General features: G+C 49.8%; 4 protein-coding genes, 1 long non-coding RNA gene and 1 pseudogene across 9 annotated transcripts; 5 read left to right on the forward strand and 1 right to left on the reverse strand.

The window, feature by feature from the left end:
• Positions 1-58,885: 58,885 nt before the first annotated feature.
• Positions 58,886-85,421, reverse strand: LOC132433310 (uncharacterized). Of its 2 annotated transcripts, none has more exons than XR_009521116.1 (3): positions 85,372-85,421; positions 68,740-68,893; positions 58,886-59,298 (listed from the first exon to the last, which is right to left on the reverse strand). It is a non-coding gene; the product is annotated as an uncharacterized lncRNA (long non-coding RNA). The 2 variants fall into 2 exon arrangements; XR_009521117.1 differs by having other exon boundaries at positions 85,291-85,417.
• A 97-nt stretch (positions 85,422-85,518) lies between these two features.
• HMGXB4 (HMG-box containing 4) lies at positions 85,519-117,153 on the forward strand. 2 transcript variants are annotated; one of them, XM_060025563.1, is made up of 11 exons: positions 85,519-85,573; positions 90,337-90,435; positions 91,084-91,232; positions 91,485-91,563; positions 92,348-93,303; positions 106,971-107,052; positions 108,004-108,068; positions 109,046-109,151; positions 110,025-110,194; positions 114,423-114,545; positions 115,050-117,153. In XM_060025563.1, exons 2-11 carry the CDS (start codon positions 90,405-90,407, stop codon positions 115,092-115,094), a joined length of 1,806 nt encoding a protein of 601 aa, XP_059881546.1. In that variant the 5' UTR covers positions 85,519-85,573; positions 90,337-90,404; the 3' UTR covers positions 115,095-117,153. The 2 variants fall into 2 exon arrangements, with proteins under 2 accessions (XP_059881546.1, XP_059881547.1); XM_060025564.1 differs by lacking the exons at positions 85,519-85,573; positions 90,337-90,435 and adding an exon at positions 91,671-91,785 and having other exon boundaries at positions 91,198-91,232.
• A 3,457-nt stretch (positions 117,154-120,610) lies between these two features.
• Positions 120,611-165,969, forward strand: TOM1 (target of myb1 membrane trafficking protein). Of its 2 annotated transcripts, XM_060025565.1 has the most exons (15): positions 120,611-120,752; positions 143,571-143,655; positions 146,715-146,793; positions 147,763-147,912; positions 148,203-148,337; positions 148,443-148,592; positions 150,877-150,993; positions 153,751-153,884; positions 155,558-155,591; positions 155,999-156,092; positions 156,831-156,951; positions 160,803-160,878; positions 164,622-164,681; positions 165,558-165,597; positions 165,680-165,969. In XM_060025565.1, the coding sequence occupies exons 1-15, from the start codon at positions 120,701-120,703 to the stop codon at positions 165,832-165,834; spliced, it is 1,482 nt and encodes a 493-aa protein (XP_059881548.1). In that variant the 5' UTR covers positions 120,611-120,700; the 3' UTR covers positions 165,835-165,969. The 2 variants fall into 2 exon arrangements, with proteins under 2 accessions (XP_059881548.1, XP_059881549.1); XM_060025566.1 differs by lacking the exon at positions 148,203-148,337.
• Positions 165,970-176,755: 10,786 nt separating this feature from the next.
• On the forward strand, positions 176,756-177,681 carry LOC132433311 (heterogeneous nuclear ribonucleoprotein A1-like; annotated as a pseudogene).
• A 22,465-nt stretch (positions 177,682-200,146) lies between these two features.
• HMOX1 (heme oxygenase 1) lies at positions 200,147-207,363 on the forward strand. Its single transcript, XM_060025567.1, has 5 exons — positions 200,147-200,237; positions 201,423-201,543; positions 203,747-204,238; positions 205,581-205,680; positions 206,735-207,363. Exons 1-5 carry the CDS (start codon positions 200,215-200,217, stop codon positions 206,863-206,865), a joined length of 867 nt encoding a protein of 288 aa, XP_059881550.1. The 5' UTR covers positions 200,147-200,214; the 3' UTR covers positions 206,866-207,363.
• A 2,887-nt stretch (positions 207,364-210,250) lies between these two features.
• On the forward strand, positions 210,251-228,558 carry MCM5 (minichromosome maintenance complex component 5). 2 transcript variants are annotated; one of them, XM_060023912.1, is made up of 17 exons: positions 210,251-210,320; positions 210,576-210,750; positions 212,138-212,264; positions 212,354-212,482; positions 215,160-215,332; positions 216,049-216,204; positions 218,252-218,418; positions 218,857-219,028; positions 220,033-220,144; positions 220,775-220,918; positions 221,267-221,332; positions 221,570-221,746; positions 222,392-222,504; positions 223,995-224,123; positions 225,175-225,317; positions 227,236-227,363; positions 228,278-228,558. In XM_060023912.1, the coding sequence occupies exons 2-17, from the start codon at positions 210,584-210,586 to the stop codon at positions 228,377-228,379; spliced, it is 2,205 nt and encodes a 734-aa protein (XP_059879895.1). In that variant the 5' UTR covers positions 210,251-210,320; positions 210,576-210,583; the 3' UTR covers positions 228,380-228,558. The 2 variants fall into 2 exon arrangements, with proteins under 2 accessions (XP_059879895.1, XP_059879896.1); XM_060023913.1 differs by lacking the exon at positions 210,251-210,320 and adding an exon at positions 210,377-210,397.
• The last annotated feature ends 56,384 nt before the right edge of the window (positions 228,559-284,942 follow it).

A 284,942-nucleotide genomic window follows, 5' to 3' on the forward strand; every position in this document is an offset into this window, starting at 1 on the left:
TCACTTTGTTATAAAGCAGAACCTAACACACCATTGTAAAGCAATTATACTCCAATAAAGATGTTAAAAAAAAAAAAGAAACAAAGAAACAATAGTGCAGCCCTCTTTGAACCATGACTATAGAACTTCCCAGGACCCTCCCCAGGTTGGGACACACAGTTTTGAGGGCATTAGCCCGCTGTGGCCCCCTTTGCCTGGCAAAGCAATAAAGCTATTCTTTTCTACTTCACCCAAAACTCTGTTTCTGAGATTTAATTCGGTGTCGGGGTACAGAGGCCAGATTCAGCTTCAAGAGTCCACCAGGAGGGGAACAGGCATTCCAAGCAGAGGAACGCGCCCGAATCAGGTCCCAGAGAGGGAGGCGAGGAGAGAGAAAATAAGCCCCGTCGGCTCTCCCACAAGGAGGGCTCCCCACGGCCACTGGCGTCACAAGATGACCAGGCCAGAGTCAACTCAAGGCCCTCACCTGGGACAGCAGCCTAACGGTTACCTGACTGTCCAGTTGGCTCCAGGCATCTTATACCAGACATCGGGCATCACCCAGCTCGACCCCCTCACTTTGGAGATGTATGCTCCCCACCTGCCCACCACCCTGCCCTTCCTTCCAGGTGAGCCCAAGGGACACCTCCTCCTGTGAGGCCTTCCCTGAGTCCGCCGGCAGACAAGCTCAAACCTCTATCATGGAACTTACGCAGTGTATTCGAATTACCTATCTGCTTCTACACCCAACTTGTGAGCTCCTTGAGAGCAGGGGCTGTGCCACCTGTGTGCGTTCATCGCAGCAGGGTGTAGAGGACGAGGAAGGTAGACAGTTAACAGCCGGGATAACAGTAACCACTAACAGTTATTGAACATTTACTAGTGCCAGATATTAGGCTTACGGCCAGGCTCTAAGTGTCCTCATCACCTTCATTAGTTCACTGAATCCTCAACTTATGGTCACCAGGGGGCACGGGAGTGGGGGAGGGATAGGGAGTTTGGGATTGACGTGTACATACTGCTGTATTTAAAACAGATAACCACAAGGACCTTCTGTATAGCGCAGGGAACTCTGCTCAATATTATGTAACAAGCTAAATGGGAAAAGAATTTGAAAAAGAATAGATACATGTATATGTATAACTGAATCACTTAGCTGTACACCTGAAACTAACACCACACTGTTAATCAACTATACTCCAATATAAAATAAAAAGTTAAAAAAACAACCCTGTGAGGTAGTGCTACTATTATCCCCATTTTACAGATGAAGGAACTGAGGCTCAGAGAGAGGAGGTAGATTACCCGAGGTGAGATGGCTAGTACATGTCAGGGCCGGGACTCAAACTGTCTGACTCCAAAGCCTGGGTCTTCACCAGTGAGTATCTTTGATATGTGATATGTGATAAATTTGAATTGGATTGGACGTGACATCTGGAGGAGGAGGAGGGTTGCTGGGAAGATCCTTCTAAAAAGAGGGAATTACAGGAGCCTAAGGTCAGAAATCACTGCCTGGGAGTTTTATTAGTTAATACTCAGCCCAGCGCTCAGCACCAGGTAATTGCTCATTCAATTTAAATTGAACTGGAATTAAAAGATCATCCCAGTAGCTACAGAGGCAATTGCACAGGGAGAGTAGCAGGAGAAAAGCCTGGAAAGGCTCATTGGGCCAGCTCAGGAAGGGCCTGGAATGTCAGGCTAGGGCCTGGACTCTAACCTGAGAGCAGGAAGAAAGCCATCAGAGGCTTCTGAGAAAAGATGCTCTTTGGGAAAGGAGGACACTTCCAGTATCCGAGCTGGCTCACGGGGAATAGGAAGCCCACTCCTAAGGAGAGGGAGTCTGGGCAGAGAGCACCCGCATATGGGGGACCTGCTGCTCATCTGGGAAATACTAGACTGAGACCTAGCTGGGCCACACTGTGTCCTGGGCAGGATCAGGTCCACTCCCAACATCTGTGGGGAGACGAGATGGAGGCCCATGTGACGTGCGCAGTACTGCCCTGAGACGGGCCCAGGCCCAGGGGCCCCACGTTTAGCATGCCTTCTCGAAAGTTCTAACCCTCCTCCAGGGCCTCTGACCAGCAACAGCCAGCAATGCCAGCCTGGAGTGATGCTGCAAGTGCAGGCTGGGTCCTACGTGGGCCACAGTTTCCGCTTCTCCCCTTTGTGGCGCTCTCTGACGCTCTCCCTCCCACCCCCAGCCCCCTTCTCTGGCCCATGACCCAACTCCGGTTCCAGGAAGGGGGCTGAGCAAGCAAACTGTCCCCACTGGCCGGCGTGGTACTTCTTTCCTGAGATGATTTGGGACTGGGCCACAGAATGAGGCTGGCATGCTGATCTGGCGTGGCTCAGGGCTGTTCACGTAAACAGGGACCCGCCAATATTTGTCCCAGCTCCCATATACCCTAGAAGCAGCCATAACCATACATCTAAATATTTAAAAATTATCACTCAAACTACATACTGTTACATAAAATATGTTCTATCCCCCTTCCTTGACAAGTACATCTTCATCGCAATGAAAAGTGGGGAAACCAAGGCTAGCGTTGTCAAAGAGCCGAGCTAGGGTTTGACCCCAATCAATCTGTCTGCAGGGCCCCGGCTTTGTCCCCTACACGAGGCTGCTTCTACTGCCTCACCAATGGTCCCCTCGCCAAGCATCCTTTAATTTACAGTGGATGCTCTCCTCCATCTCATTTCCCAACGATATTGTGGGCCCCTTACCCAACCCCTGGCAAATAGGGTCCTCTTTTTAGAGAAAGCAAAGAAAGAGGCAGGTTTCAGAAGGAGCAAAATCATTCGAAACCCATGCCCATTGTCTTGTTTCCAGCCCACTCCCTCACTCCTTCCTTCTATGATCTCTGCATTACAGAGGACAACGTGGGAATCACACTTTACAGAACCTCCTGGCCTATATGACTCTGGGGTAGAGTCTGCCACTGAAAGGAGCTGGCATGAGATTTGGAAGGCGGAAGAGAAGGGGAAGCATCATTCTCAAGAAGTAGCAGATCTTGAGAACCACTGGCTTCACTGCGACCAACCAAGGTGGTTGGAAGGAGGTTCTAGAGATCCCCAGGCATTGCAGCTGTTTCTTGGCAGACTTTTGAGAACCACCTGCTTCAGTGCTTCAGGCCAGGTCAACATCCCTGGATTTGGGGAGCAGTTCCTCTGACCTCTGTCCCCCCCACTTTTCCAACTGTTACGTAGGCCCCTGCTTCTGTAGTAAACCTTCCTGCTTGGAACACATAGGGAGGCTTCCATTTTTCTGACCAAACTAAGGCCGATATAAAAGTCAATGCCATAAAAGAACATTGACTTTTGAGTGGACTACTGATTCATGAAAAGTGTCGAAATTTTAGAACGAGATTTCTTTTGGTTCCATTAATTTCCCAGAAGGGCCATGATCCAGAAATGAGCTGAATTTGTAACTCATGTCAAAAAAGAAGCTGAGCTGGGTTTCCCTGGTGGCGCAGTGGTTGAGAGCCCGCCTGCCTATGTAGGGGACACAGGTTCGTGCCCCGGTCCGGGAAGATCCCACATGCCGGGGAGCGGCTGGGCCCGTGAGCCATGGCCGCTGAGCCTGAGCGTCCGGAGCCTGTGCTCCGCAACGGGAGAGTCCACAGCAGTGAGAGGCCCGCGTACCGCAAAAAAAAAAAAAAAAAAAAAAAGAAGCTGAGCTTTGGGGACAGACTTACAAGGGGCCCTGACAGGTGGGCCAGTGGTGGTCCACAACTATGCTTCCTCTCACCAGGACTGTCTCCAGACCATTTTGTCCTTGGAATCCCATTTGGGGGATGGGGGGGGCAGCAGTGGAAAGAAACACAACACAGCTCCTGTTCAGAGAAGGCAGCAGAGGGGAGGGCAGTGAGAAGGCAGGGAAAGAAAAGGAGACTCGTCCTGACCGGACAGCTGACCTCCCCGGCTCTCATGCTGGTTTGGCCCGGGAGGCCCTGACAATAGACTGTACCTCCTACAAACACCCACTCCTTCCATCCCTAGCAGGCACAGCAGGCCAGGAAATGGCCCCCAAAATATCCACATCAAAACCCCGAAACCTGCGAGTGCTACCTTATCTGGAAAAAGGATCTTCGCAGACAGTACTAAGGATCTTGAGAAGAAGAATTTACCCTGGATTATCCTGGTGGGTCCTAAATCCAATGCCAAGTGTCCTGATTAGAGACAGGCAGAGGGCCAGCTTCACAGCACCAAGAACCGAGAGCTGGGAGGCACTGCAGGAGGTGACATCATCTGATTAGATGGTTGGAAGGCTGTCACTAGGTGAGAAGGGACAGTGGCACCTACTGATTAGCTGGCCCTTCCCAGCAAGCACGGCCTCTCCTCTCGACAGGCTGTGAACCCAGTGGATCAGCTTCGCTCAAAGGCAGGGGAGCAAGACACGTGGGAACTGAGGAGACCCAGGTCACTGACATGCATGGGTCCGCTCTGGACTCACACCCTCCTTAGGTTGGGTTCCCTAGAAACCGACTCTGAGATGGAGATGTGTCTGCAGGCTGTTTCTTGGCGGGGGTGGGTTAGGCGGGGACCTTTCCAGCACCTCTGAGAAAGCACAGGTTGCAGGACTGGGCAGAGGGAAAAGTTGGGCTCAGACACAGTGATTACAGAAGCTCAGCTGCTCCTACGAACGGTTCCAGAGCTGGGATGGCCTTTCAAAGTTGTCCCGAATGATATTCCTCAAGGGACCAGTCACTGCATACAGGTGGCTCCTGGCAGGGGGCTGGGAGATTATCTAGGACAAAGTCACTCTCTTCAACCGAGCGCAATGCCTAGAAAGGGACTCAGCCGTGAGCCACCAGCAGCCTCCGATCCCAGCAACTGAGGGAAGGAAATGGGTGCTCCAGCCTGAGAGCTGCATAGCAAACCACAGGACCACCGCATACACTCCTCACCACCAACATCTGATAGAAAATGATGTCTAAAGGACCTAGTAAGAAGCCACAGTAAGAATATTATGGATGTTTTGCTCATGGGATGAATATCAGATACCAGAGTTGGAAGGAGCCTTAGCGTTCATTTGGTCCAGGGGTGATAAGCGAGTAGCATTTATACTCTCCCAGTCTGGGCCATGGCAGACATCACTAATCAATCATAGCCTTCTTTCTCTGAAGAGCCCGATGGATGTGGCCTTCACGTGCTTCTCAGCGAGACATTCAGGCAGCCAGGACCAATCAAATAATGTTGACCTGCAGGATGGAACCTACTCTCCACATTTTCTGAGAAGGTGCTGTGCAGAGGAGTGGCTAACTCTCCAGCGCACAGTATCTAGAGGCAGAACTGGGTGGGAACCAGTGGGGCGTCTCCCCCCAGGGCTCCTTCCAACGGTGCCCGTCTCATAGAGCACCTGCCAAGACAGCAGCGCTGCCTGGTGCACAATAGGCACCCAGCCCCCTCTCCTGGTTGAATCCCTGTCTCAAGAAGCCAGGCCACAGCCTCAGGGTCAAGGTCTCACACCCCCTCCTCCGACAGCCCTGTCAGCACTGAGGGGACAGGTTTGCACCAGTGCTGATTTCTATCATCCTCGCAGCGGGTTAACAAGGGCTTAGAGTAATCTGCGCCCCGGCACCAGGAGACCTTCATTAAGCATTATGGGATAATCCTGATTGTATCAAGGACTCTTCCCCTACCTTGGGAGAAAAGAAATTCACATGCTCAAAAACGGGAGGGAGAGAACCCCCCGAAACGTTGCCATCATTATGCTGCTATTTTTAATCCTGCGTGACAGCTGGAGATGGCAGCCAGATGTGGAGCTCAGCATCCCCCTCGCCGAACGCCAGGGCCGGGAGGAGGCTGGAGAGTGGGGAGGACAGCCACTCGGTGCTACGAATGGGGCGTCCCAGAGCCGACGAGTGACAAGCCCAAGGACGCCCACCGAGCTCCCCACCCAACCTGGGATTCGTGACACGCGGGCCAGGGCTTTTGCTATCACACTCCGCTGCCTCGTAACCGGGTCCGCAGCAGGACACCGGTGACCAGGTGATGCCACCAGCTGGTTTGCCCCTGCAGGTCTGGCTCCCAGCCGTGGAGCGGGCGCTAGGAGCTCTGTCTCCCCCTGGTGGCCGAACCAGAGATGTGCCCCGAACGACGCTGTCCATTGACAGCTGGAAGAGGGCAGCCAGGACGGGGAAGGAGATGCCCACCACCCACACCCTGCAACCCAAGTCACCGTCAATTTTCTCATTAGAGTCTCTTGGTCCAGTTTTCACCTCCTTAAGAGTAACAAACGTGACGGCCTGCCAGTCTATGGTCCTTTGTGACAGCAGCCCTAGCAAACGAATACAGACCCCCATCCTCCTTCCTCCTCTGGCCCCCCGTGACTCCCCCTACTCGAGTCTCTCCCCTTCTCCATCTGAAGATAAACCCTTGGTCATTCATTCTACAAATGTTTCCCAAGCATGACCATGAACTAGTTCCTGGAGAGAGAGAAATGAATAAGAACTTTAATTCATCCAACAAATATTCACTGAGCAGCTATTAAGTGCCAGGTTCTGTTCCAGGCATTGGGATATGATGATACACAAGAAAGGAATGATCCTGCATTCAAGGCGCAGACAGCCTGGTGGGGGAGACTGACATGCAAACCTCTAACACATCTTCCACCAAGTTCTAGGTGCAAATTCAATATGGAGTTTGCACTGGGTGCCCAGCTGCTCAGAGGAAGCAGTAACAAACTCCCAGGAGAGTGGAGAGGAAAGGGCCCAGGAAGCCAGGAGGGAGAGGTGATGCTTGCTTGCGCTAAGCCTTGCAGGATGAGGAGGAATTCGCTCTCCTTCTCCTTCTCCAGAAACGTGCCCATCCCCCAGCAGTGCTTGGTGGACATTTGCTGGCCACGTGAGCAAAGAAATTAAAGGACACAAGTCTAGATGGATGGAGAGAAGGGGGGACAGAGGCAAGGGATGGGCAGGCAGTGGCAGAAAGAAGGCAAAGAAAAAACACTTGCCCCAGAGCTGCTAGCCCTCCCCAAGCTGACATCTGTTCTGATCTGAAAGTTAGTTATGGTATTTGGATGCTTTATTTTCCATCCTGCTTAATAATTACAACAGAACCCAAAGTGTGAGATAACACTGCATCATTATAAAATGAGATTTCACTATTCTCCCAACTCGTGAGAATTAACAGGCTTCGGAGAAAACCCATGCTTTCATGTAGCGATTTGGCCAAGCAGGTGTCTCCCTCCTAATTCCTCCAATCCCTCGGAGGCAGGGTGCAAAGGGGCAGAGACGGCGGCTTCTCCCCCATGCCCGCGGGTGTGAGCACGCCGGGGCACAGCTACACGGGGCCACAAGCCCATGAAAGTATCTGGCTATTCCTCCTGGGTTGGGCGCATTCCCAGGAGTCAGGACTGAGAATTTATTCGTTCAGCAGAGATTTATGGAGTGCCCACCGTGTGCCAGGCATCGACTGTCCTAGGTCTTGGGGAGACAAGGTGAGCAAAGCAGGCGAGATCCCTTCTGAAACACTGATTACACTTTAGCCAGGGAGACTACACTCGTAGACAAGCAGAACGTCAGACAGTGAGGATGCTGTGCAGAGAATTTAAATCAGAGGTTGTCCCAAGAGAGGGGCGAGATGGCCACTTGGACCTGGTGGGCTGAGACAGACTCTCTGAGCAAGTGACATTGAAATTGAGGTCTGAATGAAAAAAGAAAGAGGCAGCCACCCCAAAGTGGGCTCAGGGAAGAGCAAGTGCAAAGATCCCAGGGTGGGAGTGAGGGACAGACAGCAAGAAGGGGTGGAGGGAATGAGAGCGAGTAGGATGCGCTGAGGGGGGAACACGGCAGCGGAGGAGTCTTGTAGATCAGAGTAAGGAACTGGATTTCATTTTAAGGCCAAAGGGAAACTACTGAAGGGTTTTAAGGGGTGGGCGGGATCATAAACTTTGATTTTTTTAACATTTATCTTATTGAAGTATAGTTGATTTACAATGTTGTGTTAACTCCTGCTATACAGCAAAGTGACTCAGTTATACATATATATGCATTCTTTTTCATATTCTTTTCCATGATGGTTTATCACAGGATATTGAATATAGTTCCCTGTGCTCTACAGTAGGACCTTGTTGTTTATCCATTCTCTATATAATAGTTTGCATCTTATTTTTGGTTTTATCACATCACCCTGGCTGCTGTGTAGAGGCTGGATTGTGAGAATGATGGAAGATGGGGAACAGTGAGGGGACCTCTGCAGCCAGGATGACATTGCTACAATAGTGTCTGTCCTGCCCCTCAGCCCCAGTCACATCTCACTTGGTACAGTGCTCTGCAGCTGAGAAGGCACCTTCAATAGATAATGACACTGGATTGTAATCCTCACAACAAACACAAGAGACAGTACTATCATCCCTACCTCAGAGATGAGGAAACCACAGCTCAGAGAGGTTGAGTGACCTGTCTGCCACAGCTAGTTAGTGGCAGAGCCAGGGACTGGAGGAATATCACTCCCTGATGAAAAAGATGGTAAACACACACACACACACACACACACACACACACACACACACACACAGCTTTGAGAGAGTGACATCTAGACCCACAATGCCCAGTGACAAGTTTTTTTGGACAAAAGGCCGGGACTTATACAGCCTGATGGCCTTCCTGCCCACATCCTTCAAAGAAGTCCCCAATGTGAATAGACATTCATTCCAACAAGGCGCTTGGTGTTCAGGGCATTACTGGGGCCAGTGCGGAGGGACAGATGGGCATCGGCTTTGGAGCCAAGGCCCTCAAATGGGACTCCAACTTAGCCACTTCCCAGCTGGGCCACCTGGACCCTCTTGTCTCCTCAACGACACATGGAATTAACCCCGCTTTGAGGGTGGCTATACAGCCTGGGGCACTTTCTCTGAATCGTCTATGTGGGGGAAATCTTTCTCCTTAGGGCTAGTTTGTATATCTTGAAACATCCCAAGATTGCTGGGAGTTGGGGGACACATGGGTGCGGACGGTGGGGACACTCTGAAGCCTGAGACATTGGTTTGGTTGCAGTCCAGAGCCTGGCTGGCTCTGCCTCTGCTTGGCTCGGCCTGGCGATCCTGCAGCTCCATTCCGGCCTCTGCCCAGGCAACACCCCCACCTAGTGGTGACGCTGCCCTCTCTCCAGGATAGCAAAGAGCCTGGGAGACGAGGAGGCTTCACATAGGAATCGCCGGGTCAGATTCAGACAGCAGGTTGGGGACGGGGCCTGAGACTCTGAATTTCTAAGGCGCTCCCAGGAGAGGCTGGTACTGGTGGTCCTCAGACCCCACTTCGAGTGGCAGGGAAAATGGCATTCCTGAGCAGTGCCGACCAGAGGCAAACGTGCAGGGGCTTATCCACGAGGCTTGTAGGTTGTCCGTGGTCCCAGTGGGCACAGCCTGCCGGTGGTCGGAACAGAAGAAATGGAGTTGGACTGGGTCACACATAAGGAAACGCTTTCTGGTGTTACCCCAAAGCACTCATACGTAGAGAGTGTCCACAAGCACCCGACCACAGGGCCAGGTACTGGGGATGCCAAGACAAGGGCACACAGCCTGCAGTCCAGCTGATTTCTTCACAATCTTAGGAAGAGTGACTATTTCCAGAGAACCCAGCAGGGGGCAGGAGAGGGACAGTGTCGCAGAAAGGGCACTAGATTCGGCGTTCAAAGACCAACATTTAATCGTGTGTGTTATCATAGCAGGGGACTTTAACACCCCACTTTCACCAATGGACAGATCATCCAAAATGAAAATAAATAAGGAAATACAAGCTTTAAATGACACATTAAACAAGATGGACTTAATTGATATTTATAGGACATTCCATCCAAAAACAACAGAATACACTTTCTTCTCAAGTGCTCATGGAACATTCTCCAAGGTAGATCATATCTTGGGTCACAAATCAAGCCTTGGTAAATTTAAGAAAATTGAAATTGTATCAAGTATCTTTTCCGACCACAACGCTATGAGACTAGATAACAATTCCAGGAAAAAATCTGTAAAAAATACAAACACGTGGAGGCTAAACACTACACTACTAAATAACCAAGAGATCACTGAAGAGATCAAAGACAACATAAAAAAATACCTAGAAACAAATGACAATGAAAACACGACGACCCAAAACCTATGGGATGCAGCAAAAGCAGTTCTAAGAGGGAATTTTATAGCAATACAATACTACCTTAAGAAACAAGAAACAACTCAAATAAACAACCTAACATTACACCTAAAGCAATTAAAGAAAGAAGAACAAACAAACCCTGAGGTTAGCAGAAGGAAAGAAATCATAAAGATCAGATCAGAAATAAATGAAAAAGAAATGAAGGAAACAATAGCAAAGATCAATAAAACTAAAAGCCGGTTCTTTGAGAAGATAAGCAAAATTGATAAACCATTAGCCAGACTCATAAAGGAAAAAAAGGGAGAAGACTCAAATCAATAGAATTAGAAATGAAAGAGGAGAAATAACAACTGACACTGGAGAAATAACAACTGACACTGAAGAAATACAAAGGATCATGAGAGATTACTACAGGCAACTATATGCCAATAAAATGAACAACGTGGAAGAAATGGACAAATTCTTAGAAAAGCACAACCTTAGGAGACTGAACCAGGAAGAAATAGAAAATATAAACAGAACAATCACAAGCATGGAAATTGAGACTGTGATTAAAAGTCTTCCAACAAACAAAAGCCCAGGACCAGATGGCTTCACAGGTGAATTCTATCAAACATTTAGAGAAGAGCTATCACTACCCTTCTCAAACTCTTCCAAAATATAGCAGAGGGAGGAACACTCCCAAACTCATTCTACGAGGCCACCATCACCCTGAGACCAAAACCAAATATGTCACAAAAAAAGAAAACTACAGGCCAATATCACTGATGAACACAGATGCAAAAATCCACAAAAAAATACTAGCAAAAAGGATCCAACAGCACATTAAAAAGGATCATACACCATGATCAAGTGGGGCTTATCCCAGAAATGCAAGGATTTTTCAATATATGCAAATAGATCAATGTGATAAACCATATTTCATATTAACAAATTGAAGGAGAAAAACCATAAGATCACCTCAATAGATGCAGAAAAAACTTTCGACAAAATTCAACACCAATTTATGATAAAAACCCTCCAGAAAACAGGCATAGAGGGAACTTACCTCAACATAATAAAGCCCATATATGACAAACCCACAGCCAATGTTGTTCTCAATGGTGAAAAACTGAAACCACTTCCTCTAAGATTAGGAACAAGACTGGGTTGTCCACTCTCACCACTATTATTCAACATAGTTTTGGAAGTTTTAGCCACAGCAATCAGGGAAGAAAAAGGAATAAAAGGAATAAATCAGAAAAGAAGAAGTAAAACTGTCACTGTTTGTAGATGACACAATACTATACATAGAGAATCCTAGAGATGCTACCAGAAAACTACTAGAGCTAGTTGAAATCAATCAATGAATTTCATAAAGTAGCAGGATACAAAATTAATGCACAGAAATCTCTTGCATTCCTATACACTAATGATGAAAAATCTGAAAGAGAAATTAAGAAACACTCCCATTTACCACTGCAACAAAAACAATAAACTACCTAGGAATAAACCTACCTAAGGAGACAAAAGACCTGTATGCAGAAAACTATAAGACACTGATGAAAGAAATTAAAGATGATACAAGCAGTTGGAGAGCTATACCATGCTCTTAGATTGGAAGAATCAACATTGTGAAAATGACTATACTCCCCAAAGCAATCTACAGATCAATGCAATCCCTATCAAACTACCAATGGCATTTTTCACAGAACTAGAACACAAAATTTCACAATTTATATGGAAACACAAAAGACCCCGAATAGCCAAAGCAATCTTGAGAAAAAAACACAGAGCTGGAGGAATCAGGCTCCCGGACTTCAGACGATACTACAAAGCTACAGTAATCAAGACAGTATGGTACTGGCACAACAACAGAAATATTGATCAATGGAACAGGATAGAAAGCCCAGAGATAAAGCCACGCACATATGGTCACCTTATTTTGATAAAGGAGGCAAGAATATACAATGGAGAAAGACAGCCTCTTCAATAAGTGGTGCTGGGAAAACTGGACAGCTACATGTAAAAGAATGAAATTAGAACACTTCTTAACACCATACACAAAAACAAACTCAAAATGGATTAAAGACCTAAATGGAAGGCCAGACAGTATAAAACTCTTGGAGGAAAACGTAGGCAGAACACTCTATGACATAAATCACAGCAAGATCCTTTTTGACCCACCTCCTAGAGGAATGGAAATAAAAACAAAAATAAACAAATGGGACCTAATGAAACTTCAAAGCTTTTGTACAGCAAAGGAAAACATAAACAAGATGAAAAGACAACCCTCCGAATGGGAGAAAATATTTGCAAATGAAGCAGCTGACAAAGGATTAATCTCCAAAATATACAAGAAGCTCATGCAGCTCAATATCAAAAAACAAACAACCCAACCCCAAAATGAGCAGAAGACCTAAATAGATATTTCTCCAAAGAAGATATACACAGTGCCAACAAACACATGAAAGAATTCTCAACATAACTAATCATTAGACAAATGTAAATCAAAACTATAATGAGGTATCACCTCACACCGGTCAGAATGGCCATCATCAAAAAATTTACAAACAATAAATGCTGGAGAGGGTGTGAAGAAAAGGGAACCGTCTTGCACTGTTGGTGGGAATGTAAATTGATACAGCCACTATGGAGAACAGTATGCAGGTTCCTTAAAAAACTAAAAATAGAACTACCATATGACCCAGCAATCCCACTACTGGGCATATACCCTGAGAAAACTATAATTCAAAAAGAGTCATGTACCACAGTGTTCATTGCAGCACTATTTACAATAGCCAGGACATGGAAGCAACCTAAGTGTCCATCGACAGATGAATGGATAAAGAAGATGTGGCACATATATACAATGGAGTATTACTCAGCCATAAAAAGAAACAAAATTGAGTTATTTGTAGTGAGGTGGATGGACCTAGAGTCTGTCATATAGAGTGAAGTAAGTCAGAAAGAGAAAAACAAATACAATATGCTAACACATATATATGGAATCTAAAAAAAAAAAAAAAAAAGATTCTTAAGAACCTAGGTCCAGGACAGGAATAAAGATGAAGACGTAGAGAATGGACCTGAGGACACGGGGAGGGGGAATGGTAAGCTGGGACGAAGTGAGAGAGTGGCATGGACATCTATACACTACCAAATGTAAAATAGATAGCTGGTGGGAAGCAGCCACATAGCACAGGGAGATCAGCTTGGTGCTTTTTTTTTTTTTTTTTTTTTTTTTGCAGTACGCGGGCCTCTCACTGTTGTGGCCTCTCCCGCTGTGGAACACAGGCTCGGGACACGCAGGCTCAGCGGCCATGGCTCACGGGCCCAGCCACTCCGCGGCATGTGGGATCTTCCCGGACCAGGGCACGAACCCGTGTCCCCTGCATCGGCAGGCGGACTCTCAATCACTGCGCCATCAGGGAAGCCCAGCTTGGTGCTTTGAGACCACCTAGAGGGGTGGGATAGGGAGGGTGGGAGGGAGAGGCAAGAGGGAGGGGATATGGGGATATATGCATATGTATAGTTGATTCACTTTGTTTTAAACAGAGACTAACACCACTGTAAAGCAATTATACTCCAATAAAGATGTTAAAAAAGCAAACAAACAAAATCCTGTGTGTTACCGGGTTGCATAACCACAGGCAAATGAATCCTCCTCTCTAGGCCTCAAGTTTGAAAAAAAAAAGGGGGGGGTGGGGTAGGGAGATGGGGGAGTGCCACTGGTTGAGATCATCTGTAAGAAATTTTTCAGTAATAAGATTTCAAGATTTGCAAGATGGTGTACATAGCAGTTAGGCACACAGACAACTAGACTGCCTGGGTTTGCAGTTTGTCTCGGCCAATCACTAGCTCTGTGACACTGGGCAAGTTACTTAACCTCTCTGTGCCTCAGTTTCCTCATCTGTACGAAAAGAAATAAGAATAGTGCTTACTTATTGAAAAGAATAAGTAAAATTGATATATAAAACCCCACCTGCCCCTTTGTGTCATGTGAATGCTCGGTACTATTATAATATGAGGTGCTCTGAAGTCCTTATCAGCCCTTTAAAAACCTCATTAAGCCAGGCAGACTGAGAGGAATTCTAAAATGATGAAGACACCAGATTAGAAATTCTTTGAAAGCAAGGCAATTTGTAAATGCCGGGCATCCTTTCCCTGCCCCCATTTTCCTGGCCATAGAGCAGCTCTCCAGGGGAAATTCTCAACAATTCTCCCCACACTCTCTTTTTTAAGTCTCCATATGACCAAGTTTTGGCCAATCACAGCTCTCCGTCCCCAGGCTCAGTGATTGGTTCAGGATGGGCACATGACCCAGGCCAGGCCAATCAAAGGAATCTCTGGGGCTTTTGCCAGAGATATTGGGAGAGACAACCTCTTTCCTCTGGGATCAATAAAATCCTGGTGCTACCTAGATCATCAAAGCTGCTACAGGGAGAGAGCCAACCTGACAATGGGGCCAATACAGAAGAAATTTGAGCCAAAAGATGGAAAGAGAGCTCTGAGAGCATCATTTGAATTCCTGATCCAGGCATTCCTGACTCCAGACACCTACACTTCTGAGTTATATATGCCAATAATTTTTTTTTTATTTCTTGAGCTAGATTAAATTGGGTTTCACTTGAGAGTTTACAAAAGAGTCCTATGATGGGTATTATGGACTGTCTGTCTTCTATCCTGTGATGCCCAGATCTGAAGTCCCTTTCTTTGTGGAGGAGACGGAAATGCCTATTACCACAATGCATGATGGGTGTGACTGTGCCCATTCTACAGATGGGGAAAGTGAAAGCAGCATCACATAAAGGTCACACAGGTGGCAGAACTTGATTAAACCTGGTCTATCCAGCTCTAAAGGCCATGCTTTCTACATTAATCCATACTGTCTTCTCTGAACCCACCCACTCCCCTCCCCCTAGAGGAATGAATCACTTATCTGAAAACAATGATGTTGAATGTTGACTGTCCCTTCTCAAAAGATGGTTCCTAGATCAGCAGCACAGCATCACCTGGGAACTTGTTAGAAATGCAAATTCTGGGCCCCAACCCAGACCTACTGCTTTAGAAATTCTGAGGGTGAGGGCCATGAACCTGCTTTAACGAGTCCACCAGGAGATGCTGATGTACACTAAAGCATGAGCACTTCTGCCCAAAGTGAACAAATCAGCTTCATTCTGGTTTAATCAGGTATTTGCTGAGCAGTCTGCCAGGGCTGGGGGTGCAGAGATAGGCCAGACGAGGCCTTTGACCTCAAAAAACTCCCAGGCTGGTGGTAACAGCCAAAGCAACACTCCACATCCACCGAACCAACCTTCTGGTTTCCTTGGTCTTAGCAAATATTCTCAAACCTCCAGGCCTTCAGATATTCACCCTGCCTGCCTCCACCTTCTGCATCTCAAAGGCTCCTATCTCGCTTCAATATCCAGCTTCAGTGTCACCTCCCTGAGGCCTCCCAGCAGAATTATTAGCCCCTCACCTAGGAGGTGGTCCCCCAGCAGGACTCAAGACCGAATCACACTGCACTAGCAGTGCTTGTGAAACAGTGGTCTCTCCCATCCAACTGTGGGTAATTTGAGGGCAGGCACTGTGTTCCATCCCTTGTCTGCCCCCAGCGCCCAGCACAGGGCCTGGCACAAAGCAGAAGCTCATATATGTTCGATGAATGGGTTAAGAAGGGAATTAAAGGCAGCCCTAAGGAGCAAAGGCTCGCAAGCACAGCCTGAGAGGGTGCCGGGTCTACCCTCGGCTACTCAGATCCAGCAACGTCAGCACCAGCATCTCCTGGGAGCTTGTAAGCAACGCACAATCTCAGGACCATCCAGACCCGCTGAGTCAGAGACAGCATTTTATTAGCAAGATGCCCAGGTAACTAACACATTTAAAGTTTGAGAAACCCTGCAAGGGGCTACCTCACCCCCTCTGCGTTCATGCACAAGGAATTATCATTGGGGGTGATTTTATGAATATGGAACACATCTATAGATGCCATCAGCTGAAGCCACTTTCTTCTCCCCTGCGGAAACTCGCAACCTTGACACCTCCTGGAAGACTGAGGAGTCCACGGACAGACACACCTCTAATTTCCCCTAGCCCAGGACACAGCTGCCGGGCAGCATCCCGAGAAGGGAACAGAGACACAGCTTCCTCTCTCAGCCGAGCTCTTGGCACTGCAAAGACTTCCAAGAAAGATACACAGAGCTTGGTTCTGGTCGAAAAGTCTCCACTCATCTAAGAATACAATCAATAATGGCCAGGGGAAATCAGCAGCGCCTGGAGATCGATCTCTCTGTGTATTTATGGAGCTCGGATCCCAGGGTGGCAGGGGGGCTGCGGCGGGCCGGACAGCGTCTGTGCCGCTTTCCAGAGATCCTGATTCCCTTCCCAAGAATTATGGGGTGTCCTTTGTCTCCGCTCGATAACACCCTGGAGTTACAGAGCCATTTAGAAACGAATTGGCTCATTTTTCTCCCTCCACCTTACTCACGGTGACACGTCACCCTGGCCTGGGCCAAGGTTTCGCTCCTTGTCAGAGATATAACATTTTAGAGAAAAAAAAATATTGAAAAATTGAGAGGTAGGCATTTTATTTTATTCCAAGTATTTTTTTTTCCCTTGGATGGAGAACATAGCATTTCTTTTCTGCAAACTTTCCCATTTCTCCCCCCTCTAAATATGCCAGACCGCATAATCCCATGAGCAGACAGTGACAATACTGGGTTTATTTTTCCCCAAAGCTGCAAAACCATGTGCTAAAATTAAACTGACGGCAAGAGTAGGATTGAGACAAAGCATTTAACCTCCCTAGATCTGTTTCCCCATCCATGAGGATGATAATCCCAACTGCTAAGGTCACTTCAAGGAAAGTGCTTCATACAGTTCCAGTAGTTATTCATTCATATCCGTCTACAAAGTGTTATTGTGAGAATATTCAGTGCCACGTTCTGAGCTTAGGTATCTCAGGCGCTCCATGAAGTTGGTACCACTTGTCACAGGGGGTGTGGCCTGCGCGGTGGTCAAGGCTTTGGGGCCACTGCTTATTCGCCGGGATGGCAAATCATCTACGCTCGCTGAGCATCCTTGTCTGTGAAATAAAGATGCTAATATGATACCACACAGGGATGGAGGGGAGCTTACAAGAGGATATATTTAGAAACCCATGAGGAACAGGGCTTGGAAGGGGTGAACCACCATCACAGTTAGTCTTCACTGGAATCCTGGTTGTAGTGTCCCTGTCCCCACTATACCAGCAAGGACCCTGAGATTCACCTACAGTATCTGCTTAAAGTCACACAGCCAGCAAGTGGCAGAGCCAGGAATTAAACTCAGGGGTCTGATGCCACTGGGCCACACTGATTTCTTGCCCCTGACCCTCTGGCTCCCTGTGGGGAGCACCAATGGTAGGCAGCAGCAGGAGACTGGAGGGTGGGAGGAGAGAGGGGCTGGAGTATTTATGCCCCAGCTCCCTCCTTCCTCAACCCAAAGGCCCTGGTCTCCTGGCCTCTCCTGTGGCTACAACTCTCTCCAGATCCTGAGCAGCTGCACCCTTTGCAACTTCAGGTGGAGGACTGATGGTGCCTCCAGATGCTTCCAGGCCCGGGAAGCTTCACCAGCGCTTGAAGGTTTCCTAGTTCCACCTGCACCTTGTAAACAGTCCCTTGAGTACACGCTGTCCAGTTTGAGGGAGGCATCTGTCTCCTGCCGGGCTGCCTGCATAGAGGAGGGCGTTGGACTGACTTTCCTCTGAGGTCCCCTGGGGCTCTGGGGATAGGTCCAGGTGGGCAGGTAAAACACATCACCTGGCCTGGGATGTCACTTCCTCATGCCCTCTGAGGTCCCTCTGGTCCCTGGCACAGCCAACCACACAGCTCTCAGGCCAAAGGCAGGAGGGTAGGCCAAGGCTGGCCGGGCCTGGCCTTCGCCCCAGTGGCTGAGGGCCCCACCTGGAGCAGGCCCCTGACCGCCTTCCCCATTTCTCCCTACTCACCCCCTCCCTAGAGAGGGAATCCTAAGGCAGAGGGCCTGTGAACAGGATTCAGACAAGGGCACAACCCAGATGAGTCTTGCTCCCGAGGAGAGGACCAGAGTCAGAGAAATCTCCCCACACACACAGACGGAGCCCCTGGAAAGGGGGTCCCCTTGGCAAACCCAACGGGCTTCTGGCTCATCCTGAAATGTACCCCCACCCCTGTGTTTGAGTCATGGGTGCCAACTAACTTCTGGGGTAACCAGCAGAGTGGGTTAAGAGTGAGCCCATTCTCATGCCAGAGGTCTCTGGGTTTGAATCCTGGTTCTGCCTTTTACTAGTCTGGATAAGTTAATTTTTCTGTGCCTCAATTTCCTCGCCTATAAAATGGAAATAATAACAGCACCTCACGCAAAGGCTTTCTGCGAAGATGAAGTAAAAATATTACATGAAAGGCTCTGGCGCGTATTAAGGGCTTGGTGAGTATCAGCTATTATGGTTCCTGAGCGCCATCCCCCGCCCACAGGCCCTCCTGTGCTTCTGTATCTTTGCACGTGCTGCTGCCTCTGTTTAAAATGACGTTTCTCTCCTTCTCTGCCTGGTGAACTCCTGTTTATCCATCAAGACCCAACTTAAATATCACCTCTTTTAGGAAAGCCACAGGCAAAGATAGTTGTCCCCTCCTCCCTCCTCTATAGCGGCAGTTGCCAACCTGGGGGCATCACATCCGAGGAGAAGTGGAGTGAGGGCAAGGGTTCCTGATTCAAGCACACACCTATCACCCCCTAAAGGCTGAATACGTAAGATGCCCCATAACGTGTGAACAATTGTTTGGGGCATGGCTGCTGTCGCTGTCTCCCCACCCAGGCTAAGTTAAGGCTCACTAGAAGGCAGGTTTTTAAAACTTCCTAATCGAGTCATCTCCTGATCGCCCAGCGCATCCCTGTAAGAACGGGAAGCCTTCCTGAGTATATGATCTGATCATTTGCACTCACCCCTAAATGTGGGATATGTAATGTCCAAAAACCCCCAAATCTGAAATGCTCACCCTCAAAAAAATTACAGCAGAGTTCCATGTCTGTGATAAACCAGTTGCTTTAAAAGCCCTAATTCTTCACCCCTCCCTGTGTCCGTGACCTTTGCCGTGTAACTGCCCACACCCTTGACTCGACTCTGGGCTCAGCCATGGGGTTTTCTTGCCTGCAAAGAGGTGTTAGCAAATGGAGCTGAAGCGGAGGCACAACAAAGCACTTGCTTGTTTCTGCTCTCGCTCTTGCATTTGCCATCATCACAAACATGCCTGGATGGCCTCCAGTGAGAGACATGTGACCTGTCCCCAGCCGAGGCCATCCTGGCTCAGCCACACCTGCCAAACCCTAGACATGAGAGGGCAGCCTAGACCAGCAGAGCCACTCAGGTGACCAGCAGTTGTCCCCAGACACCTCAGTGACCACAGCTGAAATCAGCCAAGCCTGGCCCAGATCAGCTGAGCCCTGCAGACTCCTGAGCTAAATAAATGCTTATTGTTGTAAGTCATTGGATTTGGGGCTGTTTGTTATACAGCATTACTGTGGCTATAGTAACTGATGCAATGTCTTATTCTACCATATTCCATAATTCCTCCACTAACACTATGAAGGGTTAGTGATAAACATACATGACCACCATTTGATGTCTGGACACACCTCCTGCTCAAGCCAGCTGTGCCCTGGTGGCAGGAAGCAGCAAACGTCAGGTAGCAAAAGAGTTTAAGCTTCAGACCTGGGGTTTCCAGCCCACTAGCTCCCAGGTCCTTCCCTCAAAATCCCCATCAGTGGGTGTACACTACAGGATTTTGCATAAATCTAAGTATCTAAGTCTAGTATCTAAGTTTCTATCACCTATACTCAGACTTTGGTGGTGGAGACAAAGCCTCAAGCAGCAGGAAGGATTACCCATGGGCTCAGGCTCTGCCAGAGGGACCCCCGTATACAGTTGTCCCTTGGTATTTGTGGGGGATTGGTCCAAAGCCAATGATGGTAATACCAGGACACACACTTCTGCCCTGGATGGACGACCACAGAATAGCAAACCCAGAAGGAACTCCTGAAATGTTTAGGTCCCATCAGTTCATAGAGGAGGATTCTGAGACCCAGAGAGGATGGGGGTCCTGCTTCGGTAGACCTGTGACTACAACATGCCACCCTGGTGAGAACATGCTTCTCAAGGCAGTTTCTGGGTATGTCATACCCTTAGCCTACTGCCTCTCCAGGCAAGGCTGTCTCAGTCTGTTCAGGCTGCTATTACAAAAATATCACAGACGGAGTGGCTTATAGACAACAGAAATGTGTTCCTCACCGTTCTGGAGGCTGGGAAATCCAAGATCAAGGTGCCAGCAGATTTGGTGTCAATCAGGGCCAAGTTCTTGGCTCAGGGTCCATTTTCTCAGCATAACCTCACATGGTGGAGGCAAGGGAGCTCTCTGGAACCTCTGTAATAAGGGCACTAATCCCACTCATGAGGGTTCTGCCCCCATGACCTAAGCACCTCCCAAAGGCCCCACCTCCTAAAACCATCACCTGGCGGCGGGAGGGTGTGGGGGGGGCGTTAGCATTTCAACATAAGGATTTGGGGGCTGGGCACAAACATTCAGTCCACGGCAGAGGGACTGTCTATTTCCTTCAGTCCTCACTTAATGCAGCTCATCTTCGTCATCACGTATCCGTGAGGCCCTGAGGGACCCCCACACCCTCTGGGCCTTTATTTTCCTTATTGAACTGCCTGGATCCAGACTGGGTGATGGGCGCTGTCCAGGATCTTCACCCCTCCTAAGAATTGTCATTCTGTTAGAAAGATGCCTACAGCCCAGAATTTCCCAAAGAGGCAAAAGAAGGAGGAAAAGATTCTGCTTTCTCTGATGAACCAGAAAAGGATCGTTAAGCACTCAAAAGTATAAAGCCACACAAAGATGCTTAACAGCCGCCAGAGATAATTTGTGAGGAACGGCAAGAGAAAAGAAATGGGGGAAATGAATGATTTCAAGCCTGCAAAGTGGTTTCGTCCCAGAGGACCTAAGAAAGATGCTTCAAGTTCAACTCCCTTTGAAGACAAAATGAAAGATTCTGAAGTCAGGGGCTGGGAGCCCTGTCGCCTTCACTGGAGAGGGAGGTAGGTCAATGTCGTTCCCTAAGGAAAGCGGGTGGGGACACGCTGAATGATCCCAGCCCCCAGCTCCTATCTGAAAAGAGACTTTTAAATAACGAAGTGAGGCAAATCTTTACCAGAAATATTACAGCACAGGGATTAATAGCATTATATTCAAAGATATATAAATAGATAACAAAAAAAACCATTCACCCCTAGCGGAAAGATGAGCAAAGAACAGGAAGTTTATAAAAGAAAAAAAAAAAGGTTAATAAACAGCAAAATACAAACCCTCACTAACATAGACATGTACATTAAAATGACAATTAGACACAATTTTTTGCCCATGAAATATGCAAAGTTGTTTCCTGTTAAGAAATATTCATTAGAACGTGTCAAAAGTTGAGCTGATATATTTCATGATAGGTATAAATTTGTCCAACCTTCTTTGAAATAGTCATTAAAAGTACACATCTGGGCTTCCCTGGTGGCGCAGTGGTTGAGAGTCCACCTGCCAATGCAGGGGACACGGGTTCATGCCCCGGTCCGGGAAGATCCCACATGCTGCGGAGCGGCTGGGCCCGTGAGCCATGGCCGCTGAGCCTGCGCGTCCAGAGCCTGTGCTCTGCAACGGGAGAGGCCACAACAGTGAGAGGCCCACGTACCATAAAAAAAAAAAAAAAAGTATATATCCTTTTGCCATATAATTCTGGCCCTAGAAATTTAACCCAAGGAAATAATTAAAGATATAAACAAAGATTCATATATAGGGATAGTCATCACAAGATTAATTGCAATAGAGACCCAGACATTGAACAAGGAAATGGTCAAGTATATTCATATAATGTACACATAATGAACATGTAATGGTACATTCATATAATGAAATACAAGCATGCATGACAAGTCATGTTTTCCAAAAACATTTAGTGGCGTGAAGAATTGCTCACAATAAAATATTAAATAACAATACAAGACACAAAACTGAATATGTAACAATACCCATAGGTAAAAATATGTAATTTTGGAATACCTAAATATGGGCATAGAAAAGAACATGGCAGGAAATATATCAGAATGTTAGCAGTGAGACTGTAATCAAGAAAAAAACATTTAAGATATAAAAGGCCTTTGGATAAGACTTGAAATCCTATAGGAATGATTAGGTTGAAATCAGATTTCCTTTTAAATTATAAGATATAAGCCTTGAATTCCACTCTCTCCAATACAACTGCATTAAAAAAACATAATTAGTCATTCATTCCACAAACACAGAGCACTTTTATGTCCAACATTTTAATAGATTTTAAGGATATAGAAACAACTAAGTCAGAGACCCCAATGCCAAAGACTTTGTTTGTTGTCAGCTGAGGAGGAGATATACACTAATAATTATAGTAGAATACAGGTGGCTTCACAGAAACTTAAGCAGGGAGTGACTGACTCCCAGCACACAAGGAGTGCAGGGAAAGTTTCTTGGAAGGCAGGGGAGAAGGATATTTGAATGAGCCTTGAAAGGTCCATAGAAGTTAGCCAGGTGGACACAGAGGAGGCAAGAAATTCCAGGTAGAGGGAACGGTATGTGTGCGGTAGGCAAAATAACAAAGATGTCCGTGTCCCAATCCCCAGAATCTGTGAATATGTTGCCTGACACGTCAAAAGAAACTTCGCAGATGTGATCAAGGTTAAGGACCTAGAGATGAAGAGCTTAGCCTAGATTATCCAGGTGGGCCCAATCTAAGCACATGGGTCCTTAAAATCAGAGACTCTTTCCTGGCTGTGGTCAGAAGGACATGTGAGTACACAAGAGTGACCAAAGAGATGCAACATTGCCGGATTTGCAGGTGGAGGAAGGGGGCCAAGGGTCAGCCTCTGGAAGCGGGCAAAGGTAAGGAAAGGGATTCTTCCCCAGAGCCCAGCAAAAGCAGCCCGGCCAGCACTATGAGTTTAGCTCAGGGAGACCTGTTTCAGACTTCTAGCTCAGTGAGAAATGTAACGTCATAAATTCATGTTGTTTCAAGCCACCAAGTTTGTGGTAATTAGTTACAGCAGCAATGGAAAACTAATACATGGTGCAAAGACATGTAAGACAGAAATGCACGTGGAAGGAGCTACCGTGAGGTCAGGGGTGTGCTATGTACTATCTATTAATCACCTGCCAAACATCAGCTCCTCTCTTCGGCTTTTTGCACGAGACCCAGTGCCCACCCTTTCGGGGCTCACAGACCAGCAGAAGACACAGACAAGTGATAAGTAAGTGACAAAGGGCTCAAGGGAGGGCAAGACCAGGCTGCCTGGGGGACTGGGTCACGGCTCCATTGAGAAGGGGACCATTGAGTTGGTTGTGTCTGGAAGAGTGAGTAGCCATCGACCTGGGAGAAAGGCCTTCCAGGCTGAAGAACGTGAGCTAAAACACTGAAAATAGCTCCGCATCTTTGGGGAGCTGAAATCCATATACCCAGCAAGGCCATGTCGTGATGTCAGGATGCGGGTGGCAAGTAAGGGCTCCCATGACTAAGCAGAGGATAGGGCTCTCGCCATCTGTGGACCTCTGTCTCTGCGTTGCCACACTCGGGGTGCATCTCCCCCTCCCCCTCCATCGTGAGCCCCAAAGGGCAGGAGCTGTGTCTCTTCACCTAGGTTTCCCATGAGTCAGGCACAGACAGTGAGCCTCATGCATAAAAGTGCTGGAAAGTGTTTATAGAACAAATGAAAGGAGGACAAACAAGGAAGGGAACAGAACTCAGGTGTAAGGTGCAAACACAGGCTCAAAGGGGAGACAGAAGCCCATCGTTAAGCCGAAATCAAAGTAGCTCAAATAGCAGGAATGGACGCGGTTCCAGCATGAAACTCGAGCTACCTAAAGCTCTCCAATCCCGGGGAAAGACTAGCTCAGGGCAGGCCTGAGCCTTCAGGCCAAGGAGCCACAGCTGTGGGGGACAAATGTGGAGTGGGGGGAGCAGGCGGGTCGTGGCCACTGAAGGCCCCTTCCCACCAGCAGCCAGGCTCCGTTTCCTGAGTCTCCAGCATACAGGCAGAGTCAGTAGTTTTAGCCACTGCCTGGACACCGCCTGGGATGCCCCTGAGCACTGGTGAAAGGTGACTCCTTCTTCCTTCCTTTTGGGCCCAGGAGGCTAATCATAAAATACTCTCTGCTTCCGAGTCCCTAGGAGAAAACGCCTTCTAAAGCCATTAAGTTGCTAATGCATGCATTCGCAGACCAGAAAGAAAGGTGCGGGATTGATGGATGTACTTGTCATACTTATGGTTTGTAGCCATGTGATTAATGGGCTTTGTGGTTTAGAATGCAATGCTCATTTCACTCTCCTCTTTAAGCTCCGGGTGATTTATAGGACCTGGCATTGCCGTTGCATTTCAGTGGGATGACAGTGATAACATTTTATCACCCTGGATTATCAATTAGTCTCCTTTAAGAAAAGGATGTCCCAAATTCAGTATGGAGACAGGATGGAGAGAGGGGATGCTCCTCGAGAGCATCTGTGCCGGGCCTTCTGGAGATCACGGCTTTTCTCCCTGAGAGCCACATCCCAATTCATCTCTAAGACAGGCTGCAGGCATTTGGAGACAGGACGGACGCCGGGACCTTCCACCCCAGAGCATCCTCTCACCCCTCACCAGGCTGTGCCGTGGCTCCTCCCTGGTCTCCAGCTTCCACATACAGCTGGGATGAGCCGAAAAAATTCGTATGTTGTAGCCTTAACCCTCAGGACCGCAGAATGTGACTGTACTGGACATAGGGTCTTTAAAGAGGTAATTAAGCTAAAATGAGGCCCTTAGGGTGGGCCCTAATCCACTATGACTGATGTCCTTATAAGAAGAGGGGATTAGGACAGAGACAACACACAGAAGGAAGACCACGTTAAGACACAGGGAAAAGGAGTGCCTTTTCCCAAAAGGCTGGTGTTTCTAGGAGCTCGTGTCAGCCCCCAAACAAGAGGGGGGCCCACCATCTGCAAGCAAAAGAGAGAGGCCTTAGGAGAAACCAACCCTGCCAACACCTTGATGGTGGGCTTCTAGCCTTCAGGACTGTGGGGACATAAGTTTCTGCTGTTTAAGCCCCCAGTTTGTGGTGCTTGGTTGTGGCAGCCTGAGCAGACTGATACGAGGATCCCCTCTCACATTCACATCCTTTCCCAAAACCTCCACCATCTTCACTACATTCTCACTGTGTGGCCTTGGCCATCCCAGTTAGCCTGCCTGCGCCTCAGTTTCCTCATCTGTAAAATAGAACAAATAATAATTACCTGGCAGAGTGGTTGAAAGTATTGAATCGCTTAGCCCAGTAGCTGAGACACAGCCCATGCTGAGGCCACAGAGAACGCAACTTGCTGTTGGGCCATCCAGCTGCTGCTCCCTCGGGCCAGAGTGCCCTTCTCCCCACTTCTCTTTCCTCCCAGGAAATCACATGCCTCCTTCGAGTCCCAGCCCAGGTGCCCTCTCCTCTCTGAGACCCCTCTGGTTCTCCAGCAAGACAAGGTTCCCCTGCCACTTCTCTGCACTCGTCCCATTGCGTCCATGCCGGCTTCTCTGCTCCACGAGCCTCATCTCACCAGGGACAGTGAGTTCGCTTAGGATTGGACTAGGTCCAAGCCTCCTCTATCACCCACACCTAGTGCAGGACCTGGCACACAGCAGGTGCTCAATACAAGGGCCTGGAAGGGCCAAGGGCAGGTTGAGCAGGAACCCAGGAGTAGCTGGTGAGATCTTGGGAACCAGACAGGGCTCAGTTAATTAGGAAAGCTGGGTGTGGGTCTCACCTGCTCACCTGCTGTTGCCTACCCCCTGCACTTTTATCTCATCCTCTCTCTTTACCCCCATCCCCTGTTCTGCTTCTGCCCTTGGTCCTTAATCCAGCAGATGTGAACTGATGCCCACAATGTGCTAGGTGCCAGATACACACGGGGAACCAGACAGAGAGGGCTGCTGCCCTCGGGAGCTGACAGCCTGGGGGGACATCCAGTAATAAATAAGTCAGCATGTAGATGCACAACTCCAAGTTTGACAAGAGCTAGGAAGACCAAAGAGGGAAGTAAGGACCAGAACAGCAGCGGAGACCCACACCAGACAGGGCACTATGGGAAAAGCCTCTCCCAGAAACTGGGGTTCAAGCTCAAGGCAAAAGAGTAGTCAGGAACAAAGGCTGGATTTCAGTTCCTACTTGCCCCCCACGGTAGGCAGCCTCTTGTGCAGTCCACAACCTGTGCAACTGAACACAGTGTACAAGGGTCCCATTTCTGGCCTCACCCATTTCTAGACTTCCTGATTTTGACCTTCTGTGCTTCCTAGGGCCTAAGTTCACTTTCATAATTGGTCCCCTCTCACTCTTGGCTGCTGGTATTACACCCTACTCCACAGATTCAGCTCTTGATTCTGGAAGCAGATGTTGGCTTGAGCTCCTGGCTGGTGTTTCTAGGAGCTCGTGTCAGCCCCCAAACAAGAGGACACAGATACCAAAGCAGAAAATTCATCAGTGAGTTGGAAGTTAGCATATAGAGAAAGCAAGGAGGAACCCTGGCTGGGAGCCCCTTAAGGACAGGGACCACACTACCATCACCTCTGGACCCCCAGCAGCCACTCAGGGCCTGGTACAGAAAAGGCATGCAGCAACACTGATGGGTGGGGGGAAAGCTGAGGGAGGGGACAGGGAGGGGCAAGGAAGGGAGAGGGAGGGAGGAAAGGAAAACCCTGGGGACAAGAACCCAGACAAGCAGTCAGAGCAGCAGATCCACAAGACAAGGGTGGAAGAGGGACCAAAATTAAGGCAATGGTGTCATCCAGGTGAGAGATGATAGTGAGAACAGTGGGCAGAGTTACGTTTTGGAGTTGTAAGTTTGAAACGTTTGTGAAATATACAAGTAGAACTAGGCAACTGTCAAGCAGATAATTGGATATACACATCCTAGCTTCAAATACACATGGGCTAAAGGTATAAATTAGAGAGGAGTCAAGGTATAGGGAGTCTAGGTCAGCCTTTGGAAGTTGAAGAGAGGAGGAAGAGCCAGACAAGGAGAGTGAGAGAATGAGCAGGGCAACAGCAAGAAAAACAGGGAAGTGTGGTTTCGTGAAGCCTACAGAGGGGAGTGTTTCTAGAAAGAAGGAATGACCAACAGGGTGGAAAGTCGCTGAGAGGTCAGTTAAGACAAGAACACAAATACCCACTAGATGTGGCCACTGGAGGTTTAAGCTGGTGGGAGATGTAGGAGCAAATGCCTGATTGGATTCAAGAGTGAGTGAGAGGGCTTCCCTGGTGGCGCAGTGGTTGAGAGTCCGCCTGCCGATGCAGGGGACACAGGTTCGTGCCCCGGTTCGGGAAGATCCCACATGCCGCGGAGCGGCTAGGCCTGTGAGCCATGCCCGCTGGGCCTGCGCGTCCGGAGCCTGTGCTCTGCAACGGGAGAGGCCACAACAGGGAGAGGCCCGCGTACCGCAAAAAAAAAAAAAAAAAAAAAAAGAGTGAGTGAGGGGGAAGTCGTGGTGATGGGGAGAACAGTCAACTCCTTCAAAGTCAACTCCTTCGCTGTAAAGGGGAGTAAAGAAAGGGGGAAGGGGCCATAGGAGGGAAATTCGGAGTCAAAGAAGGATTTTGTAATTACAGCATGTTTGTATGCTGATGGGAACCACCCAGAGTTTAGAAGGAAAAACTGATACTGCAGGAGAGGGGAGAGCAGCTGCATGTTGTCCTCAAGAAGATAGAGGGTGTCTAGTGCCCAGGTGGAGGGACGGCCTTGGATAGGACAGCTCAGCAACTGTACCAGGAAGGAAGCGATATGGACAGAAATACAAGCCTCGCACCCAGGAGATGCTCAGCGTATGTGGAAATTACACCTTACTGCCCACCTGATCCCAGAGTGGCTCAGCTGCTTCTCACCTGTCTTCCTCACCCAGACCCAGTGCCTGCTCTGACCATGCTCTCTGCTTATTCCCGGCAGACCTATGGGTCCCTAGCGTGATTCCTCTGCACTGCCCCAGGCCTGCCTTTCCCCCCACCACCGTCCTTCGCCCAGGCTTTCAACAGCCAGCCTCCATTCTCAGAGCTCCCATCCCTGAGACGTGCCAACAAGCAGTGCCCCGGACAGGCACTGATGGGCAGGAGCATGTGGTCATGCCCTTGGCGGCCACCAGGAAGCTTTGAACAGCTGGCAGCCCCGGGAACTGGACCGTCTACACAAAGCCAGCGACCTCTTGCCAAATGTTAGTGAAGTGTCCGAATGGAAAATTAAAATGCTGCCGTCCCTATTCTCTGCTTCCTCTCCTCTCTGAAGCAAGCCCCTTCCACTGCCCTGTCTCCCAGAAATTAGAGGAGAGAGGCTAAGCCGGGCATGTCTACCGGAGCCAGGGACGGCTGTGACTGAAAAGAGAAATTGGAGAGCACTGAACATCACAGACGCATCTGAGGAATGCCAGGGAGATGCAGCCAGTGTTCTCTGTGGATTCTCTCTGCTGGGGCATCCATCCAAGTACATCCAAACGCACAATGGCTGGCAGAGGGGTTAGGCACAGGAGGGGACGCTCCCATTGATTCCAAATTTGGGGGGTTAACTTTCTGGTCTTCTTAACAGGAAGTTGCCACAGACAAAGCTCAGCTGGTTGCGGAGCTGGGACCAAAGGAGAGGCAGCCCCAACTCTGCCTCTCCCAGCCCCCCAGGTGCTGTCCTTACGCTGCCGCCATCCAAAGGACCATCTCCCAGCCAGAGATCAACAATTACCTCTGTTAGCTGGAAGGTGGTGGTTAATTACTTGGTAAATATTTCAGAATAGCGGAAGATAGTGTGAAGTCCCTACCTTTAATGAGTCAGAAAGAGTGTGAGCCCTGACTTGTCAAAACCTCAATGAACTGAAAAGATACATGTACCCAATGTTCATAGCAGCACTATTCACAATAACCGAGACATGGAAGCAATCTACATGTCCATCAACCGATGAGTGGATAAAGACGATGTGGTGTATACAATGGAACACTGCTCAGCCATAAAAACAAAGAGTCAAATAATGCCATTTGCAGCAACATGGATGGACCTAGAGATTATCATACTAAGTGAAGTCAGTCAGAGAAAGACAAATATCATATGATATCACTTACATGTGGAATCTTAAAAAAGTATACACATGGACTTATTTACAAAACAGAAACAGACATGCAGACATAGAAAACAAATTTATGGTTACCAAAGGGGGAAAGGGGAGAGGAGGGATAAATTGGGAATTTGGGATTAACAGATACACACTACTGTATATAAAATAGACAAACAACAAGGACCTACTTATAGCACAGGGAACTATACTCAATATCTTATATATAATAACCTATAACGGAAAAGAATCTGAAAAAGAATACATATGTATATGAATGTATATGAATCTGTCTCCCTGTCTCTTTCTCTCCTCTGCTGCTCTCTCGCTCACACTTTTCCTTCTTTTACTCTCCTCCTTACTCTGTCTTGCCTCATCAATCCCACTTCCTTTTACTATTTCTCTTTCTCCACTGCCATGCTCCTTCTCTCCTCACTGCCCCCTTCTTCTAAAACAATCAGGAGAAGAGTGTATGCATATTTGCTAACCAGCCTCTTATTCCATGACTGTTAGTATCAAGCCTGGAACTAAAATCACTAGAGAATACTATAGATATGTTTATACATAATCCACACAACCCAGAAGGGTAATAAAATAATAATAATAACGAAGGGTAACAAAATAATAATAAATAAAATAATAATAGGTAATAAAGGGTAATAAAATAATATAAATAGGTAATAAAGGGTAATAATAATAGGTAATAAAGGGTAATAAAATAATAATAATAATGACATGCTGTATGCTTACTGTATGTCAAATGCCGTATGCTAACATATATATATGGAATTTAAGAAAAAAAATGTCATGAAGAACCTTGGGGTAAGACAGGAATAAAGACACAGACCTACTAGAGAATGGACTTGAGAATATGGGGAGGGGGAAGGGTAAGCTGTGACAAAGCAAGAGAGAGGCGTGGATGTATATACACTACCAAAGGTAAGGTAGATAGCTAGTGGGAAGCAGCCGCATAGCACAGGGAGATCAGGTCGGTGCTTTGTGACCGCCTGGAGGGGTGGGATAGGGACGGTGGGAGGGAGGGAGCCGCAAGAGGGAAGAGATAGGGCAACATATGTGTATGTATAACTGATTCACATTGTTATAAAGCAGAAACCAACACACCATTGTAAAGCAATTACACTCCAATAAAGATGTAAAAAAAAACAGAACAAAAAAACCCACTTTCACAAGTATTAAAACACATTCAATCCTCACAATAACTCTTAAGGCCAAGTGCTATGATCTCCCCTATTTTACAAATGAAAAAAACTGAGGCACATGTGACTTGCCCAAAGTCACACAGTTGTGTTCTTTACGGGGTCAGAATTCAAATTCAAGTAGTCTGGATTCAAAGCCTGTGCCACTGAGACTTAAAGAGGTTGAGCGACTTGGCTAAAGTCACCCAGCCGAGAGTTTGTGCAGCCGGGATGAGAGCTCAGGAACGTCTGATCCCAAAGTCCACTTCTTGCTTCCCATCAGAGGTAACGCATGCGATCCCTGCTCCTAATTTGGAATGCACAAGCGATGGACATTCTACACTTGTTTCTGAAACTCCTTGTCAAATTTTCTGTTCCTTTTATAGGTGACCTTGGATAAACTATTTTCTCCCTGTGGATCCCAAACTCTGATTAGAATTAAAAATTTCCCACCCCTTAGCTTACCGGAATTCCTCTCTTCAAAGGATGCATGCAATTAAATACACTTCCAACTAAAATTGCCAGGTACTAATCTTTTTTTCCGTTTGAGGATTCATAAGTGTCAGTGGTTCACATATATTAGATGTTCCCGTGTACTTAAGCACCACATTTTGAGTGCCCACCACATGTTGGAGATAAAGCATTTCCCAGCCCTCAAAAAGCTCACAATCTGGAAATGCATATAAGGCAGGGCCATTAACTCTCAGTCAAGGCAAAAAAGTGATACGAGCCTTAAAATTGGAACTGCTAAATACTACAATAAATTATTAAATATTTATTGGAACCAATAAAATTGGTAAATTAATAAATTATTGGCCAATAATTTATCATGATAAATTGGTAAGTTGATAAATTATTGGCCAATAATTTATCATGATAAATTGGTAAATTGATATACAGGGAGACAGATTCATATACATTCATATACATAATTATATACACATATATATAATCACAATAAATTATTAAATATTTATTGGAACCAATAAATATCTAGCTTGGGGGCTAGAAGGATCCTGGAAGGCTTTCTGGGGGAGGAGGCACTAGAGCTGGGCTCCTAGATGCACTAGATCTCAATATTTCGTTTCTTGTAGGGTCTCATCACCTTTGGAAACCTGCACATATGAGGATGTAGAAAGTTGCAGAGACTGGATATACTCTATGTTGTGTCTAGAAGTGGATTTTTTTAAAATAAATTTATTAATTTATTTATTTTTGGCTGTGTTGGGTCACCGTTGCTGCCCGCGGGCTTTCTCTAGTTGCGGTGAGCAGGGGCTGCTCTTTGTTGTGGAGCACAGGCTTCTCTTTATTGCAGAGCACGGGCTCCAAGGCACACGGGCTTCAGTAGTTGTGGCTTGCGGGCTCAGTAGTTGTGGCTCACAGGCTCTAGAGCACAGGCTCAGTAGTTGTGGCACACAGGCTTAGCTGCTCCACAGCATGTGGGATCTTCCCGCACCAGGGCTCAAACCCATGTCCCCTGAATTGGCAGGCGGATTCTTAACCACTGAGCCACCAGGGAAGTCCCTAGAAGTTGGATTTTTCCTACTGTTAACCCCTCTATGCCCACCTGACCCATATCACTTTATAATTGGTCTCTTTTTCCTTAAAAGCGAATAAAAAATAATCTAGGTTTTCTGTTGTTGTTTTTTTTAAAGCTTCCTAGATGTCTCAGTACCAGAAAAACAAGCTAATCTTCTTAAAACACCATTCTTATCAAGTTTCTCCCAGAGTTTAAAATCCAATGCCTCTGTACTCCACATGCCTACAGGATTCTGTCCAAACACATCAGCTTGGCATCAAGGTGTTTCCAAATCACTCTTCTGGTTTTAACTCTAACATAATGGCATATGCATTCACTATAGGTATACTATGGGAGTGACGCATGTGCTGAAAAAGAACACAGAATTCTCTGAGATTCGATTAAGGAAGAAGGTAAAAAATTGTTTCAGGTAGTCAAGTGCACTCGGTTAAGACCTAGGATATTCCCACTGAGCTTTCCCTTCCCCCTTAAACTGTCCCAACTGGCTCCTGCCTAAATAGTGGACTAGGAAAAAAACAAAAAAACAAAACAAAGAAACCCACAAAGAACCAAACACTAAAACAGAAAGTGGTCTAGGCATCCAGGAGGCAAACCAGCACAACTTTAGTTGGCTCGATATGTCAAAAGAATTCAACCATGTGATTCAATCTTTATGGGATATCTATTAAGTATTGAGTATAATATGACATAATACAGTAAATAAACTTGTGAGACTTGCTTAATAATCTGACACAAGGAGAGCTGGGGATGTCCTAGCGGAAGCACTTGATATCCCAATAATAATAATAACAGTCACCATTGCAGATGGAATCTGCACAGTCCAAAAGCTCACAGATACAAGAAATAAAACTTTTTATATTGCTGTCACTGCATTTAATTTCTCTCTTAAGCTTCATTTTCTTTGATGGCAGAAACTAAACCTCACTCAGTTTCTAGTCTACTTTCCTACTGTGTAGTCCCATATTCTTAAGAGTTAAATAATGTCCAAGCACAGGTATAAAGAGCAGAATCTGATCCTCAGACATTATTATCTAACCACGTGGCATCTTCAGAGAGTCTGCACTGTTGTGTGTCCTTGTCCCAACAGTGAAGCCTACAGGCTAAATTCTACTGAGGGCCTACAGAAAACTCGCTGGGGGAAGACTGAAGCTTTTCTTGACCTCTAGTAATACAAGTGGAATCCAGAAAAGGCATTCTTTGCTCCCCAGGAAACTTAAGAGACTGACCCAGTAATCTCTGCCTGACAGACACCTGGACCCATTTCTACTCAATTCCTCAGGCCAAAGAGAGCACAGGAGAATCATGGGGTCTTGCCATTTTCCCAGCGTTTATGCAGGAAAGGGGGCACATGTTCCCTCTGCTCTCAGGTACCATAATTAACTGGGAAATTCTGTCATTTCCTCTCCCCTTTATTTTTCCTCAGAAAGGAAGGACAGGCAGAGCTCTTTCTAGGGAGTAAACAGCGAAGCTCCAATCTTCACTAAATATTTTCTCTCTGTTTTTCAATCCAGAAGATTTGTATCTCCTCTGTGGTGGGAAAACTTTTAAATCATAATGCATTCTTGCCACTATATGGAGAAGAGTAGAAAATGTATGTGATGGTTCATCAAAACTTACTTTTATTAAACTTTGTTTTAAACTTCATCTCTACACAAAATTCAAAAATTTATTTTAGACCCAGAGATCCAATAAGAAGGGTGAACTCCACTCAGGATAAATACAAATAAATCCACACCTAAGCACATCATAGTTAAACTACTGAAAAGATTTTTTTAAATCTTAAAAGTGTCAAGAGAAAAAGGCCATATCATATATGGAAGGGACAATATAAGAATGACAGCTGACGTCTCAATGCAAACAAAAGTGGCTGGAAAACAGTGAAACAGCATCTTTAAAGTGGGGAAAGAAAATAAAATCTGTCAACCAAGATGTCTATGTCCAATGAAAATATCTTTCAAAAATGAAAGTGAAAGAAATATATTTTCGGCAGACAAAAATGCTAAGAGAATTTATCTCCAGCAGACTTGCACTATAAGAAGCGCTAAAATAAGTTCTTCAGGCTTACGGGGAATTAAATCAGATGGAAGCCTGGATCTAAAGGAAGAAATAGAGAAATAAGAATGATAAATATGAGGGTAAATATTTATATAACTCGGGCTCCCCTGGTGGTGCAGTGGTTGAGAGTCGCCTGCCGATGCAGGGGACACGGGTTCGTGCCCCGGTCTGGGAAGATCCTACATGCCACGGAGAGGCTGGGCCCGTGAGCCATAGCCGCTGAGCCTGCGTGTCCGGAGCCTGTGCTCCGCAACGGGAGAGGCCACAACAGTGAGAGGCCCGCGTACCACAAAAAAAAAAAAAAAAAAAAATAGATAAGACAAAATAAAAACATATACCAAGAAGGAAACTCAATACTTTCATTAATGTAAAAGGACTAAGGATTCTGATTCAAAACCAGAGATTGTAAATCAACTATATTCCAATAAATAGTATTTTAATAAATAAATAATAAAATAATTTTAAAAACAAAACCAGAGATTATCAGAGTAAATAAGAAAACAAGACCTAACTACATGCTATTTGTAACAAAAGCACTTTAAATATGAAACTGACAGATTAAAAGTATTTTTAAAAAGACACACCATGTACACACTAAGCATGAGAAAGCTAGTGTGCCTATATTAATATTAGGCAAAGTGGACAAAGGATAAAGTGGATGAATCCCTTGAAAAACACAACTTACTGAAACCAACACAAGAAGATTAGAAAGTCTGAATAGCCCCATATCTATTGAAGAAAATGAATTCTTTTTTAAAATTTATTATTTATTTATTTATTTAGGCTGCGCCGGGTCTTCATTGCAGCAGGCGGAGTCTTTGTTTTGGCATGCTGACTTCTTAGTTGCAGCATGCGGACTCTTAGTTGCAGCATGCAGACTCTTAATTGCAGCATGCGAACTCTTAGTTGCCACATGCATGCGGGATCTAGTTCCCCGGCCAGGGATCAAACCCGGACCCCCTGCATTGGGAGCGTGGAGTCTTACCCACTGGACCACCAGGGAAATCCCAGAAATTGAATTCTTAATCAAAACTGTCCCACAAGGAAAATTCCAGGTCAAGATGGTTTAATGAATTGTAACATCTAAGAAATAAATAAAACCAACTTTACATAAACTCTGTCATAGGTTGAGCTCCCCGAGAAATAGACATTGGGATAGAGTTTTAGTCAAGTCGTTTATTGGGGGATGCTCTTGGGAACAACATCTATAATGGAGCAAAGGAAGAAAGATTGAACAGAAAAGTTGAACAATGATGGAGTTGCAACAGAGGTTTCAGCCTCTTTAAAGTCATCCCAAACACAGGAGGGGTCCAGATCTCTGTAGTCCTACATCAACCTAGTCATTGGGTGCAGAGTAGGCAAGACAACTCCATTTGTCTCAGGGCAATTCCTGGGGCTGATTCATCAACAGGCACCATTCCCAGAAGCTGGAAAAATGAGCCCTTCATTCCTGAAAGTGGTATCTGGAGTGGACAGGGACACCACAGGATCTGTTACGAGCTCTTTCAGAAAGTAAAAAAGGAAGAAACACTTTGCAACTCATTTTATGAGGCCAGCGAAAATTCAATAACAAAAACTGAAAAAAGGTATAGCAAGAAAAGAAAATTACAGGCCAATAATCCTTTTGAACATAGATGCAAAGATCCCTTAATTAAATATTAGCAAATTGAATCTGCAAGAGAGTAAAAATATGTAATACAGCGTGGTCAAGTGGTGTTTGTTCCAAGAACTCGAGACTTGATTTAATATAAAAAAAGAAATCAATGCAATTCACCACACTAAAAGAATGAAGGATAAAAATCACATGATCATCTCAAAAGATTCAAAAAACGCCTTTGACAAAACTCAATTCCAATTCATGATTTTTTTAATTCTCAGAAAACCAGAAATAGGAAGGAGCTTCCTCAATCCGATAAAGAACATCTATGAAATATCTACAGCTAACAGCCTACGTAATAGTGAAACACTGAAGCTCCCCAAGATCTGGAAGAACTCAAAGACGTCTGCTCGCACTACTTCTATTGAGCATGATACTGGAAGTCCTATCCAGTGCAATAAAGTGATAAAATGAAACAACAGCACAAATATTGTAAAGGAAAACATAAAGATATATTTACTCCCAAATGAAAAAAGCTGTTTATATAGAAAACTCTAAGGAATCTACAAAAACACCAATAAGACTAATAGGTGAATTTAGCAAGTTCACAGGATACAAGACCAGTACATAAAAATTAACTGTATTTCCAGAAAGGAACAATTGAAAGATTAAATTTTTTTAAAAGAACTTAGTTAAAAATAGCATTAAAAATTAATTACCAAAGAATGACTCTAACAAAAGACATGCAAGACCTCTCTATTAAAAATTAAAGGTCTAAATAAATGGGGAGATACTGTGTCCATTCTCTTCAAATTTATGTACCATTCAATGCAATCTTAGTTAAAATCCCAGCAGACTTTTTTGAAGAAACTGATAAGCTGATTCTAAAACAGATGAAGATGTAAAAGACCTAAGATGGCCAGAGAATTCTTGAAAAATAAAGTTAAAAGACTTTCACTACATGATTCCAAGGTTTACCATAAAGTTACAGTAACCAGGACAGTGTGGTATCAGTGCAAGGGAAGGATAGAGGGAACTTAAAGCATGACAGAGAAATAAAAAGCAATCAAGATCACCAGACATATGTTTAAAATAGAATTATGGAAATAAAAATATAATTAAAAATTAAAACTCAGGAGATAAATTAGAACTAGCCAAAGAGAAGATCAGCTAAACAGAAAATAGATTTAAAGAAGTTATTCAAAGTGCTCATGAGATAGAAATGGAGGTAGGAAAAGTGAGAGAAATAAAGAATAGAGCGAAATATCCAACACATGTCTAATTAGAACTGAAAGTGAGAGAGTAGAGAGAATGATGAACAGGCTGTATTTGCAGACATAGAAAGAAAAAGACTAAGGTTTTACCAGAACTGACGAAAGACACAAAACTAAACAGTCAAGGAACCCAAGAAAGCCCCAAGCAAGATAAATTTAAAAGAAATCCCTATCTTGATACATCAAAGGCAAATTTCAGAATGCCAAAGATCCAAGGGTATAGGTTCCATGAAAGGAAGGAGCACCAAGCACATAATAGCCATCAATAAATATTACTTGGGCAGTGAATGGATTAAATGGGAAGTCTCAAAACAAGTCAGAGAAAAGGCATCTATTATCAATACACACAAAGGAATAATCAGATTGACAACTGACTTCATAGCAACAATGGAAGCCACAGAAAAGTGAAGTAACATCTTCGAAGTGCTGAAAGTAAGCATCAACCTAGAATTCTGCACCAAGAGAAAAACTATATATAAAGGTGAAATAAAGGCATTTGTGGAGGGAGGAAGGGTAGGGGAGAGAGAGAGAGAAAGAAAAGACTACTAACCAACAAACTTTCACAAAGGGAACTTTTAAAGGATGTGCTTCACAAGGAAGGAAAATGATCCCAGAGAAGATTTCATATGAAAGAAGAAACAGGAACAAATAAATGGTAAATACGTGGATAAACTTAAACAAAAATTGATTTTATAAAATATTCACAATAATGTCCAATATATGAGGTTCAAAAAAACCAAGAATTGAAATACTGAACAATGACAAATAAGCCTGGAGGCAGATAATAATAAAGTATTCTCATAGCCTTGCTTTGTTTGGGAGGAAGGTAAAGATGTTAATTAATTTTAGAACATTGTCATATATATGTATATGCTACATATAATATATATTACATTTGTGCATGTTATATTCTTATATTGTCTATATAAGAATATATAGTATTACCTGTTATACTTTAGTATATTTTATTTAATTATAATATATATGTTGTAATATAATATATAATAATATTATATATTATTATCATGTATATTTCTAGGGAAAACACAAAAAATAGAAACATAGGTTTAGTACAACTTCCAGACAAACAGAGGTAAAACTGAAATAAGGATTAAAATATCTCAATCAAGGCAAAAGAAAATAGGAAAGCAAAGGTAAAAAAGCTAGAAAAAGTGAGATGCATAAAAAGTCAAAATTGGATAGCAGAAATGAATCTAAATATATAAATCATAATCGACGTAAATGGACTAAATTCTCCAGTTAAAAGACTGAGATTTTAACACTGGGTTAAAAATTCACCTATATGGGATCTGGGAATGGGTTCTGCTTGGCAGCCTATAGGGATTTTCTGTTCTGATGCACCCTCTGGGGTCAGGATGGGGTGGGACAAGGATATGGATGAACATTTGTTCGCGGATATACTACTTGATATCCAAAAGGAATCAATGTGGCTTACAGAGATGCATATAGTAAAACAGAATTTTTATGATGAAATCAAAGAAAAAGGAAAATAGGTTGAAAATAATATAAGATGAAGTCAGATTAGCACATAAAATGCATCCATAAAGCCTTGCTGGAGGTCAGCTGGAGAGTTAACTCTGAGATTCCCAGCAGCAAAAGCAAAGAGGGAAATGTGAACATTATTGTAACATTCCCAATGTCCAAAGCATCAAATACAAACCAAAAGAAGAATGACAGCTCTCCCTGGTGCAGAGACCTGAGAGAAATTTGTCCCCAATACAGGGGAAAGTATGCAAGGTAATGGATACCACTTTCTAGATATTTCTTTAACAAATCCAAGAACATGGTTTTTGCCCTAGCTTTTTATAATGCCCTTCAATGAAGGCCTATATGAAAGCAGTTCTACAAGGGCCAAGACAGTAAAGTCCAAATACACAGCTCCCTGATGTCTGGCTTGATCCAAAGACAATATTGATAAGAACTGGGATAATGGTTCTTGACTGTTTGGGGCCACTCAGATAATCCAATTACAGCATAGCGGTGCCAAGAACATTTCCTGAAAGAAGTCACATATTTGCTGAGTCTCAATTCTAATTCCCATGAGGTCCTGCTGCACTGGTTTGTTACCCTTGGATTCTATTAGAGATTAATAACAAAAATAACAGCAACTACAATAATAAGCAATAATATCACCAGCAGCACCAATGCTTATACAGTACCATGTCTCAAGCACTTTTTTAAGCACTTGGACAAATTTTGTAACCCCTCCCAACCCGCATGCACACACACTTTTCTTGAGCAAGCTTGTATAGATTTTCTTTCCTTAGACAAGCAGTAGGCATGAAAAAGCCACAGTAGGTTCTTTTAAGAAGTAGAATAAGACAAACCCTCTTTCAGGAGAATCTGTCAACCTGAGATGGAAGAGACCCAGGCAGGAAGATCAGTGAGGAGGGGTTGCAGCAATCTTGGCATAAAGTGGTGGAGAAAGGATTAAATATATACATATATGGTATTTATCATATATATTATATATATTATCAAAAGAGTCAACAATGCCGGACCAATTAATGAAAGGGGCCGTGGAAAGGGAAGAGTTAAATATAGGTGACCTTGCACGAGTTGCTTGCTTCCTCTGCCCTTGGTCTCCTCTCTGTAAACAAGGGAGTCTCTGATCCTCTGATTATGTGAGCTGGCACGTGGGCACAGAAGCAGTGCAACAGTGGTGATATTTATTGTGTGTGCTGATTGATTTAAATGGATGGCCTTGAGATGTTATGGAGGCTTCTGAACACCGAGGAATGATTAAATGACAGCCACTGCAGCTTTGTTGTTAAGCGTCTTGTCTTTATCCATCAAGACGTTTTAGAAAGGCCATCAGGTGTCATACACTGAGCTAGCGAGCTAGGTCCCTGAGATACGAGACATAGCTCCTAGCCTGGAAGAGCGTGCTGTCTGCAGCCCCCAACCCAGGGGAAGAAGCATCTCCTCCAGATGCTTGAAGCCTAGCCCGGGAGACAAACACAGAAAGAACCACTGAAGACCCAACATAGATGTGCTGTCTGAGCTCGCACCCGGGCTCCGGGGCTCAGAGGTGGGCGAGATGGATTCCTGTGCTGCCGCTTAGAAACAGGTTTATTAATCACAAAACCCATGAAGACGATTTTGTTCTCCCCAAAACAAGTTAAATCGTGAAAGCTTATTACATGGGGAGAAGTGTCAGAGGGATTTGAATACAATTAAAATATAATCAGGGCTCTTAAGCACATTGTTTTCACAGCTGGTGAAAACACAAACTTTTGTCGAAAAACATAAACAGCTAAATAGCCAATGTCAGCCTTGAGAGGTGGCAAGCCGCCCCCCATGGGGCTGGTAGAACAATGGATAGGGATTTCGTCTCATCTGTCCAAAGCAAATCCGTGGATTTTCATTTCCCCATGTATAAAGTAGCTGTAACCGTTTCTGCCCTGCTTCTCCCATGAACTTCACGGCTACCATTTACTGAACACATACAATGGGCCAGACACCATCCTAGGAAGTTTCCATGCATTTATCATCTCCATTCATCTTGACAGTGATGGTGCAAGGGCAGGGCATTATTATCTCAGTGTGATAGAGGCCACAGAGAGTTGACATAACTTCCGGAGTTCAAAGGGCTATGTGGGGTAAAGCTACATTCTGAACCCAGAGCTGTGTTGCTCTAAAGCCTGTCAGCTGAAGCGGTCTTTGAGGGTCTGTAACTCCAAGGAAATGAACTTGGTAGATGCAACGCCTGACTGTGAAGCTCCTTGAACGTCAGGCTGGAAGACACCTTGACAGAATCCACTCTTTTAAACCATGTCCTCTCCTGACCTAGGTAACTCTGCCACCATAATTAAGGATCCAAGTGTCCCAAGAAAGACAAAGGTTCTTAGCACTTGTCTCTCAGTTGGCAGGTGCCCAAGAAGAAACAGTCACGAGTGGATGGAGTTGCAGAAAACCTTACCTCCCCCTTCCTTCCAAGAGCTTTCCACCACAACCCCCATCTCCACGGAGCCAAGCATGCATGCAGACCCACACAGGAATCCCGAATTAGCTCAACCTGCCTCCCAGCAGCTGGATGAGCCTAATTAAACCAAATTAATAATTTATTCAAGCAAAATGAGACATGCCAAGAATCTCCGGGGAGGCTGTAAAATGATAAAGCTGTCTTACTAGGAAAATGTGTCAACACCCCATGCGAACTCTTTGGCTCTGGGGTAGAAGTGGGAGGCCCATCTGACATGAGTCACCTTCTGAGGCCGGCTCCTGGGTCCCATGCAGATGGGAGCATCTGCATCTCTCCACGCGTGACATCACCTGTCCTGCCACACGCTCCTCTGCTGCCCAACCCCTTTCCATCCTCTCCCTCCCCTCATCCTTCTCCCCCTCTTCCTCTTCCTTCACCCCAACACATCATTAACCTAAACTTTCAAGATCACTCTCCCCCACCAGAAAGGAAAGCTGGATGACAAGCTAATATTTCCATGTCACACACTGAGTGGTTCTTACATAAAAATTAACAGGCGCTTGACAAAGTCATAATTACTAACTAATGGTGCATTATGCAATTTCCATAATTAGTCATGTTACTGATATTTCCTTCCGACCACAGAGCCGGTGAGGGAAATGGCTAGTCTGTGTGCAGGTTGTTAAGAAAAAACTTCTGCGAAACACTTCCCTTCGGACTCAGACACACACCCAGACCCGGCTCCCACCCTCCCGGGGGCCGGTCCCCTCTGGAGCTGGTTTCTTTCTTCAGTGCAACAGGAACCAATCAGTCCATTACATGCAACGGGCAATGTGAAGACGTTGAGGCTTGGCACTGGGACAGATTTCTCAACTGTCTCAGCCATTTGAGGCCTATCACAAGGGCAGCGGTGGAAGTGGAAGATTTTTATAGAAGTTTGCAAACAGCCTCTTCACCCATGATACTCACAGCCATCCTCCTGGAGGTTGTACCTGTTAACCCATTTTAACAGGTGGGAGGACTGAGGCTTGGAGAGGTGAAGCAATATGCCCAAGTACACAGCGGGCATGTGCAAAGCTGGGATGCAAATGCACATCTTCTGATTCAAAGCCTGGGAGGCTGTGCCGCGTAGTGGGGTCAGGCAGCGAGTTCAAGCACTGGCTCTGTACTTCAACAGTTATGCTGTCTTCCAGAGAAAACTCTAATTCAAAAAGATACATGCTGGGGCTTCCCTGGTAGCGCAGCGGTTGAGAGTCCACCTGCCAATGCAGGGGACACGGGTTCGAGCCCTGGTCCAGGAAGATCCCACATGCCGCAGAGCAACTAAGCCCAGGCGCCACGACTACTGAGCCTGCGCACTAGAGCCTGCAAGCCACAACTACTGAGCCTGCGTGGCACACCTACCGAAGGCCCGTGCGCCTAGAGCCCGTGCTCCGCAATGAGAAGCCACCACAATGAGAAGCCTGCGCACTGCAATGACCGCAACTAGAGAACGCCCACGCACAGCAACAAAGACCCAACGAAGCCAAAGATAAATAAAATAAATTAGTTAATTAAAAAAAAAAGATACATGCATCCCAATGTTCATAGCAGCACTATTTACAATAGCTAAGACATGGAAGCAACCTACACACATATTCCATTGTGTAATGAACTTGGTAGATGCAACGGAATATTACTCAGCCATATAAAATAAAATAATGCCATTTGCAGCAACATGGATGGACCTAGAGATTATCATACTAAGTGAAGTAAGTCAGAGAGAGAAATACAAATATCATATGATATCACTTATATGTAAATCTAAAATATGACACAGGATGACGTGAGAGAGTGGCACTGACATATATACACTACCAAATGTAAAATAGATAGCTAGTGGGAAGCAGCCACATAGCACAGGGAGATCAGCTCGGTGCTTTGTGACCACCTAGAGAAGTGGGATAGGGAGGGTGGGAGGGAGACGCAAGAGGGAGGGGATATGGGGATATATGTATATGTATAGCTGATTCACTTTGTTATAAAGCAGAAACTAACACACCATTGTAAAGCAATTATACTCCAATAAAGATGTTTAAAAAAAGCCAAAAATAATAAAATATGACACAAATGAACTTATTTACCAAACAGAAACAGACTCACAGACATAGAAATCAAACTTATGGTTACCCAAGGGGAAGTGGGGAGAGGGATAAAATGGGATTAGCAGATGCACACCACTATATATAAAATAGATAAACAAGGATTTACTGTATAGCACAGGGAACTATGTTCAATATCTTGTAACAAACTATAATGGAAAAAAGAATCAAAAAATAATATAGACATATACATATATTATAGATATGTACAACACAACCAAATCTCTTTGCTGTGCACCTAAAACTAACACGATGCTGTACATCAACTCCTCTTCAATTTAAAAAAAATGTGTTGCACTCCAAAGTGTTGAATCTGGGACCTGGACCAATGGACAGATGCTTCAGAGAAATATATTTGGGTGCAAAAGACAGAAAAACAAACAAGCAGACCTGAACCAAAAGAAAACAGGCTTATACAGGAAGTAGTGAGAGTCCCGGCCCTGAAGGCATGAAAGCCAAGGCTGGGAAGCACTGAGCAGGGATATGGAGGGGAGCTGAGTATCAGAAGAAGTTCAAAAAAGATGACTTTAAGTTGGGTGGCCCTATGTTGCAGTTTGCCCACCGCAGTCCCTGTTACCACGGTTGTCCCGGTGCAATGGTTAACAGTGCTCTTTTACTCCCCAAAAGTGTCCCGGAGTGGACCCCTCACTTTATACCCCTTTCAACCCTGAGAGTCTGATTCTCTTCCCTACCCTGCTGGCTCTCTCCCCGCTATTCAGCTGCAGGACTTGTTTGAACATCACTTCCACAAGAAGCTCCACCCTATGCCCCCAGACTAGGTGGCAGCCGGTTAGTTCCATCTGCCTGGCAGACCTTCTCCTGTAAAAGCAGCCTGAGTTTCCTTCTAGAAGCCTACTGTCAGTCCTCAGGGAGTGGGTGGGGTGGCCACACGACCTGGCCTCTGACCATCCTCCTGACCACGGTAATCAGGGTAGGGACTGAGAGCACCACTTGGAGAGCCTGTGGAGGACAAAGCCCACACGGAGCCAAGCTGAGAAGTGAAGCAGCGACTTCGTTCTAAAGCCACCCTTAGAACACCTGGATTCAGCCATGCCTGAAGCCAACCTAACCCACCTTGGAAAGTACCTGAACCAGCAGGGCCCTCTTTTCATTAATCCAGTCGAGTGGGGCTTCTGTCACTTGTAGAGGAGAGACACATGAATAGGTGGTGTCCTCAGAGTGCCCTGCATTTTTCCTGTGGCAGCTCTTGTCACCCTTGCTTGTAGGTCCAGACATCACATCTGACTCTCCCACCAAAACAAAAGTCTCATGAGAGCTTGATGCCTGCCTAACTCCTCCCAATCCATTGAGGAACATGGCCCGCTCCCTCCCATCATTGGAGTCTCCACAAAGGTAATCTCCGTGAAGAGACCTTCCTCCACCACCCTGCCTAAAACAGTTCCTCCCACAATGCCCTACTTCCCAGGCTATGTGGCGTCTCTTCAGAGCATCTCTCCTGTCCCTTTATAACATTTCACTGTAGGTGACATTTTTGTTAGCTTCTTTTCTGTCTCCCCACGAGAATGTAAATTAATGTAACTGGCTGGAGCAGGGACCTTGTTTCTTGGGTTCTCCATTGTACACACAATGCCTGGCACAGTGCAGCACCCAGCAACCATGGTCAGTGAGTGAGTGAGTGAATGAACAGCACTGGCCTGGGAATTAGATAAGATAATGGATGCAACAAGCTTAACAAAGTGCCTTGGTAAGGATAAGGGTTCAATAATCGTTAGCTATTCTTTCCACCACCAATTCTACTGGAGCTATTCTTCCAGCATGTTAACCACACCTGGCCATGTACCAGGCACAGTGAGACTGCTAACACATTAGAGCTATAGCTAAGAGCTTTACACGTACTCTTTCCCTTAGTTTCACAACCACCCCAGGAGGTAGGTATTATTATCATCCCCGGTTTACAGATAAGAAACTGAGGCACAGAGAGGTAAAGTAATGTGCCCAAGATCACACAGCTAAGTGGCAGAGCCAGGGTTGGAAGCCAGGAAGTCTGGCCCCAGCATCCATCACATCATCACTAATTAAACAGCTTGTATCTTGTGGAAATACGTAAGACAGAATCTTTGCTCCCAGAGAGTGGGCCAGATACATAAAACAGAGTGCCCACCACACAACTGTTTAATTAATTAATTAATTAGTAATGCATCGCCTTTGTGAGGAGGGGAGCCACCCGAGCCACAGAAGCCAAACTTACTGTCTCTTTTCCGTGAGATTTACCTTCACAGATTTACCTTCATTTAAGCTAAGAGGTCATTTTAAGCCATAATTTCAGCTTTTTTCAATTCTGGAGGATTCAATGGAAGGGCAGGCTTACCTGAGATCTTTTCCTTCGAAGATTGGTGCGGGAAGATGTGGAGTGCAGGGAGGTAGGCAGAAGCGTGACTGTTGATTATATTCAAGATTATATTTGAAATAATTTATAAAATGTCACATAGAAAACGGTCCTTTGAATGGAGACTGATGCTCCTTCACGCTGCCATTTTTCTCCCCTCCACCCGTGAGAAGTGTTCTCTTTTTACTGTCTCTCCCGCTCCCACCTCTGAGCAGCGTACAGGCACATTTCAGAGGAGCCAAGAATTAAATCACAATTACATTTCTCTCGTTGTCTCTCAAACAAGTAAGACGGTTCACTTCCATTGGCTCCTGGAGGCCAGTGGAGGGTTAATGATAATAACACTCTGTATTCACAGGCCGCTGTGCAGCAGGCAGTGCCTGCAAACATCACCCTGCAGCAGCCCATATTATTAACTGGTAACTGGGCTCTCAGCCCTAAGTCATAGGCTGGAATGAGACCCCACAGTCTAGTGAGAACCAAAAGCTATGTCTAAAAATGGCTAGATCCAAGGGTTAGTGCTCTGTAAGAGCAGCCAGCATGTCCTTGGCCCCCACCCTCCATGCAGGCCCTTCCTCCTGTCTGAATATCTCAGTGCTTCACCTCTAAGAAGAGCTCAACAAGGGGAAAGGCAGTTACAGATGCTTTCTGCTGCTAGTAACAGAACATCTGACTAACACAAACAAACAAGGGGCTGCCAGAATCCACTCATTAGCTCAATGATGTCAGGGCAGTGTCTCTGCAATTTTCTCAGCCTTTCCCTCATGGTTATAAAATGGCTGCTACAGCTCCAGGCATCACGTCCACATTCCAGGCAGGAGAAAGGCAGAGGAGAGCAAAGACAACTCTACCTATCCCTTTTACCAGTAAAGCAAAAGCTTTCTTGGAAGCCTCACTTCACCCACAACAAATTTCCACTTACATCTCATTGGCTAAAATAGGACCACATTAAAACACCTAGCTGTACTCTAGATTGACTAATCAAGGGAGAAAATGTTGGGAATGAGTGCCGGGTTAATCAGCTAGCAGTGTAAGGTAGTGGAAAGAGCACTGCCCCAGGAGTCAGATGATCAGGCTCTTCTACCATCTGGGACTATGGTCTCAGTTTCCTTGCCTGTAAAATGGGAAGTATTGAACCAGATGATCTATAGCTCTGACACTGAGTCAGTTTATGACTTCTACAGAAACACCTGGGGCTGACATAGAAAGAGTCAAAAGGCTGTGATCCCCTGCTCCTTACTCTACCCTGAAATTGTAGCCCTGAGTGCTGGAGCCTAGTCTAGGAGGAAAGGAATTACAGCCATGGGGAAATCAAAGGAACTGGAGAGTCAAGGCACTTGAGTTCCCTTTCCTTGTTCAAACTGCTAACTGCCCGAGGGTTTGAGTGTGCTCAGTATAGAGTCTTCCAATCGAAAGTCATGTAACCTGAAATAACAGTAAATTAAGAATGTCAAACATTGAATGAAACTTTACTAGGCACCAGACGCTATGCTAAGAGCTTCACCTGCATTACCTCATCAAGTCCTAACAATCCCATCATGTAGGTGTTATTAACACACCTATTCGATAGATGAGTAAACTGAGGTCCCAAGTCATGCCCTTGCCCAACTTCACACAGCTATGAGGTGGAGGAGTTCGGGTTCAGACCCAGGGACTTGTACCTACAGCCCATGTTCTTTTTTTTTTTTCTTTTCCTGTGCTTCTGACAATTTATTGGAAGAAAAAACACATGTCACTTACAGAGCCTGTGCCACTCCAAGTGCCCCAGGGGGATGCTGCTCTATTAGCTGGAAAGAGCAGCCCAGGTTCTTAACACTACCTAACATTTATCCTCTACCCATCGTTATCCTGCTTATCCTCATTCCCATGGCAACCCTATGGGGGATGCATTGTCCTCGTCTTCTACAGATGAAAAAAGCGAGTCTCCAAGACATTACATGATTGACCTAAAGTGACCAGCTGGTAAGTGCTGGAGGGTGAACGGGAACACAGCGCTTGCCCTGAGCCTGAGCCGTGCCCTTGCCATGGTGCCGCCATGCTGTATGGGAGTGTGTCGGGGCAAGAGGCCCCGGGAGGCTCCTCGCCTTTGGATCTGTCCTTTGTAAGCCCTGCCACAAAGCCAATCAGTGCTGACCCTGCTTGGCCTGGAATTTGCTAATTCCTGCTAATTCTGGAATCTGTATTATTAGTAATAGCCCGGGGAGGGGCATCCTTAGCTGTGTTGCTCCTTTGGGGGTTTCTGTGGCAGCCGGGGGTGTTGGAAGAGCTGAGTCATGACAGGAGATCGACAAACACCATGGCTCAACCTCCGCCTCAGCCGGCTGTCCTGGGGCTCAGGGTGGCCAGTGATGGGGTGCGGGAGGGGAGACTGAGCCCCTCAGCCCCTGTCTCTGACCCTCAGTCCCTACAGCAGCAGAACGCAAATCACGTGACAGCCGTGCCTTCCAGGAAGATAAAACGCTGGTCTGAGGGATTCTGGAAGCCTGACCCTTCGGACCACAATTTACAGCTGTGCAGTGTGCGGATCCCCCTGCCATGAACATGGTGGTAATGCCAGCCTCCCCTTAAATCCCACCGCGGACCCACGTCCCAGCCATACTCAGTTCCAAGGTGGAAGGGGGCGGGGGCGCTACTTTTGAGGATGCGGCATCATCGGGATGCCTTCAGGAGTCAAAAGGAAGCTCAGAAGATCATGTCATGTCAACACCCCCACTTCCTTCAGTCCACACATCCCCTTTACTACAGCCAAGTAAAGAGGGGGTGCCCAGGGACTTCCCTGGTGGTCCAGTGGTTAAGACTCCGAGCTGCCAATGCAAGAGGCACGGGTTCCATCCCTAGTAGTGGAACTAGGATCCCACATGCCACACGGTGCGGACAAGAAAATACATGTATTTAAAAAAAGAGGGGGCCCCCAAACAAGGTGAGCTCCTAGTAAGACCCCCCTGCCTCCCTCTCCCCTGGCCCAATACTCACGACTGCCAAGTGTCTGGAGACCCCCCCGGGTCTATTCTCATCATGGCCTTTATGTCCATTTGCGTCAGTCCCCAGTAGAAGCCCAGGACCCCGGCGCTCTCAGCCTCTGGACACATCCTCATTCGGTTCTACAGGTGGTGAGGCCAACCCTATTCCAGGACCCCCTTCCCTACTTTACTTTTCCCCACAGCCCTCATCCCCATCTGAAATTCTCTATGTTTTATTTACTGATTTGTCCATTTTCCACCTCCCACATCTGAAAGTAAGTTCCGTGAGGGCAGGGATATCACCACCTTAGCCCCAGTATCTTGAAGGTCCTGATACACAGTCAGACATCTACAGATAGTTGTCAAACAAATGAAGAATGAGTGCAGAAAGGGATGCCTAACTAAAAGCGGCTTGCAGAAATGTATTTTATATCTCAAGAAGGGCACAGGCAAATTGCTTCCGGGGGGTATAAACCAGCAGCTCCATGACATAAGGGATCCAGCTGGTTTCTCTGTGGTTCTCCTGGCTTTTCCATCATGCTTGCAAGATAGCTGTCCCAGCTCAAAGCATCACATCTTGATGTGACAATGTCCAAAGTCAGGAAGGAGCAGGTGTCCACCCTCTGCCCCTTTTTAAGGATGAAGGGAAATTTTCCCACAAGTCCCCAGCAGTCTCATGGGATAATCTGCATCACATGTTTATGCCTCAACCTACCATTGGCCAGGAGAATGGGATCACTGTCTTCAGCTTACACCAATCAGCATTCAGTTTCCACCTCCCAACTAGGGAGGGGCCCGTGGAGTATCTGGGCACTCATTACCTCAACAAAGCCTGGATGCTCTAAGAAGAAAGGAGGTGGGAAGGAAACGACTATGGAGGAGGCTGTGCTGGGCATCTGCCATGGATGCCTTAATTTTAAATGCAATCTCCTCCTTCATTATGCTTTTCACACGGGCAGAACATTTCACTGTTCCCCAAGGCTTTACTGCCTCTTATTCTACTTTGACCCTCACAACGTGGGCATGGTAGATAGTGTTGCCAATTCACAGAGGAGGAAACTGAGAACTAAAGAAACAAACATCTCCAAGTGGTGGCAAAACCGGAAGTGATTACCACGTGGGTCTAACACCCAAGTCGAGAATGCTCTTTCCATGGTATCAGAGTGTCTTCCTGATGAAGGTTACATTATATAGAAAGCTCCTTTCCTTGGGAGAACCTCAAATCAATCAATCAATCAATCTCGCTCTCTCTCTCTCTCTCTCTCTCTCTCTCTCCCTCTTCCATATATGTATATGTATAAGTATATTTGTAACATCATTACTTTCATTCCATGTAATCCCTATAAAACCAAGTGGCAGCGGCTTCCCTCATGGCACAGTGGTTGAGAGTCCGCCTGTCGATGCAGGGGACACGGGTTCGTGCCCCGGTCCGGGAAGATCCCACATGCCGCAGAGCAGCTGGGCCCGTGAGCCATGGCCACTGAGCCTGCGCGTCCGGAGCCTGTGCTCCGCAACGGGAGAGGCCACAGCAGTGAGAGGCCCGTGTACCGCAAAAAAAATAAAATAAAAAAACCAAGTGGCGGGACTTCCCTGGTGGCGCAGTGGATTAGACTCCGCGCTCCCAATGCAGGGGGCCCGGGGTTCGATCCCTGGTCAGGGAACTAGATCTCACATGCATGCCGCAACTTAGAGTTCAAATGCCACAACTAAGGAGCTGGCAAGCCGCAACTAAGGAGCCCGTCTGCCGCAACTAAGACCTGGTGCAACCAAAAAAAAAAAAAAAGTGGTCTTAGGGTTCTACCTAGACCCAATATTGCATGTGACCCAGTATCGCATTCCAAACAAACAGTCTCTATGCTCTGGTTTTCTTCTTTTGAAAAGCAAGGTAAACCCTTACTTGAAGAGCCTCACATAACTTCTAAAGAAGGAAAGTCTATAACACACAACAAACATCTCACAACTCCTCTTTCCTCAACTCTCTCAATAGCTCCCATGAATCACCCTCCAAAATCCTCTTCTCCCTTTCTCCAAACTTACCTAAACTCTTCCCCCAATCAGTCCATCTTATCTTTCTTCCGCCTTCTCACACCTTTCATGTGTATTCTTCTGGCTTTGAGCTGTATCTTTCTGCATTTCCTTTTCCACCCACATTAATCAATCCAGCCAGCCTGAGTGACTGTTTCTGCCCTGACCCATTATCTCAGCCCTACACAAGGGCCCAGGAACAAACCTGACACAGACCGAATCAATCGCCTCGGCAGCCTGGGGAGGGAGGAGGATGTGCCGTATCACATGGTAACATTCTCCCCGATCCCAGTCACAAGTCAGAAGTTCAAAGAGCTTCTCACACCAGCACTGCCTCTAGGAGCACCTGATGAAGAAAGACATGGTGAACGAGAAAACAACCTTCCTCCTTATTCATGGTGCCTTTTCATGATCTAAAAAGCAGTTTCCCGGGCTTCCCTGGTGGCGCAGTGGTTGAGAGTCCGCCTGCCGACACAGGGGACACGGGTTCGCGTCCTGGTCCGGGAAGATCCCACATACAGCGGCTCGGCCGGGCCTGTGAGCCATGGCCGCTGAGCCTGCACGTCTGGAGCCTGTGCTCCGCAACGGGAGAGACCACAACAGTGAGAGGCCCATGTACCGCAAAAAAAGCAGTTTCCCTTTCAATTATCTCACCCAATCTTTACAACAAGCCTGTGAAGTGACTGTTATGCTCATCCCCATTTTACCAAGGAGGAAATAAAGAATCAGAGAAATAGAATGGTTTGCCAAAGGACAGAGCCAGAAGGAGACCTAGAACAGTTCTGGCACATGGCTACTGCATAAATGAATGCCAACTTGAATGCACGGGTGGATGGATGGGCAGAGGGATGCATGAACAACTTCAAAACCCATATATGTTTCACCACATCACACTGACCCCAAGACAAATGCTGCTTCTGGAAGTTTCCCCAAAGATATCTCCTCTGAATTCTCTTCTCAGGAATTCCAGAAACCATTTTGACAGCGGCACTAGATTCACCCTGTAGCCCTACATCAGGTCCCACCTGGGCCCCCAGCCCTAGAGCCCTCCTCTCCCCACCACCAAGGCCATTTAGCAACCCTGCCCTGGCTGTGGGTTCAGACCCACTCAAGTCAGACAGAGTGAGGACTGAGCTTCAGCGGGATGGATTTAACCACTTGAAACTCTAAGTGGGGTCCCCAGCCCAGCAGCATCAGCATCACCTGGGAGTTTGTTAGAAATGCAGAATCCCAGGCCCCACCCTAGATCGCCTGAATACAAATCTGCATTTTAAGAAGATGCCCAGGAGACTCATGGGGTGACAGCAGCCTCGAGGCTTTTAGGGTACAGCAGCATGCTCTTGGCCTGACCCTTCCCTTGTGCCTCACTTCTACAAGGAGAGCTTTGCCTTGTTTCCAAGAGAGATCCCTGCGTACATTCGACTTACGATAACTACGTCCCTTCATTGTTCCCAGTAAATGAATGTTTTTTGGGGGGGGGGGCCCTGCTTACCAGCCCCGCTCTCTAAGGCTGAGAGCCCCAGTTTAAAATCTCGCAGTCTTAGTACAAGTAGGTTCCCATATGTCTATAGATCATGGATAGACTTTGAAATTAGAAAAACCTGTATTTGAATCCTGGCTCCACTATTTAACTTGAAGTATACTGCAAACTCTCTAAGTCCTACCTATGAAATGAAGGCAGAAACCTCCACTGCGGGATATTTATGAGTATTTCATGGATCACAGAAGAAAAAGCCATTGGCCCAAGATAGGCACTCAGTAAATGTTAGCTCTGTTTCCCTGCCCCTGCCATAGATGGCTTTGTTAAACCTGCAGACGAACCTCTGAGGTCCTGACATTGTGAATCTGTAATTACTCCCCTAAATTTTTTAGGATGCTCTGGGCTACAGGTAATAGAAGACCCAACTGAAAGTGACTTAGATGCTAAGGAATTTCTTATCTCACGTAACAAGAAATCCAAAGAAGTCCAGGATTGGTAAATTCAGTGATCCAACGCCTTGAAGGACCCAAGCGCTTACTTGCTCTCTGCTCTACAATCTTCATCAGGCCTTATGGGCCCAAGAAGGCTACAGTATTTTCAATCACACATCACATCCAGCAAAAAGGAAGTTTCCTATCGTGTACTTTTTAAAATCTTTACAGAACAACAGACAACAGGCCTCCTCTCAGTTCCCTGGGCCAAGACTGGCTCATACACCTATGCCTGAACTATCCAACGGTTTGACCACTCATGATCTCCCTGGGGCTGAGTAACGGCCCAGCATCTAACGAAGCACATAATTCCTCGAGCAGGGAAATCAGGTAGGGGAAGCTGTTGGCTCCTCAATCAACAGTATCTGCTACCCACCTGCTTCCCAGGGTGGGCCTTCCCTCCACTGCCTGCTGCAGTAAAGCGCCACCCAAGCGGATGGCCATGCTCTCAATGTGCCCATTCTGCCTACGGCACTGGTTCTCAAACTCACTTACACCTTGGAATCTCTTGGAGAATTACTTTTTTTTTTTTCTGGAGAATTACTTTTTAAGTACCGATGCCTGGGTCTCCATCCCAGCGATTCTGATATTAATTGGTCCAAGGTGAAGCCTGAGCCTGGAGATTATTTAAATCTCCTAGAATAAGCTAATGTTTGAGAACCACTTGTCGGTTCCAGTAGTTCTCAACCATTAAGGTGCATCAGAGTTTCTGACTGAGCAGGTCTTGAATGGAGCCTGAGGGTTTGCATTTCTACAAGTTCCCAGGGGATACCAATGGCACTGATCCAGGGACCACACTTTGAGAACCAATGGTCTAGATTACTGCTTTTTAAACTTCAATGTGCATAGCAATCACTTGGAGAATCTTGTTTAAATGTAGAGGCAGATCCAGTAGGTCTGGAATGGGGCCCGCGAGTCTGTATTTCCAACAAGATCCCAGGTGATGCTTGCAGCCCAAACTGCATTGCAGGGTCTAGAATAGGGATCAGAAAACTAGGGCCCATGGGCCAAACCCAGCCCACTGCCTGTTTTTGTAAATAAAGTTTTATTAGAACACCACCTCACTCGCTTATTTACACATTGGCTATGGCTGTTTTTGCAAGAGCGGCAGAGCTGAGTGGTTGCGATAGAGAACACATGGGCAGCAAAGCCAAAAATATTTACTACCTGGTCCTTTACCAGAAAAGATTGCGGACCCCTGGTCTAGAACGATAACCGGTTCTCAAACTTGGCTGTACATTGGAATCAGCTTTGGAGTTATAAAAGCTACTGATCCTATTCCCAGAGATTCTAACGTGATTGGCATGGGGGTTCAGTCTGGGCCTCCAGATTTCTATAAACTTCCCAAATGATTCTACTGTGCATTTGAGAAACGCAGGTCTCCCGGACACACCTCCAGCCCTGCAGCTGTGTCAGTACTTACATCCTTCACTTTAGCTGGAATCTGCTTCCAGAAGAACTAGGCTTCTGCTTTTATCAGCTGCTTTAGTTAAACACGACAGCCAGCTGGGTCCTGAGCCGTGCCCCTCCCCAGGGGAGAATTTTGGAGGAGTTTCTGCTCCTTCCAATATGTCAGGTTTTGCATGCTCATTTGCAATACATAAATGGACATTCCCACCCATTCCCAGTTAAACTTCATTCAGTTTGCAAAAAAAAAAAAAAAAAGTCCATCCTGACCCCATCCCACTGAGACAGTCACCGCTGTCTGGATTGAGCCATGGCATGAGGCCACACACCAGATGTGCTCCTCAAAACATGAGAATTGTCCTTCCCGGAAATAAGGAAAAGAGAGAGAATTACTGGTAACAGGAGGGGAGTTTTCAGGCCTCCCTTTCCAAATGTAGTGTATACAAGCCCTTGGCAATGGGCTCCAATTAAAGTCCCTAGGAGTCCCCTGGTTAAAATATTTGCATATCGCACGGGGAGATCAGCTCGGTGCTTTGTGACCACCTAGAGGGGTGGGATAGGCAGGGTGGGAGGGAGGGAGACGCAAGAGGGAAGAGATATGGGGATATATGCATATGTATAACTGATTCACTTCGTTATAAAGCAGAAACTAACACACCATTGTAAAGCAATTATACTCCAATAAAGATGTTAAAAAAATTTGCATATAGCCCTTTAGTAAACCCCAGCTTTAGAAGGAGAAATGTTGAAAGAAAAAAAATCAAATGGGCACTGCAGATAAAGCAACTGAAGGTCACGAGGTTATTTCCCAATTTTACATCGCAGATAATGACGGAACCAGATTTTGACACCTACTGACTCATTACATTGTGATGCACAGTCTTATAATGCATGTGTATCCTTTTTTTCATTTGAGTTAGAAAAACCATGTTCCAAAAGGTCCCAGCCCTGACCACTGGATGCCTGTTATCCTCGGATCCATGACAAGACAATACAGTGCTGGCTGCAGCTGTCAGCCAGAGCGAGAGAAAGTTCCTTCTAGCTCCTGCCAGGCTGAGGGAAGAGGCTCGATGTGCAGGTTCAACGTGTGGAAAAGGTCATACGCATCCCTCTGTTGGCGTGCAGTGTTGCTTCGGCAGATACTGACCATCGCCTGCCTAGGCGTCATTCCTCCCTTCTCCCTTGCTAATAAAACGTCCGTTTCATTCAGGTGACAAAGTGCCTAGCTCAGGAGATAAACCATGACTGATTGGCCCAAACTAGTTGTACAATCTTATTTCCCTTTGCCAGGTATTAGGTCTGAGAATTGGCATTCGATCCAGTTCTGGAAAAAAAGATACTCAGAGGAGACAACCAGGTGCTTCTGGGAAAGCTATTTCTATCTAGTAAGAGGGAGACATCCTCTCCCTTACTGTTTGGTCACTGCAGTGAGGGCATGATCCTCAAAGCTGAGGCAACCATACTGCCCTCATGATAAAAGACATTACCCAACACACAAGAATACTTGACAGAGCAGAAAGATAGGAAGATCTGGGTCCCTGATGACACCATTCAGTTGCTGAAACAGCCCTGTAACTACCTAATTTCCTGTTAGGCAAACAATTAATCTCCTTGTGCTTTAAGCCACTGGTAGTTGGGTTTTCTATTACTAGCAACCAAACACATCTATATTAGTTATCTATTGCTGCATAAAATCACCACACACTTAGCCATTGAAAACAACACATGTGTATGATCTCAGTTTCTGGAGGCCAGGAATCTGGGCACAGCAGAGTTGGGTCTTATGCTCAGGACCCCTTAAAGAGGCTGCAGGCAGGTTGTCTGCTGGGCCTGGGGTCTCATCTGAAAGGACTCTGGTTGTGAAAGGATTTGGTTCCCTGCTGGCTGTTGCCTGGAAGTCACCCTCAGTTCCCTGCCATCTGGGCTTCCCCAGAGGGCAGCTCACAATGTAGCCGTAGCCGCTGGCTTCATCAAAGCCATCAGGAGAGAGATTCCACAAATATAACAGAAGTCAGCATCTTCCATAATCCAGTCACAGAAGTCTGCACCTTTGCCATATTCCACTGGGTAGAAGAAAGTCACAGGTCCTGCCCACTCACACAGAAGGATTTAGACATGCCAGGGGGTGGGCATTACTGGAGCCATCCTTCAGCCTGCCCACCATCCTTATTGATACATCTATTGATCAAATTCAGATGAAAATCTTCCCCTCCCACCTCACCTGGACCCTGAGTGAAACAACCCAACTCCTATAAAATACTTTTAAGGCACTTGGGCAATTTTGAATATAAACTATATATTAGATGATATGAAGAAAACATGTTAATTTTATTAGGTGTGCTAATAGCACTGTGATTCTATATAAGAAAATGACCCTTTTCTTTTCCTTTTATCGCCATGGTGTGCGGCTTGCAGGATCTTAGTTCGCCAACCAGGGATCGAACCCTGCCCCGGCAGTGAAAGCTCAGAGTCCTAACCTCTGGACCACCAGGGAATTCCTGAAAATGACCATTTTTTAGAAATACGTAATAAAGTATGTTGGGATGAAATGCCATAGTGTCTGAAGTCTACTTTCAAGTATTTCAGCAGGGAAAAAGGAAAAGAAAATGGATAGAGCAAATGTAACAAAAACACAGTAATTATTGATGAATATATGAGAAGTCATTGTACTATATCTCAATTTTTGAGTATGTTCAAGTTTTCTATAATTATTATTTTAAATCTGGCTATTCTTTTATGACCTCCATAAAGCGAAGAACTCCACATTAAACACAGAAGATTGAGCAAACTTGTGCTGAGAATACACAAGTGGCTCTGAGCTGATGTCCTCCAAGGTCTGTCCCTGCCTCCCTCACCATCCTGCTGCTTTCCTACACATATGCTCTCACCCTGCCAACCGAAAACAACCTATTTCCCCAAACAGACCACGATCCTTCATGCCCCCTACAAGCTTTTGCGTATTCTGCACCTTTCCCTGGTGGTTTCTTCCAACACCTCCCTCAATGCCATCTACCTATCTGGTCTACCTCCAAAATTCAGCTCAAGTGTCAGATCTTCAGTGAGAACTTTCCTGACCCCATCTGCTATGTAGAATGGACCCTCCCTCTCTGGAGCTCCCACTGTGCCTTGTGCACTATAATGATTATTATAGTACGTATCACAATGTATTGGAATTATCTGCCTTTGTATCTGATTTCCCCACCAGGCTAACAGCTTCTTGAGAATACAAGATTTCTCATTCATCTCTGTATCCAGTGATTAACACAGGGCTTGGCACACGGTAAGTGCTAAACAAATGTCTGTTGAACAAATAAATGAGAGATCGAATGAATAAATAAATGAATGAAAAAAATCTATACATCCAATTGCAATCTATTGATCGGGTAGAGACGAGTCCCGGAAGAGCATCGGCTCACTAAGTGATTTCTGCAAACCAGCTGTGCCTCCCTCACCACCTGAGTCTCCCTTGGTCTCAATATGGGATCGTTGCAAATCCCAATACAGAAAAGACCCCAGGATGCTGATATTAAGACAAAGCACGAAGCACAATTCCTTTATATGCCTCAGAAACAGACACCAAAAACAATTTTTAAAGAGGAGCTGCAGAAATTGTCTTCAAATTGATCTTGGAAAGGATAGCTTCGTTGGCAGCTACCGTTCTGTGCGGGTAGCGCTCAGAACAACAGGGCCATGGGATAGGGAGGCAGATTTGGGCTCAATATCAAGAACTTTCTTGAGGCAAGTTCCCCATTTTCTGAAGAAGTTCCCCATTTACCCAAAAGTGAACAGTTACTTACCAAGCACCTATGGTTCCAGGTGTTGGGTTACTCCCAGGAACAGCACAGAAAGGTAACTACCCTTGGAAATGACGTGCTGGATAAGCCAAGGCCAAGTCTGGGCGACTCCAAGAATATTGCAGAGGGGGTCCTTTCAACCTAGACTCCCAGACATTGGACCAGATAATCTCTACAGTTCCTTCCAAATATCAGAGCTGTTCTTCTTGTCCTAATGCTCCTTTCCCAGTTATAAATTTCACATAGTGGCTTCTAGGCATCTTCTAGGGAGACTGGAGAAGATACTAAATATCTTCTATCAAAGAATGTAAACTGAATCATATCTCAACAAAGGGAGATAGAGGGAGGGAGGGAGGGAGGGAGGGGGAATGAAGGGAGGGAGGGAAAGAAGCGAGAACCTCAGGGACAAGAACCCAGACAGGCAGTCTGAGCAGCAGATCCACAGGGCAAGGGTGGAAGAGGGGCAGAAATTAAGGCCACTGGTGTCATCTAGGTGAGAGATGACAATAACAGTGGTGGACACAGACCTGGGAAAAGCTGGGGGGAAAATGTAAACTTGAGAAAGCAAGAACCACGTGCCTCTGGTTTGCCATTATATTCAGAACTTGGCACATAAGAGAGAACACAAAATTGAATAAATATATAGTAATGGAAGTGGGTGGGAGGGGACAAAAGCAAGAGGGCCATTATGGTTGGGATGATTGGGGTGAGGGGAGCTTTATGTATGTGAGAGATATGAAGAGTACAAGAAATAAGGAGAAATGAGTATTAAGAAGTTTTGTGGGCTTCCCTGGTGGCGCAGTGGTTAAGAATCTGCCTGCCAATGCAGGGGACACGGGTTCGAGCCCTGGTCTGGGAAGATCCCACATGCTGCAGAGCAACTAAGCCCGTGAGCCACAACTACTGAGCCTGCGCGTCTGGAGCCTGCGCGTCTGGAGCCTGCGCTCCGCAACGGGAGAGGCCGCAACAGTGAGAGGCCTGCGCACCGCGATGAAGAGTGGCCCCCGCTCGCCGCAACTGGAGAAAGCCCTCGCACAGCAACGAAGACCCAACACAGCCAAAAATTAATTAATTAATTATTTTTAAAAAAGAAGTTTTGTTATGCCTTTTAATGCCAATTCTCTTTGTCATTTTCTCAAGAGGACTGCAATACAAAATTAAATTGCCTGTTCAGCTACTTTTGGGTTCTGGACTGATCATTCTTTGCATGAGATTCCTGTTGAAAACAGATAAAAAGTGGCCTACAATTTATATGAGTGACGATGTTTTTAACATGATAGGAGACCACAGCATTAGTCAATCGGCAATGATATCTTTGAGATGCCAGTCTTATGCAAAATGAGAACGCCATAGCATTAGCTCGACATACAGCAAACTTAAAAGTCATTCCTGAGGTTCACTGATCTACAGTCAACTTGTTGTCTGGTCTTGTTAGATTGTCCAAATTTCCTTTTTGTGTTTTTTTCATGCCCTAGCTAAGGAAGAAGGCAGGAGTGGAGAAAGGACCAATGAGAAGATTTGTTGCGTGTGGTTTTAACAGGCGGTGACAGGTCCAGCACCTTGTGATACAAAAGGCCCCAGTGCTCATGCAGCATGGGTTGTCCAAAGCAGCAGGAGAGGAACTCTCGGATGGATGTGTAACGGAAGTTAGATTCCCTCTGACTTCCCAGCGGGTCAGTGGGCCACTGGACTGGATGACCTCTCCACTGGTGGGCACGGAAAATACTCTTGCCCTTGCGTTGTTCTGGGAGCCAGGCGCTGTTCCATCATTCCACTAAGGAACCGCAGCCTTCAACATTTTCTTCCACTTCAATACAAAATATTACCTGAATTAATTCATGCAAAAGTCCCAAGCGTTAGCTATAATTGGCCTAATTTTATAGATCCCAGGGTCACACCGCTAGTAAACAGAGAAACATGATTCTCAGATCCAGTTTTCCAACGATTCTGTTATGGACTGAATGTTTGTGTTCTCCAAAATTCACATGTTGAAGCCCTAACCTCCAATGTGACTGTATTTGGAGATGGGGCCTTTAGGGGGGTAATTAAGTTTAAATTAGGTCATAAGGGTGGGGCCTTAATCCTATAGGACTAGTGTCCTTTATAAGAAGAGGAAGAGACACCAAGGATCTCTCCCTCTCTCTCTTTCTCTCTCTTTCTCTCCCTCCCTCCCTTCCTCTCCCTCTCTCTCTCTCTCTCTCTGTCTCTATGTCTCTCTCTCTCCCCTCCCCCCACCTGCACAGAGAAAAGCCCATGTGAGGATATAGTAAGAATGCAGCCATCTGCAAGCCAGCAAGAGAGCCCTCATTAAGAAACCAAATCAGCCAGAACCTTGATCATTGACTTCTAGCTTCCAGACCCGTGTGAAAATAATCGTCATTCAAGCCACCAGTCTGTGGTCCATTGCTCAGCACCTTCTTAATGTGCCCCTGTCACCTGCCCCTCCCTCTGAACTTTGCTCACCCTACTTCCCTGCACTTAGGTCCCTTTCCTGGCTTAGGTGCGCCAGCACCACTCAAATCTCTGAACAAGCATCACCCTCTCCAACGAAACGTTCCCGACCCTCCTTACGCTGGCCCTGTACAGATGTCAGTAATCACGACAGCAACAAACAACATTTATTAAGCACTAAGTGTAACCAGGCACTCTGCCATGCATGTGTCATTTACTCCTCCCATCCACTATTTCTATCCACTTTATCAAATAGGCACTATTTCTATCCACTTTGCAGATGAGGAAACTGAGGGTAAGCACCTTGCCCGAGTAAGTGGCAGGGCCCAGATTCGAATGCTGGCAGTCTGACTCCAGAGCTTGTGACTCGCCAGACCTTGCCCAATCTCACAGCACGTGAACACCTGATCACCTGCCCTGTTTATCACTTCGTCTCCTCCCACCAGACTGTGAGCTCGGCAGGGGCTGGGACCTTGTCGACCCATCTCTGCATCTCTATGCCTCCACTGCCCAGCACAACGCCTGGTGCCTCCTGGGCCTCACAATGGCTTGGGGAATGAATGAACAAATGAATGAATGAATGCCTCAACCTCACACTGGTAGCCACCTGTCACAGAGATCAGAAAATCTGCAGTGCCTTTGACTGTGGTTATTAACAAAGAACCTCAGTGTGGGATAATGAAAGTTACAGCGTGTGCCGTCTGTCCACACGGCCTCCCTCTGTCTCCATGCACACATGTCTGAGTGAACAGATAACTCACGCTGAGATTTACTTAAAAGGCATTTAACTCAGCTCGCACGTCTGCCAACCAGGCCTATTACTTGCAGTAATCTATTCCATGCATTACCATTCTGAGTGCCAGCGCGGAGAGACTGTGGTGGGTTGGTAGGGTTATTTTTCCCCCTCTCGCCAGTTGAGTTATTGTCTGCTTTTGTGGAATAAATTGCTGTAAGTTGAGTCACCAGCACTCCAAAATGGGCGAAAATATTCTAGATGCTCTATGGGCAGCTGACAACATTACAGAAATACACAAAGTGTATGTCCAAGTTTACACAGATGGTGATGAGTTGTGAGGGATGTCGGGAGAAGGGAAGGGGTGGGGGGTGGCCTCAGGCAGAGAGATGCTCACAACATGCTATTCCTCCTGCAACGGGGTTCAGCCTCTAGGAAGGGAGTTTGGGAGGTGAAATGCCAAGAAGATTTCAGCTACGAGGATAAACAAGGGGGCTGATGGTTGGAAAAACTAGCTTGGGAAATAAAATAAAACCAGCCTAGTAGGGATGGTATTGGGGACATTGCTGGTGCCCTGCTCATATCCCCTTTGATGGCTCTTACCTGTCCTGTGTGCCCATCACCCAGCTTCTAGGTGCTTTGATTCTCAAGGCTACACCTGTAAACTCTCTTTGGAAGCCTGCCCTTTGGGCTACTGGAGTGACTTTGTAACTCTGCAGTCCACCTCCCAACCCCAATCTCCAACCCCGTCCCCCCAGCCCCACGACAGCTCTCAGCCAGTGACTGTCTGGTGTGACAGCACGAAAGCCCAGAGCCCAAAGCTCCGAGTGGGGAAGTGTTCTGAGGTTTAATATCCACTCCAGAGCTTCCCACGGAACCAGAATGATGCTGTGGCTTCGCCTAAGGTCGTGCGGCTGCTAGGCTTCTTCCCCTTCCCTGTCCTCCTTTCCCAACTGGCTTACAGGTTTCTCTGCGGAGCATCTCCTTAATAAACCACGTGGACACAAAGGTTGGTCTCAGGATCTGCCTCTGGGAAAGGACCCAGGGTTTGCAAGTCAGGAGGATTCTAACAACTGCAAGGGTCTGTGGGAGTGGATTGTGGGAAATCCAGGAGCTGATGAGGCAGAAGTGTCCGGGGGAATTGAATGGGAGTTGAGGGCAGCAGTGGGATCCCCAGAAAATCCATCTGGCGCCTGAAAGAGCAGGTCAGCTCCACCGACCACTCCAAAGATCTGGAAGGCATGTGATGACACTACCAGGCAAATAAGAACTTTCCTGACCCCTTTTCCTCCTACCCTCCACATGCTCCTACCCAATGCTCCACAACCCCAGAGGAGCCAGAAATAGGAATTCTCAGTGGGAAAAAGAGAAGGACCATCCCCTTCCCAAAGCCAGAGCCCTACCTGCAGTCGGCCCAGCTGGATGGGGGAGGGAGGCATCTTACCTTGGAAACACACTGAAGTGCTGACTAATAGATTGGACTGTACATTCCAATTTCCGAACAAAGGTTCTGTTTTCTATCTTAAAGTGACCACAGGGGTTTCTCTTGCCTCAGCTGACCCACAGAGCCATAAGGACACCAGAATTTTCCTTCAGCACCAGGGAAGGGACAACTCTTCTAAAGCCAGGGTTAGAGGGACAGGAAGAGACAATAATAAAGTGACTTTTAGAATTACACCTCACAAGTCCTGAAAGTTCGACGCACCAGGACACATATAATAGACATTTGTCATGGGTGTTATTATTACCATCTGTACTGTAATTGATTTGCTGCATATAATGGTTTCTTATGACCCTAAGACAGACATGTTGTCAATGGGAACACTCTGGTGAGAACAGAGACAGAAAGATCAGTTAGGAGGCTGCTGGGATGAGGGACGATGTAGCAAATGCCAGGACTGGCTACCTAAAGCCATTTGCATTCCCCTTTCCCCTGCCTCCCTCTCCTATAGAGCCTGGAAAGTGAAATACTCACCTCCCCAGATTCCCCTGAGACCCGTGGGAGTCATGTGACATGGTTCTTGAGACGTAGATGGAAGACTCTAGAGAAGGGTCCCCTTCCCAAATAAAAAGACAAAGGCTCTCAATTAAAAGGAGTGATGGCCTAGAATGTGGAAGTGATACTCAGAGAAGCAGCAGCTATCTTGTGACCATGAGAACCAATGCCAACGCTGAGGATGGTGGAAGAGAAAAAGTAGGAGGAGGGCTTCCCTGCTGGCGCAGGGTTGAGAGTCCGCCTGCCGATGCAGGGGACGCGGGTTCGTGCCCCGGTCCTGGAAGATCCCACATGCCGCGGAGCGGCTGGGCCCGTGAGCCATGGCCGCTGCGCCTGCGCGTCCGGAGCCTGTGCTCCGCAACGGGAGAGGCCGCAACAGTGAGAGGCCCGCGTACCCCAAAGAAAAAAAAAAAGTAGGAGGAGCCAGGGTCTCTGACAACATCCTTGGGCTTCCGTTCCGATCCTGAAGGCCTGTCCCAAACTTCTTGTTGCATATGATCAATTCACCCTTTACTTTTTTAAGCCACTACAGCAGTTTCTTGATACTCAGTCCTAGCTGATCTGAATGATGAGGGCTTGACCTAGAGAAGCTGTAGAGGGACAGAAGGGGGAATGCGGGGGATGCTTCGGAGATATCATTGATAAGACTTGACACCTGATTGGACATGAGAGGAGGAGGGAATCAAGGATGAAGAGTGAGTGTCTTGCCCTAGATAAGGAATAGAGGCGTAGAAACAGATTTTAGTGAACAGAGGTAAATCCTCACCATTTTAACAAGTTGCTAAGAACTGAACTGTGTCCCCCTAAAATTCATATGTTGAACCCTAATGTGATGGCATTTGGAGCTGGGGCCTTTGGGAGGTAATTAAGTTTACATGAGGTCATGAGGGTAGCGCCCTCGTGATGGGACTAGTGAGCTTATAAGAAGAGGAAGGGACACCAGAGCTGTCCCCCTACCACATGAGGACACAACGAGAAGGCTGCCAGCCAGAGAGAGGGTTCTCACCAGGAACCCAATCGGCCAGCACCTTGACCTTGGACTTCCAGCCTCCAGAATACTGCGAAATAAATATCTGTTCCTTAAGCCAGCCAGTCTATGGTATTTTGTGTGGCAGCCCGAGCAAACTAATACCTAAGTACTGTACCTAAGTACTGTGTGTTGTGCTAATGAATGAGTTTTTTCTCCTATTGTCTCAAAGTTGTACATAAACCCCCAAATTTAGGACAATGGACACCAAATACTCTCACGTCTGAACAGAGCTGTGACACAGCCACGGAGGAGGATCTAAGAGCAGACAGAAGCACCTCTGCCCCCCAGTCATCCCCCCTCCCAGAGCCCCTCCAGCCTCTATCAGCAGAAGAGCTAATATCTAAATTTAAGGGGATGCATTAGAGAAGAGAGCCTTGATCTAGGGGGAGAGGGCGGCCACCTTTCCTTTCCTGCCACATACCCCTCCCCTCCCCCAGCCAACCTCAAGAAAACCACTTACAAAGATTAGGGCTCAGTCTCCCTTTGGGTTCCCCCAGAAGGAGACCTTGACACAAGAGTTGAAGGACAAGTGGTTCACTTGAGAGATGATCCCAGGAAACACCAAGAGGGCAGTGAGAAAGAGGAGGGGAAATGAGGGCAGTGAAAAGGGTTTGGTTATTGAGCAAGGGACCCCTTGAACAACGGAGCTGAATCCCGCTGGGGAGCGCTGGGGTCAGGGAGGAGCACGAGCCCCAGAGCTATCCCCCATCAAGGGACAAGGGGACAATGGGGGTTAATTCACCAACACTCATTAGCCATCAGCTGGGGGCTGCTGCTGGGCTGTTGATTCCCTGCACTTCTGTCTGCCACTCCTGCCAAGGCCCCCGTAGAAAGCTCTGGGGTAAAGAGATGCAGGGGCTGCCCCAGAAGTCAGCAAGTGAGCACTTTGGGAGGGGCGGGGCACCCCAGCACCTGCTCCAGGTGGCTTGAAAGGAAGGAGGCTGAGTCTGTGTTAATGTCACAGGCTTTCCAACTTTCCCTCTAACTCAACGGGGAAGAAAAGAATTGAAGAGAGAGGATGGAGGAAGAAGCTGTGAGCTCCACCGTCAGCAACGGCACGGGGGCGGGTGGTAAGGATGGCCAGGGGGCAGGACCGTGGAGAGGTCTCCACAGGGCCCTCGGAGAAACCCACACGGGGTCCCCTTGGCTCTCAACCTTCTCATCCCCCACCCCGTGCGGGTCCCTGCTGCCCTGGGTCAAGTGTGCGCTGCAGGGAGGGAAGAGGGCACGAACTAGAATGTGGAATTGAAGTTCTCAGCTGCAAATAACCAGAGAGCTGTGGGATCCGCCTGCAGCAGTATGAGAGGGAGACAGTAGTGTGTATTGCGCCCCCACGTGGTCAAGAAGGTCCAATACATCCACATGGCGATGCTACTGAGTACCAGACACACAGCCCTGTGCTTGGCATCAGCGAGCTCGGTTAATCCGCTCAGCAACATTACGAGCAAGGCATTACTGTCCTGATTGTACAGCTGAGAAACGTGAAGCTCATAAAAGCCACGCAGTTTGCTGAGAATCGTACAGCTGATGTGTAGCGGAGTCTAAATTCAAACCCAGGCAGCTCTGCCTGACTTTTTTTTTAATAATTTTTTTTAAGGGGGGTGGGGGTGGAGAAGGACTCTGCAACTTGGTTCAACACAGAATTCCCCAAACAAGCTCCTCCCCTTTTTTCCATAGGACACCTTCCCTTTTTTTTCTTTTGGGTATGAGGGCTTCTCACTGCTGTGGCCTCTCCCGTTGCGGAACACAGGCTCCGCACGCGCAGGCTCCGCACGCGCAGGCTCAGCGGCCACGGCTCACGGACCCAGCTGCTCCGCGACATGTGGGATCCTCCCGGACCGGGTCACGAACCCGTGTCCCCTGCATTGAGCAGGCGGACTCTCAACCACTGCGCCACCCGGGAAGCCCTGCCTGACTTTTAGGTTAGTTTTAGATGCCTCGTTCGTTGACTGGTAGGTGGAGAAACAAATCATGGTATATCCATACAATAGAATACTACTCAGTCATAAAAAGGAACAAACTACTGCTGCAAGACAGAACATGGGTGAATCTCAAAGACATTACCATATGTGAAAGGAGCCAGGCACATTCTGTGGGACGCCATTTCTGTGAAATTCCAGAAAAGGCAAAATACAGGGACAGGAAGCAGATCAGTAGTCGCCAGGGGCCAGAGATGGGGGAGGCAAGGGGGCCATGAGGAAACTGGGGGGGGGGGTGCCAGAAATGTTCTATATCATGAGCATGGTAGAGCTTATGCTCTTGTGTGCCTTTGCCAAGACTGAGACAGCCGCTTGAAAGGGTCAATCACAGTATATAGAAATTACACCTCAATAAAGCTGATAAGCTGGACGCCTGAGTTGGAATTGCCAGTGGAAATATCATGGCAGAGATGGGTCTGGAGTTCAGAGGACGTGCTTGGCTGCAGAGTTTGTGAGTCATCGGGGTATCGCACAATAGACACCTAGGGAGTGGATGAGCTTACCGAGGGAGAATATGCAGAGCAAGAAAGGCAGAAAAGGGAGCATGCAGCCCTGCAAAACCCCAAAATTAAAGGGGCAAAGCTCAGGAAGGAGACTGCAAAAGAACCATCAGAGCAATGGAAGGAAAATCAGAAACGGTGTCCAAGAAGTGACCAGAGAGGGCTGTTGTGTAAGCCCTTGGTTCTTCCTTGGCTAATGTGGCTCTGGAAACCAGGATGGCAGAGTGGGAGGAAAAGTGAAGCTAATGGGGGCAGCAGAGGGGGACAAGGCAGGAAGGGAGCAAAGCTTTTCCTCGTGCTTGAACGGGTGCTGAGAAAAGGGTAGCTGACCCTCTCCCCATCCCCCTGCCCACGCTACCCACCCAGCATCATCCTTGGGTCCTCAGACACAGAAACCCAGAAAACCACACCCTGCTGAGGACTCCAGACCTCCCCCAAGGGTGTTAGCAGAACCAAGGGGGTTCTGGCCATGTTAAGGCACAGGCTGGGTGCAGGGGTGGGAGGTGGCAGAAACAGAGAAATTAAAAGTCAGATGAGAGGCAGCAGAGAAGAAAAAAGGAGAGAGAATAGAGAGAGAATCTAGAGAAAATCTCTGGCCAGGAGGGGCCTCAGATGAATTCTAGACCGCCTCCCCCCACCTCGGAAATTGAGCAACTGAGACAAAAGAGGAGAAAGAGGAAAAGACAAAAGCAGTGACACTGGCCGATGTTTGCGCCTCGTTTATTCACTCAACAGACATGTGTAGACAGCTTACTGTGTGCTACAGGCCAGGAATCAAGGTCAAAAAGGGCAGAGTCCTGGGCTTCCCTGGTGGCGCAGTGGTTGAGAGTCCGCCTGCCGATGCAGGGGACACAGGTTTGTGCCCCGGTCCGGGAGGATCCCACATGCCGCGGAGCGGCTGGGCCCATGAGCCATGGCCGCTGGGCCTGCGCGTCCAGAGCCTGTGCTCCGCAACGGGAGAGGTCACAGCAGTGAGAGGCCCGCATACCGCCAAAAAAAAAAAGGGCAGAGTCCGGCTCTCTGGGGGTCCACAGTCCAAAAGAGGGGACAGCCACGTCCCGTGGAAAGTTACTCTCTGTGCTGCTCACGAGGGTCAGTGTCTCAAAGCTCCCAGCCCTTAGTTCTCAAAGTATTTGCATGAGCCGGGGTCAATACAGATTTGGGGGGTCTGAAGCTTATGCGGAGATGCCTCTTGTGGAAAAATAATTCAAAATTATAAATGCAAAATTGGGTACAAAAGTAGAAGGGGTCTGTGCAAGTGAGAGACCCTGAAGCTTAAGCTTTTTTGGCTTTTATAGCAATTCCTGCTCTGACCACACGTAAGTTGTAGGGAAAGTAAGTACTTCTAAACTGGGCCAGCAGTGCCCTCTAGTGGAAACGCAGAGGAAAGCCTCAGAGAGCCCCAAAGCTCGGACACAGCTGCCCCGCACAGCACAAAGCCAGGCAGGCCAATTTGGCCATCGGCTTCCCCGAAGTTTCTCATCAGCCCCACCTTCCAACCCCAGAGTTGTGTCATTATCATTAGAGGTTCAGAGATCAGCATGTACAGTTACCTGCAGTTGGATCTGAGGCAAGTAACTACCCTTCTGAACTTCAGTTTCCTTTCCCATAAATAAGATGTATCTGTATACGATTAAATTAACTATCTACTTTGAAGGGTGGTTCTAAGGATTAAATAAGATGACTCACATGTAAGTGCTTTATACAAAGGGCAGTTTGATGTGTACGTTATTTTTTAAGGAAAATGTATTGACACTGACCTATGTTTCTGCTTCTCAATCAACTCTTCTGAAGAAATCACCTTTACTATGCCCCCAAGACGGACCATGCAGGGCCCCAGTTACACTGTGCAGGATGGAAAGGGGGTGTGTGTCTACCTCATGCACAACTCTGCAGCCCCCAGGAGAGTCAGGTGGGAGTTTATTCATCTCCGGAGCACCCCCAGCATTTCCCTTCCAAAACAGTCTTTAAAAAAGTCGGTGTGGGGACTTCCCTGGTGGCGCAGTGGTTAAGAATCCGCCTGCCGATGCAGGGGACACGGGTTTGAGCCCTGGTCCGGGAAGATTCCACATGCCGCAGAGCAACTAAGCCCGTGCGCCACAACTGCTGAGCCTGCATCTAGAGCCCGCGAGCCACAACTACTGAGTCCGCATGCCACAACTACTGAAGTCCATGCACCTGAAGCCCGTGCTCCACAACAAGAGAAGCCACCGCAGTGAGAAGCCCACGCACCACCACGAAGAGTAGCCCCCACTCGCCACAACAAGAGGGAGCCCGCGCGCAGCAACAAAGACCCAATCAACCAAAAGTAAATAAATAAATAATAAATTAAATAAATAAATGGCCCTAGTGGGACTTCCCTGGTGGTCCACCGCCTTCCCTGCGCTTCCACTGCCAGGTGGCCCAGGTTCGATCCCTGGTCGGGGAACGAAGATCCCGCAAGCCACACAATGCAGCAAAAATAAATTAATAGATAAATGCCCCTAGTGATGAAAATGAATAAATAAAATTTGGTACATTGCCACCATAGAATACTACACAGCTGTGAAAATAAGTTACCTGGTTGTGTACGTGTCAACACAGACGGACAGCAAAGACAAAATTTTGTGTCTGTGCATTCTGCAGCGTGGTTTCTGAGGCCTTCTCTTCTTTTTCCTCCCTGATCAGTCCAGCTAGAGATTTATCCATTTTATTGATCTTCTCAAAGGAGGACCTTTTGAAAATAAAATAATTGGAGTAATTTTAGACTTAGAGAAAACTTGCAAAGATAGTCCAGAAAGTTCTCATACACCCCCCCACCCACCCAGTTTCAGGTTCCCTTTATATTACTATCTCACATTACTGTTGTATATTTGTCAACTCTAAGAAACCAACACTGATACATTATTATTAACAAAACTCTAGACTCTGGATTTTCCAGGTTTTCTATTAATGTCCTTTTTCTGTTCCAGGATCCATTCTGGAATACCACTTCATGTTTTGTTGTGTTAGTGTCTTCTGGTCTGTGACAATTTTTCAGCCTTCCCTGGTTTTTCATTACCTTGACAGTCTTGAGGAGTACCAGTCAGGTATTTTGGAGAAGGTCCCTCAATTTGGGTGTGTCTGATGTATTTTCTTGTGATTTGGCCGGAGTAATGGATGTAGGGGAAGAATACCTCAAGGTGAAGTGTCCTTCTCATCTGGCATATCAGAGATGACTAGTATCATTTGGTTAAGGTAGCATTTGTCAGGATTCTACATCAACACTTACTATCTTCTCTTTCCGTAATTTACTCTTCAGAATTGAGTCACTAAGTCTAGCCAACTCTCAAATGGAGAGGTGGGAATTAAGCTCAACCTCCTGGTGGGGGCCAGGGGTGTCTGCATATACTATTTGGGATTCTTCTACAATGCATATTTGTCTCTTCTCCTTTATTTATTTATTTATTCATTCATTCATTCATTCATTCATTTATATCATTACAGACTCATGTATATTTATTTTATAATCTGTGTTACGATCCAATATATCATTTAGTTTGTTGCTTGAATTGCTCCAGCTTTGACCATTGGGAGTCCTTTCAGGCTGATTCATCTGTCCCTTTGACATACCCTCACCCCCTTCTCTCTTTGTTAAGAACTCTCCTTACTTTCTGGTACTATGGACTGCTCCAGGCTCATTTGGATTTTCTCTTCCCCAGCCTAGAATCCATTTTTCAGTCTCATTTCTTTTCTCTATTTTTCCTCTGCTTTCCACTTTACTGATTTCTGCCCTTCCCTTTATTACTTCCTCTCTTCCACTTATTTTGAGTTTAATTTGCTCTTTTTTTCCTCTCATTTCTTAAGGTGAAAGTTGATGTCCTTGATTTAAAACTTTGAGACCTGTCTTTTTTTTTTATTTAAGATATTGGGGGTAGGAGTTTATTAATCTATTTATTTATTTTTGCTGTGTTGGATCTTCGTTTCTGTGTGAGGGCTATCTCCAGTTGTGGCAAGCCGGGGCCACTCTTCATCGTGGTGCGCAGGCCTCTCACTATCACGGCCTCTCTTGTTGAGTAGCACAGGCTCCAGAGGCGCAGGCTCAGTAGTTGTGGCTCACGGGTCTAGTTGCTCCGTGGCATGTGGGATCCTCCCAGACCAGGGCTTGAACCCGTGTCCCCTGCATTAGCAGGCAGATTCTCAACCACTGCGCCACCAGGGAAGCCCTGAGACCTGTCTTTTGCTGATAGATATATTTAGTGCTATAAATTTTCCCCTAAGCACTACTTTAGTTGCATCTCACAAATTTGGATATGTTTTATTTTCACTCTAATTCAGTTCAAAATACTTTCTAATTTCCCTTTTATTTTTGGACCTATGCATGATTTAGAAGTATATTATTTCATCTCCAGATATTTGAGAATTTTCCAAGTATCTTTATGTTATTAATTTCTAATTTAATTCCATTGTTGTTAGAGAACATATTTTATATGACTTGAATCCTTTTTAAATTTATTAAGACTTTCTTTAGGGCTCACTGTACAGTCTATCTATCTTGGTAAATGTTCCATGTGCCCTTACAAAGCATGTATTGCCGTTGGGTGGAATGTTCTGTTAATGTCAATTAGGCCAATTAACATGCTGCTCAAGTCTTTAGTGGCATTCCTGATTTTCTGTTTACTTACTCTATCGGTTATTGAGAGACGGTTGTTGAAATCTCTGATATAATTGTGTATTTGTCTATTTCTCCTTACAGTTCTATCAGCTTTTGCTTCATGTATTTTGAAGCTCTGTTATTGGACCATAAACATTTAAGATTGTTATGTCCTCTTAATAAATTGACCTACTTATCATTGTGAATAACCCCCCTCCTTTCTCTCTGGTAATATTCTTTACTCTGAAATCTACTTTGTCTAATATAAAAAGTTACTCCAGCTTTCTTTAGAATGTCTTAGGCTGCTGTAACAAAATACCACAGACAGGGTGGCTGAAACAACAAACATTTATTTCTCATAGTTGTGGAGGCTGGAAGTCCAAGATCAAGCTGCTGGCAGATCCAGTGTCTGGTGAGAACCCACTTTCTGGTTTGCAGATGGTCTTTTCCTCATTGTATCCTCACATGGCAGAGAGCAGAACAAGAGAGAGGAAGAAAGCTCTCCTACATCTCTTTTTACAAGGGCACTAATCCCATTTGTGAAGGCTACATCCTCATGACTCTATTAACTCACAAAGGTCCTACCTCCAAACACCATCACATTGGGGATTAGGTTTCAACATGTGAATTTGAGGGGGCAGGGGGAACTTCAGTCTATAGCACCATATTTTTTTCCATATTTTACTTTTAATTTATTTGTGCTTTATATTTAAGGTGGGTTTCTTATAATCAGCATATAGTTAGGAGGTTTTTTCCCCAACCTGTCAATTTCTTTTATTTTTGTATTGTTTACACCATTTCCATTAATGCAATTATTGATATGGTTGGTTTCAACCTACCATCTTGCTACTTGTTTTCTGTTTCTCCCATCTTTACTTTGCTGCCTTTTCTCTCTTTTTCTGCCTTCTTTTGGACTAATTAAGTATTTTTATGATTTCCTTCTATCTCTTTCTTTGGCTTATAAGCTATAACTCTTTTGAGTGTTTCTGTGATTGCTTCAAGATTTACACTATACATCTTTAACTTATCTCAGTCTGTCTTCAAGTGATATTTACCACTTCATATATATTACAAGGATCTTTCAACACTTTACTTCCTTTTTTACCACTCTTGACCTTTGTGATGTTGTTGTCATTCATCTTATTTTACATATGTTTTTAAAAACCCACAATTCGTTGTGACTATTTTTGCTTTTAAAAGCCAATTTTCACTTAAAGAGATTTCAAAGAAAACAAGCTTTCACATTTACACACATAGTTACCACTCCCAGTGCTGTTTATTCCTTTATGCAGATCCAGATTTCCATTTGGGATCATATTCCTTCCACCTAAAGGAATTCCTTTAACATTCTTGTGAAGGTCTGCTGGTAATGAAATTTTTAGCTTCTGAAATTATTTCTTTTTTACATTTTTATATCAGTTATAGCTTCATTTGAAAGATACTTTTGCTGGGTATAGAATCCTAGGTTGACTTCTTTTTCAGGACATTACAGATGGTGCTCCACTGTCTTCTGGTTTACACTGTTTCGAACAAGAAGTCTGATGTCATCCTTATCTGTGCTCTTTTTTGTGTAATATATGTGGGGTCCCAAAGGTCACCCACATATTCAGAAATCTGTTAGAAGGACTCATAGGATTCACCATATAGCTGTACTCATGGCTAAGATTAATTATAGCAACACATAAGGATACACAGTAAGGATACAATACAGTAAGGATACACAGTAGGGGTACACAGTGAGTATACATAAGGGGAAAAGACACAGGAACAGCCTGGAGGAACCCATGTACAGACTTCCTTATGCTCTCTCTCCCATAAGTCGTCACACAGTGCACTCTTCCCCTGCAGTAAAAATGAAGGAACATGTGTGATATTCCTACCCAGAGAAGCCCATTGGATACTCAAAGCTTATATTGGGGGGTTGGTCATGCCAACTCTGCCTAGCATGTACTAAAATTCCAGACTTCCAAAGAGAAAGCAGGTGTTCATCTTAAATCACACTGTTTGCACAAATGGCAGGCACAGTGCGCCACTCCTACCAGTTAGGAAAGGGTGGAAACCCCCCACCCCAAAATCCAAGTTCACAGACACCAGCCAAGGGCCAAATTTTCTAAGGATAGTAGTCTTAGGCCTGCAATGTTAAGTCTTTTCTGCACAAAATGTCTTCTTTTTCTATTTATGCCTTTAAGATTTTCTATCACTGGTTTTAAGCAATTAGCTAATGATGTGCCTTGGTGTCATTTTCTTTATGTTTGTGATTTTGGAAAATTTGGAAAATTTGATACCAATATTTCTTCAAATAGTTTTTTTGTATCCTCTCTCTCTCCTCTCTCTCTCCTCTTTCAGGGACCCAAATTACACTTACATTAAACTTAATCCTTTCCTACAGCTCACTGATACTCTTCATTTTGGTGGTGGTGGGGGTCTCTTCTCTCTGTTTCATTTTGCATAGTGTCTCTAGCTATATCTTAAAGTTCATTAAACTTTTCTTCTTCAGTGTCTAATTGACCATAAATCCCATTTAGTATATTTTCCATCTCAGACATTGTAGCTTTCATCTCTAGAAATTTTATCTAAGTCTCTTATTTTCTGATATTTTTGATGTCTTTACTGAAATATAATTGACATGTATTAAACTGCACATATTTAAAGTATGATATTAGATGAAGTTTTGACATATATAAACACCAATGAGACAATTGCCACAATCAAGGTAATAAAATAATATAGAGCGCATCCATGGACCACAGGGGAATCAAACTAGAAACAAAGATACAGAAAAATTTCCACATGCTTGAAAACTAAGCAACACACTTTTAATAATCCTTAAGTTAAAGAGGAAGTTTCAAAGAAATAGACAAATAACACTGAATGAATATAAAACATATGAAAATCATGGGACACAGCTAAAGCAGGGACAAGAGGGAAATGTATAGCATTAAATGCACACATTAGAAAAGAGGAATGTGGTGACATCAGAAACATGGCAGAGTGAAAAATCTACCTTGTCTCTCCCCGTCAATCTACAGCCAGTAAAAAAAAATCCACAACTCAACAAAGGTGCCTCTGCCCAACATAACAGGTCGCCGAAGAATTTCACACATTTGCATGTCTAAAGGTGGGTGGGCTGTAACACACAGAGGAGGGAACAGCAGCCATGGTTCCTGCAATCCTACCCCTCTGACCAGGCACAGAGCCCACAGCTTCAGAGAACCCAGGGACAGCAAGGAAGGCAGCACACATGACTCCAATCACCCAACCACACCAGTGCCCACTGCCACTGCTAACCGGGCAGCAGCAGCAGTGAGGCCTGGGACCCCATCCCTCCAGCTGCTGAGGCACCCGTGATCCCAGCCCCCGCCTCCCTCCATTCACAGTGGCAGAATTCATGAACCCAACAACAATGGACAAGGTAGAGGCACCTGCACGACCCTGGCTTCTCCCCCTGCATCGCCCCCCTCCCTCCACAGCAGCAGAACCTGTGACTCAGGGGGTCCCAGACGCAAGGGAAGAGCCCGCCATCCCAGTGATGACAGAGGCTCTGGCAGAAGCAAGGCAGCAAACACCCAGGTGGCACAAGAAGCAACAACAAAGGCACAGAGCCACACCTCTTGCAGAGCCAGTGGAGGCTGGGAAGTGCCACGCTCAAATTTTACCAGAGGCAGCTCAGGCAAGAGAAACCAAGAATGTGTGTGACAGCGCCACCTACCAGAAAACAAAAGAAAGGAATCGAACACCTAACCTGTCTTTTAATATCAGCAGAGGAATAATTCATCAAGCAACATGAAGAGCCACAGTAACACTACACGAAAAGAAAGTGACAATTCTCCAGAAGCCAAACTTAAAGTCACAAAATATTGCAATCTAATGGATAGAGAATTCAAAACAGCTGTCATGGAGAAACTCAGCAAGATGCAAGAAAACACAGGAAGGCAGTTTAATGAGCTCACGAATAAAATTAATGAACAAAAAGGATATTTTACCAAAGAGATTGAAATTCTAAAAAAGAACCAAACAAATTCTGGAGCTGATGGACACAATAAACGAGATAAAGAATGCATTAAAAAGCATTGGAAATACAGCAGACTATATCGAAAAAAAGAATTAGTGAGCTCAAAGACAGAAATCTAAAAATGATACAAGAGAAAAGGTAAACAAGACATTTTTAAAATGAGGAAATCCTACAAGAGCTATTCAACTCTTTTAGGAAGGGCAGCATTAGAATAATGAGTATCCCAGAAGGAGAAGAGAAGGAAAAGGGAGCAGACAGATTATTTAAAGAAATAATAGCTGAGAACTTTCTTTATTATATAAAGAAATAATAGCTGAGAAGAAACTGGATATATAAGTCCATGAAGCTAAGAGAACACCTAATTACCTTAATGCAAAAAGACCTTCTCCAAGACACATAATATTAAAATTGCCAAAAGTCAGTAACAAAGAAAGAATTTTAAAGGCAGCTGGGGGAAAAGGATGGTAATCTACAAAGGAACTCCAATTAAACTATCAGCAGATTTCTTAACAGAAACCCTACAGGCCAAGAGGGAGTAAAATGACATTCTCAAAATACTGAAAGATTAAAAATTTTCACCCAAGAATATTCTAGGGGAGTTGCCTGGTGGTCTAGTGGTTAGGATTCAGCACTTTCACTGCCGTGGCCTGGGTTCAATCCCTGATCAGAGAACTCAGATCCCACAAGCTGTGCAGTGTGGCCAAAATTTTTTTTAAAATTCTATACAGCAGGGCTTCCCTGGTGGCGCAGTGGTTGAGAGTCCGCCTGCCGATGCAGTGGACGCGGGTTCGTGCCCCGGTCCGGGAAGATCCCACATGCCGCGGAGCGGCTGGGCCCGTGAGCCATGGCCGCTGAGCCTGCGCGTCCGGAGTCTGTGCTCCGCAGCGGGAGAGGCCACAACAGTGAGAGGCCCGCGTACTGCAAAAAAAAAAAAAAAAAAATTCTATACAGCAAAGTAGTCATTCATATATGAACAAGAAATAAAGACCTTCCCAGACAAACGAAAGCTGAGGGAGTTCATCAACACTAGACCTGCCTTATAAGAGATGTTGAAAGGAGCTTTCTACCAGAAAAAAAGCAGTCAAAATACACAAAACTTTGAACGAGGTCATAAGCAGACAGAACCAGAAAACTGCAACTCTCTATCAGATTGTATAGGTTTTTACATGATGCTCTATTACAGCATAAAGGTTAAAGGGAGAAAAGAAGAAGGCAGAAAAATAACTACAGCTAGCTCAGTTTGGTAACAAACTCACAACGTAAAACGGGATCATTTAAGACAAAAGAAACATAAAAGGGTAAGAGGTAAAGGATAGAATACATAAAACTAAATGAAGATAAGATGCAAGCAACAGAAAAAGGACTACTTTATCTTTGAGGCATTTTATACAAGCCTCCGGGTAACCACAAAACATAAACATGGAGCATAGAAACGCCATATTTTTAAAAAAAGGAAATTCAGAAAAATACAGAAAACCACCAAACCAAACTGGCAGCCAGAAATACAAGGAAAAGAAACAATAGACATATAGAGCAATCAGAAAACAGAAAATAAAATGGCAGTATCGGGACTTCCTTGGTGGCGCAGTGGTTAAGAATCCCCCTGCCAATGCAGGGGACACAGGTTCAATTCCTGGTCCAGGAAGATCCCACATGCCATGGAGCAACTAAGCCCATGCACCACAACTACTGAAGCCTGTGCTCCTAGAGCCCGTGCTCCACAACAAAAGAAGCCACCACAATGAGAAGCCTGCACACAACAAAGACCCAACGCAGCCAAAAATAAAAATTAAATTAATTAATTTTTTAAAATGCAGTACCAAATCCTAATATATCCATAATCTCCTTAAATGTAAATGGATTGAATTCATCAATCAAAAGACACAGAGTGGGACTTCCCTGGTGGCCCAGTGGTTAAGAATCCATTTGCCAATGCTGGGGACATGGGTTCAACCCCTGGTCCAGGAAGATCCCACATGCCATGGAGCAACTAAGCCCACGCACCACAACTACTAAGCCTGCGCTCTAGAGCCCGCAAGCCACAACTAGTAAGCCCTCGCGCAACAACTACTGAGCTCATGCACCACAACTACTGAAGCCCACATGCGCTAGGTCCTGCATGCTGCAACTACTGAGCCCATGTGTTGCAACTACTGAAGCCCATGAGCCTATAGCCCATGCTCCACAACAGGAGAAGCCATCACAATGAGAAGCCCCTGCTTGCCACAACTAGAGAAAGCCCGTGCGCAGCAGTGAACACCCCAACGCAGCCAAAATAAATAAATAAAATTTTAAAAAGACACAGAGTGACTGGAGGGATTAAAAAACAAGACCCAGGGCTTCCCTGGTGGCGCAGTGGTTGGGAGTCCACCTGCCGATGCAGGGGACACGGGTTCGTGCCCCGGTCTGGGAAGATCCCACATGCCGCGGAGCAGCTGGGCCCGTGAGCCATGGCCGCTGAGCCTGCACATCCGGAGCCTGTGCTCCGCAACAGAAGAGGCCACAACAGTGAGAGGCCCGCGTACTGCCAAAAAAAAAAAAAACAAGACCCAACTATAAGCTGCCTCCAGGAAACATACCTCAGCTCTAAAGACGCACATAGGCTAAAAGTGACGGGATGGAAGATAATACTTCAAGCCAATACTTCAAGCCAAAAGAAAGCAGGTGTGGCCATCCTCATATCAGACACAATAGACTTCAAGCCAAAAAGGTAACAAGAGATAAAAATGGACAGTATATAATAACAAAGGGGACAATTCATCAAGAAGACATAATAGTGATTAATACCTATACACCAAACATAGGAGCACCAAAATATATAAAACAATTATTAACAGACCTGAAGGGGAAATTGACAGCAACACAATAATAGTAGGAGACTTTAACACCCTGCTTACATCAGTAGATAGATCATCCAGACAGAAAATCAACAAGGAAATAGTGGCCTTAAATGAAACGTTAGACCAGATGGATGTGATAGATTTGTACAGAATATTCCAACCAAATGCAACATACATATTCTGTCAAGTGCAAATGGAACTTTCTCAAGAATAGACCATCTGCTGGGACACAAAACAAGTCTCAGTAAAGCTAAGAAGATTGAAATTAAAGACTGAAATTTAAGAAGGCTGAAATTGTATCAAGCATATTCTCCGATCACAATCGAATGAAACTAGAAGAAAACTGCAAAAATCACAAATATGTGGAGACTTAACAACATGCTACTGAACAACTATTGGGTCAACGAAGAAATCAAAAAGTACCTGAAGACAAAGGAAAATGAAAATACAACATACCAAAATCTATGGGATACAGAAAAAATGGTACTAAGAGGGAAGTTTATAGTAATACAGGCCTACCTCAAGAAACAAAAATCTCAAATAAAGAATTTAACCTTACACCTAAAGGAACAGAAGGGACATACCTCAACATAATAAAAGCCATATAAGACAAACCCACAGCTAACATCATACTCAATAGTGAAAATTGAAAGCTATCCCTCTAAAATCAGTAACAAGACAAGGATGCCCACTCTCACCACTCTTCTTCAACATAGTATTAGAAGTCCTAGCAAGAGCTATTAGGCAAGAAAAAGAAATAAAATGCATCCAAATTGGAAAGGAAGAAGTAAAACTGTCATTATTTGCAGATGACATGATTTTTATATATAGAAAACCATACAGATTCCATCAAAATACTATTAGAAATAAACGAATACAGTGAAGTTGCAGGATACAAAATCAATATACAAAAATCTGTTGCATTTCTATACACTAACAATGAGCTAGCAGAAATAGAAATTAAGAAAATAATCTCATTTACAATTGCAATAAAGAAGAATAAAACACCTAGGAATAAATTTAACCAAGGAGATGAAAGACTTGTACATTGGAAACTACAGTGAGTCCCCTACATACAAACGAGTTCCGTTCTGAGAGTACGTTTTTAAGTCCAATTTGTTCAAAGTTAGCCTAGGTACCCAACTAACACAATTGGCTATATAGTACTGCACTGTAATGGGTTTATAATACTTTTCACACAAATAATACATAAAAAAACGAACCTTGAAAAGTACAGCAGTACCAGCTACATTGCTGCTGCTTTTAGCTTGCTTCCAGACATGCTGTGCTTGAAATAAAGATACTGTACTACTGTACTCTACACAGTACTGTAAAGTACACAAAAGCGCAACCACTTGTAGAGGATGCATGCACATGACAATGTATGACAGACGTGTGAACTAACTTACATGATTGGACATGTGACACACATTCATATCTTTGAAAGTTCGAAACTTGAAGGTTTGTTTGTAGGAGACTTCCTGTATAAGACATTGTTAAAAGAAACTGAAGACACAAATAAATGGAAAGATATTCTGTGCTCATGGAATGGAAGAATTAATGTTGTCAAAATGTCCTTATTATCTAAAGTAATCTACAGATTCAATGCAATCCCTATCAAAATCCCAAGGACATTTTTCACAGAAAAAGAACAAAAGATATATAGTTTATATGGAACCACAAAAGACCCCAAATAGCCAAATTATTCTTGAGGAAAAAAAGAACAAAACTGGAGGTATCACACTCCCCGATTGCAGACTATATTACAAACACATAGTAATTAAAACTGCATGGTATTGCAAGACAAATAGATGTATAGATCAATGGAAAAGAACTGAGAGCCCAGAAATAAACCCATACATATATGGACAATTAATTTACAGCAAAGGAGCAAAGAACATACAATGGAGAAAGGATAGTCTCTTCAATAAATGGTGCTGGGGGACTTCCCTGGTGATGCAGTGGTTAAGAATCCACCTGCCAATGCAGGGGACACAGGTTCGATCCCTGGTCCAGGAAGATCCCACATGCCATGGAGCAACTAGGCCTGTGTGCCACTAATGAGCCTGTGTGCCACAACTACTGAAGCCCACATGTCTAGAGCCCATGCTCTGCAACAAGAGAAGCCACCGCAATGAGAAGCCCACGCACCACAACAAAGAGTAGCCCCCACTCACCACAACTAGAGAAAGCCCGCAAGCAGCAACAAAGACCCAATGCAGGCAAAAATAAATAAATAAATAAATTTACATAAACAAATAAATAAATGGTGCTGGGAAAACTGGATGGCCACGTGCAAAAAAATGAAAATAGACCACTATCTCACACCATACACAAATTATTTCAAAATGGGTTAAAGACTTGAATATAAGACCTGAAACCATAAATCTCTGAGAAGAAAACATAGGCAGTATGCTCTTTGACATTGGTCTCAGCAGTATCTTCTAGATATGTCTCCTCAGGCAAGGAAAACAAAAGCAAAAATAAACAACTGAGATTACATCAAACTAAAAAGCTTCTGTACAGCAAAGGAAACCATCAATAAAATGAAAAGACAACCAAGCAAATGGGAGAAGATATTTGCAAATGATATATCCAATAAGAGGCTAATATCTCAAATATATAAAGAACTCATACAACTCAACAGCAAAAAAAAAAAAAAAAATACAACCCAGTTTAAAAGTGGGCAGAGAAGCTGAATAGGCATCTTTCCAAAGAAGACATACACACTGCCAACATGTACATTAAAAGATGTTCAACATCACTAATCATCAGAGAAATGAAAGTCAAAACCACAGTGAGCTATCACCTCACACCTGTTTGGATGGCTGTTATCAAAAAGGCAAGAAATAACAAGTGTTGGCAAGGATGTGGAGAAAAGGGAACCCTCTTACACTGTTGGCGGGATATAAATTGGTACAGCCACTATGGAGAACAGTATGGAGGTTCCTTAAAAAATTAGGAATAGAACTACCATATGATTCAGCAATCCCACTTCTGGGTATTTATGCAAAGAATACAAAAACACTAATCCAAAAAGATATCTACACCCCCATGTTCATCATGGCATTATTTACAATAGCCAAGATAATGGAAACAACCAAAGTGCCCATCAACAGATGAATAGATAAAGAAGATGTGGCACATATATACACAATAGAATAATACACAGCCATAAAAAATATGAAATCTTGTCATTTGGGACAACACACACATGAAACTTGAGGGTATTACACTAAGTGAAAAAAGCCAGACAGAGAAAGACAAATACCATGATTTCACTCACACAGGAATATAAAAAACTAATAAACAAACAAAAACAAAATAAATGAGCAAACCAAGCCAAACAAAAACAAACACATAGATACAGGGAACAGAGTAGTGGTTACCAAAGAGGAAGGGGTGGGGGGAGGGTGAAATGAATAAAGTGGATCAACTGTATTGTGATGAATGGAAAATACATTTTTGGTGGTGAGCATGTTGTAGGGTATAGAGAAGTAGAAATATGAATGCTGTACACATCAAACTTATATAATGTTATAAATCAACGTTACTTCATTTTTAAATAAATTTTTTAAAAACTAAAAAAAAAAAAAGAGGAATATCTCAAACTGATAATTGAAGCTTCCACCTAATGATCCTAGAAAGGAAGAAAAAATTAAGCCCAAAGCAACAGAAAGAAGGAAATAATAAAGTTAAGGGCAGAAACCAACAAAATTGAAAACAGGAAAACAACAGAAAAAATCAATGAGACAAAAATCAATAAATTTACAGAGAGAGAGCACAAGCGGGTAGAAAGGGAGAGAAAGGGAACAGAGATTACCATTATCAGGACTGAAACAGGAGATATCACTACAGACCCTGCAGACACCAAAACAATAATAAGGAAATACTACGAACAACTCTATATACAGTTGTAGGTTCGTGACTCTTCTGTTTTTGACAAATAAAAAATTTTATAATTTAAGGTGTACAACATGTTTTGGTATATGTATACATTGTGAAATGATCAAACTAATTAATATATCCATCACCTCCCATAGTTATCATTTGTATGTATGTGCAGTGAGTATACTTGAAATCTACTTTGTTAGCAAATTTCAAGTACACAGTACATTATTATTAACTATAGTCACCATTCTGTACACTAGGTCTCCAGAATTTATTCATCTTACAACTGAAAGTTTATACCCTTTGATCAAAACCTTCCCTTTTCTCATACCCCACAGCCTCTGGTAAACACCACTTTACTCTCTTTTTCTGTAAGTTTGGCTTTTTCAGATTCCACATATAAGTGATATCATACAGTATTTGTCTTTCTCTGTCTGACATTTCATTTAGTATAATATCCTTAAGGTCCATCCATGCTGTCACAAAAGACAGAATTTCCTTCCTTCTCATGGCTGAATAATATTCCATTGTATATATGTACCACAACTTCTTTATCCACTCACCCATTGATGGACACTTAGGTTGTCTCTATGTCTTGGCTATTATGAATAATGTTGCAATGAGCATGGCAGTACAACTATCTCTTCGATATCCTTTTTCACTTTTTTGGATAAATACCCAGAAGAGAGATTCCTGGATCATGTATGGTAGTTCTATTTTTAATTTTTTTAAGAAACTTCATACTGTTTTCCACCATGACTGTACTAATTTACATTTCCACCAACAGTGCACAAGGGTTCCCTTTTCTCTGCATCCTCACCAACACTTGTTATTTCTTGTCATTTTGATGATGCCATTCTAACAGAATACGGTTTCTCATTGTGGTTTTGATTTCCATTTCCATAACAAGTACTGATGTTGAGCACCTTTTCGGGTACCCTTTGGCCATCTGTATGTCTTCTTTAGGAAAATGTCTATGCAGTTCCTCTGCCTAGTTTTTAATTGGATTGTTTGGGTTTTTGCTATTGAGTTGCATGGGCTCTTTATATATTTTGGATATTAACCCCTTATCAGATACATGATTTGCAAATATTTTCACCCATTCCATTGATTGCCTTTTCATTTTGTTGATTATCTCTTTTTCTGTGCAGAGACTTTTTCACTTGATGTAGTCCCACTTACCAATTCTTCCTTTTGTTGTTTGTGCTTTTGGTGTCCTATCCAAAAAACCGTTGCCTCGTTAGGTAGTTTTAATTAGGTCCCATCACTCCCAGAAGTCACTCCCAAAAGGGCCCTGACTAATGTACAACCCATCACTGCATCGACCGTCAGGCCTAGCACAAAGAAGCCGATTAAAACCCAGCTGAAAAGGGCAAAGCACAGAAAAATGGTCTGAAGAAGAAAATGTCCAAATGAAGCACAACTTGTTGGGCCACCACCTGCTACTGCCATGCACTGGACAGTTTTACTTGGGTCAGGTGGACCAGAGAACAGCAACAGCCCCAGGGAGTGCCCAATCTTCACATATCTTAAATGCCATCCTCCACTCATCATGGGACGAGGCATTATCACTCACAAAGCCTACCATGACCAACTCAGGCTACCAAGCAGGTCCTCCTTTCTCTCTCTCCAAGTTTCAGAAACGAAAGAACCATGACAGGATATTCAGTAGAGAATCTTTTTCCATCAGCATCTATTCCAGGATCTATGACCCCCGGGTTCCCACACTGACCTACTTCTGGATGAGATGGCCTCCAGTGTACAACTCATCAGAGAAGCTTCTCCTGATCACTGTTTTAAATAACAATCCCTACCACCTCCACCCCATCCTGGTATCCCTTCCAGGTACTTTTCTCTACCTTTAAGCATCATCTAACATGGTACCTATTTTTTTATGTTCTGCCCTCCAAGCCAACTAGAATGTAAGCTCTAAGGGGTCAAAGACTCTCAGCTTTGTTCCCTGTTCTATGCCCAACATCTAGGACAGTGCCTGACGCATGCTGTGTTTTCAATAAATATTTGTTGAATGAATGAATGAATGCACATGCAGTGATGTAAGACTAAGAGCAAGTTAACAGAGAGAACAGACAGAGGAGCGATCCAACTTCCAGTCTACAGGAGGTGACGATGAGCAATAACTTGATATGCCCATCCTCAGGTGAGATAAAAGAAGGAATGGGACAAATGGGACTCATGAGGCATTCAGGTCCAAGCTAGTAGTACAGTTAGGCAAACAGCTATGGTTTTTGCCTACCTAGCACCCATTTACCCTTCTGACAATAACCTCTGACTTTCCTTTAGGTTCTGCCTGACCTACTTTTGGGGTGAGGATGTGACCTAATTTAGCCAATCACCATACCCCACACCTTTGCTCATACCAGTTGCTTTCTGTTTGGACACATGATCCAATTCAGGAAAGAAGAGTCAATCCCATGATATCTACCAAAACAAATGGGAAAAAGAAACTTCCTCTCCAAGAACATTGCTAGCAATTAAGACGATAAAGCCTGGAGCTGTCGCCGTCACCACCTGGAGCCTAAGAATAAAGCCAACTCAGAAGAAAGCATCAAAGAGAGATGTCAAGAGACAGACTTGAGTCCCTCCCTGGATCCAACCACACCTGAAGGTACTGGGCATTTCAATAAGGCCAGCCAATAAATTCTCCTTTTCTGGTAAACTATTTTAAATTGGGTTTCTGTCACATACAACTAAGAACATCCTGACCAGTACTAAAGAACAAGAGGGAAATACATTCTTGAGGTTCTTAAATACCTAGCTGAGAAGCCTAATGTCAGGCAAGGTGTTCCAGAAGGGCCATCCCATACCTTTTGGTGAAACTCATTGCCAGTCTTTTTGGTGAGCAGGATAGGGGCTGAGGAGAAGGTCATGATGCTAGTTTTTTATTATTTGTGTTTACCTTTTGGGAATTTATTCAACAGCTCTGTCTCAAGAGAGCATAATATGGTGAAAACATCACTGAACCAAGAGTCAGTTCTGGAATGGAAAGCCCACTAGTTAAGACGTTCTTAATCTTTGATGGGGTCAAAACCCCAGAAAAGTACACATGTGCACAAACACATAATTTTGCATAGAGTCTCATGGGTTTCACAACTCTAGAAGCCATTCTATATCTGTAACCTCTCTGCTCTACAGAAACTAGGACACTAGCTTCTGCTTGGACTCCTCTGGTGACAGGGAGATCACTACCTTAAAAGTAGCCCAACGTAATTGAACTGCTCTGGAAAAATTAATTCGTCTTCATATTGAACCAAGATCTGCACACTGTGACTTCTACCCATTGGCCTAAATTTTCCAGAGCAAAACAGAAAAAAAAAATTTCTCTCCTGTGTGTGGCATCTCTTCATTTCTCTGAAGACTGTTTCTAACTTTTAAATGCAAATAATTTATGGGGAGAAATGCAGATGATGTGCCATGCAAATTATTTTACAGTGCCTTGTTATAAAGATATATTCTGCCACCCTAAATATGCCAAACACCCAAATGTAGACGCTAAATTCCAGACAGGCACCACTGCTATTAATCTGCATGGTCTAGGTTTTGCAAAGACAGGAATTACTGTATAAAAATATCTTGAAGGAAATAGCAAAGTTTTTTGGAAAGAGCACTTCACTGAGACTCAGAAGACTTGGGAGTAGTATCTATCTCCCATTCCAACTACCTGTGTATGCTTGGGCAAATCATTTAACCCCTCCCTCTGGGCCTGTTTCTCACCTATAAAATGTGACAAAACCTACCTCACAGGGATGCAGTGAGAATCAAATGCTATCGTGTTCGTAAAACTTCTAGCCCAAGCCCGGCACAGAGCAAATTCTCACCACAGGACAGCTCCGGAGCTCAGCAAGCTCAGCGTCTCATTCGATGCGCTCGGCACTCTTGCACCAACGGGATTCCCCTTCCCAAGCGGAGTCTGCGCTCTGGGCTCGACTGAGGCTCCCTGGCCGCTCGCGCTTTTCTCTCCTTCTCCAAGATGGCGGCGGTCGGCGGCGCTGAGGCGGGATCCGAGCGAGCCTAGTGAAGGTAGCGGCGAGCGGAGCCCCCACGAGGCCGAGCTGGGCCCCCACCCCCAGGCGGCAGTGGCCCCGCCCCGCCACCACCCGCCGCCTCGGGCCGCGACACCGCCCTGAGGGCGCCCGGGGCCCGTCGCGGCCTAGCCCAGGGGCCGAGCCGGGGACTGGAGTAGCGGCCGCAGTCCGCCCCCGGCAAGGGGCTGGAGCGGGTCGAAGGAGGAAGGCGGGCGGGAGCTGTTCAAATGGGGAAGGCGGGAAAGTGCGGGCCGGGAGGGGGCGTGCGGCCGCCCCGGGGGCCCGCGGGCCGAGGCCGCCCCTCCCCCTGCCCGGCAGTCTCCGCCCTCGGGGGCGCCGGGAGCCGCCGGGACGCGGGAACCCGAGTGGGGCCGCCTGGCTCAGGACCCGGGACGCAGGGTCCCTGGGCTGTCAAGGGGCGAGGGGGCCGGGTGATGGGAGGGCCGGGGCCGCGGCTGGCAGGAGAGGATGCAAGGAGCTTTCCTCTTTTCCTCTTCGCACCTTCGCACAGCTTTATTGAACTAGCTGTTGCTGCAGAACTGCCGGGAGAATCCTGTTGGTTTGCCGTGGGGACCACAAAGACGGTGGTCCTTGGGGCTCTTTGTAGCAATAACCCGGTGTGGTGTGTACTCTTTGCGTGCGACCCAGTTTGAACATACCTTCCGAGTGGGTTTTTCTCCATCCAGGCCCATTTCCCCCCAAAGCTGGTACTTGTAGATTTCACTTTATTTTCTGTCGGGCAGAAGAGAACCGTTTATCTCCCTGCCTCCTGATGGCTGACTATATTCCCCCATAGCAGAATAAATAAAAAAACTGAATCCAAACTAGAGCCCGTTGATTGGACAAGGCTTGTCAAAATTTGTACCGCTGGATTTTTGGGAATGTGTGTTGTCAGCCGCTCTGTGAGGTCGTCGTGGTTCCGCTCAATTGCACTACAGTGAGGATTCAGTCCCCATCCCAGGCTGTCGGGATCTCTGCAGTTCCCAGAGCTGGCAGGGGCTGTGAGTGCTGCATAGGTAGGTTCGTGGAGAAGGGAGTGGCAAGAATTCGGAGTCGCTGGGTTCTGAGATTGGAGGCGATCTCGAGGAAAATGAGAAGACATCCCCTGCTCCTATCCTAGAAGTAACAACAACGACAACAACTCAGAAACTGGCAACTGCTGGATGTGCATCTTCCTTTTCCTGCCCTGGCAATTTGAGTTCCTGAAAGAAGTGCTGGAAGAAGAGAACACGGAATCTTGAGCAAGGCTGTCCTCCTGGACTGGACCTGGGTCTCAGGATTTTGCTTACCGCCCCGTTTCCGAGGTTTACTTTGTCTTTTTCAATACACACTTGCATTTTGGGATGAAGAGGCTTGTTAGTGATTGCTGGGGCTCAGATGACCTCAAAAAATCACCTTCTGAAACTTTTTTTTTTTCAGTATTTGTAATTTGGACCTTCAAAATAACAAAGTACTGTGTCTGGTGATTTTCAGTTTTTCCCTGATTCCTTTGATAATTCTAAAAGCAAAGCCTGAACATCACGCATGTACTTACCTACAAGTGGAAGAGCAGCTCTGCCTCCTTTTTCATCTCCTGAAGAAAAGTCCCACAAGAGCCATTTGATAAGTTGCACCTTTCAAAAGTACACATTTTTTATGACGGCATATTTCTTACTTCCATAAACAGCTTTAAGTAATGAACTTTTACTTCTGTTGTCATTTTTTAGCCCACTGAGAGGAACATAATTGTAAAATTATCCCTGCCTCTTGAAGTTGACAACATTGGATTCTGTAAACTCCAAAATTTGTGGAATTCGGGAGAATGAGCTTTAACACCTGTTTTACACTTGCCAACATTTAATGTAATTATGGCTTCTGTTTTCTAATGTGAATATCAAACCTAATATTTTTCATTTTCATTAATCCTGACAATCTGCTGCCTAACCCTGGACTCTGAATTTATCGTGGATAATATTCAAGACCTGGAAAGAATATCACAGGAGTCGTCTGATCTTATATAAATGTTGCCCTAACTCTGCCTTTCTTCCACACTGTTGCTTGAGACTTCTTTATCTGGTTTCATCTTTCTTCTATGAGTCAGCAACCAAAACTAACCTCTGGGCTGCTATAATATCCTGATTTTAAAGAACCCACAAGTTCAGGGTCTATCAGTCTGCCCAGGCTGTGAGTGAGATAGTCCATTGTGTCTAAACTTAGTTTTTTAAGCTCTTGGCTGTCCCAGTTCTTTATTGAATTAGACTTGCCTTCAGGCCCTGTTCATTTTTTACTATCGGTTATTTAATCTTGTAGTTATAAAGTGCTCTTCCATGTCTTTGTAAAAATTGAATAGTAGCGGGCCTAATTCTAATACATAATGCTGACAGCCAGCACATGTTTTCTGTGCTGCCCTGTGCCTCTGAGGATCAGCTCCTAATTTTCTGTTCCCTTTTACAATTATTTCATCCACTGGCTGTTTTTCAAAGCAGTCAGTTATGAGACCATGAGCACTTTTTCACAGTCCAGTGACATCATTGTTTTCTTTCTCATACTGTCTTCAGAGGTACTTAACTCTTATTCTGACTGTTCGTTGTTCAGCTCTGTTTTATGTTAGTTTTGATGTTACCAAAGGGAAGGCCTGGTTATAAGTCTCAGGACCTGCCTTTGCGTCATACAGAAGAGCATTTTGTTGTTGACAGCAGATTGGTGGACACACTGATGATGTTGAATATTTAAGATTTTTTGCCCATTATTTCTCAAACGTTCTTTGCCAAACTCCATTTATCATGAAAAACATTTAAGCTGAGGTCTCAAATGTGGTATTTCTTGGCATTATCGGCCTATGAAGATTAATGGGATCCATATACTCTTCTAATAAGCTCACTACTTTAGTGCCAGTGAGTGGATGTACTATTTTTAAGTGAATGGATATAATTCCCTATGATGATCCCCTCCCCTAACCCCTTGTGGAGTTACACCACTTGGGTGGACAGGGGATGACAGTAATTTCTATTTGAGAAAGTTTAATGCCTAATGCTGGAACATGAAAAACTGGCTATATTAAGTATCTTGCCTCCTCGTAGTTTCTACATGAGACCTGACCTCATATCACCTTCATTTCCTGTGAAAAGCCCTTTGAGTAAATAGTTCTCCAATTACCTGTAAAATAACCCAGTTCATTTCTTCACTCTTACCTTGACCAAGTTCATTCATTCCACTTCTTAGGGAAGTGGAGAAATGCTTTTTTATGTTTCTGAATCTGACTTGTAAATCATTCTTGGTAATACTTCTCTTTCTGTTTTCAACTTAGGCATTATCTGTGCATTGTATCTTATCTGACTTGTGCAAATAGGCCTTTTTCTTTTGGTTTATTTTAAATGTAACTCTTATGAAATTTTCCCTTGTTAATTCATCTTTTCTTTCCCACAAGTTACATACTTCACTATTACCCATACCTTCCTGAAGGGACTGGCAATGTCTCATTGAAGTGTCCTTCAGCATTTCTAAACCCCACTATAGTGGTGAAGGTAAAATAAAATTTAAGTAAATAACCAGTCAGATCAACTTTTAAGCATTTCACTAACTGAATGAGGACATTTTCAATATATTTAGTATATCATTTTTAAATTTCCTGAAAAAACTTTTCCTGCGGGAATTGTGACATTGCCTGTCCTAAAATTATTTGAAGAACTTTACCTTCGAGTGCAGTTCATGGCTTGTCATCTTCAAAGTCAAAATGGACGTATAAACTTGAATGCCAAAAAAGTAATTTTAGGGCCTCCCTGGTGGCGCAGTGGTTGAGAGTCCGCCTGCCGATGCAGGGGACACGGGTTCGTGCCCCGGTCCGGGAAGATTCCACATGCCGCGGAGCGGCTGGGCCCGTGAGCCATGGCCGCTGAGCCTGCGCGTCCGGAGCCTGTGCTCCACAACACCACAACAGGAGAGGCCACAACAGTGAGAGGCCCGCATACCGCAAAAAAAAAAAAAAAAAAATTTTAACAAATTTAAGACAATATTTAGAACATTTAAATTTTTGTAGTTCTTCAAATCAGTGAAAATCTTAATAATGATGAAAATTTCATCACCAGTGTACAGATGACAATTCCTCCTTATTTTCACCTATAGCCTTTAAGAAAGGCTTGATAGAGTTGAAAGCTGTTCTGTGGGCAACTAATATAAGAAGTGTGCCTACTTTTACACTTCTCTGATTTTGAGCAAATTCAGAGAGCCCAACAAAATGCATACCAAAAAAGTATGCTCTCAAGATCTTTAATATCACTATCATGTTCTGATCAGTTCTGTTTAAATTGCAATACAATAGATTTTAGCCTTTCACCGATTCAAATGGTAGGATTTTGTGGTCTCGAATGCATGGTATAACCTGTCTTCCTCTGCATCCTGCTTTATCTGTGCATTTTGTAACCGTGATTGAACCTATCCCTCTGACTTAATGTCGGTTTTCACCCTGTCTCAGTGTTGTCAGACCTGTTGGCATGTCAGAAGTTCTCATTAATCTTGAAGTATTTTTTTATATAGGAGGTGTTTTATATACTTCCCCAAACAACAGCTTTAATTCATGAATCAAATCAAATTAAGCCTAATGCACTTCCTACAGCTTCATCCCTAGTGTATTTACAAACAGAAAGAGGAGGTGACAAGACACTCCTTTATTCCTTGCTGCCCTTCCAGGCTGCCCTTGGATCACTACGCATTTCCATCTGGAAGGTTGCTTCTCCACAGTGATTTCGCATTACAGGAGGGTTTTCCTTCTTTGTTTCTCAGACCTGGTCCTGTAGACGGGAAGGAGCCTGGACACAGGGACCCATTCTCAAAGGCCCGGCAGGACCGCCATGGCTTATGATGACTCCGTGAAGAAAGAAGGTATGACCCCTTAACCTGAGAAGCATTCCAAAGGGGGTGTCCTCTTCAATCCTTGCAGCCCATGGACATAGAGACCAGGACTGGCCATCACAGCCTGGACTCCCAAGTGATGATCCAGAGCACTAGTAAAACTCCACGTCATCCCCAGACTGGGCCCATGGAAACGAAAACCAGGACAGGGTTCCAACACAAGAGTCCGAACCATAAGTCTCTGTAGTCTATTGGGGTGATCCCCTGCAGCACTCGTGGTCCTTGCCAGCTCCAGTGTGCAGGAGTCTGAGGATAGGAGTCACACAGTGGACACCCACAGAGCAGCACAGCACACGAATCCTTATTCTTTTCAGCCTTACCTCTGCAAGTCTGTGTCCACCTGCCAAATCACAACTAAGAAACCATGTCTAAGGATGCACCTTGGGCCTTTGCATAGCGTGGAAGCATTGTTTCTTCATGTTTGATTCCTGTATTTGCAGCCAAGTCATCAAGACATATTCTTGTCCCCTTGGATCTAGCCCTGTGTTCCAGTGGACTTACCAAATAACATGATTCTAATTTGGAAGTGAAGGGACTATTGCATTTCATATGTGGCGATTTGGTTGTGACTTACTTGACTTTCTCATTTCCTTTCCCAAATGAACCTGTGCTTCTCAGATTGCTTTGATGGTGATCACAGCTTTGAGGACATAGGGCTAGCTGCTGGCCGAAGCCAACGAGAAAAGAAACGTTCTTACAAAGATTTTTTAAGGGAAGAGGAAGAAATCGCTGCTCAGGTCAGGAATTCTTCCAAGAAGAAGTTGAAGGTAAATTCTAAACATTTGAATTAGGAAAGTTTTAAACTGTTTCGTATCATGTTTCCTAGTACTTGAAGAAAGAGGTTTCTTTGAAAAACATTTAAAAAGAAAAATAAACATCATTCACATCTATTTTCACTATTTCCTGTGTTTTACTTTATTTTCCAAAGTCAGAAATCATCAGAAAACAACATTGGTTCCAAACTGCCTTTGCCTCATCATCTTATCCATTGCTCAATTCTTCTTCCTCTTCAATTCTAGGATAGTGAACTTTACTTCTTGGGGACGGACACGCACAAGAAAAAGAGGAAGCACTCCTCTGATGATTACTACTATGGAGGTAAGGATGGGAAGGGGCAACAGGCGGGAGAAACACATCACTGGTTCTTGGAGTCGGGGTAGGGGAAAGGGATCCAGATGTTGCTGACTCAGTGGCCTATTTAACAGGACAGTGGTTCTTGTTCTGAGTGCCGATAAACCAGTGTGAAGGAGGAGAGAGGTGGAGGGCTGGTATTTTGGAGGATTCAGCATAGAAGAACAGTCTTCATTTGTGATACACCAGGTACCAGGTTCCTTCTCCCCTCAATCATCCACTTATCTTGTGCCCATTGCTGTCTAGCATCCCTTTTGCCATATGTAGTCCTGGGCCCTCTGGCCTGCACCTGTGGGTTACTTCTCAATCCAGCGCGTATCCACTCACAAGACCAGTTTTTCTTAGCTATATTGTGCACATAGCTGACAAGACTAACTCTTTCCTAGAATGGATTTGTCCTGAACACAGGAACAAATGATGCTTTGTCTTCAGTGTAATCTAAATTGTAGCTACTCGTAATCCTGCAGCTATGGTCCTTTCTTCTGGGTATGCTCTCTTTGGTTGCTTTGAAGACTCAGTGAAGAAAAACAACTTGAGTGGCAAGAGCTGTCTCCAGGGTCAGAGGCAGAATCTACCAAGCCAAGAAGCACATGAGCATCATCTCTGAATGTTTGGAATCAGTTGAAGGGCCTCCCCTCCAATCATTCCTGTTAGCCTCTTCCTCATCTTAGTTGGGTGTTTTTGGTGAGAGAGGAAACTTGCTGGAAGTTGCTTTGTCAAATGGACAATTACTTCTCTTGATTATTTCTAGATATTTCGTCTTTGGAGTCGTCACAGAAGAAAAAGAAAAAGTCCAGCCCGCAATCTACTGATACAGCTATGGACCTGTTGAAAGCGATCACTTCCCCTCTGGCAACAGGCACCAAGCCTTCCAAAAAGACAGGAGAAAAGTCCTCCAGTTCTTCAAGCCATTCAGAGAGTAAAAAGGAACACCACAGGAAGAAAGTCAGCGGAAGCAGTGGGGAGCTGTCCCTGGAGGATGGTGGTTCCCACAAATCCAAAAAAATGAAACCACTGTATGTGAACACAGAGACGCTGACCCTTCGTGAGCCTGATGGGTTAAAGATGAAACTTATTCTCTCACCAAAGGAGAAGGGAAGCAGCTCAGTTGATGAGGAGTCTTTTCAGTACCCCTCTCAACAAGCGACTGTGAAAAAATCCTCTAAGAAGTCAGCTCGGGATGAGCAAGGTGCTTTACTCCTAGGACATGAGTTACAGAGCTTTCTGAAAACAGCCCGGAAGAAGCACAAGTCATCCTCAGACTCACGTTCGTCTCCTGGCCCTGAAGGCTGTGGGTCTGATGCCTCCCAGTTCCCAGAATCCCACAGTGCTAACCTTGATCTTTCAGGGCTTGAACCTATTCTAGTAGAATCAGACTCCTCCTCTGGCGGGGAGCTAGAGGCAGGGGAGTTAGTGATCGATGATTCTTACCGGGAAATCAAGAAGAAAAAGAAGTCAAAGAAGAGCAAGAAGAAGAAGGACAAGGAGAAGCATAAAGAGAGGCGACACTCCAAGTCCAAGAGAAGTTCGGGACTTCCCGCTGCAGCAGTGGGAGAGGTCCCAGCGCCGCCCGGCCCTCCGCCCAGCATCCCGTACACTGGAGCAGCCGCCCCTCCCCCACCGCTTCCTGGCCTCCACACAGATGGGCACAGTGAGAAAAAAAAGAAGAGAGAGGAGAAGGACAAAGAGAGGGACAGAGGAGAAAAGGTAAGGCATTTTTTAAAGTATGATGCAGGGTAGGAGGTGAAGCAGGTTTTTCCTTGACAGTAGTAAGTGGACTTGGAATTAAGCAGATGAACCGCTGGGAATGTAGCAAGGTAAACCTGCTGGAATGATATAAAGTAGAAAATATTACCAATGGTACAAAAATAGGAGCGACCTTAATTATTCATGGGTTTTCTTGATAGAGTTGTTCTCCCACCGTGCCAAGCATAGGTTTAGAAATACAGAGGCTTATTCTAACTGGCCCTTAAAATTCACAGAAGGAGCCAAACCCAATTTCTTTCACTCAGCAGCGCTGTCTGGCTGAGGCAGTTGAGAGATATAAAAACGTATTCATTCTGTGAGTTCATTGTGAAAAATAGATTTTCAAAATTAGAATGATGGAAAAAAAAATTAGAATGATGACCGATTAACAAAATAAGCTAACGGCTTCCCACGAACTGGTGTTGGCTACTTTCTGGTATTCTTTTTAGTGTCCAACGTGTGTGCTCTCACCATTTGAGTGCTCCCTGTGTGCCAAGCCCAGTGCTACCATAGGAGTTAAGAGGTGGAAAGAGGGGCAGGAGGACACAGCTCTTGACCTCAGTGAGCTCACTGTTGTTGAGGAGACGGGAATGAGAGATCAGCCGCCTTGGTTTGATTTCTTTCTCACAACTCAAGAAATTTTCTAGCAGTTGTACTACAGTACAGGGGCTGATGACTGTGTCATTACAGGTTTCCTTTAAAAAATAAACTTTTTCCCCAGATTACCAAAGTAATATATTATTTTTCTAGAAATTTAGAAATTCAGAATAGTAGAAAGAAAAAAAATAATAGTTTTGCCACCTAAGGACAACCATTTTCTTCCTTCGCTCTGCAAAGTTAAATGTCAGGTAAAACCTGAAAGAAAGGCAGCTAAGAAAGAGAAAAGCAAATATATTAAGAATATGGGATTGGCGATTTCATTTCAGTCTATAATTGAGTCACAAGTGATTTTCTCCACTAGTAGGAGTGCCTTTTAAGCAAGTATACAGATCAGAAAGAAAAAGCTGTATCTTGTTTTGTTTTTAACTATACCTTCTGAGCTAAGAATCAGTGTGAGCATCAAGAACTGAACAGTCCAATACTAGGGTGGGTTTTATTCATTGTTTATTCCAAAATTGTTTCATGAAATAGTACATATCCTGTGTAAGAGTCTGTTTATTCCAAGAATTTCCATTCTAGTGGTACACGATAATGCCGTAAACTAATCTTACAGTGCTGAATGTGAGGAGGGCAGGGTGGTCAGAGAAAGCTCTAAAGAAGAAAAAGGTTGTCAGCAGAAGGGAACACATGGAGGCAGAGAGATGTTTAGGAAGCAACATAGCAAAACAGCTGAACTCTAGTCCTGTGTTTCCAACTGTCTGATAAATATTTCTTCCTGGATGCCTTGGCTACCTCAGAGCCATGTGTCACTAATGGAGCTCATCATCCAGACCCTTAAACATGCATCTCCTCCTCCATCTCCTTCTGTAGTCCGCATGTCCTACCAGTCAATCCAAACTAAAAACTATATGCTGATTATTTTTCTCAGTACTTCATTATGAAATTTTTCAAACAGAAAGTATTGAAAGAATTGTACATATGCCACCCATTGAGATTCTTCAGTTAACATTTTGCTGTTTGCTTTATCATCCATCCGTCCATCCATCAATCCATCTTATCTTTGTTAATGTATCTTAAAGTAAGTTGTAGGTATCACATACACACCCCTAAACACTTCAGCTTGCATATCATTAACTTCAGCTCAATACTTGTTTTCTGGGCTTTTTTTAGGTAAAATTCACACGTGGTAAAATGCACAGATGTTAAGTATACCACCTGATGAGTTTTGATAAGTTCACACACCTGTGTGACCAAACCTCTATCAAGATACAGCTATTACCCTCATCACAGATACCCAGTGATATTTCTCATACCCTTTCTCAGTCAATCCCCACCCCTAAAACCAACCACTGTTCTGATTTTTTTCCAACCTTATGGTTCACTTTTACATTTCCCTCTTCCCTGCCCACACCCTCCACTATTTCCACTCAGCTGTTGGGCCTGATACTCTTCCTCTTTAATAACTTCCACACCCTTATGCCCTCTATCACCACTGCCTCATCCCTCCCTCATCCCTCTCATTAAGTACATTACTACTTAATGTAGTAATAAATGGCCCCCTTTCCATTTCTTCCCCCATGCAAAATTCATCTTACTCTGATGCCAGAATGAACTTAAGGACCACTTTGATGATGACAGTTGTCTCTTCAACATCCTCAGAGCATCCTTACTGCCTTTATGTTAGACCCATAAGCTCCAGGAGGACCGGGATCATGTCTGTCTTGCTGTCTACTCTGTCCCTTGTACCTAACCCACAGTCTGGCCCATCGTAGAAAGTCAGTAAATTCTTCTTGAATGAATAAGTATCAAAGTCCAAACCCTTGACCAAGCATTCAGAATTGTGATTCAGCCCGAAACTTCCCTCTTCAGCCTTACCTGCTGTTAGTCTGCTTTGCCTGTACTGTGTGGGGACCATACTTGTTCCTTACCATCTTAGCTCCACTCCTTGGATGGTATTTTGCAGTGACCTTCTTCCCCTTGTTTTTTCTCCTTCACATATTGAAGGCCTGCCTTCCCTTCAAAATGCAGTCAAATGCCACCTCCCCTAAGACATCCTGACTCTCCAGTTATAATTAACTTCTGAATTCCCATAACACCCTTGCTATGGGAAGTTACTGCACTTGTTGTCTTCCTTATATTGGATTCATCTTTGTATATATTCGATTTCCCCTACTGAAGACTCCTTGAGGGCATTTTAGTTCCTTAGGGACTCTCAGCCACCTTGATGTTATTACCTTCAACTCCTCGGTGTCCTTGGTAAGCATTTTGTGACACATGTCAAATGAATGAATATGTGGATGAAAACATAGCATCGAAAAGGTAGATTGTAAGCAAATGGTAAAGAATCTTGAATGCCGAAGTAAGGGATTTGGCCATGGGCACTTTGGGGTTATGAGCAGAGTTTAAATATGCTGTAAATGATAATTTAAGAATAAAATGATGAAGCTATACCTGGTGACTTAGACCGAGGAGAGACTTGTGGCAGATCACCCAGGAGGTTATTATAGTCGGAGGTCAGTAATGAAAGCCTGATAGAAATAAAATTGAAGAGACAGATTCAAGAAAGACTCTGAAGAAAAAACTGACAAGATCTGGCAGCTGGGCTTGGCTCTGGGGAGCCAGAAACATAAATGAGTATATAAATGTCCCTTAAGGTTTTGAACCTGGGTGGCTTGCAAGATAAAATTATAATCTCCTCAAGGGTAGGGATTTATTTATAATTCCCCCATGCAGCTAGCAGTTGCTAGTGAAAAGTGAATTTCAGTTTATAGCAAAAAATCTTACTATGAATCAGTATTTGACTGTGACTGTCCAAACCTGAAACGTGATACTTTGAATGTAATCATTTATTTAGCCAACAGATTATTTATGGGACATACACCATGGTTTGGTTTTTGTTTTTTTTTTTTGCGGTACGCGGACCTCTCACTGTTGTGGATTCTCCTGTTGCGGAGCACAGGCTCCGGACGCGCAGGCTCAGCAGCCATGGCTCAGGGGCCCAGCCGCTCCACAGCATGTGGGATCTTCCCGGACCAGGGCACGAACCCGTGTCCCCTGCATCGGCAGGTGGACTCTCAGCCACTGTGCCACCAGGGAAGCGCTACACCATGTTTTTTAAACTTGACCTGTGCTTGAAAATTTCCATGGAGCTTTAAAAAAAATCCTTTCCAAAGAAATAAAGAAATTTTTTAAATCCTGGGTTTTGTTTCAGTATAAAAAAAGAACTATCTGAGGGAATTCCCTGGCAGTCCAGTGGTTAGGACTCTGCGCTTCCACTGCAACGGGCACGGGTTCAGTCCCTGGCTGGGGAACTAAGATCCTGCAATCAGAGCAGTGCGGCCAAAAAAAAAAATAGTATCTGAAAGTCCACCTAGAGATAGAAAGGAAGGTTTCAGGAATAGCATTCCCTCGGCCTGCAGTGAGCACACACAGAGAGCCCCCTGGTGGAAATGCAGGAGGCCTCTGTGTGCCCTTTCTACCCTAGAATCTGTGACCAAGACTGCAATGAAAATAGAGAAGCAAGAGAATGGCTGGTTTGGGAGAAGAAGAAAAGTTAGGTTTAGATTCCAAGATATAAGCATCTAGAGATTCAGCATAGCTAAGTGGTTAAGAGCGTGGCTATGGAGCCAGACCCCTTGGGCTGCATTCCTGGCTCTGCCACTTCGAAGCTATGCGATGTTGGACAAGTTGCATGACTTCTCCATCTACAAGTGGGGATGATGATAGACCTACCTGGTAGGGTTGTTAAGGGTTCAGTGTGGTAATACATGGGAAGGTGTTCAGGGCCTCGGTGTGCCAAGGCCCTCTGGGGCACCACAGCAGACTCACAGTGGCACCACTAGATTTTTTCAGCATTAACATTTCAGAAAAAACAGTCATACTTGCCATCTGTCAGGTACCTCATGAACTACTAGCGCAAAGTAATTCACAGTTTCCACGTCTTTTTATGTTCCATTCCTTTCAGTGATTGCTGTGATAAAAAGCACGTACCACGTGAAGACCCACACAGGAACCATGAACCAACAAAGTTTGGGAACCTTGGCTTTGCACAGTGTTGGCACATTAGCTAAATAACATTCAATACATGTTAATTGTTACAGTCATCATCTCAGTAGACTTCCCAGGGAGCAGTGGAAATGCGAGACCTAGAGTTCAGTGGACGACCTGCAACCAGGGTTGGAAGAGGGGCCGTGGTGCTGGAGAAGACACTGAGAGGGCTTAGCATCGCAGAGGGAGGAAGACAGTTTCAAGAACAGATTGGGCTCATGCTTGAGAAGACAGGAGTTCAGGTGTAGTGGGGAGAATGGAAGCCAGGCTGGCAGAGTTCACACGAGAGTGAGAAGCGAAGGCAGCAGTGGGGGACTCTTCCTGGAGAATTTTGACTGATACAAAGAAGGGAGATTGGACTCTCTCCCCTGTGAATGGTGACACTTTCAGTGTGGAGTTTCATTTAGGGAGTGTTTTTTTAGCTTTTCTGTTTGCCTGTTTGTTTCTTTGTTATTGAATCCTGCTTTCCAGGAGGAGAGAAATCATATGGTGATACCTTGATGATCGTTTCCGCTTTAAGACCATCCCGTTGGAGTGGGGATCTTTTGGTTTATGTTGGAGGAGCAGGATATGGTAACATTTCAGAAATACCTTACTTTTGGTTTTACTAAATCAGTAAAAGCCCATTCACTTCCACTCAAACTAAAATCTGTGACGTTGCCACTTCAGAGGAATGCCTTCACTTACCTGTATGTTTCCAGAATGTTCTCATTTCCTCTAAGCAAATGAAGCCTGGCCCAGTGGCCTAGTGCCTGACACACTCAGACATTGCTGTTGATCTACTTATAAACTAAATTCTGAGAGATAGGGCTTCCCTGGTGGCGCAGTGGTTGAGAGTCTGCCTGCTAATGCAGGGGACATGGATTCAAGCCCTGGTCTGGGAGGATCCCACATGCCACGAGCAGCTAGGCCTGTGAGCCACAACTGCTGAGCCTGCGCGTCTGGAGCCTGTGCTCCTCAACAAGAGAGGCCGCGATAGTGAGAGGCCCGCACACCGCGATGAAGAGTGGCCCCCGCTCGCTGCAACTAGAGAAAGCCCTCGCACAGAAACGAAGACCCAACGCAGCCAAAATAAATAAATTTTTTTAAAAAAAAGTTAAATTCTGAGAGATAACTAGACTTGTCATGGTGTTACATAAATTCTCCCTCTGTTAAGACTGACGCTGAGTAACAGTAGCGATAAGTGGTACAAATCAGGAGGTGCCATCTCTGAGAGCCTGCTATGTGCCAGGCTCTCTGAGGCATTTTTGCACACATAGGGGTCTTGACTGACAGGTATTGTTAGCCCCCTTTCACAGAGGAGGAAGCTGAGAAGAAAAGACATGGAGCCAGAATTTTAATGGAGGTTCTTTAACCCCAAGGCTGTACTCTTTCCACTGTAGCACATGCCTTTCTAAAACTTAAGAGGCGGTTACCCAGTGCCACAAGCAATCTTTGACAAAGCTAAAAGTAGGTTCTAGGGTAAGGGAGACTGACATGGTGCACTGGTGTCTGAGATTTGTCCTATGGAAGCATACAGATGTTGAAATGAAGGGGCGGAAAGCTTGGACTCGAGTTCAGCAGACTTGGTTCTTGTCTTGTTGCTACTTACTAGCCTTGTTCTCTTGAGATTGCTTCCTCGCTTCTCTGCTCACTTGTGAAATGGGGTTATTTAGATTAAATTAGGTGTACACGTAGCACGCTTGGCACACACAGGGCAGGGCTCAGTCAGTAGCTGCTGTTAACAACGACTGTTGCTTTCATCCCACATTCTTCGGAAATATAAAATATACTTGAAAACATCTTTTTAAAAGTTTTTTTTCAAGCACTCATTTCACATATTCGACTAAGCAAAAGGGCTCTTGTTTATGTTTTCTTTTGCTTTTTAATATTAACATCCACCTTTTAGGAAGCAAACTCTGTAGCTGTCACCTATTTGGAAAGCAGTTAAGAACCAGAACGAAAACAGGGTCTCTAAGGACCAAAAGCAGATGTTATACAGCAAGTTTCCTAAGCTCCTTGGAGCACGTCGTGGGCACTGGGGAAAGGAACATCAGCTGGTGAGGAGTCAGGGGACCGTTCTGACCCTGTTGTTTTCTTCGTAGAACTTCACCTACGAGGGTGTTGTGAAAAGCAGACGAGGTTACACAAATGAATGTGCGTACCGGCCTTTTCACACACAATTCTGAGACTTTGTTATGCATTCAGTACATATTTATTCTGCACTTACATTGTGCCAGGCACTGAATCAGGTACAGTGTTAGCTCTCAGAGAGCTCCGTGTGTAGTAAGGGGTTGGAAAGCGTTCAGAGTGTTGAACCTCAGCAGAGGTGGGTGCAGAGTGCCAGGGAGAGCCTGTGGGTGTCCAAGAAGCTTTCAGGGGGAGGCAGCCCTGAACTGAAACTTAAGGCCAAACAGGTATTCCAGTCAGGTAGTGGAAATGCATGTGAAGGCCCAAGAGGGCATAGGATGTTCAGAGAACCACAGGAGGTCCAACCAGCAGGTTAAAAGTAACCATGTGGAAGGCAGGAAGGGGGCTTTAGTAAATTACAATAATAATAAGAGCTATACTTACTGAGTTGTTCATATGTTCTAAGCACTGCACTACGTTTTTTATCTATGGTGTATTGGTGAATTTTCACGGGAACCCAATGAGTTGTAGGTATTATCCTGTCCATTTCACAGAAATAAGCTCAAAGTGAAATAACCTGCCCCAGGATGCACACCTGTTTAGTGGCAGCACAGGAATTTGAACCCAGATTTTTCTGATTACAGGGCCCAGAAAGAATGTTTAATTTATATTCAGTGGTGTATTATGAGAGAGAGCAGAAATAGATTCCCATTCAGAATGGTTAAAATAAAAGCTTTGGTGTGAAAACTTTACTGCTCTGTCACCCTTTCCTTTAGCCAGATCGCATTTAGGGATCTGAGTCAAGTTAGTTCAGAGGAGCATCAGATGGTGGCCCTGCCACTCGCTGGGTAAATGACTCTGGATCTGTTTCTCATCTTTAAAATGGCAGGAATGATGGAACTTACCTCGAAGGGTTGCTGGGCGGGTTAAATGAGTTTCTATAGGTAAAGCCTTGGTAACAGTGTCTCCTACACAGTATTAACATCAATGAAGAGATTGGGTTCCTGTCATCAGCAGAAGAAAGCCAAGTTTTATTTTGAAGATTCACAAATGATGTTTTGCCTTAATTCCCAGATGTTTTATCCTTTAAAATAGGTTTTTAAACTAAAATAAGTTCTTAAACCTAAGCTATAGGTTCATAGATGGGCTTGAAGAGGGATTTCTATCAGTTTCTCGAAGAGTTCTATGATCTCAAAGAATTCAGCGTGACTGCTTTAAACAGGGCATTAAGAAGTTGCTCTTAGGGCTTCCATGGTGGTGCAGTGGTTGAGAGTCCGCCTGCCGATGCAGGGGACATGGGTTCGTGCCCCGATCCGGGAAGATCCCACATGCCGCAGAGCGGCTGGGCCCGTGAGCCATGGCCGCTGAGCCTGCGCGTCCGGAGCCTGTGTTCTGCAACGGGAGAGGCCACAACAGTGAGAGGCCCATGTACCGCAAAAAAAAAAAAAAAAAAAGTTGCTCTTAGAAGGTCTTGATATTGTGACACGTATCCTCAAACATTTAAAAAGAAGTTCTGGCTGTAAAAATTACAACTTTGTGAGTCACACTTAAGTGGATTTGTTGGTAGTCATTTGCTGCTAGTAATAAAGTATCCAAGTTTTTAAAATATTAACATTTTGTTAAAGGAGAGTCCATGTTATTCCAGATGTAACTACTGTGATTCACTTGCCACGCTGTTTTGTTGCACTAGAAAGTCTAGAGTGCAGTTACTAGCCTTGCATTTAGAGTCACTTGGAAATATTTTGATGTCTCGAGATCATTATTTGTGTTATTTCTAACTATTAATGTAGAAAGATGTCTGTTCCCTGGAAAAAATTTTACCCTTAAGTTCGAATTCCAAACTTTGGATCCACAGGCCTGAGTTGCATCTTAGAGCACAATGGTTAGGTTCTAAGGTCAGCACATAAGGTGAAAATTGTCAGTTTCCCTTGAAAATCCCTTAGGAAGGCTCCACGGTGAAGGCCAGCAGTTGCTCAGTCCAACAGAATGTCAGCCCAGTGCACCTGGATTTTACTCTCTTCACCAGGTGATGTCATTGGTATATGTTAAAGAGCCATAATTTTATTTATTTATTTATTTTTTCATAATTTTATTTTTTAAACTATGTCAGCTCCAAACATCAGAATTACACTTGGGTAGCGAGTTACACACACTGAGGGAGACATACAGGAACTGCCTGGGGAAAGCAGATCTCATGCTGTCACACACACTCCAAGGAATGGGTTCTTAGAGCAGAATCACACAGACTAATCAATCCATATCTCCCTCTCTCCGTCTCTCTCTCATAGCCAAACAGAACTTATATGAACTCATGCCTTTCTTTGTAATGCAACCTCATTTTATCTTGGGCCCAGTAAAGGGGGATTTGAAAGGATTGGATCACTTAGAGCATCTGGGGATGTGAGGCTGCTACTAAATTAATAAAGGCAGTGCAGCACCCAGAGCTCACTTGCGTGGCATCTGAACATGACTAACTTTACCAGAAGAACGCTAAAAATAGGACCTTTACTACTGAAACGAAAGTTTAAAGTAAAGGCCTTGCTGCTATTTTCTTTGTCTGATTTAGGTCAGAAGATTTCACTCTATCCTCCCTCACCAGAATTTCTATTTTTAAAAAATCTTGTATTAGCTTTTTGGATGCTACAACTTCTATTTTGAAAAATACAGAGGGAATAGAAAGGAACTTTCCTATTGTGGCATAACAAATTACCACAAATCTAGCAGTTCAAAACAATATCCATCTATTAGCTCACAATTCTGTAGATCAGAAGTCCTGACAGGGCTCCACTGGGTTCTCTGCTCCATCTCTCACAGGACTGAATCCAGGTGTTGGCTAGAACTGGGTTCTTAGCTGAGGCTGGAGGTCCTCTTCCAGGTTGTTGACAGCATTCATGCCCTTGCAGTTGTAAAACTCATGGCAACTTGTTGTCTTCAAGTTCAAGGCCAACAACAGGAGAGTGTCTCCTGTTGGGTCTCACCTCTTTTAAGGGCTCACTGGATAAGGTCAGGCCCACTCAGGATAACCTCCCTTTGGATTCACTCAGATTCAGCTCACTTAGGGACCTTAATTACATCTGCAAATTCCCTTCTGCCATATAACATAACATGATCACGGGAGTGTTGCCCCATCATATTCACCAGTCCTGCCCACAGTCAAGGGGAGGGCATTTTACGGGGTGTGTCCACCAGGAGGCCGAAATCCTGGGCGCCATCTTGGAATTCTGCCTACTGCAGAAATAACATGACTGAGTACCTACTGAAGTGCCGAACGCTGATTAATTCCCACCTCTGGGAATGGTATTAACCAAGTTTTACTGACAGGGAAACTAAAGCTCAGGGAAATGAAGCAGTTTGTGTAACTAGTAAATAGTATGGTCAGGATTCTAACCTAGCTCTGTCGGCCTCCAAAGGCCAGGCTCTTTCCATTTTTTCACATTATCTCTGATAAATCCTGTCACTTCTCCCTCCCTTTCAATTTATCTGCCTTTCTCCAACCCCACTGTCTTGGCTGTAGGCCTTCATCATCCCTCTCGGGCACTCCTGCAGCAGCCCCCCAATCCCCATCGGGCTTCCTGCTTCCGCTGTTGCTCTGCTCCAGTCCATTCTCCACGGTCCTAACGTGCAACCTGACCATGTGACTTCTTGCTTAAAATACTTGCATCACTTCTTTCCAATGGAGTCCATACTCTTTAATACAGGTTACAAGGCATCCGTCTCTAAGCACTCCGTGCTTCTCTGAGATCATCTCCTACTTCTCTCTCTCATGAGTGTCACCACTCTAAGAGCCTAGAACACCTGTAACCACTCTTCACCTGGCTAATTCCACCCAGCTTTCCAATGTACACTTAACGTCACTTCCTCCAGAGGCTCTCTTCGATTGCCTGATTTGTGAGGTGCTCCTAATACATGTTCCTGTAACACCCAGTAGTTTCCCTATAATATTGTCGCATTTTATTGTGACATATTTATCTGTCTTTTCTGTTAGGTTATGTGTCTGGTTCTTGGCTGTATTCCCAATGTCTGGCACATAGTGGATGCTCAGTAAATATTTATTAAGAAATGAATGGCAGAATACTTCGGTGGGTTACTTCTTTTCTCTTTCCTTTGCAGTCTCCTTCTTTTTAGTCTCTGTTTTTCCTTCTTTGCCATTGGAATACTTTTAATATCACATGTCAGGGGACTTCCCTGGTGGTCCAGTGGCTAAGACTCTGCATTTCCAATGCAGGGGGTCCGGGTTTGATCCCTGGTCAGGGAACTAGATCCCCACATGCCGCAGCTAAAGATCCTGCATGCCACCACTAAAAGATCCCGCATGCCGCAACGAAGATCCCGCACATGGCAGTGAAGATCCCGTGTGCTGCACCTAAGACCCGACACAGCCAAATAAGTAAATAAATAAATAACAAAATTTTGTTTTTAAATATCACATGTCAGAGAGCAATCCACTTCTCATGCGTTTTATTCAGGATCAGATAATTAGTATAAGGTGAAGCTAAAATGGCGAGAAAAAATGGTGGGCCTTCAAACTTTACATCTCATGTTTTCCACTATTTTATGCTGCTTGACTGCCTTAGAATAAGATCTGGGCTCCAAAAGCTCATCCTCTTAACTACTCACTGTACCCAGTACAGATACTCAATAAATGCCGGTATATTTTCTACATAATTGAATAAAGTCCTTTATAAGAGTTATGAGAGGAACCCCTTTCTTCACTGTGTGGATTTGGATCTAACATATTGGGTAAGAGTTGTGATTAATTTTGTGTAGGTTCAATTTTATGTTATAGCTGTAGATAGCCTTGTGGAATAGAGAGCATTGACTTTTCATAGTCTTATATCATGTTTGAGAAAACATTGTTAAAACTCCTTGCAGGTTTTATTTTATGGCCAAATGTCAGGCCTATGAATAAGCTGTTTTTAAAAGATTAGTCTAAAATTTTTGAAGCTAAATCTATAACAAACATGGCATAATTTTCATAGCCAGAGAAGTGCTATCTCATTCAAAGCAGTTTACTTTGGAAGACGTTTCAGGGTTGTTTCCATTCTTCAAAAATGGTTTCAGAATTCCTTTTGGAATTGAAGTCTGAGACATCACACAGCTTTTTTACTGTCATAAGTTTTGGCTAGTCTTTGGCCTTTGAGGATAGTTGTTTTATGAAAACAACATTAAGAACTAAGGTGAGGGCTTCCCTGGTGATGCAGTGGTTAAGAATCCACCTGCCAGTTCAGGGGACACGGGTTCAAGCCCTGTTCCAAGAAGATCCCACATGCCGTGGAGCAGCTAAGCCCGTGCGCCACAACTACTGAGCCTGCGCGCTAGAGCCCGCGAGCCACAACTACTGAACCCACGTGCCACAACTACTGAAGCCTGCACGCCTTGAGCCCGTGCTCTGCAGCAAGAGAAGCCACCACAGTGAGAAGCCTGTGCACCGCAATGAAGAGTAGCCCCCACTCACCACAACTAGAGAAAGCCCGTGCGCAGCAACGAAGACCCAATGCAGCCAAAAATAAATAAATAAAATTTTTTAAAAAAAGAACTAAGGTGAATAAAGTGTGTGATCAGGCTTCATTTAAAAACAAGGTGCAACTCTGAAGTCACAAGACAGGACTGTGTTTGTTGGTTTGTTTTGGTTGTAAAATCAGATTCTTGAGGCGAACAGAAGTTTCCGGTAGCTTTTAAAGCACCAACCAACCGTTCATGTCATTATAAGTGCAGGATCAGAAAGGACTATCTTGGGAGGCGATGGAGGACTGATCATCATGTTTTGATACTTACAGATGAGGTTGTAAGGAAAGCCAGACTGAAGACATCTCAGTTTATTAGATAATGGTTACAAACGGATAATCTTTTCTTTTGAAAAGTAATTTTTTCTGTTACAACATATTTTTTTCTTTGGCCCATAATGCATAGCCCTGGAGGTCAGGCTAGGCTGTAGCCATTCTCGTGTTATAACTGGCATAGCTGCAGGACCCAGGGAAGTCACTATTTTTCTAAGTTTCCTTTCTCATCCTCAAAATGAGAGATTTGAACAGGTGCTATCTAATGCACCTTTTCAGGTGGGAAAACTCTTTTCTCCTGAGTCTATGGATAATTGTAAAATGGGATGCATAGTAATATATAGTATCTTCTGTTTTATATATCCCTCATTGAACTGGTTTTAAAAGCTCATTTTGTTTTTGTTTCTCAAAAATCATGCATTGCTTTTGGAATTGTCATAAGTGAAGAATAAACATATTTCAGGTAGTACAAAGCAGTTTGTTGAAGTGAAAGAGGTTCATCTTACGTTAAGTACCAAAGAATTGTCTTCAGTTATTTACTTCTCACCTTGGACCACAAGAATGTGAATAATAAAATAACGATAAACTACAAGTGACAGTCAAAGCAGGATCAGGAAAATTTTAAGGTTAGAAATCAAAACCAGAGGAACAATATGAACAAAATTTAGCTCTTGATTTTCTGGCCCCAAAGCAAAGGGAAATTATGTGGTTCTTATTTTCAAAGAAGATGAAAACTAGACACCCAAGGAGAGGTAAAGATTTTCTTAGCACTTAATTCTAACCGAAATATGTAACATTTGTAGAAAGGATGAAAAGAGCGTTACAAATAATTATCAAGTAGCTGCAACAACCTGAAAAATCTAAAATTAATTTAGCATGTGGTTTTTACCTTCTAAAGTAAAACTGATACTCATCTCTGAGTCATAAGTAACATGGATTAAAAATTAATTATCGTGTTTAGGAAAGCTGGTTAGTAATTTAGCACTCTTGATGAAAAAGTGCAGGTATCTTTTTTGTTTTGTTCCCATAGATGCAAGGTTGCTCAACCTGTGTTCTAATTAAGTCTTACCCTGTTCTATTTTTATGTGGTACTAGCCAAAAAAGAAGAACATGTCGGCCTACCAGGTGTTCTGTAAGGAGTATCGTGTAACCATTGTGGCTGACCATCCAGGCATAGGTAAGAACATTTCTCATCTTTAGTGCTTTTACTTTCCATCTGTGTCCCTGAAGCAGTGCAGTTAATCCAGTCAGCAGGCAAACTTATTCCCATAGTATGAAAAGAACACAAACCTCATTTCTTCCCTCAGTTGTGCAAGTCACTGTAGATTTTGTCTTAGTTCACCCCGTCCATAAAGCACACTACATAAATACGCAGTCGTTTCTTTCCGAGGTTCTACAGTTGACCTTTTCCTTAAACTGCCCTCAGTATAGAGTCGGAGTGAGATGACGTATTACATTTTTCATATTTGTCTCTATATGGAAGTTAGTGAGGTGAGAAGCACACTACACCTCAGGCCTTAGACAAGTCACGCACCCTCTGCACATCTCATTTGCCCAATGTGTGAACTAGCTTCCCAACCTGCTCACCAGGCTTGTTGTGAGGCACACTGAAGCACCGTGCAAGACACAGATGTGCTTTATACAGCACGACCTCGCTCTACATGTGGAAGCACAGCATTACACGTCTGGCGGATCGCTTCCGAGCTGCTCTAGGGAAATTCTTCTTTGTCTCTGAGCTCTCAGAAATTCGGTAAAACTCTAACATCTCTTAATCAGTCAAATTCTCCATAACATATTTTCTCTAACTTAAGTAGATAAGCCCTGTTCTGTGGAATCAAATTAAAAGACACCAGAAAGATGCTTAAGGAATAAGTCCTTAGAGAGTAGACATGTGAGAATTTGAGCCTGTCTCACGGCCACCAAAACAGCCCCTTCCTTCCAGAAAAGAATCAAGGAAAGTGATGGGGTTTGGTTTGGTTTTCTGAAAGACTCTTGTGCTATTTAAATCTGATCTTCAAGACCCTTTTCCTAGTTTTTGCTCCTATCAGTCGTCTGTTTTGTTTATGGTTCAACCTTTACTGTTTTGGGTTCTTTCTGTTTTTTATTTTTTTTTACTCTTTTATGCTAGATTTTGGGGAACTGAGCAAAAAACTGGCTGAGGTGTGGAAGCAATTGCCAGAGAAGGACAAACTGGTAAGTACAGTTTACAACGGACACATTTTTCATTGCTTTATGCCTTCCAAAATGTGTGATCCTCCGACACACCATCCCAAACAGTGGCAAATGGTTTAGCAGAGGACAATAAAGTAGTTGGCGCCAGTTCACTCTACATGAGGATTTAGCTGCAGGGAGGCTGTCTTCTAACCTCATCTAATTTTTTCCCACCAACCTGACATTTGAGCCAAAAGATGATGTAACTTGGGCAATGAGTCGTGTTAAAAGAGAATCTAAAATCTGAGACCTTGACCACAAACACCTACTAGTCAGCTGTGGTCTGAGAACTGAGGAAAGTGGTCCACCTGATAGTCACAGCAAATAATAAAAACATGGGACAATGTTTACTAGGTAAGTAGGTTCCAGGTCATCATCCTCATCGACCATTACCAAATAATAAACCTTCCTGTCAAAAAGCTAATAAGACAATGATAAATAGTCATATTTGAATCACAGTTACTTTCCAATTAGATGATATGAGGGTAGTGTAGGCATTAGAATTACCATCTTGCTTTTTTAAGGTACAGCTCATCTGGGTGAAAACAACATATATTTTTCACCCAGGTCAATTATCTTTAGTTTCTGTTTTCCATGTCATTGTTATCCTAGTATTGGTGTTTCCAACCGGCAGGTTAGAAGAAATATTTAAACCACATGGACATTAGGATGAGCCAGATGTTTCCTCTGTGATTTTACATTTCAACCTTAGAGTGATCATAGAATCAATGCTGCAATGTGACCATTAGCACTGGGGGGTATTCGTGGTCCTCTACTAAGATACTACTGTCACCGCTATCTGAAGCCTGTTCACTGACCCTCCAGCTTAAAAGTTAACATTAACCCTCTGTCTGCTCCCCTCCACTGTTCCCTTTCTTTTCTTCATTCTCCTCTTCCATGACTGCTTTCCCTTTTACTTTTTTGCCCTTTTAAATTTGTTTGCCCTGATCTGATTGCAGATTTGGAAACAAAAAGCTCAGTATCTGCAACACAAACAGAACAAAGCAGAAGCTACAACTGTGAAAAGAAAAGCATCCAGCTCAGAAGGTTCCATGAAAGTGAAAGGTATTGACCACATCCCTCTCCTCTTTTCATTCTTTTCCCTAGAGCACTGTGAATTTTGCTTCCTCACTAAGAAATGGGGAGAAGAGCCTATATTAGAAGCAGATCTTGATATCCAGATATTATTACTAAATATTAAGGGTTGCCAAAAAAATTTAGAAAATATTGTGGGTTTTTTTGCGGTACGTGGGCCTCTCACTGTTGTGGCCTCTCCCGCTGCGGAGCACAGGCTCCGGGCGCGCAGGCTCAGCGGCCATGGCTCACGGGCCCAGCCGCTCCGCGGCATGTGGGATCTTCCCGGACCGGGGCACGAACCCATGTCCCCTGCATCGGCAGGCGGACTCTCAACCACTGTGCCACCAGGGAAGCCCTAGAAAATGTTAAGTCAGAAGTCAGCAAGCTTTCCTGTAAAGGGCCAGAGAGTAAATATTTTATTTTTTTATTATTATTTAATTTTTTTTTTAATTTATTCGGTTGCACTGGGTCTTAGTTGCAGCTCTTGGGCTCATTAGTTGCGGCATGCAAACTCTTAGTTGTGGCATGCATGTGGGATCTAGTTCCCTGACCAAGGATCGAACCTGGGACCCCTGCATGAGCTTGGGGTCTTAACTGCTGTGCCACCAGGGAAGTCCCTGAGAGTAAATATTTTAAGTCTGAGGGCCATATGCTTTCTCTGTCACATATTCCTCTTTGTTTTTTCTACAACAACCATTTAAAAATCTAAAATCATTCTTAGCTCACAGGCCAATATAAAAACAAGTCATGAGCCAGATTTGGCCCACAGACCATAATTTTGTTAATGCCTGGTAGAGCTCATAAAAAGGGAAAATCTGGAAGAATATTGGCAAGCTTTCTCTATTTTGTCTCTGTTCTCAGCTTCCTCTGCAGGAGTACTGTCACCCCAAAAGAAATCCCCACCCACCACCATGCTGTTACCTGCCTCGCCAGCCAAAGCCCCTGAGACAGAGCCCATCGACGTGGCTGCTCATCTCCAGCTGTTGGGAGAGTCCCTGAGCCTCATTGGACACCGCCTGCAGGAAACCGAGGTGAGGGCACTGCCAGCAGCATGACTCCAGTTGCTTATATAATTTGAATCCACTTACTCATTCCACATACATTCATTGAGCAACTACTGTATGCTGGGTTATGCCAGGTGCTCAGGATACAGTGATAGAGAAGAGAGATGGTAATAGAAACATCTAGAGATATGGAATCTACCTACTGGCTCTCAAAGTTTACACTAATACCGTCCTATTGAAACAATGGCACAAAAGGAAATTAGACTACCCTGTAACTTTTTTTTCCCCAGTTTTACAGAGATACAATTGACATATAATCCTGTAACTCATTTTTATTTTTTAAAAATGCAATGGGAAAAATGAGTACAAATCCCATGGAAGCTTTGATCGTTATTATTTCTAAGAGAGTTTGGATTTTTCTATGCATTTCCAGCATGGTTTTCAATAGACAGATTAGATTGTGCAGGGGATTAAGTGTTCCTCTACTGCTTTGAAAGTAGGTAGCAACTGGGAGATTGAGGTTCTCAAGCTCTTCATTTCTCTGCACTTGAATCATACAGTCCTATGTACCCTAAGGAGATCTGTGTCCTTTTAAGCTTCAATTTCAAAATCACTTAACCTGCAAAGCTGTCATGTTCCATTTCTATTACCATATTCAACTTCTAATCATATTTCTCCCTGGCTAACTCAGTAAGTAGTGTAGTATTTCAGTTTTCCACTGGGTCCTAATAGGACATTTCAGCAAAGAAATCAGTCTGAATTACTAAAGCCATCTTTAAGCTGAGAAATCAGTGTAGGGATATAAAACTACTCACTTGCTTTTATGTGGAAGTTGAATTATTATTCAACAAATAAAATGCCAAAGGCCGCAAGAGATGAAGCTTTGTCTAAGTTCTTTGGCTAGTTTCTCAAAATTTAGTAGGTGTCAAAACAGCTGCTTTCTTGTAGGCCCAGATATTTGAATGGATATAGATATTTCCAGAATAAAATATTCTGGGATCCTTATTTATTTTTCATATTTAGACATTCTTACATTTCCTAAAAAGTTAAAATTTTAAATGATTTGTGTTTTTCACCTTCCATATTCCAGATTTTCCCTGATGTTTCCATTGAGATTAACAAATAGTTGTTGAGTACTTAGGCATTATTCCAAAAACTGGGGGGAATAGAAATTATGATGATTTCGTATCCTCAGGAAACTTACAATCTAATTGGAAAGATAGAATAGATAAATAATTAGCAAATAAAACAAGCCAGCTTCTGTGAGCGGTTGCTGTGGGAGAGTTACATATACATATTGACCAGAAAAGGGAAAGAATGTTGCAGAATCTCTAGTCCCCTTTTTTTAACATAATGAACAGTCTTATTACGATATAATTCACATACCATAAAGTTTACCCTTTTAAAATGTAGAATTTAGTGGCTTTTAGTATATTCCCAGATTTGTGGCTCCATTACTACTGTCTATTCCAGATCATTTTCATTACCCCCGAAAGAGACCCCATATACATCAGCAGTAATTCCCCATTCCCCCTATACTCCACTTTTTCCCAGACTTTAATCATTTGTGTATATCTTCACAATTTTGCCATTTCCACATACCACTTTATACAGTTATTTACTTTGTATTTTTTTAATTTTAATTTTATTGGGGTATAGTTGATTTACAATGTTGTGTTAGTTTCAGGTGCACAGCAAAGTGATTCAGTTACACATAAATGTATATTCATTCTTTTTTAGATTCTTTTCTCATATAGGTTATCCCAGAATATTAAGTAGAGTTCCCTGTGCTATACAGTAGGTCCTTGTTGGTTATCTGTCATATATAGTAGTGTGTGTATGTTCATCCCAAGCTCCTGATTTATTTATATTTTTATTTAAATAAATTTATCCATGCTTTCACAATGATGTCCTCGATATCACAAGTGAGATATTCTAATCTTTTTTCTAATATATCTCAAAATGGATTTATATCAAATAATTAATGTTCACCTCTACGCCACCTGAAATTAGTAAACGTACTACACTTTAAGGAACACTAATTTATACAGTTTGCTCATTTAAAGACTGAATACCTGAAACCTAATGAAATTAACTGACCGTTATTACAAGTTTACACAACTCGCTGTGACCGAGCACAGCTTGCCCCACTTCTCAGCCTGCTCTCATTCTGCGGCTTTGTGCCACCTGAAGCAGTTACAGTAGCGCTCGAGAGCAGAGAGTTAGGGGGTCAGGAGAGGCTCTGTGAAGGGGATGTGGAGTTCCAGTGGGACCTGGAAGGATAAGCAGGACTTGGTATCACGGAGCTGTTGGAGAGAGACATCGTAAACCAAGAGAACATCTGCTTCTCGGCCCTGGAGTTTTCTGCAGAGATGGGCCAAAAGAGACCCAGTGGGGCTCTAGACCCCCCATTCCCACTTCAACCAGATCTTTTAGCTGTTTTATATATTGGGGTTCCACTTAACATTTTATTTCCAGAGGGGTTTATTGCTAAAATGATGAAAAACTAGAAGATCCAATGCATAGGGTAGAGGAAGGCTGAATATTAAGGGCATAGTCCAAACTACAGAGGGAAATGACTGCTCAGGAACTACTGGAATTTTTTGAGTAGGGAGGAATGATCAGAGCTCTCATTTGGTTTTCACTGAGAATATCTTCTATTTTAGATTGGGAGTGAAAAGTGACCAGAATTAGGGAAAAGTTATAACAATAATCTAGACTAGACATGACAAAGATTTGAATTTAACAAATATTTATTGAGAGCTTACTCTGTGCAGAACCCCAGTATTTATTGGAAGGATATAAAAATGAGTATGACTTGGTTCCTACTCTCAGGTTGCTTATTGGGAGAGTCGAACGTAAAATATTAGCTATCATTAACTGTAGGGCAAAAGTATGGAATAATATTCCTAATTGCTGTCTTCCGTTGAATGCTCACTCAGGCAGCTTTGGTTCAGAGTGCTGTACATGGATCCTTTCCTTTAATTCACACTGCAACTTTGTGAAACAAAATTTGTGTTCCCTTATCTTAGAGAAGGAAAAACAGACTTAGGTTAAGGAACTTTCTCTAGAGTTTAGCCCATAAGTGCTGAAACAGAGCCTTGAGTTTGGTGGTATGACCTCAGGGTCCATGCTTTTAACCCTTTGCTGCCTGCCTTGGAAGTGGGGGGAGACATTGGACAAGGAGAATGAAGGGAAAGAAAAGTCAACAGTGGCAAGGCCTTGAGACTGGGCAGATGTGTGAATGGTGGTGATTTTAGCAGAGGAAGGGATGCTAGGAGGAAGGGTAGGTTATTTCTCTTTACCGTATGTTGAGATTGAGAAATATCCAAAATGAAAGCCCTAGCAGGCAGCCAGAAAGGCAGTTTTGGAGATGAAGATGTTGGTAATAGTAGTAATCATTATTGATACTTTCTGAGCACTTCCCAGGTGCCAGGCACCACCCCAGGTACTTGATGTCTGTTGTCTCACTTAATCCACTCCGTGCTACAGATGCTGTCAGTACTGTGTTTTTCAGGCACAGTATAGAAAGCCGCTTGCCCCTCTCGGTGAGTGGGATATAGCCAGGTTCTCAACCCCGCATCTCAAGCCCAGAGCTCATTCTCTGAAGGACGCTTCTGTGCTGCCTTCCTAGGTGACATATCCTCACAGTACTTCTGGTTGAAGCAGATTATACAAGAGCTGGGCAGCATTATTTGTAGCAAGCAATCTTATTTGCTATGTCTTTGAATCACAGAGATATAAACAACATGCATTTTATAAGTTAAATTTTAAAAAGAACAGAAAAGCGGTATCATCCACTATCAAAAAAGCCACATATGTGAAGTGTGTGTGTGTGTGTGTGTGTGTGTAATGTTAATGTGTAGAATTCTCATGGCTGTCACATGTGAGCTATATTTGTGGAGTTCATAAGAAAAACACTTTTGCACACATGATCTCCACACATCTTCCCAGCAGGTCTCCAGAATAGATAAGGCATTTGTTACGATTTTTCGATATAGGTTTTTTGGGGGTTTTTCCTACTGTTCCTAAGTGACTAACCTAAGGTCTCACAGAGGGTACAGTGGATTAGCAATATAGAAAGGAAACCTGGGAATGTATTCTTATCAAAGCAGAGACCTTCCATTTCTGCCACAAGTTTCATAGAACCACCCAGGACTTAAAGAACCATGCAAGGAACTCACCCAGAGCCTGGAGGGAGCCTCAGGAGTGTGAGTCAAGCTTCAGTCCTCTCCTGTCACGCTCTCCTTTTCAGGGCATGGTTGCTGTGTCCGGCAGTTTGTCAGTGCTTCTGGATTCCATCATCTGTGCGCTTGGCCCCTTGGCGTGTCTGACCACACAACTACCTGAGTTGAATGGCTGTCCCAAACAGGTCTTGGTGAGTTTCCTTGTTTCCTGGGATTTGGGGGGCCAGACCCCTTGGGAGCCAGAGAGGCCCTGCCTTAAAGAGCCCTGTGAAGCACAAGCCCATAAGGCTTCCTGGATACAGCGTTGCCATAGGCTGTCGCCCCGTGAACATGACACTGAGTGTTGAATGCCTGCCAGGCTTTCAGTGAAACAGCAAACACGCCGTTTCCTAAGATTTCTCTCCTTTGGAGGGAAGCGTTGTAGCCCTTAAGGTACTGCACCTCCTGTGTTGCCTATTTGCTCTTCCAGAGACAAAGGAAGTACAGGAGTCTCCTGCCTCTATTTTACTAGGGTTAACGGGAGAAGCCAGCAGAAAAGCTCCCAGCATAACAGACAACGGCGTGACATCTTCTCTCTCCCTGTTTTCTCTAACTCTAGATTTTCTTTCTCATCTCTCTCCCTTGAATAAAGAAATATGTCTCAGGGAACTAAGGTAAAATACTCTTCAGCTGAACCTTTTTCCTTTGTTTTGCAGTCAAACACACTAGACAACATTGCTTACATCATGCCTGGACTGTGACAGCAAAGACTCCTGGGACAGAAACCTTATCCTGCCTGTTGCTGGCTTGTGTATATGTGACTGTTCCAGATCCCTTCACTGGCATCTGGGTGTAGGTTTTAAATTTTTATATATATGCATATATATATATATCTATATATATAATGTATAATATATACATAGGACTGTAACTACTTTGCTTTTAATAATTTTATGAAATGGCAAAGGTTTAGCCAAGAGGAAACCTTGGCGTGAATATGGGCTTGGGATTCTTCTACTGTGGTGGATAAATCTGCCTTAAAAATCAGTGTAACTTGGGGGCTGGGGGCTTGTTCTGGATGCCAAGTGCATCGCTTTAAGGTCAGCTAAAATGTGATTTTTTTCCAAACTCAGTTGTACCTCCAGACCCATCACTGACCATTTGCCTTACCTGTCTTACAGTCTGAAATGTAATGGGAAAGATTATGGGAAGATGTCAGTTAACTGAAAGTACAAAGCTTTTCAACTTGAAGTGACCTAGGTGGGAAGTGATAACATCGTTCCCATCGGAAAGTTATTGCGATGGCTTAAGTTAACTTAGTAGGGGGTTCATTCCAATTCCTGCTCTACCAGTGTCCATGTCGCAAAACTTATTGTAGTCATTGGTACCATTGGCAGCCTCAGCCGGAGCCAAGGAGATTTGTGAGCCCTGGAGAGGGTAAAGCTGTCAGTGCCACCAGTTGAATGGCCTGTATTGTGAGCTGACCCAGAGCATTTGGTCTGCAGAACTAAGAGCTGGTATCTTCCATTGGCCGCGTCAGCTTAGCTCACAGTTCTGCTGCTTAGCTGCTTGGCGGGTGTGGAAGGTGAGCTTTGCCCAGGCTGATTCCTGGGTTCATCTCATTGGCTCCCCTGCTGGGCAGATACACAGCGTTCTGCATTCCACACATAAGCGAATTGCGAAAAAAGTACTCTGTTCTCATGTAGGGTTATTTATGTGCGTGTGTGAATGTGTGTTTAATTATGTGTATTTAACTCTTAAAACTCTCCTAGATTTTAATTTATCCTGTAAATTTCTGTATATATAATTTAAAAACAAGAGCCTCCACCAGCAACAGCATGTGGAAGATACAGATTTGTCATTTCTGCCTCCCTTCCTTCCTCTGGTCTCCTCTGCAAACTCCAAATCATCTACACTTTAAGGTATCGCGCCCCAAAAAGGAATCATTATGTTGGGATTCTAGTTCTTTAAAAATGAATAATGTCAAGAAAGTAAATAAAAAGGAATGTTACCATTCCCAGCTGCCCTTATTTCCAAAGAACCAGGCTTTTGCTTCCCAGTTCCAAAGAAAACAGTTGAGCACTTCAGCATTGTTTTTGAATTCGGTTTGAGAGTCCACGTCAAAACCAAGCTCTGAGGTGACTGCTTTCTTCCCTTGGCCTGGACAGAGCACTGCAGCATCAAAGTAGATCTTTGAGGACAGTGCCGCCAGCCTATTTAATTCTGCTGCATCCTATTTAATTCTTTCCTTTTTTCCCACCAGTGTGGTCACAGGGCTGTGTTTCTTAAAGGTATTCTGGCTGCTTAATGCCTTTCTCACCTCAGAGCAGTTTTGAAATTTAACTGGGAAACAGAAGGAAACAGGAATTCTTGGGAACCAAAATCACGAAGAGCAGAAATCCTGGTTTAATTTTGTGTGTTAGCACCTATCCCACGCCTCCTCTGTACCCATGTCAGTTTTCTGTTTGACACAGGGTATCAAGGAAGGGCCTCGGAGACGTGGATTAGTACGGAAAGAAGTCAGTCCTACCATTGTCATTTGTACACATTAATGAAGTCCTGACGAGGACCTGCTTTTTGTTTGTTTGTTTTCCTTTAAAATCCAAACCTATTGTATTTGTATTTAAAATTTGTACACATTTGTATAATAATCTGTTCCTTGTGGTATTTGGTACTATTAGAGGAAAAACTTTGGATTCAGACCTTCTTGCAATTTTTATATCATTGTTTTATTTTGTTTTTTAAATAAATTCTAGCTGTTTGATCCAAATCCCATTACAGTTGTATAAAGAAATAAAATTTTGTACTTATATTATTAAAAATCACATTTTTAATATTTGTAGTCCAGTGTCAGCTATCTTTTCCCTGTTGCTAACGAAAGTTGCTATGAAATTTTAAACCTGTCTTTCACACTATATCCTACCATAATTTTCTTTAAAAAAAAATCCGTTTGGAATAGAGGTCAAGTTTCTGATCATAGCCATCTTCCTAACAAACATCTTGCTCTGTTTCTAGTAACTTTTACGTTGCGGACTCTCATCTTCTCTCTTGCAAACTGCAAAGCCAGTGGCTCTGATAAGCGTAGCTCTATTCATTGGCAAATGAAATTGTCTGTACATTACATTGTTGGCCTAACTCAAGAAATACCTATGAGTCTTGTATAAGAATCACATCCAAATCTTGTGCTAAACCATGTGTTTCAGTACTGTCCTTACTGAGTGATGTTGGATTGGATAGGTCACTTAATCTTTATGGGCATCTGCAGTCTAATCTGTAAAATAGTGTTAGTCACTTCCCTGTCTACAAGCCTTGAAGCCAGCCAGCCTGACATGAAGTTTAGTAGTATTGTGAACATTCAAATATATGAGATCAGACCTTTCAAAGTAAAAATTTCAATTCAAACACAAGGTTGTTAATAGTCATAAATAGCAAAATACTATGATTGGTTGAAAGGCTCACTTCTTACGGAGAGGCAGCAAAAAAGAGACAGCTATATTACTGAACGACTAGAGTGACTGGCATATTTTATCACACTTAATCCTCCCCAAGGCTTTATGAATATTATCCCCCTTTACAAATGAGGAGACAGATGCAGAAAAGTACTTTTCCTGAGTTTATACAGCTACATAAATGGCAAAGCCAGAATAAACACACTGGTACAGTTGACCCCAAAGCTGAGGCTCTCTTCAACCCCAGGCCACTTTCAAAGTTAAATTGTGTATGTAATTCATCAGAATCCTTCCCCATTGTATGCAGTCCCGAGCAAATGTGATTGTAGGAAAACTGTCAGACCTTTTCATTGTTCAAATGTCCTTTTGTCCTAGCTGGATTTTACTATACAGACCTCACTTTTCTTGTCATCCTGTTGTCTTTAAGCTTTGGAGGCAAAGTATCTTGATTTTTTTGTCTAAAAGTACTTAAAGGATATAATTATGTTACATTTATGCAATATGTCAATTTTAAAGGGCTTAAACATTTTTATCCTTAGGAAGGCATTAGATTTTTTTTCTTTTTATTTTTAACATCTTTATTGGAGTATAATTGCTTTATAATGGTGCGTTAGTTTCTGCTTTATAACAAAGGGAATCAGCTATACATATATATATATCCCCATATCTCCTCTCTCTTGCATCTGGCATTTTGATATTGATATTGCTAAAACACTTAAAAGGAAAAATGAAATTAAAACAGACTTTTTACTAAATGAGTTTGTTCCTGTTAGGAAACACTTTGAACACATAGTTTTAATTAGTTCTGTACTACATTTAATGTTTGCAATTTACATTCCTATCTATTGTATTGACAAAATCCACACACTTCCATTTCTAATATAATAGCTAAATAGCTTTCTGTTTACATAGAGCTATGATTTCACTCCCTGTTTGGGGGTATATGGTTTCTCACCATGAAGCATAAAACTTAATGTCTGTTTTATTCTTGGCAGAAAGCCAAGATCTGCCCATAATCACTTTAATCTCTGCTTTTTTGTGGTATGTGGGCCTCTCACTGTTGTGGCCTCTCCCGTTGCGGAGCACAGGCTCCGGACGCGCAGGCTCAGCAGCCATGGCTCACGGGCCTAGCCGCTCCGCGGCGTGTGGGATCTTCCCGGACTCCCGTGTCCCCTGCATCGTCAGGCGGACTCTCAACCACTGCGCCACCAGGGAAGCCCTGCCCATAATCACTTTAAACCAGAGTGGTGCAAGAAGGCAAGAACTTCTGGTTAAATCACCGCCCAACATGGGGATGTTAAAGGTTGTTAATGGAAGAATCCAATGGAAAATCATGCTAAATATATTCCATACAACCAAGCAATATGTTTAAATGAAGAAAAACATGGAAGGTACCTGACATGAAGATCATCTTAAGTGTACATCTCCCCTTATAGTCCAAATACCATTACAGAAAAGTAGATTGATTTAGATTTTCATGCGTTAGTCACTGTGTTGCACAACAGTGAGAGAAATGGACATAGCATCCCAGCCCTCAAAGAGCATCTAGACTACTGGGGGTATGGGCATGTATTAACAGGTCTCATGAGCATTACTAAAACACTTCAAAGCACAGAAGTACATGACGTCCATAAAGCTTTTATGTTGTACGGTAAAGATGTCAGCCCCTATGACTGCTCAGATTAACGGAAGTGATTAAGTTCTAATTCAGGTTTTCTATTGTCCTAAATTTCTGCAATTTACTAGCCTTTCAAATTTAAAATTCACAGATATGCCCAAAAAATACTGAAGCATCCTGCAGTAACCCAAACTACCAAAGCAGTGGTTATTGTATCTTTTGGAGTGCATGTCATTAGAAGCAAAAAAAAATAACCAATAGATCTAATATTGGTATCTAATGAGTAGACATAGCTGAAACACAGCACACGAGAAGGTTGAAGATATTAGAATTACAAAGCTGCGAAGAGCCTTTGAGATTCTTAATTCTTAGCTTGGGGTCCACTGCTGCACCTGAGGGACCCCAGAAACTCCCTGAGGTCAAATTGTATCTCTGCCTTTTTTCTTCAGAAAGGTTCCGCTGCTTTCTACACTTTCTCAAAGGAGCCAGTGACCTAAAAAAAGAAAGGTCCTTGACCTAATTCCAGAATCCAGAGAAAATGGAAGCCCGCTGTTTGAATCACACAGTAAATGAATGGCTGAGATGGGTCCCAGGACCCACTCGTGACATCTGTGTGCTTTCTGCCACCCTGGGCTCTAGCCCGCCCCTAGCTGCAATTCACTGAGTTGGCTCTCAGTGTCAAGGTGTCGCAAAACCCTTGGCCCTTCCCTCCTATTTTGAGGTAACGAAATCTGGGCTGCAAAGAGAATACATTTTGCAGCCGGGAGACCTCGATCTCAAATAGGAAGAGTCTTCTCTGGGCAGGGAGACAACAGGCCAGAGAGGCTGTCAAACCCAGCAGTGGGTGTGTAGTCATAGTGAGGTCCTAGAGGCTAAAACTAAGAGCGAGAGCTGGAGTCTCAGCTTGCCGGGTAACCTTACCCAAGTCATTTCCCTGGTCTGAGACTGGGTTTTCTGGGTGTGTAGAGATCAAAGACAACGCCCCTAATCCTTAAAAAGACGTGAAGGATGTGGCTTAGACCCAAGCGCCGCAGGCCCGCAGCCGCCCGACGTCGTGCGTGACGTCCACCGACGCGGAGTAAACCGCAGTGAGGTCATCGTCCTCCGCCTCGAGGCGCCGACCCTCCATGTCAGGGGCGGGGCCTGCGGCCGGCTCCAGACTCCCTCTGCCCCGCCCCAGCCGCGCCTCCTCGAGGACCGTCCGGCGCGTCACGTGACGGGTCCGGCGCTCGCGGTTGCTGTCAGCTGATTCCCCGGCTTGGTGGCAGTGGCAGTGGCAGCGGCAGCGGCAGCCGTGGCGATGGACTTTCTCCTGGGGAACCCGTTCAGCTCTCCGGTGGGACAGCGCATCGGTAAGTCCCCGGGGCCCGGCCCAGCCCCAGCGCAGGGTTCCGCGCCCGGCACCGGCCCCCCGGCGCGCCTCCAGGTCCCCAGTTACACACCTGAGGGAGGCAGGGAGAGGAACGAGGCTGGAGTGTCTCTGCCTGACCGGGCCCCGCCCAGCCGCCCGCCTGCTTTGATTGACAAAAGCCGAGGTCCACTAAGAAGCCTCGGCTTGTGATGGATACCGACAGCAACCAATAGATAAAGAGAGAAGGCGGGTCCTGGCGGCCGCTACTCAGCCAATGTGCGGCTGCTAGGGTCGCTAATCAAGGGAGAAACTTTGGGGGTTAAAGAGACTGCGTGGTTTTGCAGTCCATGGGCCCCTCGAATGTTTCTCTCGTCGCCTCCCCGGCGCAGGTCGCGCCGCCTGGGCCCTTGCCGTCTCATTCCTGGCTCACTCGGCGCTGCGGACACGGATACCTGAGAAGGGCTGGAAGTCCATTCTCCAGGACCAGGAGACAAGGGCTTGGCGGCTGGGTTGGCGTCTTGCTGGGAGGGGGACAGGGAGCCCTGCCTCCCCCGGGCCGGGGCTAGACGCTGAGGAACCCGTTCCATGAGGAAGCCAGGCCAAAGCTTCAGGACGTGCCGGCCTTGGCCGCCCTCACCAACCGGCATCAGATGGACCGCATGGAGTCGCAGACTCTGAGCTGGGAGTGATCTTAGAAACCACCTGATTCGGTCTCCCTCATTTCTCAGTAGAGGGGATGGCCAAGCCCTGTGGCAGAGACACAGGCTCACTCAGAGCCCAGATCTCCTGCATCTCTCGCCCCCTATTGACGGGAGACTTATTAGTTCTGTGACGTTGCCTCTGTAGGGAGGATTCCTCACCTGTGATTAGGGGATAATAATGATCCCGACCTCCGTGAGGTTGTTGTGTAGGTTAAACTCGTTAATAAATGTAAAGGACTTAGCGCCTGGCACGTGGCCGATGCTATATAAAAGAAAGTGGTAATATTTATTATTGTTACTGAGACACTGCCAAGTGAGGGTCTCGAATTCCTGAAAATGGCTGGACAGTTGGTCTCATAGGCACTCATTTCTGCCCACCAACGCAGAGAGGACCCACAGGCCGTGGCCCAAACCGCTAACACTTCTCCAGGGCAGTCTGGGTGTGCCTCCTTGCATGAAGAAGCCCAGGGCAGTACTGTGAAACTCTCTCCAACTTTTTGACGGTTTTTAGCCTTAAGTTCAAACTGGGAAAATTGGATCTTTTAGACAAGATATTCTTTCCATTCTTACTATCTTGGAAGCCAAACCTCGCTTAAGTCTGTTGACCCAGCTCTGTTGAAATCGCCCTCGTGGCCATTTGCGGCTCTTCTGAGGTTTTGTAATGAAATGTCTTCAAGAGGAGGCTGTCAGTAGAGAATTTACACACCAGGAAGCTCCTGGATGAGAGAGGGGAAGCTGTACCTCTCAGGGCCACCTCCCTGCCCCACCTACTACACACACACACACACACACACACACACACACACACATACACATGCACAGGTGAGTCATTGTTTTGGAGCTGAAAAGAGAAGGCAGCTTGTCTCTCATCTTTATTTCTCTAGCTGCAGATACCACTGCTTTCATCACATGCCAAGTTTGAGACTTCCTACCCCTCCCCGCCCAAAAAAATTCTGGCTTTCACAGTCAGCCACATGTGCCTGAGCCTCTCTAGAAAAACTTGTCTGGACTCTGGGCTTTAGATGGTCAAAGAAAAGAGTTTCTTTTCTTACTCTGAAAGGTTGCCTGTCTTGGGCAAGAGATAACTCAGTCCAAAGAGTTACTAACCCTTAATACCTTAGAGCACAGAGCAAGTGTTACTGCAGGAACAGTCCTTACCCTGGGGCTCTTGTGACCCAGGGCTCTCATCAGAATCCCCTGGAAGACTTGTTAAAGCATCGAAGGCTGGACCCCATCCCCAGAGTTCGTGACCCTGTAGATCTGAGATGGCCACTGGATTGGAAACCACACATTAAAACCCTCTGTTCTAGCCCATCCCCTTCATTGTATACAGGAGACTGAGGCCCAGAGAGAGGAGGTAGAGACTAGCACTCACCCAAGGACCCCAGTGAAGTGACAGGAAAGCTGAGATGAACTGCCCTGAGCCCCTGATATCTGAACCGAAGCTGAAGAAGCTCTAAAAGTAGGATTAAATGAAGAATGTCTGCCATTTGAGTTAATACCCTCAGTATTCCTTTTTTCTTTTCTTTTCTTTTTTCTTTTCTTTTTTTGATAAAGAGACGGCAACAGCCCTGATTGGCTGTGATTACTATTACTAATGACCTAGTATTAGCTGCTTGCATTTCTGTAAACTGCAGGGGTGAAATAATCTCTTCTCAAGCCTGCCAACTCCATCTCTCTGTTGAGAGTAGAGTCCTGTCCAGTTGGCAGCCCTGAGCACAGTGGGTCCTGACGGTGTTAATCAGGGGTGAGTGTCTCTCAACTCACAAAGTCCCCAGCCACCCACCTACACCCCTTTGTGCTTGCTGCTCCCTCTGCCTGCTCCCGGTGCATCCTTCAAAGCCCCGGGCATCGTCACCTCCTCCCTGAGGCTTTCTCTGACCCCTTCAGATCCAGCCATTGCTTTTGTGCCCTCCCATCACCCTAGCTCTGCAGGCTCCCTCACTGTCTGCCTTTGGGCTCTGAGCCTCTGCTCCTTCTTGGGTGGAATGGGGGTTATACCAGCATCCACCTCTCAGGATGGTTGTGAGAGTGAAGTGAGCTGCTCCGTGGAGAGGGCCTGGCACATTGTCAGTGCTGGGGAAACACCATTGTCATTTTTATTATTTTCACCGTCATCACACTAATAAAGCACTGTCCCATTCTTATAGTAGTTGTGCATGTGTCTCCCCGGCTAGCCTGGGCTTCCTGAGGGCAGGTGCTGTACCTTACTGATCCAGACCCTTGGCTCCTAGCATGGTGCCTGGCGCATAGTAGGAGGAAAGAAAGGAGAAAAGGAAAGTAACAGTTTGTGAGCAAATGCCAGGTGCCACACTGGTATCACGACCCTGTTGTCGAACCCAAGTTCGTGTGCCCAATGCACAGTGAGGCTAAACAAACCAAACAGTTTGGAGCAGTGAAAGGTTTATTGCAAGGGCTAAGCAAGGAGAATGGGCTGCTTGTGCTCAAAAGACGCAAACTCCCTGATGGTTTTCAGGGAGGAGTTTTTAAAGGCAAAATTGGTTGCGGGGTTGGGGGGAGTGCAGGGTCTGTAACTTTCCTCTGATTGGTTGGTGGGGAGGTGACACGATGGTGCTCCAGGAATCTCAGGCATCAACCTTCTGGTTCCCTCCACTCTGGGGTCTGCTTGGGCAGACCTGAAGTCACCATCCTCCCCCTGGGTGGGACCCCTAGGTCCAGCAGAAGAACTCAGAGATTTGTATCAGATTGTTAAGTAAATCCCTCGAGGAGGAGCTGGGACTCTGCTTTATCGCTGCACCAGTGTTTCTTGACTGCCTTTCCTTTGTTTCTGCCTTCCCTCCCTTCCCTAATTAGTAACTGTTTGAATCTGCACTTTGGCACTCGGGGAGATTTAGGAGGCTGAAGCCTTTTTCCCACAAACAAGAAATAAGGAAGGGAGGGAAGGGGGACACGGAAAAGCTTTTGTGCCCGGAAGGACCCCACAGGGTCCCGCTCAGTTTCAAAGCCCCCTTTTCTTTGATATTCGTCAGGACGAGAAAGGGAATAGTTTTGGATGGAGAGCTTAATCAGGAATTCGGCAGAGGACGTCGGTTTTAGGGAGACTCAGTTTCAACCCTGCAGGGTTTTGCTATTTTTTCCCATGTCACTAAAGGTAAGTCTGAAGGCAGGTGTCACTTCCCAAGGTCTCACAGCTCAGTAGAGTCTCTGGCTGCAAAGCTGAGGTCCTCTCTCGTCCCCTCACCACACTGCCTCTGGCTGATCAACACCTGTTTGGAATATGCGGCATCCCAGCCCTCCAACATACAGTTATCGTTTGACCCACAGACTAGCTTTTCTGATTGCAATGCACCCCTGGACCTGTGCACATTTCCACGTCACTCACCTGTCCACTAAAGAAAACTATGCACAACCTAAAAGTTGAGAATTATGTTTCATCTGGAGACCTTACTGAGGATTACAGCCTGCGAGGCAGCCTCTCAGCTAGCTCTGAGGGACTGCTCCAAAGAGGTGAGGGAGGAGCCAGGACATACAGGAGTTTTTGCTGGGGGGAAAAGAAAGTAGTCAAACATAAAAAGATTACTGCTAATCACAAAAAACAGACATCTCAGGTTAATGATTTTAGTGCTCTCTGGCTGTGTGGGAAGATGCAAGAGTCTGGGCTTATTGAAATCAGTCCTTTGACATGCATCTTCAGTATCTAGTGCCAATATCCTGTTTTTCTCCATCCTGAATTCCACTCAGGTGCACCTTTGGTGAGGGGAGGGTGCTGCAGTGGCCAGAGGCTTGATGGCCACAGCTGCCTTTGTTTACAGAAATGGCGGGTGACGTTTTTTGTCCGCACACCCTTATCTATCAGGAGAGCTTCCCATTTCCCGTGGGCAGCAGCCTGGGGCTGAAAGGATCCCAGATAGCTGAGTACTAGCTGGTGTTGACACAGCCCTCTTCTTCCAAGGATTTAAAAACTCTTCCCAGGTATTCTCTGAGGACAGCCCTTACTGGCTGTGTCTTATAGAGAGACGTCAGAAGGCAACCCAAGAACCCCATATTCCACTTCAGACTGTCGACTCACCCCTGGCCCTTTGAACTAGAGATGCAGGTGACTCAGGAGAGCAAGCCGCAAGCAGCAGAGACTATAAACATGGGCAGTGCCTGGGGACCAGCCCCAGGCAGCGGGTGCGGGAGAACAAGATGGACCAGGCGGAGAGCCCAGAGCCTAAGACTGAGTCCTGGGCTGGACGGGAGAGGTGAAAGGTCGGGGAGAGCCACGCTTAGTTCCACAAAGGCCAAGCCAGGGCGACCACCGGAAGGCATCATAGGTAAGAGACCATAGGCATTAGCAGGAAGAGAACACCTCGGGCCCTTGGGGCTGCCATTTTGGGAGTGATGAGTGGAAACCAAACTGGACACTCAAGCAAGGTTGCCAAGGGGACACCAGGCGGGGCGGCAGGAGACCTGGGTCCAGCTGCAATTCCACTGCTGACTATGTCACACTCCTTCTCCCCTGCCTCCCTTACCTGTCACACAGAGGTGCCACCGTCCTCCCTCTGTTTCCCAGAGAATTGAACAACTGAGGGGACGATGAGGACAGGAAGGATTGATGCTGGAGGAAAGAAGCACACGGCTGGGCATTGCAGAGGGGCGATAGAACCAACTGCACAGGCTTAGAGGGCAGAGTGGCCGGTTGCCAGAGGAGCTCAGTGCCAGCGCCTTTCACAGTGGGCCTGGCTGCCTTGTTTGGTGGTGAGCTCCCTAACCCTGGAGGTATGAAGGCAGAGGTTGGAGGGGAGGGAGGCTGTAAGGAGGATGCTGCATGGCTGGCAGGGTAGACTAGACCAGGATTTGCAGACTTTAAAGGGCCAGATAGTAAATATTTTGGATTTTATGGTCCATATGGCCTCTGCCGCAAATGGCTAAACTCTGCCCTCAGAGCACGACGGCAGACAGACAATAAGTCAATGAAAGGGCGTGACTGTGTTCCAATCAAACTTTATTTATGGACACTGAAATGTGAGTTTCATATAATTTTCACAGGTCATGAAATTTGTTCTTCTTTGGATTTTTTTCAACCATTTAAAAATGTAAAGACCATCCTTAGCTTGTGGGCCATGCAAAAGCAGACTGCATTTGGCACGTGGGTTTATAGTTTGCTGACCTCTTAGCCAGAGGCAGAATGATTAAGTTATTTGTTCTTCAAACTGGGGTCCCAGAGCACCCCTGTCAGAGATGTTTGAGGATGCTCCAGCCCTGGACCCCCTGAGTCAGAATCTCTACCGCTTCCCACTCTGTGCCGCGGGGAGCCCTTGCATCTTGAAGCTCCAACTCCTTGATCCATAAGTGCTGGCGCCAGGTTAGAACCCAGAATTTCTGTCTTAAGGATAACAGGGACTAATGTCTAGAAAGGGCTTTGTGTCAGCTAGCCGCATGGTACACAGTAAGGCATCCAGGATGTGCTCCTGAGTCAGGCCAGGTGGTCTGAGTCCTGGTTTATCCTTCCCCTGCTTTGTTACCTGGAGCAAGTTACTTAACCTCTCTGTTCTCCAATTTCCTGTCTAAAAAATAAGGATAATGATAGCACGTATCAGTTGGGATTGCTGCATTGCTGTGTTGGGAAATTGTAGTATTGTCACGTTGTGAAGCATTCGGCCCGGTGCCCGCCAGACTGTAATTGTCCATAATTGTTAGCTGTTGTGATTTTTTACCCGGTATTATCATCATTGCTGGGATGTAGTCTAAGTTCGAGGCAGAGCCCAGGTGCCCACCCAGGGCCCTGGCTCCAGCACAGCCTCTGTCTGGTCTTGGTGTCACTGGGAATGAGCAGTCGCAGGCTGGGTGGCAGCCACAGCCACAGACAGGTCAGGTTTCAGGCTGCGGGGTGGAGCCGGTTCTCACTTGGGAATTAAAGCCTTTGCCTGACCCTACAGATGGAACTGGTGAATAGGTTTTGTTCCCTCCCTGAGCTCAAAGAAATAAGAGTAAAGTCCTGGAGTTCCGTCCTTCTGGTTTCAGAAAAAAACAAAAACCCTCAGTGTCTTCTAATTAGCTTGGGACCATCACCCCGTGAGAAGCAGGAGGATTCAGGACAAGTTAACTCTTTACCTTCTTACCGAGGAGGCCTCCGTCTAGGCTAGCACTCTCCAGACTTCTGCCCTTCGCGTACCACCTTTATGATATGTGTCTGCCCTTCGTGTACCACCTTTAGTTTTATTTTCAGAGTGTTTTCCTTTTGTTCACTCACTTTTTAAATTTGACCTTATCCTGTGTAATTATATCCTGAAATCATGACTTTGATAAGCTAGTTTGTGTTTTTTCCCTTCTACTCGACGTTCAAGTAAATAGGTAACTCTAAAAATGTCTTTACGTTTGCCCATGAGCGCACCTAGCATGTTCCCAGGTGGCACGTTTTGACCACGGGGACGTCAGCAGTCTGAATAGGGTCAGAGCTTAGACCCTGCATCAGAAGATGTGGGTTCAAGTGCCAGCTCCTCCCCTTCCCAGCCGCATCCCGCAGGCAAGTGACAGAACCTCCGCCCCCACGGAGGTGGGAAGCTTGACAACTGAGAAAGCACCAAAAAGTGCCACAGAGAGCCAAGCAGCTGTGCAAGACCCATGGGGAGCACCTGGGCTTTGCTCCTGCAGGGGAGGTAGAGAAAGGAAGGAGGGAGCTGGGGGGGGGGGGGGCGGGAGGAGCCAGCGAGGCCACACAGGCTGAGACCAGGAGAACTGAAGGACAGACAGAGGTGTCCCCTGTTCCAGTGGAACTTGTTTGTATTGATGCAGGATAAACCCTTGGGGTAGTTAACTTCATGTATCAACTTGGCCAGACCATGGTACCCAGATATTTAGCCAAACGTTAATCTAGATGTTTACATGAAGGTATTTTTTAGATGAAATGAACATTTAAGTCAGACTTTGAGAAAAGCAGATGACTGTCCGTAGTGTGTGTGTGTCTCATCCAATCTGTTGAATAGAAGAAAGACTGGCCTCCCAAGAAGAGGGAATTCTGCCAGCAGACGACCTTTGGACTTAAGCTGCATCTGTCCTCTGGGTCTTCAGCCTGCTGGTCTACCCGGCAGATTTTGAACTTCCCAAGCCTCCATAATAGCACGAGCAATTCCTTAAATCTCTCGATAGGTACGTACATACCTACATACGTACATTTGTCAGTAACATCTTTTACATTCGTGAGTTGGGGGAACAAAAAAAGAACGTCATATACACCTTGGCCAGCCCCTTCACGCCTCTCTACTTTCATGGCCTTGCTCCTTCTTACCTAGATAGTTTTTTAAAAGCCATCCTTCATCTAACTGAAATTTTCTTCAGTTAGGTACTATAGTTAGTTATATCAACTTTAAAATTGTGGGTTGCCAAAGTTATGCCTCTGTAAAGTATTTTAGAGTTCCTCCTGTGGCCTGTGGTTACAAAATGGCAGGGGAGAGGCAGCCAGGGCTTTGAGGAAGGATGGCTCAGCAAGTTAGGAGACGGATGGAACTTTCCATGCTAGGTCTGGAAAGAGCTATTCGTTTGGAAAATAGGCTTCAGGACAGTGCTGGCTGGGGAAAAATGAATGGCTTCTGCATGTATGTGATTTAAAAATCTATTTTATGGGAATGCTTGAAATTTTCACACAGTGATTTTTTAGGTTGATATTTTTGTAGTTGGTAACGTTTGTTTTGGTGTTAGCTGTTGTGCTAGGTGGGATGCAAAGCACATGAAGTGCATTCTCTCATTTCCTCCTCACATAACGCTGGAAGGTGAGTGCTTTAGTTATCCCTATTTTGCAGGGGAGGAACGAGGGCACAGAGAGGTTAAGGAATTCACTCAGGGACACACAGCTAGTGAGTGCTCCAGTCAGGACTTGCACTGGGATTTGTCTGTGTCCAGATCCTACTCTCCTAACTTTCCCGCCTCATTGCTTCCCCTTAGAATTGAAAGGGACCTGGCGGGTTTCCTTTAGAGTGAAAATGTCTGGGTTCAGGGTCCATCTAGGATGAGTTTGTTCCTAATGGTTCTTTCTGTATTTCTCCACCCACCACCCCAAGCTTCAGCATATTGGTTTCCTCCTCTTGCTAGCCCCCACGTAACAGAGAGCACAGGTGAAGGCACCCTCTGGTGCTGCCTCTGTTATCAGGAGAGGAAAAACTTCCCCAGGAGCCACTGGGAAGAAAATTCCACCCACACCTCAGTGGCCAGAACACAGGGCCTCTTCTGGCTGCAAGGGAGGCTAGAAAAGCTAAACAATGTGGGCCAGTGGAGAGTGTCTCTCACAGCAACGAGCTCTGCAGGAGTCAGTTCCATGCAGTAGAGTCGATAAACATCCAATGTAGTCACAGGGTGAATTAACACAAATACCATATCCCATGTGGGCAGGTGAGTGGGTTCCCACCCTGTTTCCAGGAGGACAGCACAGCTGGGTGGTGTCCCAGGTCCCAGGGGGATCGGTGGGAACGGTGAAGGCTCTAGCAGTCACTTCCAGAATGGAGTGGTCACAGGAACTGAGGATGGTAACGTGGAGGTCAGATGAAGGAGGCACACGGTGCTTTTTAAAAACATTCGCAGGACTGCTGAGCTGAAGAAAGATTAGGATTTCTGCACAACCGCTACTAAGGGATCAATGAGGCCAAAGGGTGGGAGTACTTCATTTAAATTAAAGTGCTCTAAGGGCTTACGGTCGTGGTGAATACGGCCTCATCCTTCATTCAGTCATTCATCAAACACATCCTGCAGGTTTTTCACAGGCCCGGTCATCCTGTGTGGTGTAGAGAATTCAAGGACTCACAAGCTGTAACCTCCACCCTTGAGCTCACAGCCTAATGAGAGAGACGTAGAAACAAAGAAGTAAATGCTATAGGGTTATTGTAACACTAAGCAGAGCTTGTGGTTGTGGTGTGCGCAGAGTGCCGTTGGCCCAGCGTGGAGGGGAAGGCCCTCTGGGGGTCAGGGCAGGCCCCGCAGGGAGCAGCGGGCAGAAGGCCCAGGCGATGGGAGGAGGAAGCGGGGAGAAGGCCGGTCTGCACGCAGCAGGCTGCCACCAGGCTTCGGGGTACCTCGGCTGCAAGTGACCGAGAGACAGGCGAGCCGGCCCCACGCGCTGGGCTTACTTGGCAAGAAGTCGGAAGGTCGGCAGTTCCAGGATTGGTCTCACAGATCCACGATGTATTGCAACGTCCAGGCTTTTTCTTTCTCTGTCCTGAATATGTTGGCTTTGTGTCCTGAGCGTGTCACCTCGGCCCGAGCTCCAGGCGCCGTGCTCCCATGCTGGCTCCCAGAAGAGAGGACAGAAGGAGACCGGGGGGTGGGGGGGTGGACAAGGCTCTCCCCTCCCCGACAAGGCCCCGCCGACACCCTGTACTGCCCAGGGATCCGGACTGGGTAGCTCACCCACTCCTGGACCGGGCTCTGGCAAAGGGGAGAGAGGTTGCTGCTTTGGGTGGGGAAGAGGAAGGAGCGGCTGGGGGGCAGGCTAGGGGGTGTCTGTGCCTGATTCCCTCTGTCTGGCTTTGAAGACTGGTCTGCCAAGCCATTGGCATCATTGCCTTTCTCCTCCAGCTGCCTTGCTCCCTCCTGACCCTCAGCCTCCCTTGGGCTCCTGGATCTTTCCCCGTCTCAGCACGGCCTTTTCTCCCTCCTTCAGGTCCTTCAGACTGACCCTCAGGCCCCTCGTCTCTGCTCTTCTTCCCGTCATCCCTGAGGTTTCATCACGGATTCATTCATTCAGCACGTGCTCTTCCTCTACCAGGAACGTCCCTCCTCACCTTCCCCAACCTGGCAGCTTGTGCTCTGTGCTCAGTTCAGTCGGCACCTCCTCACCGGAGCCTTCCCGGTTCCCCTGAGGTGCTGACCCCCTGCTCCCGGCTTCCACAGCGCCCCAGACTGACCTCAGTCACATCACCTGTCATTTTGCACTGAACACGCCTGTCCAGCTGTTCTCACTGACCGCTGTAGGGCCTCCCTAAGGGCAGGGATTCTCTTCTCCCTCTTTGCCTCTCTAGCACCTGGCACAGGGCACAGGCCTCTCTAGCACCTGGCACAGTAGCTGCTCCGAGCATGTCGTAGGACGGAGAATAGATGGGCGGGAAGAGGGCATCTAGGAGGCAACTGGGGGGCAGATGGGATAAAGGGGTACTGGGCAAGGGATGGAGGCAGCTGGTGGGTGGGGGGAGTGGAGTCAAGCAAAAGGGTGGGTACTACTTACAGCAGATTCCAAACAGCATATCATTTCGTTCATAAATATTTCAGCTTGTCTCTTAAGGGCATGGAATAGGATTCCCATGTAGGAACCAACAAACAAGCCATAATCACAATACCATTACACACTTTAAAAAAAAATTATGCAGATGTGTTTTTTAAAGCCTGAAAACAGTAAAGACTAGAAGGAAATCTCCTCAGAGGTTCACCATGGTTCCTTTGAGTGACGTTAGTAGGTGGCCGTTACACTGGAAAGATGACATTCCATGAATGTGGACTAAAAACAAAACGGCTGTGGGCACCTTTGCAGGGGTGCCAGTCATGGGAGAAGGATCTCGAAAGAGGGCCCCCATGGGAGCTCTGGGTAGAGCTGACGCACCGTGTCACTGCTTTCTTGATCACGGTCAGCTAACTCCCATTCTATCCCTATCCCCCGGGTGGGTGAGCCCTGCCCTAGACCTGGTCATAGTCAAGGTGGGACTAGGGCTGCTATCGGCCTTGACCTTTAAGACAGTTCCTTACTATTTACAAACCATATTTCATTGAATCTAGAAAGAAAAATCTACCAGCTGAGCTCTGACAGGTCATCGTTTGTAAGAAACATCCCAGTATCAGAGGGGCTCAAGAGTGGACAAGGGGGGAATTCCCTGGCGGTGGTTAGGACTCCACACTTTCACTGCCGGGGCCCAGGTTCGATCCCTGGTCAGGCAACTAAGATCACGCAAGCCGTGTGGCGTGGCCAAAAATAAAAGAAGAGTGGACAAGGGAGCTTAGGGTCAGTGAAACATGAGGAATGTTCCCCGGGATGGGGTGGGGACAGGTGCTCAGCACTGAACTGGGGCGGCAAGGGGGTCTGGAGGCTCGGCCGCTCCTTCCGCAGACGTTGGCCGGACCTCTACCCTCCTTCCCACCAGAGGGTAGGCCCCGGTGAGACAGAGATGTCCCCGGAGCTCAGGGTCCAGCCGAGGCAGGCGGGGGCAGAGCAGAGGGAGAGCACACGGGTCCAGAGGCCCCCCGGGCCCGTCTCTGCATCCCTGTACTCCACTGCCAGGTGTGGGCATCAGCTGTGCCCACACGTGGTGGCGGCTGTAGGGCAGTAACAAGAGGTCCACGCCGCGTCCTGCGCAGGCTGACATGCAGCGAAGGCCGGTCATTTGGTCGCTGTTGTCCACAGTGTTACTGCCACAGTGCGGGATGAGGCCTGGCACGGTTTGCCCAGTTGGAGGTGACACTGCGGGGCTGACACTGGGGTAGGGCCTTAAAAGCCGTCCCCATCGGCTCGTCTGAATCTCAGCCCCTCTACTGTCTCAGTGCCTGCTCTTTTCCGTCGGGGCATTTTTGCCGTCTGTAATGTCACTTGTGGCCGCCCACCAGACTGTAGACTTCCCAAGGGCAGGACCTGGTTGGTTTTGCTCTCTGACGTCTCCCAGGGCCTACGGGACACATGCTGAGTATGTTCGAGAGGCACGTAATCTAGTGGTTAAGGGTACGGATTTGGGAACCAGACCTCTTTGGGTTCAAACCTCTGCTCTGCAACATACAAGCTGTGTGACCATGGGCAAGCCACTGGCCTCTCTGTGCCCCTCAGCGTACCCATCCTCTGCCTTAGGGGCTGTGGTGAGGGCCGGCGGAGCTGCTGTGAAGTGCAGAGCCCCGTGTTTGGTGTGTGGTGACAGCCCAGCGAGTCAGTGTGGTGGGCCGGTGGGGGGTGGTCTCGTCATCACCTGTGAACCAGTGCCGGCCTGAAGGGGAGCCGGGCGTCCCAGGCAGAAGCCCCAACGCCTGAAAGAACAAGGTCCGCAAAGGGAGGGAGAACAACACAGTGGGTCGGGGCTGAGCTCAGCCCCAGCTGTCCCTCTCAGCCCCTGAAAAGGTCCGGTTTTTGACCCTCAGGCAGTGGGGGGTCATGGATGACATTTAGACAGAGAAAAGCACTGGTTGGATTTATGTTGGAAGAGGAGAGTGTGGAGGTGACGGTCCAGGTCTGGGTGGGAGACAGTGCCTGAGCCAGGGCCGTGGCCATGATGATGGAGGCGTTGAGCAGCTGGAACCCTCAGCTGGAGCCCCGGTGAGTGAACATGCAGGGTGGTGGGGAGAAGGCTCTAGGCTGTTGCCCTCGGGCTGACCTGGCAGGAGGTGGTCAGTGTGACTCACATCCACAGTGCTGACCACGGGTCCCCTGATTGCCGCGGAAATGGCTTCCTGCAAAGCAGGGCTTCCCCAGTGGCCGAGAGGGCAGGCTCGCCAGATACCCAGGGTGCCCCCGAGGATGCGCAGGCTGACACCAGGGCCCCGGGGCTGGAGAGTGTCTGGTGGCCACTCTTTGCTGCTCTCGGTCCAAGTCACAGTCATGGGACTTAGCAGTGACCCGTCGCTGCCCTTTAGCTGACACCATACGTACATTGTCTGGCTGAAGAGTCCCAACACCTGTGAGGGAGGCAGTCAGTCTTCTCCTGGTTTCACAGATGAGGAAACCGAGACTCCGAGGCTCGGATCCTTGCGTGTGGCGTCCGAGTTCAGAGGTGGGGCCAGGCTCATCCCACTCCAAAGCTGCGCCACCGCCCAGCCCAGCTGTGCGGGCACCAGCCCCACGTGGAGAGGACAGAGCAGACAGAAAGACGCCCGGGGACCCCATCCACCGCCCGCCAGCCCCTGACGACAGCAGGTGGTTTGCAGGACCCAGCTTCCTCAGGAGCTAGGGACAAGGGCAGGGCCTCCGAAGGTTACCGCCAACAGCCCAGAGCTGGACAAGTCAGCGGGCTGTCTTTTAGAACTGGTAACCATTGTCAGTGTTTTTATCCCCCCTTCTTAAAATAGCCAGCTGAGTTACTTTTGTGGTTAAAACCAAAAATAGAACACATATCCCCAGATTCCTGTGGGTTTAAATTTCTGCCCTTAACGGAGCATGCCTGCCCCTTGGACATGTTTATTAAGGAAGTCTTAGACTTCTCCCAGATCTGAGGGGAGGGGTCTGGGTACACCTCTCTTCTGGAATTGATCAGATGGCTCTTGTCTCTCTTCTGCCCTTCCTCCTCTTCCTCTCCACCCCCCCACACCTATTTAGACTGACTGAAGCTCCCCCCTTTCCCCCGACTCCCTCCAAAAAACTCCATTCTCTTAATGGCTCTGCCCACGACTGGCACTCAGGACTAAAGAACTTGGCACCTGTACTCAGGTTAGCATCAGACTCGCGCTCCAGGGGTCCTGACGCATCCACCTTGGTTCCTTGGGATGGCTTGCCTCTTACTCATAAATGTCCCAGCTGCCCCCTTAGCTGCCCGCTTGCCGTTCCAAAATGATCATAATCCCTTCTGAAACCCCGCCCTTCTCTCCCACAGGAGAAGGGAGGCGCCCATCGTTTTCAGCGGTCACTGGGAGAGGTCATAGGGGATCAATGGTGGGACCACTGAGAGGGCTGCTAGTGGAGGAGGGGGCAGATGGCCTGAGGGGTCCAGGCGGATCCTTCTGGAAAAGCAGAGCTCCCTGACTCCTGATGGGAGGCGGGGGCAGTGGCATCCACAGCCATCCTCCCTTTCCACCAGGTGTGACCTCTCCAGGCCTCAGGTTCCTCATTAGACAAGGGAATAGTGTAGCCTTATAGGTGTGAGGGTTGAATCACCTTTACATAAACAGCTAACAGCTAACAAATGCTTGGTGTTACCTAGCATCTAACTTGGGAAGTTAAAATATTCCCGTTGTGGAAGGGCCCAGCTGGGGGCAAGGGAGCCTTTGAAGGGGCATGGGAGGGACACAGTCACTTTCAAGCTCCGGAAGGTTCACTCTGGGTCAGCATGGAGGACGCATGGGGGCAGGGAGGCAGGAGGAGCCGAGGCGTGGCTGACGAGGGCGGGGCGGTGGCCCAGCTGGGGCAGTGGCCCAGGGCAAGGCGGGAAGGGAAGGCCAGGCCGGGATGGAGAGAGCCTCAGGGGCTGGAACTGGCAGGACTCAGGGGCCCCTTAGAGGCGGTCGGGAGTCAGGTTGGCGAATCCCCCAGGCCAGGAAGTCACTGAGACGTGGCTTCCGAAGGAGGAGCAGTTCTGCGTGGTTGACCAGCCATCGTCCCCCAGACCCTCCAAAGCAGGGCCCAGCCCCCCGCTCAGGAGGCACTTGTCCAGCTCTCTTTGGTTCTTCTTATGTGGTTCAGTATGTGTGTGACTCCCGGGGTGGGAGTGTGGCCCAGAGAAGCCACGCCCAGGACATAGTTGTGGGATGAGCGAGTCCATCTTTCACCCATTTAAAGGGCAACCTTTCTCATCCCCTCTCTCAGCCCTAACCCAGGAGCAAAGCAACCCACCCAGCTGCTGGGTCCATACCTGGATGCCTCAGCTGCCTGGCATGTGTCCTGGGCCACCCTGGCACCCATCCAGCCCGCAGGACCCAAGGGGGACCCAGGGTGGAACTGAAGTCAGGCCAGTTTCAAAACCAGGATCATGGAAGCCACCGTTGTAGGGAGCTGACTGTGCCAGCCCAGCCCAGGCTCTGCCCACAGGATGGGGCTGCCTGCCCAGCTGGAAGAGGGCCCTGCCCAGTCACACGGAGTCTGCCCCGTCTATCCTGACGGGCCTGGCTCGGAGTGCGGCTTCTCTGGGCACCGCAGGGCAGGGACCGTGTCCATCTGTCCACACTGCATCCCCAGTGCCTAGAGCAGGCCTGCCACGTCAGTAGCTGTGCGACGGACGCGTGAGGGGCCTCACCCGAGAGCAGGGTGGTGAGAGAGCCTCCCTTGCACCATCGCGTGGAATAAGAGCTCCGTGTGCCCGGTCCATCGGGGCTCCTGGGAGATGCCCACAGAGCTATGCCCGCGGGTGCACTCAGGCCGCGGGTGTGAGGGCTCTGAGCCTGGAGCCAGGTTCTGAAGCTGAAGACACAGCCATGATGGGGGAACTTGGCTACTGCCCTAAACGCTGATCCAACCGATGGTTAAAAACTCGTGTGTGGTCCTGACAGACCCGCAGGAGTAACGTGCGGGGCGGAATCTTGCCTGAGACAAGCAGAGTATGGAATTGTCTCTGCACACTCTGCTGGAACTTGGTCTTTTTCTTTTTTTTTTTAACATCTTTATTGGAGTATACTTGCTTTACAGTGTTGTGTTAGTTTCTGCTGTATAACAAAGTGAATCAGCTGTACGTATACATATACCCCCATATCCCCTCCCTCTTGCGTCTCCCTCCCGCCCTCCCTATCCCACCCCTCTAGGTGGTCACAAAGCACCGAGCTGATCTTCCTGTGCTATGCGGCTGCTTCCCACTAGCCATTTATTTTACATTTGGTAGTGTATATGTGTCCATGCCACTCTCTCACTTCATCCCAGCTTACCCTTTCCCCCTCTCCGTGTCCTCAAGTCCATTCTCTACGTCTGTGTCTTTATTCCTGTCCTGGACCTAGGTTCATCAGAACCAATTTTTTTTTTTTTAGATTCCATATATATGTGTTAGCATACGGTATTTGTTTTTCTCTTTCTGACTTACTTCACTCTGTATGGCAGACTCTAGGTCCATCCACCTCACTACAAGTAATTCAATTACCTTTCTTTATATGGCTGAGTAATATTCCATTGTATGTATGTGCCACATCTTCTTTATCCATTCATCTGTCGATGGACACTTAGGTTGCTTCCATGTCCTGGCTATTGTAAACAGTGCTGCAGTGAACACTGTGGTACGTGACTCTTTTTGAATTATGATTTTCTCAGGGTATATGCCCAGTAGTGGGATTGCTGGGTCGTATGGTAGTTCTATTTTTAGTTTTTTAAGGAACCTCCATACTGTTCTCCATAGTGGCTGTATCAATTTACATTCCAACCAACAGTGCAAAAGTGTTCCCTTTTCTCCACACCCTCTCCAGCATTTATTGTTGGTAGATTTTGATGATGGCTATTCTCACTGGTGTGAGGTGATACCTCATTGTAGTTTTTATTTGCATTTCTCTAATGATTAGTGATGTTGAGCATCTCTTCATGTGTTTGTTGGCAATCTGTATATCTTCTTTGGAGAAATGTCTATTTAGGTCTTCTGCCCATTTTGGGGTTGGGTTGTTTGTTTTTTTGATATTGAGCTGCATGAGCTGCTTGTATATTTTGGAGGTTAATCCTTCGTCAGTTGCTTCCTTTGCAAATATTTTCTCCCATTCTGAGGGTTGTCTTTTCGTGTTTTTTATGGTTTCCTTTGCTGTGCAAAAGCTTTTAAGTTTCATTACGTCCCATTTGTTTATTTTTGTTTTTATTTCCATTCCTCTAGGAGTTGGGTCTAAAAGGACCTTGCTGTGATTTATGTCATAGAGTGTTCTGCCTATGTTTTCCTTTTTATAGTGTCTGGCCTTCCATTTAGGTCTTTAATCCATTTTGAGTTCATTTTTGTGTATGGTGTTAGGAAGTGTTCTAATTTCATTCTTTTACTTGTAGCTGTCCAGTTTTCCCAGCACCACTTATTGAAGAGGCTGTCTCTTCTCCATTGTATACTCTTGCCGCCTTTATCAAAGATAAGGTGACCATATGTGCGTGGGTCTATCTCTGGGCTTTCTATCCTGTTCCATTGATCTATATTTCTGTTGTTGTGCCAGTACCATACTGTCTTGATTACTGATTACTGCTTTGTAGTATAGTCTGAAGTCCGGGAGCCTGATTCCTCCAGCTCCATTTTTCTTTCTCAAGATTGTTTTGGCTATTCGGGGTCTTTTGTGTTTCCATACAAATTGTGCAATTTTTTGTTCTAGTTCTGTGAAAAATGCTATTGGTAGTTTGATAGGGATTGCATTGAATCTGTAGATTGCTTTGGGTAGTAGAGTCATTTTCACAATGTTGATTCTTCCATAGTATATCTCTCCATCTGTTTGTATCATCTTTAGTTTCTTTCATCAGTGTCTGATAGTTTTCTGCATACAGGTCCTTTGTCTCCTTAGGTAGGTTTATTCCTAGGTAGTTTATTCTTTTTGTTGCAATGGTAAATGGGAGTGTTTCCTTAATTTCTCTTTCAGATTTTTCATCATTAGTATGTATAGGAATGCAAGAGATTTCTGTGCATTAATTTTGTATCCTGCTAGTCTACCAAATTCATTGATTAGCTCTAGTAGCTTTCTGGTAGCGTCTTTAGGATTCTCTATGTTTAGTATCATGTCATCTGCAAACAGTGACAGTTTTATTTCTTCTTTTCCAATTTGGATACCTTTTATTTCTTTTTCTTCTGACTGCTGTGGCTAAAACTTCCAAAACTATGTTGAATAATAGTGGTGAGAGTGGGCAACTTTGTCTTGTTCCTGATCTTAGAGGAAATAGTTTCAGTTTTTCACCATTGAGAACAATGTTGGCTATGGGTTTGTCATATATAGCCTTTATTATGTTGAGATAGGTTCCCTCTATGCCTACTTTCTGGAGAGTTTTTATCATAAATGGGTGTTGACTTTTGTCAAAAGCTTTTTCTGCATCTATTGAGATTATCGTATGGTTTTTCTCCTTCAATTTGTTAATGTGGTGTATCACATTGATTGATTTGCATATATTGAAGAATCCTTGCATTCCTGGGATAAACCCCACTTGATCATGGTGTATGATCCGTTTAATGTGCTGTTGGATTCTGTTTGCTAGTATTTTGTTGAGGATTTTTGCACCTATGTTCATCAGTGATATTGGTCTGTAATTTTCTTTTTTTGTAGCATCTTTGTCTGGTTTTGGTATCATGGTGATGGTGGCCTCGGAGAATGAGTTTGGGAGTGTTCCTTCTCTGCTATATTTTGGAAGAGTTTGAGAAGGAAGCTCTTCTCAAATGTTAGCTCTTTAATAAATGTTTGATAGAATTCCCCTGCGAAGCCATCTGGTCCTGGGCTTTTGTTTGTTGGAAGATTTTTAATCACAGTTTCAATTTCAGTGCTTGTGCTTGGTCTGTTTATATTTTCTATTTCTTCCTGGTTCAGTCTCTGAAGGTTGTGCTTTTCTAAGAATTTGTTCATTTCTTCCAGGTTGTCCATTTTATTGGCATATGGTTGCTTGTAGTAATCTCTCGTGATCCTTTGTATTTCTTCAGTGTCAGTTGTTACTTCTCCTTTTTCATTTCTAATTGTATTGATTTGAGTCTTCCTTTTTTTTCTTGATGAGTCTGGCCAATGGTTTATCAATTTTGTTTATTTTCTCAAAGAACCAGCTTTTAGTTTTATTGATCTTTGCTATTGTTTCCTTCATTTCTTTTTCATTTATTTCTGCTCTGATCTTTATGATTTCTTTCCTTCTGCTAACTGGGGTTTTTTTGTTCTTCTTTCTCTAATTGCTCTAGGTGTAAGGTGAGGTTGTTTATTTGAGTTGTTTCTTGTTTCTTGAGGTAGAATTGTAGTGCTATAAATGTCCCTCTTAGAACTGATTTTGCTGCATCCCATAGGTTTTAGGTCGTCATGTTTTCATTGCCATTTGTTTCTAAGTATTTTTTGATTTCCTCTTTGATTTCTTCAGCGATCTATGGATTATTTAGTAGCATATTATTTAGCCTCCAAGTGTTTGTATTTTTTACAGATTTTTTCCTGTAATTGATATCTAGTCTCATAGCATTGTGGTCAGAAAAGGTACTTGATACGATTTCAATTTTTTAAATTTACCAAGGCTTGATTTGTGACCCAAGGTATGATCTATCCTGGAGAATGTTCCATGAGCACATGAGAAGAAAGTGTATTCTGTTGTTTTGCATGGAAAGTCCTATAAATATCAGTTAAGTCCGTCTTGTTTAATGTATCATTTAAAGCTTGTGTTTCCTTACTTATTTTCATTTTGGATGATCTGTCCATTGGTGAAAGTGGGGTGTTAAAGTCCCCTACTATTATTGTGTTCCTGTTGATTTCCCCTTTTATGGCTGTTAGCATTTGCCTTATATATTGAGGTGCTCCTATGTTGGGTGCATAAATATTTACAATTGTTATATCTTCTTCTTCGATTGATCCCTTGATCATTATGCAGTGTCCTTCTTTGTCTCTTGTGATAGTCTTTATTTTAAAGTCTATTTTGTCTGATATGAGAATTGCTGCTCCAGGTTTCTTTTGATTTCCATTTGCATGGAATACCTTTTTCCATCCCCTCACTTTCAGTCTGTACATGTCCCTAGGTGTGAAGTGGGTCTCTTGTAGACAGCATATGTATGGGTCTTGTTTTGTATCCATTCAGCCAGTCTGTGTGTTTTGGTTGGAGCATTTAATCCATTTACGTTTGAGGTAATTATCGATATGTATGTTCCTATTACCATTTTCTTAATTGTTTTGGGTTTGTCTTTATAGGTCTTTTCCTTCTCTGTGTTTCCTGCCTAGAGAAGTTCCTTTAGCATTTGTTGTAGAGCTGGTTTGGTGGTGCTGAATTCTCTTAGCTTTCACTTGTCTGTAAAGGTTTTAATTTCTCCATTGAATCTGAATGAGATCCTTGCTGGGTAGAGTAATCTTGGTTGTAGGTTTTCCCTTTCATCACTTTAAGTATGTCCTGCCACTCCCTTCTGGCTTGCAGAGTTTCTGCTGAAAGATCAGCTGTTAACCTTATGGGGATTCCCTTGTATGTTATTTGTTGTTTTTCCCTTGATGCTTTTAATATTTTTTTCTTTGTATTTAATTTTTGATAGTTTGATTAATATGTGTCTTGGCGTGTTTCTCCTTGGATTTATCCTGTATGGGACTCTCGGCGCTTCCTGGACTTGATTGACAATTTCCTTTCCCATATTAGGGAAGTTTTCCACTATAATCTCTTCAAATACTTTCTCAGGCCCTTTCTTTTTCTCTTCTTCTTCTGGAACCCCTATAATTCGAATGCTGGTGCGTTTAGTTTTGCCCCAGAGGCCTCTGAGACTGTCCTCAGTTCTTTTCATTCTTTTTTCTTTATTCTGCTCTGCAGTAGTTATTTCCACCATTTTACCTTCCAGCTCACTTATCCGTTCTTCTGCCTCAGTTATCCTGTCATTGATTCCTTCTAGAGTATTTTTAATTTCAGTAATTGTGGTGTTCATCACTGTTTGTTTGCTCTTTAGTTCTCCTTGATCCTTGTTAAACGTTCCTTGTATTTTCTCCCTTCTGTTTCCGAGATTTTGGATCATCTTATTACTGTCATTATTGTGAATTCTTTTTCAGGTAGGTTGCATATTTCATCTTCATTTATTTGGTCTTGTAGGTTTTTACCTTGCTCCTTCCTCCGTAAAAATTTTTTTGTCATTTCTTTTTTTTGTTTTTGATGGGTGGTGCTGTATTCCTGTCTTACTGGTTGTTTGGCCTGAGACGTCCAGCACTGGAGTTTGCAGGCAGTTAGATAGAGCCGGGTCTTGGTGCTGAGATGAGGACCTCTGGGAGGCCTCACTCCGATTGATATTCCCTGGGGTCTGAGGTTCTCTGTTAGTCCAGTGGTTTGGACTCGGAGCTCCCACCACAGGAGCTCAGGCCCAACCTCCGGCCTGGGAACCAAGATCCCGCAAGCCGGTCACTGGGGGTTCCTCCCGTCCCCTTAAGTGTCTGTGGTCCCTCACCAGTGCCTGGTAAGTGCCCTGGTTGGAAGGAGACACGGATTCTGCATCCTCCTAGTACGCCATCTTGTGTCCAGTTGGAACTTGTTTTAAAGTCAGGTCTGCATGAGGATGGAATCTAGAAGATGGAGAGGGCAGGGAAAGTGGGTGATGTGAACGCAAGGACAGCACTTCGGGGGTTTTTTTTTTGATTTTTTTTTTTGACTGCGTTGGGTCCTTGTTGCTGTGCACGGGCTTTTTCTAGTTGCGGTGAGCGGGGGCTACTCTTCGTTGCAGTGCACGGGCTTCTCATTGCAGTGGCTTCTCTTGTTGCAGAGCAACAAGGCGCCCGGGTTTCAGGAGTTGTGGCTTGCGGGCTGTGGAGCACAGGCTCAATAGTTGTGGCGCACAGGCTTAGTTGCTCCGCGGCATGTGGGATCTTCCCGGATCAGGGCTCGAACCCGTGTCCCCTGCATTGGCAGACGGATTCTTAACACTGCACCACCAGGGAAGCCCCAGCACTTCGATTTTAAAGAACGTTTTTGAACGTCCTATAGTATGTTCTGTTCCTGTGTTCACTGTTCGCCCACCTCCTCTCACACTAGAGCACACGAAAGGCAGCCGGGTCCCAACACTGAGCAGATCTTACAGCAAAGGGCCACCAACTGTGGCCTCGACAGGCCTGGAGAATCTCGTAGTGGCTCCTGGCCTGGAGACCTGACCCCAAGAACCAGATAGACAGGATGGTTGCACAGCATTGTGAATGTAGTAAATGCCACTGAACCGTTCACTTTAAAATGGTTAATTTTATGTTGTGTGACTTTCACCTCAATTGAAAAACAATAAAAAAGACCCACCGCCCACTGAGTACCTGTTTTGCACCAAGTACCATGCATTTGCCTGGTTTGCATCATCAGACACCCTGGGGCGCTTCTACCCACCTACAGACAAGCTAGCTTGTAGAGGAAGACCACGGCCAGGCCTCCTGTTGGTAACAGAGTCGGGATTTAAAACCCTGTGTCCTTGGCTTTGGAGGTAAAGAATATCTCTGGGAGATTTGAGAGGAAACTGGGGACCTCCAGGAAGAGGGAGCTGGGGGCAGGGGAGGCCGGTAGATTTACTCTCCATTCGATGCCTCTTTGGAGCTTTTGAACCATTTTGAACCATGTGAATGGTTTCCAAGTCAAAAGATAATAAAAGGGTCAAGAGGGAACATTTCTTTACAAAAATCTAAAACAAAACCCTGTCTCTATATTGTCGTGTCAAAAACAAGCACTCTGAGGCCAGGCCCCCTGAACCCCCGTCCCGCTCACCCACCTGGTAGACTCAGCCGTGGCTCCCTCCCCGGCCTCGCACGGCTACTCTAACAATTAAGTGACGAAATGGGGCAATGAAGGTGACACCATTTATATGGTGCCTGGCCCATCTCGGGTGCCCGGAAAGCACCCATTGTCCTCCCCACTCCCGCTGAGTTTGTCCGTCTGGGAACCCCACACGCTGGTGTGACCTGTGGTTTCTTGTCCTCAGAGAAAGCTACAGATGGCTCCCTGCAGAGCGAGAACTGGGCACTCAACATGGAGATCTGCGACATCATCAATGAGACCGAGGAAGGGTGAGGACCCCAGGGGAGAGGCGGGACGCCGGCGGGGCGGCCACAACAGCGCGCCTTAAACGTTTCGGAACCACGATCTAGTCTGACTGTCTCATCAAATGGATGAGAAGCCCAGAGATATGGGGTGTGCGGCCCACCCAGCAGCAGCAGTGCAGTCGACTGGCCCTTCCTAGGACGTCACCTGGAAGGCATCTTCCTAGGACAAGGCCAGCTGGCAGCTCTTAGAATTAGGAGAAAGCCCCAAGCCCCACCTGCATGCCGCAGGCTAGACTGTGCAGCAGGGACCCCTAGCTTCCCCAGTGAGCAAGAACGGACTTTCGTTTCCTTAAGCTCTGAGGCCAGCAGGGAGGGTTGCTGCCACAGGGAGGGGAGTAGACGTGCAGTGGAACCGAGAGGCTGGTCAAGGTTAGCCTTGGCCGAGCATTTCTGGTGCTCGGGTCCCGGCATCCTGCTTGGGATCAGGCAGCCCCGCCAGAGATGTGGTGTGGGGCAAGCACCGTGGTCCTGGCTCCTGGGCTCTGACCGGCATCACTGACCAGCGGTGTGACCTTGGGCAAATCACTTTACCTCTCTGGGTCTTTGTCTCAGAAAAGAGCTCTTCCACCCTTCCAGCAATCTGCCCAAGGCCCTGAGGGGAGCAGCGAGGGGATGGATGCAGGGTCACTGTCCTTCTCAGGAGAAACCAGGGAAGGGTTGGGAGGGGTGTGATGACCACAGCCAGCAAGAAGCGCCAGATGAGGCCTCTGTTCCAGAAAAACAGGCTCCGCAGTTGGAGCAGGCCTCAGTTCTCTCCCCGTCTTTCACTGGGATGGTCCATTTGCCCTGCGAGGGTTCCTCTCACCACGTGGTGCTTTGTGCGTGGAGGGAGCAGACGGGGAGCACCCAGCTCAGAGCCTGAGGAGGCTGTGGGAGTCTGCAGCACACGGTCAAGGCCAATTAGGACTGCACGGGGGCTGCCAGAACCTTCCAGCTCCCCAGCCGTGTGCCATGGGCTTGCCGAGGCGCTGGGAGGGGACACGCCCCCCTGCATCTGGACTCATAAGTGTCGGGGGTGAGAGTGGTGGGCGGGCGGCAGGGCCACCAAGAGAGGAGACTGAGGCAGAAAACCTCACTGAGCCTCTTCTTGAATGTCGGGGCTGAAAGTCACTGCTGTGTCCTTGGAGAAGCAAGTCCCCATCTCCCTTGTAAACGTCGGCAGAACTGGGGTCAGACTTGTTCAGGTGCTATTGATTTGAGCACCTCCTGGGTTCCAGGCTCTGCACGAGGCCCAGGGGACCCAGCAGTGAGCCAGGCAGATGTGACCCTTGACCTCACAGAGCTTGTCATCTAAGCTTTAGTCTCTCGTCCACTCCCGCCTTGGGTTGTGTGTGGCCTCCGTGCCACCCACTTTGTGCTGTGCTCCTGGCAGAGTACTAGACACACGGTAGGCCCACAGTAGTGGCACACAGGCCAGAACTTCTGGGTCACTCTGTAAGGAGTGGAAGCAAGTCCCTTTAGAGAGCTGACGTGGCCACAGGGGAGTGGCCAAGCCAGGAACAGAAGCCACCTTCCCCTGAGATGGAGCCCAGAGGGCGAGGGGCTGCCCCAGGGCATTGGGTTGAAAAGCGCCCTCACACTTCAGGGGCAGGGTCCCACCCCGTTAGGGGCCGTGGCCCTTCACCCCTCGTGTCATCTCCGTCACAGCCACCCCCACGCAAGTCTCTTCCAGAAAGCCTTGCCTGCCGCCGTCACTCCTGTCGGGGGCCCATGTCATGTCAGGGTTCCCGACTCTGTCGACTCGCCCGTGATGGCTTTGGCACTGACAGATGCCCAGCAGACAGCAGGACAGGCCCTCCCCGGCCTAAGAAGCGTTGCTTGAGCTCCTGTAGCGTGCTGGGCTCTGGGGAGGCAAAGTGTCAGAGGAGGACGCCACCCCTGGCCTCTAGGGAGCATCCTCTCTAGCCAGGCAGTCCCAGGGTCAGTGCACCCAGGAGATGGAGGACTGGGGAAGCGCCACGGGCGAAGCGGATTTTAGCTGGGCTTCTACCCGGTAGATGTGGAAGTTGGGGGGGCCACGAAGACTCCTAGGCCAGGACAGTCCGGGCAACGTGGCTTTCCCCTGTACAGGGCTGAGCGGCAAGGGTGCAGGCGGCAGGCCTGGGGGCGTCAGTGGAGTTACCGATGGGGTGGGGAGAACAGGCTGCCGCCGGCTTCCCTGCCATGACCACGCAGCCTCCCCAGCCCTTCCCTCCACCTTCCTCCAACGCTCAGCGGCCTCCTTTCATCTCCTCCCCTCCCGCCTGCCCGGGCCTGGTCCAGGCTCCTGCCTCCACGAACCGCGTGCCCTGCTCCCCGCAGCTGGCTGCATCCCATCCTTCACGCTCAGCTGTGGCGCCACCTCCTGGGAGAAGACTTCCCTGACCTCCGGCACCCACCCGCCCGCCCACACTCACACACTCACACTCGCTCTTACCTCGGGACCTGCTTGCTTCCCTCCCTTGGGTGGGTCTCCCTGGAACATGTGATCCTTGAAGCAGGGCCGAGGGTCTTATTCACCAGTGCGTCCCAGCACCCAGCCTGGTGTGGGCACATCTGGTGCCTGATAAGGCCTGGGTGGAAACAGGGGTGAGCAGAGGAGCTGGCCAGGATGGGGCACAAGAACTCTGTGCCTGCAGCTTATTGGTGCTTAACCTTCACTACTGCATATAAAGCCCCAGGGGCACGGTGGGCATGCAGATCCCCTGAGAGCTTGCTTCAGGGGGTCTAGGGTTGGGTCTGGGGTTCCGCATGTTTAACAAGCGCTCACACCTCCCCACTAAGGGATTCTAGTGCAGGGTGTCCAGAGACTGCTCACTGAGAATCCCTGCCAGGCAGTCGTCATCTACTGAGGATTCTGGTGGGACAGGAAGATTCTGATGTGATTAGAACCTGGGCACACAAAACAGGGCGGGACCAAGGGAGACGGGTAAATAAGAGCCGTTCCGTCTCCCAGTGCCTCCTGACCTTAGGCGCGCAGCCTCCTCTGTGGGGTAAGGAGGTTCCATTCCTCAGCCCGTCCTTCCCCTTGTCCTTCTTCCCAGCCCCAAAGATGCCTTCCGAGCAGTGAAGAAGAGAATCGTGGGGAATAAGAACTTCCACGAGGTGATGTTGGCTCTCACGGTGAGTGCCCCGTCCCTCCATCCACAGCGGGACCACAGTCCCCTGGGGGCCCAGCAGGACTCCCAGCCCCCCTGGGGCTACCCTTTCAAGGGCTGTGGTCAGCCTTCAAGGCACTGTCCTGTCTACACGGCTGGCCAACGAGGAGTGGCAAGAGAGCCTATTTGGAAAAGTTCCCTCTAACCTACCGGTGCAGGGAGCAGACACACTGAGGCCCACACCCCTCAAGGGCCCGTCATGGGACGCGTGGGCAGAGGACCTGCCGGTGACACAGAAGCTCAGTGCACCCAGGCCTCTGGGGGGCAGTACCCAAGTTGGGTTCCAGTTGGCACTTGGCCTAATTGGCCCTGAAAAACGAACATAAAGCAAAGGCCAGAGGCTGAGGACAGTCCTTGCTCACAGCAGGGCGGGACAGGCAGGAGTTGGCAGCCTGGCAGTCAGGGTGGGCTTGGCTGGGGAGTGGGGGCGCGAGCTCTCTGCCTCCGCCTCCCCTGTGGCAGCACTTACATCTGGATCCATCTGCTCAGCTGAAGATCAGAGGCAGCTCCTGCCCGGGAATAGAGAGACAGTAGCGGGGACAGGAGTGGGGAGGGAAGGTGGGCGCCTTTGTCGCAGGCCGCGAAGTCGCCATTTGATTGAAAGTTCTCTGGTTTACACCTGGAGAGCCACCTCCCCTCTAGACTGTGTTCAGCTCAGAGACGGCCTCGGGACAGGGTTCTGTGGGCACCAGAGCCACTCAGCCAGGGGCTCCAGCCAGCGCGCGGCCCTCTGCCCGCCCGAGTCCCCTCCCCACCCCAGCCAGCCAGCTGCCGAATCTGGTGTGATCCCGTCTCCTCCATGTCCTGGGTCTCACTTCAGGGAGCTGCATCCTCTGCTGGGCCTCCCCACTGGGACATGGGTGGGGTGTGAGGGTGGGGACCCGGGCGCTCCCGCTCCTCTGCTGGGTGCTCACGGGCACCGCACGGCCTCCAGGTCCTGGAAACCTGCGTCAAGAACTGCGGGCACCGCTTCCACGTGCTGGTGGCCAGCCAGGACTTCGTGGAGGGCGTGCTGGTGAAGACCATCCTGCCCAAGAACAACCCGCCCACCATCGTGCACGACAAGGTGCTCACCCTCATCCAGGTGAGCGCGGGCGGCCGCGGGCGGGACGGGAGGAAGGTGCCCCCACCACTGCTACTCTCGCGTCTGTTCTCTTGGGTCCGTCTTGCTCCTCTGCCGACGGGACCTCTAAGGGGGGGTCGGGGGGAGCCTTGCTGGCTGAGGGCCTTGCTGTGGAGCGGGCTGTCCAGGTGATGCCACCAAAGGACCAGCGAGTCCAGGAGGGAATTTCTGCTCCCTGGGGGCTGGCAAGCAGGCTCGCAGGGGAGCCGGTGAGCAGTGGTTACCGGCTGTGTCCCCTTGTCCCCTCTCAGTCCTGGGCTGACGCGTTCCGCAGCTCGCCCGACTTGACGGGTGTGGTCGCTGTCTACGAGGACCTGCGGAGGAAGGGCCTGGAGTTCCCCATGACCGACCTGGACATGCTGTCCCCCATCCACACGCCCCAGAGGGTGAGGAGCGGCGGGCAGGGGCAGCGGGAGTCACCCCCAGAGCAGGTGCTGCTTCCTGGTGGCCCCGACCTGCCAGCCTCACGGATTCAGCTTGTTGCCTTCTAGACCGTGTTCAACTCAGAGACACCGTCAGGACAGAATTCTTCTGTGGGCACTGATGCCAGTCATCAAGGGGACTCCGGCCAGCACACCACCCCGCTGCCCACCTTGGCCCTACTCCCCAGCGACACACCCATAACGCCAACCGCTGAGCAGGTAAACAAGCCTGGGCCGTAGCCACACAGGTCAGGACGTGGGCCTCCCCCTCCCCACAAGTCAGGGCAGGCCCCTGTCAGTGTGGAAATTACTCTGCCCAGTCCTCAGGGCAGCCCCACAGGGCATGTGTCATCCTTCCTGTTGGGAGGTGAGGCTCAGAGAGATCAGTTCACTTGCCCAGAGCCACACAGTTCAGCAGAGACAGAGCTGGGATTCAAGCGCAAATCTGACTCCAGGCAGGCTCTGTCCTGCACCTGGGCCCTTCTCCAAACTGTGCCTTCCGTGGAGCCCTGCGGGCAGCTCCAGGGAGAGGAAGCACCCAGAAAGCAGCCCTTTGGCCGCAGCGGCTCCACTTCCTTGCTGGGGTTTGCTCAGGGTCTCACGTAAGATTTCATTTGGACGGAGGTTCTTGCTAAAAACGTTTCTAAAACATCTGTATAGAAAAAAATTTAAACCCTTGCCTTGTACCATGATGCTTCCCACCAAGCCCCAAGAAGAAGGTTTGAGTCATAGTGTAAGATCCTGGAGGCCGGGCCTGGGCCTCGTTTTCTGGGGCCCCGTGAGTAGCTTTGCAAGACTGCCTTCCTCAGACCAGGCGGCCTGTCCCTCGGCCCCTCCCCACTGCCAGTGAGGCCAGCGCCCTGCACATTGGCCCCGAGCAGTTTGTGGCAGCCTTAGCCGCCGCCCTACGAGGGACATCCACAGCCATGACCGGCATTCCTGGGTGCGCGGTCATTTTAGTCGTGGATGGCGGGTTGCTCGAGGCCTGCACACTGGGGGTGCCCACTTTTGAGGTGTTTTACAAACTTCTACGGTATCGTTTGGTCTTAACAAACAAATAAACTTACCAACAGCCTTTCATACCCAAACCTATTTAAAGAGAAACCTCTGTACTTACAGCAAGTTAAGAAATCAACCCCCAGAGTTACAAATAACATTACTAGAAAAGTTTTCCTAACAGGCCCAATAATTAAAAGTGCATAAAAGTGGTAAAATCACCCTGGGATCCAAAACTGATCTAACCTGGTTATAATTTTAACCGATTTGCCTGAAGTCTGGCACCTGTGTGGATTCAGACTCTGATTATGTCCAGTGGAAGAAGGTTCTTGCTAAACAAGACCGAGTAGTCTGTTTAATTTCAGTGTCCCCTTCTGTCTCCTGGGACACGTTAAGGCTTTCAGGCAGCACTGATGTAACTCCCAGACTCCTTGTAATTAGGTCCCATCTGACCTGGACATGCTGGGTTTGGGATCAGTTGTTTTTCCCTTGCTTCTGCCGGAGCGTTTGTTAAACAGGCCAAATGTACCAAATGTTTTACGGGTCTGGAAGCTGCTGGCAAACCGTAGTGGGCCTGTGTCTGCACTCCCACTTCTTCATCTGTAAGGGTTGGGCAGTGATACCTTCCTCATGAGACTATGGTCAAGGTTAAGTGGCAACATACATTAAGTGCTTGGGCCTTAGAGGTGATCAGAATGGTGGCTGCCCTCACAGGCAGGCGCCGTGAATTTATATGGTGACACTGATTCTGAAATCAGCTGGTTCAGCCAACTGAGGATGCACCAGCGTTCCCCAAAACGTAGGCTGCTCAATCCTAGACCCGTGAGGTAGCCCATGATCAAAGGGTTCATCAACCAGATCAGGTTTGGGAACGTCCACACTGGTCCCTTCCTGGACATTCACAGTGTCCACGTTGTCCATGAGGACAGGAAACGCCGCAGCAGGGGCCTTTCCCCACCTCACCTGAGTACAGAGACTGTGCGACTCGATTTACAGCTATTCCCCAAGCCAAGACTGGGACCCCTCTGATCGTTGAAAACCTGCTCACGTCCCTTTAACGAGTGCTCAGTCTCAGCTTCATACTCAGGGTGGGGGGCGGCACTGGGTCTCATCCTTGGAAGAGTCTGGGGCACCAAAGCGGACCAGGAGCAAGACAGAACCGGGTCCTCCTAGGAGGGAGGAACCCCCCCGCTCCAGGGCCTTGTTAGGCGCCAAGCACCCAGGAGATGCCAGAGCCCTCCAGCCACACTCAGGGCCGCCTCCGCCCTCAGCTTCTTTCCTCCTGGCCTCTCCCTGCACTGGGCACCTTGTAACAGTTGCTAACATCTCTGTAAGGGGGTCAGCGGGGGTGAGGGCAAGCCTACCATGGGCCTCTTGGCTCAGGGCTGTGACCCGGGAGCCTAGAGAGGGTGCCGGCAGGTCGGGCTGCTAGTGTCAGGCTGTGTCCCAGGAGTGGCAGAGGCTCCAGACCCCGGCCTCTCTCAGCGGGGCCAACCGTGTGTTCCAGATCGGGAAGCTGCGCAGTGAGCTGGAGATGGTGAGCGGGAACGTGAGGGTGATGTCGGAGATGCTGACGGAGCTTGTGCCCACCCAGGCGGAGCCGGCAGACCTGGAGCTGCTACAGGTGAGCAGCAGTCGCCCGGTTCGGCCTCCCGGCCCCGCCACCGCCACGGTGCTTTCCATGGCGGACTCTGAGCCCCTTGGTCACAGTGGGAGATGGTAAAGCCAGGGACTTTGGGCTCCATCAGATTGGAACTCGGGGCTCTACCACTTGGTGGTTTGAACAGAATAGCCCCTCTTGTCTCAGTTTCCTCATCGGCAAGTTTGCTTTTGTGGTACAAGTTTGACCCGAGTATTAAATAAGGCTTTGCACGTAAAACACCCTCCCCGTGCCTGGTTGTAAATAGCTCGCCATCAGTGGTCTTGAGGAAAAGCTGGAAGGTGAGGTGTCCACCTTTCAGAACATGAAACTTAGCAGGCAGCCCTGAGCCGGGATCTGCAGGCTGGGGCTCCCGTATGTCACGTGTATCCCCAGGGTGCCACCCCCAGCTGGGGCCCCACTTGAGTGAGGGGGTTGTGTGTGGGGAAAGGCACCCTCCCCACAGAGGTCAGTCCTAGACACGCCAAGAAAGCTAGGGACCCCCGAGGCCCAGGAGTCAACCTGAACCTGTGAGGGGACAGAGGGCTTGGCATGACCACCTCATTTTGTGTCATTCCTGCTGGGCCTCACATTCCTGGAGAGCGAGGCTGGGTTGTGCTCATCTCTCTGTCCCTGGGCCCGACCAAGCTGACACAGTGTTCTTGCTCCGGGGTCCTTACCTTATGGTGGGAGCAGGGGGCAGGGTTGAGGGGAGTGAAGTCAGAGTCTCACAGTTGAGTGAACACACGAATATGAAGAATAAATGACAGGGCTTCCCTGGTGGCGCAGCGGATAGGAGTCTGCCTGCCAATGAAGGGGACACGGGTTCAATCCCTGGTCCAGGAAGATCCCACATGCTGCGGAGCAGCTAGGCCTGTGCGCCACAACTACTGAGCCTGTGCTCTAGAGCCCAAGTGCCACGACTACTGAAGCCCGTGTGCTTAGAGCCCGTGCTCCGCAACTAAAAAGGCCCCGCTCGCCGCAACTAGAGAAAGCCCTCGTGCAGCAATGAAGACCCAACACAGCCAAAAATAAAAATTTTTTTTTTTTTTAAAAAGAATAAATGACAGAAGCTTGAGTGAGTTGGGAAGCGGCAGGATTGCTGTAGTGCAGTTAATTTTGGGTGTCCCAAGCCAAGGCCTTGCGGGTGTGAGCGGTTTTGGGGACTCAGAAGGCTGGCTGGCAGGCAGGGGTGACACAGGGACAGCTCATGCACACTGAGCGTGTCCTGTGCGCCAGGCTCTGATGTGGACACGTGATATACATTCACTCACTTAATCCTCCCCCTCCCCCCCATGAGGTAGGTACTCTTGTTATCCTCACATCCCAGGTCAGCAAACTGAGGCAAAGAGAGGTCATGGGATGCCCCCAGGGTCACAGGGCTGGTCAGCAGCAGAGCTGGGGTATGAACCCAGGACCCTGGCTCCACCAGCTGCTCTTCTGCTCTTGAGAGGGGCAGGAAAGGAAGTAGGGACAAAGCTGCGGTGTGCTTGGTCATGGGGGGAGGAGAGGGGAGGCCCGCAGGATGTTGGAAGTCCCCTGGGCCTGCCCTGCCCCAGCTCAGGCAAGAGAGGAAATCCCGGGAGAGGGTCTGGCCTGGGGGGAGGCGGGGGCAGCAGAGTCTGAAAAGAACCAAAATCAGTGGTCTTCATGATGCCAGGAGAAAAGTGCTGGCGCGTGGCCACAGTCAGCAGTGCCCGACCATCTGTTGGGACCTCAGGACCGTGACCCGGGCCCCTGTCCACCTGATGGCAGGCACCTGAGGACGGAAACACTCAGTCCTACAAATAAAAAGCCTGTAAATGCTTCGGCTTCTATTTTTTTTTCTTTTTCCCAAACAAGTTTAAATACATAACACTAACTGATTAAAAGTCACTTGGCGACGTGGTGACTAAATGCAATGTGGGAACAGAGAAAAAAAGGACGTTAGTGGAAAAACTGGTAAAACCTGAATGAAGTCTGTAGTTAGTTAACAGCACTGTACCCACATCAATGTCATAGTTTTGACAAATGCCAAACTAAGGAGAGGTTGGGTGAAGGCTGTGCTGTCTTATCTTGGCAACTTCTCTGTAAATTTAAAATTATTCCAAAATAAAAAGCATTAAAAAAGAAATTAGAGGGCTTCCCTGGTGGCGCAGTGGTTGAGAGTCCGCCTGCCGATGCAGGGGACACGGGTTCGTGCCCGGTCCGGAAGATCCCACATGCCGCAGAGCGGCTGGGCCCGTGGGCCATGGCCGCTGAGCCTGTGCGTCCGGAGCCTGTGCTCCGCAACGGGAGAGGCCACAGCAGTGAGAGGCCCGCATACCGCAAAAAAAAAAAAAAAAAAGAGTAATGAGGCAGACATTCAGAGTTGGGATAATAGTTGGATCATCCAGTTTATTTTTCATGCCTTGGGCACAAAAAACCTCAGTGCACCCAGAGAAGTGGCAGGTGTTACACCAGCCACCTCACAGTCTTGATTTTTCCGCGATGCGGAGGTGAGGGCAGGAGCTTCACCCTGAGGGCCCCACAGCCAGGTTAAACCCACAGCACGGCCCCCATGTTGGTCGTCTCCTGTGTGCTAAACACTTAGAAATGAGATGCCAGTGGTCGTCCGTAGAACCCCAAAAGCTGTTCTGTGCAACCTGAAGTCCAGTCTGGAAACCTCTCCGCCTCCAAGGTGCGCCCAGGGCCAGGTGTCCAGTAGAGACGGCCTCGCTCCGGGTCCAGCAGCCGTGGTTGTCTCACTTCCTCCCCTGGCAGGAGCTCAACCGGACATGCCGAGCCATGCAGCAGCGGGTCCTGGAGCTCATCCCCCGCGTTGCCAATGAGCAGCTGACGGAGGAGCTACTCATCGTCAACGACAACCTCAACAACGTCTTCCTGCGCCACGAACGGTAGCCCCGCTGTCTGCCCCGCCCCGGGCCAGCCGCCCCACCTTCTTCCTTCCCTTCTCCCCTGTTCACACCCTCTGACTTCTCATGTGCCTCTCAAACACCAGGTCAGCTGCCCAGCACACATGCCCTCAGCTGTCTTCGTCCAGTGTAGGCAGGAGCGCCCGCCCTTCACCCCACACCTCCTTTCCTGCCGCCTGCGTCCCTGCATCCAGGATCACAGCTTAAGCTTTCTAACTTAAGCAGAAAAAGAAGTCATTAGGAGAACAGCCTTTATTGAATGGATAGCTTTCAGAATCCAAAGAAGAATAAAAGTCAGGCCTCCCAGTGGGGCAGGAAGGACAGATGCCAGGGCAGTTCAGGGGCCTCCGGGGCAGAGACTCCTGGACCATGACCCCAGGGTGTCATCATGAATACATGGGCTCCAAACGCTTGCCTACCTTGTACCATTCTGTCCAAGAGTCAGCTCCCCACGAGAAACTCTGATTGGCTCAGCGTCCTTGTGGGATGCAGGTGTGGGAGGGGACAGGCCCCCTTGACCACAGTCCCGCCGGGATCACAGGAAAGGGGGGGAGCAGCTCCCCAGAGGAGCACTTAGGTGCTGTTATAAAGGCAGGGAGAGGCGCTGGGCCTGCAGAAATGATGTCCCCCACGCTTCCTCTGAACCTGTAAAACGGAGCTCATGATTCCTTGTAGATAACTGAGGGCCCGTGCGGTTATGCCTATAAAGCACTCGGTGGTCAGGCTGTCTGGCACAGGGCACCAGTTATGCCAGCCGCCTCCAGCCACTGGTTCATTTCGTGTTTTTGTCCATCAGCAAACACTTGCTGAGTGATTCTGAATCAGGTGAGGGGGCGGGGCCGTGGCAGGCAGGCCACGGCTGCCTGGCCTCTCCTGCTCGCTGACCTGGTGGGACTAAGAGCCCCTGCCATTTGCCGTGCGGGCCGTGAGGTGGCCCAAGGGCCCGATCTAGGGGTGACTGGGACCCCTCTGACGCCTATTCATCAGACCTTACGTTTGTTGGGTGGTTCGCTTGATCCTCACACCTGGGAGGCAGGTTCCACTGTCACCTGCTTATTAGTAGACAGGAGACTGAAGTTCAGAAGTGAGGTGATTTACCCAAGGTCACACAGTGAGGGACGGGGCCAGGCAGGAACAGATCTCAGACCGAAGTCCTCAGTCTGCCCACCAGCCCCTTGACCTGTCTAGGGCGGTTTTAAATGGCTCCATAAAGCAGTGTGTCTTCCTTACACCGCTTTAGAGACACACACACACACACACACACACACACACGCACACGCACACGCACACACGCAAATGTATGTTACCGAACAAGTTCCAAAAACCAGTACTTACCTTTGCTGTGTGCACGCACCCCCGTTTCCTTTTCTGCGTTAGTCTATTCCTGCTGTTTATTTAATGCTAATGGTGACTAAGGTGACCAGATAATTGATAATCTAATTGGGACACTTGCAAGTGAAAAACAGGCCCTGCTAACACTTCCCTGGGGCAGCAGGCATAAACTGGATCTGTCCAGGGTAAACCAGGCCGTGTCATCACCCTGTTTGTGACCCACTCTGTTGGTTTTGAGACCTGCAGTGGGAAAAGCTCTGGCCTGGCTGTGCTAAGGGGCCACCCAGTCCTTCTCTTTGACTCAGGTCTTTTCTGTCTCGTAGGTTTGAACGCTTCCGAACAGGCCAGACCGCCAAGGTAAGAGGCTGCTTCTCCGTGATAATGGGAAGAAGGAGGGCTGGGCCCACTTCCCTCCCCAGGTGTCCTGGTTGGGATGTGCCTTCTTAGCCAGAATCTCCAACGGGGCCCCTTCTCAGTTTTTATGTCCTTGTGCCATTAGGGTAGATAAGGTTCTGCCGCCAGCTGATGCCCCAGGGTCTTCTGAGCCTCCCAGGCCTCCAGCTGAGCTAGATAGGCCAAGGGGAGGGAGCAAGACTCCCTGACTCCCAATCACTGCTGCAGGGACGGGGTGTGTGTGTGGGGGGGGGGTATTACTGGTGACAGATCCTCAGGCAAAGAATGAAGGCGCCAGTGCTTCAGGACAGAAGGGAATGAGGCCGCAGGTCAGGTTGGGAGGATGACGGTGGCCTCTCCCCTGCCCCCAGGCCCCAAGCGAGGCCGAGGTGGCCGCTGACCTGATCGACATGGGCCCTGACCCTGCAGCCACCAGCAGCCTCTCATCCCAGCTGGCGGGAATGAGTAAGTGCAGCGTGCGGGTTTCTGGGCTGAGGGTACCTTACATACTGCGGACACCCCTGCAGCTCTGGGGGTGCCGTCCCATTACACAGTTGCAGCTGGAGTGCCAACAGCAGAATCTTGGCCCAGACCCCTCCTCGCCAGGGTCCAGTGCTGAATCTTTCTGCAAGGCTGAGCGGCCAGGACAAAACACAGGGGACCCTCCCTTGCAGTCTCACAACTCCTGAGCCCCCTCAGATCTCAGAAATCCCACTGTTGTGTGATTTCCCATCAACACCGTGAATTTCCCCCGGCCTGAATCATCTGGTGAACTTGGGCATGTCGCTTGGACATCCTGGGCCCTTTTCCTCCTCTGTAACAGGGGCAGGAATGGGCCCTGCTCACAGGTCATTGTGAGGCCTGGATAAGCTTCTGCACAGAGCGGGCTTAGACCAGGGCCAGGCCCAGAGTGCACTCCTGGTAAGCGTTAGCCATCGCCACCGTCGTCACCATGATGAGCGTTATTGGCTGCCTGCTTGACGCCAAGCCCTTGGAAGTAATTGAGAGAGAGGAAGTGACTTGCCCCTGGTCCCTCAGACAGTAGGTGGCCTGCTCCGTCCATACGCACCCCGACCCCACCACCACTCCAGGCCACGCTGCTTCTCCAGAACCGACCTGGGCCTGGCAGGGAGCAGCTCAGCCACGGCTCAGTGTCCAAGGACAGCCAGGCAGACCCTTCACGTGGCCTCTTTGTCCCCACAGACCTGGGCTCCAGAAGCGTGAGGGCTGGCCTGCAGTCCCTGGAGACCTCTGGCCGCCTGGAAGATGAGTTTGACATGTTTGCGCTGACACGGGGCAGCTCACTGGCTGACCAACGCAAAGAGTGAGTGGCCGGGCCCCTGCAGTTTGGGTCGCCCCCTATCAGGGGAGGGCCTCTCTCCAGGTCCCTGAGCCCAGTTTGTTGGTGGGCACACCAGCCCCTGCCTGCACCCCCTCAGGATAGCAGAGTTCTTTCCCCCGAGCCAATCCTGGGAGGCCCGGGGAACCCTGTGCCCTACAGGCAGCGATGGATGGGGGGAGGGATGCCTGTAGGTTGATGACTAGCTAGGTGCCAGGATCCTACATGATCCGCTCAGATGAGGAAACCGAGACACTGAGGGGCTGGGTCATTTGCCCCAGTCAGGCAGCTAACGTTTGGAGGCACTAGGTTGGGAACCCAGGGCCATCTGGTTCCAAAACACAGTGCCTCCAGCCCAGCCCAGCTCTCCACTGCACTGTAGGCTGTGTACCAAGCCCTCGGGGGCTGGTCCAGTCATTTCTGCTGTTCCGTAACCGGCCAGAGAAGTCCTGCTACCCCATCCAAGTCTGCCTGCTCTGCACTGGAGCTGGGCCTCTGTCCTTCTCTGGGACTGTCCATCTCCATCAGGGAGAGGCTTTCAGCAGCTGAGGCACGCGGCCGAGTGCCCACCGGGGCCAGCTTCCCGGGACCGGCTCCGCACAGGCTGGAAGTAGTCTGCTTGAGGCTGTTGTCAGCCCTTTGCTTGTAAGCCCAGGGCAACCAGGATGTACAGCCAAGGAAAGCTCTGGAGTAAGGGACCTTCCCAGCAGACTCCCCAGCTCCCTAGTGGTCATTCTGGTGTCTTGGGGGACTGTTGATGGGCCTCTAGAGGGCCCAGGGATCCCCTCTCCACCCTGGCCAATCCAGGTGGAACCTGACAGGCTGCCCACTAGCCTAACCAGCCCTGCGCTGTGAGCCGCACGTCTAGGCTGGGGCAGAGCCTGTACTCCCAAGCCCAGGTGCTCCGGGACCAGTGGCTCACGGTCACCTTGGAATTAGGGGCACACTGAGGCTGCTGTGTTGCTGCAGGCTAGAGTCTGGTTGGACTTGCAGCCTGGAGGGCAGCCTACCTGAGAGCCCCACCCCGGCTGAGGTTTGCTGCTGCACCGTCACTCCTCTGGGGAGCGGGGTCCTGAAGAACAGAGAAAAGCGCACCCGAGCTTGCCCCCTGGGGCCCGCAGTCTCACGGGGGGAGTGACCGCTGCTGTGCAGGGCCGGGTGCCGTCCTGGAGGGGCGGACCCAGCACTGTGGACTCGGAGGAGGTGCGTGCAGCTCTGCAGAGGGCACTCAGGACTGGACCACGCAGTGGGGAGGTCAAGGTGACCACTTCAGGCCATGGAACAGTACGTGCAAAGGGTCAGAGACAGGGGAGAATGTGAGACGCCGGGGCCAGGGAAGACGTACTGAGAGGGCAGCAAGTACCGTCTCAGGTCGTGGGTCCTCCTGCAGGCCCTCCCTGGGGAGGGGTTTCCACCCCAGCAGAAAGCGCCCTGCGGGATGGGAGTGTGCCCGAGCCTCCTCTTTGCTTTGCCAGCCTCCCTGGCCGTCCCTCTCTGATGCATCAGCTGGGTCTTCTAGCCCTGGTCACCTGGCTGGCCTTTGGACTCCCCACCTTGCCCTGTACCCTGGGGCTCTTGAACCCTCCAAGACCTCTTCTGCCCACCAAGTGTCTGCCCCATGCCTCCCTCTGGCCTGTGCCGACCACAGCTGGCACAGTCACGGCCTCACCAGCTGACCAGGCTCTTCCACTCAGGATGCCAGGTAGAGCCATGGGGACATCTGGGTGAGCAGAGTTAGAGTCGCCTTAGCCAGGTTGGGCCAGAAGCAAGGGTGCTCTCTTTTTTTTTTTAATAAATTTATTTATTTTTATTTTTGGCTGCGTTGGGTCTTTGTTGCTGCATGCAGGCTAGGTGGCGAGCGGGGGCTACTCTTCGTTGCGGTGCCCAGGCTTCTCGTTGCGGTGGTTTCTCTTGTTGCGGAGCACGGGCTCTAGGTGCGTGGCCTTCAGTAGTTGTGGCACTCAGGCTCAGTAGTTGTGGCTCGTGGACTTAGTCGCTCTGTGGCATGTGGGATCTTCCCGGACCAGGGCTCGAACCTGTGTCCCCTGATTGGCAGGCGGATTCTTAACTGCTGCGCCACCAGGGGAGCCCAAGGGTGCTCTCTTTCTCAACGTCTTCCACGCTCACTTGCTCCCCAGTGCCGCTGTGTCTTCTTCAGGCACTGACAAGTGTCACCCCAAGTGGCCCCGGGTCCAGCCCCTGCCCAGCCTCACCGAGACCACCTGCCGGGTGGCCCTCCTCCCTCCTGCGCCGGGCACAGGGCTGGCAGTCCCGTGTGCGTCGTGTGGGTCCCACCACTGCAGGCACGGCCCCCAGGGATGACCAGGCTTTGGCCTTGGGGGCTGTATGAGAGAAGGAGAGAGATGGAAAAGCCGAGATGGTGGGGAGTAATTAGGAAGGAACACCTGGTTCTTTTGAATGAAGGGCATCGTCGTTTTCTGTCCATTCCTGGGGCTGGACATGCCTCATCCCTGCCTTTCCCCACAGCGCACCCACTGTATCCTAGGTGCACGGCCACTTCCACCCCAGAGTCAGCGGGCCTCCCCGGGTCAGGATGCGCTGCTCAGGCTTCGGCATCTCCTCCTCCTCGCCAGCTCCTGTTGCCCCAATTAGCCAGGGGTGCTAAGCTGCCCTCCAGAAGGGCTTGGCCGCAGCCCACGTGCATGGGCGCCAGTCGTTGGGGGGTGGGGGGCGGTGAGCTCGCTGATGAGCGCGCTCTCCCGGCTGCCTCCAGGTCCTGTGGGAGTAGCGGGCGGCTGCTCTTCAGAGAGGCCGCCTGAGAATTTGGGGCTTTTCCTCAAGAGGCCTGTTTAAGTGCCAGTGTACCCAGTCCCCAGGAGGGCAGGTTGGCGTTATGAGAGTCACACGTGCTATGGTCTCGGCTCCTGAAGCCTCGAGCTGGACCAGCCCTGGCTCCAGCAGAGGGTGAGATGCTCCCCAGCCCACCCCACCTGGAAGAAGAGCCCTCATCTCCATCCGTACCGGCTTTCCCGTTGAGGCTAGAATTCCGTGCCCTCGTCTGTGCCTCAATGACTGACCCGGTCTCACCTCCTCTCCGCCAGTGGCTCAGGGCGAGGATACCTGCTCTTTCCCAGTGCCGGAGCTGAGTCCCCAAAGCCTCCCCTGGACGTCCCCTCTGTAGCAGTCAGAGAGACACCCAGCCCCCTCGTTAGCACCCAGTCCCACATCTGGTTTATTCTCTCGCCCCCCTGGAACCTCACCTCAGACACCACAGGCATCTCCTTCCCCGTCCTCCTCTGCCCGGAAGCTGTGGTATCAGCTCCAATTTCCTCCCAGTACCCGCCGGCAGGCCTCCCCCAGAGGACATTCAGAACCCTCACCCGTAGTCTGCACGTTTGTTTTCAGCTGCAGAATGGGATTCCCCCATTCAAATGCAGCCTTGCACAGAACCACGATTTCTGAAATTATGGAATGGGAGCAGCTCGGAAAAGGGTCTAGATGCAAATTCTCTATGGCTGTGGGGTCAGTGACGCTATTTCTCATCCAGATCTGGTCACAGGAGGTTGGTGGTCTTGGTCTTTGGTCCCCAGCACCTTCCCTCCCCTCTCCAGCCTTGCTCTGCCTGTCATGCGGGTCACACGTCTGATCCCGGTTCCCAAAGGCAGGAAATGAGACCCTTCCTACCATCCTCAGGCAGGCCTGCAGAGTTGGCACACTTCCTGAGGTCTGAGCCGCCCCTGCCCAGGCACGTCCCAAGTCCACACGGGTTGTGAGTCCAGCTCATCCCCACTCAGCCGCCTGTGTCCTCACGTCAGCTGGCATGCCTGGTAAGGCAAGGGCGGCATGTAATGGCCACGGTGGCCTCTGTGTTTCAGGGTAAAATACGAAGCCCCTCAAGCAACAGATGGCCTGGCTGGAGCCCTGGATGCCCGGCAGCAGAGCACCGGAGCGGTAAGCAGAGGGGCCCTGCCGCCGCCCTGGGGCCCGTCCAGAAGGAGGCCCGGAGGATGCTTGCCCAGCGATGCCCACGGTGGTTTATAATAGGCAGCCTGAGAGGGCAGATGGGAGCTGAGTCAGTATTCGGCCTCACTGCCCCTCCAGAGACCTGTTATCTGCAGGAGTGTGGACAGAGGTGGACGGGAGAACAGACCCCAAGACCACAGGGCGGCATCCAAGGGCGCCATTTTTGTTGCATTTAACTCCTGGACTGTGTGGAGTGACAGCCACGTGCCCACACCGAGCAGGCGCTGTGGGCGACCCCTCCCCCTCGCAAGGGCTCCAAGTACAGTTCTCGCACCTTTGAATTTGTTTCTGGGTGCCTGTAGGGAAGAGAGAATCTCTGTCCCAGTAAGTGGGCTGAGTAGCTCCTTGGGAGGTGGTTAGAAAGTGCAGGACCTGGGAGCTGGAGATGCAGGGGCAGTGAACAGCGTGGCAGAGGAGAGGGTTGGTGACAGTGTAGGGCTTCAGAGGCTGAGGTGGGACTGGGTGCTCGGAGCCCGACTGGGAGGACTGGGTTTATGCCACGTGAGGTGGGAGCCCTGAGCAGTCTTGAGCAGAGGGGAACGTTCATCTGGCTTCCATTTTAGAAGGACCCAGCCTGGAAGCTGGGAGAGCGGTCAGGAGGCCGTGGAAGCTGCCCAGTCTTCTGGAGTGGGGCGCGGGGCAGGGGGTGCAGGAGGGATCCCCAGCGACTCCCCAGAGGCGTCCCCAGCATCCTGGGAGTCATTCCCAAGTCAGACAGGGCAAGACCTGGAACACTGTGGAGGTGGGACCAGCAAGGCCTCAGATGCCTCCTGTGCGCTGTGGACCTGCTGCCACGCAGAGCGCGTTCACGCCCCGGTCTCAGAGCCTCCCACCATTTTTCTTCATAAGCAGTGATTTGTTGAGCCTGTGCCCTGTGCTAAGCACCCTGCGACCCCAGCTTACTGAGTGAGTCATCACACAAACCCTTAAGGTATCCCCTTTTACAGATGAGGGGTTAATTGCAGAGGGGGGTTAAGTGAGACCACAGATGTCACATCCTTAGCACAGTGCCCAGCACGCAGTGAGGCTTTTAACCTTTACATCACTGCGGTGTGGTTTTTCCCAGTCACAGAGGAGAACACCACGGCTTAGGATTGAGGTCATTTGCCCATGATCTCACAGCTGTTGGTCTGTCCAGCTTGGAAGCCAGTGCTGGTAACAAGAACCCCAGACGGCCTGTGGAGCTCTAAAGAGCAGAGGTGCTCCCCTGCTGCTCAGCCTTCCTTTCCCAGGGGCCATCATTCTGGCTCCAGGACTCCATATGAATCAGGACACTCGGGAAGCCCTTCCCTCCCACGCCACCTGCCTCCCATGGGCGGAGGCTGACCGAATAGCCTGGCTGTGCTGACCGCTGCAGCCCAGGACGGGTGTCACTTGCCCAGGGGCACACAGCAACGGCAACGCAAGGGCATGAGGAGCAGTAGATGCAGGTCTCCTGACTGCTGCCCCACCTGGCAGGCGGCCACGGGGCAGAAACACGCACACACCACTGCCTGCAGAAAAGCAGGCGCTGGCTAAGTTCTGCTCGTTCATCTCTGACGACTTGGGAGATTTAAGGGACTTCCACCAAATCAGAGTGTGACTTCCTTAAAACCAGGTCATAAACATCTGCTCCGAGGTGCTTACGTCTGGCTGGGGGGTAAGGCTTTCTCCCTCTCGGTTGTCAGAACATGATCCCGGGCAGCAATGTACAGAATGGAATCAAGTGCCGACTCTGTGGGCAGCCAGTGGCTGCCCCCCGGGGTTAGTGAGTCCTGGGAGGTGGGGATGCTGGATGGCATGTGACAGTCCCCAGGCTGGGTCTGTCCAGGCGGGGAAGGCAGTCACAGGGTGATGGGCTGGGAGCCAGGACCCGAGGCTTCCTCCACTGTCGGTCTGCTCTGGGGCCCTAGGGATCTCCTCTTTGCTCATCAGTAAACATGAGGGGACCGGGTAGAGCAATGCTCCTAACCCTGGGTGCCTATCAGAATCCCCTGAGAACCAGTGAGGGGCTAATGGCTCCTACTCCACCATCCCAGGATTGCTCAGCTCCCCACCCCCAGGGACCCTTGGGGTGAAGAGTAGGGGAGAAGCTTTGCCCTGCCCATCCAGGACTCCGGAGTCCCCACAGGGAGACGCCCTCTGCTGCTTGCTGTCCCCTTTTACCGCCCACCAGCCCAGCACAAGCATGGGTGCGTGCGCACGCACATGCGCGCACAGAGGCTCCTGAGGCGGTAGCAGGCCCCTGCTGGAGGAGGCCCCCAGCGCACCGGTGGCCCTGGCCCTGGCCTTCCCGCCACCCTCAGCGTGACCCTCTCTCACCCAGATGGGAGGCGGCAGTGAGAAGAGCCTCAGTGACTGGATGGTGAGACCAGGCACGGAGAGGAGGGCAGCCCAGGGCCTTGGGCAGCCAAGGGCCTGCCGGTGCCCACCCAGCATGGTCCGGCTCCCTCTGCTCTCGCTTCCACGGCCCCTTGGTGCTGCCTTGGAAGCAAGGCCCAGGCAGCCCCTGTGGCAGCCGAGAGGCGACCGGGGCTCTCCTGGGCTTGGGCCAAGTGCCTGCAGAGGGGGCTGAGGCGGGCAGCCCAGAGAAGTCACTGCTGCCGCTGCTGGGAAGTCAGCTCCTGCCTCTTCTCTGGGTGCTCCTGCTGCCCCCTGGGGCCCTCGGTGCTGAGGACGGGGCTTGGGGACTGACCTGGCTTTGGTTGGAGAAAGACTCGCTCTCCCTCTGTTTCCCAAAGTAGCTGAGTGGTAAGCGCGTTTCCCCGAGCACCTACGCTGTGCCGGGCGCTGTGCTGAGCTCTTTAGCTCCCTCGTCTCGTTTAATCCTCACAGCGATCTGGACCTGGACGGTAGGTACTGTCATCCTCTCTAACGATGAGCGAAGTGAGGGTCGGAGAAGCTGAGTCACCTGCACCGAGTCGCAGGGGTCCGGCCAGCGTCTGGTCTCTCTGATCCCAGAGTCTGTGCCCCTGACCTCCAGCTGGATCCTCCCGCTGTAGGCGCATTTCGCGTGGGAAGCCCCCAGGCCCCAGCCCTGCCCCAGTCCAGCCCTCAGCCCCCCGCCTCTGTGCAGGAGCCTGTGTGGTGGAGCCACAGTGCCGTGTCCCCGTGCATAGCCGCAGCCCCTTGGGGTGCACCGGCCTGGCCTCGTCTGGTGGTCTCGGCCCCTCCCTCTGTCCCGGCCCACCTCTGCCCCCTTCCACCACGAACGCTGAGTCTGCGGAGGTGTAGGGGGACAGCCTGCAGTCGTGCCCCCTGCCTCAGCCTTGCTGGCTGGCCGCTCCCTGGGCTGTGAATATTCTTGTGTCAGATGCCCCTGAGCACCTGTGCTTGGTCCCGGCCCTGGGCTTGTGCACCAAGCCCGCACCCTTGGCCTGTAGGAGCCGGGGGTCCGTTCTCTCCTCGTGGCCCTGCTCCAGCTGTCAGGAGCCCTTCCCCATCCCCTGCTCAGCCTGCTGGCCCCACCTCCCCCTTGCCCACAGCCTGGCACAGCGGGCAGGACTTGGGGTCCCAGGCAGCTGGGCAGGAGCCATCCTGGAGGGACTGCCGGGGACGGGAGCGCAGGGCAGGTCCGACTGGCCCCATCGCATGAGGGAGGAGTCCCAGGGGTGGGCAACTGCCCCAGGCCGCGGCCGGTGGGCCCCAGACCGGTGAGGCGCACTGCCCTCACCCGCTGCCCTTCCCTCCAGATCCCCGTCACCCAGGCCTGCCTCATGGAAGACATCGAGCAGTGGCTGTCCACGGACGTGGTAAGTCCGGCCCCCTCCTCGCCCACCTGACCCGGGGCTCCTGTTGTCTCATGAGGAGGTGACGGGGGGTGGGGTCAGGATGAGCGACCGGTGAGGAGAGGGCGTTAGCGGGGCTGGTGTCCCCTCCCCTGCCGCTCCCCCGGCTCTTCCCTTTAGAGGAGGGCCCGGCCCCGCACCCCTCGCAGCCTCTGGGGCCTTCCCTCCCCTGAGCCTGCTGCCGATCGAGGTCCCACTGTGAGCAGGACAGGTGGGCCGAGGGCAGCCGGGACCATGGGAGCACTGAGCTCGGCAGCCCTCTCGTGCAGGTCGGGAGGCTGATAGACAGCTGCGAGGGGTGCCACGCCCACGGTGGGGGGCGGCAGTCTCCAGAGCCGCCCCCCCAATTCTTGGCACCAAGGATCAAGGGCCTGGGCACTTCCAGGCCCAGAGGCCGCCTTCTGCAAGTGGCCAAGACCATGTTTCTGCCCGAGGTCAGGAGAAGGTCCATCCGTTTCATCTGGTGGGTAAAGGCTTATCCGCTCCCCAGCCCCCAGCGTGAGCATGTGTGGCCTCAGGCTTGGGTGTCAGCCTTTCCACCATGGAGCGAGTCTGCCCACCCCTCTAGACACTGGAAGGAAGGGACTAGCGATTGTCAGGGGCCCACCGGGCACCCTACCCTGCGCCTGTCCCTCTGCAAGTACTCCTCTGTTATAGCTTCCCGACAACCCTGTGAGTGCCGCCAAGCAGAAAAGCGAGGCTCAGAGAAGTCCAGGGGCTCGGGCCAAGGCCTGGGGCTCAGGAAGGGGTGGGGCCGAGGTCTGGACCCCTCGGGGTCAGCAGCCTGCGCCCCAGCCCGCTCCACAGTGCCGCAGCTAACCTCACCTTCTGCTTTCTCAGGGGAACCATGCGGAGGAGCCCAAGGGCGTCACCAGTGAAGGTAGTAGACCTTGGCCCTGCCCACCCCTGCCCCGCTCCAGCCTCCGAGCCCACCCGCAGCCTCCCTCTCGTTCCTCCTCCAGAATTTGACAAGTTCCTGGAAGAACGAGCCAAAGTGGCCGACCGTTTGCCCAACGTCTCCAGCCCCTCCGCCGAGGGGCCCCCGGGTCCCCCGCCTGGCAGTGCCCCTCGAAAGAAGACCCAGGAGAAGGATGACGACGTGCTGTTTGCCTTATGAGTGTGGGGTCTGGCACCCTGCAGCCCGAGCCCCTGCTGCTCCCACACCCCGCGCGCGGACCTGTCTCTCCTTCAGCGTCACGGCTGCTCTGGGGGGGCTTGTTACGTATGCCCTTCTCTCCCCCTTGAGGTTGGGGCCGCGCTGCCTGGGGGTGTGGGGGGCAGCCGGATGAATTGGGGGAACAGGTCAGTTGCACTTCGGAACCCTGGACACCCCTGCCTCCCCTCCCACCCCAACTGACCACTGCGACTTGGCTGAGAACCCGGAGGCCCCGGGACAGACAAGGCCGGCTGCTTGGTTGCCCCAGCGTGAGTCCCCCTTGCCCCTCCCTGGACCCATGCCCAGAGGAGCCCTCTTCCGAGCCCACACTGACAGTCGAGGCCTGGCCGTGGGCTGGAGACAGCGGAAGTTTCTATCGCAGCCTCAGGTCCATTCCGCACGCCCTGCCTTGGAGCCCAAAGGCTTTGGCCAGCTGTCGAGGACAGGATGTGTGGCCCTCTACTGAGCGCACGCTGTCCAGATATGAAGCTGCACGTGGTGGGGGGAGACCTCGCCAGGCCCAGGCCGCCAGGGGAGGCTTCCAGGGATGCCTGGGGCACCTGTGGCCCCCACGACCTCCACTTCCTCGCCCCCCGGCCTTCCTCTGTTCCTCCCACGCAGGGCTCCACCAGGCACTGGGCCTCTGCACCTGTTGGTTGATCCTCTTGTCCTGGGAGAGGTGCCTTTTGTATCCCCAATTAAAGGTAGCAAAGCATCCTGCTAGCAGTGTTCAGTCTCCAGGAGGAGGTGACTTCTTGGCCTCGCCAGAGGCAGGGACTCCTTTGGGCTGGGCTGGGCTGGGGGCCACCCGTGAGATGGGCATCTGCAGGCGAAGCAGGTGCAGCAACAGGCCTGGGCACCCAGCCGCAGCTCACACCAGCACAGGCTCCAGCCACGCGTTGCCTGCCAAGTGGCCCCATTGCTCTCCACGAGTGACGCGTCTGCGTCCTCAGCGCCTCACACTGCCGTCCGCACTCAGGCCGGCTCCTGCCCAGCAGCAGTAGCACTGTGATCACAGAGACGGAGCAGGTGTGGGGGTGGTGGGGCAGGGAGCCTGCAGGGAGGATACGGCCATCCCGTCTGAGGCCTAGGTGCCAGGCGCTGTACCAGGCTATACGTGGGCTCGTGGAATCGTCTCGACAGCCCGGGGCGGAGCCGAGTTGCATCTTGTTGTACAGAGACTGAGTCTGTGACTCAGTGGGTCATGTGAGCCACCCCAGGTGCAGCTGTTTCTCAGGTGCTGGGCACTTCCTCACGCATCAGTGCGTCGTCCCCATTTTGCAGATGACAGCACTGAGGCTCAGCGTGGCTGCCTGGGCACACAGGTCAGGCGCGGGTGTCGGTTCTTATCTCCATGGCAGTTCAGCCACCCCAGGTCTCAGGGTACCACCTTTTCTGGTCTGGGATCTTCACACCAGGCTGTCCAGGAGTCACTGCTTGAGGCACATTGGTGCCCCCTGGCCCAGCACTCGGTGGTGGGAGGGAAGGGGGCTGGAACAGTTGATCTGCCTGAAAGGTCAGCCCATGAAGGACAGCAGAAGTCTGAATGCCTGGGTCCAGGGGACCTGGGCAGCTGGAGTGGGGCTCACCTGGGTCTCTGAGCAGCCCCCAGCTCCCATCAGCAGCGAGCGGGTGGGCTGTACATGCATTCTGAGGCGTGGCCTAGAGCCGTGCACACAGGAGACCAGGCTCAGCCAGCCCTCCAGGTGGAGCTGGGGCAAGGGAAGCAGCTGGGAGGCGGGTACAACAGGACGGGACGGGGACGGGAGGCTTGTCCATCCCCTAAGCAGGGAGGAGGGGCCTTATCGTCTAGGCCGAGATTCAGAGCTTTGCAGAGGAACCAGCCTGGAGGAAAGGCGGCTGAACGTGACATCTGACCCATTTCCCCAACCTAAACCACCTTTTTTTCCTCTCCCCGCCACCCCTGCCCAAGGGGAGCAGCCATATCACTGTCCCCTGGGTAGCCAGCCATCGGCCTGGTCGGACAGCTTTTCAGGAGACGGAGGCGCCCTGGGCCCTCACCCGTCAGTCCTAACAAGCTCAGCTGGTCCAAACTCAAGGTTACCGCCTACGTCCTGCGTAAGTTAGCTGTGTCCGCCCAGGTAAGGGGAAGGCAGTGGTTTTAACGAGGTATTAAGCATCTCCTGGACATGGTCCAGCTTTGCCTAGTTACTCAGCAGTGACGCCTGTGCCGAGGTGGTGGAGCCTTGCCAGCCCTGCCGAGACTGCTGGGACTCAAAATTGGGAAGAAGCCCAACTTGGTGTACCGTGCTGTCACACGGCCACCAGCACCCCCGCCGTCTTCTGCTTTATGTCACGCAGAGGCGGCTGGGTGCTGGGGACCGCGGCCCGACTCCCCAGTCTGCTTTATCTTGCTGGCCCGGCCGCCTCCTCCCGTCAGCACTCATGACAGCAGGTCGCTTCCAGAGGCCCCTTCCCCGGCCGCTTCTGGCCGACGGCCAGCCACCACACACCAGGCCACCAGCGTCTGGAGCCGAGCCGAAGTCTGTGCTTGACTTGTAGCCTGTGAAGGTCCCTGAAGCACCTGGCTTTGGTGGCCATCTCTTTCACAATGTGCACCTGTATCATGAGGCTGGCAGCACCTGGCGGTCAGACGAGAGGACTGTGGGGACACTCGGTGGGTTGCCCACCCCCACCGCTGGCTAGGCTGGACGGCCGCCACTCGTGCTCACACACGCACAGTGGGGCGCGCTGCGCCGCTGAGCTCAGACAGGTGTGCCACCTGCTCGCACGGCCATTCCAACCATCTGTCCTGGGACCTGACCTGAGCCCCTGGGAGACTGGGGGCCTCTCCCCTTTCCCTGCAGCTCCCCAGCTCTCCCAGGTCCTCCCCTCCATCCCCACCACATGCCTGCTGTGGGCCCTACCTGGCCTGGGCCTTTCCATGCCTCACAACGGTCCTGCGGGGTTGATGGTTTTGACCACTGCTTACAAGTGGGAAACTGAGGCCGGGGTACGCCAGGACCAGTCACACCCTAAGTAAGGGAAAAGCGGGACCTGTTCCTCTTGGCACCGTTGCCTCTCCCCTCTGCTTGCCCCTCCTCCAGGTGAGCGACGGCGAGCCAGGGAACCCTCAGTTGGTGGCTGCAGGGGCTCGTGGCCTGTGAATGGCTAAAGTTGCCCAGTGACCTGTTCTTTGCTGCGTGTGGGTAGGAGCGCCGGCTGCGCACCAGGCATGGTTCTAGGTGCTGAGAATACAGAGGTGAATGGGCCTGGTGAATGGGTCACGTGGAGGGAAGGGGGCAATATAGACAGGTGTAAGTTGCAAACGTGCCACCTTCTCTGAAATGAAGGAAAGGGAGACTAATGCCAAGTGACAGGGGCTAGGAGGCCGGGGAGGGCCTCTGACCAGGACCGTGAAGGTGTCCAGGCTTCCCCGGAGGGCGCAGCTCTGGACGGCCCCACCTTGAGGACCCCTCCAGAGAGAAGGCATCTGGGGCTGGGCTGGGCTGGGCTGGGCGAGGGAGCCCCGGCAGGAGCCACTGGTGCTGGCCAGGCTGGGTTTCCTGGCACCAGGCGGTGTCTGAGGCCACAGGTCCTGGGCCAATCACAGCAGCGGGAAGTCATGCGGCCCCACGTAAAAGAGGACCAGCTGCAGGCGGGAGCCTTGGGCTGCGGCCCCCGCGTCAGGATTAACCAGGCACCAGAGGCTCCTGCAGGGCCCTCTGCCTCGGAAATGGCATCTGGCCAGGGGTGTAGGGAGGTTCAGTGGAGGCAGGCAGGTGGGTAGGGAGGGGCCCCCTGGGAGGCAGTCCCTGGAGCCTGGAGGAAGCTCTGACCAGAGCTACCTAGAAGCCCCTTAGCAGGGCCTCCACCCTCTTTGCACCCTCCCGGCTTCCCTGACCCCCCGCCCCCCCGCCCAGACCCAACCCTGGGCCTGGACGCTGATCCCACCCAGCCTCTCCAGTTGTCATACAACAGCAAATCATGATGCTACCCTTCTGAGCTGTGTGACCTTAGGCAAATTACTTAACCTCTCTGTGCCTCAACTTTCTCACTTGTAAATAGGCTAATAGCAGTTGCTGCTTCATAGGGTTGTCATGAGGGTTAACTGAGAGGACCAGTACCACAACATCTGTCAAGGAAATGTTCCAAACATGTTGTCATGGATGGTACCCCCTCCATCCAGAACGGCCTCTGCATCTGACACCCAGCTAGGGGCACTGCCCCGCCAACTCCTGGGTAACTTCAGAGACCCCAGCTCAGCCTCTGGTATTGCTCTCCCAGCTCTCAAGGGTGCTCGCTGCCTCCCAGACAGCAGTTCCAACAACAGGGCCCTTGTGCCCCTCTCTTGGGTCTGAGCTGCTGCGCCTGAGTGGGGCCGGAGTGTCTTGATCCCGGCAATGAGAGAGAGGCAGGGTCTGCCCGCTGGTCCTGGATCGGGCTCTGCACAGTGGGGAGCTTGGGGAAGCGCCCCCAACCCCTTCTCCAGGGGTGACCCTGGCTCAGGACAGTGTCCCACAGCGACCACGAGATGGCAGCAGCGCTGCATGTAGCAGGGCCAGTGGGGCCGGCACCACCGAGTTGACAAGCCGGGAGGGCCGGCAAAAGGGAGCTCTGAGTGCCTCCTGCGAAGCCCCGGGGGCACTCGTTCCTGTGGGCCTGCTCGGCGGACGCCGAGTTCAGACCCCTGTGTATGTCTAGTTCTACCTGTATAGGCAGAAAAGCCCAAGTTTACACCAACAACTGCAATCACAACCCAATATCAGAGATTCCTTCTAGTTTTCCCCGTTCCCTATGCCCCCCTTCGATAACAGTGAGAAGCCTGGTTCCTGCTGCCCTTTGTGTACAGACTTACTTGCTCAGTCCCATCAGTAGCCAGTCTCCCACTGCCCCCGCTGCCCCGGCCCTGTAGGTGTCCTCACCTTGTTTGGGTCCCGACATCCCTGGATGGACCACCAGAGCCCCTGCTCAGACTTTTCCTCACCCAGTGCAGGCTCCAACACCCCACTAGGGGCCACTGCAGCCCAGCCCCGCCTCAAGGCAGCTGCCTGCCTTGCCTGGTCCCATCTGATGGCTTTAAACCAATTATTCAGGACAGGAGTGGAAGAGGAAGAGGAGACTTCACATTAAGAAGAATGATCAGACTCCAAAGTGATGTCTGAGGCCCGCTGTCTCCTCAAACCATCCAAATGTTTGTGCAAACCTAGTATTGACACCTCCAAGCTACCCCTGCCTACCTCTTGCATCAGAAAACACCACAAAAGTCCTTGGCCAGTGTATTAGTGTGCTAGGGCTGCTATAGCAGAGTTCCACAGACTGAGGGCTTAAACAGAAGTATATTATCTCGTAATTCTGGGGCATGGAGGTTAAGGTGCTAGCAGGCTGTTTGCCCTGAGGCCTCTCTCCTTGGTTTGCAGATGGCCGTTTTCTCCCTGTGTCTTCACATGGTCTTCCCTCTGTGTGTATCTGTGTCGTCAGCTCCTCTTCTTACACAGTCATACTGGATTAGGGCCCATCCTAGTGACCTCACGTTACCTTAATTACCTCTTTAAAGACCCTATCTCCAAATACAGTCACATGCTGAGGTCTTAGGGGTTAGGACTTCAACAGCTGAAGTTGAGGGAGACACAGTTCAGTCCACAGTTGGTCAGATATACAAAGTCCTGGCCCCTCTGACCATCCTCCCAGGGCATGACCACTCTGCTCTGGACCCCATCCTAGAACAGCATCACCTCTGCCCTACACTGGCTCTGCAGAGGAGTGACCACATGTAACACCCACCTCCACACCCCTGTTAGGGATTTGAGGGTGGTTTGGCCCATCCTTGGGCCAACCTGGCCTTGGGAGCCCAGGAAGGGCCAGCCACTGGGGCCAGGAGCAGAGCAGAACAGGAAGGAGGTGGAGGCGAGGAGGCCACAGGCACCCAGAGCCTGGGCTAGGGGCTGTCCTGGTCCCCACTGCCACCTCCTATGTTTTAGAGCAGCTCCAAGGCAGTGAGCTGGCAGGGCTCTCTTCTGCCCACCCTGGGCAGCAGGACCAAGCTAGGGAAGCAGCCTCACATGGCCCCATCTTCTCCCTTTGCCTCTGGCTCAGGAATCTTGTGGCCTCTCCCTGCCCCTGCCCTAGGGCAGCCTGCACCCCTCTTCTCCCCACAGTCCAGGCTGGGCCACTGTGGTATCACAGACAGGGAAACAGTGGCCCAGGGAGGGGAGGGGCCTCCCTGCCCCGGAAGAGGCAGCCCTCAGCCCAGCCTGAGAGCTCAGCGAGGCCAGGGTGGAGGCCTTATTTGTCCGGCAGAGGCTGTGTGGCCCCAAGCCCTGGCGGGGGATCAGCAGACACAGCTTCTGGCCCACACCACCACTGATTTACAGTTTGACTTGAGACAAGCCCTTTCCTGCCTGGGCCTCAGTTTCCCCAACTATGAACCAAGGAGATTGATTAAATGACCCTGAGGCTTCCTCCCACTCTGCTCTTCTACTCCCTCAACCCCCAAATTCCACAATCCTCCCTCTGGGAAAAAAATGGGAGGCTACAAATCCTCGTAACAGAAGTGGCAACATGGGGTCCCAGGGTTCTTCTCCCACTGCAAGAGCCACAGGAGTGGGAAAATGCCTGCTGGCCAGGTCAGCAGACATGGAAGGCCCTGGGCCACCTCCTTGCTAGCACACCGGTTGCCCCCTGGGGAGCTTGGGCTGGACGTGCCCTTTAGTCTGCAGGAGCTTCCGGCCACCTGCAGGAAGGGGGCTGCCAGGGTGAAGCAAGGCAGGGTCCCTTCTCAGGCCTAGAGTGATGCAGAGACTTGGTCAAAGCCACACAGCAAATCTGTGGTAGAATCAGGACTAGAATCCAGGTCCCCCATGGAACCTGCCCAGCAGGGAGCAGGGAAAGGATGGTAGCTGGGAGTCCCTCTGTGGAAACACCTCCTGGCCCCTCGTACGCACCCCTGGCTCCCCCAGAATGTTAATGCTCCCCAACTGGTCTGCAGGTTATAAACCTTCTCCCACCAAGGACCTCCTTTATCACGGTTTCCCCAGGACCTGAATTTGCACGTTTTTTGTTGGTCTTGGTTTTTTGCCTACAGAACACTTTGCAATGCAATGAGGAGTTAGTATACTTTACCCTTTGTGCATCATAATCGGACTGCATCGCCTACCGAGGCAGTTTCTCATTCCAGCCAGACGTGCCCCAGCAGCTCGTTCTTGGGAACTAACTGTACAGCCTGTTTGTCCAGCCCCACTGGGCCTGCCCACTGTTTGAGGCAGCCCTACCACCTAAAGGGGCAGGGGATGGGGGCAGCTGAGCTCACCATCGGCCAGGGCACCCGCCAGGCTCCCACAGGCCTCCGCCTTCACCTTCACCACACGTGGCCATTCTTTTTTTTTTTTTAATTAATGTATTTATTTTTGCCTGTGTTGGGCCTTTGTTGCTGTGTGTGGGCTTTCTCTAGTTGTGACGAGCGGGGGCTACTCTTCGTTGCAGTGCGCGGGCTTCTCCTCACGATGACTTCTCTTGCTGCGGAGCATGGGCTCTAGGCGAGCGGGCTTCAGTAGTTGTGGCACGTGGGCTCAGTAGTTGTGGCTCACGGGCTCTAGAGCACAGGCTCAGTAGTTGTGGCCCACGGGCTTAGTTGCTCCGTGGCATGTGGGATCTTCCCAGACCAGGACTCGAACCCGTGTCCCCTGCATTGGCAGGCGGATTCTCAACCACTGCGCACGTGGCCATTCTTGACCCCAGGCTTCTGCACTGGTCTCTCCCTTGTGGACACAGTCCTCTCCCACTTCCCACCTCAACTCTGTGTTACTGAGTCCAAGCTCATACTGCTCACCACACAACAGGCCAGTAACTCGAGAGATGAGTTGTTGGGGCAAAGAATAGTGACTTTATTCTGAAAGCCAGCAGAACAAGAAGATGCTGACTAGTGTCCCAAAGAACCATCTTACCGGGGTTTGAATTCAGGCTTCTTTTATACTAAAAGGGGAGGGGGCGTGGCTGGTTGTTGTAAACTTCTTGGTGCCGGAAACCTTTATTCTTGCAGCTTATAGATCTGGTCGATGTTCCTATAAACCTCCAACAAGACAAATGTTATTCTCCGTTCTGCAACTTTTTAGCTCTATATGAATGGAAAAGTGTTATACCTGTAAAGGTCAGAGCCTTGAGAATAGGTTATCCCGTATATTTCAGGTTATAGACAACATTCTTTTAGTGATTAACGTGTAGCAAAAGCAATAGAATACACAGGTTAAAGGAAACAGATCCAATATGGAGTCAGATTTGTTCTTCCCTCTGACACCTGCAAACCCAGACTCTCAAATTGTTTGAGTCCCATTTGCCCCACCCTCCCTGGCACTTGGAATCTTAGCTTTTAGACCCCAAGTTGCGGTGAGAAGATCCATCCCCTCTCTCCCTCACCCCTCCCCGGTTACTCTCCCACCGCGTTCTCTACCCATTGTCCACCCACTGAGGATCAAGAATGAGTACTGCTGAGCCTTCTCAGATGTTGCCATGGAGCTTGAGGGCCAGACAGGGGCAGTCAGAGACCTCCAGGTGTGAACACCCAATGCCTTCCATTCCCTCCTCCATCTCTCGGTGTCCCTTTCCCCCCATCTGTGCACCACCGATCCATCCACCATCCCACCACTCATTCATCCAACACAAATGCCAGTACAGCCTCCTTCCTTCCATCGCCCGTCTATCCAGACTGCATAGACACCTGCCACACAGGGGACATCAAGAGCCACCAATGAGGGCCACAGAAGCAGGGACATCACACAGAAAGGACCACGGCAGCGCCACCTGATAAGAGATGAGGCCCTTTCTGTGTTTCTTGTCCCCACCATAGCCCACCAGAGAAGAAAGGGACCCAAAGGACAGGGGGAAGGGGGGTAAAGGAGCAGGCCACCCCACCCCCTCCAAGTCTCTCCAGTAAGGCCCTGGGAACTGAGGAGGTGGGTGTTCAATCAGATGTGAGATTTAACTTTGGACTTTTTCATGCTTGAAAGTAACAAGAAAGTTAACAAAACCGCCAGAGGTGTCAAAAAGGCTGCAAAAAGGCTGCAAATGGGAGGCTGGGCTCCATCAAAGGCAGGCGTAGGAGAAAATGAACAGAAGTCATGGTCAGGTTTGTGAACTGTGACTTGGGATCTGCAAGCTTGGAGAGGGAGCTGGGGAGAGCGGAATTGCTCTGTGTGTCAGCGGGAGATGAATCCTACAGTTCCAATGCCCCCTGGTAGAGGGGAGGGGAGCCCAGAGACAAGCGAAGGGGAGGAGGAGAGAGGAGCCGAGGTGACCAGGCAAAGGGTTGGGGGAAGATCTGGAGATGAACTACTGGACTGGGGGAGGGGAGGGAACAGAGTATCCCCAAAAGGTCTGGAAGAATAGACTTATCTAAGATACCCTGTAAAGTGTCCTCTGTGTGGGACCTGATATCACCCCTCTCTATGACCCCAAGATCTATGTTCCACTCACCAGTATTTGTCAAGAGGAGGGTTTTATGGAAATGGAGAAGGGGTGACGTTTCATGTCTGAGTCAGCACAGTACTGAGCAGAAATCGCTCAGGAAGAAGCAAGAATGGCAGGGGAAGTGGTGAAAACATAAGTGTCCAGGGATCTCTGAAACTGTGGAGGATTTTGGACTTTTACTGGACATAAAGTTAGAAGATTAAAGCATCAACTCTGCCTTCCCCCCGGTGATTTCCTCACACACAATCAGAATAAATCTCAAAAGGCGAATCTGACCATGTTTCATAACACCTGCACCCCCAAGCCCCAACACACACACCTAAAACCCTTCACTTGTTCTTGAGTTAAAGGCCCACTTCCTGGCCCATCCCGCAAGGCCTCTGGGGTCTGGGCCCTGCCACCCTCTCCAGATTCTCTGCACTCTAGACATACAGGCTGGCTTTCTCACCTCAGAAGTGTCATACCCTACTGACCACAGGGCCTTTGTACATGCTGTTCTCTCTAGCACTGCCCCACCCCAACCCCAACCCCCAGTTAACTTACTCACCCTTCAGGGCTCAGCTCAGACAAGCCACTCCTGAGCTCCTGACCAAGTCATCCATCCGTCTTGGAATTTACCGCCATGATTACAGTGGCAAAGAGGAATGGAACAACCACAACATGGTTCAGAGTCCACACCTTAGAACAATCATGATTCATGCCCTGGCACTGGGCACACGTTCCCTGAGTACATCTGAATCCCCAACAAAGTGAAGGTCTGTCATCGAGGGGGCAGGGGGATGGCTGTTAAGTAGACAACCAAAAGTGTCTGCACCCTCTTGCAGGGGTGGAGGGGGGCTATCATGTATTCTGGAAAGTGATGGAATGGGCAGAAGCACGAATGAACTCACCATGTCTCAGGTCTGGACTCACACTGGCCTGATGAGGTTGTGGACTGTGTGAGGTATGATGGAGCCTCATTACTGGACAGCTTTTTTTTAATCCAGGTAAACTGCATGTCCCCTGGGACACACAAAAAACCCACACAGCAAAACCTCCCACCTCAGCAACAAGTGAGGCTTTTTGTCTCATCCTCCGACAGAATCCTGGTAAAGACCAGTACAGAGTCATAGACTAGTGCCATTCAGCTAATCCCTGTATCTGACACCAGTCTGCTTGCTCACCTCCAGCGATGGGATACCCACCAACTCCCATAGAAGCCCATTCCACCTGACCAGACCCCCACCACCGACCCACCATTAAGCCATAAAATCTAATTGGCATATTGTTTAATGGGAACAGAGTTTCAGTTGGGGATGATGAAAAAGTTCTGGAGATGGATGGTGGTGACGGTTGCCCAAGAATGTGAATGTACTTAGTGCCACTGAAAGGTACACGTAAAAATGGTTAAAATGGCCTTTCTGCCATGGACGCCGCTGAGTAAGCATCGTTGACGTCTCCCCCCGCCTCCATTACCGTCATGTCTAAGTCAGAGTCACCCGAAGAGCCCAAACAGCTGAGGAATCTCTTCATCGGAGGTCTGAGCTTTGAAACAACCGATGACAGTCTGAGGAGCCATTGTGAGCAGTGGGGAGTGCTCACAGACTGTGTGGTGATGAGGGATCCAGACACCAGGCGCTCCAGAGCCTTCGGGGTTGCCACATAGGCCACTGTGGAGGAGGTGGATGCGGCCATGAAGGCAAGGCCACACAAGGTGGATGGAAGAGTTGTGGAACCAGAGAGGGCCGTCTCAAGAGAAGATTCTCAAAGACCTGGTGCCCACTCAACTGTGAAAAAGATTTTTATTGGTGCATTAAAGAAGATGCTGAGGAACATCACCTGAGAGATTATTTTGAACAGTTTGGGAAAACTGAACTGACTGAAATCATGACTGATCGAGGCAGTGGCAAAAAGAGAGGCTTTGCCTTCGTAACCTTTGATGACCATGACTCTGTAGACAAGACTGTCATTCAGAAATACCACACTGTGTATGGCCACAACTGTGAAGTAAGGAAAGCCCTATCTAAGCAAGAGATGGCTAGTGCCTCATCCAGCCAAAGAGGTCGAAGTGGTTCTGGAAACTTTGGTGGTGGTCGTGGAGGAAACTTCAGTGGTCGAGGTGCCTTTGGTGGCAGCCGTGGTGGCGGGGGATGTGGTGGCAGTGGAAATGGCTATAATGGATTTGGTAACGATGGAAGCCATTTTGGAGGTGGTGGAAGCTACAATGATTTTGGCAGTTACAACAATCAATCTTCAAATTTTGGACCCATGAAAGGAGGAGACTTTGGAGGCAGAAGTTCTGGCCCCTATGGTGGTGGAGGCCAATACTTTGCCAAACCCCGAAACCAGGGTGGCTGTGGCGGTTCTACCGGCAGCAGTAGCTACGGCAGTGGCAGAAGGTTTTGATGACTGCCAGGAAACAAAGCTTAGCAGGAGAGGAGACCCAGAGCAGTGACAGGGAAGCTCCAGGTTACAGCAGATCTGTGAGCTCAGCCAAACAGCGCTGGCAGGGCCTCGCTGCTACAAAGACATGTTTTAGACAATACTCATGTGTATGGGCAAAAAACTCGAGGACTGTATTTGTAACTAATTGTATAAAAGTTTATTTTAGTTTCTCTTCTGTGGAAAGTGGAAAGCATTCCAACAAAGGGTTTTAATGTAGAATTTTTATTTTTTTGCACCCATGCTGTTGATTGCTAAATGTAATAGTCTGATCGTGACGCTGAATAAATGTGTCTTTTTTTTAAATGTGCTGTGTACAGTTAGTCTACTCTGAAGCCATTTTGGTAAACTACCCCAACAGTGTGAAGTTAGTATTCCTTCAGAGTGATGCCAGGTTCCATTCAAAATGTATTTACAACCTGCTCTGGTGGAGAAGTTATTGTCTTCCGAAACCTTGGTGTAGTTGAACTGACAGTTACTGCGTTGTGACCTGGAGTTCACCGTGAAGAGGGTCACCCAAGCCAAGTCATGGAGTTTTTTGATTATTAATATGATTGTTGGCACACCCTATGCAATGTATCTAAATTGGATTATGGTACCAGATATAGATGGGAATGAAGCTTGTGTATCATCCATTATCATGTGTAATAGATAAACAATTGAATACCCTCTTGAAAAAAAAAAGGTTAAAATGGTAAATTTTATGTTATGTAGTTTTACCATAATTTAAAAAAAAAAGTGCTCTGGGCTTCAAAACTTACAAGCTTGTGTGGCTTTGAGTACTTTTATTTATTTTTTATTGATTTTTATTAATTTTATTGGAGTATAAGTGCTTTACAGTGTTGTGTTAGTTTCTACTGTACAGCAAGGTGAATCAGCTATACGTATATATCCCCTCTTTTTTGGATTTCCTTCCCATTTAGGTCACCACACCGCACTGAGTGAAGTTCCCTGTGCTAAACAGTAGGTTCTCATTAGTTATCTGTTTTATACTCAGTATCGATAGTGTATAGATGTCAATCCCAATCTCCCAATTCGTCCCACCCACCCACCCCTTCCCCCTTGGTATCCATACGTTTGTTCTCTACATCTGTGTCTCTATTTCTGCTTTGCAAATAAGATCATCTATACCATTTTTTGAGTACTTTAAAAGTAACCATTTAAAGGTTACTCTAAAAACATATATAATTAAGAGTTAAGGGACTTCCCTGGTGGTCCAGTGGTTAAGAATCCGCCTTCCAGCACAGGGGACACAGGTTCGATCCCTGGTCAGGGAACTAAGATCCCACATGCCGCGGGGCAACTAAGCCCACGTGCCACAACGAGAGGGAAGCCCGTGCGCCGAGACGAAGATCCCACGTGCCGTGACTAAGACCCAATGCAGCCAAATAAATAATTTTTTTAAAAACAAACAAAAAAATAGTTAAGGCAAACTCTTAGTGCGCCCCATGCTGTTTGATCCTGATTTGCTTTCATTCAGGCCTCGGAAATCTGGGCTCAGTATTTCCACCTTCAAGTCCTGCCGCTGCCCCCCGCAGGGATTACAGTCACCGTGACCCTCCCCTGCTATGAGCCTACTATGTACTAGGCTCTGAGGCTCTGAGGATGTGTCAAGGAATAAGTCAGAGCCCTCGTCCTCCCTGACACACAGGGAACAATCAGAATTTTTCTTTACTTTTTGTTAGTAAAAACCTACAGGGCTCCAGTCTCCGTGAAACCTGCAGGGCTGGCCTACAATGATTCATCCTTGAAGACCTCACCTGGGTAGAATGATGACAGTGGCACAGGATGACACTGGTCCCTGAGCACTCAGCACACGGAATGTTTGTTTGGTGCAATGTGTGGCCTCCTGGGAATGTCGGGTGACACATGACAGCGTGGGGATGTGTGGAAGGACAGGAGGCAGGAATTGCCATCTCTGAAATCTCATCCCAGATCAACCCCACCTGACCCGCCCAGGAATCACAGACCCACCAAACCATCAGAGAACCGGATGGAGAACAGGAGGGAGTGGAAGACCCAGGTAACCCACAGGGCTCACGCTGGCAGCTCGCGGGCCATGTCAAATCTTGTAAGGGGATTTTTTTTTTCGATTGAGTTTATTGTCAATGTCCCCCCCCCAAAAAAATAATAACCTGTGAAATTTCTCATCTCTTTTTAAAATAAATAAATAAAAGAGGGTGTCTTTCATGGCAAGAGCTGGCTGGAGCTGAGTTCCAAGTGCTCCCTTTGGACGGGACCCATGGGCCACAACAGTCCCTACCCCTTAACTTCCCTTACTCACATTGCCTGCTGGGCCCCCTGGAGGCCTCTGAGGTCAGGATTTCTGATCTAATCCAACATCTCTATCTCACAGAGGAGTCTGATGAAGCCCAGAGGGAGAGTGACTTTCCCCGTAAGTAACTCATCTGGGACGAGAAAGATCTAGAATCTCAGGGGGCCCACCCAGCGTCCACCGCAATCCTCCAAAGAGCCTCCGGAGTGGCTCTGCTGATGGGCAGCAAAGTGGACTTGCCTGTGTGGTGAGGCGAGCAGGTGGCTCATTGGGAAACCTGAGGAGACGGCCAGTCAGGCACCCCGTCCAGCTGCAGACGTGCCCCACTCCAAGGGGACACAGATGAACGAGGCGCGGTCCTCACCCCTCGCCACAATTCCTGTGTCCCCTGGTCTAACCTTGACTCCCTGTTGCCTCACCAGCTCTGGGAGCCCTGGTTCTTCATCTGTAAAGTGGGGGTCCTCATCGCGGCAGGCAGAATTGAGGTCCCCTCCCCCGCGTGTGTAGGAAACAGCAGGTGTGCAAGTTGAAAGGCACTTGGGGAGGAATGTGGGAAGGAAGTGGGCTGACGAGGACAGAGAGGAAGGAGAGATGAGGCAGCCGCCACAAGAAGAGGGACCTGGGAAAGAGCAGCGATGGTTACGGGGGCGCCAGTCAGGATGTGCCGGGTGGTGCTGAGGTGAGAAACAATCCCTCCTCTCAGCCACTCCACTCTTTTACTCATTTTTTCCCCAGTTTTATTGACATATAATTGACATAGAAGTTTGTATTAGTTTCAGGTGTACAATGAATGCCCACCTTCCCAGGGGCTCTGGGGGAAGATCATGGCTCCAGGCTTAGAGCAGCAACCTCCTCAGATGTCTTTCACATGGTCCACAGCGTGGACTGCGTCCCAGTGTCCCCAAGCCCTGAGTCCTGTGCCTTGCAGAGAATCCTGTGACATTCCAGATTCAGGCCATGCCTTTCCTCCTGTGCAGGGCTCGCTCAAGTTCCAGCTCTTCCCCACCTCTACCTCCCTCCTGCTCACTCACTTCAGGGAGAGGAGAAGGCGGCAGGGGGCAGGACCAGGGCACTCATTTCTCAATCATCATAATTATAAAAACATATCCACATGCAACTGGAGAGTGTCATACTAAGCGAAGTAAGTCAGAAAGAGAAAGACAAATACCATACGATACCACTTGTATGTGGAATCTAAAATATGACACAAATGAACCTACCTATGAAACAGAAACAGAATCACCAACATAGAGAACAGACTGGTGGTTGCCAAGGGGGAGGGGGTTGGGGGAGGGCTGGAGTGGAAGGCTGGGGTTAGCAGATGTAAGCTTTTATATATAGGATGGATACACAGCAAGGTCCTACTGTATAGCACAGGGAACTATATTCAATATCCTATGATCGGGACTTCCCTGGTGGTCCAGTGGTTAAGAATCCGCCTTCCAATGTGGGGGACACGGGTTCAATCTCTCATCAGGGAACTAAGATCCCACATGCCACAGGGCAAATGAGCCTGCATGCTGCACCTACAGAGCCTGCACACCACAACTACAGAGCCCACGCGCTCTGGAGCCCATGAGCCACAACTAGAGAGAAACCCGCACAATGCGACAAAGAGCCCGCATGCCACAACTAAGACCCAACACAGCCAAAAATAAATAAATATATTTTAAAAATCATATGATAAACCATAATGGAAAAGAATATTTTTAAAAAGGATGTATATATGTATGTATAACTGAATCACTTTGCTGTACAGCAGAAATTAACACATTGTAAATCAACTGTACTTCAATTTTTAAAATATTAAAACAGAAAAGAAAAGAACAGCTTAGAGGAATGAAGTGATTGAGAAAAAATAGTTGACAAATCACATGGAAAAGCTTCTTTTAAAAACTCTGTTTTTTATATGTCACTTTTTATTAAAAAGAAAATATCAGTTACAAATTTTAAAAAAACATCCACGGAAATAATTACTTTTTATCGCACAATTATAACAAGTCAGGCACAATACTAAATATTTGACATGGATAATTTGATTTCACACAAGCTAGGAGGTAGATACTATAATCATCCCCATTTTACAGATAAGAAAACGCAGGCACAGAGACAGTAATAGACTTGGCCAGGTCACACGGCTTATTACTAATGGGATTCAAAGCCAGGTCTAGATGTGTTTAACCACCAGGCTTTATAAAGAAGGAATAGCATCGTTTATAAGTCTGTTTCCCTTTGTTTAGTGAGCATCTCCCACTTGACACAAAGGCACTTTTCCTAAAAGTCCTACATCATCAGTCATAGGTCTAATAAAGGCAAATTAAAAATCTGGTAATAAAAAGCATCTAAACTCTGCCACCAGCTAACTGGATCTCAGTTTCCTTAGTTACCTTATGAGGAGGTTTAACATAACCACATAGTATTCTTGCCAGAAATGTTTCGCCAGAATCTAATCAGGAGAAAAAAGACAAATCTAGAACATGGGTCATTTTCTTTTTTTCTTTTCTTTTTTTTTTTTTGATCTTTATTGGAGTATAATTGCTTCACAATACCGTGTTAGTTTCTGTTGCACAACAAAGGGAATCAGCCATATGCACACACATGTCCCCGTATCCCCTCCCTGTTGAGCCTCCCTCCCACCCTCCCTATCCCACCCCTCTAGGTCATCACAAAGCACCGAGCCATCTCCCTGTGCTATGCTGCTGCTTCCCACCAGCCAACTATTTTACATTCAGTAGTGTATATATGTCGATGCTACTCTCACTTTGCCCCAGCTTCAACCTCCCACCTCATGTCTTCAAGTACATTCTCTATGTCTACCTCTTTATTCCTGCCCTGCAACTAGGTTCATCAGTACCATTTTTTTTTTTTTTTAGATTCCATATATATGCGTTAGCATACGGTATTTGTTTTTCTCTTTCTGACTTACTTCACTCTGTATGACAGACTCTAGGTCCATCCACCTCACTACAAATAACTCAATTTCGTTTCTTTTTATGGCTGAGTAATATTCCATTGTATATATGGGCCACATCTTTATCCATTCATCTGTCGATGGACATTTAGGTTGGTTCCATGTCCTGGCTATTGTAAATAGTGCTGCAGTGAACATTGTGGTACATGCTTCTTTCTGAATTATGGTTTTCTCAAGGTATATGCCCAGTAGTGGGATTGCTGGGTCGTATGGTAGTTCTATTTTTAGTTCTTTAAGGAACCTGCATACTGTTCTCCATATGGCTGTATCAATTTACATTCCCACCAACAGTGTAGGAGGGTTCCCTTTTCACCACACCCTTTCCAGCATTTATGGTTTCTAGCTTTTTTGATAATGGCCATTCTGACCAGCGTGAGGTGTTACCTCATTGTAGTTTTGATTTGCATTTCTCTAATAATTAGTGATGTTGAGCATCTTTGCATGTGCTTCTTGGCCATCTGTATGTCTTCCTTGGTGAAATGTCTATTTAGGTCTTCCACCCATTTTTTAACTGGATTGTTTGTTTTTTGGATATTGAGCTCCATGAGCTGTTTGTAGGTTTTGGAGATTAATCCTTTGTCTGTTGTTTCACTCACATATATTTTTTCCCATTCTGAGGGTTGTCTTTTTGTCCTGTTTATGGTTTCCTTCCCTGTGCAAAAGCTTTTAAGTTAAGTCCCATTTGTTTATTTTTGTTTTTATTTCTGTTACTCTAGGAGGTGGGTCAAAAAAGATCTTCCTGTGGTTTATGTCAAAGAGTGTTTTTCCTATGTTTTCCTCCAAAAGTTTTATAGTGTCTGGTCTTACATTTAAGTCTTTAATCCATTTGGAGTTTATTTTTGTGTATGGTGTTAGGTAGTGTTCTAATTTCATTCTTTTTTTTTTTTTTTTTTTTTTTTTGCGGTACACAGGTCTCTCACTGTTGTGGCCTCTCCCGTTGCAGAGCACAGGCTCCGGATGTGCAGGCTCAGCAGCCATGGCTCATGGGCCCAGCCGCTCTGCGGCATGTGGGATCTTCCCGGATCGGGGCACGAATTTCATTCTTTTACATGTTGCCAGTTTTCCCGGCACCACTTAGTGAAGAGGCTGTCTTTTCTCCATTGTATGTTCTTACCCCCTTTGTTGTAAATTAGGTACCCATATGTGCATGGGTTTATCTCTGGGCATTCTATCCTGTACCATTGATCTATATTTCTGTTTTTGTGCCAGTACCATACTGTCTTGATTACTGTAGCTTTGTGATATAGTTTGAAGTCAGGGAGCCTGATTCCTCCAACTCCGTTTTTCTTTCTCAAGATGCTTTGGCTATTCGGGGTCTTTTGTGTTTCCATACAAATTGTAAGACTTTTTGTTCTAATTCTGTGAAGAATGCCATGCGTAATTTGATAGGGATTGCATTGAATCTGTAGCTTGCTTTTGGTAGTATAGTCATTTTCACAATATTGATTCTTCCAATCCAAGAACATGGTATATTTCTCCATCTGTTTATGTCATCTTTGGTTTCTTTCATCAGTGTTCTATAGTTTTCTGAATACAATTTCACCTCCTTAGGCAGGTTTATTCCTAGGTATTTTATTCTTTTTGTTGCAATGGTAAATGGGAGTATTGTTTTCCTTTTTTAATATTTATTTATTTATTTGGCTATGCCAGGTCTTAGTTGTGGCTCACGGGATCTTCATTGCAGCATGTGGGATCTAGTTCCCTGACCAGGGTTCAAACCTGGGCCCCCTGTAATGGGAGCATGGAGTCAGCCACTGGACCATCAGGAAAGTCCTGAACATGGGACATTTTCAAGGCAACTGACATAAATTTTCAAAACAATTCTTCACAAGTTAATGTCAAAAGATACTGTTAAGGGCTTCCCCGGTGGTGCAGTGGTTGAGAGTCCGCCTGCCGATGCAGGGGACACGGGTTCGTGCCCCAGTCCGGGAAGATCCCACATGCCGCGGAGCAGCTAGGCCCGTGAGCCATGGCCGCTGAGCCTGCGCGTCCGGAGCCTGTGCTCTGCAACGGGAGAGGCAACGACAGTGAGAGGCCCGCGTACCACAAAAAAAAAAAAAAAAAAAAAGATACTGTTAAAAGATACTAAAAAGACATGACAAGCAAAAGGAAGGTGTGAAACTTGACTGGGTTATGGGGGAGGAAGGTGTCTTTTAAAGAGCTGTTTTGGGGATCCCCTGGGGAAATGGAATGTGGGCAGATGGTGAAGGACATCATGGAGTCAGCGGTCACCTTCTTTAGTGTGATGATGATAGCATGAGCCCTTTCTCTCACAGGTGAAGGGTTATGATGTCTGCAATTTACTTCTAAGCAGTGCTGAAAAAAAGAATGCAGGCATACCTCTTTTTACTGTGATTGCAGATACTGCATTTTTTTTTACAAATTGAAGGTTTGTGACAACCCTGTGTTGTCAGATGATAGCATTTTGTAGCAGAAAATATTTTTATTTTCTAACTTTTTAAGTTGAAGTACAGTTGATTTACAATGTTGCGTTAATTTCTGCTTACAGCAAAGGGATTCAGATATATATAGATATATATTCTTTTTTAAAATACTCTTTTCCATTATGGTTTGTCATAGGACATTGAATACAGTAGGACTTTGTTGTTTATCCATCCTATATATAAAAGCTTACATCTGCTGACCCCAACTTCCCACTCCATTCCTCCTCCAACCCCCTCCCCCTTGGCAACCACCTGTCTGTTCTCTATATCTGTGAGTCTGTTTTCTGTTTCATAGATAAGTTCATTTGTGTCATATTTTAGATTCCACATATAAGTGATATCATATGGTATTTGTCTTTCTCTATCTGACTTACTTCACTTAGTATGATAAGGAAAGTATTTTTAAATTAAGGTATATACATTGTTTTTTTAGATATAATGCTATTGCGCACTTAGATTACAGTATAGTACAACTTTGATATGCACTGGGAAAATCAAAAAATTTGTGCGACTCTCTTTATTGCAATCTTGGCTTTATGGCGGTGATCTGGATCCGAAACTGCAAATATCTCCAAGGTCTGCCTATAAAAAAGAAAAGGAGGGAGAGAAACAAAAGCAGCAAAGTGTCCTCAGTATGTGACCTCAGGGACGGGTGTGCTGGTTCTCACCATGCTGTCCCACTCAGCTTTTCGGAAGGTCTGAAATGCTTTCACAATAAAAAGGGAGAAAGGGAGAAGAGGAGAGGAAGGCAGAGTCGGTAAGTCTGGTCTCTCAGGGTCCCTCCAGGTTTTGGAGTCGGGGACCCCATGTTAGTTTGCTAGGGATACCAGGACCAAGTGCCACAGACCGGGTGGCAACACACATTCATTCTCCCAGTTCCGAAGGCTGGAGGTGCAACAGTCAGCAGGGCTGGTTTCTTCTGAGGCCTCTCTCCATGGCTCGCAGATGACCCTTCCTCTGGGCATGCGCCCCGGGGCTCTGTGTATCTCTCCTCCTAGAAGGACACCAGTCACATTGGATTAGGGCCACCCTAAGGGCCTCCTGTTAACTTCATCTCCAAACACAGTCACATTCATATGTTGAAGTTAGGGCTTCAATGTATGAATTCTGGGGGGACACAATTCTGCCTAGAACATTCCCTAAGTGCTACTGAGTCCAAGCTCGTACCGCTCACTGCATGACAGGCCAATAAATCAAGAGGCATGGGCTTCCCTGGTGGCGCAGTGGTTGAGAGTCCGCCTGCCGATGCAGGGGACACGGGTTCGTGCCCCGGTCCAGGAAGATCCCACATGCCGCAGAGCGGCTGGGCCCGTGGGCCATGGCCGCTGAGCCTGTGTATCCAGAGCCTGTGCTCCGCAACAGGAGAGGCCACAACAGTGAGAGGTCCGCGTACCGAAAAAAAAAAAAAAGGCAAGTTGTTGGGGCAAGGAATAGTGACTTTATTCGGAAAGCCAGCTGACCGAGAAGATGGTGGACTAGTGTCCCAAAGAACCATCTTACCCAACATAGAATTCAGGCTTCTTTTGTTCTAAAGCAGTGGGGGCGGGTGTTTGGTTGTTGTAGACCTCGTGTTGTCAGAATCCTTTGTTCTTGCAGCTGTCCAGGTAGGTCAGGTCATGATGTTCCTGGAACCCTCCAACAAGACAAATGTTATTCTCTGTTCTGCAACTTTTTTTTTTTGCGGTACGCGGGCCTCTCACTGTTGTGGCCTCTCCCGTTGCGGAGCACAGGCTCCGGATGCGCAGGCTCAGCGGCCACGGCTCACGGGCCCAGCCGCTCCGCGGCATGTGGGATCTTCCCGGACCGGGGCACAAACCCGTGTCCCCTGCATCGGCAGGCGGACTCTCAACCACTGCGCCACCAGGGAAGCCCTGTTCTGCAAATTTTATCTCTATATGCATGGAAAAGTGTTAGCCCTTTAAAGGTCAGAGCCCTCAGAATGGGCTATCCTGTGTATTTCAGGCTATAGGCAGCGTTCTTAACTTGTAGCAAAAGCAATAGAATACAAAGGTTCAAGTAAAAGAAACAGAACCAATGTGGAGTTAGGTTCCTTCTTTCCTATTGCATAAGGCTACCTTGAACTTCACCCCATACTCCACAGGGGCACATATCAGCCTTATCAGCCAGTTCTGCTTCCCCTTCTCGCAGAGGCCGAGGCTGAGCTCTGGGCGGGAGGAGGGAGGGAGGAGAGCTCTTCCCCCCCGCTGAACACACCACCAAGCTTCTCCTCCATTCCTTATTGCCTCCTCCACCACCCCACTGCATCCCTGCACAACACATGCATACACAACACAGGCACACACAACACAGGCACACACAGCACAGGCACACACAACACATGCACACACAACACAGGCACACACCGCACAGGCACACACAACACAGGCACACACTTACACATACCTACAGCCAGCTGCCCAGCCAACTGCTCAGGGCAAAGTCACACACTGATGTACTGGGGGTGAGGGCTGCCAAGTGAGCTGTGAGAAGGCTCCTCCCTACCCTGGGTGCAGCATCACAGGCCTCTTCCTGGAGCCCCAGAATCCTCTCTCCTTTCCTGAGGGGGTGGGCCCCGGGCCCCTCGCTGCCTTCGCTCACAGGACCCCGAGGTGGTCCTTCCCCCAGGCTGTCACTCAAACAAATGAAAACAACCCCCCCCCCCGCTTCAATAATAAAAGTCATATTTACTATAGAAAATGTGGGAAATATTCAGTTTTAAAAAGCAATAACTTACTTTTACCTATAATTAGGCAAAAGACTCTAGAGGCCTTAAAAATATGTTTATGCTTTGACCCAGTAATTCTGCTCTCAGGTTTCTATGGAAACCCATAGTCAAAAATGCAGGAAACACTTTTTCAAAAAACTTTCTTTTACTGAAGTACAGTTGATGTACAATGTTGTGTTAGTTTCAGGTATACAGCAAAGTGATTCAGTTATACATATATACATATATATTCTTTCTCAGGTTCTTTTCCATTATAGGTTATTACAAAATGTTGAATATAGTTCCCTGTGCTAGACAGTAGGTCCTTGTTGTTTATCTACTTTATATAAGGAAACACTTTTTGCCTGAAGATGTTCCTTTTGTGGTTATTCACAATGACATGTAACCCAGTGTGTGCCTCCCTGGTGCCCCAACTTCTTGAATTATGTAGAAACACCCTGTTTTTTAATTTTCAAATACAAAGTCCCCAGCCCCCCACACACACAAGGCACCTCTTGTTGGGGGAGCTCACAGTCCCCCAGGCCACCCCCCTTTGCCCGCATTTCTTGCTTCTGAAGCCTCCATCTCTTCTCAGGGAACCCATTTTTTCATTCCTGCAAAGATCGCTGCCTGAGACTTTTGTGAACTGCAGATTTTGACTGAGGGTCTGGGGTGGTGGAGGAGAATTACAGGGCACGCAGCAAAGGCAGCACCTTAAAGTTGAATATTTGCTACCTCTGTCCACAAGCCCAGTGGCCATTCACCACTTTCTCACCCTAAGCCTCAGTGTAGCAGCTGGGCTGTATTCTGACTTCCGTGGGCTGACTTTCCAGCTTCAGCTGAAGGACCCTGTCTCAGAAGCCCCTCCCCCTTCACCCTTTCTCCACCCTTTCTCCTTCTGTTTCACCTTCTCCTTTCAGACCTTGTGGGGTGGGTGTGAGGCAGCAAAGTGTGTTCCAAAATCAAAAAGGCAAATCTCTGATGTGAATTATGCCCCTCCCCTGCTATATGAAATCCACTGAGGTTATTTTTGTTTGTTTGTTTTAAATACTCATCTTCCCCTTTTGATAGAAAAAAAGGAAAAGAAAAGAAAAAGCAACCCAAAGGTTAAACATAGGGGCTGGCCACTTAGGTATATTATATGTTGAATGAATATATATGTCCACTTAGTGGATTTTTGTGCAGCCTTTGAAATGATGCTTACAAGGGGCTTGTGATATTTGAGGAAAATGGTTAAGTAAAAGGGGAAAAAAGGCACAAAATAGACATGGTCACAACATATAGAATTTGCAAAGAAAAAGGCTGTAAAGAAAGACACCTATTTCTTAAGCTGTGCTCACTGTTTCTTACATATCATATTGTATACTTACTCCTTTGAGAGTATGACACACTTTTTCATTTTTTCAATTAAAAAAATGCTAGCATATTAACACTGATTGCAAGTGTGAGATTACAGATTTCACTGTGGCTTCAGTAGTTGTGGCTCACGGGTTCTAGAGCGCAGGCTCAGTAGTTGTGGTGCACGGGCTTAGTTGCTCCGCGGCATGTGGGATCTTCCCCGACCAGGAATCAAACCCGTGTCCCCTGCATTGGCAGGTGAATTCTTAACCACTGGCCACCATGTAAGTCCCTGTCCCTCAGTTTTTAGATGGGTAAACTGAAGTCTCAGAGAGACAACCAAGTATATATTGAATCAGGCAGAAGGAAATCGCTGATCACTCGGCTGGGCCAACCACCTTCGAGGCGCTGCAGCAGTTCCCACACTGCTGAGGCAGTGAGTGGCGGTGTCACTCGCTCCAGGTCATTTGTTAAGGTACCCTGTGAACGTCTGCCATTCCAGAGCTCATGTAAGCCTCCCAACAGCCCTGCACGGTTGGCCCTGGTGTTAAACGGCTGTTGGCTCTCAAAAAAGTGAGGAGTTGGGGAGGACTCGGCGGTCAAGGCCGGCACGCTGTCCCCTTCCTGAGGACTGCTTGGGCGCCAGCGCACGTGGCCGGGCTCCGCCTGCCCTGCTGAGTAATCATTTCCCAGGCACGTACAGCTGAGTCACGGTCCCCTGCGGCTTTTCGCTGAGTCACGGTCCCGAGATCTGTTTTCGCTGAGTCACGGTTCCAGCTGCTCCCGGTTTAATTTCTCTGGGCAAAATCCCCGCTGCCGGGCGGGGGGAGGCGGTGACTCCCTGGATCCCGCACGTCCCCTCGGACAGCGGAGTCCAGCATGGCGAGCCGTCCTCTCCTCCTCCCTTCCCCTCTTCCCCAGCCTGCTGTCCTCGCCTCATCCCTGTTTTAGGGAACTAACATTTCTTGGCGGCCAGGCGCAGTGCTGGAGGCTTCACACTGCAGATTGCAGAGCCCAGTGGGGTGGGCGTGATGATCCTCTTCAGGAGATGGGGATCTAGTCAAAGGCAGGGTCGTCTGGGAAACAGCCAGTCCGGAGCATCCCCAAACGACACAGTCATGAAACAGAGGCTGCAGAGGGCAGAGAAGCAGGACGACTAAATGCAATGCAGCATCTGGGTTAGAAGCTGGACTGAGGGAAAGGGCTATAAAGGACCTTTGAGGGCAATTGGTGAGATTTGCATATAGGCTTTATATAATGATTTGTATAAAAGTCAAATTTCCTGATGTTTATACTTGTACTGCAGGTTACGAGAGACAGTCTTCCAGATATAATACATACTAAATGAGCCAGGAAAAATTTATTTAAAATAAATATATATTATATGGGGACTTCCCTGGCAGTCCAATGGTTAAGACTCTGCAGTCCCAACGCAGGGGACATGGGTTCCATCCCTGGTCAAGGAACTAAGATGCTGCACACCGTGTAGTGTGGCCAAATAAAATAAAAAAAATTTTTAATTAAAAAATAACGAATAAATAAATATATATTATATGAAAAAGAGTATGTATATATATAAAAAATCAAGAGAGAGACAGGATGAATGATAAAACAAATGTGACCAAATGCTAACCCAACAACTGGTGAATCTAGGTGAAAACACAGGAATTCTCTATATTATTCCTGCAACTTCTGCATATTTGGAATTATTTCAAAGATTACTTTTTGAGAAAAAATAAAGATGAGGAATCTGATATTCAAAACTCCCAACTGAGAGCAAGGTTTGTCAGATGTTAGTGACCCCACCCTACTCAGAACCATCCAGAGACTTCTAGATAGGAAGAAGGCTCTGGGGGATCCTGAAAGGGGAACTGGATGGCCCTTTCTGATCAAACAACACCTAACACTCATTACAGGCTTCCTGTGCCAGGCCCGGCTCTGAGCTTCCCACAGATATTAAACTGATTTAATCCTCACCACATCCCCTTGAGCTGATGCAATTATGTCTCCTCGTTTTGTCAGACAATGAAATAAAAGCTTAGTGGGGTTGACGTATACACACGAGGTAAGTCATGAATCCCAGATTTGACGGCAGTCCTTTTGCTTAGGGTTCATTGTTTTGACCAGTCTACACTACCTACAAGTGCTGTGATCAGATTGAACCAGGTCCAACCAGGTCTTGGAGCCATAGTCATGCTCCATGTTGGCCCAGCTCTCCAGCCGTCTAAGCTCCCAAACACTGGACTGCTGCCTGGTCTCGCCATAGGTCTTCAGCCCCTGGACCTGTGCTAATGGAGGCTAGGCAGTGTTCGAGAAAGGTACTGGTCCTTCTCCATCCCTCACTGCCTTAGGCCCAGCTCAGTGCTGTAGAACTTCAGCATGCTCTAGAGCCAGACACACCTGGCCTCAAGTCCTAGGTGAGCTGTGTGACCATCGGCAGGAGATGTAACCCTGCTAAGCTTCATTCATTTAATACATACTGATTTCTTGCCTTGTGCCAGGCTCTGGGCATAGAAGTGACACAATCCTCACTGTCTTCAAGAAGCTCACGGTCAGGATGGGGGCAACTGGGACACAGGGACCTCAGTGGGGGGACCCCATAAGGCGAAGGGGAGAACATCAGCAAAGTCTGGGCTGAGTTACAGCTTTTTTGAGATGTAACTGACATACAATAAACTCTACGTATTTAAAGTATGCAAACTGATGAATTTTGACATATGTATACCACGAAACCATCTCCACAATCAAGATAATGAGCTTGTTCATCATTCCCAAAAGTTTCCTCATGGTCCTTCGTAATCCCCGCCTCCAATGAGATAACCACGGATCTGGTTATATTAGTTTGCATTTCCTGAAACTTTCTATAGTTCAATATACATTTCCTATATAATTTATGTGAATGGAATTATACAGTGAGTACTCTTTTGCGGGGGGGCCTGGCTTCTTTTACTCAGCATAATCATTTTGACACTCATTCACGTTGTGTGGGTCAATGGTTCATTCCATTTCATTGCTGAGTAACCAGAGTATGTTCACAGCACAATTCGTTTATCCATTCACCTGTTGATGGGTTGTTTCCAGTTTGAGACTTTTGCAAATAAAGCCACTGTGATCATTCATGTACAAGTGTGAACATATGCTTTCATTTCTTGTAGGCAAATAGGTACCTAGGAGTGGAATCGCTGGGGTGTACGGTAGGTGTATGTTTAACCTCTTAAGAAATTGCCAGACCATTTTCCAAAGTGGCTGTACTGTAGGGGAGGAAAAAACCTTTTTCCTCTACCCTCCTAGGTTCCCAGCTGGGGGCCCTGGAAATTAAGCCGATGAAAGATAAATTAGGGACTTCCCTGGTGGCGCAGTGGTTAAGACTCCGAGCTCCTAATGCAGGGGGCCCGGGTTCGATCGTTGGTCAGGGAACTAGATCCCACATGCATGCCACAGCTAAGAGTTCGCATGCTACAACTAAGGAGTCACGTGCTGCAACTAAGGAGCTGACGGGCCGCGACTAAGACCCGGTGCAACCAAATTAATTAATTAATTTTTAAAAAGATAAATTAATAAGAGAGAAGCAGAGTGTATTAACACACACAGCGAACATCCACATGGGAGGAACACAGTGCTGAGTGACCCCAAAGAGTGGTCAGAACTGGGGCGTATGTAGCATCTTAGAATAAATGTGTAGACGGGTGACAAGAAAAAGGAAAAAGAGTTTAGGCTTTGGGGGCAGCAAGCTGGGGGAGGGTAAATGTACGGGGGAAACTAATGGAAGATAAGGGTTCATTTGGCAAGGTGTGTTATGCCGATTCCTCTGAGTGCCATCCCTGGGCTAAGAGTCTGGAGTTGTCTAAGCCTGCTTTGAAGCAAGTAAGGGGGAAAGCAGAGAATGGTTTGCTAACATTTGCTCTTTCTCAGTTGTCTTCAGCTCAAAATAACCCTCATACCAAAGTGGTAGTTTGCGGGGTGTCACACTTGGCCTCCTGCGTGTACCATTTTATGTTCCCACCAGCAGTAAATGAGTGTTCTCGTTGCTCTGCATTCTCGGCAGCAGGAAGAACCAGCTTTTAATGTTAGCCATTAGGATAGGTGTGTAGTGATGTCTCATACCAGTTTTAATTTGCATTTCCCTAACGACCTATGAACTTGAATATCTTTTCATGTGTTTAGTTAGCATTCACATATCTTCTCTGGTAAATTGTCTGTTCAGACTTTCTACCTGTTTTTAAAAATTCACTTATTTGCCTTCTTATTATTGAATCATATCGGTTCTTTACATATTCTACAGACAAGTCCTTTGTTGGATATACTTTTGCAAATATTTTCTTCTAGTTTCTGACGCCTCTTTTCTTGGTCACAGTGTCTTTGAAGGGGCAAAAGTCTTAACTTTTAATGAAGTCCCATTGGTTGTTTTTTTCTTTAATATTTTGTGCTTTTTTTGGGTTGTATTTGAGAAATTTTTGCCAAATCTAAGGTCAGTAAGATTTTCCTTTATGATTTATTCTATATGTTTTATAGGTTTAGCTATTTCATGGAGGCCTATAATCTGTTTCTGGGCTGAGTCTTGAAAGGTGACCAGCCCAGCAAAGGGACAGGAGAGAGCATTCTAGGCAAGAGGGACCAGAGGCGTGTGAGCCTCGGTAGTTCAGGGGGAGGTAGGTATTCCTGAGACTGGCACACAGGGTGTGACGGAGCAAGAAGGGTGAGATCCCTCCCACTGGAGACGTGGCCGAGGGCTCAGAGTGCCAGGCTAAAGAGTTTGCACTTTATCTCAGGGGCCATGTGGAGCTAGCCATGCGTATTGACCAGAGGAATGCTGCCAACACTTCAGTTGCCTTATCAGCAAAATCAGGGGTAGGAGAAGGAGTACAGGAGATAAGGAATGAAAAGGTGTTCCCTCAGGGCCAGGGCCCCCCCCCCCCTTCTCCTGCATTTTTGTGGATGAGGGCATCCAGCCCTCCCAGGAAGGTCATGATAAGCAACCCCTATCAAATGCTAACATTGGGGCTTCCCTGGTGGCGCAGAGGTTGAGAGTCCGCCTGCCGATGCAGGGGATGCGTGTTCGTGCTCCGGTCCGGGAAGATCCCACATTCCGCGGAGCGGCTGGACCCGTGAGCCATGGCCGCTGAGCCTGCGCGTCCGGAGCCTGTGCTCCGCAACGGGAGAGGCCACAACAGGGAGAGGCCCACGTACCGCAAAAAAAAAAAAAAAAAAAAAAAAAGCTAACATTTCCTGGTGACCGTCTTACTGCTTTGGGGAGCTCTTTTTTTTTTCCTCTCTCTTTTTTACTTTATTTTTATTTGTGTTAAGGTACAGTTAATTTACAACGTTGTGTTAGTTTCAAGTGGACAAAGTGATTCAGTTATACACATATAACATGGGGAGCTTTTATTAGGAACGTTCATCTTTTGTCTGTTACACGTGGAGCAAACGTTTTTCTCCCATTCTCCTGGTGGGGTTTCAACCTTCTTTATGAGGTCTCTCACAACCCTGAAAGATTCAGCGTTTTACAGTCCAGACTGAGAATGGTTTTCACGACTTGGGCTCGTCTGCCTTGCGGAGAGGAAGGCTGTGGTCCATTTAGGCTGCACATCACTACTGCGCTCCCCATGCCACCCCCCGCCCCACACCCGCTGGGTCAAGGTCTGTGTGGGGCATGGGTGCGGTCAGGACACCCTGAGTGACCCTGTTTACCCAGGCGGGGGTCCACCGAGTCCCCTGGAATACCGGTCCAGCTGAAGCTAGAGGCCACCCACCCCCCAACCCCGTGTTCCCCCAGCCTCAGCGGGGGCCTTGCCTCTGTTTTTCACTTTGGAGCCTCGGGAGCTGCAGCCCTGGCCCCTCCCTGCGGTCCAAACCACTTCTGTTTTCCAGGCAGGCGGGCGGGGCGGCGCCTTCGGAATGCTGAGTCTCCGTTTCCACGTTGCCCTCGCACCAGCTGCGTTTCTGCTGTGTCATGGTTGGGAGGGGGGACTGGCGGAGACAGGAAAGGCAGATTTTGCTGAGTCACCAGCTGCTTCCTCAGCCTCCAACGGGGTGCTTGGTGAAAGGGCAGCTTTCACAGCTGGCAGGAGGAAGTGAAACTTCTAGAAAAGGGTAGAAGCTTCCCACTCAAGTGTTTGCACAGCGTTGGCAAAGCCCTGTCCCATACATCTCAAAATGGATTTGTCCAGGACTGAGCTGCTGAGGTTCCCCCACTGCGGTAAACTGACAATTCCATCCTCCCACTTGGCTGAACCAAAATCTTTGGCGTTATCCTTGACTTCTCCTCTTTCTCACATCCCATTTCCTGTTCCTCGGACATTCTTGGTAGTGCTGCCTTTAAAATATGAATGTCCTAGGCCACTTCTCTCCCCGCCCTTTCCAAGCCACCATCATCTCTCCCTGGATTTGTGCAGTAGGTAGCCTTCTGCCCATGTCCTGTGTCACCCATAGCAACCAGTGATTGATCCCAGGAAACCCCAAGTGAGACCCCAGCACTCCTCCCCTCCAAGCCCTGCAGTCTCCCCTACTCGCAGAAGGTCCTTGCAACGGCCTGCAGGCCCTACAGGCTCTGTTCGCATCTCTTCTGCTCCCATCTTCTGCCCTGTCCCCTCCCACTCTCTGCTGCAGCCACACTGGCCTCCACGCTGCTGCCTGTCCCTGCCGGGTCTGTGCCACCAGGGGCCTCGGCTGTGCCTTTTCCCTGTGGCCCCAAAACAACATCCCACCCCCGACATCTCCCAGCCTGTATGGCCCACCCTGACCTGACTCTGATTTAGCATCACGATCGCTGAGTCCTTCTCACACTTCACGTCTCTCTGACTTCTGCCAGGTCTCTTCCGCCTCCAGCCTGGGAAAGTTCTCTACTTTTAAGGGCTACTGTGACTAGACTGGGCCCACCCAGAGACTCGAGGGTGATCTCCCTGCTTTGAGGTCTGTAACCTTAATTACATCTGCAAAGTACGCCCCTATTCGATGGTAATAGGACATATTCACAGGTTGCAGGGATTAGGCAAGGACATCTTCGTGGGACCATGATTCTGCCCACCACAGATAAACACCCACCTCCTGGGTTTGGGGAGGATGAAACGTGACCATGCCTGGGAGAATGCTTGGCTCAGAGCAGACCCCAGTGTTTCTTTCCGATTTCCACTCACATTTGTCTCTGGTGCCCCCTGCCCCCTTTCTGGATCATTTCCCCAGGCCCAGACTTCATTAGGACCCTGAGCACCCACATTCTGTCACGGTGGGCTTCTAGCCTCTTCAGCTTCGTACCTCCAGCACACATACAAAACTGGCCCGTTTCAGCTGCTCAAGCATTTGACTCTGAAAGCAAATCCCAGAGAGAGGGTGGTGGGTTCTCTGATGCAATAAAGCTGTAACGCTGGGAAATGGCAGGAAGGGTCTCTCTATCCATCCCTGTCCTGCTTCCCGAAGCTGTCGTGGCAGATACCACAAACACAGTGGTTTGAAACAACACAGATTGATTCTCTGGAGTTCTGGAGGTCAGAAGTCCTGAAATGGGCGGGCAGGGCTGCATTCCTTCTGGAGTTCTAGGGGAGAATCTACTTCCTCGCCTTTTCTAGCTTTTGGAGGGTGCCTGCTTTCCTTGGCTCGTGGCCCCTAACTCCATCTTCAAAGTTAGCAGCACAGCATCTTCCAAGCTCTCTGTGTCCTGCTTCCCTTATCACATCACCTTCCATACCTGTAACCCTCCAGCCTCCCTCTTATAAGGACTTTTCTGATCACATTAGGCCCATGAGGATAATATAGGATAGTCTCTCCATTTTAAGATCCTTAATTTAATCCCATCTGCAAAAACCATTTTGCCATGTAAGGTAACATATGCAGGGGTTCTGGGATTAGGATGTGAACCTCAGCCTACCACAGGAGGAGAAAGAATACCATTCACATCGTTCCAGTTGCTTGAGGACAGGGAAGGGGGTAAGTCAGGAAGTCTGAATCAGCACGGATAAGGGCCACAAGCTCAACACTGGGACAGACGAGACACTAGATCAACTCTTACCCAGCCTCCTTTGCCCTGGGGTCGTCTGGGACGGAGGGGTGGTCTCTTCTTACCAAGTCAGGGGCTCCCAGGGAAGAAGCTGGAATGAGTAGCAAACCCGGACTGGCAGCCAGGAACTCTGGGTCACTGAAGGCTCTGTGTCCTACGGGGCACAGCCTGGGGAAGTCACTCCCCTCTTGGGCCCTCTGCTCCCCCACGTTAAGTACGAAGATGTCAGATCACACGAGCTTTACCTTCTGGGGTTTCTGAACGGACAGGCTGATGGGAAGCATTCAGACCTTCACACGCTTATCCTCTAAACTCCTGGAGGACAGACTAGCCCCCCTGTAAGAAGGCATGTGGTGTGGGGGTCAGGAGTATGGGCTGTGGCTTCAAAGTGCCAATGGTTTGAATCCTGGCTCTGTTATCACTAGCTGTGTGACTTGGGAAAACTACTTAACCTCTCTGTGCCTTAATATTTACATGGACAAAACGCAGATGAAAATGACAGAGCTGTTGCCAGGATTAAATGCAATCTTGCACGTAAAGGTTCTACACATAGTAAGTGTTCAATAAAGTTTGGCTCAGATCGCAATTCATAATTGTAGTCTGATTCCAGCCCTTTCTGGCAGCCTAGCAATATCATGTTTACCAGAAAGAGATCTTGTGGCAACTATTTAGTTATTCATTCATTCATTCGATGTTGTCTGCTACTTGCCAGGCATGGCTCCAGTCTCTGGAGAGTTCACAAAACAAAGCAAAGCCCCTGCCCTCCTGGAGCTTACATTCTAATGGGGGCATCCGCTTCTAATAGTTGTTCTTTCTAGAAAGTTCTTGGCAACTCTTTTTTGAAATCTCTTAGCAGCTCCAGTTCTAGGTCTGACCTCTGTGAATCTTGTGAACCAGTAAATGCCACCCTCTGTAGAATGAGCCTTTCAAGGACAACCTCGGAGATGACTTCTGGGCTGTAGTGGGATAACCATGTTCCTTCGGGTGGTCTCCCCCTCCGCTGTATTCTGGGAGATGACACTGCACCTTGAATTTTGAAATCTTTGTGCCACGCTGCTTGGGTTCAAACCCTTAACCTCTCTGCCTCAGCTTCCTCATTTGTAAAACGGGGACAATAACAGTACCAACCTTATGGAGGTGTTATGAGGATTTAATCAGTTAATACATGCATTCAGTACAGCGTATGGCGCACAGTAAGTGCTCAGTGAACATTAGCTGTTAGTATTGCTATCCCTGTTCATTGAAGCAGACGGTGGGTATATAATTTATACCAAGAGCTGAACTCCTTGGCGTATAGCCCTTCTATCTAGGAGGCGCAGCAACCCCCAGGTCACTGGATTGATTTGGTGACTGAAATTCAGGTCAGTGACCCTGGAAGAGTGTGGATCATGGGCCAGAGCTCTGACTTTGGACTGGATGGACACACTGACCTCCCATACCTGCCTGGTTCTTCCAGACTTCCTCCAAACATCGGAGACTCCTATAGGGGTACAGCTGGGAAGGAATGCCTCAGCCACTGTAGTCCCCCAGTTGGGGAATCCGTGCTTGACGGGCAGTCCTCAAGCCTGTACTCACATTCCTTCAGAAATGGGGCACTTGCTACCCTGTTTACAAACAACATCCTTGTAATGAGCCAAAATTACCTTTTTTGTTTGTTTTGTTTAATCTAGAATCCAGTATTGCAGCATTGGGAAGGGGCTTTAGGAATCATCCTCGCTGTTTGTTTTGTCATCTGGGCTCACCCAGTGACATACTTATCCCCAGTCCTAAGGGATCAATTTCCTGCATAATTAATTCCATAGTTGATCAGAGAGCCAGCTCCGTTCCAGGCCTGTTGCAGGCACTGAGGGTGAGATGAATCAGACCTGATGAGTCCTGGAAGAGCGCCCTACGCAGGTAAGCAGGGAGGTGGTCCGGATGACCAGCATTGCTGTCCGGTTGGGTACCAAGTGCTAAGAAGGCCTGGAGGAGGCAGGCAGCGACCTGGACTCACCCTGGGGCTTGGGTCCCGTCTTCCTGCTTTATGTGTGACCTTGGGCATGCCACTTCATTCCCCAGCCTCAGTTTCACTGTCTGTAAAATGGTAGTGATCTACCCCACAGGGTAACTGGAGGGATGAACCATGAAAACAGCAGTCTCTAGCACGTAGTAGGTTCTCAAGAAAAAAAAAAAAAGGCCCTAAGTGGACATTTAAAGGGTGTATGAGGAGGCAGGCTGCCAGCTGAGGGACCCGGGAGGAGGTGATACTTAGGGAGCAGGCTGGGGAGGGGAAGCGGGGAACTGCAGGCAGGCTCTGGGGTCGGAGAGTCCCTGACGTTGCCACCCCCCCCAACACACACCTCCTGCTCTGAGAAGCGCTGCCTCCCAGCCCTCAGGAACCATTCAGACCCCTGGAGCGTTCAAGTCCCATCACTGGGTGGGAGGCTCTGGAAGTGGCAGGATCACACAGCTGCTCAGATTTCCAGAAGTTGTTGGTTTTTTTTTTTTTTTTTTTTCCTTTTCACGTCCTGTTTTAAATAGCTTTGTTTTCCAAGGGTCATATGACCGCGCCTACTCCACCCCCGCAGGCCAGGGGCGGGCGGGGCGCCGGCCCTCGCGGGTGTTGCAATGTCGGGCCAGTAAGTGTGGATCGGCTGTCTGGCGGCGGCCACGTGACCCGCCCCGGGGATAAATAGACGGCACGGTCCGGGCTTTGCACAGTCGCTCTCCCGCCTCCAAGAGCCCGTCCTGAGACGTCGGAGCCAGCACCAGACCCCGCACCAGCACCACCGCAGGATGGAGCGCCCGCAGCCCGACAGGCAAGCGCGGGGCGAGGGACCGGCCTCTCCCGGGAGGGGCGACCCCTGCCCCTGCCCCTGCCCCTGCCCTCCTGCTGAGCTGCCGAGACTCAGCCGGGAAGCAGGAAGCGACCTCGCAGGGCGGCCGGTCTCTTGGGCTCTGGTATAAGGAGGAGCGGGGTTCCAGTCCCGCCCGGTGGGGTAGTCGGGGCGATGAAAGATGAATTACATGCCTGGCTCCGGGTGGGTGACCCGATGGGAGTGTTGCCGTGGGATCCAACTTTGTTTTTGGCTTTGGACTTGTGTGTGCTTGAAGGTGGCCGTGTGCTGAATCCGAGATCCTGGGGGCTGTCCAAGGCTGGCTGTGAGTGCCTGCTTTTCTCACTAGAGCCCCCTCTTGGCCGCATCCACCTCTCACTACCTGTTGAATGCAGGAGCAGGACATCACCGTGGCTTCTGTGTCCCCATTTACCGATGAGAATGGCACAGCTGGGGGAGGCAGCAAGGCCAAGGTTCCCTGGCTAGCTGGGATGTGAACCTTGGTTTGTCCCCCTCCAAGTCTGGCTCCTTTCCTTCTCCCAAGAATTTGATCAGCACATACAGAAGAGGGGATGATGTTTCTGGAAGAGGTGTGGGAGAGAAAGGAGAAATGACCCTTTTCTCGGGAGGCGGTTGCAGACATACGGCAGAAATACTCGCCGAAAGGGAGTTTTTCTTGAGTAAAGCTGAATTTACTTAGTCTTTTAAACTCACACACTTCTGTGATGAGCAACATATTATAAGGGGTCATGAGATTTGTATCTGAGCTCAACAAAGTTAATGAATTAAATCTTGGATCTAAAAGCCAATCAAAGCACTTACAAAGTTGAATGGGCATCCTGCCAACTGCTGCTTCTCCCTGGGTTGTGCTGCTGCCTCCTCTCCTCCACTGAGAATAACTGGTACCAGGACTTCCCTCTTGGTTTGGGGGGGACCGTGTTACATAGTATCTTAATGACTGAAAAGTGTGGATGGGGCTGCATCTTAAGGCAGTTGGGAACATGGCTGTTTATTAAGTGGGAGGCTGGATTTCTGCAGAGAAGCCTGATAAAAGCTGAAATCTCTTTAAGTCTTGCTGACAGGCGGGGGTACCCTCAGAAGCTCAACGTTGGGAAGAACTCTGCTCAGAGCCCCCCACCTTGTTCACGTCCCTCCCTTTCTCTGTAGTATGCCCCAGGATTTGTCAGAGGCCCTGAAGGAGGCCACCAAGGAGGTGCACACCCTGGCGGAGAACGCCCAGTTCATGAAGAACTTTCAGAAGGGCGAGGTGACCCGAGAAGGCTTTAAGGTATGTGGCCTGGTGGTACCAGCCCTGGCAGAGGGAATGTTGGCTGTGGGTGCTCCCAAGGCTCAGGGCAGTGGTTTAAGTGGGGGTGGGGACCAGGGATGCTGAGGGGCCAGATGGGCATGTTCAAGGGAATCTTTTTACAGATCGTGACTTTGAGGCTCAGAGAGGGGAGGTGACTTACCCAAGGTCACACAGCAGATTCACAGCCTGCTATGTGGTGTTGTGGAGGGGCTGGGGCAGTACTACCATCAGCTGACCACCTAGGCTCTGCTTGGCATTTTACTTAATTTCTAATTAGTGCCTCAGTCTTGATAAGGAAGATGAGGAAGGGAAGGCTCAGAGAGACTAAGTAATTACCAGAAGGTCACACAGCCAGTAGGTAAATGGGAAAGGCCAAAAGGGAACCAAGGCTGGTTTCATTTCAGAGCTTATGCTTCTGATATAGTTCTCATCTGCCTCTGAAGGCAAGGGGGAATGTGGGTTCGAGCCCGAGCACATCCATTTCCTAATAGTAAGACTAAGGACACCTCATCTATCCTCCCTAAGGTACCTTTTTCTCATCCATGAAATGAGATTTTTCAACAGCAGGGTTTTCTTTTTTTCATTTTTTTTGTCTGTGCTGCATGGCATGCGGGATCTTAGTTCCCCGACCAGGGATCGAACCCGTGCCCCCTGCAGTGGAAGCTCAGAGTCCTAACCGCTGGATTGCCAGGGAATTCCCTGCAGGGTTTTCTTAAGTACCCGTTGTATGTGAGGCACAGGTTTTGCTATTTCCCAGTACAACTGTGAAATTCATAAAAATAGAAGGAAAGCATGTGGCAAAGAACCAGGCAGGTGCTGGGTGTGAGGAAAGGCTCGTTCCGGTTGAGCTGTGGGGCTGGGGAGCTGTAGCCCTCCACTCCTGACACCCCTGCCTTTTGCTTTCGGGAGCCTCTCCCACTTCCAACATGAGAGGTGCTTCAGTGAAGGGAGATTTAAGGCACAGCTCTAAGGGGTTGGGGCCCTGGGCTATGCCCTTGCCCCCTTGTCCTCCCCCGCCCAAAAAAAAAAAAAGCTGACCTACAGTTGCTGAGATGAGGCTGGGGCAGAGGCAGTGGGGACGTGGCTGCTGGAGTGTCCCATCCCCAGCCACTGTAGACTTTGGGTCTTTCTTCTCAGCCGCTGAGTTCAAAGGCAGCACAAAGGTCCGCGAGAGGACCCAGTGCTCACTCGGATCATGCTGATGGAGGTAGCATTTTTTTATCACCATGGCCTCTGACTCAAGGGCTACGTGCCCGGCTGCACCTAGCGCTTTACCTGTGTCATCCTGCCGGACCTGCACACCAGCCCATTACTGTGTGGTTGGATTACCCCTCTTTGCAGGGAAGGGAACCGAGGCTTGACCTGTGCAGAGCCACTCAGACCTCACATCGCCCAGAAAGGGCGAGTGGCTTATCCATGGTCACACAGCTGAGGACTGGCTGAGCCGGGTTAGAACCAGGCCGGTCAGAGTCGAAGGCCCAGGCTGTTCTGTACCAGGCTGCTTGGCTTTCTGCCCCGGTGAGAAATGGCGCTGCCGTGAACGTTTATGGCTCAGAAATCATCTTGGAAACCTCCACCAGAGCATTTATCCTTTGTCCTCTTTCAAACTCAAACTAGAGAATTAATGTGTAACGGGAGTTCCCCGAACCGAGGAGCACTGGCCCTGTCCCCCAGCTCAGCTTCCAGAGGCGTCCTTTGGGGAGGAGAACCATGCCCTGTAGATGGTCATCGAGAGGTCAAAGGCCGGAGGTGCCTGGCATCTCCTATAAGTACTTTCATTCACGTACGTTTTCCAGAGCCAGGATGGCCCCCCTAGCCATGCCTGGGCTTGGCTCCATTTCCATTTCTTACTAGCTGTGTGACCTCCATGTCACATACTCTCTCTGGGCCTTAGTTTCCTTTTCTGTAAAATGGGCATAGCTATGCCTTTGTTGGATTTTTCCAAGGACGAAGTGAGGCTGCGTGTTTTATGCAGTGTGATAAAAGGGTTTTAGGCCCAGACAGCGCATGATCGAATTTCTCTCTTGGTGACACTCCCTCTGGCTGCTGTGTGGAGGAGATCGGAGGGGCTGGCAGGAGGTGGGGGCCTGGCCCGGGGAGGTGACGAGGGTCCCTCTGAAGGCAGTAGTGTGAAGGGGCTGGATGGGGAGCTCTTATACCGACCTGCTCGCTCTGGTTTCAGCTGGTAATGGCATCTCTGTACCACATCTATGTGGCCCTGGAGGAGGAGATCGAACGCAACAAGGAGAACCCGGTCTACACTCCCCTCTACTTCCCGGAAGAGCTGCACCGAAGGGGGGCCCTCGAGCAGGACATGGCCTTTTGGTACGGGTCCCGCTGGCAGGAGGCCATCCCCTACACGCAGGCCACCAGGCGCTACGTGCAGCGACTCCAAGAGGTGGGGCGCGCCGAGCCTGAGCTGCTGGTGGCCCACACCTACACCCGCTACCTGGGTGACCTGTCCGGGGGCCAGGTCCTCAAGAAGATCGCTCAGAAGGCCCTGGACCTGCCCAGCTCCGGAGAGGGCCTGGCCTTCTTCACTTTCCCCAACATCGCCAGTGCCACCAAGTTCAAGCAGCTGTACCGCTCCCGTATGAACACTCTGGAGATGACCCCCGAGGTCAGGAAGAGGGCCCTCGATGAGGCCAAGGCTGCCTTCCTTCTCAACATCCAGGTGAGGGTCTGGCTGCCCTGCGTGGCCGCCGCGTCCCCCAGCTGCTCCTCCAGGGACATTTCACGCAGAGCAGGGGAGGTGGGGGCCGAGGGTCACGGTTAGGGACAGGGGCTCGGGGGCCAGGGTTCCAGTTCTGCCACTTACTGGCTGGGTGATGTTGGACAAATCCCTTAATCGCTTTGTACTTCGGTTTCCTTGTCTGTAAAATGGGGAAATGACATTATCTCGTAAGAGTTGTGAGGTTTAAGCGAATTTAAATCAATCAGGTCCTAATAGCACGGCCTGGCATGGCATCACCTGTCTAATATTAGCTATGGTTGGTTATTGTGGGATGTGAGCGTCACCATTGTGGCACTCTGTGGCAATCCTCTGTGACAACATACAAGTTGCCTGTGCATTTGTGTGTAGCCAGGTTGGCACTGCAGGGGTTATGGGTGCTGTAGACGTGGCCTCCGCCTTCTGGGCCTCAGCCCAGCCAGGGAGGCTGGGTGTGTCTTTCTATAAGTGTCTCAAATCTAGGGGAAGGTGAGCTTCAAGCGAGGCCTTTCCTTGAAGGATGACTTCTTGGGCAGGGCTGGGGGTGGGTGTGTTCCCAGGGCGGGTGAGGTTTCTTCTAATCCGGATGTTTGAGAATCCCATCGCTCTCCCCCCACCTGGAGGCCCCACGGGGACTGGGGTTCCCAGCTTATGCTCTCCCTGGCTCTTTATTCCCAGCCTGGGACCCCAGAAGAGCCTGGTCCGAGCACTCCTTAATGGAGCAATGCCCCTTCCTTGCATTCCCCTAAAAAACAACATCATCACCCACAAAACCTGGTCAGTCCTCCAAGAAAATCTGTCTTTCAGAGAGGTGGTATAGAAAGAACGGGAGCTTTGGAGCCAGAGCCCCATGGGAGAGTTGGCTTGTGCTGCCTGACCTCTGGGATAGCCTCGGCCCCAGGCATTGAATCTCTGGGAGCTGCAGTTTTCTCATCTGTAAACCCTGGCTCATGAATACCATGGAGCACACTTAGCAGGGGCGAATCTCACCAAGAGAATGGAGTGCCTGCTAGGGTACCGCTCATGACATCAGTTGCAGAGGGATGCAACATAAGGGCGTGAGTGGCCACGGTGAACTCTGAATTCACGGTGGCTATTACTGGGGAGTATTTGGGGAGGAGCAGGCAGGCGGGTCAGATGGACTTGTGACATCTTATCTCTTAAGCTGGGTGAAAGGTCCATGGATGTTCAGCATCTTTTCCCGTGATTCTGGTATGTCCTGACGTTTCACAACCACACACCTCAAACCTCCCTTCAGCTGGCCGGTCCCCACCTCTCACAGAGACATGTGTCTTTTGTCTTGCAGCTGTTTGAGGAGTTGCAGGAACTGCTGACTCAGGATGCCAAGGACCAGAGCCCCTCGCAGGCACCAGGCCTTCGCAGGCGGGCTGGCAGCAGGGCGCAAGGTGAGGGCTTCCAGGGGGCGGCATTTGGAGGGAGCGTGGCGCAGCTCTCTGGCTCCAGCACCTGTTGACTCTTCTGTCTCCTCAATGTTTTAAATGTGAAGTCGGGCGTGGGCAGAGGGTGTGGGGCCAGCCTTCAGCGGGTGACTGCAGCCACGTGGGTGACCCCTCCACGCCTCGGTCTCCCCAGTTCTAGAATCAGGGAGGTTGGGCTCGTTCTAGGTCACTGGCTCGAAAGGAAGACTTGCACACCAAGGACCCTCAGAAGTCACGGCAAAGCCCTCTCCCCTCTTAATTGAGGTTCCTTTGGGAACCTTTTAATGGTTCCCACACAGAGACGCCCTGACATGGGGCAGGGAGCCCAGGACAGCTGCTAGCTCTTCCCCTGCCATGGACGCGGGGAAGACACGTAACCTCGGGGTCGTGTCTCATGTCAGTCCGTCCCTCACACTTCTCAGACAGCTCTCGACGGGGTGGCTGTGCTGAGAGAACATCTGGGAAACTTCCAAAAGCACCGGAGTGCTCCACCCAATGTCCCCTGACACCCCGGTGGGTGGCAGTGTGGCTTTGGGAGTTGGGGGAGGGGAGGGGTGAGGCTCAGCCACCTGCTTGGCAGGTCACCTCAGGACTTTGCTCCCGGGGCCGCCCTCGCCCGCCTGCCCTGCGGCTTTCTCATGTGTGCTAGGCCCACGTCGACCCCTCTGTTGGCGGGATTGAGCCCGGGAACGTTGGAATGTGGCCAGTCCTGGTGGGATTGGCTACCTGGTGGGGGTGAGGGGACTTGGCCCTAACGCACTGGTTCTCAAAGCGTGGTCCCCTGGGTATCCCTGGAGGGTACTTCCTCACAATGTAGCCGAAAATGGAAGACTGGAGAGCTTGGAGAAGTAGTAAGCTCCCTGTCTTCGGAGGTATGTAAGCAGTGGCCGGAGGGCTACTGGTTTGCGTTGAGCGGGACTGTACTAGGCCCTGCTGAGGCCCCTCTGCTTTGTCTTTCTGTGATGTCAGACGGGCCCACCTCTGTCCTCCTGGTGTTGACACTGTCCCCTTTCTCTTTCAGACTCTGCTCCCACAGAGGCGTCCAGGGGGAAGCCCCAGCTCAGCATCCTCTCCCAGGTGCCGCTCATGCGATGGGTCCTCATGTTCAGCTTTCTGTTGGCAACGGTTGCCGTGGGGCTTTACACCTTGTGAATGTGAGCATGCTGGCTCCTGGCCGTGAACTGTTTTTGGAGAGGGACAGCCTCTTGGCCGACTTCCCTCCCTTGGGCATGGGGGGTGGGAGCAGCTGTCGGGGTCCCTGCCGTCTCCCTGCGTCCCTCTGTCTCTGGAAGAAAGGAGTCTGCGGCATCTCCCCCAACCAAAAGCACGTCCAGCCAATGACCTGAACTTTAGAGTGGGACGAGGGGTCCTGCCCAGCCTTGAGGGCACCCTCCCCACCCCGTTCCTGCAGTAGAGCCCAAAAGATGTAGCCAGAAGTGACCGCTGTCGTGAACCTCCAAATGCCCTGGGTCCCCGGTCTCCCTGTTGACATGCTGTGACCGCCTGCCCCCTGGGCCGTGGCAGTTTTTGTATAAATATGCAAAGATGTTGTGTCTCGTGTTTCCGTCTTGTTTTCGTCGGAGCCACTTTTCGTTCCTGACTCGGCCTGAGCTGTGGTATTTTGTTGTGTTCTGTTTTGTTTTTATAACAGGGTTGGGGTGGGAGGGAGGGGTTTAACAGCACTGTGGCCTTGGTCGCTAACTTTTATGTGAAATAATAAACTACATGGCTTAATAGTAACCTGAAGTGTTTTTCTTGGGTTCTGTTACCTTTGGGGAGCTGACTTGTCCTCACTTGTTTCTTGAAAGCCTGGTGGGGAGAAGGGGTGAAGGTGGGGATGACAGGAGCTGGTTTGGGATGTTGTGCTCTGCCCTGAGGATGGGGGGTGGTGACCTTTAAGCAGTCGGTGGGCAGATCTTCGTGGTGAACGCTGCTTGATGCAAGACTCAGCCTTACTGAGGATGGGATTCCCTGTTAGGCTGAAATGAGCAGATTTGGGGGTAAAATTTGTGTCCTGTACAGTGAACCCTAGGGACTGGAGTACGATCCCTGGTTCAAATCCCTGCTGCTCCATTTTGTAGCTCTGCCTTTGGGGTTAGTTATTAACCTTTTTGGGGCCCAGTTCTGTCACTTTTAACATGAATACAGTGAGACCCAGCTCATCTGTTTTGAGAAGCAAATGAGATGCATGTAAAATACCAACAGTGTATAATACTATCATGAAACAAGGGAGATCAGTGTTTTGTGATTCCTGCTAACCATCTCACCCATGATATCATCTCATTTGATCCTCAGAGAAAAGCTGTGAGGAGAGTTAACGCTCTCTGAGGGTCAGGAAGGATTTAAATCCGGTCCGGCCAGTTCTAAACCCAAGTCTTTTCCACTCTCCGAAGTCCCGAAAGCCACTGAAGTGGTAGAAATGCAGCCTCCCAGTCTGGGAGAGTGAAAGCCCTTGGCTGGAGGTGTATTTAGCAAAGCAGGGGACAAGGCTTTTCCTTATATGACTCCTATGTGACTGAGGATTGGGTGCCAGGAGACCTCTCCCTAGTTCTGGCTTTGTCATCAAGTTTGGAACCTTTGGTTAAGTCACTTCAAGTCTCCTTGAAACTAACAGTACACCTGCCTCCTACAGCTATTAGGAGAGTCCGGTGGCCTCCAAACCCCAGTCTGTGGATGGTGGCATCACAACACCCGCATATCCTGGGCCCCATGCAGAGAGGTTCTGATTCTGGAGATCTGGGACAGGACTCTGGAATCGCTGATTCTGGAGATCTGGGACAGGACTCTGGAATCGCTGTTTATGAAGAGGTTTGGCGCAGTGGTTAAGAATCTGCCTGCCAATGCAGGGCACATGGGTGTGAGCCCTGGTCGGGGAAGACCCCACATGCTGCGGAGCAATTAAGTCCGTGTGCCACAACTACCGAGCCTGCGCTCTAGAGCCCGCGAGCCACCACTACTGAGCCCACGCGCCTAGAGCCCGTGCTCCACAACAAAGAGTAGCCCCCTCAATGAGAAGCCAGCGCACGGCAACGAAGAGTAGACCCTGCTCGCCGCAACTAGAGAAAGCCCGCACACAGCACCGAAGGCCCAACGCAGCCAAAAATAAATTTATTTTTTAAAAAAAGCTTCCTGGGAGATTCCAAGGTGCAACCAGGTCCAGGAGCCACTGTTCATGAGATATGTATGCCAAGGGTAGGCACTCAAAATAGCGACTTAGCTCTTCCCACCCTGGGCCCTGTTGCCAGTTTTTTCGTGACAAGAGCATTGATACCGTTTGTAGTGACGAAGGAAGGAAGAAAGGGAGAGGAGAGAGAACCATCTTAAATTCTACTAACAGGAAAATGGCTGAATAATTTGTATTCTCTTCACATGGTGGAAAATAAAAGAACTGTTAAATAGAATGAGCTAAAGCTATGTCTCCATGCAGAGGGACTTCCCTGAAGGTTCAGATTCGTTTGATCTAATTTTGAAACCCTATAAACAGACTCATATTTTAAATACTCCCCGTAAGTATGTGCCAATGTAGCCTATGGAATAAAAAGTTCTTTCCAACAGTTCAGGTTGTGGGACTTCCTGGTGGCACAGTGGTTAAGACTCTGCGCTCCCAGTGCAGGGGGCCCGGATTCAATCCCTGGTCAGTGAACTAGATCCCACATGTATGCAGCAACTGAGTTTGCATGCCACAACTAAGGAGCCCACGTGCTGCAGCTAAGGAGCCAGGCTGCCGCAACTAAGACCCAGTGCAACCAAATAAATAATAAATATTAGAAAAAATAGTTCATGTTGCCAGTGAGAATGGAAAAGAAGGGAGGGGAGATTATGCAGTCCTTATTGCCGCTTGAGAATCCGTCAAGTTTTGCCAGATCTTCCCGTTTTTAAAGTTAGGCTGGGAATCTGGTCATGAATTTTCACAAATTTTCAGCATTGCCAGATAATGAAAACTCTTATACAACTAAAAAAAAAAAAAATCACCAATCGGGTCTAAGGAAACATCCCTCGAGTCCCAAGTTTGAGTTTCGTCCTAGAGGCGCTAACGAGACCAGAGGTGGCTTCTGAATGATTAATCCCCCACTTTTGGAAGCGTGTTTAGGGTGAGAGCTGGGAGCGCAGGCAGGCAGCGCCCCCTCCAGCCGCTAGGGGGAAGCAGGCTCACACCCGGCAAGGGGTACTTCTCAGGGACCTATAGCTCTGAAAGGGGTCGTTTCCTCCTGAGACTTTGAAAAAGGTTTAAGAAGAGTACACAGAAAAGCCCTCGCACGCCCGCGCCGGCCCTCGGCCCGCCCCTCCGCCATCTTTGCGCCCCGCCCCGCCGCTACTTCCGGGTCAGTTTCGCGCCAAATTGTCCAGAACACAAAATGGAGCCCGGAAGGAGGCCAGGAGGCCTGACGCCATGCGCCCTGCCGCCAATCCTCTCCGGCGGCCCGCTCGTGGGGGGCGGGACTCGCGGGCGCAGCACGGTCCAATCGCTGGCCGCGGGGTCCCGGCGAACCAATGAGGGCGCAGCGGCCGCGGCGTCCAAACGCTGCGTCTGGTTTTTCCCGCGAAAGGCGGCGGTGGACTGTCGGGGCTCTTGTCTCTTTGGTTCCAGGGAGCGCGGGAAGGGAGAGGTGAGGCCACTGGGGCTGGGGAGTGGGCACCGCGGAGCCGGGCCCAGGGGTCGACAGGCATCTGCATTTGGGGCGCAGTAGGTCTGGGCAGCAGGGGTTTCTCGTGGGAGAACTGGGGTAGGGTCCGGGAGGCGGAACCGGGCTCACGCCCGTCCCGCATTCGGAGCCTAGGACCCAGGTGTCGGAGGGGACGCCGCGTGGCCCCATAAACCCCCCCCCCCATGAATCTGCTCCATCTCCTTGTCCCCGCGCCAGGTGCAGTCATGTCGGGCTTCGACGACCCCGGCATTTTCTACAGCGACAGCTTCGGGGGCGACAACGCGGCCGATGAGGGGCAGGCCCGCAAGTCGCAGCTGCAGAGGCGCTTCAAGGAGTTCCTGCGGCAGTACCGAGTGGGCACGGACCGCACGGGCTTCACCTTCAAGTACAGGTGCGGGCCGGAGCGGTGCAGGAGGGGAGGTGCGGTCCCGGCGGTGTTTCGTCCACTCACTGGGGCCCCGCACCCCCATGGCGTATGGCTTTGTACGTTTCACATCTAAAGTTAACGATTGAGTGACTCACCTGGGTTCTTCGTCCAGGATTTGTTCCTGTTCATTTATTTGTTGCTGTCCTTTCGTGTAATGTCTGCGATATCTTGTAAACCAAGTTCTCAGTGGGTGCAAAAGGTGAAAATGGTAATGTTTTACTTCACGCATCCATTCATTCTTCATTCCACTCAGTCACCTCCTATTGACTGAGCACCTGCTGCATGCCAGGCACTGTTCCAGGTGCTGGGCTGCAGCACTGAATGAGCTGGGCAAGGCCCCTGTTCCTAGTCATTGTACATTGGTGCCGTCGCACCAGATCCTCATAGGCTGTTAAAATGCAGAGAACGTGAGTTTGCAGGTCCAGGCTTGGGCCTGATTGATTATTAGCTGAGTGACTTCCAAGTGACGGTCTCTCTGGGCCTCAGTTTCTTCATCAGTAAAACGGCACAGCCACTCCTGCCTCCACTTATTCATGCATCAGCCGACATTGAGCATCTATGTGCTGGACTCTGAGATGCAAAGATGAAAAGATTCATACTACTTGCTCTCAAGGAGCTTCTAAGTCAGTGGGAATGAGGCATAGGGAGCTACAAATAAATTACAAAATGATAATTACCGCAAAGGAGGAATGTACAAGGGGAGTTAGGGAGGCTTCCAGGGGAGCCGAGGTGACCTTGAGCTGAGAGGAGAGTGTCAAGCATGGAAGGCATTTCAGATAGGAGCAGTTGCACGCAGGGGCAGGGTATGGGGTGGCGTGTTACAGCAACGGGCTCTCGGGGCCAGGCTGGCTGTTATATGCGGCTCCGGACATGAGGTAGACGGGTGAGGCCGAGGAGATCAGTGGCCCCCGAATGTGTTTTTGGGATAATAGTCCCATAGGATGCTCTGTAAAAAGATTCTGGTGGTTGACAAGACAGGCATGGTCTCTGCTGCCTTCAGTCTCCAGGTTCTAGCCGTGTGCCTTGTTAGTATCTGAGAGAGGATTAAAGGCTCCGAGGAGTCCACTGAAAGGACTGGTTTGCAGTGAGAGTCTTCCAGACACCTGTGCACAGAACCCTGTCTGTGAGCGCTGAACTGCCCTTTGATTACTGCTTGGACCCCTTCCGTGGAGCTTTCTCTGGAGGATGCCTTTCAGCAGTGGGGGGACCTCTGCAGGGTTAAATAACAGAACCGCCGGGAACTAGATGTGTTTGGGAAGCGGGGTGGCGGGGCAGTGGTGTGGGAGACTCGGGGTGCGGGCGCACCTCAGCCAGCGTTGTCTCCTCTTCTCCTTCCCCACCCCCACCCCAGGGATGAACTCAAGCGACATTATAACCTGGGGGAGTACTGGATCGAGGTGGAGATGGAGGACCTTGCCAGCTTCGACGAGGACCTGGCCGACTACTTGTACAAGCAGCCGGCTGAGCATTTGCAGCTGGTGAGTGGGACCTCCCCGCCCCCCGCCCCGAACCCCCAGGGCTGGCCCTGCTCTCGTCACTCACAGCCTGCCCCCCTCCTCCTCTCCAGCTGGAGGAGGCTGCCAAGGAGGTGGCCGATGAGGTGACCCGGCCCCGGCCTGCTGGTGACGAGGTGCTCCAGGACATCCAAGTCATGCTCAAGTCGGATGCCAGCCCGTCCAGCATCCGTAGCCTGAAGGTGGGTCCACTCAGGCCAGTTGAAGGGTGGCGGTGGCGGCTGCATGTGAGGAGGGGCTTTGGAGAGAGACCTGGGTGCCAGCTGTGTGACCCTGGGCAACTCACTCGACCTTTCTGAGCCTCTTTGTGCCCCTGAAAACTTAGCTCATTGGGCAAATGTTTGCTGAGTTCTTCCTGTGGGCAAGGCGTGAGTTGGGTCCTGGAGAAACAGTGGTGAACTCAGGACAAGCTGCTGTCCCCGGGGAGACTGGATAAGCCGGTGAACATCACCCATGGTCACTGTAGATGACCGTAAGAGCAATGGGAGAAACCAGGAGGGCGATGAGAAAACGTGGGGGCCCCTCTGGAAAACATCAAGAAGGCTGCTTTGAGGAGGGCACGTCTGAGTGGAGATCTGAGGGTGAGAACAGGCAGCACGCAAACAGCTGGGAGAGAATGTTCGGGGCGGGCAGGGAGGGCACAGCTGGTACAAAGCCTGCGAGGCAAGGGGGGCAGGGTGTGTGCCAGGCCGAGGGAAGGACAGCCAGCATGGCTGGAGAGTGATGAGGCCGAGGGAGAGTTTGGCAGAGCCAGTCTGCCGTCCAGTCTTTTTTGGTTTTATTCAACGAGCACTTATGGAGTGGCTGCCCCTCGCCGAGTGCTGGGGGACCGACCCTCGCTGTAGACAGACAGGAGCTAGTTCCATGGAGCTTACAGTGGGAGAAACAGACAAGGAGCAGTGAGCTGATTTCAGGTCCTGTGATACGAGTCATGAAGCAAAGGAAACAGGCAATGTGACAGTGGCCAGGGGTCCGGGAGGTGGTCGGAGAAGGCCCCTCTGAGGAAGTGATATTGGCGCGAAAACCTGAGGGATACGCAGCCCCGTGACAGCCTGAGGGAGGAGCGTTCCAAGCTCCTGGAGAAGCAGGTGCAAAGGTACTGGGGTGGGGACAGCAGCAGGTTTCAAGGGACAGAAAGAAGCCAGTGTGGCTGGACTTCAGGGAGTGAGGGTGGGAGGAGAGGAAGGGAGGGAGTGGGTAGAGAGGCCAGATGGCCAGGGCCTTGGCTGCTGTGGAAAGCAGCTTGAGTCGAAGGTTAGGTAGGAGGATGGGCCGATTCTATCTTCAAAGGTTCCCTTGGGCTGCCGTGTGAAAGAATTGATACAACAGGCAGGGGTGGGACAGGAGAGCTTCCTGAGGAGGAAGTGAGAGCCTGACGTTGGTTCTTCTGTCACGAGGCTGTCGTGACAAGCAAATGAAAGGATGCGTGTAGCTATGCCTTTGAACTGTGGGCCCAGGTAGTGTCACCTCTGTGTTACCAGAAGGCCACGCCCTGGTCTTTGCAGGAATCCCCGTGTCCTGTAGCTTGGCTGGGGTCCCTGCCAAATCCTCCTTGATTAGCACAATGGCAGTTCTGTTCCAGAAGCAGGGCTGGGCTGTGGGCTCTCGAGGCTGTGGAGCGTGTTGGCTTCGTCTGTGTGCCCAGCACCGGGGAGGGGACCTGGGACCGTGTGTGGAACTCACCCAAGCATCACGCATTTGCCTGTCTGCGGAGGCGGTATTGGACTTGTTTTGCGAGGCAGCTGTTTCCTCAGAGAAGCAAAGCTCAGCGCCACACGGGACGAGCTTCCTATTCTCAGACCCACTGGAAAACCCAGTGACTGGCCTGCCTCGGGTGACGGGTGTCCAGTGGTAGAAGAGGGGTCCTCTCTAGAAGGATCGCTTGTCAGGGTGGCTTATGGGCCTCAGTCTTTTCCAACCCTGGGGTCCTGGAGGGCTAGGCTTCCTGCAGCTTGTAGATAGTTTTCCAGAAGACAAGCTCTGCGGGGTGGGGCGGGGGTTCAGCAGGTCTGGGGTCCCCGGGCCGTGGCAGCAACACATGCCTCTGGTCTCACTTCTTGGGGGGGCAGCCTCCTTCCCGAACCTTTCCCCTCCCCTCCCCACCTTCTGGGCTTTGAGGGGCCTCAGCACGAACCTGTAGCCTGCCTGTCTGTCCCAGAAAAGCTCCTGGGAGGGGGAAGAAGAGATTATGTTGAAAGGAGCTTTTCTTATTTTTTGCTTTTTATTATAGAAAAAAAATCACACAGATAAAAGTAGTGAGAATAGTGTAATGAACCCCATCTACCTTTGCTTAGATTTAATGGCTGTTAACATTTTGCCTTATTTGCTTTCTTCTTTTTTCTGCTAAAGTATTTTATTTTATTTATTTTTTAAATAAATTTATGTACTTATTTATTTTTGGCTGTGCTGGGTCTTCGTCACTGTGTGTGGGCTTTCTCTAGTTGTGGTGAGCGGGAGCTACTCTTCGTTGCTGTGCGCGGGCTTCTCGTTGCAGAGCATGGGCTCAAGGCGTGTGGGCTTCAGTAGTTGTGGCACGTGGGCTCAGTAGTTGTGGCACGTGGGCTTCAGTAGTTGTGGCGCATGGGCTTCAGTAGTTGTGGCGCCACAGGACTTAGTTGCTCCACGGCATGTGGGATCTTCCCGGACCAGGGCTCGAACCCGCGTCCCCTGCGTTGGCAGGCGGATTCCTAACCACTGCGCCACCAGAGAAGCCCCCTGCTAAAGTATTTTAAAGTAAGTTACAGACATGGTCCTGTATCCCTGAATACTTCAGTACACATTAGAAAAAGCTTCTCTTACGTGATCTCAGGTGTTCCCGGCTCCCTTTAACCAGCCACCCTCCCCGTGGCTCTGTTGCAGTCGGACACGATGTCACACCTGGTGAAGATCCCCGGCATCATCATTGCCGCCTCTGGGGTCCGTGCTAAGGCCACCCGCATCTCCGTCCAGTGCCGCAGCTGCCGCAACACCCTCACCAACGTCGCCATGCGCCCCGGCCTGGAGGGCTACGCCCTGCCCAGGAAGTGCAACACGTGAGTGGGCTCTGCATGGCCCTGTGGCACGGTGGGGGTGACAGGGTGACATCTCAGCGGAGATGTGAAGGAGGAGGACCCGGCCTGCACCACCTGCAGCAGGGAGGGGCTGGGGCAGCGGTGTGCCCTGTGGGCCTGGGGCAGACCTGATGCCCTGGGGCGGTGGCGTCCCTCTGCAGTGGTGAGTTCTGTCCCTCCAGGGCGCCCAGACAACCTGTGCCGGGAACCAGGGTTGGGAGTCCACCGGGAGTCTTCTACAGCAAACCTTGGCTCTCTGGGGCAGGTCTGGAGGGAAGGTCCAGGAACATGCCAGGCTCCTTCGTTTACACATTGCCTGTGGCTGCATTTGCGCTTCGGAGGCAGAGTGTGTGGCCTCGTGGCCCACAAAACTGAAAATGTTTGTCTCTGGCTCCTTACAGAAAACCATTGCTGACCCCTGATCGCAAGGGCCCCTACCCTCTCCGGCTGCTGGTTCCCCTCAGCTTCCTGACCTCAGGCCTCAGCCACCTTTCTTTTCTCTATACTTAACCCCCTTGCCTGTCTCGGGCTTTGAATACCGTTTGTGTGCAGGTCTCCCCACTCCTAGCCCTGTGGGTATCCCCCGCTGAGCTGCCCTCCTTTAGGGCCTTCTCCCAGGGTCCCGGAGACCCCTAGCTTGTTGCTGGCCTTGGGGCTCTGGGGGCAGCTCTGGTGACCCTTCTCCTCCCCACCGACAGGGATCAGGCCGGGCGCCCCAAGTGCCCGCTGGATCCATACTTCATCATGCCGGACAAGTGCAAGTGCGTGGACTTCCAGACCCTGAAGCTGCAGGAGCTGCCGGATGCGGTGCCCCACGGCGAGATGCCCAGACACATGCAGCTCTACTGCGACAGGTGAGCGGGCTCCCTGGCCGTGCCCCTGAGTTGGGTGCCGCGAGTGGCTGGCTGAGCGCAGTGGGGTGCGGGGGAGGGTGGCTGGTTACAGGACACTTGCTCTGTGCCTGGTGCCGCCCCCATGCTTCCTCTCATCTCGTCTCCCCATAATCTGCAGGGGTGGGTCCACCCCTCTTTGCAGACGAGGATGTGTGACCGGCTCAGTGAGTGGAGGGGCTGGGCTGCCAGCCTGCGTTCTTCCTGCAGAGTCTCCGCAGCCCTCTTAGAACTGGGAGGCCCAGAGCTGGACAGCCAGTAGCTGGGGGAGCCTCTTTCCAGCCTGACGCCCACCCCAGGCTTTCTGTTAAGATTCTTCCTTGGATGTTGCTGGGTGATTGGAAAGGGGGAGAGGGTACTGGGCCAGCCCGGTCCCCTCCTGGTGACCTGGGAGGAAGGTGTGGAGTTGTGGACTGGGCTTCTACAGCTGGGCTCCTGCACCCCGACATCACGTGCAGATGGTCTGTGCTGCACGTTTCTCGGAGGAGGGGCTCCGTAGGTCGTTAGCTTCCTTAGTGGCTGTGGAAGGTGTAGAGGTCAGGCTCTTGGGCAAGTTACATGGGCTCCTTACCAGGAAAATGGGGACAGGGACAGGCCTTAACCTCATCAGGCTGCTGGGAGCTTTAAATTGGAAAATGCATGTTCAGTGTGTAGCACGGTTCCTTTTTCTTTCTTTTTTTTTTTTTTTTGGTCGAGATATAGTTGTTTTACAATGTTGTGTTAGTTTCTACTGTATAGAGAAGGGGAGTTCCCTGTGCTGTACAGCAGGTTCTCATTTGTTACCTGTTTTATACATATTAGTGTGTATATGTCAATCCCAATCTCCCAATTCATCCCACCCCCCTTTTCCCCCACTTGGTGTCCATACATTTGTCCTCTACACTGTGTCTAGCACAATTCCTTAATACAGATTAAATATTCGATATTTATTAGATTATTCAAATGGTCTATGATTAGATTATTCAAAGCTGAGGAAGTGGGGTCTGGGAAGAGGGGAGTCATAGAACGTTAACAAAGACAGTGAGGGTCCTTTAGAGGATATGACTCTAGTGGATAAAGCACTTTTGAGTCTCGTACCTCACTTGATCCCACAGTAACCCAGCGGGTCAGATCACTTTATCATCCCCTCCCAGGCTCAGAGAGGTGACACAGCTTCTAAGCAGCAGAGTACGGATACATGCCCCAGTGTCCTTTCTGTGCTGCACAGGCTGGAGGGGCTCAGAGACTTCCCTGTTTCTCTTTCTCTCTCTACATATATATATATATATATATTTTAAAGTATTTATTTACTTATTTAGCTGTGCTGGGTCTCAGTTGCGGCAACGCGGGATCTTTGTTGCGACATGTGGTATCTTTTGTTGCGGCGCTCAGGCTTCTGTCTGGTTGTGGCGCGCAGGCTTAGTTGCCCCGCGGCATGTGGGATCTTAGTTCCCCGACCAGGGATCGAACTCGTGTCCCCTGCATTGGAAGGCGGATTCTTAACCACCGGAGCACCAGGAAAGTCCCTCAACACCTTTTTTTTTTTTAAAGAGGAAATTAAAATCCAGAGGCAGAATGACTTGGCTGAGCTCGTGGAGCCGTGAAAGAGGCAGAAGCGGCGCGCGGCCCTTGCAGGGAGGCTGGGAGGGCGTGAGGAAGGGGGCTTCCCCCGAGATGGCCGAGGGGGGGGTCCTGCAGTGCGTCTGACAGCAGATGAGATGGAGGCGGGGCACCTGAGGGGCTGGGGTGGGTGCCCCCCAACTCCAACCAGCATAATGGATGAGCTCCTGAGGCCCGTGGAGAGGTCAGGCCAAGGCCTGTCTTCCTTCCAGCAGCTGGGCCGTCCAAGCATGGGCTGGGTTGTGGTGAGAGGGAGAGGGCCCTGGGCGGTGCGGGGGCTGGAGCCCACGGTGCTGGGGCCTTGTGTAGAGATGGGGAGGTGGATGGACGGCGAGTGTGATGGGGTCGGGGGAGCTGGGGGCTCCCTGCCCCCACCAGCCTCTCACTTTCTTCCTCCCCATCCTCTTCTCAGGTACCTGTGTGACAAGGTCGTCCCTGGGAACAGGGTCACCATCATGGGCATCTACTCCATCAAGAAGTTTGGCCTGACCACCAGCAGGGGCCGCGACAGGGTGGGCGTGGGCATCCGGAGCGCCTACATTCGGGTCCTGGGCATCCAGGTGGACACAGATGGCTCCAGTGAGTGTGCTTTGGGCCGAACCCCCGTCGTCCCTCCCCTGGGCTGTCGGTGGGCCTCGTCCTGGTCTCCCTGTGTCCACCTTTGCCCCTGCGCTCTGTCCCCCACGGCAGCCGGGTGAGCGGTGCTGTTCTCACCAGAGACGCTGTGTCACCCCCGTCGGCAAGATGGAAGATGTCCCTGAGGGCCCCTGTCACCTGGCCCTCCTCAGGTCACCCCCCCGCCCTCCACACTCTTCCACTTGCTCACTGGACCCTGGAACACACAGGCCCACGCCTGGTGCGGAGACCTGGGGTTCTGTCTTTGCTCAGACTGACGCTTGTGCTGCCTGGCTCTGAGGGCCCTGCTCTGGGAGGCCCTGGGCCGGCCCAGGGCGGTGGGCCGCAGGCAGCACATTCTCCCTCAGGGCGCTCACGCAGGTCCCTGCTCTGCCCGCCCAGGCCGCAGCTTTGCTGGGGCCGTGACCCCGCAGGAGGAGGAGGAGTTCCGGCGCCTGGCCGCCCTCCCCAGCGTCTACGAGGTCATCTCCAAGAGCATCGCCCCCTCCATCTTTGGGGGCACAGACATGAAGAAGGCCATCGCCTGCCTGCTCTTCGGGGGTTCCCGAAAGAGGTGGGTGTCCAGGCCCCCCAGGTCCGGGGAGGGGAATTAGTGACTTGCCTGCAGGAGGGCAGCTGCCAGGTGGTCAGGACATGAATGCCCTTTTCATTTATTTGCCCAGGACCCTCAGCCCCGCCTGCCCCTCTCAGGCACCCTCCCTGCCTCCCAGGCTGGCTGCCAGCCGGCTGGGGGCTGGCCTACACCCTTCCTCCGGAGCAGTTACCCGGCCCTGGCTAGGCCGGGGCCTTGGCGGTGTGAGGGGCCTGGCCAGTGCCGGGGAGAGCTCGGGCTTGGAGTCTGAGACCGGGGTGACATCTCTCAGGGCTGCTTATTTACCTTGCGACCTTGGGCAAGAGACACCACTTCTCTGAACCCAAGTCTCCACATGAATAAGACGGGTGAAAGCCTCTTACTCAGGGGATGTCCCGTCCTTTTAAAATAAAATAGTAGAGGTAGAGGAAGTAATAATATTAGCAGCTACCAGTTACTGAGTTCTTACCACGTGCCAGACATTCTTCTGAGTGCTTTTATGTGTTTCCAACCCAGTCAGTCCCCAGATTAGCCCTGTGAGAAAGCTACAATCGAGCCCATTTCACAGATGAGGAAGCTGAGGCATAGAGAGCTAAAGGGACTTGCTCACAGGCACGTGCGCTGGGGCCAGGAGCCTGCCCTCGCGGTGTCCCCTCCACAGTACCGCGTGCAGCCCGCTGGTGGCTCCCTCTCTTTCCTTCTTTCCAGCTGGGTTGGGGGGTGTTTATCAGATGCTGACTGTGTGTGCCCAAGCCCAGCTCTAAGTGCCGTTTCCTCTGAACCTCCCCTCCCTTGGAAGCAAGTTACCACGGATGAGGCTAGGGGACACAGCTCGCTATGAACGTGGCTCTCAGGCCAGAGCCCCTGCCTCCCCGCCTGCTCTGAGGCTCATGACAGGTCGGGGGGCCGCCAGCCAGACCACTGTGACCAACCAGCCCTGGGTTTCTCGCCTTGCTCACCTGGCCCGCCTGCCCGCCTTCCCCCAGGCTCCCTGACGGCCTCACTCGCCGAGGAGACATCAACCTGCTGATGCTGGGGGACCCGGGGACGGCCAAGTCCCAGCTGCTGAAGTTTGTGGAGAAGTGCTCTCCCATCGGAGTGAGTGCCCAGGGTGACCTCTGTCCGCCTTAGCTGCGCCGCGGAGAGGAAGGCTGCGGGCGAGGCCGCAGAGGATAGAGGAGGAAGGGGGCCGACGGCATGTGTAGGTTTGGGGCAGCAGGCGGAGTGCTGGACTCGATGGGGTTTGTTTGGTCTTAGCCTGGCTGGTAATTGGCTGTGGGCCTTGAGCAAGTCACCCAATCTCTCTGAGTCTCAGTTTATCCATCCGCTAAGTCTTAACATCGATAGCAATAGATGACAAGGGACTCAGGGTGGGGATGCCTTTCCTGGGAGTCAGGAGTCGACCCAGCCCCGAGGCCCCCTGGAACAGTGTCACTGCTCTCCTCTCGGCCTCAGTTTGCTCCTCCGTGAGCTGGGCCCCCAGGGGCTGCTTCATGGGACAGTCGTGGGGTTCAGGTGAGTGATGGATGTGAACGCTCCCCTGTGGGAGAGCCGCCAGGCTGGGGCTGGGGTGGTCCCCCCATCAGAGGAGGAACACTAAGATTGTCTGTGCTCTGCAGCCAGCTGTGATGTGTGACCTTGGTTGAGCCCTAGCTCCTGGGGCCCCTTGACTTACTGGGTCAGCATGGAGCCATGATGGGCCCTGACCCTCCCGCCTCCCTCCCCCAGGTGTACACGTCCGGGAAAGGCAGCAGCGCGGCTGGCCTGACAGCCTCGGTGATGAGGGACCCCTCGTCCCGGAACTTCATCATGGAGGGGGGAGCCATGGTCCTGGCCGATGGTGGGGTCGTCTGTATCGATGAGTTTGACAAGGTGAGCCTGGCAGGGTGAGGTGGTGGCTCAGTGGTGGTGGTGCCTGCTGGCCGCGGGCTGGGGGTGTGGCCTTCTGTGCTTGGACGGCAGAAACCACCTGTGATGTGGAGACCTCCCGGTACTATCGGGAAGTAGCTGCACCTCTCCGAGCCTCAGTTTCCGCACCTGAGAGTGGGGAGAGGAGAGCCAAGCCCACACACTGTCCCCGTGACTAGAGGTGACCCGGTTCCTGCCATCGGCCTGGCACAGGGTCGGGACTTGGGAATGGTAGCTCCTGTAGGGTTTCCTGCTGCCACTGTGCCCCGGCCCCTCACCTGGGTCTAGTGGACGTTTCTATCTCCTACACAGATGCGAGAAGACGATCGCGTGGCCATCCACGAGGCCATGGAACAGCAGACAATCTCCATCGCCAAGGTGAGCATCCTCCCTGGTCCAGCCCGGCAGAGGTGTTGGGGGTGCTGGGAGGGGCCGGGTTCTGGCCCCGTCCTCAGGCTGCCCTGAGCGGCCCGACCTCTGTTGGCCGCAGCAGTGGTCCTGGAATCCTGTGTGTGTGCGTGTGTGCGTGCAGGCATGGGTGTGCGCACCTGAGAGGGCTGTGACCCCACGTTCCCATCTCCCTGTCCTCTGCTTCCCCCCACGCTTCCCTGTCAGGCCGGCATCACCACCACCCTCAACTCCCGCTGCTCAGTCCTGGCTGCTGCCAACTCAGTGTTTGGCCGCTGGGACGAGACGAAGGGGGAGGACAACATCGACTTCATGCCCACCATCCTGTCCCGTTTCGACATGATCTTCATCGTTAAGGACGAGCACAACGAGGAGAGGGATATGGTGCGTGGGGGGCTGGACTCCAGCCAGGCCCGCGGTTCTAGGGGTTGGGGGGCGAGGGTGGGCAGACAAGGGGCTTGACCCGAAGTCCTGGCCCCCAGATCGGCCCGTGAGTGGGCCACCAAGGAGGCGGGGTTGTGGATTCCAGGAGCGCTGCACTGGGCGTCCCGGGTCCTACCTCTCCTGTGCTCGATGTGCCGTGAGATTTGGGGTCAGTCATTCCCTGGGTGTCGGTCCCTTCTGTGTGAAATGAGGGGGTTGGCCTTTGGATGCAAGTACTAGAACCCCAGTTCCGGTCAGTCAGCTTCTGAAAGGAACTCCAGCGCTTACGTAATGGACAAGCCTGGAGGTGCGAGGCTCGGCTGGGTCAGGTCTCTGGGTCGTCTGGGCGCCGCTGTCTCTGCCTCTCGGCCTGGCCTCCCTTAGTGGAAGCTTGTTCTCAGGCAGCTGCACCTCGTGGTGGCAGAGGGGCCTGGCAGCTCTGGGATGTCGTCTTACCAGCTGACAACCCGCAGGAAAAGCGAGGGCCTCCTCCTCTCCACCACTTCTAGCCCTGGCAGCTCTTCCCTACCTGCCTGCTCCACCTCTGTGTTGGGACCTGGCTTGGGAAGGCTTGTGGGCTGACCCCGTGTCCCCTCTGCCTCCCAGATGCTGGCCAAACACGTCATTACTCTGCACGTGAGCGCGCTGACACAGACCCAGGCCGTGGAGGGCGAGATCGACCTGACCAAGCTAAAGAAGTTCATCGCCTACTGCCGCGCGTGAGTCCTGGATGCAGGCCCCACAGGGGTGGGGCTGCCCGGCTCCCCTGGAGTGGGAGAGGGCCCCATTCAGGATGCCTGAGATCAGGCCCTGAGGATTTTAGCTCTGCTCCTTCCTGACCCTGCACAGTTGCTCAGTGGCTCTTGGCCTCAGTTTCTCCATCTCCGAAGCGAAGGTGGAGAATTTAGATTGTCTCTGGACTTCTCTGGCAGTCCAGTGGTTAAGACTCCACGCTCCCAATGCAGGGGGCATGGGTTCAATCCCTGGTCGGGGAACTAAGATACTGCATGCTGCACGGTGAGGCCAACAAAATAAAAAGAATTTAGATGGTCTTGAAGACCCCCTTGACTCTGGTGTGCAGGGAGGCTTGTGGACATGGGCTCTGGGTAACTCCTGCCCCCACTGTGTGACCTTGGGCAAGTCAGTTGAGCCTCGCTTTCCCGGGGTGGTTGTGTCCTAGGGTTTTTGTAAGGATCACACAAAATGATGAGTGAGTGGCACAGCCCTGCACCAGGTAAATACTCAGTAAATGGCAGCTGCAACCTTAAATATTGTTGTTCTCACAGAAGACAATGACAATAGTTATACACATAGTAATTAGTCTGTGCCAGATGTTATCCTGAGAGTTTTATGTATAAGTGAACACCATCCCTCTCCCCAGACCTATGAGGTTGGTGTATTATTCCATTTTACAGATGGGGAAGCTGAGGCAGAGAAAGCTTAAGTAACTTGTCCAGGGTCACAGACAGGAGGTAGTGGAGCCAAGACTTGAACCCAGGTACCTGGCTCCAAAGGCTGTACTTTTAGCCCCTGTACCAAGATTCTGGACACACACCTCAGCTGTCTCTTATTGGAACTAAAACCCAAGGGTGGAGGGATCTTTGAGTGCCTTTCTAATGGGAGGTGAAGTGCTCCCTACTCACCGCTTCCTCCTGGGTGATGGGTAGTGCGGTGCCCATTGGTACCTGGGTCTTTGTCATGCCTGAGCTCTTCATGGCCCTGTCCTCAGAGGCTTGGGCCCTTGGGTGTGAGTCTGAGAGCCCCAGATTCTAGTCCTCCCTTGACGCCAGGTCCCACGTGGCTTATGGGGAGTTTCCTCCCTCCCTCTGGCCTTGCTCACCTCATCCACAGCATGAGGGTTGGATTAGGTGAGCTAAGGCTTGCCTTAAATCAGTGACAGTTCAGTTGGCTGGGGGGGGGGGCTGCGGGGTGGTGGGGGTAGATCCTGAGCAGACACCCCTGCTGCTCCCCTCCCCCACCCCCAGCCTGGCGTGCTCCCTGCCCTGGACAGCTGTGAGCTGGTCTCTGGGAGCCTCTTGTGGGTGTCATTGTGCATCTTGTCCCTGAATGTGTTGGGGGGAGGACCGCTGAGAGGCCACCGTCTGGTGGGCCCGGAAAGCATATGTCTGCAAGCCAGCAGAGGGCCGGGGATGGGGTGAGTACCCCAAGATTTCTTCTGGCCTCATGGCAGCTACTCCCCATCCTGCAGGAAGTGTGGCCCTCGGCTGTCAGCAGAGGCTGCAGAGAAGCTGAAGAACCGGTACATCATCATGCGGAGCGGGGCCCGTCAGCACGAAAGGGACAGTGACCGCCGCTCGAGCATCCCCATCACCGTGCGGTGAGCAGGCGGGCAGGCCAGGGCCGGGCTGGGCAGATGCCTCGCTTTACAAGGCACGATGTGCCCAGCAAGTCTGGGGCCGGGGCTGTTGCTGACTACGTGGTGCAGGCCGTGGTCAGGGCTGCTGGGCAGGGAGCACTCCTTTGGGAGTGAAAACAGTGGCCTCCCTGATCATCTGTATCTCTTGTTTCGTTTACTGTTGAGAAAATCTGGAACCCTTTCTTCTGAATTCGGTCTAGCTTCCCTCATCGCTGGGAAGCCTGAGGGTGAAGGAGCGTCCAGGCTGGGACCTGGGGTCCAGGGAGACCTGGTCCTAGCCTCCAGCCCACTGTGTGACTGCAGGGAAATTGCTTTCCTTTTCTGGATCACAGTTTTCTCAGCTGTTAGTTCTTGTCACTCTTGTGAGTTTACGCAGTAGAGTGACTAAGAGCTTGAACCTACCTCGTTTGAATCTTGCTTCCAGCACTGATTAGTTAGAAGTGTAACTAAGAAGTAACTAAGAAGTGTAACTAAGAAGTGGCTGTATGTAATAGAAAACCCACGTGAAGTAGCTTAAGTAAATTGGGAGTTTATTTCTCTCTTCTGTAAAAACATTTGAGGGTAGGTAGTCCTACCTATGTGATGGCTCCTCAGTCATCAGCAACCTGGGCTCCTTCAGGTTCACCCTTATCCTCATCGTCCAGGATGGCTGCTGGAACTCCAGCCATCACCTCCACATTCCACGTGGCTGGAGAGGAAGAAAAAGAAAGGTCCATCTTTTAAGGACACTTCCTGAAGTTCCCATAAAATATTTGGACTTACAGCTTACTGGCCACATCTTAGTCACACAGACACATCTAGACGCAAGAGAGTCTGGGAAATGTCTTTTAGGTGGGCGCCACTTGCTAGAGTAGAAGTCGGGGTTCTGTTACTGAGGGAGATGGATCACGGGGACAGCCAGCAGTCACCCCTGTACTCTTAGTGCCTGGGGCAGGCACCTCCTGGAGGTCAGGGTGGGATGAGGAGAGAAGATGGGCTGAGTCCGCCCTGGCGTCCCGTCACTCCCACACAGGCAGCTGGAGGCCGTCGTGCGCATTGCTGAGGCCCTCAGCAAGATGAAGCTGCAGCCCTTCGCCACGGAGGCGGATGTGGAGGAGGCTCTGAGGCTCTTCCAGGTGTCCACGCTGGATGCCGCCTTGTCCGGCACCCTGTCAGGTGAGCAGACGCGGGGACCCAGGCTCGGGTGGCTTGTGGGCTCCGTGGGCAGGGCTCATGCTGGACACCTGCTGTGCTTGTTGCTTCTCTGCATTGCTTCTCCATGCTTCCTCCTGGGAATAAGCCCGTCTCCTGTCCCCAGCTCCCACCAGCCAGTTTCCCCCAAGATGGGAAGAACAGCCTCTCTCCAGACTCTGGAGCACAATTCTTTTGACCCAGTTCATTATTATAATTCACAATTTTATCATCCGTTAAGAATGGTAGTTGGCACCTGTTTTTTTGACTGCACCATGCAGCATATGGAATTTCCCTGACCAGGGATCAAACCTGTACCCACTGCAGTGGAAACATGGAGACTTAACCACTGGACCTCCAGGGAAGTCTGCATGAACCCCTGTTTTTGAGCCATAACCATTGGAGTGCTTCCAGAGCTCTTCCTCCGTTTCACTTACAGCTGCCCTCAAAACCCCCAGAAGCCAGGCTGGGCACTTAGCCCTTCACCTCTTAGAGATGGGAAAACTGGCACCCAAAGAGGCCTTTTCACAGTGCCCAAGGTCACCGTTCGCCCAGCTAGAATGCAGGTCTCTTGACCCCGAGGCCAGCGGGGTTCAGGCTGCCGTTAAGTCCTGCTGCCTGCTTCGGGCTCAGCCTCTGAGCACCTCTGGAGCGCTGATTCTGTGCCAGGCTCCCCTGGGACGAATTCATTCCTTCCCCAGCAGGTACTTAGTGCTTAGAATTTGCCAGGCTGTTCTAGGTGCTGGGAGTCTAGGAGTGAGCAGATCTCTAAGTCCGCGCCTTGTGAGGCCCCCCTTCTCCACGGGGGAGACGCAGCAAAGAGGCAGACAGATCAAGCTCGGGGTAAAGAGCACGGAGGGGGAAGCCCAGCAGGTCAGGAATGTTGGGGACCATCCTCGGGTGGTCCGGGTGGGCTCTGAGGAGGTGGCAGGAAGCAGGGACTGGCGTGAGTGAGGACACATGGCTCCCCAGAGTGTGGGGTTGGGCACCGCACGTAGAGCGAGGGCTGAGTGGCAAGACCCCAAGGACAGCAGGCTCGGCGTGTTCAAGGGCCCGTGTGGCTGGAGCCAGGGAGGTGGGTGGTGTCTGATCGCCCCGCCGTCCCCTCGGTGAAGATGACTCAGCCTGTGCCCTGGAGGGCCTTCTTGGCAGCGAAACTGGAGCTGGGCTTCGCAGGCTGGGTAGGAGTTTACCTTGCAGACTCATTTCAACTTGGAGCCTTGACGTCCCTCCCAGTGGCTCCCCCACCACGGTCCCAACCCTCTCTGTAGCTGAAACACCAAGGCCTTTGCAGGCCTGGGTCAGCAGGGGAGATCCATCCTGGGGCAATAGTTGGAAATGACGAGCCTGCTTGCCTGGGCTGCTTGCTGGGGTGCCTCACAGATGTGGTCTCCGGGGCAGCCTGCGCGCCCTTCTGGGTCACTGCTGGGTCCCCTCCAGCTCTCCATCTGAGATAGATTCCTCCAGGAAGTCTTCCTGCCGCTGCCTATCCAGCTCCTGGGGGCCGGGTGCTGTTGTCAGCTCGTGGCCGTCCTCAGAGCCCTCCAGTGGCTGTGCTGCTCACCAGCATCAAAGAAAAACCTGTGCCGTGGCCTCCAGGGCCCACAGGACGTGCCCCCACTCGGGCCATGTCCCTGGCCCGCTGACCGGGTTTTGATTGAGACGGGCATATTTCCCACCTCCAGGCCTTTGCACCTGCTGTCGCCTCTGCTTGCAGTATCCTTCCCACACGTCAGCCCCATCCCTGACCCTGGGTCTCTGTCGGTCATCTCAGTCAGGCCCTGGTTGTCCCCGGGCACGCTCTTCCTCTTCCTCTCATTTTCTCTTCCGGGCCTGGCTCACTCTTACCCGCTGTGGGCAGACTGTGGTCCCCACCCACCCGTCTCCCTCCTCACACCCACAGGGGTGGAGGGCTTCACCAGCCAGGAGGACCAGGAGCTGCTGAGCCGCATCGAGAAGCAGCTCAAGCGCCGCTTCGCCATTGGATCCCAGGTGTCGGAGCACAGCATCATCCAGGACTTCACCAAGCAGGTGGGCCTTCCCGGCGTCCCGGTGGGAGTCCTGCGGGCTCCCTGTGGCCTGGTTCCCAGCCACCTAACACTGCGTCCTGTTGCTCAGCAGACAGGCCCAGGATGGGGAAGGGGCAGCTGTTCCTCGGCCCGGGCCCGTCCCCAGTGTGCCTCCCCTTGTGACTTTCTCTGTCATGTTGTGGGGAGAGGAGAGGTGGCTGAGGTCCTGCTGGAGTCTGCCAGGCTTCCCCAGCCCTCCATCTCTCCCTTCGCCTCATTGCCTGGCCTTTGTGTGTGGGGGAAAGGGAGGGGCAGAGCCAGGAGGATGAGCCACCCAGCTCGCTGGGGACAGTGCTCTTGACCCCATAGAGAAGGGATGGGTCTTCTAGAAGCTGTGCGCAACTTGTCACCGTCTTTGAAATCGCAGGGACAATCCCAGGTTCTGGGCTCAGCTCCCCTCATGTGCGTCATCTCCTCTTGATCCTCAGAGCAGTTTTATGCAGTAGGTGATACCACGCCGGCTTGAGAGACGAGCAGACGGAGGCTTACAGGGCTTTAGGGGCGTCAGGAGCTTGGGTTCTAGAGTCACGTGGGCTCAGCTGAGGTCTCAGCTCTACTACTTACTTGCTGTGTGACTTGGAGTGAGTGACTTAGCTTCTCCGTGCCTCAGTTTCCTCTTCTGTATAAAGGTGATGATCACAGTACCAGCTGCGTGAGGATGTTATGGGATAGAACGAGTTCAAGTATGTGAAGACTTAGAACAGGGCCTGGCACGTGGTAGTCGCTCAGGAAGTGTGAGCTTGTCTTAGGATGCAGAGAGGTAGGATGTGAAGGCTGGAGAGTCCCCCATGAGCACGGGACACCTGGGCTTCCGGAGGGAGGGGTGTCTGGGGTTCCGTGGGAGGCACGCCCCTCATCCGACCCCGTGTCCTGCAGAAATACCCGGAGCACGCCATCCACAAGGTCCTGCAGCTCATGCTGCGGCGGGGCGAGATCCAGCATCGCATGCAGCGTAAGGTCCTCTACCGCCTCAAGTGAGCTGCGCCTCCCGCCGCAGGAATGCTGTTGTCACCCCACCTCCACTTCCTTGAGCCCCCCACGCGCTCTGGACAGAGGGACCCCAGCTGCCCTGCCTCGCTGCGTCTGGCTTCTGCCTCCGCGTGCAGATCCAGGAAAGGTGCTTTTGGAGTTTATTGAAATAATAAAGCCGTGTTGTGTTTGGATGTCTGTGGGCTTCTGCACTGGGTGGCCTGTCACCCCCATCCTGCCCTCATGCGGGGCAAGGACAGGCTTTGGAATCTGACAGACCTGGGTTTCTGACCCACATCTGCCCCTTGGGCTCCTGGGCAGGGCATTCACCTCTGTGCTCAGGTTCTGCAGCTGCTCAGTGGGGAGGGTCCAGTCCACATCTCGCCAGCACTGGTGAGAGTTCAGCAAGATCCAGTGTGCGGAGGTGCTTGGGAAAGTCCGTAGCTGTTCTCCAGCAGCCAATGTGTGGGTGGCAGCCGTGGGTTTGCATCATACTGGATTCACCGAGACTTGCCACGCCTCAGTTTCCTAATCTGTAAATGGGGGTGACACAGGGTTGAGTTTAGGAGAAGAGAGCTACTGGTAGTGAGTGTCCAGGAAGGACCAGCATTGTGGAGAGACTGATGGCATTTGGATTCAGGGAGGTGGATTCTCACTGAGCCTTAGAGCAAAGTAGGTAAGAGAGGGGTGCTGGAATTCAGTAGCCTGGATCTCTCCTGGTGGGCCACCTGCAAGCTGTGTGGCCTTGGGTGAGGCTCCTGACTTCTCTGGGCCTGAGTTTGGTTTTTTGTTTTTTTGGCTGGCCACGCGGCTTGCAGCATATCAGTTCCCTGACCGGGGATTGAACCCGGGCCACAGCAGCGAAAGCCTGGAATCCTAACCACTAGGCCAACAGGGAACTCCCAAGTTTGTTTGTTCTTTTTGATATGCTGTAATTAATTTTGCCATTTCTTTCTTTCTTTTTTTGGTCTAGTTAGTGTCCGCCACCATACATAGTTACACACTGTTTTGTTGTTGTTGTCGTGAGATCTTTTAAGATCTATTCTCTTGGTAACTTTCAAATACCCAGTATATATTATTAACTAATAGTCCCCGTGCTGTACATTACATTTCCATGGCACATCTTATACCTGGAAGTTTGTACCTTTAAACCCCTTCCCTTGTGTGTTGTACCTTCCGGCCCCCTCCTCTTCCCGATTCTGGCAACCGTCAACCTGTTCTCTATCTCTGAGCTTGGCTTTGTTGTTGTTGTTGTTGTTTTAGATTCCACATTATAAGTGAGATCATGCAGTACTGCTCTTTCTGCGTCTTGCTTAGTGTGCCTAATACAATGCCCTCAGGGTCCATCCATGGCACAAATTGCAGGATTTCCTTATTTTTTTTTTTAAGGCTGAATCATATTCTGTTGTGTACATGCACCACATTTTCTTTATCTTTCCATCTACTGATGGACACTTAGGTTGTTTCCGTACCTTGGCTATTGTAGGTAATGCTGCAATGAAAATGGGAGTGCAGATACGTTTTTGAGTTAGTGTGTGTTTTCTTCAGATGAATATCCAAAAGTAGATTGCTGGATCATACGGTAGTTCTATTTTTAATTCTCTGAGGAACCTCCATACTCTTCCCTAGTGCCTGTACCAATTTACCTTCATACCAACAGTGCACAAGGGGAAGCTCCCTTTTCTCCACACCCTCACCAACACTTACTGTCTTTGCTAATAGCCATTCTAACAGGTGTAAGGTGATAACCTCCTTATGGTTCTGATTTCCTTTTTCCTGGCAATTACTGATGTTGAGCATCTTTTCATGGACCTGTTGGCCATCTCTATGTCTTATTGGAAAAATGTTTATTCAGATCTACCCATTTTTAAAAATATTTATTTATTTAATTTTGGCTGTGTTGGGTCTTCGTTGCTGCGTGCGGGCTTTCTTTAGTTGCTGCGAGCGGGGGCTACTCTTCGTTGCAGGTGCACGTGCTTCTCATTGCGGTGGCTTCTCTTGTTGCAGAGCACGGGCTCTAGGTGCATGGGCTTCAGTTGTTGTGGTGCTCGGGCTCAGTAGTTGTGGCTCGTGGGCTCTAGAGCACAGGGTCAGTAGTTGTGGTACGTGGGCTCAGTAGTTGTGGCACATGGGCTTAGTTGCTCCGCTGCGTGTGGCATCTTCCCGGACCAGGGCTCCAACCTGTGTCCTCTGCGTTGGCAGGTGGATTCTTAACCACTGAGCCACCAGGGAAGCCCAGTGCCAGTTTTTTGGTCATTATTTTGCCTAATACTGAAATACTAATATGAGTATATTTTGTTTTTAAAAAGGTAGAATTCACAAAATTAACAACATATCAGTGAAATAAAATATTTGATATTTAAAATACATTTGGAAATAGAAAACCTCAAGCAAAGCACGAATGTACCAGTATATGTTAAACATCTTATTCTAATAAATTATTAAAGTGTTTAAAAATAACTACCATATAAAAATGAAGACAATCATGAGAAACCCAAAGTAAGACGATTTGATTTTCCTAAAGACTTGAACAGGAAGACTTGATGCCCCAGTGTGGTCATTGCTGAATCATAGTGTATTTTTGTGCCACAATTTCCAGCTGCTTCAAGCTCTCAGACGGCACCGTTGCGGGAAATGGAGAGATGAGAAGGGCTAAATCAGCTTTCCTCTGACTCACTCGTGTTCAAAGCCCATTTCTGCTTTGATAATTGGAGGAGAACCTTTCACACAGCGCTTTGTTGTCTTGTCTGGATGCCGACCTTCCTGAGAGCATCAGAGCATTTCCGGTTCCTCTTTACCTTTCATCTTGTTCAGCCGGAGACACTTGAGTGTTTGCTACATTCATTGCAGGACCCATCCTTCTGTTCCTTTGTTTGAGGAGTGTGGGAGCCTTAACCCTGCAGCCGGGTTGGGTTTGCATTTCTTGGGGATGGAGAGGGAACTTTCTCCCAGGAATATGCTCACTGGAGGTCTCAGCCAGTGAGGGTTGGTGCCCAAAGCCATGGAGACTGCAAAGCAGTGATTTTCCAGCTCCATCACCCCACATTTGTAAGCTGGGATGCACTTGTTCCCCCCAGCAGTCATGGCTGCTGTTACTGTTACAGATGGGGAAACTGAGGCTCGGAGAGGATGGGTCACAGCGAGTGAGGGCGGGGTCAGGATTCAGACCCGGCTGTGCTCTGAACCTGCCCACCGTGCAGCCTCCTGGACCACAGCCTGGCGGAGGTGCCGGTCCAGGGGCAAGACCTCCCGGGCGTAGTCACTGTCCCCTGGGGCAGATGGCCCGACTGTGGCAGGCGGAGGGCTGAGGGACCGGATGGGGTGCGACTAGCTTGGCTGTGGCTGGTAGGGGCGGGAGTGGGGCTCATGCTGAGAACTTGGACAGCTACAGGTCGTGGAGCCCCGAGCCTTCCAGGCAGAGGGGCTGTGAAGGTGGAATACGTGGGCATTTGGGGAAGCCGACGGAGCCTCCACAGAGACTGGAGGGAGGAGCAGGAAGGCTGTGTGGATGCATCCAGGGTGGGAGCAATGCGGGACTGGGCCCAGGGTCTTGGTGAAGTCTGAGCAGAAGGGTCCTGGCCCAGGTTGGGTCCGTCCCAGGCAGCTCCCTCTCCTGAGACCTCACTGCTCTCAGATCTCTCCCTCCCCTCGCCCAAGGAGAGCTCTCCTGCAGACTCCTCCACTGGGCAAGTCCCGTAATCTCTCACCTCCCTTTTCTCATCTGTAAGAAGGAGGTGACAAGTAGTCTTTCCCTCCTGGGGTGGCTATGAGGACGCATGAGGTGACCGATATCCCATCGGGCCTGTGCCTGGTACAGAGGAGGGGATCCCAGGAAGGGCTGGGCATCTGTGGTTTTCTCTGCCTCTGGCTTCTGCATTCTGTCTCCACCTTTTCCTACCCAGATGGCTGAGCGCCTCTCCTGGCACCCTTGTCCCCCACCCATCCCCGGTTGCTGTGGGTCTTTGAACTTCTGTTTCCACTAAGAGAACCACCCTGTACCCCATCTCCAGTCCAAAATTCAGGAGAAATAGCATGAGTGAGGAGAGAGCTGATGAGGATCTGTGACTGAGGCCCTCTGCCCGTGGTCTGGAGACTGACACCGCTGCAGTTGCCCTTAGTCACATACGGCTTAACTTATACCCACAGTGGGAACCCTCAACGTGATCTTCCCCTGTCAGTTCACACGCACTGGATCAGACGTCTTACGGTGCAGATGTGCTCAAGACCCATATTATAAAGGAAAGTGTAGTGAAGATTATGTGAGTTTGGCTTTTTTTGCATTGGAAATAAACAGAGTCCCCACTTGAAATGTGTGATTTTGGAGAAGTGCTTGTGAGTAGCAGCCTAACGCATTCTCTACTCTTTAAGAAATAAAACCACAAAAAATACTGGATTTAAAAAAAATACTAGAGACAAGCATTCCATCTATCAGCTCATGAAAGGAGTTTTTATATTTTGGGATGCCATAACAAATTTAGGTATTTAAACATAAAAGTATGTATGTCAGTTTTGTATTTGACAATAAATGATGTAAATGGAACCTTCATGTCTGGAGGAGCCAAAGTAGACTTTTTTTTCTTTGGCTGTGCCGTGCAGCATGTGGGATCTTAGTTCCCCAACCAGGGATTGAACCCATGCCCCCTGCATTGGGATGTGCGGAGTCTTAAACCAGTGGACCGCCAGGGAAGTCCTGATGTTTGTTTTAATCATTATGGTCTGGCCAGGGAGTACATTAAAAGGATTTCTAGTACAACTTTTGATAGGATATAGATCAAAAAGAACAATGTTTCTCCTACACTGTGAGGCAATAAGGCATAGTGGTTAAGAGCATGGACCTGGAGCCGGGTGGCCTGTGCTCAAATTACTGCTCTGCTGCTTTCTAGCTCGTGACCTTGAGCCACTTAACTGCACTTCTCTGAGCCTTGATTTCCCCACCTGTCAAATGGGGGTGATACTGTCTCTTCAGGAGAGATGTGAGGATTCCATAGGTTAGTGTTTATAAAGCACACTGGACTGTGCCTGGTACACAGGAAGTGTTCTGGGTATGTGCTAATATTAAACTTATAAAAAGCATAAACATTTCAGAGTGGATTCCAAGTTCATGGCACATGTTACTGTTTGTGAATCAAAAAAAAAAAAAAGCTGGAGAATGTGGCAGGCCCTGGGGACAGTGGATCGGCCACCTCTGAGCATTTAGAACATTCGAGCACAATGTTGAATAAGCAAGTTATCATTTGGAAACTTTGCAAGAGGCAGTTATGATTCCCACCCCCATGTTCTGAGTCTCGAGAGCTGTTTTAGTGGGAAGTGGAATTGGCTGGGAGCAGTCGACTGGTAACCAGCACCTTCCACCCAAACTCAGCCAAAGGCCAGTTCCGGCGAGCCTGTAACTTGTCCTTGGGGTTTGGGGGGCGGGGTGGGGGGGAGTGGAGCGGTTTGCTAGGGCTGCCATAACAGTATAGCACAGACTGGGCGCCGTAAACAGCAGACATTGATTTTCTCACAGTTCTGGAGCCGGAAGTCCAAGATCCAGGGGTTGGAGAGTTTGGTTTCTTCCGAGGCCCCTTTCCGTGGCTTGTGTGTGCCTGCCTTCCTGTCGTTGCCTCACGTGGTCCGTCTAGGCCGGAGGGGTTACTGGGAGCAGGCTTCACCTGGGGACCGGGGTCTTCTGGTGCTTTCCTTTACCCTGGCCTGCTCCCTGGCAGTTCATGTGTAGGTTGAGTCTAGTTCCCCAGCACAATGCTTGTTGAATGAATGAACGAATGCAGTGACCCACAGTTATTGAGCACCGCTGTGTGCTAGGCACTCCTTGTACATTCTATGACCTGATGCTCCCTGAGACCCCGTGAATTCGTGGTTTATTACCCTCATATTATAGATGAGGAAACTGAGCACAGAGGTGTTAAGTAAGTCTCCCAAGGTCACACAGCTGAAGAGTGGTAGCAGTGGCATCACACTGAGGACTCTCACGTACAGATGAGCTGCCTGATACATGTATCAGCCAAAGACAAGTCTGATGTTGTGGTGTCCATAGTGTCGGAAGACCCCTGAGACTTTGCCAGGGTCTCTTCTCAAGCAGTCCCCTGCAGCTCCAGAGAGGACTTTATGTGACTTTCAGCCTTGTTCTGCAGCACAGATGGGGTGGGAGGCCTGGGGCTAGGATGGACCTCGGAAGCTGGAAGGGCCGGAGCTGCTGCTCACTGGAAGGCCCAAATGCTCAGCTTGCTCTCCGGGTTAATGCCTTCCTGGGTCAGTTCGGGGAGCAGGGTGGGTGGGCGGGGGCTGATGATGCCACCACCGCTGCAGTGGGGAGGGTGCTCACAGCCAGACCTCCCCCTCCCAGAGAGCCCTGGGGGCAGGGAGGTCCTGCTGGGGCTGGGCCAGGTTGCCAGTGAAATCTTTGCCTGAGGAAGCAGATCAGTAATCAGGGGGGTCAGGTGATATCAGGAGGGTGAACCCCAACTCAGGCAGAACCCTCGCAGAGGCAGAGAGAGGGAGGAGAAGTCCACATCTCAAATTGGTCGGAAAGCTTTTTTCTTCTCCGTTGGCACAGACTGCTCCAGCCCAAACCCTGCCCAGATACTGAGGGCTGCCGTGGGGATTAAATGGGTTAAAACATGGAAAACACTTAGAAGCTCCTGGCACAGAGTAAAAGCTTATCAAACGTGGGAATTCCCTGGTGGTCTGGTGGTTAGGACTCTGCACTTCTACTGCAGGGGGCATGGGTTTGATCCCTTGTTGGGGAATTAAGATCCTGCAAGCCGCGGCCAAAAAAAAAAAAGCCTCATAGATAGGACTTGCCTGGTGGCGCAGTGGTTAAGAATCCGCCTGCCAGTGCAGGGGACACGGGTTCAAGCCCTGGTCTGGGAAGATCCCAGATGCCGCGGAGCAACTAAGCCTGTGGGCCACAACTACTAAGCCCATGCTCTGGAGCCCGTGAGCCACAGCTACTGAAGGCCGAGCGCCTAGAGCCCGTGCTCCCAACAAGAGAAGCCACCGCAATGAGAAGCCCACGCACCACAACGAAGAGTAGCCCCCCCGCTCACCACAACTAGAGAAAGCCCACGTGCAGCAACAAAGACCCAATGCAGCCAAAAGTAAATAAATAAATAAATAAATAAATTTATTTATTTATTAAAAAGAAACGTTTGTAGACATACAGGAACCGACATGCATTGGCACGTGCTAAAAGATTGGCAGTGTTGTGGGATAGTAAGCGCCCTGTCTCTGTAGGCAGTCAAGGACCCATTGCAGGGCGTGGTCTTCCAGGTCTGGGGGTCTGGAATTCTCCCTGGTGACTAATCAGTACTTTGTGCCAGGGACTCACACACGTTAATTACACGTTACTGTGTTTGCGTTCTGTTTCGTGCCGGGTTTGCCTTAGGGACTCAGTAAATAGCCGTTGTATGAATGAGCAGCACATCCTCAATTTACAGATGGGGAATCGAGGCTCGGATTTTAAGGAAAAGAAGGTCTCAGCCCGTAAGTGGAGGGTCCAGGTTACCAACCTAGGGTGGTCTTATTAGTGCCTTCAAGGGCTTCTTGTCTCTCCCACTGTTTCTCCTCACCCCCTCCCACCCTCTCACTTTGTTCTTCCTTATGGAACCAGCTCAGCCTGTGGGTTTTTTTTTTTAATATTTATTTATTTGGCTGTGCCAGGGTCTTAGCTGCGGCATGCAGGGTCTAGCTCCCTGACCAGGGATCGAACCCAGGCCCCCTGCAATGGGAGCGTGGAGTCTTAACCACTGGACCACCAGGGAAGTCCCTCAGCTTGTGTTTCTTTTTAAAGATTTTTAAAATATTTATTTATTTGGTTGCACCGGGTCTTAGTTGTGGCACGTGGGCTCCTTAGTTGCGGCAGGTGGGCTCCTTTAGTTGCAGCTTGCCAGCTCCTTAGTGGAGGCATGCATGTGGGATCTAACTCCCCGACCAGGGATTGAACCTGGGCCCCCTGCTTTGGGAGCGTGGAGTCTTAACCACTGCGCCACGAGGGAAGTCCCTCAGCCTGTGTTTCTGAGCTACTTGACCTGCCTTATTCTGGATCCAGACTTCAGGCTCCACGCCTGATAGCAGTGCTGTCTATCACCATCTCTGAGAATTTGTCCGTTTCTTCTAGGTTGTCCATTTTATGGGCATATAGTTGCTTGTAGTGTATCGCCCTCTCTGGATCTCAGTTTCCTTGTCTGTAACGTGGGTAGGGCATTTCTGGTGTTAGCACCAAAAGTCCTACATCCCAGAACTCCCTCCATCCTGGGCAAACCAGGACAGTCGGTCACCCTGCAATGGGGGAAATAAAAAGCTACCCCGAAGAGTTGTAATCAGAGTTGAACGGCATGTGTAAAAGCACTGAGCTCGGTACCCGTCACGGGGCCAGTGCTCGATCAATGGGAGGTGCAGGTACTGAGCCTTCCTGAGTGCGAGGTGGAGGCCGAAAGGCCTGAGGCTGGATCCTAATGCCGCCACAGCCTGGCTGTGTGCCCTGAGTTTAGTTTATCTCCCTGGGCCTCCGTTTCCCCAGATTTTTATTTTTATTTATTTATTTATTTATTTTTGCGGTACGCGGGCCTCTCACTGTTGTGGCCTCTCCCGTTGTGGAGCACAGGCTCCGGACGCACAGGCTCAGCGGCCACGGCTCACGGGCCCAGCCGCTCCGCAGCATGTGGGATCCTCCCGGGCCGGGGCACGAACCCGTGACCCCTGCATCGGCAGGTGGACTCTCAACCACTGCGCCACCAGGGAAGCCCGCTGTTTCCCCAGATTTTAGAAGAGGTTAATAGTCATGCAGACTGAGTAAGTGTGAGGAGTTTGAAGTGAAACAATGCAGGCAGAGCACTTCGTTCGAGAGTGCAGGCATCACCTTTGGCTCAGCAGGTGGTGCCTGTGGTTAATAATGTGCTTACTAAGTCATTGACAAGAGCTGCGGAACTTTTGCCAAGTGCTGTATATTGGGCTGGGGCCCCAAAGCAGCCAGTGGGCCTCTTACCTTGTCCCTAGCGTTGGTCCTTTTTTAAAAAATAACCCCAAACAAAGGGAGATTTTTGATAAAAGTGAAGCCTCCCGTTCTCCCAGGGGTGTAAGGAGGACAGTGTCCAGGAGGGGGCGCCAGAGCACCAGCCACAGCAGCAGTGTCTGTTTCCCTCCCTCCCTGCCCACCTGCTGTCACCAGCGGCTTCCCAGGGACCTCCTGTTCCTCCCTGGGAATCAGGAAACGCCCTGGCTGGGACTCAGCCTGGAGAATCCTCTAGGCTCTGGGTATTCACCAGTGCTTTGTTTAGACAAAGGCTTCGTGGTGTCCCAGACCCTGGGAGGACACCTGACATACTTTATCTAATTTAATCTTAAAATGTTCCAGGGGAAGGAGGTATCCTTGTCTCCGATTCCAGACCAGGAAACGGAGGCACCGTGAGATTAAGTCACAGCAGTGGGTGCAGCCAGGGTTCAAACCCAGGGGCATCTCACCCCCATGTCTTTGCCAGCTGCCTCTGAGAACCCTAGTCTTAGAAGGATCTTACAATCTTAGAGGTTTATAAAGCCTAGACCCATAGAAGTTTTTATTCAAGTCAAATATATACTTGTTTAATTTTTTTTCCACTTAGGTAATACCTGGTTGAAAAAACAAAAGGAAGAATCAGTCCCCCTTCTCTGCAGCCTGGCCCCAGCCATCCACTTTCCCTCCCTGGTGGTGACCGCTGTTACAGTTTCTTGGGTCTCTTCCCAGATGTTAGAATTCGGTGGATTTCTGGGTGACCTGGTCTCCTGGGCCCCAGCTGCTTTTAGCCCCCTGCCCTCAGGCTCCCACTGGTGTCTCTGTCACAGCCCAGGTGATCTAAAGGGTCTTTCTTGGCTCTTGGAATCCCCCCCGACACCCGGCTTCAAGTCCACCCATCCCTTTAGAAGGGGCAGTGGTACTTAGAAGAGTGTCCCCACCAGTACAAAGGAAGTTGGTCCTGCATTCTGTCTCTGCCCCTCCTCCTCCAGGGGTCCTCATCCCAGAAAGGCCCCCCTGTTCCTGGTGTGGACCCACTTTCTATTTGCCCCCTGTGGAGGGAAGAGCGGAAGTGCCCAGAGTCACATGGTAGGCATTGGGCACCGAGGCTAGACCCCTGTCCCCATGGGGTACCCTGCAAGATGGGGGCTTAGGGTGGTGGGTCCACGCAGGGCAGGCCTTGCCGTGTCCTTTCTCCACCTGGGATCGGGGTTGGAAGGCTGGCCTTACTCAGCTGTTATTTCCTCTTTCAGAAGCCCTCCTCCCCGGGGCCAGGTCAGGGACCCCTCTGAGCATCCCTCTCCTCTGTCAGAGCTCTAGTCTCACTGGATTGTGATTTTCTTCTGTTTGTCTGTTTCCGCATTAGAAGGTGTGCTCGGGGAGGACAGGGCCCTACCAAATTTCGTGTTTCTTCCCATTGCTTAGCACAGAGCAGACACTCCATAGATGACTCAGTTAACCCAATACTTTCCACCCAGACCCACAGTTCCGCCTGCTTCTGGGCCCACCGAAGACTACACATCCCAGCCCCTTGAGTTTGCTATGTGACGTGCTCTGGCCAATGAAATCGGAGCCAAAGTAGCATGTCACTTCCGGGTGGAGACCTTTCAGAACTAGTGCATGGTTCTTCCTGCTGCCCTCCCCCTGAGCAGTGATGGGAAATTCCAGGTGGGTTCCTCAGCGGGGACAGCAGGGAACAGAGATCCCTGTTCCCACCCTTCTACTGGATATGTTGCACAAGTGAGAAATAAACTTTTTTTTTTTTTTTTGCGGTACGCGGGCCTCTCACTGTTGTGGCCTCTCCCGTTGCGGAGCACAGGCTCTGGATGCGCAGGCTCAGCAGCCATGGCTCACGGGCCCAGCCGCTCCGCAGCATGTGGGACCTTCCTGGACTGGGGCACGAACCCGCGTCCCCTGCATCGGCAGGCAGACTCTCAACCACTGCGCCACCAGGGAAGCCCTATGACGGTATTTTTTTTAAAATTACTTTATTGAGGTATAGTTGATTTACAATGGTGTGTTAATTTCTGCTGTACAGCAAAGTGATTCAGTTATACACACACATACACACACATACAATATTCTTTTTCATATTCTTTTCCATTATCGTTTATTACAGGATATTGAATATAGTTCCCTGTGTTATACAGTAGGACCTTGTTTATTTTTGCCCTTTATACCTCCCTGGAGAGTTGTGATAATCAAAAGAGATGTATGTAACAGGGAATAGATTATTATCTTATCACTCACCCTCACACCCTCTCATGCTTTATGCCTGGTGATGTGTCTGATCTCTCGTGGGTTAGTGCCTTCCCACTGAAAGAATATGGCATTCACTCATTCATGCATTTGTGTTGTGGAGATATTAATAGTACCTCCAATATAAGATTGTGATGAGGATTAAATACATTAATGTGTATAAGGTTCCTAGAGTGGTTGGCACATGGTGAATACTCTATAAATGTTTCCATTGTTATTATCAGTCTTTTCTAGTTCATTCAAGAAAATTTACTGAGCATCCACTGTGTTTCCTGGGACTAGAGAGAACAGAGCTTGTTCCTTCCTACCTTGGGGGAGTAAGGCCAGAAAAGAATGTTGCTGCCAGTGTAAGGGTGCCGAGCCTGTCAGCAAGCACAGAGCGCTAGGGGATCTTCCAATAGGAAGGGACTCCGTGCAGGCCTGGTGTGTGGGGACTGGGGTGGCCTTGTGCTTTGAGATGGAGCCACGGGGGCTGGCTGGGGCTGGGGGTGGCCGGCAGCGCTTACGGAAGCCCCCAGCCTGGGAGCCAGAGTGCTGCTCGGCTGGTTCTGTTCACGGTCCCAACACGTACCTTGCCCCTCAGCGGCAGCAGGGCTGGGGTGGCTGGAGGAGAGGGAAGGAGGTTGGGAGCAGGCTGGGCTGTGTGAACACACAGATGGTGGGCCAGGAAGGAAGGCCAGGGAACCAGCACTAAGGAGGGAGGCAGAGGGAGAGAGGATGGAGGGGAAGGTGAGGGCTGCTGGGGGCGGGTGCCTTGGGGGCAGGTGGTGGAAGCCTAGGCCAAACCCCTGTGTTGCCTCCATCTGATCATGAGCCCCTTTGCATGGAGGGGAACTCTGACCATTGGGGCCCAAGAGCACCTGGGCAGTATCAGATCACCACCCCTGTGGTACAGCTGGAGAGACTGAGACCCAGAGAGGATGTGTAACTTCCTCACAGACACACAGCCAGTTAGGGGCTTACCCAGAGTCAGAACCCAGACCTCTTGATTCTTAGTCCAGTGCTCCTCACATGATACCACGCCGCCTTTTGGGGCCTCGGGGCCTCCTGTTTTATTGGAAAACCCTAATCTGAGGGGGGCCACGTTGCTGCCATTGCTGATGTGTGTAACCCTGCACTCCGTCCTGTTCTCCCTCCTCCGTCTTCTCCCCTCAGGGGAAAGGGCACAAGCAAGTGCAGATTCCGTTCAGCTGTTCCACCCTCGGCCCAGGGCTGGTGCAGAGGAGCTGGGAGCAGCCTCCCTTACCCCACTGACCCACCTTCTTCTCAGAGGCAGGCTGGGCCTGGGGGGCAGGGACCTGTGGTGGAGCTTCTCCCTCAAGCTCTGTGGTGGGTGCCCTCTCAGATGGCCTGGGTGACCCCACCTCCTGGTACGTGCACTCTTGTGTCATCCTCCCCCCTTGAGTGTGGGCTGATCTAGAGACTTGAGTCTAAAAATGGAATGAGTAAGTCCCCTACATACTAACCTTCAAGTTGCGATCTTTCAAAGATGCGAACATGCGTTTGCATGTCCAATCACGTTCAGTTCACGTGTCTGGCGTACATTGTCACGTGCGTGCATCCTCTACAAGAGGCTGTGCTTCTGTGTACTTTCCTGTACAGTACTGTATAGAGTACAGTAGTACAGTATCTTTACTTCAAGCCCAGGATGTCTGGAAGCAGGCGAAAAGCAGCAGTGATGTAGCTGGCGCAGTACAGTACTACCCAGACATCCCTGGATCGATTTTTCAAGAGGGTAGATAGAATTGAATCCAGCAAGGAACCAGAACCAGTGCCATCCACGTCAGGCGTGAGTGGAACTGCAGCTCGCCCTCCGTCTCCTATTGCTGACAGTCCTTCAGCTCTACCATCTCCCACCTCCCCTCCCTCCAACAGTCAGTCACTCTTCTTGCCTGTTCACTGGATGCCAGCCCCTGTATGCCAGCTGTTATAATGCACTACTGTACTTTTTAAGGGACTGTACTGTAAGATTCAAAATGTTTTCTTTATTCTTTCTTTGTTTTCTCTGTATTATTTGTGTGAAAATTATTATAAACTTATTACAGTACAGGACTATATAGCCGATTGTGTTAGTTGTGTACCTAGGCTAACTTTGTTGGACTTATAAACGTGCTGTCGGAATGGAACTTGTTCTTATGTAGCGGACTTACAGTATGGATATCACTTCTGAGATTTTGTTACTAAAGACGGTGGCTTGTGTCGGGAGTGGCCCCCCTTCTCTCTCGCTTGCTGGCGGCCAGCTGCCATGTCATGAGCTGCCTGGTAGTGCCAACAGCCAGCCAGCACCTGAGGCCGACCAACAGCTGTGGGAGTGAGCTTGCAAGTGACCCCTCCCCAGATGAGCCTTCAGATGAGACCACAGCCCTGGCTGACACCCTGACTGCAACCTCAATGGGAGACTCTGAGCCAGAGACCCCAGTTGAGCTCTGCCCAGATTTCTGATCCTAGAAACTATAATAAATGTATGTTGTTTTGCTCTACTACGTTTTGGGGAAATTTGATGTACAGTCATGGACAACTTAATACAACCCATCACCACCACCTCCTGGAGCCACCCCCCAACCTTCTCCCTGGTCCTCCTCACTCCCTCCCACTCCCCTGAGACCTAAGGGAGAGTTCACAGTCTCAAGTTCTAGTCCTCCACATTTTATTGCCTGACTTTGACCTGACCTTGGGGAAGTCATTTCACCCTCTCTGGGTTTATTTTCCTCTTGGTTAAAGCCACTTACTGACTAGTAATAACTTCCCCAGGTGCTCAGGTCTGTGCAGTGGACAGGGCCTTTCCCACCTACTCTCTCACCTTGACCTTCACAACTGCTTGGAGATGTATTTGGGACAGGTCTCCACATCCCCAAATGACAGAAGAACAGACTGAGCCCCATGGTGAGAGATGGTTTGCTGGAGGACACACAGTGAGGAAACAGCAGGACCCAGGCGAGGTCCCTGACTCCAGCTCAGGGCCGTGTGGGAAGTGGTGACAGCATTTCCTCGGGTGATAGTGACGATGGTGAGAGTCAGTCTTTGCCTGTGACATGTGTCACACTGGCCACACCCTCCACGTAGCAAGCCTTCTGTGCTGCAGAAGCTGCAAAACTCCACGACTACATTTTCCAGGCTCTCCTGCAGGTAGCAATCCAGCTGTAACATAAATCCTGCCATAAAGAACACTTGCATGGACTAGAATTTGGAACTGAGTTTTGTGTGGAAAGAGAGCACGGAGCACCCGTTTCCCTGCATGGATCGAAGTCGAGCAGGCATGGTTCTGGAGCTGGCAACCAAGTGGTGACTTCCACAGCTTCCTGATGGAAGCAGGGGCTGCAGCCCCATTGGTGGCCCAGTTCTGCAGTGTGTTTTGGGCAGTTGTTCCTGGATGCTCGGCCACTTAATATGCTTTAAAACAAAATCTCTTTTTGATTAGACTAGCTAGAATAAAATCTGTTGTCACTGAAGCCTGGGAAATAGTCACATCTTCTCCAGTGTATGGGACAAGGTCACTGGAAGTCCCAGCTCAGCAACCTCCCCCACCTTCTGGGAAAGCAAGAGCTTCCTTTTCCTGGTAGCCACATATCAGTCCCAGGGGAGCTCTCTGATTGGCTCTGCTGGGCCAGTCCTTCTCTCTTGGACCAATCATAGTTGTCAGAGAGATGGGGTCAATGACTGATTGGTTAGACCTGGCTCATTTCCTGCCATTGTGGCCAGAGGACAGGGTTGGTCCCCAGAAGAAGGGGATGAGAAAGCTTGGGCACTCATAAAGTGTTAACTAACAAGTCTGTTTAACACTACCTGCCAAAGGGAAGCACTATTAGTGAATCCCACGAGGGCCATTGCTGTAAGTAAGCCCAGAGGGCAGGAGATTATTACAGGAGTCCCAGAGTCCCTGCTCATGGGTGATCATGCCTGCTCCCCCCACCCTGCCACCCTGGAAGGATGCAGAAATACCTCCATCTTTACCCCTGACAGTGCTTTGGGTGGGGAGGGGGAAACTGAGGCTCAGAAGAAATGGTGTGCCTGGGAGGCAAGGAGACAGGGAAGGAGATGGGAGTTTGGATCCGGGCCTCCCAATTCCTATCCATTGCGGGGTGACTCTGGCCGGGGCCTCTGTCTCAGCCCAGGTGCCCTCATCTGCAGCATGAGGATGACGACGGCTTCAGTGGGACAGCGTGTGTGTGAAAGTGCCTACCCCAGGGCCTGGCCATAGCAGGCTCTTCCCCATGACACTGACGGTGACAGCTGTGCTTGATTCCTTCTGTGGAACAACTTTCCTGTTGCCATGGTGACTACACTCTCGCGATTGGGGCTTATTTTAGAACTTGGTCCACACAGTGGTGGCGATGTTCCTGGGCCCTCCTGCTGCAGCCTGTGTCCCGTGGGCCTGTCCTCTGATGCCTGGGCCAGGAGGGGCAGGTGGAGGAAAGGGGAGCCCCTCTGGGCTTCTGCCTCAGCCCTCGCTGCTCCCTCCCATCAGCCTCTCGACTAGGCCTCCCCAGCCTCTACTGGAGGCTGAGGCCCGGGTTCTAGGCCTGCTTCTGCTGCGGGCCTGCCGGTGACCTCTGGGGCCTCTGTCTCCTTGAGAGTGAAAAGGAAATGATGTTTTTGCTGGGCTTCCCCAGACAGAAGGAAAATGTCTAGTGCTGTGTGATCCAGGTGTTGACTGGGCCCCGCCCTTCCTGCCTCCCCTTCCTCAGGACCCCGTGGCTCTGCTTTCTCTGACTGAACCCAGCTTCCGGAGCTTCCCATGGCGTCACTGAGCTCCCTCTGCTACGTGTGACTTCACCCTAGATGTGGAAGTCAGCCCTTTCCTCAGTTTCTACAACACCCCTGTCTCCAGTGTGAGGCAGCAGACTTCATGGAAGGCCGGGGGGAGGGCAGTGATGGTGGGAAGGTTTGCACTGAACCCAAACCCATGGCTTCCCGTTTTCCCTGAGCAGCCCCGTGTTCTTACTGTTCCTTTGCCACTGCCCACCCAACCAGGCCCACCCACAGGAAGTCCTGGCCTTATACTATCTCCTAGGCATGGTCCAGAGAGGGAGCAATTTGCCCAAAGACACACAGCAAGTTAGTGGTAATTCCCCACCTGTCCTTTTCCCACTCTCCTATCTTCCTACTTAGGGGCAGGGCTGGGGCCAATGGGAGTGATGTCGGGTGACCTCGGCCTGCAGCAGCTTGAAGCAGGGTTTTGGTTCCCCTGCCAGAGATTGAGGTCGGGTCGCCACGGTGAGAGCACCAAATGCTAGCCACTCGACTAGTGGCCAGTGACTAGGCCCTGGCCCTTCGGCTTTGCAGAAAAGAATTCCCACAAAGATGGAAAGTAGTGAAACAAGTAAAGTGTTTTATTAGGAGAAAAAAAAAAAAGAGTAGAGTACGTGGGGATAGTCATATGGGTGGGCTCAGAGAGAGAGTCGCGCCCTCGTGGTACTTTGAATCACTTTTAAGGGGCGTTTCTTCCGGGATTCCTTTGGCCAATCATCTTGCTTTGCCTGGTTCTGAGTCCGTATGTACGCGGGTGAATCTTAGCCAAGATGGATTCTAGTGAAGAGGCCTATGGGTGGTTGACATCACTTACTATGGGGTGGCACCACCTCCCTTTTTGACTTCCAAGAAGCCTTTCTGCGCATGTGTAGTCGGGGAGGTCTCCTTGACTTCGAGAATGAGGCATATGTAGTCTTTTATCTCTTATCTGGGCAGGGCCCAGCCTCCTCCATCATCCTGCTTTTATGGAGTTTCTGCTATTACGGAGTTCCTGTCCACAGGGGAGAAACTGTTCAGCCTGGTGCCCATCTATCTCCTGCCTCAAGAGGAGTGAGCATAAGGCTACACCCAGCTCAGCTCAAGAAGGAGCCCTGCACCCCTGAGCCCTCAGTTTGGGGCTCATCACAGCAGATGCACACATTGCTGGCTGCCTATCCAGCACCCCACAGGCCCTGTGCGGATCTCCGTGTGTTCGTGTCTGTTTAGTCCTCACAACAGCCCTACCAAGTAGATGCTACCACCGTCCTCAGTTTACAGCTGAGATCAAGGCAGAGAGGGTGAGTCACCTGCTAGGAAGTGGAGGGGGTGGGATTTGAACAAGTGATGAACATCCTGGCAGTGGGCCATGCGAGCAGAGGTGAAGGGGGATGCAGGAGAGCAGCAGAGGAGGGGAGGGATCAATTAGGGATTGGGAGTAACATGTACACGCTACTATATATAAAATAAACAACAAGGACCTACTGTATAGCACAGGGAACTCTACTCAATATTTTGTAATAGCCTATATGGGAAAAAGAATATATATATATAACTGAATCACTTTGCTGTATACCTGAAACTAACACAACATTGTAAATCAACTATACTTCAATTTAAAAAATTAATTTGAAAAAAAGAGCATGGGAGGGGCTGGGCGAGATGGTTCCTGAGGCCCCTGTGGCTTTAGAGGCTCATCAGGGATGGCTCCCTGGAAGAGGTGCCCTCAAACTGAAACTCTCAGATTAGGAAAGCTCAGTGGGGAGGAGAAGCAGGGGTGTCCCCAGGCCAGGGAAGCGGTAGGTACAGAGGCCTGGATGTGGGAACATGGCATGCGTGTGAGGGTTGGGCGGGGACCAATGGGCCAGGGCTAGAACTGCCTACAGGAGACCCGAAACCGCCGGTAGGGTCCCTTTTTTTTTGTTCAGAGGGCCCTTCCTATCAGGCAGCCAGCTTATCACAACTGCGTGTTGACTAGCTTCCTCCCTCTGCCCTTCCAGCCTCCCCACTCCCGTCCAGTCCCTCTTGAATCTGATGGAATCCAAAGCTCGTCAAGCTGCTCCCGCTCAGGAGTCCTCCATGGCTCCCCATTGGCTGAGCACGAAGTCCAAGCTCCTCCTCCTGGTGGTGTTTCAAGGCCTTCCTGTCCCACCCTCTCTAGCGCCACCTACTACCATGTGTCTTAGGCTCCAGCCCCAGCAGACAGTTTACCATACCCTAGACGCATGTCGTGTGTGTGTGTGTGTGTGTGTGTGTGTGTGTGTGTGTGTGCGCGCGCGCGCGCGCGCGTGCGCGCGTGCGGGGGGGGGGGGTTTGATGCCCACTGTACCTTTGCTCTTGTGCGGGCTACACTGTCTGCCCCTCCAGAGCCGCCCTTGTCTTTCCCTACTTGCTTCTTGTCCTGGGAGGCTGGCCTGCAGAGACGGTGTGGTGGTTTCCGGTGGCCGCTGTAACAAATGACCACAAACAGTGGCGTAAAACAACACAAATTTAGGGCTTCCCTGGTGGCGCGGTGGTTAAGAATCCACCTGCCATGGCAGGGGACACGGGTTTGAGCCCTGGTCCGGGAAGATCCCACATGCCACGGAGCAACTAAGCCCGTGCGCCACAACTACTGAGCCTGCGCTCTAGAGCCTGTGAGCCACAACTACTGAGCCGTGCTGCAGCTACTGAAGCCTGTGTGCCTGGAGCCCGTGCACAACAAGAGAAGCCACTGCAATGAGAAGCCTGTGCACCTCAACGAAGAGTAGCCCTCTCTCACTGCAACTAGATAAAGCCTGCGTGCAGCAACGAAGACCCAACACAGCCATAAAAATAAATATATATATAAAAACAAAAAACAAAAAACTCAAATTTATTGTCTTACAGTTCTGGAGATCAGAAGTCCTAAATCAGCCCCACATAGCTAGGCAAAGTGTCGGCAGGGCTGGTTTCTTCTTGAGGCTCTAGGAGAACCTGTTTCCTTGTCTTCTGGCTCCTGGAGGCTGCCTGCATTCCTTGGCTCACGGCCCCGTTTCTCCATCTTCAAAGCCAACAGTGGAGCCTCTTCCAGCCTCTCTGTCTCTCTGTGACCCTTGAGCTCTATCATATCTTCTTTCTCTGACTCTGAGCCTCCTGCCCCCCTCTTTAAGCACCCTTGTGATTACATAGAGCTCACCTGGATGATTCAGGATAATCTCCTCACCTCAAGGTCCTTAACCGGATCACACCTGCCAAGTCCCTTTTGCCATGTAAGGTTCCAGGGATGCATCTGTGGACACCTTTGGGAAACATCATTCTGCTCACCATGGAAGCATCAACAGGCTCCCTGGCCTTTGCTTTCCTGTTGGGTTTGAGCAGTGTGCATCATGGGTACACTGGAGGTGGACGTGGAGGGGAGTGAGGTTGGGGACTGTGTTCTGGGCTCCCTCCCGCAGGGCTGTTAGTCGGCTGAATCCCTGCTGAGGCCACAGCTCCTGCCTTGGCCGGGCGGAGCTGCACCCTTCTCCTGCCAGCCGTGGATGTGGCTTCTGATCTCAGGGCCCCGGCCTTCCTCAGCCTTGCTCACACCTTCACAGGTCACCCTGGTTAAAGTTCCCCTGGTGGCGTGCGCGGGGCTGGCAGGGGGGTGTGGCAAGCACGGCACCTGGGGTGCAGATTTAAGGAAGCTCCCACTCTCAGGGCTGAGCCGGTGCCCCACCCTCCTCACCCCACCCGGCCCTGTGCCCATGTCACCTTTCCTGCCCAGACCCTGCTGTTCCTTCAGCCTGGATTCCTCTCTCCTGCCCGCCTCTTCCAATGTAGGAGGCCACCTTCTCCTTCCCTTCCAGTCCTGCGGCTGCCCGCACAGCGATGGCGCAGAGGGGTCCCCCTGTCCATCCAGGAGGCCGAGTCCTCGCTGCTCCCCCTCCGGATGGTGAGCTCAAGGGTGGCTGCTGCTCTATCTCAGGCCAGTGTCCTCGAGCCCAGTGCAGGCCCTTGGGGAGAAGAGCAGGATGCAGATACAGAGGTGAAGCTGCCGGGGCACCTGGGTTGGGATCCCTGCTCTGCTGTTACTAGATCTGTGATCTTGGGCCAGTTACTGAGCCTCTCTATGCCTCAGTGTCCACATCTGTAAAGTGCGGACAGGGATGCCTCATAGAATGGCTTTGATGTTGAAATGAGATGATGTTATAAGAGAAGAGCTTGGTGCCTGGCAGACAGTGAAGGCTCAGGCCTCGTCAGCATCGGATCTGTGGTCATTGCTAGGGACTCAGGGAATGTTGGCTGGATTTAATAGGACTGGGAGGCAGGTGAGAGGAAGAGGGAGAGAGAGAGACAGAGGAGAAGGAGTTTGGGAAGAGCTTTATGGGAGGGAGAGGACTCAGAGAGGGGGCATGAGGCTGGGGAGTGAAGGCTGCCAGGTGGCCTGAGGGGGAGGCAGAGAGAGCAGAGGGCATCAGCCAGGGTCCGCCTGGCTCAGATGAAAACTGCTCTGTCACGAGGTGCCACCTGCCAGCCAGCTGCTCTCAAAATAGCTGTTCCTGCTGGGGCTGGGGCTGGGGGAGGGGCAGGGCTGGGAACCAGGCTGGACACATCCTGGGGACCTGGGCTCTTGTGGTCCTGAGCCTGGCAGGGAGCCCCTGTGACCTATGCCTTGAGTGGCTGGGATGGGGGCTTGGGAGTCCCTTCTGCAGGGTCTCTCTGTGTGTGTGTGTGTGTGTGTGTGTGTGTGTGTGTGTGTGTGGTGGGCTGGGATGGGGAAAGTGCCTTCCTGGCTTGGGTCTGGGAGGTGTGCTGGGGACAGGCAGGGAATGGCCATAATAATAATGATAATCACCATAGTGATCATCTTCATCACCATCTTCCAGAACGAGGCAGGCACAGCAAAGTTGCCCAGCCACGTCCATCCTCCTTCTTCCTTTCGAAAGAAGGCCAGGTGTGTTGGGGGCTGGGAACACACCCACCTCCCAGACTCCTTTGCAGCTCGGTTGACCATGTGACCTACCTCTGGCCCATGAGATGCAAATGGGAGTCAGCTAGGAGGGCCCTGGGAAAGCTGCCGTTTTCCTGTTTGGTCTGCACCTCGTGGCTCTGCGTGTCCCTGTGCCGGGCTCCTTCCCTCCTGCTGCAGATGGGTCTCTTCTCCAACTGGTAGAGGAAGACAAGGCAGGAGAAAGCCCAGGCTATTTGGAAAACAGGAACTGGGCTGTCGTGGAAAGAATATAGCTGCTGGGTCACACTGATCTGAGTTTGCCCTCCAGGTCTGCCATGTCCTAGCTGTGTGGCCTTCCTGAGCCTCAGTTGTCTCACCTGGGAAATGGCAGTCAGAGTGTCTCACAGTTCTAATGGTCCTTCTGGGCCATAAAGGAAAATGTAATACGGTGTTAGATGCATTTGACTGTGTTTTGGAAATTTTGGGGCGTTTAGCCCCTGAATTCAGTTCAGCAGACATTCTTTTGTGGTATGCGGGCCTCTCACTGCTGTGGCCTCTCCCGTTGCGGAGCACAGGCTCCGGACGCGCAGGCTCAGCGGCCATGGCTCACGGGCCCAGCCGCTCCGCGGCATGTGGGATCTTCCCGGACCAGGGCACGAACCCGCGTCCCCTGCATTGGCAGGCGGACTCTCAACCACTGCGCCATCAGGGAAGCCCCAGCAGACATTCTTAGTGATACCTGATACTCGGAAACTTGGAGCGACCACACAGATGTGGTTCCTCATCACGTCGTATTGCGATGTTTCGATCTGTGCCTGTCACCAGCCCCAGACCCTGTGTTCTTGCAGGCCTGCGATGATGTTTCTGGTTTACCTTGGTGTGCTCAACGCCTGGCCTGGAGCCTTGCACATAGCAGGCATCACCTAGATATTTACTGAACAGACGAATTTGTCTGTATCCAGTCAGCAAACACCCCACGGTGACCTTCTGTGCCCGGCTCTGTACTAAGCACTGGAACAAATAAAACCAAGGACCCACCAGGGGTCACTGATGGACAGAGGCCAGTGTGTTCTCCTTTGGTGGGCAGGTCTAACAGGGAGCGACATCTGGAGGAAGGGGAGCAAAGCCTTGCTTGTGGAATGCCAGGCTGCCGTGAGGAGAGAGTGGGCCGCTGTGACCAGTTCTTGGCTGGAACATGCTAGCTTCTGGATTCGCCACCGAGAAAGTCAGGTGCCCAGGTGTGAGAGCAAAAGAAGCCCTCTCTCCTGCGCCCCGTGCTGACTCCCACGCCGCCCATACGTAAGACCTCGTCCAGCCATCGTTGCATCTCCAGCTCCTGGAGCTGCCAGACAGCCTGGAAGTCAATGGATGAGTGAATGAATGAGTAGCGCTGTTTTCGGGAGTGGGAAGGAAACAGGAACAGGGCGGGAAAGGCAGCCGCGTGGGCTGTGGAGCCCTCCGCCTCTCTGCCTCGCTCCAGCCCACCTGGGGTCAGGGGCCTCTGGAGCCTGGCATCTGTGGCCAGTAAGCAATCCAGGGCCATGACCCAGCAGGTTGAATTAAACCACAAAAAGCAACCGCACTCTCCCTGGTTTCCCTCCAGTAGGGAACCATCCCCTTGTCCCCCGTGTGCTGCGGGTGAATTTCTCGGTCCCCAACAAAGCCCTCAGTGTCTCGGGTCTGCTGAGGTTTGCTCTGAACCGTGAGACTGGAGTGGCGGTGGCGAGGCGTGGCACGAGGTTGCCAGGGCTGGACGGCCGTTCACTCTCTGCCTGGCCCGGGAAGGTTTCTGACTCTCTCCGTACCTCACTTTCCTCTTTTTGAAAATGGGGATTATCAAAGTCCCTGCCTGGTATGGTGGTTGTGCGGATTTAATGAGGTGAGACGTAGGGAGAACCTGGCCTACAGGACAGGCTAAGTCAGGCTTAGCTTTGTGCTTACGCTTCTCTGCTCTCTCCTGGGTCCCGGCACCTTTGTCCCCTTCTGGACTGTGGCGAGAGCTTCCTCCCTGGCCCCTTTGCAAAATCCTCCCCCACCACGTCTGTCTCCTCTTATAGCAGTCAATCATCTTCCTGGGCCCCCTGTACACTCATGCCTCTCCTTTGCCTAAGACCCTTCCAGACATCACATTCATTTATTCACTCACTCAGCACGTATTTGAAGTTCTCCCACGCATCAGACACCATGCCAGGCACTGAAGACAGGGCAGTGGTCTAGTGTAAGATAAGACAATGGTGAAATGGGTAGACTAATGAGAAAGTGTTAAGTCCTGTGTATCAGTCACTTACTCTCATGCTAATGCCACCTAACAAACAATCTCCAAACTCAGTGGCTTAAAGCAACAGTCACTTATTCTCACTCACAAGTCTGCGGATCTGCTGGGGCTCAGTGGATTTCCCCCGGCCTCAGTGGGGCCTGGCTTCAGGGCTGCTCCATAGGTCTCTCTCGTCCCTGACTTCCTGGGGATGGAAGAAGGGTGAGGGGGCAGAGAGCAACCTGGAAGGCCTCTTAAGGCTCAGAAGTCGGACACTTCTGCCCACATTCCACTGGCCAAAGCAAGTGTCATGTGCAAGTCCATCATCAGTGTGCTGGGAAAAGATACCCTGCCTCTGGGGTGGGGAGATCCTGCAAAGCCACAGGACACACAGGGTGGATGCAGGGAGAAGAATTGGGAGCAGTGAGGGAAACTGTCCCAGGCTCTGCAAGAGGCAGAGAGGGAGCTGAGACAGATAAAGTGGCCTGAGGCGGCCACTTCTGATGGCTGGTCACGGTCAGCCTCTCTGAGCAGCCCAGGCTCGTGCCTAGACTGGAGGAGGAGGAGAGCCCGTGTGCAGACGGGGAAGAGCATTCCAGGAGGAGGGAACACCGAGCGCGAAACGCCAGGCGTGAGAATGAGCTGCTGCGTCGTTGGCACCGACAAGTGGCAGGAGAAGGAGGGGATATATGTATACATGTGGCTGATTCACTTCGTTGTACAGCAGAAACTAACAGAACATTGTAAAGCAACTATACCTCAATTAAAAAAAAAAGGCAGGTGGGACAGGAGCGCCCTCTCTGTCATCCTCGTCACCCTTGGTACAGGGCCAGGTTCCTCTGCCCGCCCATCAAGGCCTCCACACGCTGGTCCATGCTGAACACCCCCGCCTTGGCCCCCTGGGCGCCTCCCGGGCGCTCTCGGCCCCAGTCACACGGACGTAGGCAGTTCTCCCAGGGCCCGTGCTCCGTCCTATCGCTGGGCCTTTGGCTGGGCTGTGTCTTCTGCCTGGAGCATCCTTTCTCTTCCCCTGGAGAAATGCTACTCATCCTAAGATTAAACTTAGAAATCACTCCCTTTAGGAGGCCCTCCCCGATGCCTGAGACGGGGTGAGGCTTCCCTTCCAAGGGTTCCCATAGCACCTGGCCTATCTCCAACACACTCCCTGGAGACCCAGCCGGTGAATCCAGCGCCAGCATAGGACTTGGCAAGAAGGGGTTTCCTAAACATTTGTGGAATGAATAAATGAGGAATGCATTCATCCCTCTCTCAATCCTACATCTATGGTTAAAACTGGCCCAGGCCCAAAGCCCGAACCACGGCGCTTCTATTCTTCCATTGCCGTGGAAGTGCCGAACGCACTTCCATTGCCGTGTCTGATTCTTTCGCTGACTGGGCAAATATTTACAGAGCACCAACTCTGTGTCCGGCACAGACCCTTGGGATTCAGATGTGAACAAGACAAAGCCCAGCTCTCATGGAGCCGCCTACAAATGGTCAGCTAGACATACGATGAGATGTCAGGTACAGTCAGATACGACGAAGGAAATAAAACAGGGTGATGGGATAGAGTCGGGGGAAGGAATGTCAGTTTCTAGTATTTGTTATTTTATTTTATTTATTTACTTTTTTAAAGCCTTTACTGAATTTCCTACAACACAGCTTCTGTTTCATGCCTCAGCCCCTTGGCCGCTAGGCAGGTGGGATCCCAGGTCTCCGGCCAGGGACCAAACCCGCACCCCCTGCATTGGAAGCGAAGTCCCAACCACTGGACCGCCAGGGTACTCCCCTAGTATTTGTTATTTAAATTTTTTTTTTTTTTTTTTTTGGCTGCGCCGCACAGCTTGTGGGATCTTAGTTCCCTGACCAGGGATTGAACATGGGCCACAGCAGTAAAAGCATGGAGTCCTAACTACTGGACCACCAGGGAATTCCCTTTAAAAACTTTGATTATGGGAAATTTCAAACATAGAGAAAGTTCCAGAGAATCGATCGATGACCCCCTGATCGATGACCCCCATCACCTAGCACAGCGGCCTCGCCTCGTTCGTCTGGCACCCCCTCCTCCGCACCCAAAGCTGATTATTTTAAGCAAAGGGTGTGCTTGCATCAGGTAAGATGGTCAGGGGAAGCCTCTCAGAGGAGGGGACGTTAAGCAAAGTCCGGCATGGAGTGTGAGTGGCCATCTGGGGGAGGAACGTTCCGGGCTGGACGACGAGCAAGGGCCAAGTTCCTGGGAAGGACGAGGCCTGGAGGGTTTGAGGAATAAGGAAGAGCTGGTGGCCTGACGTGCTGCTGAAGGTCTGCTGCCCGGGGCTGCCCTGGCTGCATGTGGGGGGGAAGAGGAACGGGGCCCAGAAACAGAAGCATTCCCCCTGTAACCGGAGGGACCCTGGAGGTGAGGCAGAGGCCCGATTGGAGTCTCAGATCTGCATGTCCTTTGGTCACTGGGAGCCTTGCATGCATCGCTTCATGTGTCTGAACCATGGTTTCCTCCTCTGTAGGGAGGAGATGCAACTCCCGCACCTCCCCGGCTCACCTTCTTCCTTCCCCCCTTCTCCCACCCACCCCCTTCACACTTCTAAGGGGCTTCTGATCAGTTCTGCGCCGCCCGGACATCTGGCGTTGACAATTCCAGTGAAGGAGCAGGACACGGGGCTGTCCTGCCCCAGCTGCCTGCCTGGCTTCCAGCCTGTGTGCACCCCTGTGTGGCCGCAGGAGCTCGGCGGGCCCCGCCCAAGCCCCTCTCCCCCATCTTGCACCGGGACCAGAGGCCAGGCCCGGGTCCCAGCGAAGCCAGGCTGGTGAGGGCTGAGGGTGGGGCAGAAATAATAGGTGGATGTCAGTTCCCCTTCCGCCCCTCTGCCAGTGACTTCTGGGCTGGACAGGCCTACTCTGGCCCCAGGTCTGGGGGTTTGGGCCGAGCGGCCACGGGGGGAGCTGTGTGGCCTCACTTTGGTCGGCCTTTCCCATCCACGGACTGGGGAGAATGGAATCCGCCTCCTAGGACCGTTGTGAGAATTACAGGAGGGATTTTGGAAGGAGCGCAGCCCACGGTTGAATTCTGGATCAACTTGCTTGCTTTCCGGTTGACCTTATTCCACCTCTCTGGGGCTCAGTTTCCTCATCTGCAAAACTGGGGGAAGGAAGGCTGCCTGGTGGGGTCGTTGGGATGAAGCGAAGGCCAGGAGGCCCTCCTGGAATGTCACCCCCCTCTCGCTTCCTTCTGGGGCCGACCTCAAGGGAGGAAGGAAGGGCTCCTGTCTCTCTCTCCGAGTGGGTGAGGACCCCACCAGCCTTGCCCTCTGACTTGGCCCAGTCCCAGTTTCCAAGTTGCCCCCCCTCGGGATCAGCCCTCCCCTGCCACTGGAGGACCACGCCGGAGCCACGGTTGCTGCCCACATGCTCCTCAGGGGCAGAAGACCTGTCTCCATGCCTTGTTATGGGCACTTGGGTGTTTGTTACTTCCAGCATTTTCAGAAGCAGGTCCTAGTCTTACACTCCATTTATAAGAGGAGAGAGTCAAGGGTCTAAACAAAAACCCAGGTCTGCCGGGTTCCACAGCCAGGCACTCTCTGTTCCCTTTTCCACGTGGGCTGTACACGCGTGGAGGGTTGGTTGCGCCTCCATCCGCCCAGCCCGCAGGCAAAAAAGGGCCAGAAAACAGAACGGATGCTCAAGTGGCGAGTGTGCAGGTGAGTGAATGAATGAATGACTTACAAGCGAGGGAGTGAATGAATGTGTTTGTGGAGGCCCATCGTCCTCTCTTTCCAGAACCCCAGACGTGTTCACCTCCGCCCATCATGGCCCTGGACCCCTCCTCGGCCCATCATGCAGCCATCTCGGGCCCCCAATAGACAGATCCCCGCCTCACCTGCAGCCCACCTGCATCTTCAGTGTGCTCTAAGGTGGTTGCCTTGGCAACCATAAGTTTCCAATTGAAGCAAAAACTTCCTACCACAGTTTGCGATGGAGAATGACAGGGAAAGAGCCAGCCCAGAAGGTTGCCATGGCAACCGGAATATTTAAGTGGACCTCCTGGGTTTCAGTGTGGGGAGATTACCACCCTTAGCCAGTCATACAGACTCAGCCCCCTTGCCAGGCAGTTCTGCCAGTGCCACGCTGTGCATTTGTGGGGAGGGAGGCCTGCCTCGAAGGGCCAAGACGATTGCTCTGCTGTCTCTGGTTTCCTCCGACAGGGGATAAGCCCCATGTGGCTTTGCACAGGGCAGCTTCCAGGTGGATGGAGCTCCCAGAGGGTGGCTTTTGGGTCATCTTTGTGTTGAGATGCGCTTTTCGTCACCGTCTTACTGCCCCCCCCCCCCCGCTTGTTAACTGGTCTGTCCTTTGTCCCCTGGCAAAGCAGATGGGGGCTCTCAGCACAGATGAACGTGACCCTGGCTTTGTCAGCAGCAGCTGCTGAGTGGGTTAAAAGAATGAGCACCTCTCTCGGGAGAAGGAGGGAGAAACTGAGACCAGCGGGTGACTAGGAGAGAGGCTACCATCCGATCTGTGAATAGACAAGGCCACTTAGAGGCCATCAGGCCCTTTGGCCTCCTCGGGGGGCTGTCTGAACCCCACCAGGATCCGCTTTCGGGGCACCTCGTCCTGCAGGGCAGCTGGGGTGGGTCTGGCTTGGGAGGGATTGGGTCCCACAGCCCGGGCAGCCTCAGTCCCTGGCCTCTGCCCTTGCCCTTCCCTCCGCTCCAATCCTGTCCTCCACCCTCGCGTGAAACCCGCTTGGACTCAGATCAGGGTTGAACCCAGGGCCTGCCTTACCCGGTGGGCTGCATATATGACCCCGCCTTGCTCCCCCCATGGTCCCCTTAACTATGGACGTCCCAGCGACTCTGCCTTGCTCCCCGATTCCCCAAATACCCTCAGCTTGGTCCTCCAGGCCTTTGCACCTGCCGAGCCCCTGCCCGGATCACGATCCCTCTATACACCTCACTCCCCTCCACCCCTCACACGCTGGCCGGGATCACGCCCCTTTGTCCACTTTCTCCGTTGTTGGTGTCACACTCTGAGTCAGGTCTGTCTCCGTGCGACGGGAACTTTGTCTCACTCATGTACCCCATCCCGCCTAGGCGCATACCAGTGAACACGTGCTGGAGGAGAGGCCGGTGGCTGCCTCAGGCGCCCCCTGGAGAAGCGAGACTAGGGATCACACTTGCCCCCACGTGGGAAGGTGCCTGGCATGGGGCTGGGCTTCCATGATGACAACCGTTGCTCTTAACTTTCTGCGTTACGGGTGAAGTGACAAGGAAGGCTCCAGGAGCAGAAGCCCAGCTCTTCATCGACTTTCGAGCTCCTGGTTTGTCCTATGTGTGTGTTTCTGCTCCAGAGCCACCGTCACCTGCTCTCCGGGCCGTGACCCTGGTGCCGGCGTGGCCAGCTCTTGTGCAAACAGAACGGTTGTTAAATAGTTCTGCCACGTGTGGATTTTGTTCTCCTTCAGAAATATTTCTGTGTGATTTCTCCTCTTTTTTTTTTTTTTTGCGGTACGCGGGCCTCTCACTGTTGTGGCCTCTCCCGTTGCGGAGCACAGGCTCTGGACGCGCAGGCTCAGCGGCCGTGGCTCACGGGCCCAGCCGCTCCGTGGCATGTGGGATCTTCCCGGACCGGGGCACGAACCCGTGTCCCCGCATCGGCAGGCGGACTCTCAACCACTGTGCCACCAGGGAAGCCCGATTTCTCCTCTTTTCACCTCCTCTTCCACCTCTCCCCCGTCCCTCTGCTCCACCCTGGGGGATGTTCTTCAGGACCTCGCTTCACTCCAGGACCGGGGCCTCCTGCGGGTAAATATTTACATTTACACCTCGAGGGAGTCCTGGGGATTGCCGCAGCCCTCCGTTAAACAAACAGCTGACACCGAAGGAAAATGGTCCCTTCTCCTGCCCAACCCCGCAACCTCAGCTTGGAGGGGACAGCAGGAGAGGAGGTGCCTTAGTAGGTGCCTGCGCAAGAGCGTGCTGTCTACAAGCACGCTTTCCCATCTTAAGACATTGGTGTTGTGACTCCCGCTGAACTCAGAGAAGTCGAGCAACTTGGCCAGAGCAGCACAGCCAGTCACGGCAGAGACAGTGCCTGCCTGCAGGTCCGCAAGCCCCAGGAACTGTGCACAGTTCATGAGCATGTGTTGCGTGCATAAGGAGACATCCATCGGTGGCTCTGGGTTCTTTTATCAGCCTGGGCAGTCTGCCCACCCTTCTCTTGTTCCCGGGGTGGGGGAGTGGTGGCCACCCTCTCCTGATGACAGCTCATTTCTGGGGTTCAGTGGGGGAGAAAGAGGACAATGCCAGGGCAATCCAGCAGATCTGGGGGGCTGGGGCTTGGTGGTACCTCTTGAACCAGGATTCTGGTTTAATAGGAAAGTTTATCTGGTGGCAGCCCAAGCACTCTGCTAAGGGAAACTGTGGCATGGGTGGCAGATGGCCAGGAAAGGCCCTTGTAGCTCTTACTCTAAGCAAAGTGTGTCAACCCTCCTGTTTCTTTGTGACCCAAATCCTTCTGTAGATGCACTGGAGAGACGGACTCCTTTGACCAATACTTATATGAAAGGGAAGTTCAGACGATCCTTTTGAAGCACGAAAAATTGGAGCCAGGCAGCCAAAGGTTGAGCTCTTGTTGTGCCCTTGTCTTGTTCTGTGACCTGGGAGCAGGCAAACGCTTGCCTTTTCTGAGCCTCGGTTTCCTCATCTGTACAATGGGGGTGATGATAATGTAACCCAAGAGCAGTTGTGTTCCATATGGTCCAGTCTTGGCTTGGTGACACAGTGGCAGGCAATGGCAGGAGTCCTGAGGCTATGGGAGGGCAGGAAGGAAGGGAGGGGGAGGGAGGGAGGAGGATGACGGCAGGGCAGGCAAGAGGCTGAGAAGCGTCCTTACATGGTGTCTACCCCTGCAGATGCACCGGGAGGGAAGGAAGGGAGGGTGCTAGCCGGGCCTTTGTGTTTTGAAGGCAGTAGAAGCCCTTTTGCTCTCCAGGGCTGACAGAGAGGTTGTCACATGGGATGGTTGCCCTGAAGACCTTGTTGTCTGAAACTCTAGAGGCTGAGCACGGTTGTCCAGTGGGGGTGTGGGCCCGACTCCAGGACTAGAGGGGCAGAGGGGCTGTGGGTCCTTTCAGGCCTTGGGCCTTAAGCCTGGTACAACCGAGGGTTAGGGGCTTGGATGGGGATGGCCGGGCTTGGGGATGTCTAGGCCTGAGCTGGTCCTCCTATGGCCACACCTAGTGGCAGGGATTGAAGGTGTTTGTGGAGGGACCCACGCTCCTGCACAAGTAAGTCTGCTTGGGCTGCCATAACAAAGCACCCCAGACTGGGGGCTTAAACAGCAGAAATGTATGTTCTCACAGTTCTGGAGGCTAGAAGTCCATGATCAAGACGCCAGCAGAGTTGGTCTCTTCTGAGACCTCTCCTCTTAGCTTGTAGACAGCCGCCTTCTCACTGTGTCCTCACCTGGCCTTTCCTCTGCACCTGTGCGTATCTGTGTCCAAATCTCCTCTTCTTATAAGGACACCAGTCACACTGGATTAGCGCCCACCCTAAAGACCTCCTTTTCTTTTTTTTTAAGACTTATTTTTATTTATCTGTTTATTTATCTATCTATCTATTTATTTATTTTGGCTGCCCCGGGTCTTAGTTGCGGCACGCGGGATCTTCATTGTGGCATGTGGATCTTTAGCTGTGGCATACGGACTCTTAGTTGCAGCATGCATGAGGGATATAGTTCCCTGACCAGGGATCGAACCTGGGCCGTTTGCACTGGGAGCGTGGAGTCTTACCCACTGGACCACCAGGGAAGTCCTTTTCACTTTAATTACCTCTTTAAAGACCTATCTCCAAATGCAATCACATTCCGAGGTCCTGGGGGTTAGGACTTCAACCCATGAATTTTGGGGGAACACAATTCAGTCACAATAGCTGTGTAGTGGCAACCACCGCAGCTGAGGCCAGTGCCACCTCTGTTTTGCAGGGACCAGGTAACCTTGGGGTTCTGTGGCATCGACGGGAAGGGGAAGGAACAGAAAATGCCCCCCCCTAAGGATTTCCTGCCAATCTTGGGGGCAGGTCAAGCTGGATTTAATTCCATTTGCTTATTATTATAAGAATTTAAATTTGCTCTTTGAATAGATACCGTGGGCACATGGAACAGAAGGTATTATGGGTATTCGGAGAAAAATCCTCCCCCTCCCCCTCCACCTCGTGCCCCAGGCCACTGGGTTGCCCTCCCCAGATACACTGTCTACTGTGACCAGTTCCTGGGGTCTCTTTGCAGAGCCTCTGTCTTAGACCAGAGCTTCTCAACTCCAGCTGCACACTAGAATCTCCTGGGGAGTTTAAGCGTCCTGGTGGCCAGGCCCCACCCCCACGTGAATGAGACAAGTGCTCCCTGGCTACGTGGGCACCTGTGTCTCAGTCCAGGGAGAGAAAGAGGGAGGAAAGGAGGATGGTGGGCTGCCTGAGTACCGGACCCTTGCAGGCATGCTCTAGTTTCCTTCTGGTGACATCCCTGCCAGGTCGTATCATTGTCATCCCTGTTTTACAGGCGAGGAAGGTGATACTAGGAGCGGCCATACGATCCACCCAGGTCCCCCAGCCAGGGATGGGGGAGGGGGATCCAGGCTCAGGGGCGGGGGGCTGACGTCTTCCTTCTTGGGGCCGCACTGACGGAAGGATAATAATAAAGCTGCCCCTCAAGGATGTTGTGAGACTGAGCTGTGTTAATGGAGAGAAAAGTGCTCAGGAATCAGCCAGGCTCTTACCCACATGCAAGCTCTCAAAGTGCTGAGAAGGGGCCGGGGAGCATCGTCGCCCCGTTTATCTTCCCTTTAATCAAGTATCCCATCTGCCTCCAGCTTTTGTTTTGCGCCTCCTCCCTTTCTCCCTCACCTGATGAACGTTTTCTTTCTGCTTTCCCAGACTTTTATTCTGGAAAGCTCTGCCCCCACCCTCTGCCCCTGCCCCCAGCTCCTCCCTCATTCTGCTTTTATCCTCTGTCAGATCTTGTTCTTTAGTCTGCTGCTCTGTCCCTGTCTGGGGGGCTCAGGGGCCGACCCACTGATTAGAGCAACCAAGGTCCCTGAAAGGACCAGTAGAGTAGATATCACAAGCTCTCAGCCCTGAACAGCAGGTGGAGAGGAGACAGATGGTCCAGCTCAGCCCCCAGCCCCAGCCCCAGCCTTTGCTGGGCATCATTTATCCCATCTACCCATCTATCCATCCACTCATCCATCCGTCTGCCCATCCGTCTGTTCGTCCATCCATCCACCCATCCATGCATCCACCCATCCACCCATCTATCCATCCTCAGTTGCCGTCTGTGCCAGGCTCTGGAGATACAGCCATGAACAAGAGAAACACAGCCCCTCTCCTCATCCATCTGGAAGACATCCATTAAATAATTGAATTAAACAGAATGCTGTAGGACGACACTGTGCTCTGGAGAAGGCAGCCTTTTGTAGTAATGCTCATGGTCAAGAATCAGACAGACTTGGACTTCCCTGGCAATCCAGTGGTTAAGACTCCGCGCTTCCAGAGCAGGGGACACAGGTTCGATCCCTGGTGGGGGAAGATCCCACGTAACCAAAAAAAAAAAGACTCTGTTTTAACACAGTGAGATACACGTGATGGGGCAGCTTTAGGGGAAACCACCCTGGGAGCTGACCTCGATGCTGATCCCCTCCCCTCCCCGACCTGCAAGGCCTGAAATTTCCCAACCCTCCCCTCCCCCATCCACGCAGCAGCAGAAGAAATGGAGGGACAGACAGAACACCAAAGAGGGGCTCCAAGGAGGCTGCTGGATGGTTACCACAGGAGGGAAGACCCGGGGTCTAACTCTGAGACCCTCCCTGCCCCTTGGATGGGGATGGGCTGAGGAGACCAGAGCGGTGCCCCAGCATGGGGGTGAGACTATCACTGGGGCCTGCAGGACGGGTGGACGTACTTTGAGCCTCTGGCTGCGGTTAGACCTTTACCTTCCCTTCCTTGCACAGTGATGCAAATGCTATTTGAGACCACACTGGTTGCACTCCTGGAGAGTCGGTCCCTGCTGGATGCAGCTGTACACATATTCACTTGTTAGAGGCTCACGGTGGCCTGGGAGGTTTGTGCTACCATCATCCTCTATGCAGACAAGGCCCAGGCATAGAGTGGTGAAGTAACTTCTTAAAGTCACACAGCTGTGGCAGAACCGAATGAGACGTTTTCGCTGGGCTTACACAGGAGGGACCGGTGGACAGTGTCGTCCAGGGGTGGCTAAATTGCACCCTCCCATGGGACTGCCCTGGGGACTGCCCATCCCGCCAGCTCAGCTCTTAGAAGGAGGTGCCTGGGCCCACAGTGAACCACTAGGAAGAGTAATGGCTCTGAGCACAGTCTCTAGAGAGGGCGGAGGTGGAGGCTGCTCGCCTCTTTAGCGGGAAAAGAGAATAGTGGCTGAGAGCTGAACCTTGGGGCCAGTCTCCAGGTTCGACCCCTGACTTTGCCTTTTTATAAGCTGTGTGACCTTGGGCAAGTTACTTGACCTCTCTGTGCTTTTTTAAAAGGTATAAAAATTATATTTATTTCAACCAAGGAAAGAAATCACGAGTTATGAATTTTAAAAGTTGACCAACATCTCTGTGCATCATTTTTCTCATCCATAAAATCAAGGTTGCTGTGAAGATAAAGGGATAATGCATGGCCTTGTTGTTATTCATGTTTTTAGCTGGGAGGCTGTGAGCAGGTTCCTCGGTCCCTCCAAGCCTCAGTTTGGTCTCACATGTGATGGGAATAAACCCAACATGGACCTCACATGTGAAAAAGGCTCAACAATGTGGGGGGCCCCAAGCATCCTGAGGGATGGATGCTCCCGGACAAAGGCGCAGGTTCTGGGAGTGTTTGGGGGCTGAGCCAGCAGGACGCGCCAGTGGGCTGCATGAGGTGGCTGAGGGAGGGGACAGGCTTTCTCCCACTGCAGTGTCCTCTGTGCTGGCCTGGCCTGAGTGGCCGGGTGCCCAGGGGCTCCTTCTTTTCTAATCCTATGTTTATTTCTGTGTTTACATTTATATATGATTTTTAGTCAGGTTTCTTGCAGTGTTATCTACTGAAGTCGATCATTTTTAGTGCACAGTTCTACACGTTTTGACAAATGCACTCAATTGGTTAGCCATCGCAATCAAGACAGAACAGTTCCATCACCCCCCAGTTTCTCTCTTCTCAGCCTCTAAGCATCTCCACGTGCCCCACTTAAGAAGCAGGTTTGCACACCCTCGGTAGAGGGAGGACAGAGTCGCTTTGCAAGTCTGAACTGTGGACCAGGCTGGCTGTGCTCTCTGCCCCTGTGGCTGAGAGCGCTGGGTGAGGAGGAATGTGCAGGCCAGGGAGAGGTTGTGCTGGAACCAGGAAGTGAATATTCCAAGGCTGGCAGCAGTTGAGTGATGCTCCCGCTGCCTGGGGCCGATGCGGGGCCTGCAGCCTCCACGGGGACCATGGGCTGGGCTGGCACCCATGTGTTCCTGGCCCTGGTCTCGCTGCCTCTCTGAACACAGCCTTCAGGCATCTAGGGATACTGTGCAGAGCCAGGGATGGCTTTGTGGCACTGGGCAACTGTGCCAGCTCAGGAAGTCAGCGTCTGCCCGACACGGGGGCCCTAGGAGGCGCCCAGGAGCAGCAGGTGGGGCGGCAGCTCCATCACTTTGTGTGCTGTGAAGGGTCCTACCAGGCGGACCTGGTTCCCCTGTCATGGGGCCTGACCACTGCCACTAGAGTCACGTCTTTGCATCAGGCATGTCCAGGGTAAAGGCATTTAGTGAACTGGCTACACACAGGACAAGCACATGCTGAATTTGGGGGCCGGGACTCTCAGGGCTCAAATCCTCACTTCACCACTGACAGGCTTTGTGGCTTTGGGAAAATTCTTTAACTTCTCTGGGCCTCAGTTTTCTCATCTATAAAATAAGGATACTAATAATACCTATCTTACAGAGTTGTGAGAGTTAAGTGAGAAAACAGACACAAAACACTTAGAAGAGTGCCTGTTACATGGTAAGTGTTAGCCGCTATTATTGTTATTTTTATTATTATATTAAGTGGAGAGAAACGCAGGTTCCGGTTCCAGCTGTGCCACTAACTGGCTGTGTGATCCTGGGCAATTCATGTCCCCTCTCTGAGCCTTCGTTCCTACAGATATGATTATTAGACAATAGCAACAATAGTAATAGTAATCGTGATATTTATAGAGTTCTCTGCTCTAGCCCCATGCTACATACTTTATATTCTTTGTCTTATTTGATACTCACAACCGGTCTGTATGGTAAGGTTTTTATTAATTAAAAAAATTTTATTTTATTGAAGTATAGTTGATTTACAATGTTGTGTTAATTTCTGCTGTACAGAAAAGTGATTCAGTTATACATATATATATACATTCTTTTTCATATAATTTTCCATTATGGTTTATCACAGGATATTGAATATAGTTCTCTGTGCAATATAGTAGGACCTTGCTGTTTATCCATTAAATATATAGCAGTTTGCATCTGCTAATTCCAAACTCCCAGTCCGTCCCTCCCCCACCCCCCCACCCCCTTGGCAACCACAGATCTGTTCTCTATGTCTGTGAGTCTGTTTCTGTTTTGTAAATAAGTTCATTTGTGTCATATATTAGATTCCACATATAAGTGATACCATATGGTGTTTGTCTTTCTCTTTCCGACTTACTTCACTTAGTATGATAATCTCTGGGTCCACCCATGCTGCTGCAAGCAGCATTATTTCATTCTTTTTTATGGCTGAGTAGTGTTCCATTGTCTGTATGTGCCACATTTTCTTTATCCATTTATCTGTCAATGGACATTTAGGTTGTTTCCATGCCTTGGCTATTGTAAGAATTGGCCCCCTTCAGGGGCAGGTCATGTGTGTACTTCCCCTCCCAGGGGCACCTGCCTTTTAAGCAAGGAGGCTGGAGAGGGCAATGCTTAAGTCAAAGGAATAACTCACTAGTGACCAGGTCACTTCCCTCTTAAAAGGACTGTGGCAGCTCCTCATGGCCTTCGGGATGAAGATCAAACTCTTGGGGTGAAGAACAGAGGGAAAGGGGCAAGTGGATGAAAACCACAGGGATAGTGGCAACTGGTGAGGGGGTGATGGCTCCTGTGCTTAGACCCTCGGCTGTGGAACTGGAAGGGGGCACAGCTGGAGGACGGAGGGACACAGATGGTGTGAGCCTCCACTCTGGAGTCAGATGATCTAAGTCCTGTTTCCACCACCTACCAGGTATGTGACCGTGGTCAAGTTCAGGGTGGTGTGAGGGCTAGGAGAAGCGGTGCCTGTGAAGTGCTTGGCCACGTGCCTGGCACATAAAAGGGGTTTAGTCTGTTTGTGGCCCTCCCTCCCTTTTCCCAGATCATGTTTCACATGCTAGGATGGAAAACATCTGGATTGGAATCATGGTTCCACCATATTATTTTGGGGGTATTGGGCAAATCCCATGCTGTACCTCCAACGATTGAATAAAAAAAGCCAATTATTCTCTTGACACCCAATGATTATTATAAGCTATATCTTGATTCCAAAGATGTCAAAATGTGAAAATATGGTGTATCATAGAATTGCTAAACTTTCCTATCTTGAACTTTTCCATCCTGAGAAATTGGTTTTCAGCCTTATGCTTTGTTGCCTCATGGTCTCAAAATGGCTGCCAAGCATCATGTCCTCACACCATCATCCCCATGAGGATGGATGAAAAGGGCCAGCTCAGCAGTGGGTGGGTAGGGTGTGTGGAGGACACAAGACTTTTTCTAGAAGTTTTCTAGAAGTCTGCTCAGCAGACCTGCCCTTACATACCATCGGCCAGAAGTGCGTCACATAGCTACTGCTACTGCAAAGCAAGCTGGAAAAGGGTCTGGCAAAGGGGAATGGAGTAGATGTAAATGGCTTAGAATAATCATTTTTAGCCTTTGTATTGGGCATTGTGATGCTCCACCCTGAATGGGAGTTTCGTTAGTAAGGCTAAAGTGAGTCGGCGGTTGGGTAGGCACATCCCGGACTCAGCCACAGGTGGGACATTACAAAGTCAGCTGACAGCACTTCCCACCAAGCTCTTTACTCTCTTTATTTTTCCAGCATCCTTAATACATGGTCATCCAGCCTCAACTCAAGCCCCTCTAACAGGGGACTCAACTTCACGAGCCAGCTTTCAACCTTTCTAACTGCTGAATTGTTGAAATGCTCCTGCTTACACTGAGCCCAACATGCCTCCTTTCATTAGTCCTGCCTTTGCCCCTTGGGTTCCCCTAGGTCCGCTCAGTTTCCTCTTCCCAGTGAGTGCCTTGCAGGTTTTGAAGACAGAGCTCACCCGTCGCCACTGCCCGCTTGAGTCCCCATGCACCTGCAGCATCTTCAACCCTATTCATTTCTTTTTTATATACTTCCTGATACACTTTTTTATATACTTCATCTTTCTTAACAGCTTAACATCTTAACAGCTTTCATCTTTTGTCATGGGGCTTCCAATTAAGCAAATCATTTCAGCTGTTTTTCCTGAGAGCTCGCTTTTGCCAGGCATTGTCCTCAATCCTAGGGAAATAGAAGTGAACAAGACAGACCTTCCTCTGTCTGAGCCCACTGAGAAACCACTTGTACCTGGACTCTCTTCCAGGAAGCCTTCCCTGATTTCTGGATTAGCATAGGGGTCCCTCCTCTGGGCTCATGTAGCCTCCAGGCTACTCGGCCATGATATTTAGCACACTCTGGACCTCCTTTGTCTCCTGCCCTGGACCATAAGCCCCAAGAGGAAGGGACTGTGTGTTGGTCACTGCAGCTATGCCCAGCTTGGAGCTGGAGTGTGGTAGATGCTTGGTGCATGGCTGTTTCCTCCATGAATGAGCAGTTGCAAAGGTGGTTCTCAGAAGACCCAGAAGGAAGGGAACTTTTTTGCCATTTCTGGAGGTGAGGACAGTGCTCATGACATTATCCCCTGCTTGGGGTGGCCTCCATTCTCTCTGGCCTTATGTCTCCTCCTCGCTCTGCATCTCGAGCTGCAGGGGCAGGAGTCTGGTGTGCCTCTGGCCCCCAGAGCATCATGGCAGAGGACAAGCAGCTGACTTTGCGTTGACTTGGAATCCTGGCTCAGCCACTAACTGGCTGGGTGTTCTTGGGCAAGTGACTTAACCTCTCTGAATCTGAGTTTCCCTATTTATAAAATGGAAACCACTGTTTTTTCACTGGGTTATTGAGAGAAGTGAAGGAGTTCATACCTGCCAAGACTCTGGCACATAGTAGGTGTGCCACAAAGTTCAGTTCTTGCCTTCCACCAAACGGGACTCTGCCAGCCTTTCGCCTTTGCTTTGGGGCTGGAGGACAGTGGTGGAGGATGAGGGTGGGAGATATCAGGCAGCTTGGATACCCAGTGGCTTTGAAGAAGGTTGGGCTTGGCATTCCCATGCAGCAAGTCCCAGGGGACTGGGAGAAATCTGGGAAGTGACCTGCGTGGAGACCCAGGACAACTGTCCCAGACCACAGGCTTGATTTCCCAGGCCAGCGGGGCAAGTGCAGATTAATCAGCGTCTCAAACCGCACCCGGGACCAAAGATGAAGCTGACGTCCAGAGAGGTCAGGTGACTTGTCCAGTGTCACATAGCAGCTGGTCCCAGATCTCCAGATTCATGGCCCAGTTTCTCCCCTCCTCCTTCTTCCCAAGAATGTCTCCTTAATGGTCTCTCCTTGGAGATGACTAGAACATGAGTTGCCTCTTTTATTCTTTTTTTGTGAATTTTTAAAAATTGAAATATAGTTGATTTACAATGTTGTGTTAATTCCTGCTATACAGCAAAGTGACTCAGGTATACATGTATATACATTCTTTTTTATATTCTTTTCCATCATGGTTTATCCCATGATATTGAATATAGTTCCCTGTGCTATGCAGTCTGACTCTGTTGTTTATCCATTCTATATATACTAATTTGCATCTGCTAACCCCAAAATCCAAGTCCATCCCTCCCCCTAACCCTTGGTAGCAACAAATCTGTTCTCTATGTCTGTGAGTCTGTTTCTGTTTCATGGATAGGTTCATTTCCACCATATTTTAGATTCCACATATAAGTGATATCATATGATATTTGTCTTTCTCTGCCTGACTTACTTCACTTAGTATGACAATTTCTAGGTCCATCCATGTTGCTGCAAATGGCATTATTTCATGCTTTTTTATGGCTGAGTAATATTCCATTGTATATATGTACCACATCTTCTTTATCCATTTATCTGTCAGTGGACGTTTAGGTTGCTTCCATGTCTTGGCTATTGTGAATAGTGCTGCTATGAACATAGGGATGTATGTGTCTTTTTGAATTAGAGTTTGGACACGAGTTGCTTCTTTATCCCCCCACTGACACAGAGCTGCCTCCTCCAGCCAGTCCCCTCAGCTGCATTGGAGGAAGCCTGGAGAGGGTAAGAAGGTCTATGGGGTGTCCTTTATCCTTGCAGGCGCCATGCCCGCTCCCTCCATGCCTTTGCACTTGCAGCCTCCGCTGAGCTGCCAGGCGCGTTGGCGGCTCCCACACACTGTCCCAGGGGCTCCCGGAGCGCAGCTGCTGAGCTGCCAGATGAGAGGCCAGCAGCTCGCCGGCTGCCCCTTTGCCAGACTGCGAGCTCCTTGAGGGCAAGCACATCATTGTCATTAACACCATCTTGAGAATGGCCGCCCCCGTGCTGGTCACTGTATTCAGTGCTATAAAGCAGTGTGATGACTGTGCCCATTTCACATCGGAGGCAGAGAGTTGTGGCTTAGGTAACCCGCCTAGGGCCACCCAGCTAGATGAGCTGAGAAGGAAAACTTAGTCCAGTGCCTGGTGCCCTGGGCTAAGCACCCAATGCTAACACTGCTGGTGTTCTAATGATTTGCCAGACACCATTTGCAACGCTTAATATATCTTAACTTGTGTCCTTGGCACAGCGACCCCAGGAGACAAGCACTGCTACTGCTCCCATCTCCCAGATGAGAAGACGGAGGCAGAGGGAGATTCCGTTTCTCACCTGAGGCCACACAGATAATAAGTGACAGAGGTAGGATTTAAACCCAGCGGGGCGGGCCCCCGAGACCCCTTTCTTACCCAGGATGCACCTGGTGAGCATCCCTCAGTGACGCTGAGGCTGACAGTGGACGAGCAGGTAGGGTCGGGGGGAGAGCAGGATGTCTGCCTCAGGGGTCACAGCGAAAGGGAGGCAGTGTAAAGGGCGGGGAGGGACAGAGCCCCACCCTCAGCAGGCGGCAATATTTTCCCCTCATTTGGTCCTGCCTGGGCTCCTGAAAGTAAAGGTATGGGGCAAGAGAGAAGCAGAAGACTTTAGCTTTCTACCCAGCACAGGCCCAGCTCTAGACTTGTCTTCTCTCTGAGGTTTTCAAGAACAAGAGTGATGGAGGATGTGGCAAAGGGCGGGACCGTTCTGCCTGCCTTCTCCACTCCCGCCCCATTCTCCTCCTGACTTCTCACCTCTGCCCAGTGGTGTCCGGGAAGTGAAAGGGAAGGCACAGATTTGGGAAGCAGGAACCAGGTCTCCATCGCCTCTCCCTCGCCCTGGCTGAGGAAGGAGAGCAGAGTGGTTAGAACGGTGGGCTCTGGAGTCTTGACTCGCTTTCAATGGCAGCCCCACCCCTTGAGCAAGTGTACATCCCAGGGATGAGGACCCGGACAGGGGGAATTAGAGCTGTCTGGGTAAAGACGGAGGGAAGGGTGTGAGGCTGGGGAGACTGGTGGGAGGTGGTGCTGAATGGGGGGCAGGAGCAGGTCTTGAAAATTTGGGCGCCAAGGCCAGGGCATCTGACCTTGTCTTGTGGGCGGTGGGAGCCACTGCAAGATTCTCTGCAGGGGAGAGGCTGGTCACATTAGCATCCAATGCCCACAGACTCTGCTGTGTAACATCGAGTGTCTCCTCTCCTCTATCAAGCAAGGAAGCTGGGCTTGTTGGTCCTAAGGTCCCATCAGGTTCCTGTGTCTGGTTAGTAGGCAGAGCCTGAGCATGGGATCAGCAGAAAGCCAGTCACCTCAGAAGAGTCCTCACGGGCACGGGAAGACCCTGGTCCCCAAATCACTCCCAATGCAAGCCCCACAGGGCAAGAGATTCCTCCATCGGTGCTAGGATGGTCCGGACCTCATCTTGACCTGCCTCCTTCATTCCCAGTCACACTTTGGCCTCTGTGGTCCTGCATCCATCCTGCAGTCCCAGGATTCTTCTTAGGGAGGAAACAGTCTCTGCTGAGTCCTTGCTGAATGCATGGGGTGGGAGGCCTGGGCGTGTAGCAGGGCAGAGGGAAGGGAGTAAAACCACTCTGCAGGGGACCAGTGGATCTGCTGTTGGGGCAGGAGTCGGGTGGGGTGGAGGGACAGAGGGAGAAGAGACGAGAGAGACAGGACATTTTTAAACACTTTATGAAACTATTTAATTGACCTGAGTTACTCTTCTTTTCCATTTCAAAAATAATCTTAGTAATTCTGTGGACATACTTAATTCAAAATAAGGGGAAAACCATACATATAACACAAAGATAAAGAACACTAATCAAGGGGACTTCCCTGGTGGTCCAGTGGTTAGCACTCCAGGCTTCCACTGCAGGGGGCGCAGGTTCGATCCCCGGTCAGGGAACTAAGATCCTGCGTGCCATGGGGCACGGCCAAAAAAAAACCAAAAAACAAAACAAACAAACAAAAATCCCCACAAAAACAAACAAAAATACACTAAGCAAGACATATTCATTAGCATGAAGCGGTTAAGTGCTTATTATATAGAATGGTTCCAAACCCTTGAAAATATCCAAGGGACTTGACAATGCAGCCTGATTCTGTGGACAGGCGGAAAGAAGCAGTGTGTTTAGCTTTTCTATCGTATTAACACATAAGCCCCCGTAAACCACTGTGAAATCCCAGGGCACTATACACTCTCCTCAACCTCCTTAGATTTCAAACTTGCCAATAGGTATCACATTACTGTTAATATGATTGGAGCAGGAGTGTTTCCTTTGACTACCCACGGTGCATTGCACAGGCATCTCAGAAAGATGCATTTAAAATTCCGTGTTATTCTGTGACATTTTATTATGGACATCACTAAACAGGATAATAAGTTCCATGAACCCCACACCCAGCTCTGCCACTCTGGTTTCATGTCTTCCCCCCTCCATTTTTTCTCCCAAGAATTACGTCGTTTCTCCCATACATAGGATGATGTTTGAACGTGGAAAGGCATCTCCCTGGAACATCCAGTGTGGGTGGATGGAGTCAGGCCTGAACGAAGCAGCCGGGTCTCAGGTGTAGGTTGACGCTTTTCCGAACACCAGGCACCCAGGAGGCAGGGTGAGAATGTGAGCCCCTCGGGGACTTGCTGGAATATTGGGGAGCCCTGGCACCTCCCCTGTGTGTGGAACTGGGAGTGGATGGGGTGGGGGAGGTCAAGGCTATTGTGTCAAGGCTATTGTATGACATTTAGCTGGTGACCTCTAGAATTCCAAACCCCTGGGCTGTCAGAGCCGGAACGCTCCTTAGCCACCACCCAGCGTGTCCCCTTACTGGACAGAGGAGGAAGCCAAGGCTCAGGAGGGGAACAATCTTGCTCGAAGCCACACATCAAATCAGTCAGGGCCGGGCAAGAACCCAGGGGCCTGGCTGTTTCCTACCAGGTGTCCATGCAGCATTTATGGAGCCCCTGCTGTATACATGGTGCTTTCAGGAGCCCTGTGCATCCCAGGGCTTTGCTGAACGCTGCATAGGGGCAGGAACACGGGCACCCTGAGAAGGGTGGGGGGCTCCTTGGTGCAGCGTTCCCAGCTGCCTCTCCCCCTGGGAGTGGCCTGGGGACCCCGAGATGTCCTCCCCAACCCAGGCATCCATGGGAGCACCTGCAGTCCAGCTGAGGGATTCTCAGGGAGGGTTTTCCGTGGACCTGTGGACGCTGGTCAGCCCAGCCCTTCCTGCTCATACGAACACACAATCTGTGTCGCTTTCTCCTTAAATCCTCTCTTCCCTCCTCTCTCCTCTCCTTTTTATCAACCATCGCTCATCTCCCCAGCCCATCTCTCCCCACTTCCCTCCTCCCCCTCTCATAAATTCTCTCCCCTGGGGCTTTTTGCCAAGGGGTTGAATAAACAGGAAGGGAGAGGGAAAAAAATCACAGCCCAGTCTCTAGACAGGCTCTGGGAAGCTTTCTGACTCTGGAGACCATCACAAAAGAACTGTGTGGCCTCAGCTGAGGAATCAGAGCCCGTGTCTGGAGGGCCTGGAGGGCTGTGAGGCAGGGACTGGTGAGCAGTGGTGGGCAGTGCCATGTGGGGTCCGCATCAGGCTGGCGATCAACCTCACGGCCCTCAGTGTGAATCCAGGAGAGTCCATGCTGGGAGTCGGCTTCTGCTGTGCGACCCTGGGCAAACCTCATCCCCTTTCTGAGCCTCAGTCTCCCCATCTGTAAAAGGAGGGGCTGGATTAGATGGCTGGGAGGGGGTCCTTCCCGTCCTGATACTATAAAGTTCTGAGGCTCCATCGTTCATACAACGTGGGGGGCTCTGGAGGGCTGGACCTCTCTGAGCTGCCGTGATGGTGGAGATCATGAAGACCCCAGCTTCCCTCCCACTCCCCGAGGGCCTCAGCCAGAGCCCCCAGCTGCCCCGTGACATCCCCGGGGGGATGAGCGTAGGAGGAGGTGGCCCCAGCTGAAACCTCCACCCCACGGCCTACTCGGACCCTCCAGGTGAGCAGGGACACTGAGACCTAAGGCTGGGAACAGAAGTTTGGGCTTCTGGTTGGCAACAGGAGCTGACAACATCACCCCTCCTTCCAGACAGGCCAGGGATTTTGGGAAAACAGCCACAAATAGGTGGCTGGTGGAGGGAGAGGAAGGGTGAGGAGACAGAAAGGAAGGAAAGAGAGAAGGCAGTGAGGTGAAAAGCCCGGAGTGTGTGCGTGCGTGTGTGCGTGTGCGTGTGCGTGCGCGTGCGTGGGCGTGCATGCGTGTGTGTGTGTGTGTGCACGTGCACTGCTCTGAGCATCAGTATCTCAGCATCAGAGGCTGGGCGTACACACACGTTGTGCATCTGGCTGTGATTTCGTCCGTGTGTCCCTTGGGGAGATGTTGTGTGTCTCTGCGTGCGGCTACTTGGGGGCAGCTCGATGCCTTGGCAGTGCACCTCCCAAGGCCTTTGCAGCCATCAGAGCTCTGTGAGCTCAGTGACAGAGCGCTGGCCTGGAAGTTAGGAGACCCGCGTTCCAGCCTGGGACCTGCCAGTCTTGCGGGGCTGCCGTGGGTGAGCCCCCTGCCCGTCTCTGGCTTGAGAAACCTCAGTGGCAAATAAGAACAGCCACCCACTCTTCTGGAGCACTTATTGTGTGGTAGGCCCTGTGCTGAGCACGTTACAGGTCAGAGTTGTCGCGAAGGTTCTGTTATCATCTCCATGTTACGGACGGGGAAACTGACACACCTAGGAAGTGGGAGAACAGATTCCAGCCCAGGCAGCCTGGCTCGGAGGGCGAGCTCTTAACCATGGCGTGCCCAGTGATTCTGCAAGGGGTGAGGGTGGGGGACGAGTTTGATCATGTAGAGATGTGATTCAGACTCTCAGAGGTTCCAGAGCAGCCCTGTGGCCCTCGCTCTCCCGTCTCTGAGAATTGCAGCTCCCCTGGGCCAGGGTGACTAGCTGGGGTGTGACTCCTCTCCCATGGGTATCGGACAGGCCTGGGTTGATCTCTAAGGGTTCTTGGCGTTCCAGGAAGCCAAAACTTGGTATCTGAAACATACAGTCCAGAGCAATAAATGTCACAGGAGGAAGGATGTGACCAGGCTGCAGAGGGAAGAGACCAAGACATTCCAGGACATTCCAAATCTCCCCGTCTCCCACCCTCCATCCCGGGCCTGGAGAACTGATTTACCCCAGAGCCATCAGATATGCTGTCCTTTGATCCCAGAGGCCACCAGCTGCTAACACAGCTCTGGTTGGTGGTGGGATGTCTACTCCCCGCAAAGCTGGAGGGTTGTTGATGATCTGAGGGAGTGTCTGTGTTGCTTTTCAGGCTAGGGAACACGTCTTCTTTCTGTCCTTTCTCCTGTGTCCCTGGACAGCCTGATTCAGCCAAAGGAGGGGGAGGGGGAGGAGTTGGGGACAACTGGGGCCGGGAGGGAGAATCCAGCTTGGTGACATTAATGGGGAGACATTAATCAATTACTAGACTCGCCTGGCTTTTCTGTTTCTAGACACGGGCATGGTCATAAAACTGAGCAAACCCAGGCCTCGTGCCGGTCCGTGGCGGCCCCAGCCTTGCCTGCTGCATGAGGTCAGGGGTGTAGACCGAGCAGAGGGGGTGGGCCCCTTTCATGAAGCGTGTTGTCAGGCTGCTGACCCCTGGGAGACAGCACAGCGCCTGGAAGGGCTTGCTGGGTGCTGACTGCTTTGGAGGAAGGGACTGTCAGCCCGTGCACCAGATGCTGAGGGTAGAGAAGAGGCTGAAGGGGTCCCAACCTGGGAGGAGATTGTGCCTGAGAGGCGACAATAGCAAACAGGCAGAGAATTGAAACAAAGAGGCCAGGGCAGAGGTGGCCTAGGGGAATTCAGAGCCCAGGGGCGGCTGGGGAGGATTTGGGAAGCCCATCCCCGCCATGGCAGCCAGAGGGAGCATTTTAAAGCAGAAATCAGACTGAGCCGCTTCCTGGCTTAAACTTTCTCACTGGCGCCCCTTAAAATGGAACCCAAGCTCGTCATGCCATCCTACAACCAGGCTCTACCCTCTCTCCACCCTCTAAACACGCTGAGCTATTTCCCACCTCAGGTCGGTTCGCCATCTGGAAATCTCCCCACCCTGCACTGTGCCCTCGTTCAGGGCTCTGATTAAATGTCATCTCCTCAGAAGGGCCTTCTTGATGACTCGACCAAAAGGGGTTCCTTTGACATTCTCTATGTCAGCACTCCATCGCTCAATGTATAAAACTCATCACCATTTATAATCAGTTCAATCATCTATTTAATTATTTTTGTTTCTCTTCCAACTGAGGCAGAAGATAGATGGGCTTCAGGCCAGACATTTACAACTGGCCTCCTGTTTACATTTCATAGGGCAGGAAAAGTGGGCTTCAGGCCGGACACTTACAACTAGCCCCTGTTTGCATTTCCTGAGACAGGAGATAGGTGGGTTCCAGGTTAGGCATTTAAGATCAGCCTCCTGTTTGCGCTCCGAAATGGAAGTAACAACGGGAACAGGGTTAATAGCCAGGCTTTGTCTCTTGTGGACGCCTTAAGACACAGTCGTGGCAGGAACAAAGAGGGGCAAAACCTTGTCTGAGTAAAGGATCAAGAGATCAGGTATCCCGCGCCCCCCCCCCGCCCCGCCCCCGCCCCCGCCCCCGCCGGAGGCAAGGGAGACACTACACATGCGCAGAAAGGCTCCTTGGGGGTCCAAAGTCAGGGGACAATGCCAGGCCATAATGAGCCTTGCTTCTCCCAGACGCCTTTGCGTGGAGATCCATCTTGGCTGAGAGGTGCGTTTGCACCTGGGGGGAGGGTCCTGAAACAAATTAGCCAGGGAGGAAAAACAAGACGATTGGCCAGAAGGAAGACAAACACCTGGAAGAACTCCCTACATAAATGACTTTACCGCCTCTACTGCACTCCTCCTCCTTAGGGGGGACGCCCACACCCCTGCTCTAGGGTGTGCAGCTCTGCCTTGCTTCTGTCTTAACTGAACTGTTTCTCTGTGTGCTCTCCCACTTGTTGTTGTGCTGTGTCTCTAATAATCAACTTTGCACCTGATTTTACAGTTTTTGCCTCCGTGAGAAATGCATTTTTCACTGGGGGTAAGTGCCAGGGAAAAACAGCTTCTAGCCTCCAGCCCTTGCTGGTCTGGCGGGTAGTGTTCCTGGTTTTCATCCAGGCTCCCCAGGATCAATTACTAGGCAGGGAATTAAGATCTTGCTCCGTGCCACTGCTCACTGCTACCTCTCCAAGATCACCACTATACTGTCCCCTAAAACAGGAGCCATGTGAGTGCTTGACAAACATTTGTGGTTAGTCAGCAAGACTGTATGAAGGAGGGATAATGGCTCCCCTGGCTTTGGAAGGTTAAGTAGGAACTGGGGAGGTGAAGACAGGGCGTGTTTAGCTGTAATAACAGAAAGCTCAGCTATCAGTAGCTTATGTCACAGGACATCTATTGCTTACTTAGCAAAATGTCTGGATGTAGGTTGTCCTAAGGTTGATTCTGCAGCTTAACAGTGTCACCTGGCACCTAGTTCTTTCCATCTGTCTTAGTCATTCAGGTTGCTATCAAAGTCCCGTAGACCGGGTGGCTTATAAACGACAGTCTGGAGGCTGGAAGTCCAAGATCAGGGTGCCAGTATGATCAGGTTCTGGATGGCAGTCTGCCAACGTCTCCTTGTATCCTCACATGGCAGAAAGAGGGCACACGATCCCTTGGGTCCCTTTTGTAAGGGCACTAATTGCATTCATGGGGGCTCCATCCTCATGACCTAATTACCTCCCAAAGTCCCCACCTCCTAATTCCATCATATCCAGGGTTAGGATTTCAACATCTGCAATTTGTGGGGACATAAACATTCAGTCTATTGCATCGTCTTCCACCCTAGCACCCTCAGCTCGTAGGTACTTGTCCTTAGGCTTGACCTCTCGTGGTCTCAAGATGACTGCCACAACTCCGGGCATCACATCCTCTTACAACAGTGTCCAAAATAGGAACAGAGGGAAAGGAGCAAAGAAACCTTTCCTCATGTGGCTTTCTCTTCCATCAAGAGGAAAATCTTTACCTTGAAGCATCCTGCCACTCACCACACCCTCCAGAGATTCCTTTTTATATTATTATGACTCTGAATGGGACCACATGCCCACTCAAGACCAATGAGTGGTAAAGGACAGAGACTGCCATGATAGCCTTAAGCCAACTGGGGTTCATCTCCTAATCATCTCTTAGGTTGTGTGCAATTCAACCCTGTTAGTGGGGAAGAGGGCAGACCATGGCAGTACCTGCTTTGTTGTCTCTCGGGAACCTCCCAGTGCCCTGTGGGGAGGTGGGCCTACCTATCCTAGTCCCTAGGGCTTCTAATTTTCTTGGTCATTTGGAAAATCAAGGCTCAGAAATGTGCTCAACATCACACGGAAAACTAGAAGGAAATACAATTTAGCCTCCATCTGTCATCCCAGAACCTGGGGTACACCCAGGGTGCCTGTGCTGCCCCTTTCAGTACCTTCCCCACCACCCTCAGTGCTGTTGCTTGTCTAATTAGCATCCTTCCCACTAGACTGTAAGCTTCCCAAGTGCAGGGACCTTGGGTCTGCCCATCCCCCAGTCCCTGGCACCTAGAACAGAGCCTGTTGAATGGATGAATGAGTGGGTCTTCTGTGTATAGAATAGAGGGCATCCTTGCCCATGGTTTAACAGTTCTGGCAGGAAGCACTTAGTGTGGAGCCTTTGGGCCCTTAACTGGTGCAGGTTAATGGCACTGATGATGAATTTTACTCGTGTAAATCTGCCCCATGGAAGAGAATAAGCAAAAATGGAAGGTACAGACAGTCCTCATGGTGGGTAGAAGTTCCCAAGAGTCCTCAGCTCTCAATCAGAGCTATTTGAAAATAGAATTAGCTGTCTCTTGAGGTGGTCAACTCTGTTTTTGGAGGTGATAAGCATCTCTTGGGTTGCATGCAATGCACAGTAAGGTAGAATTAAAGACCACGGAGGATTATGCTTCTAAGATATGTTGGCCTAAGAGCATGTCGTAACAGCATCCACAGAATTCTCGTGACAGCCCTGCTTTGATGTTACAGCAGGGGAAACTGAAAAACAGAAAAGTGAAGTAACTTGCCCTGCATCACACAGCTAATCTGGAAGCGACAGGATGAGAATGCGGGCATTTAAGTGTTCTAGCCCCCTTCTCCTAACCACCTGCCTCGTTAGAGACCTAAGGCTCTATGATTCTAAGAATTTTGACTCTGGTATATTTCTCTAAGATTCTGTGACTCAGAACCAACTCTGAGATTCTGAGTCTCCATTCTCTGCGATTCTGAGCACCTATGGTGCTGCCCTGTTTTTCAGAGATCCAGCGTACTCCTCATGTGAGCTTGATTTAATTAAAAAATGATTGGCCTGTTTTGATTTCTTTGTTACTTTATATGGAAAAAAAAAACCCCAAAAACACCAAAACCCCAGCAGCTGCTGGTCCTGTCCCCCGGCCTGCAGGTCCAACCATCTATCCTGGAACTGCTGTCAGCGATCTGCTGGGTATCATAACTGAGATGCAGGGGAGCCGTCAGCATCCTAGGATCTGACCAGACTCCAGCCAGTGCCGCCCTAGGTGGGGGCTGGCGGGGGGGCTCCCTTGTGGCCACTGGGCCAGACGGGGACCGATGTGAGGGTGCTGCTCTGCGGGTGAGCAAGGAGGTGGGAGGGGAGAGGCCTGGAATGAGCAGGGGAGTGGGGGTGGGGGACGGTGTGTGTGCTGGCAGGCAGCAGCCTCTTCCCTGGGTCCATTCCTGCAGACCCCACAGGAGGCGCCGAGACGTGAAGCAGCAGCAGGCCCCTGGTGAAGCATCCCTTCACACGCCTCCCCGGCAGCAGATGGAGGAGAACAGACCGATGGGGAGCCTTCCACGCACCAGCACTGGGCGAGGTCCTCTGCATCTATCAATTACTTTCATCAGCTGCCCTGTTTCTAGGGCAGCAGTGCCCCACACATGAGCCCCACACAAGCAGGAGAAAAGCAGGGGAGTGGAGTGCCGTCCCAGCCAAGAGCCGGGAGCGTCTGAGCGCAGAGGCAGAATCATGCTGTCAGAACAGGCACCATCGGAGTTCGGCAGCAAGAGATCACCAATGACCAAAAAACATTAGCCAGGGCTTCCCTGGTGGCGCAGCGGTTAGGAGTCCGCCTGCCGATGCAGGGGCCACGGGTTCGTGCCCCGGTCCGGGAAGATCCCACATGCCGCGGAGCGGCTGGGCCCGTGAGCCATGGCCACTGAGCCTGCGCATCCGGAGCCTGTGCTCCGCGACGGGAGAGGCCACAACGGTGAGAGGCCCCACTTACCACAAAAAAAAAAAAAAAAAAAAAAAAGCATTACTGATGGACTTCCTTGGTGGCCCAATGGTTAAGAATACGCCTGCCAATGCAGGGGACACGGGTTCGAGTCCTGGGCCGGGAAGATCCCACATGCTGCGGAGTAACAAAGCTTGTGCACCACAGCTACAGAGCCTGCACTCTAGAGCCCACGAGCCACAACTACTGAGCCCGCGTGCCACATCTCCTGAAGCCCGCGCGCCTAGAGCCTGTGTTCCACAACAAAGAGAAGCCACCGCCATGAGAAGCCCACACACCACAACAAAGAGTCCCTGGCTCACCACAACTAGAGAAAGCCCACGCGCAGCAACGAAGACCCAACACAGCCATAAATAAATAAATAAATAAATTTATATTTAAAAGAAAACATTACTGAACTCAGAGCAACGTGGTGATATGATATTATTATTATCTTTCTCCATTAATGAATACTTGAATGAACCTATTCTCCATAAAGTCCTTTAGAGAGAGTCCATAGAATCCTTTAAAATTACAAAGGTTTCTAAACTGGAAACTTTTGGTAACACTTCGCTACAGCGTTCATAGTTTCATTCATTCACTATGTATTGGCTCCTGTGCCAGTATTTCTTATTCATGTAGCCAGCACGGGGGCTAGAGGTGAGCTGGTGAACAAATGGGCACAGTCCCTGCCCTCGCAGAGCTTACATTCCAACCTGGAGACAGATGGTCATGATCCAGGTAGGTGTATCAAGCTCCCGCTGAGGACCAGGTGCTGTTCTAAGTGCTGTACTGCACAAGCCCATTTAACTCTCACAGCAGTGCCACGAGGAGGTGATGTTACCGGATCATTTTACAGACAAGGAGACTGGAGAAGCACAGAAAGATGAAGTAACTTGGCCCGGGCCACACAGCTCATGTGAGGGAAGACTTCTTTGTAAACCCACACAGTCTGATTCCAGAGTCCACGCTCTTGGCCATGGCTCTCTCAGGATGCAAGCAATGATACAAATAAAATGTGCAATCACACACTGTGATAAGTGCTATGGAGGAAAAGCTCGGGGTGCTGGGGAGCAAAGAGAGAGGCTCAGCCCAGTCCGAGGGGCTGGGAAAGGCATCTTTGAAGACGTGCTATTTCAGTGGAGACTGAGGGAATGAGTAGACATAAGCCAGGTGAAGACTTGAGGAAAGGGCATCGCAAGCAAAGGAAAGAGCCTGTGCAAAAGCCCTGAGGCAGCAGAGTTCAGCAGAGAGAGGACCGTTAAAGTCAGTGCAGCAAAAATAAAATAAGGGAATGTGCATGTGGGGGGAAATAGTGCACGGGGGTGGGGGGTGGACACTAGGAGCGAGAAGATTTGAGGAAGGTGGGGCGGGAGCTGGCAGGCACCAGACTTTAGATTTTATGCATCCTGCAGCAGGAAGTGTTTATAGCAGGGTGGGGTCCAGGTGATACACACTTGCCCCCGCCCCAGAGGGACACAGGCAGCTGTTGGCATGGTGGGATTTAGGGGGCTTGTAGCTGATCGAAACATCTCTTCTTTATTCTATCCTTCATCGTAAAAATCCACCACTCCTGATTCTGCCCTCGGGTTTGTGAAAAGCAATTCCTGACTTCTAATCCCCTGTGGAAAGTCAGACATCTCTGGTAGGAATAAAGCCCGGAGCCTTTGTCAATTGCTACCTCCGTGACTGACTTCTCCATCAAAAACGAGCCCCTTCTCTGGCTCCAGGGAGAAGACTTTGCCAGGACACTCTGAGGGGGAGGCAGCCGAGTGATGGACCTCTGTGCTGTGGGACCCAGGCTGTGGCCCACGGGTGGCCGAGCCTAGTGATGTTTCCAAATTGGGAGCTATATGCCCCATGTAGAAACATGAGGGCCAGGGAAGGCTTCCCAGCAGAGGTGATATTTGAACTGGACCCTGGGCTCGCCAGATGAAGAGGGGGAGGGTCATTCCAGGTGGAAGGCGCAGCACAGGGGAGGGGAATATGCACAGGGGTTGTGGAGAGGCAAAAGGGAAGGGCAGGGAGCTTCGGCATTCCTCAGAGACCCTGACCCAGGTATGGTTCTGGGAAGGTGGGCTTCTTTTTTTTTTTTAATATTTATTTATTTATTTGGTTGCTCCGAGTCTTAGTTGCGGCAGGCGGGCACCTTAGTTGTGGCACGCGAACTCTTAGTTGCGGCACACATGTGGGATCTAGTTCCCTCCCCAGGGATCGAACCCAGGCTCCCTGCATTGGGAGCGCAGAGTCTTTTTTATTTATTTATCTTATACTTATTTTTCTTTCTTTCTTTTATTTATTTCTTTTTTTCTGGCTGCGTCAGGTCTTAGTTGCGGCACGTGGGGTCTTCATTGTGGCGCGCGGGTTTCTCTCTAGTTGTGATGTGCAGGTTTTCTATCTCTAGTTGTGGCGCACGAGCTGTAGGGCGCGTGGGCTCTGTAGTTTGCGGCACGTGGGCTCTCTTGTTGAGGTGCACGAGCTCAGTAGTTGTGGCACGTGGGCTTAGTTGCCCCGCGGCATGTGGGATCTTAGTTCCCCAACCAGGGCTCGAACCTGCATCCCCTGCATTGGAAGGCGGATTCTCTACCACTGCGCCACCCGGGAAGTCCCAAGGTGGGCTTCTGAATCCAGGAGATGACTAGGATCATAATCTCCATTTAACAGATGGGGAAATTGAGCCCAGGGGTTATAACTAATTTCCCTAAGGGCATTCTAAGTGGCAGAGCTGGGACCCAAACTCCCTGACTCCAGGGACGGGGCTCAGAACATCCAGGATACATTGCTCCCCAAGTATGGAAAATACCTCAAGTATCTGGACAGGTGTTGACAAGGCCGTGGCAAAGCATTAGACTGGGAAATTGGAAGGTTCTAGTCTTGACAGCCACTCACTCTGAAGGTCTCTTCCCCCCTCTGGCCTCACGTCCCTCATCTGCAAAGAGACCAGCCCTTTCTCCACCGCCAGCTGTAGTGAGGGGCCAAGATGACAGAGGCCACAAACCTTTGGGATGGGGACCCTGGCAGCTCCTGGGAGGGCAGGCGCTGCCAGACGAGGTGGGCTGGAGGAGGCTGGGCGGAGGGCCCTGACATGGATGGGGCTGCCGCTCTCCCCCGCTCCCCACTGCCGGGCCAGTGTAATCTGGGCTATCCATCACCCTCCCTGGGGTGGTGGCAGCCAGCTTGGCAGCCACACCATTGTCAGCTCGTCCATATTTCATCAGCCTGGAGAGAGAGGAGCGAGGGAACAAGAGCGGGGGAGACGGAGCCAAAGGGAACCTGCCCATCAACGAAGGCAGCGTTCTCACGGCAGCCAGCCTCTCGCTAGAGGCTCCATCAACCGGCCACAGACCAGACGCCCTTAGTGGGGGGCTTTGGGGTGTGGTTCGGGCAGATGAAGCACAGTAGAAATGATGACGATGTGATGACGATAATGGGGATAAGATGAAGATGACAGCGTTGATGATGATAGCGATGCTGGCGACGGGGATGATGAAGCTAATGACGGTGGCGATCTGTCATCACTTTGCAGCCTCGTCTGGTGCCGGGCACTGTGTAAACACTCTGTGTACTGCATTTTCTTTTCTTTTTAAAAGATTTATTTTTATTTATTTATATTTATTTTGGCTGTGCCGGGTCTTAGCTGTGGCATGCGGGCTTCTTAGTGGTGGCATGGGGACTTCTTAGTTGTGGCATACAGACTCTTAGTTGTGGCATGCATGTGGGCTCTAGCTCCCCGACCAGGGTTCGAACCCAGTCCCCCTGCACTGGGAGTTCGGAGTCTTAACCCACTGGACCACCAGGGAAATCCCCCGTGTACTGCATTTTCTAATCCTCTAAATTATCCCACGAGGAGGGCCCTGCCATGACCCTCATTTAGAGATGAGGAACCTGGGGCTCAGAGTAGCCTGCTTGGGGCTCAGCTAAGATGTGGCTAATCTGAGGTTCGACTCTCATTCACCAGGTCCCCGGCATCCATGCTCCAGTCCCAACCGCTACACTTCCCTGTGTGGGTTCAGAATCAGTGGACTTGGGTTTGAATCCTGAGTTCACCACTTAACACTGGCTGAGCAACCTCGGGCTATGCTTTCACCCTCTGAGCCTGTAAAGTAAGTGACTCGTGGAGCTGCTGTGAGCCTTGGGTCCATTACTGTGGCTCAGAGCCAGCTCCCCCCAAATCCTTCCGGTCGGCCCCAACGCCACTGCAAGGCCTAGCCTGACCACCTCTTTTAAACTGCGGCCGCCCCATTCCCCTTGCCCTGCGCTGCTTCGTCCCGCCTTCCATGTCACGTATCACCCACCTTCTCTTCTATTCCATTCAGTGCTCTCTGTGTGGCTGGCATGTGAGCCGGGAAGTAGGGATCCCTGCTCAACCGTACTGCACGTGCCTAGGACAGCACCAGGTGGGCAGTTCGCACGTATTTTCTGAAGGAATGAATAAACGATGGGTGTTCTCTTTCCTTTCCTCAGGGGCCTCTTGGAGACCGGAGGACCCAGGGGATGAGATTTAGCTGGTAGGGTTGGGATGGGCTGGAGAAGCTGGGAGGGAGGTGTTTGCAAAAGGGACAGAAAACACACTGGCTTCTGGGTCAGGAGGTGCGGTGAGGCGCGGGGAGGCTGGGATGGGCTCCTTCAGGGCAGGGGGTGTGGGACGGGGAGGGATCTGTTTACCATTTCAGGTTTGTCTCCTAGCTGCCCTCCCCCCCCATTTGGCTGCAAGGGGTCCATCAGCCTCGTCTAGAGCTTGCCCCTAGCCCTCCTCTGCACCCCCAGTTCCTTCGTCTCCCAGAGGCCACCAGATGGGTCCTGCTCCCACATCCTGGCCTCTCCCTGGCCTCATGCACAGCCCCGCTCAGGGTCGGGCACCCCCATGCTCCTCAGTAATGGTGCTGATTTCATAAAGGTCATTCCAACCCCGAGTCATAAATGTCAGAACTTCATGGACTCTTGGAGATTCCGATTCTCTGTGGAGGGAACGAGTTCAGAAAGAAAAAGTGACCACTCGAGTCAAACAGTGAGGTCAGCCCAGTCCTGTGTCCCAGACTCGGTGGATGAGGAGTCCCAGTGTACCACCCACGCCGCTCCCTGCACCTTCCAGCCCCCGGCTTCTGTAAAATGCAGCCTGGCTCTCAAGCCCCCAAAGGAGCCAGGAGCCACCCATCCGGGTCCCCAGCCCGCACCCTGCCCCGCCCCAGAGTTCCCTGCCCAGCTGTGCGTGCTCCCTGCCCCAGCTGTTCTCCCTGCTCCAAGCACTGCTCGGGAGCTACACCGTCTCTGGGCCTTTGCACACGTGATTCCTCGGCCCGGATGCCCGCGCTGCTCCAGCCAGTTGCCCCCCGCGCCCCCATTCTTAGGACCCAGCACGAGTCCCCACCTCCTTCGGGAGGCCTTTTGTGTCTGCCCTGTGGTTGAGTCTGCCAGCTTTGACTCACGGGGTGCCATGTATTGTATGTTTTTAGATCTCCTCTGAGTTTTAAGGGCTTTGGAGGGGGTGTGGAAGGAGACAAGGCAATAGGAGGGCTTATAGCTTCCTGTTCCTCCAAAGCCCCACGACCTTGGATGAGCTACGTAACTCCTCTGAGCCTCAGTTTTGTCCTTGTCTACAAAATGAGGCTAGTGAAGGATCCCTTCTCAGCGAACTCAGGGGCCGATGTGAAAGGGCTGAAGGATGCGCCCGTGAGGCCCGCCCTCATTCCTGGGGTCAGGAGCTGTGATGGGCCCTGGTGAATCTCTATAAGCAAGACAAGCCCCTCTTGGTTGGGACGCAGGTTCTGTATTGTCTCTCCCTTGGGCCCCGATCCTGGGGCTGGGTGCCTGGGAGGATTCAGCATGTATGGGAGAATTCACCTCGGGTACCATCCCTGGGGCTGTCAGTCCCCCACAGACGGCCCTGTCCTTGAGGACAGGGATGGAGTCTTCGGTTTTCTCTCCCCAGCACCCAGCACGGGACCTGGCTCAGAGTAGATGCTCTGTTCCTGATCCTAGAACTCAAGGGTGATGCCTTTCACCTTGGGCGTGTGCTCCAGCCCAGGACAAGCCCTTAGAGATCATCTCATCAAAGAGCATCATTGTGCAGATGGGGAAACCCAGGCCCAGAGATGGGTGGGAGCAGGCTGAGCTCAAGCAGTGACACCTACTTTGGGAACAGATAGATCTGGGCTGGGATCCAGTTCTTCAACTTCCTGGCAGTGGGATCTTGGGCAAGCCATTTGTCTCTCTGAGCCTCAGTTTCCCCATCTATAAATGGCGCTAATAACGAAGTTGGTCATGGGGATCAAGTGAGATTGTGTCTGTGAAAGTGTATGGACAGCTCCTCCCCGTGCTAGGTCTCCAATAAACGTATGTTTTCTTGCCCACCGTCCTGCAGGTTAGCGGCAGATCTGGGGGAGAAGGATTTGAGGGGATGGAGAACCATATCACTGTCC

Source organism: Delphinus delphis, chromosome 11 (assembly GCF_949987515.2).
Source record: "Delphinus delphis chromosome 11, mDelDel1.2, whole genome shotgun sequence".
NCBI classification, from domain to species: domain Eukaryota; kingdom Metazoa; phylum Chordata; class Mammalia; order Artiodactyla; family Delphinidae; genus Delphinus; species Delphinus delphis.

What these genes read in the sequence shown, in the direction of transcription:
- MCM5 (XM_060023912.1), top strand. Translation starts at nt 210,584, where the DNA reads ATGTCGGGCTTCGACGACCCCGGCATTTTCTACAGCGACAGCTTCGGG. An exon ending in GGTGGACACAGATGGCTCCA is followed by an intron (nt 218,419 to 218,856) that starts GTGAGTGTGCTT and finishes CTGCCCGCCCAG; the next exon opens with GCCGCAGCTTTGCTGGGGCC. An exon ending in AGAAGTGCTCTCCCATCGGA is followed by an intron (nt 220,145 to 220,774) that starts GTGAGTGCCCAG and finishes TCCCTCCCCCAG; the next exon opens with GTGTACACGTCCGGGAAAGG.
- HMGXB4 (XM_060025563.1), top strand. Translation starts at nt 90,405, where the DNA reads ATGGCTTATGATGACTCCGTGAAGAAAGAAG. An exon ending in GGCTGACCATCCAGGCATAG is followed by an intron (nt 107,053 to 108,003) that starts GTAAGAACATTT and finishes CTTTTATGCTAG; the next exon opens with ATTTTGGGGAACTGAGCAAA. An exon ending in AGGTTCCATGAAAGTGAAAG is followed by an intron (nt 109,152 to 110,024) that starts GTATTGACCACA and finishes CTCTGTTCTCAG; the next exon opens with CTTCCTCTGCAGGAGTACTG.
- TOM1 (XM_060025565.1), top strand. Translation starts at nt 120,701, where the DNA reads ATGGACTTTCTCCTGGGGAACCCGTTCAGCTCTCCGGTGGGACAGCGC. An exon ending in CAGACCTGGAGCTGCTACAG is followed by an intron (nt 150,994 to 153,750) that starts GTGAGCAGCAGT and finishes CTCCCCTGGCAG; the next exon opens with GAGCTCAACCGGACATGCCG. An exon ending in AGTGGCTGTCCACGGACGTG is followed by an intron (nt 164,682 to 165,557) that starts GTAAGTCCGGCC and finishes CTGCTTTCTCAG; the next exon opens with GGGAACCATGCGGAGGAGCC.
- HMOX1 (XM_060025567.1), top strand. Translation starts at nt 200,215, where the DNA reads ATGGAGCGCCCGCAGCCCGACAG. An exon ending in CCTTCCTTCTCAACATCCAG is followed by an intron (nt 204,239 to 205,580) that starts GTGAGGGTCTGG and finishes TTTGTCTTGCAG; the next exon opens with CTGTTTGAGGAGTTGCAGGA. An exon ending in GGCTGGCAGCAGGGCGCAAG is followed by an intron (nt 205,681 to 206,734) that starts GTGAGGGCTTCC and finishes TTTCTCTTTCAG; the next exon opens with ACTCTGCTCCCACAGAGGCG.